Below are 254654 nucleotides of genomic sequence, written 5' to 3'. Positions count from 1 at the left end.
ATTACTAGCATTTTTACTTCCAGATTTATTCATTGAATTTAAATTCGACCAGCTTCCATGTCCCCATGGTTTAGATGGAGCCTCCAGGTTATGAGTTCAGCGACAGTAGCACTATGCCACTATCTACAATAAAATGCTTACCTTGATCCTTATCCCTGTCATTCACCCTCCCCATCTTAGGCCATCCCTTACTTAGCCCACATGAGATGCTAAACCAGTCCTGATCTGTGTGTCCATTAACACACCACAGAGAGCACAAAAAAGATGGGGGAGCTTTGTTTCATTACCTAAACCATTAACCCTTAAAGGCTCTGAGCAGTGAAAAGTAAGAAGTAATCTGGTGGATTCAAACTAATCCCACCTTTAATTTCTTTATCGTCCTGACTCAATTTTAAGAGTATCCAAATAAAGACAATGCTAATTTCTGGTTTCATGGATGACCTATTGGTCCATTGTCATTGCTGGGGATCACTACTTTTTCACCAGATTCGTACCATTTTGAATACTATTGAAGCCAATAGAATTAGCTTGTGTTCAAATGGTGAAAGAAGTAACTCAGGTTTCTTGTGTAACTCCATGTCTCGTACAGATGAATGTAACCCTCCTGATCCTCTTTTAACTCCACACCTGGGGAGGCAATGACCAAGTGGAGTTATCGCTGGACTGTTCATCCAGATAACAATCTAGGGACCTGGGTTCAAATCCCACCACAGCAGATGGTGGAATTTCAATTCAGTAAAATATCTGGATGACCATGAACCCATTGTTGATTGTTGGGGAAAACCCATCTGGTTCACTAATCTGCTTTAGGGAATAAAACTTACTTGGTCTAGTCAACACTTGACTCCAGACCCAGGGCAATGTGGTTGACTCTAAACTGCCCTCTAGGCAATTAGGGATGGGCAAAAAAATCTACCTGGTTAATGACTCTGTCATCCCATGAATGAATTTTTAAAAACTGCCTTCTCACTGAGGAATTCAGTGGCCTGAAGTTTCTCTTGACATTACTATTTTTACAATTGGCAAGTAACAGATAACTCAGTATACTCACATCCACATGACTGATTGTTTTCTTGCAACACATTCAGAGATAATAGCATCTAGCTGATGAACTGTGGGAAAGAAGCAGAGAGAATCATGGACAAATAGATTCAACTATAGGGGAGGGAAAGCAGTTGAAGATGGGGTAGGAATGACAGCTGAGTCATAGCATTGTATTGGCACACATTCTCAGTTTCAAGTAGGACGCTGTGACCAGGAATGAGAACAATCTTTGACTTCTGGGTGTTATTGTGTACACACAGATGTTGGGCAAGTAAAGGGCACATATTCTTGTCTGCATGGAGTGCAACATTCACTTGCAGAAATGGTCAGTGATGTTGCACACAAGGACAATAATGAACATCAACGTAGCATAGAAAATATAGAAACATAGAAGATAGGAGAAGGAGGAGGCCATACGGACCTTTGAGTCTGCTCTGCTAGACATCACGATTATGGCTGATCATCCAAGTCAATAACCTAATCCTGATTTCTCCCCATAATGTTTGCTCCCATTTGCCCCTAGTGTTATATCTTGTCGCCTCTTGAATACATTCAATACTTTCGCATCAACTACTTCTTGTGGTAATGAATTCCTCAGGCTCACCACTCTCTGAGTGAAGAAATGTCTCCTCATCTCCATCCTAAATCGTCCACCCTGAGTCCTCAGACTGTGACTCCTGGTTCTGGACATACCCACCATCAGGAACATCCTCCCTGCATCTACCCTGTCCAGTGCTGTTATAATTATATAAATCCCTAATGAGATCCCTCCTCATTTGTCTAAACTCCAGCAAGCATAGTCCTAACCTAGTCAATCTCTCCTCATACATCAATCCCTAATGAGATCTCTCCTCATTTGTCTAAACTCCAGCAAGCATAGTCCTAACGTAGTCAATCTCTCCTCATACATCAATCCCACCATCCCTGGAACCAGCCTGGTAAACCTTCGCTGCATTCCCTCAAGAGCAAGAGCATCCTTCCTCAGAAAAGGAGACCAAAACTGCGCACGATATTCTAGGTGTGGCCTCACCAAGGCCCTGTACAACTGCAACAACACATCCCCACTCCTATACTTGAAACTTCTCACTACAAAGTCTAACATACCATTTGCTTTCTTTACCGCCTGCTGCACCTGCATGCTTATCTTCAGCAACTGGTGCACAAGGACACCCAGGTGCTGATACACGCTCCCGTCTTCCAATTTACAGTCATTCAGGCAGTAATTTGCCTTTTTGTTTTTGCTTTCGAAGTGAATAACCTCACATTTTTCCAAATTATACTCCATCCATCTGCCGTTGATTTCCCACTCACTCAACATGTCGAGATCAGGCTGAAGGGTGGCACGGTGGCTCAGTGGTTAGCACCGCAGACTCACAGCACCGGGGACCCAGGTTAGATTCCAGCCTTGGGTAACTGTCTGTGCAGAGTTTGCACATTCTCCCCGTGTCTGCGTGGGTTTTCTCCCACAGTCCAAAAATGTGCAGGTTAGATGGATCGGCCATGTTTAATTGCCCATAGTGTCCAGGGGTGTGTGGGTTATAGGGGGATGGGTCTGGGTGGGATGGCCAAGGGGCAGTGTGGGCATGTTGGGCCAAAGGGCCTGTTTCCACCGTGTAGGGCATCTAATCTCTGCATCCTTGTCACAGTTCACCCTTCCAAGCAACTTGGTAACACCTGCAAACTTTGAGATATTACATTTTGTTTCCTCATCCAAATCATTAATATGTATTGTGAATAGCTGGGGTCCAAGCACCAGACCTGTGGCAAACCACTAGTTATTACCTGTCAATTTGAAAAGGGTCCATCAATTCCTACTCTCTGTTTTCTCTCTGCCAACCAGTTTTCTATCCATCTCAATACACTTCCTCAATCCCATGCGCTATAATCTTGCACGATAATCTCTTATGCGGGAATTTGTCAAATGCTTTCTGAAAGTCCAAATATACCACATTGAATGGCTTCCCCTCGTCAATGCTACTCATTACTTCTTTATAGAATTCCAACAGATTTGTCGAGCATGATTTCCCTTTCATAAATCCATGTTGACTCTGTCTGATCCTGCCACTGCTTTCTAAAGCTCTGCTATAAAGTCCTTGATAATGGATTCAAGAATTTTCCCCACTACAGATGTTAGGCTTACTGGTCTATAATTCTCTGTTTCCCCTCTACCTCCCTTTTTGAATATTGGAGTGACATTATCTAACCTCAAATCTGCAGGGACTGTTCCAGAGTCAATAGAATCCTGGAAGATGACCACCAATGCATCCACTATTTCTACAGCAACTTCCATAAGTACTCTGGGATGAAGATTTATCAGGCCCTGCAGATTTATCCATCTTCAATCCCATCAATTTTCCCAGCATCATTTCTCTATGAATATTGATCTCCCTCAATTCTTCTCTCTCACTAAATCTTGCATTCCCCAACATTTCTGGTATCTGATTTGTGTCCTGTTCTGTGAAGACAGAGCCAAAGTATGTATTCAGTAGCTTGGCCATTGTTTTGTCCTCTATTATACATTCCCCTGTTTGTCTGTCGAGGACCTACATTCATCTTCATCAATCTGTTTCTCTTCAAGCACCTATAGAAACTCTTAGGGTCAGTCCTTATGTTCCCTTCAAGCTTACCTTCATACTATATCTTCCCCTTCTTAAATCAATACCTTGGTTCTTCTTTGCTGAATTGTAAACTGCTCCCAATCCCCAGATACATTATTTTTCTGGCCAATCTGTATGCTTCCTTCCTCCCTAGCAAACACTCCCCCTAGTACATTAGTGCCAGTCCTGCCCAGGTGTAACCTGTCCAATTTGTACAGGTCTCACCTCCCCCAGAACTGATCCAATGCTCCAGGAATCTGAAACCCTCCCACTGACACCATCTTTCCAGCCACGTATTCATCCGATATATGCCGTCATTTCCACTCCAACTAGCATGTGGCACTGGTAGTCATCCTGAGGTCCGATTTCTTAACCTTCTTCCCAGCTCCCTGCGTTGTGCTTTTAGGACCTCATCCATGTTTTTTAAACCTATGTCATTAGTGCACCATGTGGTACTCCACCAACGTGCAGCACAACCACTAGCTGTTCACCCTCCCTCTCCAGAATGTCCTGGACTCGCTCTGAGAGATCCTTGACCCTAGCACCAGGGAAGCAACATACCATCTTGGAGTCTCATTTGCAGCACAGAAATACCTGACTATTCCCCTTTCAATTGAGTCCCCTATTTCCCTGGCATGCCTTTAACCCGTCTCCTCTGTAGCAGAACCAACCATGGTGCAACGAGTTTGATTGCTGCCGCTTTCATCTGAGCAGTCTTACCCTCAACAGTATCCAAAGCAGTGTATCTGTTTTGCAGGGCATTGGCAACAGGAGATTCCTGCACTACCTGCCGATCCCTCTTGCTCTGTCTGGTGGTCACCCATTCCCTTCCTGCAGAGTCTAAGCCTGCAATGGGACCACCTCTCCATATGTGCTTTCCACGATACTCTCTGTCTTGCAGATGCTCCACACCGTCCCCAGCTGTCACTCCAGCTCCAGAACTTGAGCTTCCAAGAGCTGTAGCTGGACACTTGCTGCACACATGCTGAGCAAAGGGGTCCGAAACTGTCCCCAGCCTGCCACACGGAGCAAGAGGAGCAAAGCAAGACTTGGAGCTCTCCTGCTATCACTTTAAATTAAACCTTGGGTAGTACTTTATATCAGATTAAATCAAACCTGGTATCTGTGACCCTTCTTTCCTGGTCTGTGTACTACCCTTACACAGCAGAAAGCAAAGAAAGTAGTATAAGCAATAGAAGTTGTAAGGACTTAGCTACCTTACCCACCATTCACCAATCAGCTCTCTCTCTTTTGTCACCTACAGCAGGGCAAGGTCACTCACTTTCCCTTGTTTGTGGTCTTCACAGTCAGAGGGTGTCTTGCTGAGATCCTCCTTCTGGTAGTGGTGACTGCGCCAGTGCAAATCTTCACGCTAACCACCAGTCAGTGTCATTGCAAATCCAATTAAATAGTGAAGTGTTGATCCTGAATCAAGCTCTGCAACTTGATATTTTACTCAGGACTCATATACATCTGTATCAGCAGCAGACAATGTGGCAGTGACTTTCATTACTTATGGTGGAATTCTCCCATATTTCTTTCTAAATTGGGGTTCGAGGGCATTAGCTGGCAACCAAAACCTCATTCCATCATCAAAATAATGCTCCTGATCACCCACTAATGGTTTGTGAGAAGCTGGCAGCAAATGAAAGGTTGGCAGCTTCTGGGTCCTAAATTCCATGGGACCAACCCTTCGGGACCCAGAAGGGAGAAGCTAATTCTTTTCTCTTCTTGTCCAGGTGTGGTCAGAGGCAAGGCAAGGAGATGGTTTTCAGAGGCCATGTGTCTCCAAGTGCCCCAGATTTCAGTAATTGGAGCCCCCCACCTCATCAACAACCTTCCTCATCCGCTGGGGAGGCAGGTGATATGGGAAGTGGTGAACCAAGGCCTTTAAGTGACTATTAACAGGAGCAAGAGAAGGCCATTCAGCCCTACTTAACCACCGCAGGGTCTTAATTATTGTTGAGTCGAGAAGGAGGTTGAGTGTCTCTTCTGGGATAACTCATGCCATTATTTCCCCTTGACACCTTTCTCACCACATCCAAGGAAGGATAAAAAAATCACACCATTATGTGTTCCTTACACTCAGCTGTTTGTTGACTGATAGAGCCCAGGCTTTACATTTCCAACAGGAACCAGCAGTTGTCTCTGCTGAAGGTGTGGATCCTGATTCCGACTTCCCCAATCACTGTCTGAACTGGTAATAGATGGGGCCCTTGACTTACTGTGCTGGGACCCTCTTTACTTGGCTGCATTATCTAAGTAAAACAAGGTAATAAGATTATGTGTGAAGGGTAGACTATTCACGAGTCTGAAACGAGTTGCTGAAGGAAGTTATCGAGGTGTGTGCAATTACAACATTTAAAAGGCATCTGCATGAGTATATGAATCAGAAGTTTTTGGAGGGATATGGGCCAAATGCTGGCGAATTAAACTAGGTCAGATTGGGATGTCTAAGTTGGACCAAAGAGTCTGTTTCTGTGCTGTATGACTGTATGACTCTATAAGGACAGCTTACAGTGAGTCTGATAAAATCTATTTTCTGTGCATTTACTTATAACTTGAGGATTTCTGATTTTGTATTCAGTTTCATTGCATTTGAGAGGATTGATGAGTTGTTGCTTGGATTGCTGAGCTGACTGGTTTTCATGCAAACACTTTGTTCCCCTTCTAGGTGACAACTTTAGTGCTGTCTAGCCTCCATTTCAGTGCTGCTGTTCATTTTCATCTTGAATTTAGGCTTCCAGTAATTCTTGTGCTTGTCTTTAATTTGCTTTTCCTGGGACTGTTACATTGTCCCAGTTAAACTGATGTCCTTTCATGTCAGAGCGAATAGAAATGAGGGAGAGTTGGTCAAGATGTTTTGCTGCGAGCTGGTGTTCATGTATTCTGGTGGCGAGTTTCCTGCCCGTCTGTCCTATGTATTGGTTCTCATAGTTGCTGCATGGTATTTTGTATATCACATTTGTCCTGCTCATTGTGGGTACTCTCATCTTTGAGAGTAGCTACAATCCAGGTAGCTGTGGGAGTCGGTGGTTTGTAATGGATATTAGTGACCGGTCTATCCCCAGAAATGGAAACAGAAATGTCGAGGAAGGGAAGGGAGGAGTCAGAAATAGACCAGGTGAAAGTGAGGGCAGGGTGGAAATTGGAGGCGAAATTGATGAAGTTTTCCAATTCTCGACGAGAGAGGGACTCCTCCCTTTCCTTCCTCGACTTTTCTGTTTCCATTTCTGGGGATAGACTGGCCACTAATATCCATTACAAAACCCACCCCATCCTCACACCCCACTTCCTGTAAATACTGTATCCAATTCTCTCAGTTCCTCCGTCTCTGTCGCGTATGTTGAGATAAGGCCAACTTCGACAAGGGAGCCTCCGAAGTGTCCACGTTCATCCTCCACCAAGGATTCCCCAGCTCCACTGGCGACAGGGCCCTCAATCGGCTTTGACCCATCTCTCGCATTTCTGCCCTCACCTCTTCTCTTCCCACCCGCAACAGCAATAGGGTTCCTCTAATCCTCACCTACCATCCCACCAGCATCCACATCCAGAAAATCATCAGACATTTCCACCACTCCAGCAAGATGCCACCACCAAACACATATTCCCCTTCCCTCCCATGTCTGCCTTCTGCAGGGACCGTTCCCTCCGGGTCACCCTGGTCCGTACTTCCTTCACCCCCAAACCTCCCCACAGCCCTACAGCGCCTTCCCCTGTAACCGGTGAAGGTGCAACACCTGCCCATTTACCTCCTTCTCCCCAGTATCCAAGGGCCCAAACATACCTTCCAGGTGAAGCAACACTTCACCTGCACTTCCAAGGATCTAGTCTATTGCATTTGCTGCTCACAACGTGGTCTCCTCTACATTGGGGAAACGAAGCATAGACCTGACGACTGCTTTGCAGAACATCTACATTCTGCTTGCAAAAAAGACCCTGAACTACCTGTTCCCTGCCACTTCAATGCACCACCTTGCTCCCTGACCAACATCTCTGTCTGCAGCTTACTACAGTGTTCCAGTGAAGCCCAGCGCAAGCTGGAGGAACACACCTCATTTTCCGCTTGGGGACCCTACAGCCCTCCGGACTTAATATTGAGTTCAATAATTTTAGGGCCTAAACTCTCCCATGTCCCAGCCCCCCCACCCCACACACCAGGCCTTGTTACCACACAGCCTGCCACTACACACCCCCTGTTGTTAGTCACTTACAGTCTCCGTTAATAATTATTCACTCTCCCAGCCTGATCATTATCAACTCCTTTGTTTGTCCAACTGACTTTCTCTCTCTTTAGGCTCTATCCTATCATTTACTCCCTACCCCACCCACCTCCCTACTTTCAGCATATAAACTGTCATTTTCCCAGCCACCATCAGTTCTGAGGAAGGGCCACTGTACCCAAAACGTTAACTCTGTTTTCTCCTTCACAGATGCTGCCAGACCTGCTGAACTTTTCCAGCAACTTTGTTTTTGTTCCCGATTTACAGCATCCGCAGTTCTTTTGGTTTTTATGCACTATTCCTGGCTTAGGTGATGGATGTCTCAGGATTTTGTTCTAAGGGTCACTGGAGCCGAAACGTTTACTCTGATTTTTTTTTCCTTCACAGATACTGCCAGACCTAGCGAGTTTTGAGAAGATTTGTAGCTCAGGTTGAGGTTCTGGATGTGAGTTTGCTCGGTGAGCTGGAAGGTTAGTTTCAGACGTTTCGTCACCATTCTAGGTAACATCGTCAGTGAGCCTCCGGTGAAGCTCTGGTGTTATGTCCCGCTTTCTATTTATCTGGTTAGGTTTCCTTGGGTTGGTGATGTCGTTTCCTTAGGCATTCATGCAGGAAGTACAGCTGTTCGTAGGTGGCACTCTGTCGGAGGGCATTGGTTTCCCATCTTCGGGCCAGTTTTAGCGTATTGCGCCCGTGGGTGCGAGCGAGTTTTGAGAAGATTTGTAGCTCAGGTTGAGTTTCTGGATGTGAGATTGCTCGCTGAGCTGGAAGGTTAGTTTTCAGACGTTTCATCACCATTCTAGCTAACATCACCAGTGAGCCTCCGACGAAGATAAATAGGAAGCGGGACATAACACCAGCACTTCGTCAGAGGCTCACCGATGATGTTAGCTAGAATGGTGACAAAACGTCTGAAAACTAACCTTCCAGCTCAGCGAGCAAACTCACATGCAGAACTGCCAGACCTACTGAGCTTTTCCAGCAACTTCTGCTTTCGTTCAGGATTCACTTGGTCTGGTTGAGGAGATGAGTTGAAAGTGATTGAATGATTTGCATCCTGTATCGAGGGATCAAGGTCTGATACAGCAGCAGAAATTGCTGGAAAAGCTCAGCAGCTCTGGCAATATGGCGTAACGAGAAATCAGAAGTTTAATGTTTTGGGTCCACCTGGAGGCGGAATTTGACAATTGGCAATAGTGTTGGAGGAGTCAATCGAACTTCGATTGGACGTGCTGGAGGTGTGGCTCGACAATCAATTGACGGACCTGGATGAACGTACCAGATGCTGGAGGCGTGGCTCGACGATCAATTGACGGACCTGGATGAATGTACCAGACGCTGGAGGCGTGGCTCGACGATCGATTGACGGACCTGGATGAACGTACCAGACGCCGGAGGCATGGATCGACGATCGATTGACGGACCTGGATGAACGTACCAGACGCTGGAGGTGTGGCTCGACGATCGATTGACGGACCTGGATGAACGTACCAGACGCTGGAAGCGTGGCTCGACGATCGATTGACGGACCTGGATGAACGTACCAGACGCTGGAGGCTTGGCTCGGCGATCGATTGACGGACCTAGATGCACGTACCAGACCCTGGAGGAGTGGCTCGACGGTCGATTGACGGACCTGGATGCACGTACCAGACGCTGGAGGCGTGGCTCGACGATCGATTGACGGACCTGGATGAACGTACCAGACGCTGGAGGCGTGGCTCGACGATCGATTGACGGACCTGGATGAACGTACCAGACGCTGGAAGCGTGGCTCGACGATCGATTGACGGACCTGGATGAACGTACCAGACGCTGGAGGCGTGGCTCGACGGTCGATTGACGGACCTGGATGAACGTACCAGACGCTGGAGGCGTGGCTCGACGGTCGATTGACGGACCTGGATGCACGTACCAGACGCTGGAGGCGTGGCTCGACGATCGATTGACGGACCTGGATGAACGTACCAGACGCTGGAGGCGTGGCTCGACGATCGATTGACGGACCTGGATGAACGTACCAGACGCTGGAGGCGTGGCTCGACGGTCGATTGACGGACCTGGATGAACGTACCAGACGCTGGAGGCATGGCTCGACGATCGATTGACGGACCTGGATGCACGTACCAGACACTGGAGGCGTGGCTCGACGATCGATTGACGGACCTGGATGAACGTACCAGACGCTGGAGGCGTGGCTCGACGATCGATTGACGGACCTGGATGAACGTACCAGACGCTGGAGGCGTGGCTCGACGATCGATTGACGGACCTGGATGCACGTACCAGACACTGGAGGCGTGGCTCGACGATCGATTGACGGACCTGGATGAACGTACCAGATGCTGGAGGCGTGGCTCGACGATCGATTGACGGACCTGGATGAACGTACCAGACCCTGGAGGCGTGGCTCGACGGTCGATTGACGGACCTGGATGAACGTACCAGACGCTGGAGGCGTGGCTCGACGGTCGATTGACGGACCTGGATGCACGTACCAGACGCTGGAGGCGTGGCTCGACGGTCGATTGACGGACCTGGATGAACGTACCAGACGCTGGAGGCGTGGCTGGCGGAGATGGCGGTTTCTTCGCAAGTACCGGAGAACCGGGAGTGGGAGGAAGAGGTGAGCCCGGCCCGACACTCTCAGCTAATCGCGGATAAAGACCGGGTCCTGTCTGCAAGTTTCGGTGTGCTGAAAGACGTGAGCGGCTCTGATCCTGGCCGGCAGGGCGCCAATCGGAGATTAAAGGGTGAAAACTTCCTTCAGTTGAGTCGGCCGGCCCGGCCCTCAGCTCTTGAGTCGGAAGGTTCCAGCCCCGATGGCCTTATCCGCACCCACCGTGTACGAAGCAGCCAAAAGGCGGAATCCTGGCCCAACACACTAAAAATTACCTGATTTTATTTAACGATAGTTCTGCCATTATCTCTCTTTCTCTCAACTTCGCACTAGTAGCGTAGTGACAGTGTCCCTGCCTCAGGGCCTTAACGTCCGCGTTCAAGTCAATTTGATTAAAAATATTACCCGAGCAGGGATGGCAGTGGAACAACAATGGCAGGTATTTCTGGATATAATGCAGAAGGTGCAGGATCAGTTCATTCCAAAGAAGAAGAAAGATCCCAAGGGGAGGCGGGGGCAGCAGTTTCTGATGAGGGAAGTTAAGGACTGTATAAGAATAAAACAGAAGTATAACATAGCAAAGATGAGCGGGAAGCCGGAGGACTGGGAAGCTTTTAAAGAGCAACAGCGGATAACTAAAAAGGCAATACACAGAGAAAAAATGAGCTATGAAGGAAAACTGGCCAAAAATATAAAGGAGGATAGTAAAAGCTTTTTTAGGTATGTAAAAAGAAAAAAATTGGTTACGACTAAAATTGGGCCCTTGAAGTCAGAAACGGATGAATTTATTCTGGGGAACAAGGAAATGGCAGAAGAGTTGAATAGGTACTTTGGATCTGTCTTCACTAGGAAGACACAACCAATCTCCCAGATGCAGTAGTGGCTGAAGGACCGAGGGTAATGGACGAACTGAAGGGAATTTATATTAGGCAGGAAATGGTGTTGGATGGACTGTTAGGTCTGAAGGCAGATAAGTCCCCGGGACCTGATGGTCTGCATCCCAGGGTACTTAAGGAGGTGGCTCTAGAAATTGTGAACGTGTTGGTAATTATTTTCCAAGGTTCTATAGATTCAGGATCAGTTCCTGCGGATTGGAGGGTGGCAGATGTTGTCCCACTTTTCAAGAAAGGAGGGAGAGAGAAAACAGGAAATTACAGACCGGTTAGCCTGACGTCAGAGGTGGGAAAGATGCTGGAGTCAATTATAAAAGATGAAATTACGACTCATTTGGATAGCAGTAACAGAATAGGTCAGAGTCAGCATGGATTTACGAAGGAGAAATCGTGCTTGACTAGTCTTCTGGAATTTTTTGAGGAATATATCTATGAAGATGGATAAGGGAGAGCCAGTGGATGTAGTGTACCTGGACTTTCAGAAAGCCTTTGATAAAGTTCCGCATAGGAGATTGGTGAACAAAATTAGGGCACATGGTATTGGGGGCAAAATACTCAGTTGGATTGAAAATTGGCTGGCTGACAGGAAGCAAAGAGTAGTGATAAACGGGTCCCTTTCAGAATGGCAGGCAGTGACTAGTGGGGTACCACAAGGTTCGGTGCTGGGACCGCAGCTGTTTACGATATATATTAATGATATAGACGAAGGCATTAAAAGTAATATTAGCAAATTTGCTGATGACACAAAGTTGGGTGGCAGTGTGAAATGTGAGGAGGATGTTATGAGAATACAGGGTGACTTGGTCAGGCTAGGGAGTGGACGGATGCATGGCAGATGCAGTTTAATGTGGATAAATGTGTGGTTATACGCTTTGGTGGCAAGAACAGGAAGGCAGATTACTATCTCAATGGAGTCAAGTTAGGTAAAGGGGAAGCACAACGAGATCTAGGTGTTCTTGTACATCAGTCAATGAAAGCAAGCATGCAGGTACAGCAGGCAGTGAAGAAAGCTAATAGCATGCTGGCCTTCATCACAAGAGGAATTGAGTATAGAAGCAAAGAGGTCCTTCTGCAGATGTACAGGGCCCTGGTGAGACCGCACCTGGAGTATTGTGTGCAGTTTTGGTCTCCCAATTTGAGGAAGGACATTCTTGCTATTGAGGGAGTGCAGCGTAGGTTCACAAAGTCAATTCCTGGAATGGCGGGTCTATCATATGTTGAAAGTTTGGAGTGACTGGGCTTGTATACTCTTGAGTTTAGAAGGATGAGAGGGGATCTGATTGAGACGTATAAGATTATTAAGGGATTGGACACAGTGGAGGCAGGAAGCATGTTTCCGCTGATGGGTGAGTCCAGGACCAGAGGTTAGTTTAAAAATAAGAGGTAGGCCATTTAGAACAGAGTTGAGGAAAAACTTCTTTACCCAGAGAGTGGTGGATATATGGAATGCTCTGCCCCAGAAGGCAGTGGAGGCCAACTCTCTGGATGCTTTCAAGAAAGAGATAGACAGAGCTCTTAAAGATAGTGGATTCAAGGGTTATGGGGATAAGGCAGGAACAGGATACTGATTGTGGATGATCAGCCATGATCATAATGAACGGTAGTGCTGGCTCGAAGGGCCGAATGGCCTACTCCAGCACCTATTGTCTATTGTCTATAATCTGTGCAAATCCATCTACACCGATCCCACTTTCCAACGCTTAACACTTAGCCCATAGCCTTGAATTACGTTGCAAGTGTTCATCCATGTACCTTTTTTTTTAAAGGCTGGGAAGTTTCCCACCTCCACAGCCCCACCAGCAGGTTCCAACCATGCTTTCTGTTAAGAAACTTTTTTCCTCAAATTCCCTGTGAATCTCCTGCTCTTCACCTTGAAATTATGCCCACTCGTTATTGACCTTTCGATTAAGGGAAACACCATCTCAAATCACCCTTAATTTTGTACACCTCAACAGGACACCCTCTCCAACCGTCTCTTCTGAAGAAGGGTCCAGACCCGAAACGTCAGCTTTCCTGCTCCTCTGATGCTGCCCGGCCTCCTGTGTTCATCCAGCTCTACACCTTGTTATCTCGGATTCTCCAGCATCGACAGTTCCTATTGCATCTGAGCCTATCAAGCTTCTTTGCATATTTTAAAAAATGCACCCAAGCAACAGTGCCCTCTCCAGTGTAATCACATCCTTTCTATCAATGTGGCAACCAGAACTACACACGGTACTCCAGCTGTAGCCTAACTAACAGTTTCTTGCACCTCCAACATAATCTCCCTGCTCTTATCATGCACCAACTGGTGAAGACAGTTTGTCCATCTGGCCACCACTCTCAATCTACTTGTGCTTAAGACCTTTCTTGCCTTCCAACTAATCATTGTAACATCTGCAAACTTAATTATCTTTCTCATCTATATGATTTATAAATATCACAAACAATAAGGGACGCAGCAGCGATCCCTGTGGTACGGCACTGGATACTGACCTGTCGTCACAGCTTTCTACCACTAAGTCAATTTTGGATCAGTCTTGCCAAGTACCCTGGATCACGTGCTTTTATCTTTTTATCAGTTGCCCATCAAGGACCTTGTTAAAGGCTTAGCTGAAATTCATGTAAACTACATCGACTGTATTACCCTCATCTACACTCCTGACCACCACCTCGCAAAATTCAATGAAGCTTGTTAGGCATGCTCTCCCTCTGCTATGCTGATTCTCCCTAATTAAACATTATGTTTTGAAGTGAAGTTCAATTCTCTCCTTCAGAATTTGCTCCAATAGTTCCCTACCACTATTGTGAGACTCACTCATCTCTAATTCCCTCCCGACCTCTCTTCTTGATAAGTGAACAGTGAACCCATCTTTGAAAATGCTTGTTCGGTGGTTGTAATGCATTCTGCTCCTTTGGAGAGTTGGTTTGTTGCTTCTTTTCCAACTGACTCCTTTCTTCCATCCCAGGTAATCAGGCAAGACCTCCTACCAGTTGGTTTCTGGATTTGTTGAATAACTTCATGTTAATAATTAACTGCTTCCCTCTTATGTTGTATTTGGTGAAGAAATTGTTTGCATACACTGTCTGTGGGCTGCTTAGCTGATTGTTCCTTATTTTTAAATTCCATAGGAACAATTGGTTGTGGTGGAACTCTCAGGGATTATCGACCCAGACTTTCTGTTGAAGTGTAGAAATGAGTGTAAAATTGTGGTAAGTGAATGGAAGGCGTTATGATGAGTAGCTGAGAGCCATGTAGGTGACCAGAGGGACACACTTTTTCTATGCTGCATGGTTCTCTGCAATGGGTATCTTGTTCTGCATTCCACAATATGCTGTGGGAAGGTTGACTTATCTCCCTTTCTGACTATGGTTTTTTCTCAACAGTTAGTGGGGTTTCCACATGGTTTCCATCTCTTGACCAAAATCTATGGCTCAGTGGGTAGCACCTTATACTGAATCTGAACATTGTGGGTTCCTGTTTCAATCCAGACTCATGAACACAAAATTCAGGCTGATTTTCCAGCGCTGTACTGAAGGAGTTCTCCATTGCTGGAGGAATTAACTTTCATTTGAGACATTAACTGTCTTAGATAAACATTAAAAAGTTCACAGCACTTGTTGAAAAATCAAGAAACTCTTCCTGGTGCCATGTCCAATATTTATTCCCATACCAACATCCACAATCCAGTTGATCTGATCATTTTTTCTATTACTTGTGGAAGTTTGCTGCATAGAAATTAGCTGCCGGGCTGCTGATAGTATTGCAATAACTGCACTTCAAATGCGCTTAATTGGCTGGAAAGCACTTTGCACTGTCTTGAGTGTTAGATAAATATAAATCCTTTCTTTCTCTTAGCTTGAATACCTGAGTTGTCTGCTCATCTGATAAGCATTTGTCCGCTGTTGTACATATTAGCCCCGCTGTTATACTAAGAAATTTTTTTAGGGCTGAGTTAGCAAATTGTCATTTATCCTTTCACTTTCTCCTGTTCTTAGAATAGAATAGAAATTTATTGTCACATGTAGTTTTACATGAAAAAACAGTGAAGTGTTTTATAAGTTGCCACATCATGCCACCTATATTAATGAACCTGGGACAATTGCCATGCACAATACACTTCCAAATACCTTGCAATGGTCAGTGTTGATTCTAACTTCCTGGTAAGTTAGAAAATAATGTTGGAACAAAGTAAATGAATCATTCAAGATTTGACAATGTAATCAGCGTAGCTTATTTGGAAGGAACAGATGACTTTGGCTGTGTGGTTTTCCTTATATCATGTTTGATTAGCCTAAATGTTAGAGATTGATTACAATGATTAGTCACCTACACCATTTGTGTTTTATCATGTAACAGACAACAAAATAAGTGTAACTAAATGAATAGTAGTCCTTTCTCATCTAGCAGCATCCATGTTCCCTTGCCTTTGAAGCAGGTTCTAAGTTTAATGCAGTCTGTATACAGTGGGTTTGCTTGAACCATTTCCAGTTCACCTGAAACATTTGAGATTTCCTTTCTCTCCCCAGGGAATAGACACTGAGCAGCCAATTATGCAGGTGGACAGATGCGTGTTTGCTGGAGAGTATGAAGGCCAGTGTTTCACTTAATCAAGTGTTTTGTGCAACGGTTATTACAGGGGATGGGATGTGGAAGAATATATCGTGGGCTATAACTAGGCTGTGAATACCAGGAAGCTCTTGGATATACCCATTTGCTTTGCTGGGCAACAGGTGGGGTGTTATTGTTTACATCAATCATGTGTTGGCATGGATAGTCATTGCTGGCATTTAGTCCTTGCAGAGAAGTCTCAGATTTTGAGAGGAATTTCATACAGGAATATTGAGAAATGGGATGAGCTACAGGAAATGGTATCAATCAATCTAACATACCATCACATTACTTGGAATAAGAAGCTTGTGTCTGCCAGCTCTGTTTGAGCCCCACCTTGTACTTCACCACTTCTCCTGTCCTGTCATGGACAACTGCACTCATTCCGTATTTCAATTTCATTTACACTTGCTACGGGCTTTTGAGAGGTGTTTCCATTTGTGACAATAGAACCTGGGAAATTATATACCAGGAAAAAAGCAAGTGAAACTCAGTGTGGATGAGAGTATACCTGGATTAAACAAATTGATTCTCAACTAACTTGGACTGTTTGTTCCATTTGTAGATGTGTTGGGAACATGTGTGATATTTGAAGAGACCCCTGAGCCAGGTAAGTGTAGTCTGCTTTGTAAACAACAATTAATGCATTGATAATTATGTATGCTCAAGTTCCATTACAGAGACTTGAGCACAAAAATCTTGGCTGACACTACAGTGCAGTACTAAGGGATGCTCGCTCTCAGATGAATTGTTAAAACAAAGTCTTCATCTGCAATCTCACATGGACACAAAAGATCCCTTGGCACTGTTTCAGAAAGTATGTGTATTGGCCAATATTAATCCCTCAGTCAGTGTTGCTCAAAACAGATTTGTAGGAGTTTTGTGTGCATAGATTGTATGCTGCACTTCTTGCAATATGAAGAAAGGCAGCATTGGTGGACGCCATTTGGCCCATCGGGTTTTAGCAGGTTAACGTGAGCTAATCATGCCAATCCAACTTTCCAACTTTCGGTTGATAGCTGTTATTGCACTTCAAATGTATATCTAAGTATTCTTAAATATGATGAGGGTTTCCGTATTCACCACTTTCTTACATTGCAGAAATTTAGAACATATTTCATTGGCTGTAAAGTTCATTGGATCATCCTGAAGTTGTGAAAGACGTTATGTAAATATGGGGATAGTGTGGGAATGTAGAGTGGAAGTAGAAGATCGACTATGGTCTTAATAGAGGAAAAGAAAGGCAACTTATCTTGTGATGATTCCACCTCAGCCATTCTCACCTTTTTTTCTCAGCCATGCAGTTCCTAACACTGTGGTTGACAGGGCTGTCAGCCATGTTCAACCCATTTCCTGCACTCTGCCCTCACCCCTTTCCTTCCATCCCATAACAATGATAGTATTTCCTTTGTCCTCACTTTCTGCGCCACCAGTCTCCACATCCAAAGGTTCATTTCCACCACCTCCAGCTGAATGACACCACCAGACGTATATTTCACTCCCCTCCTTGTCAGCACTCCACAGGGACTGCTCCCTCTAGGACACCCTCGCCTGATCACCTTTGGTTGAATCACAGAAAGTGAAACACTTGACATTTACCTTCTCCCTCCTTGCTATCCAAGATTCCAGATACATCTTCCAGGTGAAACAGCAGTTTACCTGCACTTCATTCAGTCTAGTCTTTTGTATTTGCAGCTCACAAGTGATGTCTTTTACGCTGCAGAAACAAAACGTAGACTGGGTGACCATTTTGTGATAAGAGGAAGCAGTGTAGAAAGGCGGTATTGGTAGTGGATTTGGTGGTGAGGGGAGTAGCCATTAATGTGACTGCAGGATGATAAATTGTCGTGTAGGTGCCAGGGTCATGGAACACCTGCAGGGTAGTCTGATAGATGAAGGTGAACAGCCAAAGATTGTGGTCTGTGTTGGGACTGATGGCATGGGAAATGAGATTACACACAAACTTTATTGAATTAGGTAGGAAATTAAAAAACACAACTTCAAAGGTGGTAATCTCTAGATTACACCACTCCTGTGGTAGTGAGGATAGAAATAGAAGGATAGAGCAGATTAATGCGTGCTTGGAATCTTGGTGCACAAGGGAGGGCTTTAGATTCCGAAGTGTTGGGTTGTTTTGGGGAGATATGAGCAGTACAGTTGAATGTGTTACAGCTGAACAGGAATGGGACCAACCTCCTTGTGAGGAGGTTTGCTAATGCTGTCGGAATAGATTAAAACTACATTAGCATGGGATGGGATCCTGAAAAGTAGGGAGAAAATAGAGAAATGCCGAGATGGAATTAGAAGTTAAAATGCAGGTAAATAGATCTAGAAGACAGAGGAAACATAGGATGGATAAGAAAGAAGTGAGTTTCCTAAGGCTAAATGGAATCTGTTTAATCTATTTAAGGAACTGAGGGCGCAGACAAGCACATGGAGGTATGATACCAAAGCAATGACTGAGATTTGACCGAAAGATGGGCAGGAGTGGCATTTCAGTGCTCTTCATTACAGAGTATTTAAACAAGATATAAGAGGATATTGCACTATTGATCAAGACAACAATTTTAAGAGTGAGGAAGAGTGATATCTTGAAGGATCATCAAATAAGGCCATATGGGTAGAAGTAAAAAAAAGGGTCAAGCATGCTGTTAAGTGTGTAATACTAGAGGGTCCCAAGCAGTCAGGCAGAGACAGAAGACCAAATATGTAATCACACTTCAGAGAAATCAAAGAATAATAAGGCAGTAATAGGGGGAGCCCCACCTTAACGAATTTTGGGCAGGACATGACATCAAACTCTCCTTCTGCTGTCTTCGCCTCCGTGTCCATTTTTTTGGACAAAAGCCCTCTCCCCGTCCCACAGACACCATCACCCAGTTCCAACACTCTCCTTCCGCCTGGACCCCACCCTCTGGCCTTTTACGTGCACTCGATCTTTTCATGAGAGCTGTCGACATGATATTGGTTGCCTCAATTTCTCTGCCCACACCCCCTCACCAAATCCACCCTATCTCCCTCTGTGCGCTTAGATCTAACCCTGACTTTGTTATTAAGACTGCTGATAAAGTTGGTGCTGTTGTAGTCTAACGTACTGACCTCTACATTGCAGATGCTGAGCGCCAACTCTCAGATACCTCCTTCTATCTCCTCCTGGACCATGACCCCACCGTGACGCATCAGGCCGTTGTATCTACTTCAGTAACTGACCTCATTTCATCTGGTGGCCTCCCCTTCACTGCCTCCAAGCTGATAGACCCCCAGCCCCGCACAGTTTGCTTTTACCTCCTCCCAAAAGTGCACAAATAGGACCCATTGTTTCAACCTGCTCCTGCCCCACAGAACTCATCTGTTCTTACCTTGACTCAGTCATCTCTCCCTGGTCCAATCCCTGACCACGTATATCTGTGATTCCTCTGATGCTTTACTCCAGTTTAAAAAAACTTCCAGTTTGCAGGTTCCAGCTGTCTCCTTTTTACCACAGACATGCGGTCCCTTTAAATGTCCATTCCCCACCAGGAGGCTCGTAGGGCTCTCTGCTTCTTCCTGGAGCAAAGACCTGAACTGTCTCCACCCACCACAACCCTCCTTCACTTGGCTGTAATAACGAAATGTGAGGCTGGATGAACACAGCAGGCCCAGCAGCATCTCAGGAGCACAAAAGCTGACGTTTCGGGCCTAGACCCTTCATCAGAGAGGGGGATGGGGGGAGGGAACTGGAATAAATAGGGAGAGAGGGGGAGGCGGACCGAAGATGGAGAGAAAAGAAGATAGGTGGAGAGAGTATAGGTGGGGAGGTAGGGAGGGGATAGGTCAGTCCAGGGAAGACGGACAGGTCAAGGAGGTGGGATGAGGTTAGTAGGTAGGAGATGGAGGTGCGGCTTGGGGTGGGAGGAGGGGATGGGTGAGAGGAAGAACAGGTTAGGGAGGCAGAGACAGGTTAGGCTGATTTTGGGATACAGTGGGTGGAGGGGAAGGGCTGGGCTGGTTGTGTGGTGCAGTGGGGGGAGGGGACGAACTGGGCTCGTTTTGGGATGCGGTGGGAGAAGGGGAGATTTTGAAACTGGTGAAGTCCACATTGATACCATTGGGCTGCAGGGTTCCCAGGCGGAATATGAGTTGCTGTTCCTGCAACCTTCGGGTGGCATCATTGTGGCACCGCAGGAGGCCCATGATGGGCATGTCATCTAAAGAATGGGAGGGGGAGTGGAAATGGTTTGCGACTGGGAAGTGCAGTTGTTTATTGCGAACCGAGCGGAGGTGTTCTGCAAAGCGGTCCCCAAGCCTCCGCTTGGTTTCCCCAATGTAGAGGAAGCCACACCGGGTACAGTGGATGCAGTATACCACATTGGCAGATGTGCAGGTGAACCTCTGCTTAATGTGGAAAGTCATCTTGGGGCCTGGGATAGGGGTGAGGGAGGAGGTGTGGGGGCAAGTGTAGCATTTCCTGCGGTTGCAGGGGAAGATGCCGGCTGTGGTGGGGTTGGAGGGCAGTGTGGAGCGAACAAGGGAGCCACGGAGAGAGTGGTCTCTCCGGAAAGCAGACAGGGGTGTTCACTTGGCTGTGTTTGTCCTCATGCTCAACAACTTCTCTTTTAACTTTAACTCCACTCGTTTTCTACAAGTCAGAAGGGTGGCCATGGGTACCCACGTGGGCCCCAGGTATGCCTGTCTCTTCATGGGGTATGTGGAACATTCCTTGCTCTGGTCCTATTCCACCCCTACCCACAACTCTTTCTCTGATATATTGATGATATCATCGGCGCTGCTTCCCTCTCTCATCCAGAATTGGGAAAGTTCATCGATTTCACTTCCAATTTCCACCCTGCCCTCACTTTCACCTGTTCTATCTCTGACATCTCCTCTCCCTTCCTCAGTATCTCAGTTTCTATTTCTGGGGATAGACATAGGCTGGCCATAAATATCCACTGTAAGTCCACCAACTCCCACAGCTACACTTGGACTATACATCCTCTCGCCCTCCTTTCTGTTAAGACTCCATCCCATTCTCTCAGTTCCTCCGTCTCCATTGCATATGTTTAGATGAGGCCATCTTTGACAAGGGAGCCTCTGAAATGTCCATCTTCTTCCTCAACTGAGGATTCCCCAGCACCGTTGTTGAGAGGGCCCTCAACCAGGTCCAACTCATCTCCCACACTTCTCCCCTCCCCCTTTCTGTTCCCTCCCACAACAGCGATAGGATTCACCTTGTCCTTACCTACCATCCCATCAGCATCCACATCCAGAAGATCATCAGATGCCATTTCCATCACATCCAGCAAGATGCCACCATCAGACACATACTCCCCTCCTCTGCCCTGTCTGCCTTCTGCACGGACCGTTCCCTCCAGGACATTCTGCTTCACACGTCCTTCGCCCCCAACACCTCCCCCCAGCTCTTTGGCACCTTCCCCTGTAACCAGGGAAGATGCAACACCTGCCCATTTACCTCCTACCTCCTCACTATCCAAGGGCCCAAACATAGCTTCCAGGTGAAGCGACACTTCACCTGCACTTCCCAGAATCTAGTCGACTACATTTGCTGCTCATAATGTAGTCTCCTGTACATTGGATAAACGAAGCACAGACTGGGTGACCGCTTCACAGAACATCAATATTCTGCTTGAAAAAAAAGACCCCAAATTACCTGTTGCCTGCCACTTTAACACACCACCCTGTTCCCTGGCCAACTCTGGCCTGCTGCAGTGTTCCAGTGGAGCTCATCGCAAGCTGAAAGAACAGCGCCTCATTTTCCACTTGGGGATCCTCCAGCCCTCTGGACTGAATATTGAGTTCAATAATTTGAGGGCCTAAACTCTTCCATGTCCTAGCCCCCTACCCCACACACTAGGCCTTGTTATCACATAGCCTGCCATTACACACTACCTATTGTTAGTCACTAACAGTCCTCATTTACAGCTATTCACCCCCCTAGATCGTTATCAACTCCTTTGTCTATCCTTTGCAGTTCTCTCTCTTCAGGCTCTATCCTATCTTTTATTCCCAATCTCATTCCCCTTCCTACTTTCTGCACATAAACCAATGTTTCCCCAGCTACCATCAGTTCTGACGAAGGGTTCACCAGACCCAAAACATTAACTCTGATTTTTCCTTCACAGATGCTGCCAGACCTGCTGAGATCTTCCAGCAATTTCTGTTTTTTGTCCTGAGATGCATCTCAGACTATTGAGGGAGGCAAGGGATGAGATGTCAGGGGAATCTGGAGTGATTTTAAAATCCTCTCTTAACGCACTTTATGTGCCAGAAGACCAGAGGACAACTAATATTGTCCCATAATTTAAAACTCCAGGAGGGATAGACCAAGAAATTAGAGGCCAATTATTCTGGCCACAAGGAAATTGTTAGAAAGGTTTCAGAGGATCAGAATATATCTGCACTTGGGTATTGTTGAAGGTGATGTGTTTGATGTGGTCTACCTTGATTTAAGAAAGGCTTTTGATAATGGCAGACTGCATGAAGAAAGTAAGAGCCTGCAGGATCCATGGCATCTTGACAAATTGGATCCAAAATTGGCAGAGAGACAGGAAAGCAGTGGGTTATGACAGAGGGATGTTTCTGATTTGAAGTCTGTTTCCAGTGGGGTGCCACAGGGTTTGGTGCTAGGCTTTTTGGATTTGGATTTGTAGGGTGTATGATAAAGATGTGAAAGGATGTCATGAAAGTTGTTAAGAGTTGTAAACTCTCCTGCATTCCTTCACTTACTATTGTTGGATATTTTTATGACCGGAGAGGGCAGAAGGAACGAGCGATTACTGTCTTACCTGGAACAGATCACCCTCGGCAGTGCAACATTATATTGCGCTACAGTGCCTGAGTTGTGCTGAAGTCTCTGAGTGGGGAATTGAACTCATGACCTTTGACTCTAGCACAACTGCTACCAGTTGAAGATAACAAAGTGTGAAGCTGGATGAACACAGCAGGCCCAGCAGCATCTCAGGAGCACAAAAGCTGACGTTTTGGCCTAGACCCTTCATCAGAGAGGGGGGTGGGGAGAGGGAACTGGAATAAATAGGGAGAGAGGGGGAGGAGGACCGAAGATGGAGAGAAAACAAGATAGGTAGAGAGGAGAGTATAGGTGAGGAGGTAGGGAGGGGATTGGTCAGTCTGGGGAAGACGGACAGGTCAAGGAGGCGGGATGAGGTTAGTAGGTAGGAAATGGAGGTGCGGCTTGAGGTGGGAGGAAGGGATGGGTGAGAGGAAGAACAGGTTAGGGAAGCGGAGACAGGCTGGGCTGGTTTTGGAATGCAGTGGGGGGAGGAGGTCAAGCTCCCAGTTGAACCAAGGTTTGACCTTGAGTGAGAAGGAAGGAAGAACGAGATAGCACAGGTTTGATCAATTGTGTTCTTTCTTTCTCTTATTTTTGCTTTTGCTTTCTTTCAGCTTCTCCCTTGAAGGTAATTTCTTACAGCACGAGTAATGCTTGGAATAGTTTACCAGCCAGGATAAGTGGGGCAAAATAGTGGGTCATCTCAAAATACTGCGCATGTACTTGTGAGATGAGCTTCAGTGAGCTGAACAACTTTCATTATCCTGATTGTTGTTATGCAAGTATGTAGTATAATCGCAAATTAAATCAAACGGAAGGAGCTCAGAAAGATTTAAAAGACTGAGTCACCCTCCAATGTGTGGACAATATCAGAAGACAATTAATAGGCACCAAGTGTAGAAAGATCAAGGTTTTGTTCCTGTTAGTGCCAGTGCTGTCACTGTTGTCCAGTGCCTCGTGATCTTGATTATATTGCATTACTGCTGCATTTTTCTTCTCTGTGAAAATGACTGGGAATGTAGCCAAGGCTGAAATAGCTTAAAGCCTGTGTTTTGTTGCAGACCCTGAGTTGGAGGATAAACCATCACTTAGGTACAAATGCCACACTGCAAAGAAGTTGCTAATGAAGCGGACATTTCTGAGTGAGAAGAAGGAAGGGGAAGAGAGCACAGGTTTGATTGATTCTGTTTTAGCTACCTCTTTCCTTTACACTTTTTTTTCACCCTGAAGGGAACTGTTCATGAGTACAGCAACCCTTTTGATCTCCCATCTATGTCTCGTTTCCTACTGAACATGAATATCAGTATTAGAAATAAGCTTTGTCCTACCATCCTTCAACAAGTACATGTGTACTTCTAACAGGAGCTGTTGAACCTGTCTTTTAAGGCCCTTAATCCATAAGTAGCTGAGGCACATTGTGGTACAGTAACCATCTTTCTCTTAAAAATACAGCAGTACCACAGACTGTTCCTCAAGTCTCCAAAATGTTTCCTTCATAATTCAAAGCTTGTTTTTTTTTCAATCTGTCCATAGTTATTTGTCATTTATTATAAACGTGAAATACTGGAGTTATAAATCATTGAATTAAGTTGTGGTAAAGTTCTGCAGTACAGTACTTGACTTAGACTACATGACCCTTGACCACCATGTGGTCCAGATATGCGCGATAAAGGGAAACATTACATTGTTGGAGGCTGCGCAGACAGGGATCAGAGGCTGCTCCCTACCAATTGGGTTTCGTAAATTGACTGAGACAGCTTGCAGGTGATACTTAACCCAGACCCGGCAGTATACAACCTTGAAAGGAGACAGAATCTCAAACCTTTTAGTTTTTGATTCCTGGAATGTGAGCATTTCTGACTGAGGAACGTTTTGATGTGACTAATGTCAAGGGACATTTAAGATTAAACTGCATGAGGATGTGATTAGAGTTACGCATTGTCGAGATGGGTGAAAATAGCAGGCTTCCTTCCTCAAAAGCCATCAGTGCAACAGCTGGGTATGGCACCCCACAGCTTCATGGGCACATTTGAATATTAACTATTTAATTCAAGATTTTGTTAAACCAAATTTAAAATTTACAAATTGCGATGGTGGGATTTGACCATAACATTATCCGGTTTATTAACTGTAGGATCTGGATTGTATTGTATAGTCAACATAGCACAGATTTTTCACACTGTATTTAATTCACAGATTAGGGCTTTGTGCTGAATCTCTAAAGGAGCATCTCATTTACTGCTCCCTACCAATTGGGTTTCGTAAATTGACTGAGACAGCTTGCAGCCATGTATTCATGTTGATTTCGAATAACTATCTAATTCCTTTTTGAATACCGTATTTGAACCTGCCTCCACCACATTCTCAGGCAGTGCATTCCAGATCCTAGCAGCTCACCGTCTGAAGAAGCTTTTTCCTCCTATCACTTGTGTTACCTTTACAAATTATTTTAAATCTGTGCCATTTTATTCTTGATCCTTATGCAAGTGGAAACATTTTACCCCGATTAACTCTATCTAGACTCTTTCAGACTTTGAAATACTTCTGTCAGATAGATAACTTCTTTGCTTTCTGTATTTCAAAGCAAAGAGTCCCACATTCTCTAGTCTATCCGAACCATTCTGAGGAAGGGTCACCAGACCCGAAACGTTAACTCTGTTTTTTCCTTCACACATGCTGCCAGACTTGCTGAGCTTTTCCAGCAACTTTGTTTTTGTTCCTGATTTAGAGCATCCGCAGTTCTTTGGGTTTTTATTTAACATAACCCCTTGTTTTTGTTCTCTGTGCCCTGTTAATAGATTTGAGGATACTATGTGTTTCATTGACTGTTCTCAACCTGTCCTTGCATCTTTTTTGACTAAGACATATATACCCAGGTTCTTCTAGAATTGTACTCTTTTTGTTATATTGTTTCTCCCTGATCTTCCAGCAAAATGTATCACGTTATGCTTCTCTGTGTTGAATTTCAACTGCCATCTGACCACCCACACTTCCAACTTGTCCACATCCTTTTGAAGTGGTATACTTATACTCCTCACAATTTATATTGCATCCAGGCTTTGTATCGGACATAAATACTGAAGGTATATTAAACTGACAAGAAGACAAACATTAACAAGTGTAATTTAAGATAGATATCAACAGATTCTATACACTGAGTATGATCCAAATGTGGAATAGACTTCAGGTAACGTAGTGGAAACCTGAAGTTTGGAATTTGTTTGGACTATAATGAATGAAAACAATGCTTGTGTTTCTATAAAGGCCTTTCACAATGTCAGGCTGACCCAAGGGATTTTACTGATAGTCAAATATATGTAATATGTGCACTGTTGTAATTTATGACAGCTTTGAACTATGATGAATGAAAACAATACTTGTGTTTCTATAAAGACCTTTCCCAATGTCAGGTTGACCCAAAGGGTTTTACTGATAGTCAAATATTTGTAATACGTGTACTGCTGTAATTTATGAAACCCAGCAACAAAGCAATATTTTGGAAACATTAATGCAATAAAATGCACAAAGTCACTGCAGTGCAGAAAGAAGCTATTCATTCCATTGAGTACATGCCAGATAATCTGTTTTCAGTGGCATTGGCCAGGACACTAGAAGAAATTCCTTGCTTTTCTTCAAAACATTATCGTGGGATCTTTTACATTCAGCTGAGGGGCAGATGGGGACCTCAGGTTAATGTCTCATTTGAAACACGGTACCTCGAACTATGCTGTGCTCCTTCAGCACTGACTTGGCATGTCAGCGTGGATATATGCTGAGGTTCTACAATGGGACTTGAACACATAACTAGCTGATTCAGAAGTGAGAGTGCTCCCCACTGAGCCTCAGTAGACATTGAGGGTTCTATGGGTTTTTATTCTGGCTGACTTAGTTAGAATGAACCATGTGATATGCCTCATAAGTGTCCATCAATAGAACACTACATTCTGTAAAACAGCTTGGTTGTTTTGGATTCAGATATTTAGAAATGACTGTGTTCTTTCTCCAGGAGGGGTGGAGTATTTGAAGATCAAAGAAAATGATTTCACACGAAGAGCTGGTCTGATTTGCAGTTTCCTCCCAAACCGCAGCAGTTCGAAGGATGATGGTGGCAGAGCAATTTCCAAAGGTGCCCTCAATCCTTTAGCAGTTCAGGACCAGGAGCTGTCAAATGCCAGCTCAGGTTCAGAGGCTGAGGCCAGTGACCATGAAAGTGCAGACCTATGCCAAGAGCTGGAAAGTTTTACAGATGACCATGCTGGTGTGGACTGTGAAATGGAACTAGATCCTAGCAGGACTATAACGGAGCTTGGAGAGCAGAGATCCATGGAACAAGATAGGTAGTGAGCAACTGCTTTCTTCTCTATTCTTACTGAAGAAAACATTCCTAACTATTTTATTCCATTTGAAATCTCCGCTCTCTTCGTGAAGGTGCTGTTAATTGCTGCTATCACATTGCCATAACGCTGACAGTTCCCCAATTTGTTACCTAACCACAATAACCATGGCAATGACTATTAGCAGGCGTATGACCAGAGATTATGTGGGCAGACTGGTCCTGTTCATTGGTGCATGCACTCTGGCAAAAATGAGCTGGAGACAGTGTAAGAAATCTCAATTATTTTTTTAAAGTTGAAATGTGTTTGTTATTGCTTGTGGTTAGATGGAGTATTTTAAAGTAATTGGTAGCTGTTCAGTGTTAAGGCTGTGTACTTGCATTTGTGAATTGATAAATATCTACATACTGAAATTTTAGAGTGGGAACTGGCCTGGCATTAACACTTGGATTTGGCAATACTTGTTTAATTAGTTAAGATCAAAAGAAGGTGCATTATGTTTCTCCAGTTGAGCAGGGCTGGAAGTGTTCTCAGCAAATTCTGAGGTTTTCCATACACTTCCTTCTCCTGCCTAGCCTAAGTCACTTAGCATAATATTCCAGAAGTAAAGGAGAGGACTGACGGGTTGATGAGCAAAGATGTGCAGATTGTGTTCCATTCCTGATGAGTTTACGTTCTCTAATTTTTGATGTAAACATTGTGAGTAGCATAATGAATTAAAAACCTGAGACTGTAAACAATTATTCAGCACGTGGGCTGCAGTTCTTCAAGAAGGTACTTCAGAACTCTCACTGTTCTTTCTTTATTTTTATTCAATTTTGGTTTGGAGCTGAGAACTGTAAGCTGATAAATGATGATGACCTTTGAGCCGTGAGCAGTAGCTTGTTTTTGTTTAAGAGAAGAACAAAGAAACTTATTAATGTGAGGCCACACCTTTAAGTTATTTGGGGGTTGATTCATGTTCAAAGAGAACTGGACATTTTTGTTCCAGAGAGGTGTAAATCTCAACCAGATGGCAGGCATATGAATGTTAAAAGGGGCCATCACAAAGAGGCTGGTGCCAAGCAAAATAACAAAGAAATGTTGAAAAATAAACAGAAAAAGAAACCAAAGTTTGAACTGTTTTATCTCAGAAGGACTATCACTGCCAAAGCTTAAGGAAAGAAAGCTGATTGCTCACTGGTTATCGCCCCACTATCAATTCATTGATATATCTATTAACGGTCTTTGAGTGGAGGCTAGAATCAAAGAAGATTGGTAGAAATCATAGACATTAAATTAGTTTATCTTTGCTAAAGCTACTGTGTTATTAGTAAATTGTTAATTATTTTGTTTAACTATAAGCTTGGTGTCTCTCACTGGTTTTTTCAAGAAGTTGGTTAGGAACCATTAAGGCAATTTTGAGGGCTGAGAGTTTTGAATTTACTGTATTTAGGGATGTCAAGATAAAAAGACTGATTTGATTTTTCTGTCTGCATATTGTAACTGGAGATCTATCATCTTTCTTGCTTGGGGTTGGGCAGTACATGTTGGCCTTATCAGTCATGCCCATATCCCAGTGATGCAAACATTTTTTTTTAAAATTCCAGTGGAATTCCTGCAATAGAGTGGTGGGTTATTTCAGGCTGGATAGAAATCTGGAGCTTCCATGCTTGCACCATGATTAAGAGACCTACCACCATAGGGTGGCAGCATTGAGCTACAATTTTGCTCCATGCTTGCCTTTGTTGAATACTTGAGCCCTGAAATTCCTTCAGAGATAGTAGGAACTGCAGATGCCAGAGAATCTGAGATAACAAGGTGTAGAGCTGGATGAACACAGCAGGCCAAGCAGCATCAGAGGAGCAGGAAGGCTGACATTTTCTGAAGAAGGGTCGAGGCCCAAAATGTCAGCCTTCCAGCTCCTCTGATGCTGCTTGGCCTGCTGTGTTCAGCCAGCTCTACACCTTGTTATCCCTGAAATTCCTTTCAGCGTTTAGTCACAGACCAGATTTCAACTTGTCTCAAAAGGGAAAATAGTTTAAAAAATAGGCATCAAGTCACTCCTGACTCTTTTCACACTCGTAGCACATGTATCAATAGGGTCCAGAAGTAGGCAACTGGGATATCTGCCTGTTTCAATTCCCCCATTGATTTTTCCTTTTAAAATTCGCAGTCACTTGCACTTCAGCTGCTTGATAAACAGTCCCAGTATGCTACTTGTCATTACCCTTCCCCTACCGGGGATGGAACCTCCAATTCCAAGCAAAGAATGCTGCCAGAAGATAGCTAAAATTTGAGTTGAGGAAACTAGCAAGGTCCGGCAAGGCATTGGCCTGACCAGTACCTCCCAAAGGCACACCTGCATTAGTGACTAGTTGTTTGTACTGGATACTGTGTGGCATCAGTGTTTGGTTTTTAGAGGGCGCTGGAAGTTGCACATTTGATCATAGATCATAGAATCCCTACAGTGTGGAAACAGGCCCTTTGGCCCAACAAGTTCACACTGACCCTCAGAGCAACCCACCCAAATCCATTCTGCTGATCTACACATCCCTGAACACTATGGGCAACTGAGCATGGCCAGTCCACCCAGCCTGCACATCTTTGGACTGTGGGAGGAAACCAGAGCATCCAGAAGAAACCCATGCAGACACAGGGAGAATGTGCAAACTCCACACAGTCGCCAAGGGGTGGAATTGAACTCGGGTCCCTGATGCTGTGAGACAGCAGTGCTGACCACTGAGCCACCATGCCACCCTCATGTGACTCCTGTTTTGTTGTATACATTTTAATTTCGGTGGAGCCAAGAAAACGAGTGTTCACCCTCCAGGGCCCACAAAGCAAACTCCTTTCCGGGCCTCTGCGAGGTGAGGTCTGCACCCCTGCATTTACCTCCCCTGTCCTTACCCTCCTAGGTTTGGGAACTACTGTTTCTCTACTCTTCGAAAACCAGTAAGCAGGAGCAGGGTTGCCAACTGATATGTGCAACTCACCACAGCCATGTAAATGAAGTCCAAGTTAATGTTGAATCTCCCCACACTGCCACATGTCATGATCAGAATAACTTGCTGCGCTAATAATATCCCCTTCTTTGTTTTGTCGGTTATCTTAAATACATTGTTACCAATTCTCTGCCACTGCAGCTTTTCTTTATTTCACTTTATCAAAAAGCCTTAATTTTAAATTTTTCTCTGCAGAACTGTAGAAATATTTATGTACTGACATCAAAGGTTGCTGTCACTGTCCGTGGAAAGTTTGTTCTTTTGAGTGAGTGTCAATATTTGCAGTTTCTCTGCTGGGATGTGTCAATGTTGACAAAGGGGCCCTGATAATCATTTAGTTCATTACAGAATATTTTACCGTTCTTCCTAATCCGAAGAAATCCTTGCCTCAAACTTTCCTAGCACTTTGGTAATAAAAACAAAATGCTGGAAATGCTCAGCGGCTCAGTCATATCTGTACACAAAACTTAACCATTAACACCGCGTCTCTCTCTGCAGATGTTGCCTGAGTATTTCTTGCAATTTTTTTGTTCAGATTTTCATCATCTGCAAGATGAATTTCAAGATAAATTACTTCTGTTTAAAGTGCTGAGTTATTGTGCCAATGAAATTTTGCAGTGAATGTTTCAGTCTGTTACTACACATTACACATTGGACAGCACTTTTTTTATGTTTATCTCTTTTTTTTAATTTGTTCCCATTTGCTCTTAGGAAAGCTGCTTCAGACTGTTTGAAGCAGAGTACTAATTAAGCCAATCACAGAATTATAGAATATCAGAGGACATTTGTTAGACCTCAGCTAGAGTATTATGTACAGTTCTGGGTGTGACATTATAGGAAGGACGTGAATGCTTTGGTGGAAAATGGTTCCAGAGATGTGGACCTTTAATTATGAACATAGATTAAAGAAGTTGGGATTGTTCTCCTTGGAGAGAAGAAGACTCAGGAGATTTGATAGAGGTTTTCAAAACCATGAGCAGACTGGATAGGGAGAAGCTGTACCCGTTCCTAAAAGGAACAAAAGAGCGTATAGATTTCAAATGAAATTCAAAAGAAGCAAGGATAAAGTGAGAAAAAGCTTTTTCACTAGGTAGACAGTTAGGGTATACAGTAACAGGAAATGTGGTGAACCCAGGTGCAGTTGAGGTATTCAAGAAGGGATAGAATGATTATTTAGATAATAATATACAAGACTATGGAGCAAAAAGAGATTGGCACTAGGTAATGATGAAAACAAAAGAAGTGCTAGAGAAAATCAGGATTGGCTTCATCTGTGGAGAGAAAATAGTTAATATTTTGTGTTAGTGACTCTCCGTTAGAACCAGGTAATGATTCTCATTCAATGAGCTGATGCATGCTTGATGGTCAGCTGTGGCCTCCTGCGCTATGACACTCTGATGGTATTTCTGTTGGAATGAAGGGTGAAGGTCACAGTGTGTGCAGAATTGATCTTCAGAGTAAAACATGAGTGAGAAATTTAGAGATTGTAAGATCAAGAGCTGGCAAAGAAAAGACCTTAGGTTCAGCAGAGTGAATCTCTAACCAGGAGCAGATAGATAAATTGCAAAACTAGAACGCTGAGTTATTTGGCCAGCCTCTGGCACGGCAGCTTGCTGTAATGTTGCGAAAAGGATACTTCTAATCTTAAGCAACTGGACAATACATCAGAGAGACAGCAGCCACTACTATAGTGTAGTCAGAACTGAAATTTAGACAGGGGTCACAGACTAAGGATACAGGGTGTAGGGTATTTGGGACTGAAATGAAGAGAAATGTCTTCACCCAGAGAGTGGCAAGCTTGTGGAATTCTGTACCACAAAAGCAGTTGAGGTTAAAACATTAGAGATAATGGGAACTGCAGATGCTGGAGAATCCAAGATAATGAAGTGTGAAGCTGGATGAACACAGCAGGCCAAGCAGCATCTCAGGAGCACAAAAGCTCCTGAGATGCTGCTTGGCCTGCTGTGTTCATCCAGCTTCACACTTTATTATCTGAGGTTAAAACATTCACTGTTTTCAAGAAGATGAAGGGGTGGCATGGTGGCTCAGTGGTTAGCACTGCTGCCTCACAGTGCCAGGGACCCAGGTTCAATTCCACCCTCAGGTGACTGCCTGTGTGGAGTTTGCACATTCTCCCTGTGTCTGTGTGGGTTTGCTCCGATTTCCTCCCACAGCCCAAAGATGTGCAGGCTAGGTGAATTGGCCATGCTAAATTGCCTGTGGTGTTCAGGGATGTGTAGATTAGGTGGGTTATGGGGGAAGGGTCTGGGTGGGATGCTCCGAGGTTTGGTGCAGACTTATTGGGCCAAAAGGCCGGTTTCCACCCTGTAGGGATTCTACGATATAGTTTTTAGCTCTAAGGGATCAAAGGTTTTGGAGAGAATGTGAGAACAGTATACTGAGTTGGATGTTCAGCCACCATGCTAGTAAATAATAGAATTGACTTGAAGAACCAAATGGCCTATTCCTGTTGCTATGTGATCAGCCAATATTCTGAATTGGTAAACCCAGATTAGCAGAATTTGTATTTAAAACAGAAAATGCAAGAAATTCAGCTGGTCTCAGTAGAGAGACAGAAGCAGTTACTGTGTATGCCACTACTTTAGAACTTCGATAAGCTTGTCATATCACTGTGCCAACCACTCAGATCAGACTGTGAAATCATGGAGCAATGAGTAAGTCATTTAACATCATGATCTCCCTGTGAAAGGATTGTCCAGCAGCCATCCATGAAGAAAATATGGAAGATGGTGACAAAAGCCACAGTGCCAACTGCATCAATCATGCTTGAGGTCCAGAGAATGGGGGAGGAGCAGCAGGGGGCAGGGGTGAGGTCACCTTACCCCTTTAGCCTCTTTTCACTCAGTTGCGAGAGTCTGATATGCAGAGATCAGCAACACTGTTCACTGCACAACCGAACTGACAGATAAGGCAATCACACATGTGGTTATATTCTCCACTGAATACTCATCCAGCCACTTGTCTCTGTAATTGAAGCCACTTAGGCTGCAGTGATAACTGCAAAACAAAAATATCAGTTGCATTGATGATAAGGCAGATAGTATTATGCATGACTTGACGCAGTATAGTAAGGAGAAATAAATTAATTATTGAGCTAAACTGACACTTTACATTGCCTTTCTCAAGGTTATTCCCCTTTGAAATAACCTGAGGAAGGTTTTTTGTTAGTCCATTGAAATTGCTGTATATTGAAGGAGGGATATTCTCATTGGCTGGGATTAGCCTGCTCACCCGCTGGGAAGTTAGAACAAGCCCCCACCAGCCCTGGAAGCAATATTCCATTTTACTTTGTATAGGTAATTAGGTGCCTGCAGCAAAAACAAAATGCTGTGGAAACAGTAGGCCTCAACTTCTGGAGAGAAAAGCAGATTTGATGTTTTATGTCCAATGAACCTTTGTCTTTATGGTGACATGCCCAACAGGTTTTGGTAAAATACCAGTGGCACAGGTGAAAGTGACCAATGATAGATCACAAGCAATAGAAATTGAGGGATCAAGCAACCCTAGGCCAGGAAAAATGAACAGCCACACCAGGTCCCAGAAGCTATTTTGTCAGCCCATAATTGCTTGAAGCTGCTAATGCTTTTCTAGTGGAGCTGGAGGAACACAGCAGACCAGGCAGCATCAGAGGAGCAGGAAAGCTGACGTTTTGGGTCGGGACCCTTACAGAGGTGGGGGAGGGGAAGAGGGCTCCAAAATAAATGGAGGCGGGTTTAGAAGGTAGATAGTGGAGCGGATACGTAGGAGAGAAGAGGGATAGGTCAAAGAGGCAAGAATGAAGCTAGTAAAGGTGAGTGTAGCTAGGTGGTGGTGGGGATTGGTCAGTGACATGGGAGGAGCAGGTAGGTGGGAGAGAAGGCGGACAGGTCAAGGAGACAGGGATGAGGTTAGTAGGAGCCGCACCTTCATTTCCTACCTACTAACCTCATCCTGCCTCGACCTGTCCATCCTCCCCGGATTGACCTATCCCCTCCCCACCTATACACTCCTCTCCACCTATTTTCTCCTCTATCCATCTTCGGTCCGCCTCCCCCTCTCTCCCTGTTTATTCCAGTTTCCTCTCCCCATCCCCCTCTCTGATGAAGGGTCTAGGCCCAAAACGTCAGCTTTTGTGCTCCTGAGATGCTGCTTGGCCTGCTGTGTTCATCCACATTGAGACCATTGGGTTTAAACTTCCAAGGTGGAATATGAGGTGCTGCTCCTCCAGTTTCCAGGTGACATCATTGTGACATGTCGTCCAGGGAGTAGGAGGGGGAGTTGAAGTGGTTTGTGACTGGGAGGTGTTGTTTGTCGCGAACTGAGCATGGGTGTTCTACTGAGCGGTCTCCAAGCCTCCGCTTGGTCTCACCGATGTAGAGGCCAGATCCAATAGACCACATTAGTGCACATGCAGCTGAATATCTGTTTGATGTGGATGATTTTTTGGGGGCCTGGGATGGAGGTGAGCTGTAAGGTGTAGGAGCAGGTATTGCACCTTTCCTGCAGGAAAAGGTGCTGGGACTAGTGGGGAGTGTGGAGCAGACAAGGGAGTCATGGAGAGAGCGGTCCTCTGGAAAGCAGATAAGTGTGGGTAGGGAAATATATCCTACATAATGGGGTCAGATTCCAGGTGGCGGAGAATGATGTGTTGAATCCGAAGGTTCATGGGGCGATACATGAGGACAAGGAGAATTCTTTGTTTTTATTGCAGTAAGAGGGTGTGAGGGCTGAGTTGTGTGAAATGCAAGAGGTGCTGTTGAGGGTGTTTTTGACCACTGAAGGGAGGGGGGGGTGAAGTTGCAGTCCTTGAAATAAGAGGATATCTTAGATTTTCGGAAGTGAAACGCCTCATCTTGGGAGCAGATGGGGAAGAGGCGGACGAATTGTGAGTAGGGGTTCGCATTTTTTCAGGAAGGTGAGTAGGAGTACGTGTAGTCCAGGTAGCTGTGGGCTTGAAATAGATATCAGTTTTGAGATGGTCACCACAGATGAAGACAGAGAGGTCCAGGAAGGAGAGAGAGGTATCAGAGATGGTCCAGGTGAACTTGAGGTTGGCGTCACCCTGTCCTCACACATCACCCCATGAACCTCCGGATTCAACATATCATTCTGCACTATTTGCAATCTGACCCCACTACGAAGGGTATATTTCCCTCCCCACCCTTGTCTGCCTTCCAGAGGGACTGCTGTCTCCACGACGCCCTCATCTGATCTCCCCCTCCCAGGACGACGTCCATCCAGGCCCTCTTCCAGTGTCACAACAATGCCACCTGAAAACTGGAGGGACAGTACCTCATATTCTGTCCTAGGAGTCTACAACCCAATGGTCTCAACATAGAATTTACTAGCTTCAAAATCCCCCCAGCTCCACCTCTTTGACCTGTCAGTCTTCTCTCCCACCTCTCCGCTCCACTATGTATCTGCTAGCACCGCACCCCCTCTATTTATTTCAGAGCCCCCTTCCCCTCCAGCACTTCTGATAAAGGGTCCAGACCCAAAACATCAGCTTTCCTGCTCCTCTAGCTCCACACTTATCTCAGGACTCCAGCATCAGCAGTTCTTACTATTTCTAAAGCTTTTCTAGCCTGCTGCAACTTGTACAAAAGATATTATCCCAATGTAGTCAGATAGTGAAATCCTAGATTTTGACACCATGCCAAAAGATCAGTTAAATTTTCAGAACAATACAGGGACGCTCAGAACAAACTTGTCGGTGTTGTCAAAAGTATCATTGGAAACTGTCACTGGAATAATATTAGACAGATGTAAGACAAGATAATCATTTAGAGGTTTTGCTTTTTTTTTATTTGTTTTACACTGATGTGAAATTATGCGTACAGCCTTAAAATGAGGCATTTGACTTTATCGGTTGGCGCCTCTCAACCCACCGAACCAAGCAACGCAGACAACCTGAAGCAAAAAAAATAAACTAAAAAAACAAACTAAAATAGAAAAAGTAGTCATTTTTGTTTTTGTTTGTGTTTTGCTTTGGTTGTGTGGTCATTTGTTTCGTTGCTTTGAGAGCTCTGTTCCAAGGCCGACCAATCAGACAATTTCTCATCGTCTTCAACTGCCCGGCTTCAGCATTCCAGATGGATCCAATCTAGATGCTCATCTCTGGACGTTCCATTCTGCACACTAGTATCAAAGATACTAGTGTTCCCTGCCGCTGGAAGCAGGGCTATTTTTGTCCTGCCAAGGAAAAAAAAATCTATTAGAATGAAAAATGTCATAATACATGAAATTGTTCCATCACAGATCCAGATTAGAGAAACCTGCCTCATCATTTCCTGAGAGCAGGTTCTGCAGTATTTCTTTTGTAAACCTGAAGGTCAACTCTTCATCCACCAGCTCATCTACTTAATTTTGATCAACTCTTGATCCCATCAATAAAAGGCTGTTATGTTGACTAAGTGCTTACTCATTTTTTGGAATAGTAAATAAAAAAATTAATTGCAGACTATTAGATTGGTTGACGTCATTCAAAGGTTGATAGTCCTAGCCCAGTGGGAATCTTTGACGTGTCAGAGAATTTTACATTCATGCCAACCCAACTCTGCCTGCCTCCAGGTAGCCAAATATACCACACCATGCCCCAGGCTGAGCTGCAGTCAGATCCTGTAGAATCTTTGATCTTCAGCCCATTCCTGTAAACTACGTTTCCTCAACAAAGTGGAAAATGAATAACTTCAAAAAACCTAGGATGGGCATTGGAGGAAAAGAAACATGCTGATCTGTAGGTTCCATTTTACTAGGGCTCAGCTCCTTTACGTTGGCAGAAGAGTGTAACCTGAGCTTTGTACTAGCAACAAACAGTGGAATTATGGATGTGGTGGACTATAACATATTGTCTGGAACACAGAACTCATTACTAATAAATTACATTATCAGTAAAAAGTAACATTCAACTGTTATGACAAACCTTTTGAATGCTTGGCTAAATACAAAACAAGGATTCTGTAAGTACTCTCAAAAATCCTGCTCATTTTCGGATCGAAAAATGTACATCCCAGGTCCCAATACCAAATCTTCCTTTAAAACTAGGAGTTAATTTTGCATTTCATTGTCCTATCAAAGCTAGTCACATCTTGAAGCTTATCCAAAATAAGAAAGATTGTTGTGGTCTGCAACTGTCACAACGTGTCACTCGTACAGCCGGTAAGTTACTCACCACATAACTACAAAAGTTAACTATTGCAAGCAAGAAGAAGTGGGTCACCAAACGGCATCCCTAGGGAGAAAAAGGAAAACAAGAACTGTTAAGATTACAATGGTTAGCAATTCGTTTATATCGCATCTTTCAAGGTTAATGTGATAGAAAACAATTCAGTTATTTGGATAAAAGTAACTGTAAAGATTGCGCCCCAAACAGTTAAGTAGTGTATTTTGGGCAGTAACGTAAATAGTTTACCGTAACAGTGCAAGTATTTGTGTGAATAGCACCAAAAGAACACGTACAGCCACCCGAGGAGGCAGACAGAACTTGCACAGCAACCTTTCGAAACTGCAGTGGGGTGCAATCCTAGGCTCGGTGTTTCAATCTCTGGAGAGGAGTTAAACCAGAGTTCGAACACAGGAAAGAATACTACTTGGATTCCTTAAAACTAAAATCAAATTAACGATTGGGGGTCGTAGCTTCACTAGAATAATCCCTTTACTTTTGATATGGGGGAGGGGGCGAGATGAAATGATTACAGCTTTTTAAAGCAAAAACACCAGAGGCACCGTGTGATCTTCAATGAGAATTCGTGGGGGGGGGGACGGGGGGTGCTGTTCGCGTGTGAGGCACCGATCGATGTTTAACGTTAGGATGTACGAACACACTAAGTGAACCCTGTACCCCACCCCCCGGCTGAAGGGCTGGTAGGGAAGTCAGGAGGTATTTCTCAGAAGAAATTTCTAGGTCAGATTACTGCTGATGGTAGTTTCAGGATTTGTTTTGATTCGGTTAACGCAACACAGGAAACAGCAGACAGCGGCTCTGCAAGCCTCGAACAACACTTCGGATGGGAGAGAAATAGAAAACAAAAGACCGAAAGTGTGCAATGAGTCATTCGGGATTTCTGTCCGAGTTAGTTATCGGGGAGAAAATAAAACACGCGAGTCCGAGGTCGTGCAAACGACACGAAAAATGAAAGCGATCGAACTAACACACAGATGGCTCGGGGAAGCTCTTACCCCAGAGAGAAGGGAGAGAGGTACAGACCAATCTCCTCCGATCCGGGCAGCGCCCAGCAGGAAAAGGAACGAACACTGCACAGAGCAGCCTCTTGTAGTCCCTTCTGATCCAATCACTGAGACCTGGGAAACCACCGCCCCACTCTCCACTTCCGGGAGCGCTTAACATCCTGACAAAAACAGATGATTCATATTATTTGCATAGAACAAAAACAGAAGTTGTTGGAGAAGCTCAGCGGGTCTGGCAGCACCTGCGGAGAGAAGGCAGAGTTAACCTTTCTTGTCAGAATTTATGGAGCTTCTTTGCAGTGAGAGCTGCTGTGGTGTAATGATAATCTTCCTACCTCTGAGCCAGGAGGGTTTAGCCTCAATTCCCACCTTATTCAGGGTTGCATGATAGCAGGTCTGGATACAAAATACCAGCCTTTTCTGAAGAAAGAAAATGGTACCAATAAAGAGCAGAAATCTTTAGGGAAAGAATTGCAGTGTTTAGTTTGACTCTTCGTAAAACCAGCTTGGATGGCAAGATCAGCAATTGTAGCCTATCCCTAACTGCCTTTGAGAAGGTTTTTCTCGAGAGTTACTCGCGGCCATATGCGCAGCTGTCAGTGATGGAACATTACAAATCAAGAATACACACAGAGTCCAGAGCTGGAGGGCTGCGGTAAATCTTGGAGGGTTGTCAAGCCTGAGGAGATGATGGCAATAACTAGGGTAAGGGTGAGACCATGAGCAAGCAGTGTCAGCATAATTGTATCTCCTCCTAACATTTTGTTTCCATAACCTTACATAACTCCAATATCACCCCAATTCCCACCACCCATCTCACTCTACCACCATGGTGAGGAGTCAATCTGATCCAACTGGCTGGTATTTTTAAATAGCACGTGCTTCTTATCAGGGGGAGATCATGCGTGATGAATCTGTTAGAATTCTCAGAGGACATAACAAGCAAGTTAAGCCAAGAGCAGCCTGTGGTCATGATCTGTTTGGGTTTCCAGAAGGCTATTGACAAGGTGCTGTACAGGAGGCTGCTAAATAAGATAAAAGCCCATGGTGTTAGGGGGCGATAAAAGCCCATGGTGTTAGGGGGGTGATAAAAGCCCATGGTGTTAGGGGGCAAGAAACTGGCATGGGTAGACGGTTGGCTGACTGACTGTCTGAAGGCAGAGAGTGGGGATAAAGGGGTCTTTTTCAGCAAGGTCAGCCAGTGACTCGTGGAGTTCCATAGGGGTCAGTGTTGGGACCACAACTATTCACATCATACATTAATGATCTGGACAATGGAACTGAGAGCATTGTTGCTATTTTTGCAGAAGACACAAAGATAGATGGAGGAATAGCCGGTACTAAGGATGGGGAAAGCTGAAGAAGGACTTGGACAGGATGAGAGAGTGGGCAAAGAAATGGCAAATGGAATACAATGTGGGAAAGTGTGAGGTTATGCATTTTCATAGGAAACATAGAGGCATAGACTATTTTCTAAATGAGAAAGGCTTCAAAAATCTGAAGCACAATGGGACTCAGGAGCCCTAGTTCAGGATTCTGTTAAGGTTAGCATGCAGGTTCACTGAGCAGTTAGGAAGGAAAATGCAATGTTGGTATTCATTTCAAGAGGGCTAAAATACAAGAGCAGTGATGTACTGCTGAGGCTGTCTAAGGCTGTAGTCAAAACGTGTTTGGAATATTATGAGCAGTATTGGGCCCTGTACCTCAGGAAGATGTGTTGATGTTGGAGACGGTCCAAAGGAGGTTTACAAAAATAACCCCAGGGATGTCATATGAAGGGGAGGTGAGGACTCTAGTCTATACTCGATGGAGTTTAGAAGGATAAGAGATGGAACTAATTGAAATGTACAAAATACTGAGAGACTTGGATAAAGTGGATGTGGGGAAGATGTTTCTATTAGTATAAGAGAGTGAGCACAGTCTCAGAATGAAGAGACAGCCCTTTCGAACTGAGATGAGAAGGAATTTCTTCAGCCTGGTTGTGACTCCATGGAACTCATTGCCACAGAGGGCTATGGAGGCCAAATCATTGAGGGTATTTAAGACAGAGATAGATAGCGAAGGGGATCAAAGGTATGGGGAGAATGGGGTTGAGAAGCATATCTGCCGTGATTGTTTAACAGAGCAGATTCAATGGCCAAAAAGGCCTAATTCTGCTCCTTTATCTTACGGTCTAAAGGACATGAAAAAATAATTTAAAACAAATGGTCATCAAATCAGGATATTAAACAACTTAAATGGCCGAGAAGATTTTGTTGAATGGAAAATTGTAGAAATTGGCTGCAGTGAAATTTGCAGCAGTGAGGGAAGTTGGCAGGCAACCAGGGAATAATAATGACAGATGCAGAAGAAAAGGGAAGTAGAACACAAAAACAAAGTTAGAGATAATAGGAATTACCTGCCGATGCTGGAGTCTGAGATAACAAGGCGTGGAGCTGGAAGAACACAGCCGGCCAGGCAGCATTAGGGGAGCAGGAAAGATGACTTTTTGGGTCTGGACCCTTCTTCAGAAAAAGTTCTGAGGAAGGGTCACCGGACCCAAAACATTAACTCTGTTTTTTCCTCCACAGATGCTGCCAGACCTGCCGAGCTTTTCCAGCAACTTTATTTTATTTCCTGATTTACAGCATCTGCAGTTCTTTTATGAAGTAGAACACAATATTTACAAAATAAAGTCTTGATGAAGAGTCACCAAACTCCAAATGTTAACTCTGCGTTCTTCCCACCGATGCTGCCAGTCCTGCTGAATCCCATCAGCAGTTTCTGTTTTTGTTTCAGCTCTCTAGCAAATGCTGTTCCTTGTTGATTTTTAAAAAATAAACACATGTTCAGGCATGTGAGACAACAAAGTGTGGAGCTGGATGAACACAGCAGGCCAAGCAGCATCTCAGGAGCACAGAAGCTGACGTTTCGGGGTTCTGATGAAGGGTCTAGGCCCGTAACGTCAGCTTTTGTGCTCCTGAGATGCTGCTTCGCCTGCTGTGTTCATCCAGCTTCACACTTTATTATCTCGGATTCTCCAGCATCTGCAGTTCCCATTATCTCTGTTCAGGCATGTTAATGACAGACCTTTGGAGCGGGTGAAACTTGAACCTCACCCTTCTAGCTTAGTGGCACAGAACCAGTGGAACAAGTTTAGCTGGATAAATAAATCAGAGTCAGCTGACACCTCTTGCTCTTGTTTGTTTTAAAAGAAGCGAGTCTATTTAATTGCTGGTGCGGGCAATTTACTGAGGGTTAAAAAAAAGTCCAGTGGCATATGGAAACATCTAACACTAAACAAAAAGAGAAAAAAGAAACAAAAGGAAGATGGGGTTCTCATGATGCAGAGGTAGTGTTCCCACCTCTGAGCTCGGTAGGCCTCAGTTCAAGTTCGACTTGCTCCAGTTTTAAAAATATTATTAATTGTTCCGAACAGATTAATTTAAAATATCTTTAAATAAGGGAAAGTAGAAGTAGAAACCAGAGCACGCCAGCACCAAGGAGAAAGAAGATGCATACAAAAATGTATAAACAGTAACATAATTGAGAAAAGTGGAGAGAGAACAGGAACTAGAAGGAAGAAAAATAGTGCAACAAACTAACAACTTGTTGGAATGCCTTGGCATGTGAGGAATGTTAAATCTAGTTGATGCACAGCATGCACAATTTGCAGTAAAAATATGATATAGTTCCTATAGCAGAGATCAGGTTTAAACAGTAGCAAGAATGGGAATTACACACTTATAGAGTGGCTACACAAAAAAGAGACCATTTAGCCTGTCTTCTGAGCTGGCCAGCAGCATTCCCCTACCTTGTTTGCATGGTTTGGCAATTGTTTCCTTTACAAGTAAAGATAGCCTCAGTTTACTCTGTGCCTATGCCTGACATCAATGAGGCGTAATATTCTGAATGTTGAAGTCAGTCAAAGGCCAGAGTAAATAAGAAATTAATTACAGAGATAATGGGAACTGCAGATGCTGGAGATTCCAAGATAATAAAATGTGAGGCTGGATGAACACAGCAGGCCAAGCAGCATCTCAGGAGCACAAAAGCTGACGTTTCGGGCCTAGACCCTTCATCAGAGAGGGGGATGGGGGGAGGGAACTGGAATAAATAGGGAGAGAGGGGGAGGCGGACCGAAGATGGAGAGTAAAGAAGATAGGTGGAGAGGGTGTAGGTGGGGAGGTAGGGAGGGGATAGGTCAGTCCAGGGACGACGGACAGGTCAAGGAGGTGGGATGAGGTTAGTAGGTAGCTGGGGGTGCGGCTTGGGGTGGGAGGAAGGGATGGGTGAGAGGAAGAACCGGTTAGGGAGGCAGAGACAGGTTGGACTGGTTTTGGGATGCAGTGGGTGGGGGGGAAGAGCTGGGCCGGTTGTGTGGTGCAGTGGGGGGAGGGGATGAACTGGGCTGGTTTAGGGATGCAGTGGGGGAAGGGGAGATTTTGAAACTGGTGAAGTCCACATTGATAACCCTTGCAGAACACCTCCGCTCAGTTCGCAACAAACAACTGCACCTCCCAGTCGCAAACCATTTCCACTCCCCCTCCCATTCTCTTGATGACATGTCCATCATGGGCCTCCTGCACTGCCACAATGATGCCACCCGAAGGTTGCAGGAACAGCAACTCATATTCCGCCTGGGAACCCTGCAGCCATATGGTATCAATGTGGACTTCACCAGTTTCAAAATCTCCCCTTCCCCCACTGCATCCCTAAACCAGCCCAGTTCATCCCCTCCCCCCACTGCACCACACAACCAGCCCAGCTCTTCCCCCCCACCCACTGCATCCCAAAACCAGTCCAACCTGTCTCTGCCTCCCTAACCGGTTCTTCCTCTCACCCATCCCTTCCTCCCACTCCAAGCCGCACCCCCATCTACCTACTAACCTCATCCCACCTCCTTGACCTGTCCGTCTTCCCTGGACTGACCTATCCCCTCCCTACCTCCCCACCTACACTCTCTCCACCTATCTTCTTTTCTCTCCATCTTCGGTCCGCCTCCCCCTCTCTCCCTATTTATTCCAGTTCCCTCCCCCCATCCCCCTCTCTGATGAAGGGTCTAGGCCCGAAACGTCAGCTTTTGTGCTCCTGAGATGCTGCTTGGCCTGCTGTGTTCATCCAGCCTCACATTTTATTATCAAGAAATTAATTACCTTGTCTTTTTGAGAAATGGCCAAAATCTGTTTGTGTGGGATTTTGACTGACACATCTTGAAATGTTGTATAAAAAAAGTTATAAAATGAATTTCCTGTCTGTCATCTAATTTCTGACCATTCTTGGTTGTTATATATTAATGAGGGAGAGGGAAGGGAAGACCTACTGGAGTAATGACATATGGGAATTATTAATCAAGAATTATATTATATCTAAGGATAAATGATATACTAGGAGGTTCAAAGTATGTGTTTGCTTAGAATTAAGGAACAGAAAAACAGCAGAAAAGAGCCATTACATTGCTGTTCTTTTGTCAATAACAAATAATGAGGAGTAAATCTGTAAAAAGTTTATAAAAAGTAGAACTGTCGGGAAATCCAGTTGCCCTAATATAGGGGAGATGGTGGCATTGTGATAATGTCACTGGACTAGTAATACAGGGATCCAGTCTAAGTTTCCGGGGAAAGTGAATTGAAATCTGGAATTAAAAGCTATCTTAAAGGCAACCTTGTTTCTCTCTCTTTGCTAATTCTAGAGAAAACTCATTTAGTTTATTTAGGGAAAGAAGTCTGCCATCCTTACCTGGTGTGGCATATGTGACTCCAATCCACAGCAATGTGGATGACTTTTAGCTGCCTCTGAAATGACTTGCAAGCCCAATTCAAGGTTTTGGAAAATTGGGATGGGTTAGCCCAGCCACGTCCTATGAATGAGTATAAAACATATGGATCAGGAAGAAAAGTGTAAAGTGTGATGAATTCCTAAATGATGCACAGCAGAACCTCCTGAAGCAGCGTGTTTCTAACCTAAGAGAATGGAAGCAGAGTTGGATTTATTCCAGGAAAATGAATGTTGAAGATGCAATGGGGCTACAGCAGGGTAATCGTAATCATAATATAAATAGGTTTAAAAGTACCTTACGTACTTGTGTAAGTCGAATATTGTCCTGCATTATGTTATGACTTACACAGACATTGACTTGTCAATGATTTAGGAATAGAAAACATTCACAACTGGGGACTGCCAGTAAGAGAATCAGCTATTATTGTGGTTTATTTCACATTCTAACCACTCACTGAAGAAAGAAGATTGTTCTGACTTCCCTATTAGATTATTTGGTGACTATATTAAATGGACCTCATACTTTGAACTACCCCACAAGTGGAAACATTTTCTCAATGTCTAATCTATCACACCCTTTCATCATCTTAATGCTCTTTACCAGGTCACTGTTCAGCCTTCTCTTTTCCAGACAAAAGATCTGAGCCTGTTCAGCCACTGTTGATAGGGACCTAGGGGAGCAGGTACATAATTCTTTAAAGTTTGTGTCACATATTGACAGGGCGGTTATAAAGACATATAGCACTCTTGTCTTCGTTGCTCAGTCCGTTGGGTATAAGAGTTGAGAAGTCATGTTGAAGTTGTGCAGGACGTTGGTGAGGCCTTTCTGGAATGTTGTGTCCAGTTCTGATTGCCCAGTTTTAGGAAGAATATTATTAAGCTGGAGAGCGTTCAGAAGAGATTTACCAGGATGTTGCCAGGTATTGAAGGTTAGAGTTATAATGAAAGGCTGGGACTTTTTTTTTTAAAACAGGAGCATAAGAGGTTGAGGGGTGACGTGATAATCTTTTCTCTAGGACAACAGATTTCAAGAGTAGGGGACACGTTTTTAATGTGAGAGGAGAGAGATTTATAAAGACATGAGAGGCAAATTATTTACAAACAGGAGAATGAACTTCCTGAAGAAGTGGTGGATGTAGGTACAATTATAATGTTTAAAAGTCATTTGGATAGGTACATGAATTGGAAAGGTTTAGAAAGATATGGGCCAGGAGCAGGTAGGCAGGACTAGTTTAGTTTGGAATTATGTTTGGCATGGACTGGTTGGACCAAAGGGTTTGTTTCAGTGCTGTGAGTCTCTATGACTCCTCGTTCTGGTATGATCCTATGAGAACTTTTCCTGCACCTTATCCAGTGCCTCTATGTCCCTTATTGTAACATGGAGACTTGAACTGCTCTAGTATTCACAGTACTCCAGATGTGATTAAACCAGGCTTTGATACAAGTTGAACATAATTGCTTTTAATTCTGTCTCAAGAAATTTATCTCAGTGCTTACCTCACCTTTTCATTTACAGCCATGTTAACCTGAGATGCTATTTTAAATGATTTGGAAATGTGTCCCTTGTTCATTTACCCTATTTACTCCTATTACTTAAGCTATGTTATGACTCTTTTCACTTTATAACAAAACACAGCCTCATGCTTATATATGTTGAATGTGCCACTTGCTTTAATTATGTCTTTTTTTTAAATGTTCTTACCTTGTGTTTACTGCATATATCCAAATAGATGTCATCAGCAAATTTTGAAATTGGACCACCAGTTCCTGAGTCCAAATTATTAACGTAGGCTGTGAATATTGGTGGTCCCTGTACTGAACACCACTTCCCATCTTTTGTCAAAATTGTTTCCTGATTTTTAGCCAGCTATCTTTGCATTCTGATTTGTGTCCTGGTTCCATATGCTCAGAGTTTAGTCATTACATTCAAAACCATGTATTGCTGAGGCGATGATCTAGTGGTGTTATTGATAGACAATTTATTCAGAGACCTAGGAAATGTTCCAGGTTTGAATCATGGTGAAATTTGAGTTCTGTAGTTAGTCTAATGACCCTAGTGATTGTAACAAGGTCAGCCAGGTGGACATCATAAAATCATTTCCCTGATTAGGGCAGTTAATCAGTTCCAATCAGGGAGCTCTAGCTGACAGATGAGAACAGGAGTATCAAACATCCTGTTTATTCTGAGAGCTGGCCCCGAGGAAGTTGGATCAGTGTTAAAGACTCTCCATGTGTAAATAAAGGATGACTTGATGACAGGATACTGGCCTCTGTGAAGTTATTTCAGTGGCAAAGAGAGAAAAGCTCACTCCTGAAGAAATTTGTTTCATACAATCAGATTTGAGTTGAAGTGAGCATTTCTGGCATCATGCTGTTGTTCAAGTGAGCAATTGCATATCCTGAACAGACGGACTCTCGGTCAGCCCACAGCAAAATCCCAAAACAAGGCCAAGTCACAGCAAAACATTTAAAATTTTCTGCAGGACCCGGGCCAGCAAGCCATTGTAGTTGCAGTTGATGTGCAGACTCGAGACAGCAAAAGAGTCCCACCGGTCCTAAACTGAGTAAGAGAACTCATTGGCTGGTATCTAGGAGAACGTACACCCTGGAAACAATTAAATTGCTTAGCAACATCCAAATCGGAACCAATCAAAAGAAGCATCTGATTAAATGGCCACACAATTCTCATGGAGGTCAATACCAGTGTGGCTATTACAGTGATTGCAGAACCAGTCTTTAACAAAATTCACTCTGGAATCCAACCCTTAAGTTCCTACAAGACCTCAGCTAGGCTGGAATCTATATCAAGGAACAGTTATAGATTAAGGATACAACTTCAGTTCTGGTATCTTAGCAGAGAAGCAGCTGGTTGTTATTGCTGATTGAAGTGAAAGTTTTGGGGCTCAGAGTTGCTAAGGGTGAAATTGATCGAGAAAGATTCACCTTGATGGGGTCCATGTTTTTTGATTAGTAAATGGCTGCCTGAGTGAAATCCTAATTAAATATCTGGACATTTTTTGTGAGGATCTAGGGACTATCATAGGAGCCAAGGCCACCTTGCATGTTGACCAGGAAGCAATTCCATGATTCTGCAAGGCCTACCGAAATGCCAAACTGGAGGCAGAACTCAGGAGGCTAGAAAACCAAATGAATCATCAAACCAGTCCAATTTGCAGAATGGGCAGAACAAGTGGTATCGAGTATAAAGCCCAACAGGTTGGTTTGCCTTTGTGGGGTTTTTAAACAAACAGGAAATTGGATAAATACCAAAGTCCTCATATAGCAGAGTTATACACAAAGCTGACAGATGGGTTGGGCTGTCCTTCACTAAGGTGAATATGAGCCATGCGTACTTGCAGTTATGGTTAGATGAAGATTCCCAGAAGTATGCTACAATTAATAATCACAAGGACTAATGTAATATTTAATTTAATTTAATAATCACCAATGTACTATTTTTGGGCATCATCAGCCTGTGGAATTTTTCAGCAGATGATGGAAAACATTTTACAAGTTCTACCCTCGGTCACCATTTATCCAGATGAAATGCTAATAAAAGGGAAGACCAGTAAGAAGCATTTGGAGAATTTGGACACAGTCCTTAGACATTTCTCTGAGGTGATTGTACATCTTTGAAGGGAAAAATGAGTGTTCCAGGCACCCTAAGGCCATAAGACATAGGAGTGGAAGTAAGGCCATTCGGCCCATCCAGTCCACTCCGCCATTTAAATCATCTAAGTGACCTACTTGGATGAAAAAGTCAACGAGACCAGCTTACATACATTAGAAGATAAAGTGAGAGTGATCAAAGGTGCCTCTGCTACCAGAACTGCACTAGAGCGTAGGTCTTTCCTTTGGCTTTTGAATCATTACAGAGAGTCCATACGTAACCTGGCCTCCATCCTGGCATGTTTGAATTAACTCCCAAAAAAGGGTCAGCCTTGGAAATGGTCATGTAGCCAAGCCATCACTTTTTCAGGGAAGTGAAGAAACAGCTGTCATTCTTCAAGGTTTTGGCATATTATGGTCCAAGCAAGATCTGGTATTGACTTGCGATGCCTCCCCTTATGATTTTAGCTCATGGGTGGCCCAATGGAGAGGAAAGCCCGAAAGTACATGCATCCAGGACTTTGGCTAATGCAGAGATCGCATTTGCCCAGATAGAGAAGGGAGGTTCGGCAGTCATACTTGGAGGCAGGAAGTTTCACCAATACCTTAACAGATGTAAATTTGTAAGGATAACGGACCATAGACCCCCACTAGGTCAACTTAAAGAGGACAGAGGCATGCTGCCCATAGCTGCAGGCTGAATTCAGTGGTGGGTTCTAATACTAACTCTGTGTAATTACAAGTTGTCTACTGTCCATGAGGCCAAGTAATGTGAATGTATTGAGTTGCCTCTTGCTGGCAGGTATACCACTGTTCACACCGCCACTGGAAGCATCCACAATAGTTTTGAATTTTCTGAGAACTCTTCCAGTCACAGCTGACAATATCAGAATTTGCACGTGGAAAGATCCAGCCCTGGCTAAACCGAGACAGCTGGTGGTGATGGGGGAAACCAAAGGACTGTCACAAGCAGAACATTCGATAAGGTTCCCCTCAATAGGCTATTGTACAAAATGTGGAGGAATGGGATTGTGGGAGATATAGCAGTTTGGATCGGAAATTGGCTTGCTGAAAGAAGACAGAGGGTGGTAGTTGATGGGAAATGTTCGTCCTGGAGACCAGTTACTGGTGGTGTACCGCAAGGGTCGGTGTTGGGTCCACTGCTGTTTGTCATTTTTATAAATGACCTGGATGAGGGCGTAGAAGGATGGGTGAGTAAATTTGCAGACGACACTAAGGTTGGTGGAGTTGTGAATAGTGACAAAAGATGCTGTAGGTTGCAGAGAGATATAGATAAGCTGCAGAGCTGGGCTGAGAGGTGGCAAATGGAGTTTAATGCAGACAAGTGTGAGGTGATGCACTTTGATAGGAGTAACCGGAATGCAAAGTACAGGGCTAATGGTAAGATTCTTAGTAGTGTAGATGAGCAGAGAGATCTCAGTGTCCATGTACATAGATCCTTGAAAGTTGCCACCCAGGTTGACAGGGCTGTTAAGAAGGCATACAGTGTTTAAGCTTTTATTAATAGAGGGATCGAGTTCCGGAACCAAGAGGTTATGCTGCAGCTGTACAAAACTCTGGTGCGGCTGCACTTGGAGTATTGTGTACAGTTCTGGTCACTGCATTATAAGAAGGATGTGGAAGCTTTGGAAAGGGTGCAGAGGAGATTTACTAGGATGTTGCCTGGTATGGAGGGAAGGTCTTATGAGGAAAGACTGAGGGACTTGAGGCTGTTTTCATTAGAGAGAAGAAGGTTGAGAGGTGACTTAATTGAAACACATAAAATAATCAGAGGGTTAGATAGGGTGGATAGGGAGAGCCTTTTTCCTAGGATGGTGACGGCGAGCACAAGGGGGCATAGCTTTAAATTGAGGGGTGAAAGATACAGGACAGAAGTCAGAGGTAGTTTCTTTACTCAGAGAGTAGTAAGGGAATGGAACGCTTTGCCTGCAGTGGTGGTAGATTCGCCAACTTTAGCTACATTTAAGTCGTCATTGGACAAGCATATGGATGTACATGGAATAGTGTAGGTTAGATGGGCTTGAGATTGGTATGACAGGTTGGCACAACATCGAGGGCCGAAGGGCCTGTACTGTGCTGTAATGTTCTATGTTCTATGTAACTGAAACCTTTATGGGCCTAGAGAGACCAGATCACAGTAGGACGATAGCGTATTATTCTGGGGAGTAAGAGTGATTGTCCCAAGCAAAGGTTGCTGCCAGACACTGACTGAATGGCACCAGGGTTATCCAAAATGAAGATGTTGGTGAGAATTTGTCTGGTTACTAGTACTGGGTGCAGGTATTGCTGCATTAGTGGGGCAAGAGTGTCAACAGGACAAAAATTACCACCAGCAGCTCCCCTACATTTGTGGAATGACTGGGTAAACCTAGGCTCAGTTATACTTTGACTATACAGGTCCTTTCATGGGCTCAATGTTCTTAGTCTTGATGCCCACTCAAAATGGCTGAGCCTTTGTAGAGCTCATTCATCAAGCATGGGGACAACGATAGAAAAAGTACACTCACCTTTTGCAACACATGGGCTCCCAGAAGTGGTGGTCACAGATGAAGAGCCATCATTTACCAGCAGGAAATATGAGTATTTCCGAAAGTCAAATGGTATTTGACATGTAAAGACAGCTCCATACCATCTACCATTCAATGGTCTGGCAGAAAGAGCAGTCCAAGTTTTGAAGGCAGGCTTAAAGAAACAGCTTACAGTTTCATTAAATACCAAACTCTCCCAATTCCTATTTGATTATGGGACCACCCCACATCCAACAACAGGGATAGCTCCAGCAAAGTTGCTAATGGGGAGAAGAATCCACGCCGGATTAAACCTGACCTTCCCGGACCTGGGGGAGGAGGGTGAAATGGTGCCAGGAATGCCAATACTGGATACAAGACTCAGTTAAGCAAGAGATACAATATACTTCAGAAAACAAAGTTTGGTGTAGGAACCAGAGGAATGGCCATACATAGGTAAGGGGCATGGTCAATGCGAGTGCAAGGAAGTATAAAGTTCAGGTAGGTATAATGGTTCTGAACAAGCGTGTGGACCATATCAAAGCTGCAAATTTGCAAATGGTGTGAGAGCAAAATGTGCCTGCCTCCTTGACAGCCTTTCCAACTGCTCCGGAACCCATGAGTTCTCCCACTCGATTAATCATTGAAGATATCTTGGAATCTGAGGTGGACACAGCAGATGTCGCTGACTCGATGCCTTTGCTGCTTGAAGAAGAGAATGAATTTCTTCCAAGACGCTCTGGGTGCAAGAGGCAAGCTGCTGTGCATTACACACTGCCCGCATGGGAGGCAGAGTTGGAGGAAACTGACCTGGTGCTAAAACAGCCCAGAAGATGCTACAAGTAAAAAAGAACTGGCCTATGTCCTCGGACTCAGAGGGGAAGGGTTATAGTGATTATAACAAATCAATCAGGTGGACGTGGTGAATATGAGTTTCCTGAATGGGGCTGTAAATCTGGTCCAGTGAAGGAGTGCAGGCTGACAGATACAAACTGAAGGACATCCTGTTCACAGAGATAATGGGAACTGCAGATGCTGGAGAATTCCAAGATAATAAAATGTGAGGCTGGATGAACACAGCAGGCCAAGCAGCATCTCAGGAGCACAAAAGCTGACGTTTCGGGCCTAGACCCTTCATCAGAGAGGGGGATGGGGAGAGGGAACTGGAATAAATAGGGAGAGAGGGGGAGGCGGACCGAAGATGGAGAGTAAAGAAGATAGGTGGAGAGAGTATAGGTGGGGAGGTAGGGAGGGGATAGGTCAGTCCAGGGAAGACGGACAGGTCAAGGAGGTGGGATGAGGTTAGTAGGTAGCTGGGGGTGCAGCTTGGGGTGGGAGGAAGGGATGGGTGAGAGGAAGAGCCGGTTAGGGAGGCAGAGACAGGTTGGACTGGTTTTGGGATGCAGTGGGTGGGGGGGAAGAGCTGGGCTGGTTGTGTGGTGCAGTGGGGGGAGGGGACGAACTGGGCTGGTTTAGGGATGCGGTGGGGGGAGGGAGATTTTGAAACTGGCGAAGTCCACATTGATACCATATGGCTGCAGGGTTCCCAGGCGGAATATGAGTTGCTGTTCCTGCAACCTTCGGGTGGCATCATTGTGGCAGTGCAGGAGGCCCATGATGGACATGTCATCTAGAGAATGGGAGGGGGAGTGGAAATGGTTTGCAACTGGGAGGTGCAGTTGTTTGTTGCGAACTGAGCGGAGGTGTTCTGCAAAGCGGTCCCCAAGCCTCCGCTTGGTTTCCCCAATGTAGAGGAAGCCGCACCGGGTACAGTGGATGCAGTATACCACAGTGGCAGATGTGCAGGTGAACCTCTGCTTAATGTGGAAAGTCATCTTGGGGCCTGGGATAGGGGTGAGGGAGGAGGTGTGGGGACAAGTGTAGCATTTCCTGCGGTTGCAGGGGAAGGTGCCGGGTGTGGTGGGGTTGGAGGGCAGTGTGGAGTGAACAAGGGAGTCACGGAGAGAGTGGTCTCTCCGGAAAGCAGACAGGGGAGGGGATGGAAAAATGTCTTGGGTGGTGGGGTCGGATTGTAAATGGCGGAAGTGTCGGAGGATGATGCGTTGTATCCGGAGGTTGGTAGGGTGGTGTGTGAGAACGAGGGGAATCCTCTTAGGGCGGTTGTGGCGGGGGCGGGGTGTGAGGGATGTGTTGCGGGAAATACGGGAGACACGGTCAAGGGCGTTCTCGATCACTGTGGGGGGAAAGTTGCGGTCCTTAAAGAACTTGGACATCTGGGATGCGCGGGAGTGGAATGTCTTATCGTGGGAGCAGATGCGGCGGAGGCGGAGGAATTGGGAATAGGGGATGGAATTTTTGCAGGAGGGTGGGTGGGAGGAGGTGTATACTAGGTAGCTATGGGAGTTGGTGGGCTTGAAATGGACATCAGTTGCAAGCTGGTTGCCTGAGATGGAGACTGAGAGGTCCAGGAAGATGAGGGATGTGCTGGAGATGGCCCAGGTGAACCGAAGGTTGGGGTGGAAGGTGTTGGTGAAGTGGATGAACTGTTCGAGCTCCTCTGGGGAGCAAGAGGCGGCGCCGATATAGTCATCAATGTACCGGAAGAAGAGGAGGGGTTTGGGGCCTGTGTAGGTGACACCACCGACACCACCTCCTACCGCCTCCTCGATCATGACCCCACACCCGAGCACCAAACCATCATCTCCAACACCATTCACGACCTCATCACCTCAGGGGACCTCCCACCCACAGCCTCCAACCTCATTGTTCCCCAACCCCGCACGGTCCGTTTCTATCTCCTTCCCAAAATCCACAAACCTGCCTGCCCTGGTCGACCCATCGTCTCAGCCTGCTTCTGCCCCACCGAACTCATCTCCACCTATCTGGACTCCATTTTCTCCCCTTTGGTCCAGGAACTCCCCACCTACGTCCGTGACACCACCCACGCCCTCCACCTCCTCCAGGACTTCCAATTCCCTGGCCCCCAACACCTCATATTCACCATGGACGTCCAGTCCCTGTACACCTGCATTCCGCATGGAGATGGCCTCAAGGCCCTCCGCTTCTTCCTGTCCCGCAGACCCGACCAGTCCCCCTCCACCGACACTCTCACCCGCCTAGCTGAACTCGTCCTCACACTCAACAACTTCTCTTTTGACTCCTTCCACTTCCTACAGACTAAGGGGGTGGCCATGGGCACCCGCATGGGCCCCAGCTATGCCTGCCTCTTTGTAGGTTACGTGGAACAGTCCCTCTTCCGCACCTACACAGGCCCCAAACCCCACCTCTTCTTCCGGTACATTGATGACTGTATCGGCGCCGCCTCTTGCTCCCCAGAGGAGCTCGAACAGTTCATCCACTTCACCAACACCTTCCACCCCAACCTTTGGTTCACCTGGGCCATCTCCAGCACATCCCTCACCTTCCTGGACCTCTCAGTCTCCATCTCAGGCAACCAGCTTGCAACTGATGTCCATTTCAAGCCCACCGACTCCCACAGCTACCTAGAATACACCTCCTCCCACCCACCCTCCTGCAAAAATTCCATCCCCTATTCCCAATTCCTCCGCCTCCGCCGCATCTGCTCCCACGATAAGACATTCCACTCCCGCACATCCCAGATGTCCAAGTTCTTCAAGGACCGCAACTTTCCCCCCACAGTGGTCGAGAACGCCCTTGACCGCGTCTCCCGTACTTCCCGCAACACATCCCTCACACCCCGCCCCCGCCACAACCGCCCTAAGAGGATTCCCCTCGTTCTCACACACCACCCTACCAACCTCCGGATACAACGCATCATCCTCCGACACTTCCGCCATTTACAATCCGGCCCCACCACCCAAGACATTTTTCCATCCCCTCCCCTGTCTGCTTTCCGGAGAGACCACTCTCTCCGTGACTCCCTTGTTCGCTCCACACTGCCCTCCAACCCCACCACACCCGGCACCTTCCCCTGCAACCGCAGGAAATGCTACACTTGTCCCCACACCTCCTCCCTCACCCCTATCCCAGGCCCCAAGATGACATTCCACATTAAGCAGAGGTTCACCTGCACATCTGCCAATGTGGTATACTGCATCCACTGTACCCGGTGCGGCTTCCTCTACATTGGGGAAACCAAGCGGAGGCTTGGGGACCGCTTTGCAGGACACCTCCGCTCAGTTCGCAACAAACTGCACCTCCCAGTTGCAAACCATTTCCACTCCCCCTCCCATTCTCTTGATGACATGTCCATCATGGGCCTCCTGCAGTGCCACAATGATGCCACCCGAAGGTTGCAGGAACAGCAACTCATATTCCGCCTGGGAACCCTGCAGCCATATGGTATCAATGTGGACTTCGCCAGTTTCAAAATCTCCCCTTCCCCTACTGCATCCCTAAACCAGCCTAGTTCGTCCCTCCCCCCACTGCACCACACAACCAGCCCAGCTCTTCCCCCCCACCCACTGCATCCCAAAACCAGTCCAACCTGTCTCTGCCTCCCTAACCGGCTCTTCCTCTCACCCATCCCTTCCTCCCACCCCAAGCCGCACCCCCAGCTACCTACTAACCTCATCCCACCTCCTTGACCTGTCCGTCTTCCCTGGACTGACCTATCCCCTCCCTACCTCCCCACCTGTACTCTCTCCACCTATCTTCTTTACTCTCCATCTTCGGTCCGCCTCCCCCTCTCTCCCTATTTATTCCAGTTCCCTCTCCCCATCCCCCTCTCTGATGAAGGGTCTAGGCCCGAAACGTCAGCTTTTGTGCTCCTGAGATGCTGCTTGGCCTGCTGTGTTCATCCAGCCTCACATTTTATTATCTTGGACATCCTGTTCACTCTGGGAGCTGGCTCTGAGGGCGTTAGATTAATGTCAAGGACTCTAAATAAAGAGTGACTTGATGACAGGTTACTGGCCTCTGTGAAGTTATTTCAATAATGACCATGAAACCATTTTGATAATTGGGAAAAACCCATTGGGTTCATTTTCTAAGAAACTGCTGTCCTTATTTGGCCTGACTTATGCATGTCTCCAGATCTGTTGCAAGGTGGCTGACTCTTAAGTGACTTCTTGGCCACTAGGCCTGGGAAATTAGTTCTGGCCTAGCCTGTGAAGCCCACATCCCATGAATGAATCAAAAATATCAGGCATGGGGTGAACCAATTAGCTTTATGTAAGATGCAGTTCAGGATTCTGGAAATGTTTGTACTTGCATTCATTTTGGGAGAGCAAGTAACTTAATTTTTAATATATGTATTTTATGGGTTGTTTTATTTAGAATTTTGTTTATTATTTTAGAGTACTGTGGAATGTCTCAGCTGTTGTGGACTTTATGTTCTGTTGAGCATCCTCTACATTTGTTATAGACGTGATGACGTTTCTACTATTTCTAGCCCAACTTCAGACTGTGTGTTGACATCACACCCATAGTGTTGTTGGGAGGCTATTCAGATATTGGTCCAATGGTGGTGACAGATGAGCCAATGGTGTTTTATAAATGTGGTGAGTGACTATCCAGGCAACATGAAGTAGTGGTATTGAAAATGTGACTGGAACATTTAGATAAGTCAAAAATTCAGTTACTAAAAACAAATGATTATAATGTTGACGTAAAGGTACAAAATAACTGATACTCATTCAAGATTTTGTTGTGTTTATTGGGAGTTGTTTTTCCCTGCTGAGCACTCCCTGTCTCAGCTAACCAAGCAACGCAGACAACCAAAAGCAAAGAAAACAAATAAAAGAAATAATTGAAAATATTTCACACATTTCATTTGTTTTGCTTCAAGTTGCACAGACGGTAATTTCTTAGTTTTTGTTTCTTAGGTTGCATGCTGGTTTGTTGTGTTGCTTGTAAGTTCAAAGTTCTTGTTGAGTCAATTATTTTCTCAGCTGCATCAAAGCCAACAGAACAGGCAACTTCTCAGCGCCTCCAATCGCTTGTCTTCAATGTTTTCACTTTCCAGATATATCCAATCAATCTCCATTTTGCTGTTCTGCACACTAGTGCACTAGCACACTAGTGTCCCTGCCTTGGACAGGAATTCTGTTCTCCTCCTGCCAAGCAATGACACCAATATCATGTAATGATAATGCTATTCAGTCCATTAAATTTCCATTTTCCATAGACTATGGACAAGCTATCATATGAGGACGGGTTTTACATTAATGCCCCCTGATGCCAAAAGCTGGGAGCAGTTTAGAATTCAGCAAAGAAGGACCAAGGGATTGATTAAGAAGGGGAAATACAGTACAAAAGTAAGCTCACAGGGAAAATAATGACTGGTACTAAGAATTTCTGCAGGTATTTGAAAAGAAAGAGATTAGTGAAGAAAAATGTAAGTCCTCTACAGACAGAAACAGGGGAATGTATAATAGGAGACAAAGAAATGGTTGAGAAACTGAATACAAACTTTTGTTCTGTTTTCACAAAACAGGATGCAAATCAGCTACCAGGAATGTTGGAGAATGCAGGATTTAGAGAGAGAAGAATTGAGGGAGGTCAATATTAATTTAAAGTTTTGGCAAAGATCTGTAGCTTGTGGACAAGGTTGTTGACTTGCTCACCAAGCTGAGAAAATGGGAACTGCAGATGCTGGAGAATCCAAGATAACAAAGTGTGAAGCTGGATGAACACAGCAGGCCGAGCAGCATCTCAGGAGCACAAAAGCTGACATTTTAGGCCTAGACCCTTCATCAGAGAGGCTCACCAAGCTGGCTTGTTTTTGTTCAGACATTTTGTCACCGTGCTGGGTGACATCATCGGTGGAAATGATGGTAATCACCTAGCATAGTGACAAAACATCTGAACAAAAACAAGCCAGCTCGGCGAGCAAGTCAACAACCTCATCGATGTTAGTAGATAAATGGTGCTGGGAAAATTGATTGGATCAAAGGTGGATAAATCCTTAGGGCCTGATAGTCTACATTCCCAGAGTACTTAAGGAAGTGGCTGTAGAAATAGTACATGCATTGGTGGTCATCTTCCAGGATTTTATTGACTCTGGAACAGTCCCTGCAGATTTGAGAATAGCTAATGTCACTCCAATATTCAAAAAGGGAGGTAGAGAGAAAACAAGGAATTACAAACCAGTAAGCTTAACATCTGGAGTGGGGAATATTTTCAAATCCATTATCAAGGATTTTACAGCGGATTATTTGGAAGCAGAGGCAGGATCAGACAGAGTTGCATGGATTTATGAAGGAAAATCATGCTTGACAAATCTGTTGGAATTCTACAAAGATGTTCCTAGTTGAGTTGACAAGGGGGAACCAGTTGATGTGGTATATTTGGACTTTTAGAAAGCATTTGACAGTGTCCGCAGAAGAGACAATTGTGCAAAATTAAGGCGCTTGGGATTGGAGGAAGTGTATTGAGATGGATAGAAAATTGGTTGGCAGAGAGAAAACAGTGAGTAGGAATTAATGGATTATTTTCAAATGGGCAGGCAACAACTAGTGGGGGTGCCACAGGCATTGGTGCTAGGACTCAGGCTATTCACATCATATGTTCATGATGTGGATGAGAGAACAAAATGTAATGTCACAAAGTTTGCAGAAGATACCAAGTTGTGTGGGAGGGTGAGCTGTGATAAGGATACAGAGATCCTTCAGCATGATCTCGACAGGTTGGGTGAGTGGGCAAATCAATGGGAGATGGAGTATAATGTGGATAAATGTGAGGCTATTCACTTTGGAAGCAAAAACAAGAATGTAGATTCCTACTTGAATGGCTGTAAATTGGGAGAGGGGAAGTGCAGCGAGACCTGGGTGTCCTTGTGCACCAGTCACTGAAGGTAACCAAGCAAGTGCAGCAGGCGGTAAAGAAGGCAAATGGTATGTTAGACTTTGTAGTGAGAGGTTTTGAGTACAGGAGCAGGGATGGTGTTGTTGAAGTTATACAGAGCCTTGGTGAGGCCACACCTAAAATATTGTGTTTTGGTCTCCTGTTCTGAGGAAAGACGCTCTTGCTCTTGAGGGAATGCAGCAAAGGTTTACCAGGCTGATTCCGGGGATGACAATATGAAGAGAGATTGACGAGGTTAGGATTGTTCTTGGTGGAGTTCAAATGAATCAGTGGAGGTTCTTATAGATGCTTATAAAATTCTAACAGGACTAGACAGGGTGGATGCAAGGAGGATGTTCCCGATGGTGGGTGTGTTCAGAACCAGGGGTCACAGTCTACTGATTTGGGGTGGACCATTTAGGATGGAAATGAAGAGACATTTCTTCACCCAAGGAGTGGTGAGCCTGTGGAATTCATTACCACAGGAAGTAGTTGATGCCAAAACATTGGATGAATTCAAGAGGCAACTAGATATAGCACTTGGGGTGAATGGGATCAAAAGTTATGGGGAGAAATCAGGATTGGGCTGTTGAGTTGGATGATCAGCCATGATCGTGATGACAGGTGGAGCAGGCTTGAAGGGCTGAATGGCCTCCTCCTGCTCCTATCTTCCACGTTTCTACAATTTATTCTTTCCTGTATCTCAACTAGTTAATCTTTGTCTCCTATCGTCCACACATATTTGTTCACCACCCCTGTTAGCAAAGGCACCATTGCATTTCTAGAGAGTATGATCATTTTAGTCTGCATTATTCCTATAATGGCCAATTTCAAACTTAACCAAGCGCATAAGTTTCTCAATTCATTCCTGGAAATCCTATTAGTTGATAATCTCTAAATATTCTCTAAATTGCACTTCTAAACTTTAATGGCCACATTTCATTATTAAACAATCTCAATTGTCTCCAAACTCATTCCTACCCAGATACTTCAACACCTTTCAGGAATATCACTTGTATGATTGTCAGCCCAATGTCTCTGTCCTCTAGGTCATACTGCATCATGCCCTCACCACCACTCCTACCCCTATCACCTCATTCCCACCCTCCCAAGATACCCAAACTACAAGACCTTGTGGAACCTTTCGTTTTCTGCATTTGTATGCAATCAGTTTAATTTCATACAAGTGGTTCAAGCAAGCAGCTCACCACCACCTTCTCAAGGACAACTGGGAATGGACAATAAATGCTGGCCCAGCCAGCAATGCCTACATTCCATGAATGTGCCTGATGTAGAAGATCACAAATGGTATGAGTATTCAGAATAGGAAGAACCATTAATGAGCCAAGGCTCAGTTTTGATGGCTTTTCAGTTTCTTCACTTTTAATTTCAACTGTCCTAAAATATTCAGCTCAAGACTGTTTCACTCCTCCTTTCCTTCTACCTTTTGGTTTGTACAATCATGAGTAATTATATTGGAATAATTATTCAAAACTTATCTTTGATTTGATTTATTATTGTCACATGTATCAAGATACAGTAAAAAGTATTGTTTTGTGTGCTGACCAGTCAAATCATACCTTACATCAGTACATCAGGGTAATAGAACAGAATGTGGATTATTGCATCACACCTATAGAGAAGGTGCAGAGAAAGATTAACTCCAATATTTGAGATGCCTGTTTACAAGTCTGATAACAGCAGGGAAGATGCTGTTCTTAAATCTGCTGCTATGTGTTTTCAAACTTTTGTACCTTCTGCCCAATGGAGGAGGGAAGAACAGAATATAATCGGGTTGATTATGTTGGCTGCTTTCCCAAGGCAACGACAAGTGTAGACCGAGCCAATGGAACAAAGGTTCGTTTTCGTGATGGGCTGGGCTACATTCACAACTCTCTGCAATTTCTTGCACATTTGGGCAGAGCAGATTTTTCTTCAGTCATGAAATGAATACAACATCAACTAGGAGAGTTCAGTCGACCTGATCTTTGATCCCTTTCTACACTCTGTGATAAGACAGAACCTGGCTACTGGAAACTAATTTACAAGATAAAAAGCGTTTTAAATGACTACATGAACAGAGGCGGATAATTTAAATGGTATGACTTGGAACCAAGGGAGGCTAATGCCAATGTAGGGCAAACTAGCACGTAAAACAATTCAACCGATTGCTTGCAGAGAGATAGAGGGACAATGTGAGGGGGGGGGAGACACGTGGTGGAAGGGATGGTGATAGTGGCAGTGAGAAAGACAAGAAAGAGAGTGAGACAAACAAAAGTGAGAAAATTGGCAGAAAGGAAGAGAGCAAGAGAAAGAAAAGAGAGGGAGAGAGACACAAAATAGGGAGAGACCTGTTGAATAAGAATATGCAGAGTTAAGGGTTAATGTTGGGTAAATGGAATGAGAATACTGATTATTAACATTCTAACTGGTGGACGATAGGCTTGAGTCTTAAACACCTTATTCCTGGTTCCTCCTGCATTGTTTTCTATTCTAAGAGATATATAGAGAGAGGAAGGTGGAAAAAACTCCAGACAAACTGTGTAAATGTCTATTTCAAACAACTTCTTCAGACTTCTCCTCAAAGAGAGTGACTTCACCCAACCACATTTAGAAATTCAGGAACAAAGTAAATGGAAATTCTATTCCCTGGAAACTACATGGGGATAAAAAGAAGAGACTGAGGAACAAAGAAAGCCTGAGTCAGAGAACCTCCAGAACGAGACCCCAATGAAATAGTGCTCTTACCTTTGAGAGGAGAGGGAGTGGCAGGAACCATCCCCCCAAATGAGGAGAGACCCACCACCAAAAAGGAACAAACAACCCTGACAGCAGCCTTTTATACTGCGTCTGAACCAATCACTAAGGGCTGGGAAGTTCCTGTCTCTGTCTCCACTCCCTGAATTGCCCAATAACCCGAAGAGTGGGACGACAAAAACGACTTTCATATATATACCCTCTTTGAAATAAAAACATATCAATTCACTGCACAAGGACCAAGTACTTTTAGGGAGCAAATTTCAGAGGTTATTTTAACTCTTTCACAAATGAGCCTGGCTAGCAAGACCAGCATTTGTAGCATGTCCCTAATTGAGATGGTAGGGGTGGAAGTCCAGAACTGCAGAGGTACAAAAATCTTGGGGAGTTGTCAAGCTGGAGGAGAATGCAGAAGTAGCTAGGGTAAGGGTGAGGTCATGCACAAACAGTATCAGCATTGGTGTATCTCTTCCTAATATTTTCCAGCATTATTGGAGAATTTGAGGAGCTCATTGTAACCTTTGATCACCCAACCAGCCCTATCACCCCACCACCCTGGTGAGAAGTCAATCGGATTCAATTGGCTGGTAATGTTGCACATCAGCCACTTTTGATGAAAGTAAATTCAAGTGGTTGGCAAATCAAAATTTGGCACAAGTTGGCTCCTAATCCTTTTTTAAAAGTATGGGCCAAGTATATTTTGCTGATCAAATGATTGTAAAAGTTGTTGGCAGTGCAGTTTGCAGTAGGGACGGAAGTTTGCAGACAGCCAGAAATAATGTCAGATGGAAAAGAAAGGGGAAGTAGTATATAATTGTTTTTCTCTTTATAAATAGAACAAGATTAGCTTGATAAATTACTAGGTTCAACTGCCATTTCTTGCTCGCTTTTTTTTCAAAAACGGGAGGTTGCTTAATTAGTGAGACAGTCGATTTGCTGGTCGTTTAAAAGAAGCCCAAAGGTATTTAATAGCAGTTCTGAACAAAGCAAAAGAGAAAAAAGGGAAATGGGCCCCTTGTGATGCTGTGGTTGTGTCCTTAACTCCAAGCTAGGTAGGCCCATGTTCGGGTGCCATCTGTTGTAAAGCATGTGTAATAACATCTCTGCATAGGTCAATTAAAGATATCTTAAAAAGAGGCAGATGGCAAGCAGAAACCAGAACACGTCAGCAAGAAGGAATAGATGCATAGAAAACTGTATAAGGCGGGTATACAGGAACGGAATTAAGAATAATGTAGAAAGGACAGGAATAGATAGAAAACAAAACAGTGCAGCAAATGACCAACATGTTGGAATGTCTTTGGAATCACACAATGTAGAAGACACACTTTGGCCCATAAAGTCTGTACAACCAAAACTATGCTAAATCTGTACTAGTCCCACTTTCCAGCACTTGGCCTATAGCCTTGAATTTAATGACATTTAAAGTTGTTATTCAAGTACTTTTTAAATCTCTAAGATTACACCTCTACTACCCTTACAGGCAGTGCATTCCAGTTACCTGCCAGCTTCAAAGTTTAAAAAAAAATTCCTTTAACTCTCCTGCAAACCTGCCTTTCACCGAAACAGTATGCCCCGTTGTTTTGGCTCTTCAACTAAGAGGAACTGTAGATTTCTATCCACCCTGTCCATGACCTTCATAATCTTATGCAACTCTATCAACCGATCAACCTCCTCTGCTCCGAAGAAAACAACCTGAGATTATCCAGTCTCTCTTCATAGATAAGACCTGTGCAATGAATGTTGGAAGTTTGCTTGATGCACTGCAGACATGAGTTGCTACGTGGAGGTGATGCTGTAGCAGAGCTCAATGTTACACATAAGCAGTAGTGGCAACTAAATATTCAATTAAACACTAAATAAATGGCTACAGCAAAGAAACAGATCATTCAACCTGTCATCTATCCTGGCCAGTGCAAGTCCCCTGCCTTGTTCGCACGGTCCTGCAATTATTTCCTTTTCAGTTCATGATTCAATTCCCCTTTAATAGCTTCATTTTTCTCTGTGTTCCTTCCTGGCGTCAATGAGGGTTAATGTTTTGAAATGTTTTGAAAGTTAAGATTAATCAGAGGCCAGAAGCAAACAAAATGGCCAAAATCTGTTTGTGTGGAATTTTGACTGACGCATTTTGAAATGCTTATTCAAAATGTTGTAAAATAAATTTCCCATGTGACATCCCTTTTCGACCATCCCTGACTGTTAAATATTTATGAGGTAGAGAGAATAGGAAATCTGCAGGAGAAATGACATATGGGAATACCAATCAAGGACTGTATTACATATCTAAGGATGGATGATATACTAGACGGTTCAAAGGTTGAGTATATTTGGCTAGAATTAAAGGACAGGAAAAGAGCTGTTATATCAGTGATTTTGTCTATAACCTCTAAATAATGAGGAGTAAATCTGTGTAAATTTCAGAAAAAGTCAAAATAATTGGCCCATCAGGGAGTTCAGTTGCCCTAATATAGGGGAGGCGGTGGTGTCTTGGGATCATCATTGGACTAGTAATCCAGAGACCCATTCTAAGGTTTAGAGGAAAGTGAATTAAAATCTGAAATGAAAAGGTATCTTAAAAGCAACTTTGTTTCTCTCTCTTTAGTAATTCTAGCAAAAACTCATCTGGTTTATTAATGCCCTTTAGGGAAAGAAATCTGCCATCCTTACCTGGTGTGGCATACATGTGACTCCGGATCTGTAGCAATGTGAATGACTTTTAACTGCCCTCTGAAATGACATAGCAAACTAAACAACCCTGTGTAGCAAAGGATTTCAATGATTTACTATCCAGTAAGAGAAGAAATTTTTTCTTTTCTTCTGAGATTTGCCCTCTGCTCCTGGATTCTCTGACATGGGGCAGGAACCTCTTGGCATCTACTTTAACATGTCCCCTAGGAACCTCCCATATTTCAAAAGGTCTCCTTGTTTTTTCCAAATGCCAGTGAGTACAAATTCAGCTTACTCAACTTCTTCTCATAGGAAAATTCCTCTATACACAGAATAAATCTAGTGTATGTTCTCTGTACTGACTAATGATAATTTACCTTCATGTTTATGATTTGGATTTTTTTAGCTCTTTTCAATTTCTTTCTATTTCTTGCAATTCTTTTCTGGAGATACAAGATGGTGAATATCCTTTCCATCCTTTTGTGATTGAAAATAGATCAGTCGGCAATAATGAACTAGATTAGATTTAATCTTTTTTTTCATGGACAGGACATCTGCTCAATATTAAACTTCGGCGAGTAGCTGTCAATGCTGCAGCTTTACTGGAACAGCATGATCAGTGATGAAACTAGTTCAGGGGCACGAGTCTTTAACATTACATCCAGAATGTTATTATGGTTCGTGGCTTTTTATGTCGCAGTGCCTTCAGCTATTTCTTGACATCATGGAAAGTGATTCAAATTGACTGAAGACTGTCAGTTGTAATGATGGGGACCTCAGGAGGATTAAGACAGAAATATTTTATCCATTTGGCATTTCTGGGCAATGGTGGATGGAAAAGCACCAATTTTGTGTTTTGCACTGATGTGCTGGGCTTCATGAGGATGATGGTTTCCTAACTGTCTCTTCCCTTTTGTTCAATTTTCTGCAACCAATTGATAATCAAATGTACTGCATGATTTGGATGGTGTGAAGCTTCTTGATGATGTTCGTGTTGTTGAGCTGTTCTCATCCTGCTATTGGACTGTATTCCATTACCTTTCTGATGTGTCTTGTATATACAAAACAGGCTTTGGGGAGTGAGCAGTTGAGTTACATGTGACAGGACGCCCAATCCCTGACCTGCCCTTGATGCTATATATTAATATTGCAAGTCCAGGTCTGCTTATGGTCAATGCTAATCTCCAGGATAATAAAACAAAGAATTGCAGATGATGGAGATCTGAAACTGAAACAGAAATACTGGAGAAACTCAGCAGGTCTAGCAGCATCTATGGAGAGAAAAATAAAAGTAACGTTTAAAGCCCAATGACCCCTCATCAAAATTGGACAAACATTAACTCTGGTTTTTTTCTTCACATTGTTGCTTGACCTCCTGAGTTGCCGTAGCATGTTCTGTTTTTCTTTGTAATCTTTCAGGTGTTGGTAGTAATAATAGATTCTGCCTTGTTAGAAATGGTCACCTGTAGTACAATGTTACTTGAGGTATAAACTGGGCGACTTCTTTGTGCTCTCTCATTTTTTACCCTATGAGAATTTAAAGTAACCCCAATATGCACCAGATGTTAGTTGAATGAGATGGCACAGGATCTGAGATCCTTTTAAATCCAGGGCGTTAGAAATGACAGACAACACATTGACCTTGTGGAACGTGGGATGCAACATGTCCTACAAGTTGTATGAAGTAAATAGTTGACAAGATTACCTTCAGTAAACAAGAAGGAATTTTAAGGCCTGCCCAGACTTGTTTGGGGAATGTGAAATTTGAAACTGCTGTTACGCCTCAGCTGTACACCTAGCGCACAATAGGCTCATTTTTGTCAGTTATGTGACCAAATCCAAATCTGAATAAGTTTAGCAATATAAAGTTAGAACAAACATGAAAACCAAGGCTTGCAGCTGAGGCCAGAAAAGAAATACCACGGGAGGCTCCTCTGTTAAAACCTGCTGGAAAACAACAGGATAAAGTCAAAAAATGGGACAAGTTGATCGACAAGAAATGAGCAGACGTTCCAGTTCATGGAATCAACACCCGAATTGCATGAGTGCAACTGAATGCAAACATTTTCCACTCAGTGTACAAAGTCCAGGATTTTTCAGAAGGGGGAGTGTTGCACCTCTGGGGACACAAGCAAAATGGCGAACTCTCTTAGTTGAACATAGGACCCCATTTTACAGGTGACAGCCAACAAAATGGTGACTGAGCGGATGTCTGATTAAGGACCACAGCCCATCTCTACAAAGAGCTGACAGATCAGGAGTGCCGCCAGGACCAGTGGCCAATGCTGGCTCTCTATCTGGAGAATGAAGGCACATGATGGCTGCTGGCCGTCAAAGTAGGAAATATGGGATCTGGCAGCATCGGTTCCAGACAGCAGGTCTCGCTGGAAGGTGGGGCTTTTTGAGGGCAGACAGCACCCTGCTGCAGGGGTGGCCTTTACCCCTGGGGATCTCCATCATGAGCCAAGAAGTGCCTACAAAAAATGGTATGACTGGGAAGCAGGTGGGGTATCCCAGGCAGGGACAATGGGTCTTCCAGTCGAAAATAAATTGTCAGTAGAGATTGGAAGGGGCTCTTAAATTGCCAGGTGAATTGTTCAACTGGGCTATGGTTGGGCAGACCATCTGTCACTGCATTGTTCGATAGAAAAGTAGCCTGATGGAAGGTACAGCATCATTACCTCATTCCTTCCCGTGCCACTTGCTTTCAAATGGCCCAGAAAATCTGGCCAAAATCTTAACATGTGACAGAGGGAATCTCACAAATAAGAACTGAGTGAGTTGGTGGAAACCAAAAGTGTTGATGCTGCAAATCTGCCAGAAAATGTTAGAAAGAGTCAATGGCTTAAGTGATCTCTGTGGGACAAAGAATTGGAGTTAACATTAGACTGTTAGTCAATTTGTGGGTTGCACGGCGGCTCAGTGGTTAGCACTGCAGCCTCACAGTGCCGGGGACCCAGGTTCAATTCCAGCCTCGGGTAACTGTCTGTGTGGAGTTTGCGCATTCTCCCCGTGTCTGCACGAGTTTCCTCCGGGTGCTCCGGCTTCCTTCCACAGTCCAAAGATGTGCAGGCTAGGTGGATTGGCCATGCTAAATTGCCCGTAGTGTTCAGGGGTGTGTGGGTTATAGGGGGATAGGTCTGGGTTGGATGCTTCAAGAGGCAGTGTGGACTTGCTGGGCTGAAGGGCCTGTTTCCACACTCTGGGGAATCTAATCTAATCTCCAAATTCACACCAATCAAAAGCCATTCCTTTATAAGATGTCACTTTAAATAATCACACATTTTATTGCAAACAGATTGTGTGAGGTAAAATATATGTGTATATTGAATAATGAACGCTCCAAAAATCCAATTATAAGGTTGAGGTCAACCATTTTGTTTGCGCAACTATGAGAAATATGAAAAAATGGTGGATTCAAAGAATCACAGTGTGGAGTGGGTCAGGACCCTACTTCTGAAACATCAGCTTTCCTGCTCCTATGATGCTGCCTGGCCTGCTGTGTTCCCCCAGTTCCACACTGTGTTATCTCTGACTACAGCATCAGCAGACCTTACTATCTCTAATTCAAACTCATTTACTTGAGGGGCTGGATTGATTTTGGTTTCTGGCAACATCCGATGATCAAGAACACCTATTGTTACTCTGTCCATCTTTCAAGTTGTTCCTAAAATCTATCCCTTTGTCCAAAATGTTGTATCTCATTTCATAAAGCTCCTGTTAAACTTTATTGTTTGTTTATTTATGTATTTAATAAAGTGGTGATAACAGCATTGAACATTAAGAAGTGATGGGAAGATTGTTACTTGTTGCCTAAGCCTGGATGTTAATGAGAAGTGGCTGAAATGATTGACCTCCAAAAGCCACAACCATTTTCCTTTGTACCAGGTGTGGCTCCAAGTAGCGGAGAGATGTCTCCTAATTCTCATTGGCTTCATTTCTGCTAGGGCTACTTGATGATGTCATATGAACTTGTGGGCAGAACAGCTTAGAAGCTTGAAAGAGTGAGATCTAACATTTAGTCCTCCTCAAGGTCTCTGTGACAATGTCTGTTACAACATGTAACCTGTTGGTGTTGCTAATACACAATAATCTATTTCTTATTCACTTCAAGAGACTCCTTGTTAGCTCAGGAAGTAATTTTCTTTCACCACATTAGATCCAAGCAGACCCTGTAGTTTCTTACACTTGAAGAGGATGGTAGCAGCAACCTGCATTATGAGCAGCAGTGCATATTATGAGCTGGCGTTACCACACTGCAGCCAAATGTGCCAAATGCATGTTCCATCCTGACCTCCTCCACAGCTCAACAATATTCAACATGACTCCAACCAGAACAACGTAGTCCATTTGTTTGGCATCCATAAGCATCAATGCCTTTCATCACTGATGTTCAGAAGCAGTGGTGTGTACTGTCTACTAGATATATAGCAGAAATTCATCAAGATCCCTTAGACAGAAACTTCTATACTCACGACCTCTTCCATCCAAAAGTACAATGTTAGCAGATACATGGAAACGCAGCCACCTGCAACTTCCCTGATACAGTCCACTCAATTTCCTGACTTGGAAATATATTGCTGCTCCTTCACTATCACTGAGTCAAAATCCTGGAATTCCTTCCCTCACAGCATTGTAGATCTACCTATAACAAAAGAACTGCATTGCTTCAAGAATGGAGCTCACCAACACCTTCTCAAAGGCAACTAGGGATGGGGAATAAATGCTGGCCAGTTTCATTGAGTTTTTTTTTTGGAAGGTTTATCACCACGAGGCTTTGTAAGTTGTCTTGTCATATCTTACCAAACTCACCTCATTTACTGCCTAACCTGCCCAATGAGAACAAGCTCATCCAATTCCAGCTGGGTATCATGGAATTACCCAAGGTAAGAGTCACAACCTCCTCTCTGATACTTAACCCTCACTCTATCTCTGCAACTGTACCCAGCGCTTGCTGAAGCTTGTGCTCTACCACTCATTTCCCCAGACACTGTCACCCACCTCAGCCACTGACAGCACCCCTGTGTTACCTACTCATTCACTCAGGATACTTCCCCACTAGATCCTTATAGGATTTCATCTACAGTTAGGGGGAGGTACCAGCGTGGTAAATGTCATTAATGACACAAATATATAATATTAATAATGAGAAAAAGTGTTTGAAGGTGAGATAATGTACATGGTTCTAAAATGTCAGGAAGAGTTAATATTGAGAAATGCCATAAGCACCACTCACCCTGTTGATGTGATATGTCGGTGTGAACAGATCAAGATCTCGAAGGAATGAGATTTACCACCCAGTTCTCTGCAAAGTCTCTGCAATAACATCAATTTCTTTATTCATTTTTAGGATGAGAGCATTGCTAGCTAAGCAACATTTATTGCCCGTCCAGAGTAAACCACGTTGCTGTTGGTCTGGAGTCACATGTAAGGCAGACCAGGAAGGGTGGTAGTTTTCTTCCCTAAAGAACATTAGCAAACCAGATAGGTTCTTCCAACAATCAACAATAGATTCATGATCATCATTAGATTCTTAATTCCAGATATGTATTGAATTCAAATTCCATCAACTGCCATGGTAGGATTCGAACCCAGGTCCCCAGAATGTTATCTGGGTCTCTGGATTAACAACCCAGCAATGATACCATTAGGCCATTGCCTCCCCCAAATCATATTGATGCAAACTGTAACTCATTTCTAACACAGGTTAAAATATATCTTGTTAACAGTGAGAGACTCTTCTCAGTAGAGCAGGAAGTGGTCTTCCTCCAGCACATTAGATCGAACAGGACCCAATAGTTTCCTGCACTTGAACAGGATGTTAGCAAGAATCTTCATCATGCACAGCTCATGTTGGTTAATAAAGTAGCACACTCTTACTTCAACACCCATATCCCATGAATTATTTTTAAAATGCTAAATGGCATATTTTATTACATTAAAGAGACTTTTCTTCATTTTTATTACTAAGCATTTATTTTTGCTTCTACAGTGAAATGCCTTGTTCTCCCAAGTTAGGAGACTTGCTCAGCTTGTTTAGCAATTTGAAATGAAACTACTGTTATGTAGAAACAGTGGTTTCATTCTTGCTGACATGGCTACACCCTTGTTGTTATAGATTCAGATGGTTAGGTTGTTTAATAGCTCCAGATTAATTAATGTGTGGTTGTGTGAAAAATAAAGTTGTAGACTTTGGGTTGGGAAGAAAGCAGAGTCAATGTTTCAGGTTCGGAGACCCTTCTTCAGAAATGGTGAAGAGTCACCGGATCCAAAATATTAACTTTGCTTTTTCCTCACAGATGCTGCTAGACCTGCTGAGTTTCTCCAGCACTTTCTGAGTTTGTTTCCAAACAACATAGTCCTCTATCCCTTTCTCTAACGTGCATCCAGCTTCCCCTTAACTGCACCTTTGCCTTTTGTTTCAATCACTTCCTGCGGTAACGAGTTTCGCATTCTCAGCATTCTCAAGATTCAGAAGTTTCTTGAAATTTCCCATTTGGTTTTTAGTGACAGTGATGAACACAAGCTTTGATGGAATGTAAATTCTAATCTTAAAAGTCTCCTCAGCCTATACTTTTCAAGCTTCATTTTTCAGAAGATGAGCAGCTCTATACCCCAGTGGGGGCCACTGCTGCAACTATATTATGTCTCACATACTACACAAATCTGGGAGAGCCAAGGGTGGAAGATACTCTCAACAGCTTCAGGTGCAGGCCTTGTACTGGTCTGGGGTGGGTGGAGTCACCATTACAAAAGCCAGAATGAGCGTGGATGGGCCAGATTAGAAATAGGGTTCATGTGGGAGAATTCCCCACCCCACCATCCCCCAACCTTCCTGCCCTGCATCCAAATGGGGTGAACCACCAGTGTCCCTCCTCCTTTCAGTAGCCTAAACATTATGGTTGGGGAGAAAGTGGCCTTACATACTCATTCGATAATAAGGTATGGAACTGGATGAACACAGCAGGCCAGGCAGCATCAGAGGAGCAGTAAAGCTGACATTTCAGTCTGGACTCTTCTCCTGGCCCGAAACGTCAGCTTTCCTGCTCCTCTGATGCTGCCTGGCCTGCTGTGTTCATTCAGCTCCATGCTGTGTTATCTTAGACTCCAGCATCAGCAGTTCCTACCATCTTTAAATACTCATTAATTGGACACTTGAAATTCTCAACTGGGGCAAAGACTGGCAGGCCATGCTTGGCCTCACTTAACAACTCCCCCCACACCCAATAAAATAGCTGCCATGCTTCAGTGCCTTTATATTCTTTTTATGAAATGGTTGACATAACTATACACATTACTTCAATGCCCTTGGTCAAATTGGCATAACTTGGTGTAATTATGTCATAAGGATTCTATGATTCTAGTACAGACTTGATGGGCTGAATGGCCTTTTTCTGCACTCTATGATTCTATGATAATCAAGAACCAATTAAACATCTTCCAGAATATTCTGTCGCCCTCTTTGATCTTAAAGGCCATCATTCAAAAAGGATATACATGCTTCTCAAAACACACAGGTCAGCTCAATGCTTAATACTACTCAGAAAATGTTATCTCTGAAATGACTTCCCATTTACTTTTAGCCACTAATTGCTACTTTGCATATTGGAATATTGGACGCACATCATATACCTGGAATGCATAATGGGTACTCAGTGAACAGGGTTACATACTGTTTAACAATATAAAATTCAAGCCCAGAGCTAACAAGTTATAGATCTGGATGAACACAGCAGGCCAAGCAACATCAGAAGAACAGGAAGGCTGATGTTTTGGGCGTAGACCCTTCTTCAGAAATGAAGGGTACATTTCTCAAGAAGGGTCTAGACCAGAAACGTCAGCCTTTCTGCTCCTCTGATATTGCTTGGCCTGCTGTGTTCATCCAGCTTCTACACCTTGTTATCTCAGATTCTCCAGCAACTGCAGTTGCTACTATCTCTGAATCAAATTCAAACCCCGGCTTTCTGGAGAGTGAGCTGTTCATGTTGGAACTTCAAAAAGGGAATTTAAAAAGACAATGCAATTTTGGTGTCATCTGCAAACTTACTGACCATACCTCCTACGTAGAATGACAAAAGTAAGACTAGGTCCAATCAAGGATAGTAGTGGTAAGTTGTGTGTGGAGTCAGATGAGATAGGGGAAGCGCTAAATGAATATTTTTCAACAGTATTCACGCTAGAAAATGACAATGTTGTCGAGGAGAATACTGAGATACAGGATACTAGACTAGGTGGGATTGAGGTTCACAAGGAAGAGGTATTAGAAATCCTTCAGAGTGTGAAAATAGATAAGTCCCCTGGGCTGGATGGGATTTATCCTCGGATCCTCTGGGAAGCCAGGGAGGAGATTGCCGAGCCTTTGGCATTGATCTTTAACTCATCATTGTTTACAGGAATAGTTCCAGATGACTGGAGGATAGCAAATGTGGTTCCCCTGTTCAAGAAGGGGAGTAGAGACAACCCTTGTAATTATAGACCAGTGAGCCTTACCTCAGTTGTTGGTAAAGTGTTGGAAAAGGTTATAAGGGATAGGATTTATAATCATCTAGAAAAGAATAAATTGATTAGGGATAGTCAGCACGGTTTTGTGAAGGGAAGGTCGTGCTTCACAAACTTCATTGAGTTCTTTGAGAAGGTGACCAAACATGTAGATGAGAGTAAACCAGTTGATGTGGTGTGTATGAATTTCAGCAAGGCGTTCGATAGGGTTCCCCACAATAGGCTATTGTGCAAAATGCGGAGGAATGGGATTGTGGGAGATATAGCAGTTTGGATCGGAAATTGGCTTGCTGAAAGAAGACAGAGGGTGGTAGTTGATGGGAAATGTTCATCCTGGAGACCAGTTACTAGTGGTGTACCGCAAGGGTCGGTGTTGGGTCCACTGCTGTTTGTCTTTTTTATAAATGACCTGGATGAGGGCGTAGAAGGATGGGTTAGTAAATTTGCAGACGACACTAAGGTCGGTGGAGTTGTGGATAGTGACAAAGGATGCTGTAGGTTGCAGAGAGACATAGATAAGCTGCAGAGCTGGGCTGAGAGGTGGAAAATGGAGTTTAATGCAGACAAGTGTGAGGTGATGCACTTTGGTAGGAGTAACCGGAAGGCAAAGTACAGGGCTAATGGTAAGATTCTTAGCAGTGTAGATGAGCAGAGAGATCTTAGTGTCCATGTACATAGATCCTTGAAAGTTGCCACCCAGGTTGACAGGGCTGTTAAGAAGGCATACAGTGTTTTAGCTTTTATTAATAGAGGGATCGAGTTCCGGAACCAAGAGGTTATGGTGAAGCTGTACAAAACTCTGGTGCGGCCGCACTTGGAGTATTGTGTACAGTTCTGGTCACCGCATTATAATGAGGATGTGGAAGCTTTGGAAAGGGTGCAGAGGAGATTTACTAGGATGTTGCCTGGTATGGAGGGATGGTCTTACAAGGAAAGGCTGAGGGACTTGAGACTGTTTTCATTAGAGAGAAGAAGGTTGAGAGGTGACTTAATTGAAACATATAAAATAATCAGAGGGTTAGATAGGGTGGGTAGGGAGAGCCTTTTTCCTAGGATGGTGACGGTGAGCACGAGGGGGCATAGCTTTAAATTGAGGGGTGAAAGATATAGGACAGATGTCAGAGGTAGTTTCTTTACTCAGAGAGTAGTAAGGGAATGGAACGCTTTGCCTACAGTGGTGGTAGATTCGCCAACTTTAGGTACATTTAAGTCATCATTGGATAAGCATATGGACGTACATGGAAAAGTGTAGGGCTTGAGATCGATATGACAGGTCGGCACAACATCGAGGGCCGAAGGGCCTGTACTGTGCTGTAATGTTCTATGTTCTATGTTCTATCTCATCAAGATCCCTTGTTCTCCGAGGTAATCTTCTTCACTGTCCACTACACCTCCAATTTTGGTGTCATCTGCAAACTTACTGACCACACCTCCTATGTACAGGGATCAAAGTCCAAAAATTTAAGAACCAAAGAATAGTCTCGATGTTAACAACTTGATTTCTTGGCATGCATATAAATGTAATGAAAATGTATACCAGCAAGAAAATAGAGTCACGGAGATATTCAGCACAGAAATAGACCCTTCAGTCCAAATCGCCCATGCCGACTAAATAGCCTAAATAAACCCAGTCCCATTTGCTGGCATTTAGCCTATATCCCTCTAAAACATTTCTGTTCATATACCCATCCGGATGCCTTTTAAATGCTGTTATTGTACCAGCACCAATTCTTCTGGCACCTCATTCCATGTATGCACCACCCTCTGTGTGAAAACATTGCTCCTTAGTTACTTTTTTATATCTTTCCCTGCTCACCTTAAATCTATGGCCTCTAGTTTTGGACATTCCCCACCCCAGGGAAAAGACCTTGTTTATTTACCCTATCTATATCTTTCATGATTTTAAGAAGTCCTCAGCCTCCAACACTCCAGGGAAAATAGTCCCAATCTATTCAGCCTCTCCCTATAGCTCAAACCCTCCAACCCTGGCAACATCCTTGTACTGTAAATAGTTTCTGAACCCTTTCAAGTTTCACAACATCCTTCCTATAGCAGGGAGACCAGATTTGGACACAGTATTCCAATAGTGGCCAAAACAAGGTCCTGTATAGTCACAATATGACCTCCCGACTCCCAAATTCAATGCACTGACCAATAAAGGCAACCATACCAAACATCATCTTCATTATCCTACGTACCTGTGACTTCACTTTCAAGGAACTATGAACCTGCATTCCAAGGTCTCTTTGTTCAGCATCACACCCCAGCACCTTACCATTAAGTAAAGGAGTTCTGCCCTGATTTGCCTTTCCAAAATGCAGCACCTCACATTTATCTAAAATAAATTCCATCTGCCACTCCTTGGCCCATCGACCCATCGGAACAAGATATCTTCACTGTCCACTACACCTCAAATTTTGGTGTCATCTGCAAACTTACTGACCATACCTCCTCTGATCACATCCAAATCATTTCTATAAATGACAAAAAAACAGTGGACCCAACACCAATCTTTGTGGCACACCACTGGTCACAGGCCTCCAGTCTGAAAAACAACCTTCCACAAGCACCTTCGGCCTTCTACCTTCAAGACAGTTCTGTATCCAAATCGTTAGTTCTCTCTGCATTCCATATGATGTAATCTTGCTGACCAGTCTGCCACGAGGAACCTTGCCAAGCGCCTTACTCATGTCCACTGCTCTGCCCTCATCAATCGTCTTGGTTACTTATTCAAAAGGCTCAATCAAGTTAGTAAGACATGATTTCCCACGCACAAAACCATGTTGACTGTCCCTAATCAGCCCTTGCCTTTCAAATACATGTGAATCCTGTTCCTCAGGATACCCTCCAACAACATGCCCACCACCGATGTCGGGCTCACTGGTCTATAGTTGCCTGGATTTTTCTTACCACCATTCTTAAATAGTGGCACCATGCTAGCCAACTTCCAGTCTTCCAGCACCTCGCCAGTGGCTATCAATGATTCTAATATCTCAGCAAGGGGCCTAGCAATCATTTCCCTCCCTTCCCATTGAGTTCTAGGGTACACCTGATCGGGTCCCAAGAACTTATCCACTCTTATGTGTTTTATGACATCCAGCACTAACTCCTCTGTAATATGGGCATTTTACAAGATTTATTTCCCCACTCTCTTCCATATCCTTCTCCACAGTACCCAATGATGCAAACTACTCGTTTAGTATCTCCCCCATTTCCTACAGTTCCTCACATAGGGGGCCTTGCTGATCTTTAAGGGGCCTTATTCTCTCCCTAGTTACCTTTTTGACCTTAATGTATTTATAGGATATCTTTGGATTCTCCTTAACCCTATTTGCCATGTTTAAAACGTTTCTGCTTTTAGGTTACAAAGTCTACCCCGAGATTTAGTTAACATGGAATCTTGCACTGGTAATCAATTACTACTGAACATTTCAACATCACACCTCAGTACATTTCCTTCTGACTGTTACTTTGTCCTGGCTTGAACTGTATGACTGTTCTTTCACAGTCACTGGACTAAAAAACCTGGAACTTCTAACAACACTGAGACTACAGTAATTTGAGGAGACAGCTCAATACCTCTTCAAGACTAATTAAGTATGAGTAACAAAATGCTAGTCTCACCAGTAATGCTCACACCCATGTTCAGTCATATGTTCACAGTGCTAGAACAAAAACAGATCGATAAAATTGTAGAGATCAAAGAAACATCTGTTTCCAGCGAGTAGCTGATCCTTCTCCAAAACTAGCTCAGTGGTTAGCACTGTTGCCTCACAACACTGGGGACCCACGTTCAATTCCAGCCTCAGGAGACTGTCTGTCTGTCTTCGCACATTCTCCCTGTATCTGTGTGGGTTTCCTTCGGGTGCTCCGGTTTTCGTCCCATAGTCCAAAGGTGTGCAAATTCGGTAGATTGGCCATGCTAAAATGCCCGTAGTGTTCAGGGATGTGTAGATTAGGTGGGTTATAGGGTATGGGCCTGGGTGGGATGCTATATGGGTCAGTGTGTAATTGTTTGACCATTGACTAAAGTTGAAACAAAACTGCAGGCACTTCATATTACAGGAACTTAGGCATTGACCTACCGTGTAGAGTTCAAATTCTGGTCCCAAACACCTTTGGCCATATCATGTAAAATAATATTTCCATCCCACTGAAGGCTGTGAGGCATGAGCAATATTTTGCCACTTGGAAAGATTGACCCAAGTTGCCAAAGAAGCAATCACCTACCACTAAAAAGAAAGAAGAGAATGCTGTTTTCTCTGGTACTTTTCTTCATACCCCCTGTCCATAATGGTCAGGGGACAGATCAGGTGGCAACTGTTGCAAAGTAGGAAACTCAAGGTTGGGTTTGGGGTTCACTGAACAGGGTCACTGGGATTGTTGTGTAAGTGGGCAATTCAAAATCGAATGGTGGAATCTGATAGGACATAGGAAAGGACAGAGAGCTGCAGAAGGGGTGTTTTCACAAGTCCCAACATTGACCTCAACATGGGCGTGGCCAACAAGGGCATGGCCATTCACAAACTCATGAGCTCAGGGGAAACTGGGGGCATACCTGTTAAATAAAGGGGCTGAATGGAATCAGAAGGAGGCTGAAAAGCCATCAGAGACAGAGGGACAGAATTATAAAAGGGGATGTGAAGGATCTGACAGGGGCATCATTTTGTATCTCAGCCTTCTGTGAAAATCCCTCACAAGGTGACAATGTTGAAACCTGGCCGCCTTTGATCCAAATTGAACTACCCAATAACAAGACAAAATGGCTGCCACAGCATGCAGAGTGCATGGAATAATTTATTGCGATTCTCTTTTGGGTAAGAGTATAATTCTTTGATTTTGAGGCCCTGCTATGGACAAATGCATTAATCATGCATCCACTGATTTAATAATAATGATGTCCCAAGCTATTAACACTGAACTGTATCAGTTATTGCAGCAGGATGAAATATCAAAAGGAATTGGTGGCCATTCCGTCAGAGAGTCTATCAAGGCTGCAGTTACATTGATTATTTATCCCAGCAGCTAGTTTCCAGGAGCGTGCCTTCATGATATGCTGGCTTTAATGGGGGTTTAACAGGCAATAGTCAGGGTCAATGATACTAAAATGTCGGGTATGCAAGATAGTTTGGTCTTAGAGTAGGATAATAGGTCGGCACATCATCATGGGCCAAAGCGCCTGTATTGTGCCATACTGTTCTTTGTTCTTTAAAATCAAAGTTTTAAATTTAAGTAGGACAAATTCACAAGGATATGAATTAATTGACCATTAATTGGATCAATTGCACTGAATCAATTCCACCTCAGGAAAGAGTTATTACACTTACTCAGAAAACATCAAGTGACTTATCAATATCAATGAATAACAAATCAACCACCTTCCAGAATGTTGCGCATACAACATTATTTAGTATGAATTCCTTTATTTGGACATAATGAAGAAATTAAAACAGATAAATCTCGTGAAGTTGATCATTTTCATGTCAGACTCCTAGAAAGTATACATGAGAAAATTGCAGAGACTCATCAATGTTTTCCAAAGCTCTCTTGTCTGAGAAACTATCTTGACATATTATTTATGAATCGATGAAACCAGATAACTAAAGGGCTATCATATAATCACCAGTTGTGAGGTGGTTCCTGCAATCTGCCATCAGAGACAAAGTAGGTCAACGATCAAAAAGAATGAAGAAAGATTTGTAAAATTCATACCTGACTTATCAAGTTCACTAACATGCTAGCTAGGGAAGTGTCTATGAATATTGTCTACATAGCTATAGAGCAAAAGTGGGTAAATCGAGTTGAAGTACCAATCAATAATGATCTAATATAATAGTGGAACAGGTTGAGGGACTGAATAGGCTTCTCCTTATATGATGTGTTTGGAAGGAAATAAATAAAACCAATCATAATAGTGGTATGTTGTGCAGGTTCTATAATAACACATTTCTGGCATCAATCTCTTCTCATATCTCAATTCCTGGGACACAATATGGATCAAAGGCAATGGAGAAATGGAAACAACAGGATTTGAGGTAAATACAACACCATGATCCTGTTTATAAGTAACTGAAACTATATGCAATGTAATGACACATTCTGTCTGGCTCTGTCCTATTATTTATTATCTTAGTAACCCTTTCAATGTCCTCAGTTACGGGGGCACAGTGGCTGAAAAACACTGAACTCTTTTTCTTCTCTTTGACTCTACATCCCCATTATTGGTAACTGATTATGTCGTGACTTAAATGTAATTGGTAAGGCTGCTTACAGTTTGACTGGGTATGCGCAGTTCTTCTGGTGATATCTGATGAGTAACTTCACCATGGTGTGTGATATGTTGACATGCCTTCTCCAACATCTGCTGATCCTATTTTCAGGTATGAAATCCAAAGACAATATTTCAATCAACATTTGAAACATTAGAGCTAAGGGAGCAATCAACAACATATGTTAGAAACATAAAGCTAGTTGAGGTAGGATTAGTAGAAGCTGAAGGAATGGAACTTGTAATGGAGAGTGGAAGAATGACGGACATGTCAGAGATTTAGCTTAGTTTTGATTTGCACTGACGAATAATATGTCAACATTGTAGATTTCTTCTCATTTTTCCAAAGTAATGTGGAAAGCAAGAGTCATATTGTGGATCTAGAGGAATGTAGTATTACTCTTCAAAAAGGGAGAACTGCTTCAGTCAAAGAAATTATGATAATTAAGCTGTTTGAAAATATGTTGCATAATATGGACTGAACTTACATATCGCTCAGAGAAACAGAAGTTAGGTAAGATCAGTAAATGTGGATTTTTATGAGGCATGTAACTGAACAACCTCATAAAATTATGGAATGAAATCAGAGACATGATTGTAGCTAATGTCACTTCCATAGATTTTCGTGGCATTTTTGGAATCAGAAGAATGTTAGAACATAAAACAATACAGCGTTGGAATAGGCCATTTGGCCCATGATGTTATGCTAAACATGACAGCAAATTAAACAAATTCCTCTGCCTGCCCTTGGTCCATGTCCCTCGATTCCTTGCATATTCTTGTGCTTACCTAAAAGTCCTTTAAACATCCCTATCATTTCTGCCTCCACCACCATCCCTGGCAGCATGTTGCAGACTCCTACCATTCTCTATGTAAAAAACTTGCCCCTCACATTTCATTTGAACTGTCCCTTTCTCACTTCAAATGCATGCCCCTCAGTTGTAAGTAGTATGCCCTAGAAATATCTGGAAGAAGAATCATTGGAAATTTTCAAAAAGATGTTGGGTATTGTTGAAAATGTCAAATTGTTTGGGTTTTGTGGAAATAGTAGGTGAATAGAACAATTTGGGGAGCCCACTGAAACAGCTGGCATAGCACTGCTGGAGGAATGGCCTCTCTTTGCACGGTAAAATTCAATAATTCTATTTCATGGGGCAACACAACAAAGGCAAAGCAAAGGGAATTGTGCCTCAAGAATCAGACACAGTTTGGAGGACAAAAAACAACGGCTAGGGTGAGTGATACAGAAAATGAAGAGATGTGACAAGTGATGGTCAATAGGGATCTCTTTTGGAGTCCCTCTTACAATCAACATAATTAATCTGAATTTGAAAATACAAGGAACATTAAATTGAACATTGTGGATGACACCAAATTTGGGTGAGATTTGGGAGGGTTTAGCCAAATCTGATGAGGGGTGTGAAAGGACATAGACATCCTGGCAAGATAGTGATATTGGTGACAGCTGAAATTCAGTGTGTGAAAGTGAAAATAGCACAAAGAAGGTTAGGGTAAGCAATAGTATTCAAAGTGAAGTAGACAAGCTGAGGATCTCGGTGTGCAATTACAAAATCTTTAAAGTGGCATTAAACATGACAAAACGAATCTCTGATTTTCTGAAGAGTACAAAGGGAAACAGTTAATGTTAAAAGTGGACGGCGCCTCAGTTTGGTCTCAGTTGGAGTTATTGCATTCAGTTTGGGAAGCCAATTTTAGGAAACTTTGGTGCAGAGATATGTTAAAAGATTGATTTGGTTCAAACAATAATCGGACTTTGTTAAAATTTAATATTTGGAGATTTGATTAGATAAAGAATTGTCTTTAACGTAACGTACCTGCCAGTTGAAGATAAAACTAAGTAAATGAATTATAAAATTAGATGCTGGCTTGGTGAGGTGTTTCTGTAAGATATCCGTTATGGTATCTGGTACTTTTCGCTTCTTCTCAATGTTAATTTCTGTTCTTTGTCTCCATTTTTTAATCACAGCTTATTCTTTCTCTTGGGCCTTCACATCTACTCCTGGAGGGAATATGTTTTCTTCACCTTTTCATATCTCATGTTCAATCAACACTTTCTACCAGGAACCCATCCAGTTGATGTTCAAAATGACTTGCCTGACTGGTGACAGCAGTAAAAATAATGCCTCATTAGTTCAGTTATTTGATGGGATTCAAATTTTAAAGACTGTTCAAGTCTCCACTGGCAACTGCACTGATGAAGCAGAGCTCCTGCTGTTGAGTCTACAAGGACAGCAGTCTGAGAAGGACAATACCCTGAAAGTCATGCCTGCAGTCAAAGAAGGTACTTAGGCTATAACAAATATACTGTGCAGGTGGCCTCCAGATATGAAACTGTTCATCAGAAGGGAAACTTTAGACCTTGGTTCCGTGACAAATACTTGCTTTCCTATTCAGAAGGTTATCAGTAAATTATAAGCAACTTACAGCATCAACCTCGGTTCAGTGGCAGTACACTTGTCTCTGACTGAGAAATTTGGTTCTTCTCAAATCCCTAATTCCAGTCTGTCCCCAAGTTAAAGCCCAATTTATTGTTTCTGAGGTCCTGTGCCTGGAACTAGTGGATCTGAGTCCTGTATAAATTGTATTATAAGTGTTTTGTCCTCACCCATGAATTTCAGGTTGCAGAATATATGTTATTTGCAATGTTCTAGATCCACTGAAAAGCAAATTGCAACCAGTTTGACCAAGACAGGATGCATTACACGTGCTATTTGCCTGGCACATAGTGCTCTCTGTCAGGAGTACAAAAGCAGAAAATGTGACTTTGAATCATTATCTGTGACAATGATCCCATTTGTGTTAACAGCGAGATGACCCTCGCCAGGAGAAGAAGGAAGGAAATAAATGGAAGTATAGTTTGAAGTGTAATGTGCAGCCATAATGTTCTGTATCCAGGATCTGTGAGAGAAGAAATTTCTGTATTTTTCACTCCAGCCATCACCATTTAGGTTTTCCACATGTTAATCCAATTAACATACAACACAGAAGGTCTGGTTCAAACTGAGAAAGTTATCTGAAAGCTTATTAACAACCAGTTATTTACACCGATGCAACATCTTAGCCTTCCATATCCATTCTGGGTTATTCTTACTTATACTACCATTACATTAGGTGCAGAATGAACAGGCTGACCAGCTGATTGACTGGCAGACTGACTGACTGCTGACTAAATGATTGACTGCCAGATGAGTAACAGGCAGAGTAGCAGACTGACCCACTGTTGAGTAACTGACTGAATGCACAGAGAAAATGATGGAGACCTCTTATAGTATAGTATCACATCACAATGTTATCTGGCTGTTTTGAAAGCATAGGCCTTTCTGAAATCTTTGCAACATGACAACAGTTACTCCTTTCTTCATTGGGCTCCAGGCCCGGAGTAAGTGCCTAATTTAAGTGATTCTGAAGTGGTGGGAATATCTACAGATCATCACTATTAACATAGGTAACAAATTTTAGATTTTAATCTTTGTGGCTGTGCAGAAACCTGACACAATAAATTGTTCACCTGTTATTGAACCTATCTGGTGTGAACACAAATGGAATCAAACTGGAATAGAGAAGCCAGATTACTGCCTGTGCTGTACAGATAGAAATCTACTGGTTTCTTTCTTTGCCCCTCCGTTCTCTACATTCTTTTTAAACTCCATTTTGAGATGGATTGGAATATTTACTTCTATTCCAAAAGACAAACATTTAACTTTCAACATTCCACTATTCTTCGGGCTAAAATATTAGGGCCCTTTATAGATTGCACTTTGTAAACAAATACATTCAGAAGCCCAGGGCCTAAGCTTTAGAATTTCCTTCCCAATCCTTTGTTGATCTCCAGTTCTGTCCTCTTTTAAGACACTCCTTCATGCTTACATTTTTTAGCCTAGCTTTTGGTTACCAGTCCTAATATCTTATATTGTGGCTCATTGTCAATATTTTGCCTGATAACACTTATTGAATTGGGTCATAACATTAAAGACATCATATAAATAAACATTGTATTAACCTCATTGCAATGGCTTGATCCAATTGGATTTTCTCCGTGTGTTAATTTTCCGCTGTTCTATTTTACTATCAGCTTGTTCCTCCCAATTGATATTTGAATCTGACGTAGCAGCTTTTCCCCCAACAGATACAATCATTTGCTTGGTGATGGGTCCTAAGCCAAAAATTGCCAAGGTGAGTTTTCAGACGGCATGCCTTGATCTCCAAAACATCAACAGAAACAATTCCTTTTTGGCAATAAATTCTGAAGGAACCTACAACATCATAACAAATGTGAAAATTTCCTCTGAGAACTGTAATAACAGCAACAACGGGCTCAAATCAGGTGAAGTTATATTAAATTTTCTTTAATATTACAGAAATCTCCACCATAAAGCTATATTTGATTCCAAACTATGACATTTATACATTAGAACTGATTTTTTGAGTAGCTCAGAGAGTATGCTCATAACAGAGACATTGAAGGCCATTTCAAACTTGCCTTTGTGACCAGGTTTTATACTACAGCAAAATCTTTCATCTTGGGCTGATTTTCTGTTTAAAAGGATGTGAATTGCAATATTGGTTTAGTTTGTTTTGCCTTTGTATGACCTTAAGCCCTTGCTATTGATCACATTTAATGACTCAGAGTTTATATCTCTTTATTTAGCCACAGTGGAGGGCTTGGTGTTCTCAGCGGAATCCATTGATATCACTGAGTGCAGATGTGTGAAATATTCAAAGACTATCAATATCATCTAGAATTTTGATCTGTGCTAACAGATATAAAGATGGATTTGTTAGAATCGTATAGCCCAAGAGAAGGCAATTTGAGGCATAGTACACATAGATCGTTGCAAGATTTCACCGGTCAGTCTCATACTCTCACTGTTTCGTCAATTCAGGCATTGCACTCCTGATCATAACTCATTGCCAAAACAAAGCTCTTCATCAGATTCCCCCACCTCGTTCTTTTCCAATTTTCTTAAATCAACATTCTCTGGTCACAGTCTCTCCTGATGAAAGAAATACGTTCTCCCCATCTACTCCAATAAATCCCTGTACAATTTCATTTTCTTCTAAATTTTTCACTAACCCTCATTCCTCTAAGAAGAATATTCCAAATTGACTTGACTCGTCATATGACTGGAGGGAAGGCAATGGCCTAGTGGTATTATCTCTATTGTGAATCCAGGAATTCATTTAACATTCTGGGGACCTGGGTTGGAATCTTGCCACAGCAGATGGTGGAATTTGAATTCAATAAATATCTGGAATTAAGAGCCTAATGATGACCGTGAATCCATTGTCAATTGTCAGGAAAAACCCAAATGGTCACTAATATCCTTTAGGGAAAGAAACTGCCAGCCCTATGTGGTCTGGCCTATAAGTGACTCCAGACTCATAGCAATGTGGTTGACTCTTAACAGCCTTATGGGCAATTGGGGATGGGCAATAAATGCTGCCTAGCCAGCGACACCCTCATCCTGTGAATGGATAAAAAAGAAAAAGCCCAATGTCTACAGAATGCTATTCTGACATCATGTTGGCCAATGAGCAGGATTTTAAATAATGCTTTCCCCTAGCTGATACACTTTGTGCCAGCTTGGCACAATCTGATGTAAGAATGGTTGAGATGCCATACATGTGAAACTTCACACTGTCTCGTCATACTTCACACTGTTGTTAGGGAAGGGGATTTTCTTGGCATATTCAGCCTTGGTAACCCCAGTGATATACCTGTGACTGTGTTTTGGGAGATATCACTGATATCACCTCCTGCAGCCCCAGTGGGCCATAACAGACTATTAAATGTTCAAGGCTGTGGTAACCTTGGAGGTACAGACAGTGATCTCCATATCCTGGTAGGAAGTGTGATTTCTGGGTGCAGTAGGTGACATAGCTCAGTGCAAGCCAACTGAAGCAGGGTCTAGGCCCGAAACATCAGCTTTCCTGCTCTTATGATGCTGCTTGGCCTGCTGTGTTCATCCAGCTCTACACCTTGTTTTCTTAAAGTGCCTAATATATTACTTCTCAGAGAAGTTGATGCTTTTTTTAAAATTCACTCGCAGGATGTGGGCATCACTGTTGGGCCAGCATTTATTGCTGTCCCCTAGGTCAAATTTGAATTCAATAAATATCTGGAATTAAGAGTCAAATGATGACCATGAAGCCACAGTTGACTATTAGAAAAACTCATCTGGTTTACTAATGTCCTTCAGGGAAGGAAATCTACTATCCTCACTTGATGTGGCTTAAACATGACTCCAGGCCCACGGCAATGTGGTTAACTCGCTGGAATGGCCTAGCAAGCCATGCGTTTTATCAAATACTACAAAGTCTCAAAAATGAAATTAAACACGATGAACCACTTGGCATTGGCCTAGGTGCCAGAGATGACAACAGCAAAATCAGGCTTGGCAACTCTGCAAAGTTCTCATTCACACCTGGGAGCTAATGCCAAAGGTGGATGAAATGACTCACAGATTAATTAAACAACAGCCTGACGTAAGTGCTCGAAAAAGTTATAACCTTTGCTTTACTTCTTCCAGATGACGAAACAACAATAGAAGCTGAGCTGGATCTTGCTGAACTGACCTTGGATGAGGCAAATCAACAAAAGTTCAAAAATATTAATATTTTGACTGAACACAACATGATAAGTGATTACCAAAATCAAGCAGAAATATTAGAGAAGCAGGTTGAATTACTGGACTTTGCCTCAAACATACAGGCATCTCTACAATTAATTCAGCCTGCTGCCTCAATAGCCAATTTTATTTTTTCCTTCATTTTGCCAAGCGATTTGGTTTTAATTACAAATCTAATGCAGTTAAGGTTAAATCAGATCAATGGGAAATTGGACAAATTGTTAAATAATTTAAACCTCATGGAAACAAGCATCAAATCTTCGATCGCATTTAACACATTCATCTCAACATACATGGATTGGGAGTATGCCATTAGGAATGGAGCAATGAAACTGAGAAATATCAGACACCAAATGGGACTAACACGAGACAAGAGGAGGCTCAGGAACCTTGCTCTAGATTATATAACATACTACAACAGCAATCGATTGGAAGGAAAAATGATCAACTTGTACCGTGTCTCAGTTACAGCAAACAACCCAACCAACCGAAACCTGTTTGATCTCTTCATTGAACACCATTCTTGTGATGTCACTCAATTGTCAGGTACACGGTATCATTCCTATTCTTTGTTTAAGTGAATATTCAGCACAACATATGAGCACAGAAATGTAGGAATATCAGAACACAGGAACATAGTGACATAGAACATAGAACATAGAGCAATACAGCGCAGAACAGGCCCGTCGGCCCTCAATGTTGCGCCAACCTGTGAACTAATCTAAGCCCCTTCCCCTACATGGGAAATCGAAAATAGCAAGGCAGGAATATACGAATGTAGGAACACAGGAACACAGAAACATAGGAACATAGAAACACAAGAATATGGGAACATGGGAAATGGGAGCAGAAATAGATCATTTGGCCCTTTGAGACAGGAACATAGAAAATAAAAGCAGGAGTTGAAATGTTAGCCCCTTGTGCTTGCCCTGGCTGACCTTCCACATCAGCACAACATTCTTACACAAACTCCATGCCCCTTGCTATCTTTAGTAGCTAGAACTGTTTTACTCTAACTGTTGCATTTACACAATGACAGTGACAATTCAGCAATAAGTGTGAATTTGAAGACCGTTATGTAATATTTAGAGTCAAAAGAGTTTAGAAAGGGCAAAGAGAAAGAAATTTAAGGCAATTGTAGTGTCAATAACTGAGCAGAACATTTCTAAGTTGTTGGTAAAATAACCAGAGGCATTTTGAAGAAAGGCTTTTTGACGTGATGACTGTATAAGAACACTGTATCTGATAGACTTGTAGCATATGAGTTGTGATAAGTGCTTGTGCTTTGAAGGAGAAAAGTGGCTTTCAATCAAAGTTCTCCAAACTGTTCCAGGCTAATGGTTGGAGACTGGTTGTTATGATTAGTCAACAATTCCACTATTGTTGTATTGTAAAGTGACATACATAGTAGAAGGTAAACTGGATGGCTTTGCTCTGTCTATTGGAGATGTCTACTGTTGAACTGTGTCAATGGAGTTGTGTAAACAAGCTAAGAATATTATTCATGAAGTAGACATGCTGTTTAGTAGCAGATCATCGACACCTTTCAGACCTGCTAGGCTTAATCTAATAGGGAGAGTGGGTCTTGAAATCCATGGAAAATGGGGTAGATGCAACAAGCCTCCTGATTCACTATCTAAAAATCAAATTCCACCCCCTAGTATCATGTTGAACAATTGATTTTGTTAATACGCATCAGTCATTGATTAGTGCTGTTCAAGAATTATAATAAATTATAATAATCATAATTAAAATGGAGATAAGCCTGTTATAAATAGAGAAATAGTAGAGAGCAGGATTATAAGAGAGCTCCTTTCCATAAAGGATTAGGATGGATCTTGTTTTCCTAACTTATTTGCTTTGTTCACATTAATTTCATCTTTCCTAGGCCTAATGATCATTCTTAAAAACCTGATGACAAATGCTGCCCAGCAGATCATGACTTACTACTACTTCAGGGGTGAGAAAGCTCGCAGCCAAAGCTGGTATGAGAACATAAAGGTGTATCTCTTCCAAATGCGCCAAGAGTTTCAAAAACGCGTCTATTTTTGTATGAGAAACACAATTGACAATGCAAAGAAAGAAGTGGAACAGAGCCTGGGAAGACCAACTGTCCCGTTGCCTGAGCTCTTAGTACAGTTTATATTAAAGAAGCTGTCGGTCCTGTTTCCCTGGTACGCTTGGGGAGTTGCTGAGTTTGAGCAGATTCTTGGTTCATCTTGTAATTCTGAATTGATGAGGAAAGGCACCAACTACTTTTTTAAGAAGGATGGACAGCAGAAGCGAAACATCCTGGTAGTATGGCAGGATGCCAATCAAATCTCAAATTGCATTGACATTAATTGCATGAAAACACTAGTCCCCTACTTGCGCTGTGATAAGTGTAATAATAATCATGCATATGCTTCACAAAATGTCCTGACCAAGACACGCTGTCCAGAGGCTTTAAACCCAAGGTGTAATAGGAATAATATAAAACTGACAAAGGGATTGCAGTGGGACTGGATTGCAGCTGATACTGATGCGCACAGCAACAGGTGCCAGGAACCGGAGGCCTGTAATAATCATGGCAGTTGTTTCTCTGTCCCTGATACAAGCCAATTCGTGTGTATCTGTTATCCAATGTATGAAGGCAAGACATGTGATAAAAGAATTGTTTCCAACTATGACATTTTAAGCCACTTGACCACATTACGTAAAGAATTCATGGTTGCTAATGGGGTTCCCACTATAGTGGACGTCTACTTTGAACTACAGAATGGATTGAAAGCTAGTTTGAACGAGATAAAAGATGCTCTTCAATACACACAGAACTTGGTTAAACACTCAGAGATACTGTATCAGGCCAGCTACATTGTAAAACTTTATCTTGACTTAAAACAAGGAAAAGTGAGTCTCGTTATATTTGGAGAGTTGCTGGAAAAATTCTTGCAGATTAATTCAGTGCATTATATTACTTTCAGACTGAAAGGAATTATACTTGGTGAAGGAATAGCAGACGTAAAAGGAGAGGACATTTTCAATGTCTTCAAGAAAAGCTATGTCTCTAAATTTAAAAATGCATGTACAAAAACATATTCTACTGTTGTAAACAATTTGAAAACAAATCTAGTTTATCTTGATGAAGCCATTGGTGAGGCATTGTTAATGTTCAAACAATGGCAGATTCAAAAAGGAAGTTCATATTCACTTAAGAGGCTTGGCTCCTTTGTGGATGAATTCAAGGCTCGGCAGAATAGCTATCATTCCTATTGGAAGAATACAAGCTGCCCTTCACTAATAGTTCCAGATTTAATTGAAAACTTCTGTACTGAGAAACTTAGTTTTGAAAATATGAGTGTCCAACTTAGTTGCTCAGATCACAAAGTCCCATCCCCTAGCTCTGTGCAGTGTGTCAGGAGGGAAGGTCAACTTGTGTGGAGTACAATTCCAAAGTGCAACTACCAATGGGCTGTATGGGGAAGCTGGAGCGCCTGTTCTGTTACCTGCGGGCCTGGTAAAAGGTATCGTACACGTGAGTGTATGGGCCACGAGACAAGCCGCTGTGGTTCAGCGTCCAGGCAGGAAATGGTCTGCAATGAGAAGAAATGTTGTCTGTCAAAGGATGGAAATTATGCATGTTCGATTGGACAATGTATCCGTCAGTCACAATTGTGCGATGGAATAAAGAACTGCTGGAATGGGGAGGACGAATCCAGTTTGATATGTCCTAAAATAATCCAATCTGGTGACACCATAGGTCTCAAAAGCTCCTGTACAAAAAACCATTGGCTGAGTTGCCACTGCCATGCTTGTCCCATTTGGTATAAGTGTAAGGTCCGCCCTTGTCCAGGATCTGAAATGAACCCAAATGAATGGAGTCATGAATGTTCACATGAGATTTTTACCATAAAGTCAGTTGCAGGTGGTTTCATTCGCCATGGTGATGAGATTGCTATTTATTCGCAAAAAATGGCTGAGTGGTTGAGCTGTGAACCTGGACAGTGGTGGTGTAAAACAAGTCCTTGTCTGGGCAGTATTGACAGACCAAATTTTAATTCTTGCACTTGGGACAGATTTTATATTTTCTCAACTATGAGAAAAAGTAATTGCTCATTAGATATGTCCTCCTTATGTATTGGGAACAATATTCAACATGGAGATACTGTATTCATAAAGTCCATTGTTGATGACAAACAATGGCTCACTGATGACTCCCAATTCATTAGGACTGGTACGTGTCCTGGAAAAGATTTTTTTGCTGGATCATGTTCTTGTAGGAGCTGGACAATCTACAAAAAGTATTAAAGAACATGCTTCATGTCTAGCTTTCCTCCACTTTGTTGGTAACCAATCTGTTATTTAAACTCTTTGAAATTTCACAAGGGTTCTCCCTTGGTATGCTTGGATGTCTTCTACCTCTATAGTTTCTGATTTATCCCTGGCAAGGAAGAAACACTTTCACATTCCTTGCTCTTCACACCTCATATCACAAGCGCAGGAGATTAAGAATAAGCAGAAATTGCAACTCCTTAGTCTTAGTGTTGTATGTATTGGACAATAGGCTGATACACAGGAGGTGTACCTCATGTATTTGTTGGGGATGATAAATGACCAGGGATAGAAAGGAACATAAAACTAAATCAAGGAAAGAAATTGATTGATTTAACTTGATTCAAAATAGTAATGTAGAAAATACGAGAACTTCAGGTTGACAAATCTCTAGTACCTAATAATTTTTGGATGAACCAATTAAAAGAAACAAATAAACATATTGTCAACATGTTGCAAATCTCCCTAATTCCTGAATTCCGCCCTCAGATCTCAAAATTGTAATTAACATTACATGATTTCGCCAGGGAGCGAGACCATGAAACCACAGACCTGTCAGATCTTTGGGGACAGATGGAACCTTTGAATAAGTGCCAGCTGACCGATGAGATTTAGCACAGACTTGTGAAGTATCCATTATCTCTGATTAATCTGGTTGAATTATCTAAGGAGGTGTCACTTACAAAGCAGATTGTGAAGTATCAAAATATATGCATGTGGAACTGTTAAAAACGTTTGATAAAATTCAGTACAGAGCTTTTTTATTACAATATAGAATGGAATAAGGACAACTGTTGGACCTTAAGATATAACAGCAGAATTAAGCCATTTAGCTCATTGAGTCTGCTGCACTCTTCAATCGTGGCTGATGTATTACTCAACCACATTCTCTTGCCTTCACCCCATAAACTTTGATCCCCTTGCTAATCAAGAGCCTATCTACCTCTGCCTTACATACACTTAATGACTTGGCCTCCACAACCTTTTGTGGCAATGTGTCCCATAGATTTACCACCCTCCAGCTGAAGAAATTCCTCCTCATCTCAGTTCTAAAGGGTGAGGCTATGCCCTCGGCTCCTAGTCTCTCCTACTAGTGGAAACATCTTCTCCACATCCATGCTATCCAGGACCTGGATTCATAATTGGTTGGTAGCAAGAGATATGGATAAAGGCAACATTATTTGATCAAAGATGTGACAAACCACATTCCCCAAGGGCTGAATTTAAAGTTCTACTGAAGCATGCAGATAGATTAAGGGAGTGGGTAAAATCATGGCAAATAGAATATAATCTGGGAAAATGTGAGGTTATGCACATTGGCAGGAAGAATAGAAGAGCTGAATATTATTTGAATGGAGAAAGACTGCAGAAATCAGAGAGAAATAGTGTCATCATGCATAAATCACAAAAAGCTGACATTCAAGTTCAGCAGATAATAAGGAAGGCACATAGAATGTTGGCCTTTATTTCAAAGGGAAAAAAAGGTACAAAAATATGGAAGTCTTGTTGAAAATGTACAAAGTATTAGTCAAACTATACCTACAGAATGAACAGCTTTGTGCCCCTCAACTAAGGAAAGATGTTCTGGCATTGGAGGTAGTCCAGAGAAAGTTTGCTTGGTTGATATATACTATGGAGGAATTTTCTCATGAGGAGACATTGAATATATTGGTCCTGTACTCATTCAAGTTTAGAAGACTGAGAGGCAACCTTATTGAAACATTTCAGGGTAGATGTTGAAAGGTTGTGCAAGAGTCTAGGACCAGAGGCATAATCTTACAGTACAGACTGCCCATTTAAATCAGAAATGAAGAGGAATTCCTTTTCTTAGAGGACCGTGAATCTATAGAATTCTGCACTGCAGAGGTCTGTAAAGACTGGGTCATTATGAATATTTAGATTTTTAATCAGTAAGGAAACCAAGGGTTGTGGGGAAAGGCAGGAAAGTGGAGCTGAAATTGATCAGATCAGTCATGAACTCAATGAATGGCTGAGCAGACTCATTGAACTGAATAGCCTACTTCTGCTCATATATTTTATGGACTTGTAGTATTATAAGGAACTTAAAGCAATTACAATCACCAATGAAAGGTTACTGAGAACATTATTAAACTAAAAGCTGTCAAGTCCCCCGATTCTGACAGATTTATCTCAGGACCTTAAAAGAAGTGGCTTTCTGACATAGTAGATGTATTTAATTTTCCAAAACTCCCCAGATTTCAGAATAGTCCCAATCAGGAATGTCTTAACACTCAAAGCTATGAGCCACGTGCTGGAATGTGAGACTATTTTAGATTTAGAATAGTTTTTGTCAGTACAGGCTAGATGGACAGAAGGGCCTATTCTGTACTATATTATTCTATTAATTTAGAAAATGGCAAATGTAAATCCTCTACTTATGAAAGTAGGGAGACAGAAAGTGGGATATTAGAGGCTAACTGGCTTATTATAAAATGCTGGGATCTATTACCAAAAAGATTACAGCAGAGAACTTAAAAATTCTCAGGGTGATCAGTCAGAGACAATGTGATTTTGTGAAAGAGATTCCTCCTTAATTAATTTACTGGAATTTTTGAAGAAATAACAACCAACATTGGTAAAAGGGAACCTGTGGATATGGTGTGGTTGGACTTCCATGAGGCACTGGACAATGTACCACACTTAATATTATTACATCCAATGACAATACCTAGTGCAGAGGGTAGCATATTGGCTTGGATAGAAGATTGGCAGAACAATAAGAAATAGAGAGTAGGCATAAATGGGTCATTTTCAGGTTGGCAAAATGCAACAAGTGATGTGCCACAGAATTAGTGCTAGGACCTTTACTTTTGCAACTTATATCACAACTTGGATGAAACCATCAAAGATATGGTTGCTAAATTTGCAAATGTCACAAACTTTGGTAGGAAAGGAAGTTGTAAAGAGGATATTGGAGTTCCCAAAGGGATATAGGTATGTTAGATAAGTGGGCAAAGATTTGGCAGATGCAGTATAATGTGGGAAAGTGTGAACTTGTTCACTTTTGCAGGAAGAATGGAAAAGCAGTATATTACTACAATGGAGATAGAATGCAGAACTCTGAGGTAAAGAGGGTTCTGGGTGTCTGGTAAATGAATCACATAAAATTAGTATGCAGATATGGCAAGTGATTAGAAAGACAATTGAAATGCTGTTGTTTATCACAAGAGGAGTGGAACATAAAAACAGCTGTTTTGCTACAATTCTACAGTGAGCCCACACCTAGAATATTATGTACAGTTGTAGTTTCCATATTTAAGAAAGGAAATTATTGCTTTCGAAGTAGTTCAGAGAAAATTCATTCAACTAATTCTGTTATGAGGAAAGATTGGACAGTTTGGATCTGCACCTAATGAAAATTAGGCAAATGAAAAGTGATGGTTATTCAAACATGTAAAGGGACTGGACAGGATAATTGCTGAAAGCGTGCTTCCCTTTGTGGGAGGGACTAGAATTAGGAGACCCAGTTTAAAAAATAAAAGTGACTGATGAGGATTTTCAGAGGATTGTGAGTCCGTGAACTTTCTCCTCCAGAAAGTGTGGAGATAAGGCCATTGGGTATTTTAAGGCATGGTTAGATAGTCATTTGATTAACAAGAGAGTCAAAGGATAGGAGGGCCAAGCAGCAAAGTGGTGTTAAGGACACAGTTGTCTTAGGATCAGTAATGGTCTTATCAAGCGATGCGCAGGCTCAAGGGACCAAATGGCCTGCTGTCTCTCCCAATTTGTATGTTCCATTGACAGCAATACATTCAAGACACAATGGACTGGAATTGCCTCCCTAAACAGTCCCACAACTCAGTATTCCTTTAAGATGTTCATTAAAATCTATCTCTTAGACCAAGTTGTTGATCAGATTGTTCTTGTATCTTCTTTTGTGTCTATATGAAATGTGGTTTAATAAACCTCCTTCGGACCGCCGTGGGATATTTTAGATATAATTTGGGATATTATAAATGTAAGTTTCCATTGATTTTACTTAAAATGCCATGGGCATCCTGAAGAGTGATGAAGTATTTTATTAAGAGAATTTACTTTTCCATTAGAGTTGTGCAAGTGACTTTTCTTATGATTGTGTGTGATTGATTTAAAATGGATCAATATACCAAGCTCATTTCCATTGGCTTTGCTGGGATTTATAGAGGTCATTAATAATCGTTTAGGCTTAGATGTACAATCATTTTTGTTGCTGGGTTTTAACAATAATCAGTAATTCAATTATTTATTCAAGACATTGTAAATTCAAAGTCATGAACATGGTTGAAGTGTCCTACTTTTTCCAGTGGCATCATTCAAACAGAAATCAAAGAGGTTAATTGTGGACATAAAGTGACTCAGCTATGTGATAAAAAAATTCTGTACCAAGGTTGTACGTGGATGACGAGGGCTCTCGTGGTGCAGTGGTTGGGTGTCACTACCTTTGAGCCAGAAGGCCCAAATGAATATCCCATCTGCTTTATAAGTGTGTCAAAATGCTTCCAAACAGACTAATTAAAAGTGTCCACAAAATACACAGCCACAGTGAGTAGCTGAGGCAAATAGAAAGATGTATTTATTTGGGCTCTTGAGGTAGTGTCCCAATCTTTGAATTAGGAGGCCCAGGTTCAACTCCTACCTTCTCCAGACATGTGTAATTGCATCTCTGAATAGATATTTTGAACATATCTATAGATGGAATAAGGAATATTGATAGCATGGTGATTAACTTGCAAACTTTGACTTTAAAAATCCTCAAATTAGTGCTTTGTCCTTTTTTTTGTAAAGTGTTCAAAAAAATTTTAAATAATGACAAATACCAATCGCGACAATAAAACCACAATTGTAGCTGACAACAAAATGGCTCCTATTTTTCCTTGTAAGACCATAATTATTCAACTGAAGTTCTCTTCAACACACAGCTGAACTGTGTTCAACATCGACCATCAGTCAATCTCTGTCTCCTGTTGTTCACAGCAAATTACTTCAAGCAAACCTGAGCACCACTGGAAGGTGGAATGTTCGACCTCACCTGTATACAGTTCAGTGCACCATACTATAGGAAGAATGTGAATGCATTGGAGAAAGTACAATCGGGGGAGGCTATGGCCTAGTAGTATGTCAGGAAAAGCCCATCTGGTTCACTAATGTCCTTTAGGGAAGGAAACTGCCATCCTTACCTGGTCTGCCTTACATGTGACTCCGGACCCACAGCAATGTGGTTGACTCTTAACTGCCCTCTGGGCAATTAGAGATGGGTAATAAATGCTGCCTAGCCTGTGACACCCTCATCCTGTGAATGTATAAAAGAAACATGGAAATATGGGTGAGGCAGGTTCAATTCAGGCATTCAAGAAGTTATTAGATGATTATTTGAATAGAAATAATGTGCAAGGTTTGGACAAAGCAAGAAATTGGCACTAGATAATGATGCTCAATAAGAGCCATTGCAGAACATGTTGGGTTTAAAAGCCCTTTCCCCTGCCATTAACAAATCTGTGATATATGATCAGTCTCTGTGTTCCAGGAAAAGTAGGTACTGAGGCGTTGCAGCTGCTAAATTAGCTGATACTGGTAGCAAATGATAGGTAAGCAGTTGATTTTGAAATGACTGGCTTTATAGGTCAGCTGCCAGATCTGTTTGCTGTTTCCTTTTGACTGTGCGTTCACCAGGTTTCTCGATTGAGCAAAGAAAAAGATTTCCTTTCTTTTTACTTGAAATTCACGGTGTTTAATGGCTGTCCTCAATTTGTTGTCTTCAAACCTCACTAGTCCATAACTTACATAGATCAAGGTTGAAAATGACTTTTAACCCATGTTCTGATATAATGTTGAAAGGTGTTGATACAAACATGCAGTTTGTGACATGGCACACAGGAGATGACTTTCTGCTGAGAGAGGTGGTAGCCACAAGAGATCACAGAGCAGTTCTTTTTTCCACATCAGTGAACCAGATGGGTTTTTCCTAACAATGGACTATGGATTATTGCCCCTTTCCCTTCGAATGGTTGTCATTTGAAATTCCCTTGATTCTTATGGGTGTGACATTTCAGGGTTTCTTTGTAAACAGCCAATAAATCTTTGTTTGCAGTCATCCTTAGGCTCTATGTTCTCCTCTGAAAAAGCACAGATTGCATTAAAAATTAAATAAATCTGCAAGTACTTTGGGGTGTCCTTTGTCACGGCAATTATTATTGCCTCCTCCAGTGCTTCCCAGCATCACGGATACCTGTCTTCAGCCAATTCGACTCACTCACATGACATCAAGAAATAGTTGGAGGCACTGATTACTGGAAAGGCTATGGGCCCTGACAACATTCCAGCAATAATAGTGAAGACTTGTGTTACAGAATTGCCACACCTCTAGCCAAATGTTCCAGTACAGTTACAACACTGCCATCTACCCAATAACTTGAAAAATTGGCCAGATATAACTTGTAGCTAAATGTGGGACAAATCCAACATGGCCAATTACCGTTCCATTAGTCTACTCTCGGTCATCAGTAAAGTGATGGAAGGTGCTATCAAGCAGCACCTGCTCAGAAATAACTTGCTCAGTGATGCCCAGTTTGGGTTCTGCCAAGGCCACTCAGCTCCTGATCTCATTACAGCCTTGGTTCAAACATGGACAAAAGAGCTGAATTCCAGAGGTAAGGTGAGAGTGATAGCCCTCAAAATCAAACCTGCATTCGAGTGAGTATAGCATCAAGGAGCCCCAGCAAAACTAAAATCAAAGGGAATCAGGCGGGGGGAAACTCTCCACTGATTGGAGTCATACCTGAGGTATAGGAAGATGAGTGTAGTTGTTGGATGTCAATCATCTGAGCTCCAGGACATCTCTGCATTGTTTTCCTAGGAACATTTTCAAGGCAGCATTTTCTCAGTTGACTAACACTAGTTAAAACCAATTGTCTTTTCCTATGAGAAGCTCAAGCAAATCCAATAACTTGAACATTCATACCAATCCAGGGATCCCAAATTGAGTTTCATCAATATTTTTGACAATCAGTTAAAGTCCATGATACATTCTTTCACATATTGAGCATCAGTTTTCTGAAATATACCAAATTCTGACCATTTATCATCGGCATTTAATAGATCATCCTTCAAGTGGATTTCATTCAGAAACTCTAATATAAAGTTAAAACCTTTATCACTAAACAACTGGTGGGAATCCATCTAGCAAAATATTTCATTCCTGATTTTATTTCTTGTACGAGGTAACAGCATTGAGGCCACACATTTTTCTTTTTGGTAAAGTTGTGACTTATGTTCAAAAATGGGGAGTGGGGGAGCATTCTGGGGCCTAGCGGCCGTAATACTGTGAGTTTTAAGATATTCATGGATAGGGATAACAGCAGTCCTTAGGTGAAGGTGTTAAAGTGGGGGAAGGTAGGAACTGGAGAATTTTGATAAGAGGCAGCTGTTTGAGGATAAAGCTACATCGGACATGTGAGAGTATTTCAAATGACTGTTGATAAGAGTTCAGGAGCAGCACATTCCTGTGAGAATGAAGAATACGTGTGGCAAGTTACAGGAACTGTGGATGACCAGGAATGTTATGTCCTTGGTCAAAAAGCAAGAGGAAGCATGCATAAGGTCTAGGAGGATGGGGACTGATGAAGTTTTTAAGCATTAAAGTAGAAAAGAACTTAAACAAGGAATTAGAAGGGCTAAAAGTCATTAGCAAACAGGATTAAGGAGAATCCCAAGGCTTTTAGTACAGACATAAAAAACAAGAGGGTAGCCAGGGAAAGTGTTGGCCCACTCAAGGACAAAGGAGGAAATGTGTGGGGAGCCAGAACAAGATGGTGAGATCTTATATGGATATTTTGTGTTGGTATTCACCAAAGAAAAGGAATTGATGGAGGATAATGTCAGGGAAGGGAGTGTCAAATTTCTAAACCTAGTTGTTTTTAAAGAGGAAAAGGTATTGTGTGTCTTAAAAAGTATTAAGATAGATAAGTCCCTGGATCCTGGTGGAATCTACCCCAGAATATTGAAGGAGAAAAGGGAACAAATTGCTGGAACATTGACGGACATCTTTATATTCTCTTTGGCCACAGGTGAAGTCCCAGAGGACTGGAGAATAGCTCATGTTGTCCCATTGTTTAAGAAGGGTAAAAGGGATAATCCAGGAAATTACAGGCCTCTGATCCTGATGTTGGTGGTTTGGAAATTATTGGAAAAGATTCTCAGGAATAATTTGTGCATGCAATTGAAGCAAATGGACTGATTAGCAATGAACAGCATGGTTTCGTGTGGCGGAGGTCGTGCCTCACTAGCTTGATCTAGCTTTTTGAGGAGGTGACGAAGATAATTGATGAGGGTTACATGGACTTCAGTATAGCCTTTGACAAGGTCCCTCATATCAGGCTGGCACAAATTACAAAGTCGCATGGTATTGGGGTGAACTGGCAAGATGGATACAAAACTGGCTGAGTCACAGGAGACAGAGGGTAATAGTAGAAGGATGCCGTTTAGAATGGAAGGTTGTGAGTCGTGGTGTTCCACAGAGATCAATGCTCGTGCCTCTGCTGTTCGTGATCTACATAAATGATTTGGAGGAAAACATAGCTGGTGTAATTAATAAGTTTGCAGACAATACATAGATTGGAGGAGTTGTGGATAGTAACGAGGATTGTCAGAGGATACAGCAGGATGTAGGTCAAATGGAAGTATGGGCAGAAAAATGTAGATAGAATTTAATCTGAGCAAATGTGAAGTGATGCATTTTGGAAGGTCAGGTACAGGCAAAAATTATGCAGTGAATGGCAGAACCCTTCGGAATATTGACTTGCAGAGGGATCTGATTGTGCGGGTCCACAGATCACTGAAGGTGGCAGTGCAGGTAGATAAGGTAGTATAAAAGGCTTATGGCATGCTAGCCATCATTGGAAGAGGCATTGAGGATATGAATAGACAAGTTAAGCTGCAGCTTTATAGAACTTTAGTTAGGCCACACTTGGAATATTGCACACAGTTCGGTCACCAAACTTAAAGGATGTGGATGGTTTGGAGATGGTACAGAAGATGTACCCTCCATTCCAAACAGGGTGGCACAGTGGCTTAGTGGTTAGCACTGCAGCCTCACAGCGCCTGGGGCCCGGGTTCGATTCCAGCCTCGAATAACTGTCTGTGTGGAGTTTGCACATTCTCCCCATGTCTGCACGGGTTTCCTCTGGGTGCTCGGTTTCCTTCCACAGTCCGAAGATGTGCAGGCTAGGTATATCGGCCATGCTAAATTGCCCGTAGTGTTCAGGGGTATGTGGGTTATAGGGGGATGGGCCTGGGTGGGATGCTTCAAGGGGTGGTGTGGACCTGTTTCCACACTATAGGGAATCTAATCTAATCCTTCTACCAATACCCTCTGTCTTCTGTGACTAAGCCAGTTCTGTATCCAGATGTTGCCTGGAATGAGGGACTTAGCTATGAAGAAAGGTTGGATAGGCTGGATAACAAAGTGTGAAGCTGGATGAACACAGCAGGCCAAGCAGCATCTCCAGCATCTGCAGTTCCCATTATCTCTTGGATAGGCTGGGTTTGCTTTCACCGGAACGCAGGAGTTTGAGGGACCACCTGATAGAAGTTTATAAGATTGTGAATGGCATGAGTAGAGTGGAAAGTATGAGACTTTTTCCCAGTGTGGAGGGGTCAATTACCAGGGAACACAGGTTCAAGATGTGAGGGATAAAGTTTAAAAGGGATGTGCATGGAAGTTTTTCACACAAAGGGTGGTGAGTGCCTAGAAATGCACTGCCAGCAGAGGTGGTGGAAGCAGACTCAATAGCAGCATTCAGGGAGCATCTGGATGTATACATAAATAGGAAGGGAATAGAGGGATCCTAATCATGTAAGTGAAAACAGCTTCAGTATGGAAGAGCAAACTGTGTCAGTACAGGCTTGGATGGCCGAAGGGCCTGTTCCTGTGCTGTTCTTTGTTTTAAATCTAATGATTATATGATTTGGAACATGGTACATAGGAGGGCAATCATTTCCCAACAATTTAAACTTGCTTTCTGTCATTTCCTATAATGACCATTCAGGTTTCATTGGGAATTCATACTTATGCCCAAGTGGAAAAAGAAAAATTGGAAGATACAGAGCAGCTTGGACATCTTCCAGATTGAAAAGATTTATTTTTCAAGGAATGAGGTCAGCAGTTTGACATGGGCTGTAAGCCATTTGCTGTTTATAGGAAATCAAGTGACTTTGGAGAAACGTGAGTAAAGCTTTCAAGGAGGCAAGATGGATAGTTTGTGGCCCTTACTGGAAAACTGGTTTTGAAAAGAATTGGGGGAATCTTTATGGCTAATAGAGGCTTCACAATCCTGTATAGACTTAGTTTCCTGTTTTACAGACCTAAGTAGACAGTATGAAAAATCTCAGAAGAAGCTACAAGTCCTTCAGTCAGTGAGCATTCCTGGGAATCTGGTAACTTCCCAAGTGTCAGTATTACTGACTACCTTTTAAGGCTTGAAAAGCTAAACTTCGTCCACTTTTCAAAGACTTAGATCGATTTTGATTTAAACCAGAACTTCCATGAGTCTACAGCTGTCAATATTCCATCAGCAGGAAATCTGATTTATTGGGAGGTCATCCTATATTTTTTAAAAAGACCAAAGGGGAAAAAAAGAACTACTGGATGGCCCTAGGATCTGAAAACAAAGGATAGAACGTTGAAAAAGAATGTTAAAACCTCGACAGTGCAGTAAGTAGCCATCTGGCCCATTAAGGCTGCTCTTCAGAGTCAGTGCAGTGGGACAGGAGGCACAGAAAATAGTTGCAAAGGAAGGTTCATTCTTCATCTAAGCTCAGAGTTGTTTCATCAAAACCTACAACTTCCATGTCCTTTACTAAGAAAACTTTAAAACATTCATGTTAATATTTCACACGATGTGGTAACACAAGGTTAGAGACTCAAGTTGTTTGGGAACTCATTAATGAAGAAGTAACATGAAACTTGAAACAGTCTCTGTTTCTCTCTCCACAGATGCTGTTAGATCTATTGAGTTTCTCCAGAACTTTGTTTTTATTTCAGATCTTCACTTTGCTTTTATTTGAGTAATTAATTCACTGCTATTTGTCTTCCAAGGAATTCTATGATGATTCTATGATTTCTGCTCTTCTCTCCATCCTGTTTTCAAGTATCTTGCTAAATACCAAAAAGTCACACAACATACATATAATCTCTTATCCAAAATATTAAGATTGTAAATATGCAAACCTGGGTAATACAAAAAGTGAGTGGGAAACTTTACTTGAATAGATTACTATTTAGTGTCTAGAATGTGATTGAAATTTGTAATGACTGTAAGAGTTTACAGTGAAATTAAATTTGAATGCTTCAATTCAATTGCTGAAAACAAAAAAATGCCGGTCGGGCACCATCCATGGAGAAAAAACAAGCTAACAATTTGAGACCAGATGACTACAAAACACCCCAAGTCCGTGTGCAAGCATGACCCTGACCTTCCCTTAGCTGGTCATTTTAACACAGTATCTTGCTCACATTCCCATTTGTCCATCCTTGGCATGGGCCAATGCTCCAATGAATCACAGTGCAAACTGGAGAAGCAACATCTCATCTTCAAACTACATAAACTTTCTGTGCTCAATGTTGAGTTCAATGCCTTCAAATTGTGAACCCATTTTTTCCCTATCTTCTAGCTTTGCTTGTTAAATTCTCCGTCAGTGTCTCTCCCCACTCCGCTGGGACTGCCTGTTCTTTCCAGTCTGGCAGTTAGACACACCATTGTTCTGCCTTTTCTACATTCCAATCACTTAACCTGAACTATCAACATCCTTTCTCCCCCAGCGCTCCAAACAGCCTTCCCAATACTTCATACATGCAGCCCTCTCCATACTTCATTTCAACCTCAATGAAGAGTCATCTAGACTCGGAACGCTAGCTTGCTTTCTCTCCATGGATGCTGCCTGACCCACTGTGATGTCCATCATTTTTTGTTTTCAGCTCAGATTACAGCATCTGCAGTAATTTGCACCTCAATTCAATTGCTTTTGGCCTGAGTTGTCCATAAGTAAGTATTAAATTATAGCACCTAGTGCAGGGAATATTCACTTTGCTGAAATTACAACTTCTTTTGGATATTCAATTTAGTGCTTAAAACCATTTGGGTAGTAGCTCAATCCGGCAGTACTGCCCACATACCCCTATTTGCGAAGCTACTTCCAGCAAACCATCCAGCTGCAGGATAATGTGGAACCTGGGACAAAATTTCCCATCCTAGTGTGGTGCTGGTAACAGTGAGAAAAGTGGAAAAATACATGTAGAATGAAAAATCAGTTCCTTGGCATCAAAAGAAGTTGCCCATTTTCCCTTCAAGCTGTACATAGCAACTCCAGAATGTCTTCTTGGAGCAGTGACTATCTTACTTCTGTATGTAGCTATTAGTACATGGGTGAGGTTCCCCAATTTATCACAGTTCTATTGGAATACTCTAAACTATCAAGCGCTTGGGTGAGAGGGGTGAACTGCACCTCCCCATTCTTAATTCACTCATCAACATGGTTGGCCCTATATAGCTAATTTAATAAATACCCCTTCCCTTGTAGACTCCCTTCTTTCAGGCCAAATGAATTTATGTCTGCAACAGGAGCCAATTTAACCAAGTTTTCCTAAGTTAATAGGAGTGAGTTTATTAGCTACTAAATGCAAGAATTGATAACACAACACACATGCAGACACACATTAGAAATGATAGGTGAGTCCAAACAAAAGACAGAAGTTAAAAAGCTCTATGGATTAGCCTCTGTGTTCTGTGAAATGCTCATGATGAAGTCATTGCTGCCATTATATTGGGTAATGCTGGTAGCATTGATGTTGAAAGGTAACCGGTTGATTGTGAGATGTAGTAAGAACTGCAGGTGCTGGAGTCAGAGATAACACAGTGTGGGGCTGAAGGAACACAGCAGGCCAGGCAGCATCAGAGGAACAGAAAAGTTGCATTGTCATGAGATGAGGCCGGGGGTGGGGAGATTTTGAAACTAGTAAAATCCACATTTAGGCCATTGGGCTGTAGGCTCCCGAGGGAATATGAGATGCTGCTCGTCCAGTTTGCATGTGGCATTATTGTGACACTGGAGGATACCCAGGATGGACATGTCACCCAAGGAGTGAGAGGGGGAGTTGAAGTGGTTCGTGACTGGAAGGTATTGTCGTTTGTTATATACAAAGTGCAGATGTTCTACAAAATGGTCTCCTAGCCTCCGCTTGGTCTCACTGATGCAGAGGAGGCCACAGCGGGAGCAGCGGATGCAGTAGACCACATTGATGGATGTGCAGGTGAACCCCTGTCCGATGTGGAACATTTGTTTGGTGCCTTGAATAGAGGTGAGTGGAGGTGTAGGGGCAGGTGTAGCATTTCCTGCAGTTGCAGGGAAAGATGCTGGGAGTGGTAGGGCTAGTGGGGAGTGTGGAATGGACGAGAGAGTCGCGGAGACAGCGGTCCCTATGAAATGCAGATGGGTTGAAAGGAAGTATATCTCTGGTTGTGGGGTCAGATACCCCGGCTTCATCCCATGGCGAACCCATTCTTTCATCCCTGTCTCATTGACCTGACACAACCTGTCCATCTTCTCTCCCACCTCACTGACCAATCCCCACCATTCCCTACCTGCGCTCACCTATCACCATCCCAACTACCTGCCCCAGCCCCATCCCTCCTCTATTTATTTCTGAGCTCCCTTCCCCCTCCCCATTTTGGAAGAAGGGTTCTGACCTGAAACGTCAACTTTCCTGCTCCTCCCATGCTGCCTGGCCTGCTGTGTTCCTCCAGCTCCACACTGATTTTGAGATGCTTGGTTTTACATGGCAGCTGAAAGGCCTTTGTACCATTTCATTTCAAGTATGGTTTTGTATGTTTTCTGACATGCAGCATGGGTGAAAAAAATCTTTTATATGTCATGTGCAGGGGTGTGGTATCTAATGACCATTCTCGAGCTCTGACTAGCACACTAATCCACACAAGCAATCAATTCATCAACACAAAAAGACCAGGGTTGCAGTTGGGTTTTAAGCTCTGTTTTGTAGATTCCTGGAAGAGTAAAAAAGAAACAAGTCTTTCAATTCATCCCAGGTCTGGAATATAATCCACTGGAGATTTTTTTCCTGTTGAGAAGAGGTAAATAGATTGAAATATTCAAAATACATTTTGAAATATCTCTTTTTGAAACTTCTTTGGCACCCTATTATCAGCCAGGTTTGGCTTTCAGTCCCTGTGTAAAAAAACTCATCCAAAAAATCACTATGTCAATAAGTAATTTATGGTCTGATCAACCGTCACAAGATATGTATATTAGATTTGCATTTCATTAATGCCTCTACTTGCTTTATTTATATGCCATGTCCAATATGCCCTTCCTGCACCAAGAAGCTAGATGGCATAAACTCCCAGCCAGTGAATCAGAATGGGTACCTGGCCCCAGATCTCACTGACGCTTGTCCCAGGGTGGCACAGTGGTTAGCCCTGCTGCCTCCCAGCAGCAGGGACCTGGGTTTGACTCAAGCTTTGGGTGACTCCTGTGTGGAGTTTGCACACTCTGTGGTTGCGTGGGTTTCCTAGAGGTGCTCCGGTTTTCTCCCACAGTCCAAAGATGTGCAGGTTGGGTGGATTGGCCATGCTAAATAGCCCATAGTGTCCAAGGATGTGTGGGCAAGGTGGGTTAGCCAAGGAACGTGGGGTTACAGGGATAAGTGGGATGATCCTTCGAGGGTCAGTGTGGATTTCATGGGTCAAATAGCCTGCTTCCACACTTTAGGGATTCAAGTACTTCTTTACAACATTTCTGCATGTTCTTTTGGAGACTGTCCTCCATGATTTTTCATCCATGCAAGATGGAATTGGCAAATCACTGGCCCCACTATCACCAAGTCTACTCTCAGATGAGCTCAGGTACCATTTTAACCCTATTAACTCTTTACCCTGGAGTTCAGGGATACTAAAGATATCCATGCTTTTGCTAGTGATAATGGGACTGCAGATGCTGGAGAATCCAAGATAATAAAGTGTGGAACTGGATGAACACAGCAGGCCAAGCAGCATCTCAGGAGCACAAAAGCTGACGTTTCGGGCCTAGACCCTTCATCAGAGAGGGGGATGGGGTGAGGGTTCTGGAATAAATAGGGAGAGAGGGGGAGGCGGACCGAAGATGGATATACCAGCCCAGCTCTTCCCCTCCACCCAGTGCACCCCAAAACCAGCCCAGCCTGTCTCTGCCTCCCTAACCTGTTCTTCCTCCCACCCCAAGCCGCACCTCCATTTCCTACCTACTAACCTCATCCCACCTCCTTGACCTGTCCGTCTTCCCTGGACTGACCTATCCCCTCCCTACCTCCCCACCTATACTCTCTTCTCCACCTATCTTCTTTTCTCTCCATCTTCGGTCCGCCTGCCCCTCTCTCCCTATTTATTCCAGAACCCTCACCCCATCCCCCTCTCTGATGAAGGGTCTAGGCCCAAAACGTCAGTTTTGGTGCTCCTGAGATGCTGCTTGGCCTGCTGTGTTCATACAGCTTCACACTTTATTATCCATGCTTTTGCTAGGTCACTTTGCATTCAGGGACACACAGCTACACAGGATGTTTTTGTGCTCATATAAACACATATCTGGCTGTTAGCTTACTTAGCACTCAATCACTTTACTACTTACTTGGAAGTTGTATTGCGTGCAAAACAGACTGTATGCTTGAAGCAAATGTTGTTCATAAGTTAAAGGCCAACAGTGCTTTGTGGAGTGGAGGGGGCCTATAGACAGTCTCATGGGCAAATGCGTCTTCTGGCTGTTAGCTTGCTTTCTTAGTGCTCATTCATTTTGTCACTTAAATGGCAACCACCAGCCTCTACAATTCACATAGCGTGCAATAAGAAAACAAACTTCAACAGTGACTTACAGGCTGCCAACATCTGTGTGGTTTACATTACTTTATTCACACATAGGGTCTTTAGTGCTCAGTTACAGGCAGTGTATAAAGCAATGTACATCTGGGCTTTAAATATGGCACCAAAGGCGTGAAATCCAAGAGATTCCAGCAATGGTGAGTGCTTCCACTTCCCCAGCTGCACAATTCCCCACAACAGGTTGCAAAACGCCTGGTTGCAAAATTACACAGTTAATAGTAGGGCCCTGGGAAATGTTATCAAATTTAGAGGCCTTGGGTTTCAGGTACGTTGTTCTTTGAATGCGGCCTCGCAGGTAGACAGGGTGATGGTGGTGTTTGGCGTAGAACAAAAGAATAAAGAAAATTACAGCACAAGAACAGGCCCTTCGGCCCTCCAAGCCTGCACCGATCCAAATCCTCTATCTAAACCTGTCGCCAATTTTCCAAGGATCTGTATCCCTCTGCTCCCTGCTCATTCATGTATCTATCTAGATATGTCTTAAATGTGCCTGCCTCTACTACCTCTGCTGGCAACAAATTCCAGGCACCCACCACCATCTGCGTAAAGAACTTTCCACGCATATCTCCCGTAAACTTTTTCCCCTCTCAACTTGAAATCGTGACCCCTAGTAATTGAGATTCCACTCTAGAAAAAAGCTTGCTATCCACCCTGTCTATACCTCTCAGCATTTTGTAGACTTCAATCAGGACCCCCTCAACCTCCGTTTTTCTAATGTAAATAATCTTAACCTACTCAACCTCTCTTCATAGCTAGCGTCCTCCGTACCAGGCAACATCCTGGTGAACCTCCGCTGCACCCTCTCCAAAGCATCCACATCCCTTTGGCAATGTGGTGACCAGAATGCACACAGTATTCCACATGTGGTTGAACCAAAGTCCTATACAACTGTGATAACACGGTGTGAAGCTAGATAACCCTCGGAAGGGTCTTGACCCGAAATGTCAAGCTTTCCTGCTTGTCTGATGCTGCTTGGCCTGCTGTGTTCATCCAGCTTCACACCGTGTTACGTCAGATTCTCCAGCATCGGCAGTTCCTACTATCTTCTATACAACTGTAACGTGATCTGCCGGCTCTTCTATTCAATAACCCATCCAATGAATGAAAGCATGCCGTATGCCTTCTGGACCACTCTATCAACCTGCGTTGCCACCTTCAGGGTACAGTTGACCAGAACACCCAGCTCTCTCTGTAGCATCAAGTTTCCCCAGGGCTTTTCCATTTACCATATAGCTGGCTCTTGAATTGGATCTTCCAAAATGCATCACCTCTCATTTGCCTGGATTGAACTCCATCTGCCATTTCTCTGCCCAACTCTCCAATCTATCTTTATTCTGCTGCATTCTCCGACAGTCCCCTTCACTATCTGCTGCTCCACCAATCTTAGTATCATCTGCAAACTAGCTAATCAGACTATTTATACCCTCCTCCAGATCATTTATGTATATCACAAACGACAGTGATCCCAACACTGATCCCTGTAGAACATCACTGGTCACAGTTCTCCATTCTGAGAAACTCCCTTCCACTACAGCTCTCTGTCTCCTGTTGCCCAGCCAGTTTGCTATCAATCTAGCAAGTACACCCTGGAACCCATGCAACTTCACTTTCTCCATCAGCCTACCATAGGGAACCTTATCAAACACATTACTGAAGTCCATGTACATGACATCTACAGACCTTCCCTCATCTATCAACTTTGTCACTTCCTCAAAGAATTCTATCAAGTTGGTAAGACATGACCTTCACTGCACAAAACTATGTTGACTACCACTAATAAGCCCATTTTGCTCCAAATGTAAATAGATCTTATCCCGCAGTATCTTCTCCAGCAGCTTCGCCACCATTGATATCAGGCTCACCGGTCTATAATTTCCTGGATTATCCTTGCTACCCTTCTTAAACAAGGGGACAACATTAGCAATTCTCCAGTCCTCCAGGATCTTATCCGTGCTCAAGGATGCTGCAAAGATATCTGTTAAAGCCTCAACTATTTTCTCTCTTGTGTCTCTCAGCAACCTGGGATAGATCCCATCCAGACCTGGGGACTTGTCCACCTGATTGCCTTTTAGAATACCCAACACTTTCCTACCCCCCGATGCTGACTTGACGTAATCAAACATCTATCCCTAGCCTCAACATCCGTCACATCCCCCTCCTCAATGAATACCGATGCAAAGTACTCATTAAGAATCTCACTCATTTTCTATGACTCCTTGTGTAACTTCCCTCCTTTGTCCTTGAGTGGGCCAACCCTTTCTCTAGTTACCCTCTTGCTCCTTATGTACGAATAAAAGGCTTTGGGATTTTCCTTAACCCTGTTTGCTAAAGATATTTCATGACCCCTTTTAGCCCTCTTAATTCCTTGTTTCAAATTGGTCCTACTTTCCCGATATTCTTCCAAAGTTTCATCTGTTTTCAGTTGCCTAGACCTTATGTGTGCTTCCTATTTCCTCTTTGCTAGTCTCACAATTTCACCTGTCATCAACGGTTCCCTAATCTTGCCCTTTCTATCCCTCATTTTCACAGGCACATGTCTGTCCTGCACTCTAATCAACCTCTCTTTAAAAGCATCCCACATTATCAAATGTGGATTTACCCTCAAACAGCTGCTCCTAATCCACATTCCCCAGCGCCTGTCAAATTTTGCTATCGTTGGCCTTCCCCGATTCAGCACTCTTCCTTTAGGACCATTCTTGTCTTTTGTCCATCGGTATTCTAAAACTTACAGAATCGTGATCACTATTCCCAAAGTAATCCCCTACTGAAACTTCAACCAGCTGGCTGGGCTTATTCCCCAACACCAGGTCCAGCATGGCCCCTTCCCAAGTTGGACTATTTACACACTGCTCTAGAAAACCATCCTGAATGCTCCTTACAAATTCTGCTCCATCTAAACCCCTAACACTAAGTGAATCCCAGTCAATGTTGGGAAAGTTATAATCTCCCATCACACCACCCTGTTGCTCCTACATCTTTTCATAGCTGTCTACATATTTGTGCCTCTATCTCACGCTCACTGTTTGGAGGCCTGTAGTACAGCCCCAACATTGTTACCGCACCCTTCTTATTTCTGAGCTCTGCCCGTATTGCCTCACTGCTTGAGTTCTCCATAGTGCCCTCCTTCAGCACAGCTGTGATATCCTCTTTGACCAGTAATGCAACTCCTCCACCCCTTTTACCTCCCTCTCTATCCTGCCTGAAGCATCTATATCCTGGGATATTTAGTTGTCAATCTTGCCCTTCCCTCAACCAAGTCTCAGTAATAGCAATGACATCATACTCCCAGGTCCTAATCCAAGCCCTAAGTTCATCTGCCTTATCTACTACACTTTTTGCATTAAAACAAATGCACCTCAGTCCACCGGTCTTCTCTGCGTCCATCATCTGCTCTCTGCCTCCTCTTCCCCTTAGTCACACTGACTTCATTATCTAGTTCCTTACAGGCTTTAGTTACTACCTCCTTACTGTCCACTAAGCTCCTCATTTGGTTCCTACCCCCCTGCCACATTAGTTTAAACTCTCCCCAACAGCATTGGCAAAAGCAGCCCCTAGGACATTGGTTTAGGTCCTGCCCAGGTGTAGACTGTCTAATTTGTAATAGTCCCACCTCCCCCAGAACCCCTCCCTCCTGCACCATCTCTCAAGTCACTCATTCATCCTACCTATTCTTTCATTTCTACTCTGACTAGCATGTGGCACTGGTAGCAATCCTGAGATTACTACCTCTGAGGTCCCACTTTTTAACTCGGCTCCTAACTCCCTAAATTCTGCTTGTAGGACCTCATCCATTTTTTACCTATATCTTTGGTGCCTAGATGCAGCACGACAGCTGGCTGTTCACCCTCCCCCTTCAGAATGTTGTGCAGTCATGTTTGCCTTCATTGGTAACAGCATTCAATATAGGAATCCAGACATCACATTGTAGCTGTACAGCACATTGGTGAGGTCACTTTTGGAGTATTGGTACAGTTCTGGTTGCCCTGCTGTAGGAAGGATATTATTAAATTGGAAAGGGTGCAGAAAAGATTTACAAGGATGTTACTGGAAGTGGAGAGCACAAGAAGCTGGATAGGCTAGGGTTTTTACGCCTGAAGCACAGGAGGTTGAGGGGTGTCCTTGTGAAGGTTTATAAAATCATGAGAGGCACAGATAAATAGCAGAAATCTTTTCCACAGGATAAGGGAGTTCAAAACTAAAGGGCATAGATTTAAGGTGAGAGGGGAATGATTTAAAAGGGACCTGACAGACAACATTTTTCCCCACAGAGGGTAGTTCAAATATGGAATGAACTGCCAGATGAAGTAGCCTTTGCAGGTGACGATGCACAATTTAAAAACCATTTGACTAGTACATGAAGAATAGAAAAGGTTTCAAATAATGGGCCAAACACAGGCAAATGGGACCATAGTTTAGGAAACATAGTCAGCATGGACAGGTTGGACTGAAGGATCTGTTTCCATGACTAAGAGCAGATGAATGCGTGAGCAAAATCGACGTAGCCTATGAGTGATCTAACCCCATGAAATTCACTCAACAAAACACTACGGGAAATACGAAAATTCTAATTTCCACTCCATCTTGCCTTTATCACAGCCATCACTGTAACAGGCCTGTTCAACAGCCTATTGTAGTAGTAAGTGCAATAAAGATTTAAAGTAAGAAGATGATGCCTATTCAAAAAGTCTATCATTAGCAGCAGTAAACAATTCTAAGCAATCAAAAATTGAGAAAACTGCAAATCCTCAAAATAAACGCATTCAAATTGATCCGTGCTTTACTTAGCATTTTATGGCACTGAAATCTAAAATTTCATTTCATTTATATTTCAATACAGAATATGAAAAACACCTTCATTCAAGTTATAATACAATTAAAGTGTCTATTTCTAGCATTTAAAATTGCTTAATCCAACATTCCCCTTGTGCAATCATATCACATTCATAATAATGGGTGACTTGAACTAAATTCTGAAATTAAAATGTATTTTTCAGAAAAAATGCACAAAATATTGAATTTTTATCTGAAAGATATTCACAACCGAAACAGTGTAGCTTTGAAGTAATTTTACACAAGCAGATTTCATAATTACTTCCAAACAAGATCACAATTGTCTTACATCCAAAATGCTTAGAAATGCAATTCCCACAAACACCTTATTCAGCAATAGAGTTTAATAAGTGAACCAAGTTTGGGAACTGAATATTTATGGGTCACAACATTTAAGAATGATAGGCAAAGGTACAGAAGGTCAGGTAGCTCTCTTAATGAGTGATGACATGAGTACATTAATGAGACATCTTAGATCAAAAGACCAAGGTGTAGAATCTGGGTGAAGTCCAGTGACTGCAAAGGCCAGCAAACATTGGTGGAAATTCTTTTACAGGCCACCAAACAGTAATCATGTTTGGCCATTATAAGAATTAGGAAATTAAAAAACAAAGAACAAAGAAAATTACAGCACAGGAACAGGCCCTTCAGCCCTCCAAGCCTGAGCCGATCCAGAACCTCTATCTAAACCTGTCGCCTATTTTCTAAGGATCTGTATCCCTCTGCTCCCTGCCCATTCATGTATCTGTCTTGATACATCTTAAATGACGCTATTATGCCTGACTCTACCACCTCTGCTGGCAATGCGTTCCAGGCACCCACCACACTCTGTGTAAAGAACTCACCACGCATTCCTCCCTTAAACTTTTCCCCCTCACCTTGAAATCGTGACTCCTAGTAATTGAGTCCCGCACTCTGCGAAAAAGCTTCCCTTTTGTCACACTGACTTCATTATCTAGTTCCTTACAGGCTTTAGTTACTACCTCCACATTTGGTTCCCATCCCCCTGCCACATTGGTTTAAACCCACCCCACCAGCATTAGCAAAGGCACCCTCTAGAATATTGGTTCCAGTGCTACCCAGCTAAAGACTATCTGATTTATAATAGTCCCACCTCCTCCAGAACTGGTCCCAATGTCCCAAAAATATGAACCCCTCCCTCATGCACCATCGCTCAAGTCACTTATTTATCCTGCCTATTCTTTCATTTCTGCTCTGACTAGCATGTGGCACTGGAAGCAATCCTGAGATTACTACCTCTGGGTCCTACTTTTTAACATAGCTCCTAACTTCATAAATTCTGCTTGTAGGGCCTTATCCCGTTATTTACCTATATCATTGGTGCCTATATTCACCACGACAGCTGGCTGTTCACTTCAGAATGTCCTGCAGTGAATCTGAGACATTCCTGACCTGTGGACCTGGGAGGCAACGTACCATTTGGGAGTCTCGTTTTTGATCACAAACCGCCTTTCTACTCCCCTTACAATTGATTCAAATTAGGAATGCATGTAATACATTCAATTTACTTACAGACTGGATAAACTTATTCTGTATTGTGGCATGGGATAAATTTCTGGAGTATATAGGAGATGGGTTTCTGGAACAGTACGTTCAAGATTCAACTAGGGATCAGGCTATTTTAGCCCGAGTATTAATCAGAACTTGAGAAAATAGTGACCATCGCATGATAGAATTTCATCAAATTTGAATGTGATATAGTTCACTTTGAAAGTAGGGTCTTAAATCTGAATGAGAGAATTTAATGGCATAGGAGGCAAGATGGCAATGGTAGATTGAAGAAAATACATCGAAAGACTTGACAATAGACCCGCTATCATTAGTACTTAAAAGAAGTACAACTTACACACCAGTAAGTCTCACGTCTGTCGTCTGCAAGGTGTTAGAAAGGATTCTGAGGGATAGAATTTATGACCATCTGGAAGAGCATGGCTTGATTAAATACAGTCAACACGGCTTTGAGAGGGGTAGGTCATGCCTCACAAACCTTATCGAGTTTTTTGAGGATGTGACTAGAAAAGTTGATGAGGGTCGAGCTGTGGATATGGTGTATATGGACTTCAGTAAGGCATTTGATAAGGTTCCCCATGGTAGGCTCATTCAGAAGGTCAGGAGGAATGGGATACAGGGGAACTTAGCTGCTTGGATACAGAACTGGCTGGCCAACAGAAGACAGCGAGTGGTAGTAGAAGGAAAATATTCTGCCTGGAAGTCAGTGGTGAGTGGGGTTCCACAGGGCTCTGTCCTTGGGCCTCTACTGTTTGTAATTTTTATTAATGACTTGGATAAGGGGATTGAAGGATGGGTCAGCAAGTTTGCAGACGACACAAAGATCGGAGGTGTCATTTACAGTATAGAGGGCTGTTGTAGGCTGCAGCGGGACATTGACAGGATGCAGAGATGGGCTGAGAGGTGGCAGATGGAGTTCAACCTGGATAAATGCGAGGTGATGCATTTTGGAAGGTCGAATTTGAAAGCTGAGTACAGGATTAAGGATAGGATTCTTGGCAGTGTGGAGGAACAGAGGGATCTTGGTGTGCAGATACATAGATCCCTTAAAATGGCCACCCAAGTGGACAGGGTTGTTAAGAAAGCATATGGTGTTTTGGCTTTCATTAACAGGGGGATTGAGTTTAAGAGTTGTGAGATCTTGTTGCAGCTCTATAAAACTTTGGTTAGACCGCACTTGGAATACTGCGTCCAGTTCTGGTCGCCCTATTATAGGAAAGATGTGGATGCTTTGGAGAGGGTTCAGAGGAGGTTTACCAGGATGCTGCCTGGACTGGAGGGCTTATCTTATGAAGAGAGGTTGACTCAGCTCGGTCTCTTTTCATTGGAGAAAAGAAGCAGGAGAGGGGACCTAATTGAGGTATACAAGATAATGAGAGGCATAGATAGAATTGATAGCCAGAGACTATTTCCCAGGGCAGAAATGGCTAGCACGAGGGGTCATAGTTTTAAGCTGGTTGGAGGAAAGTATAGAGGGGATGTCAGAGGCGGGTTCTTTACACAGAGTTGTGAGAGCATGGAATGCGTTGCCAGCAGCAGTTGTGGAAGCAAGGTCATTGGGGTCATCTAAGAGGCTGCTGGACATGCATATGGTCACAGAAATTTGAGGGTGCATAAATGAGGATCAATGGTCGGCACAACATTGTGGGCTGAAGGGCCTGTTCTGTGCTGTACTGTTCTATGTTCTAACTTGATTAAGGAAAAGGAAAAAATAAGTGAGAAACAAAGGAAGCTATAAAAGCCTCTTTAGTTACGTGGAAAGGCAAAGACTTACAAGCCAATATGGGTCCGTTACAGGTGGGGACAGAATTTATAGAGGAGAATTCAGAAATGGAGGAGAAACTAGCGGAAAAATAATGAATGAGAAATGTTTAAAGAGATATGGGCCAAGCACAGGCAAGTGTGACTACTTTGTTTTGGGATTATGGTTGGTATGGACTGGTTGTCCAAAGCACCTGTTTCGGTGATTCTATGACTTTATAACTGGTGATTATGCAATTTTTTAAAAAAAGACATAGTGAGTTGCATTGATTTGGAATATCCCGTCTTTCTAAAAGGATGGTGGGAACTGGATTTCACAACTGCTTTCAAACAGAAATGTTGGCTCTCAAGAGAAAGAAGATTGGAGGGATTATTTAAATAATTCATTCAACAAATCTACACAGTCACAATGGTTTGAAGCATAGCCTCCTTTTGTGCTGTACGGAGTCCATGATTCTGAAGCACAAAAGGATGGAATAGGATATCCTTTATTGCCACATGCACTCCAGTACAGGAGTACAGCAGTGCAGTGAGAAGTTTTTATAATGGCTGCCTTTAAATGGCACGTTCTTAGGCACAAATCAGAGTTTTTAAAAAATGCAGCGTTGTTACAAAGTGAAGAAGAATATAAAATTAACATGAAACAGTGGCAGGTTTCACTGAGAAAACCACCCATGAAACATAAATCAGACCAACAGTCACCTAATAAACAAGAAGTTTTGGGATTATTTCTTTTGATGAACAGAAGACAACTGATTAATTCTCTTGGTTTGACAGAATAAAAAGAAAATCAAATTGTCTATCATCACTTCTTCATAGTTGGGATTGAACGACAGCAGCTGCGTGTTGAAACACAAGGTGCTCTTCTAAAAATACTAGGATCTTTTTCCAGGAATCCTCTTGAGCATCCGAGTGAGGTTTTGCTTGACCTCCCCACAAAATTGTCACTATAAGAAGTGTAAAATGAGGAACGAATAGTTATCAGATTTGATGTTAGTACAATGTTTGGATCTGTAGTATAGTTGAGAAGTGAATAACTAAACAAATTCTTACAACTACGGCTTAAATGTTATTTTTGTTAAATCCTTATTGTAGGAAGACCTGCAATTGGATCCTGGAAGAGATTACTGCAAAACATTGAACTTCACAAAATTGAAAGTAAATGCTTTTAGAATTTCTGTAGTATCCTTTGATATAGAGAGATCAAAATATATTTCTGGCTTTGTTTTAAAAAGCTGTTTTGTTCCAAATAACATTCATTTCTACACTAAGTGGAACAAGTGGATCCTCTCCCAAGTTTTTGATTAATTAATAGTCGCGCATTTCCATTACCTTCCAAATTGCTTCTAAAATAAGTGAGTCCAAAACATTTGGTTGCTTTGAGTGTATGTGCAGATTTTCAGATCAAGCAAATTCAAAGGAAGTCACTATTGAAGGCATCAGGGGCCTTCAGCAAATTGTTTTAAGTCCATATAAAACTCTACAGTTGTGAGGACACATCATTCCACACCCTGGATTATGAGGAACTGGAAAACGAAAGTGTTTTGGACATTTTAGGAAAAGGGATTTTTAAGCATGTTATTTCTGGGAGCTGTTTTCAACAGTAATTGCTAAGAAGTCAAAAGTTGGACATGTGTTGTGGTTCACTGCTAACAAAGTCAACTGATTTTTTTTGGAGAAAATGCATGCCAAAACTGTAAATGGAGGAAAGGGCCAGTTTTATGGCCCATTATTGCTGGGCAGAGTTTCTTGAAATAACCTAATGAAAGTCTCATTTGTTCTGAATAACAGTAATAAAAAGAAGCAAATTGATCATTTCGGTGATTAAATTAGACATTTACACTTTTGGAACAGTTCATGGACTAATGGGGCTTAACTCCCTCTTGACTGAGTTGTTACAATACTAATGAAATAAACTGGTGCACATACAATTAAATTTATACTTAATCACAGAAGGGAATAAAAAGCTCAATTCTTTTGCGAAAACAAAATTGGATGGATTTGAGGAAAGAAGTATTAGGGATTCATAGATAGATGGGATAACAAGACTAAATTAATTGCTTAAACAGAGAACTGGCATAGACTTGAGAACCAAATGGCCTCCTGTGTCATGACAATACTATTGCGTAATGTGTAGAATATCATCTTAGGTTCTAACAAATGATGATAGCGCCACCTAAACTTGTTTGAATTATTGAATTGTTTGGAATATAAAGGTGGCGCATAAGTAGCGTTATTCTGCTTTAGGTACAGACTCACCTGCTTTGTCTGCAGGAAGCACCTTAAACTTGGATTCTCTGAAGTGAGGGCTATACGGAGGCTCAATCAGATGTCCAGTCTGAGGGTATGACAGTGTTGTGAGCAAGTGTTCCTTCCCTGCAGCTTTCAGAATCTTCCGGATCTGAAATGGAAAAGTGACCAAACGTACACTTGTAATACTCAGTATCCACCAGAAATCACATACACAAACCGATTAATTAACTTTGAAACACAGTATAATACCAATCTACCTCTACGGCTGATTCATGTGCAGGCCAGTTCTGATCATCTTCTCCAAAAATAAGCATCAAGGGGCATCTGATTTTATCAACCTGTCATCCAAGCACAAGAGGTAATGAGTGAAGAGATAATAGTTTATTCGGGAGTATGAACTGCTGTAATAAGATCTGAGAGGTGTAAAAGAAAAAAGCACACAAATCCTTTGTGTAACTGAGAAATATGTCTGCAAAGGTAATATCTTGGAAGCTAAACTCATCTCAGAAATTTCTCAACGTTTGTTTCCTTTAAAAATATTTTCAAAATGCAAAAATTTGTTTAAGCATGGATCTTTAAACATGAATTTATGCATCAAATGGCATTAAAATCTGTGCTCCAATAGACAAAATTCACTGGAAAATTTGATTCTTCAAATATGTATGAAGAAGGGTCCAGGCCTGAAACGTCAGCTTTTGGTGATCCTGAGTTGCTGCTTGGCCTGCTGTGTTCATCCAGCTCCACACTTTGTTATCTTCAAATATATAATCGAGTGCTATAAATGAAAATTATATTAGTTTCCATCTTTGATTTTAGTTCATAATAGACAGGTAGCCAATTTACAGATTTACAACAAGTAACCTGTGCAGTTGAGGTTCCCTCAAGAAACGTTTTACCTTGTTAAATATCTGCCAGAAACTGGTGAAGGAGACCAGAAGTCTATCTTTCATCAGTTGAGTTATTTATTCCTAAGTGAAACTTTTTAAATGCATAGCTCCTAAGTCTACAAACCAACAATGGTATTAAGTGTATTTTAAAGATTTAGATTTTTAAAAAATTAATGTGTTTGGATGGGCCATGACACACCTCCAAGGAATCCAGAAGTGGGACTTGGACCTGCACCATCAGGTCGAAGTACAGTAAAATTACGACACAAGACTCATTGTTTCTTTATGCTTTTGATAAATTGTTCGGACATGATATAACATGACATGATGGCCATCATGTCATGTGCTAAAGAAGTCATCTAATTATTGTCCTCCACCTGCATATCTTAACCTTATTTCTAAAATACACTGTTCATTGTATAAATTATCTTTGATCCGTTACGCTACCGTTGCACTTCTACAAACATTTTTTCCCGGTACTCATAATCTGAATTTTTTTTGAGCAGATTAAGATTCTTATTAGTCAGAATCTACATTCATACGCACAACATCTAATGCAGCATATTTTTTTCAAGAGATAATTACTGATGTGCAACAAATGCCAGTTAGCCTCTGAACTGATATCCTCTGAATGAATGCTTTAAATAAAACAAAAAAAAAGTTGTGATTTAACAATGAATTCCAAAAATCAATATCCATTGGCCAGAAGGTGTAGGAGCAGAAAAATTAGGCTGAATGGTTAACAGCTGATTTGATAATCCTCAACTCACCTTCCCGCCTTTTCCCCACTAATTAAAAATATCTATCTCAGCCATGAACATTCTTAAAGATCTAGCATCAACAACTTTTTGTGGTAAAGAATTACATAGATTTACTACCCTTTGAAGAAATTTCTACTCATCTCTATTCTAAATGGGTGACCCTTTACTCAGATGTGCCCTCTGGTCCTAGATCCTTCCAGATATAACAATCTCTCCACATCTGCGCTGTGAAGCCCTCTAAAAATCCTTCATGTTTAAATAAGGTCACCACTCATACTTGTAAACTCCAAAAGGAGTACAGGCCCAACCTGCTGTACACCTCTGTCATATGACAATCTTACTCTACTGGTATCATCCTAGTGACTTTTCTAAGGATTCCCTCCAATTGTAGTACAGCCTTCATTAGCTAAGGGGAAAGATGAATGTTAACAGTGGGATTTGAATCCATCATCCCAGGAAATGGATTAGAATTCAGTAAGCTTCAGCAAGGCATGGAACAACGCCTTTTGAACCTGACATGTTAGACTTTGCCATCCTGACAAAGTAATAGCAATAGTACTCAGTGTTTACATTAATACATATCATTAACGTAATAATTTTTTTTTTAAAGTGCTAAGGAGAATTGCAAAGCAGAATTTGACACTACAAGGAAATTTGGGGAAGATGGCCAAAATCTTGGTTAAGAGGCAGGCTATGAGAAATGCCTTAAATACGACTAGAGGGGTATACGGTTGAAGAGGCTTAAGGAGGGAATGCCTGAATTTAGAGCCAAGCAAGCTGACAGGACTAATGAGCTGAAAAGGAATGGAGTCAGGAAATATTATACAGGTGGACAAAGCTGATGTTTATTGTACATTTTCTCATCAACTTATTCAGAAATGTTACAATATACCTCTGGAGCAGGTGGGACATGAACATGGGCCTCCTGGATCAGAGGCAGGGTTAGCACCACTGCACAAGGGCCCCAGAAAGCTAGTTGGAAGTTCAATGTCAAATAAGGGAATTGTTCATCATTCTGAATTCATCATTAACATTCTGGGAATCCAAATTGATCACAAATGGAAATCAGAGGCCAGAAACCACATGGAAAGTAACTCAATTCCCAACTCTAGCAGGGTACAAGTCAGGAATGTAATGGAACGGTCTCCATTTGCCTACAGTGCTGCGGCTCCAACAACACTCATGATGCTCAACAATATGGAATGCAAAGCTACCAGCTATTTGGCACCACACCCACCAGATTAAACATCCAACCATCTTCTGGCCTTTACTCTTCATCACTTACAAAGTGCTCTACATAAACGTACTAAGGTTCCTTCAACAGCATGTTCCATTACCACACAGAGTAAAAACAGTAGAAAATACACAGAAGACCAGTTACTCATCCATCTCAGTCACATTTCAGCCTGGATTTGGATCTTCCTTGCCATTGCTTTAAGGAAAGATAATGCAGCTGGAGTAATGTCAATGGACTAGCAACTTAGAAGACCAGGCTAATGCTCTGGGGATTATGGGCTCAAACTGATCACAACATTATCAATGAAGAGAACCTGGAGTTGAAAGTTAGTGCCATAATGGGGACCATAAAGCCATTGATTATTATGAAAACATGACTAGTTCATTAATCTCCTTTAAGGAAGGAAATCTGTTGTCCTTACCTGGTATAGCTTACGTGTAATTCCAGCAGTGTGACTGGCTTTTAACTGCCATTGAAATGCAAGCCACTCAGTTCAAGGGCAATTAGGGATGGACAACAAATATAGGCTGTGCCAATAACATCTACATACCATGTAAGTATTTAATGTAACTTCAAATACATGTCTTGCAGAGGTTCAAGTAGATGGTTCATCACCACCCTCTCAATAATTAAGGTCAGTCGATAAGTGCTACCCTTGCCAATGACACTCCAAAGAATGAACAAAACATGCCTTTAGCATTGTGTTTTTACTGCATTATTTACAAGCTAGATTAATTGATCAAAACAAAGACAACTCCAAAATTCTTCTAGCTCCTGTCAATAAGTACCATGAATAATCTCTTGAAATCATTTTCTTACATGGCATAGCTGAGAAGTGGCAGGTAAAACACATCATCACAAAATTTCTCAGATGACAATTCATTTAATTACACCGGGATCAGGGTTAAGTGTGTGCTCTTTGAATGACAGCAAGCGCTGTCATTGGGAACTCATTTAAATGAGTTGGCAAGTGGGCGTAAGTTCCATATCTAATGTCTTCCTGTCCCACATCCTTGGAAACTCTATTTTTCTTATGCCCAGTGGATGGAGGTGAGGGAGATTAATGTTGCAAAGGTCTTATCTCACGACTTCAGTCTGTTTGGCTGAGAGAAAGATGCTGGATCTGAAATTCACTTTCGACAATCATATGGTATTACAGAGTATTACAGTGGAGATCACTGAGGCGTAGACCAGTATTGCACCAACCACTTAGCCTACATGCTGCTACAATAAATGACAGGTCCCAACTAAGAAGCAGAATCAGAAACTTTGACTTAATGAGTCCACTATCTCCAGCTTCTCACCACTTTCTCATCATTGATGAGACACAAGTCTTACCAGTTACAAGACCTGAAGGAAGGAATCAGCTGTTTTCTTATACTTAATTGCAGGGCCATGTATTCTCAAGTCAACTAAATTTAGGGACATTACATACTGAAATTTATGAGACAATCTCTGGTTTAGAAAAACAATAGGGCCACTGACAGTCAATAATGCTAATGATGTGGGACGAAAACAGAAATTGTTCGAAAAGCTCAGGAGGTCTGGTAGCAACAATGGAGAGAAATCAGAGTTAATATTTCAGATTGGCACGCAGTCATTTTTGCTCTCGGAGTAAGAACAGGAGAACACTTTGGTTGCTTTCTTCATTACTGAGCAGCCCACTTCACAACGTTCTGAGGAAGGGTCACTCAACCTGAAACATCAACTCCTGATTTCTCTCCAGATGCTGCCAGGCCTGTTGAGCTTTTTCCAGCAATTTCTGTTTGTTTCTGATTTACAGCATCTGCAATTCTTTCAGTTTTTAAATTGAATTATGTGGGAGATATACTTCTTCCACATACACATATTTTTAATTAGTTTAGGTCTAGAACACAATTCCAGTTGAAATTGCATCTTTAATCAATTATGCGAAAGATTAATTCACAAAAATAGTAACACTGAAAACAGCCCATGGCCCATGTTTTTGTCATTGTTTCAATCTATATCTATTTGACCATGTATTAGGAACAGAAGTTCACAGTGAATATAGTAACAAGCATATCTGTGACGTGGACAGCCAAAGGAATTGGTCAGCATAGACTAACTTTGCTACATTGAAGATCTTCTATAAAAATAAATATTCTATAGGACAGTCAGCATTGTCACTTTGATACCTGGACAAATCGTTATCATCCAAATCATACAGAAATCAATATTTTCCAGTCCATTTTGTCTGCATTTCCTATTGAACTATAATGCATCTTATTATTCCAAAACTAGCAGAATCTTTTACCTGAATCATCTGCTTTGGATCATCGGGGAATGGCAAAGGGACATTTCTCCATATCATACTACCATCTTCTGTAAACTTAATTTTACATCGATCCCTGGGTGGGAGGCAAAAAAAAGTCAATGACTGTACAATGTGGACCAATATTGGAGCAATGCATTGCATGCTTCACTCTAGCTCCACGACTCCACTGGTCACAAAGTTTAATTACCATTATAACTAATTATGCTTAGCTCCTTTCTGTAGATTACCACTTTGCTGAGATGGAGAGGCCGAGTGTTCCATTGATTTTGAAAATAATGCCAGGAGTTCTCAACTCCTGACTGGGGTACTCACAACAATAAGTTTGAAGGGGAGGAACCAGATAAAGTGCAATCCAAAGCACTAAATAACAATCCAGGTGGAAGATATTCATGTGAACAGCTGCAATGGTGGATGAAGGCTGCAGCAGTAGGGAGATCTCCAGTCAAGGTTTCTTTGCCACTGGAACTGGATCTACCTTCTGTCAAATCACTGCATGTCTGCTTACGCGCAACAGCATTCCCACATTAAAAGAAACCCTGCCCAATGTGTCTACATAGAGGCATTCAAATCCCCAACTCAAACAACAGCAATTGGCAAGCGTTGATGAGGTCAGGATTGGGAAACCTTGAAGTCCCTAGTTTTGAACTGGCACATAGTCATTTTTGCTCTTTGAGTAAGAGCAGGAGAACATTTTGATTGCTTTCTTCATTAGAGCAGCCCTCTTCACATTCCATTCACCCTCCAAGGTGCAGGGAGAGAAAATCCACCCAAAAAAATCTGTTCTGTTTCCAATTTGTCTGGGAAACCACATCCAGTGGGCTTATCTACTTACAGTCTGAAAACCAAAGTCAAACTCAGTCTCAGAACCTGGAATGTACGAATACGCATGGGTAATAAGCAAAACAATTGTGTCATGAACTCAAACACTTCGACTTTGATATCACTGCCCAGCAGCAGTCTTGAAGAGTAGGCAATGGCAGCTGAGGGAAGGTGGTGGTAGTTACACCTCCTTCTGGGTCTTCTGGAGAGGAAAATCCAAAGATCAATCCAGGATGCATGGAGTTGAATTTGCTAAACAGAATAAATTCAAACAACTCTAAAGCTCCTTGTTGACATCAACTATCAGCTCATGACTTTCCATCTATAATTTGCCAAGAACCAGCAGGTAAAGCTGATTATGTTCCAACCTTTGTTGCCATAGATAAGTCCAAAGGAGAACTCTACTCTGCCTTGGACATCATAGTCACCAATATTCTTAAGGAAGGTAAAGTCATCATCCTTTGGGACTCTAATACCGGGGTGGAAAGGAGTCCAACTCTGGACAGGAACCATCACAGAAGGAAGGACCAGGAATTGCAACTTCAATTGCAACAGGATTCTCCACATGTGCAGAATACAAGCTGGTCACCACTAACACACTGTTCAGCCAAAATAGGCAAGTTCAAGACTTCTTGGAGGTATCCATGATCAAAGTAGCGGTCAACTATGTAATTGTTCACAATCCTGGGATCAGTATACAGATCATAATGTCATCTCTGCTCTCCCTGAAGAGAAGCCTCGCTCAATGCCTTTGAAGAAGTATACAGAAGAATTTAACTGCACCTCAGCCTGAAGAATCAAATCGTTTACAAACTTGTCCCAGGACAAGTTCCATTCCAACCCTTCATTAAGATCACAGAAATTTCTCCCAAAATTTGAATATTTCCCTTACTTGGAAAACTACCTTTCATCCTAGGTGACATCAACGCAGAGAGATTCAATATTGTATCAAACCCACAAACACTGCCAATGGACGCTTAAGGTTGAGAGTCAATGACTGTAACATCCATGCTAATGCTAAGATCCTTGTGTACAATACAGTCATCATTCCGAAGCTTCTATATGGTTCTGAAATTTGGACTACACACAGATACCACCTCAAGACCCTTGAGAAGTATTATCAATGCATTAGGTAGGAGGGGCAGGTATATTAATACCAGCATCATTCAAGCAACTAACAGCACCACCAATGACATGACATCCAAAACCAATTCTGTTGAGCCAGCCACATGCTTAGAATGCCTAAGGTTTATCTGCCAACATAAAGTCCATCATGCAAGGCAACCTTGCATTCACTGACTCCATCTATACTTCACACTGCCTTGGGAAGGCAGCCAATATAATCAAAGACCTCTCCCACTCCAGTTATAATCTCTTCTAACCTCTTCTGTAAGGCAGAAGATACAAAAGCTCAAACACATGTACTAACAGATTCAAGAACAGCTTCCTCCCCGCTGTTATTAGACTCCTGAATCGAGCACTTTAAAAATTTAAATTTAGTGTTGAAAACACACTTTGTATTCCTTGCTCTGTTCAATTACCCTTAAGCATTTCGTATTGTACAATCTGCTTGTATTGCATGCAAAACCAAAAATTACTGTACTAGGTACATGTAACAATAATAATACAAATCAAATCAGAACTTCTTCCAGCTTAAGGAAGGCTCTTGAATAAGAGGAAGAAAAAGGAAGCGTTTTGATGATTCCCTGAAGTCTTCCCTCAAGAAATGTAACATAGATGTCAACACATGGGAGGGAGACCTCATTCAGAAGAAACCAACTTGGAGGAAACTCCAGTATGAAGGGGCACAACTTTTTTTTGAGAACACCCACCAGCAGGAGGAAGTACAGAAAAGGAACCAGAGAAAGGATTGCCAATGGTCTCAATGGTCTCAATTTCTACCTCCTGGAAACACCTGCCAAATGTTGAATCAGAGTGTGGTTCTCAGATCAGGCTCATCAGCTACACAAGATCCCACATGAGAATTTCCTACGTGGGCAACCACACTGGTTAGCCAGTGATTGGCAATGACAATACTTAGCTATACTTGGTTTAGAATAAAAAGATACACTGTGTAAAAAAAAACAAAATAATCAAATTATTATAATCTAGACTTATTCTACAGAGGTGTAAGGTCAATTAACAGTTTGAAATATAAAGTATAAATATCTACATTTCTAAACGCTCTCATATACACTCACACACAAAACCTCTTAACAAAAGCAGCTGATCTAGGATATCAAAATATAATTGGCTCAGTAAACGAAGAACAACTCTTTCAGATGCTTTTTAGCAGACCAGCTGAAATAGCGCTTTAGCTCTCACGCTGGATCGTCAGTAGAATTGTATTCAGTCAGCAGCTACAATTTCACGATTTTTCAAGGGGTTAGGAAAAGGTTAATTGAATATCTTCTCTCTCTCGCTTTCCCTCTCTCTCTCTCTCGGATACAATCCAAACTGAGGTCCAATCTATACCCAAACTCTTGTCAGCCATGAAATTTCTGGTAAACAAGACCAGCAGTTAGCTTAGGACACATGACTATCAAATCCAGCAGATACCAGTTGTTATCTTCGTGCCTTTCAAATGTATCTGAAAAGGTTTTCACAACCTTTAGTCAAAAGCCTTATAAATGAATCTTCATAACAAAAGAAACTCAACAGCAGAATATATTTTCTGTCAAGTTCAAGAGCTAACCCAATTTTTTGATTTGCTATCAATTCTACACTAGTGGAAGAAATATTTCGACCTTTTAACAAGACCTTTCACTTTTATGCACTTAGTTCAGATCAGCAATTGCATCAGCCTCACTCAAGTCAAATGTACAGTAACCCATGAAAAGAAAACTTAATTGTTCCCATGTGAAAGCAGTAGACATAAATAGCATGAAATTCCACAAAATTATATCAACTTACTTGAGAAGCTCAGGCAAGATGTTTGTTCCTCCTTCCTGAAGAATTTTATAATGACTTCCGCTGATGCAGACTAAGCACTTTGGCTAAGGAAAGAAATCAAGATCATTTTTAGAAAGTGAATAATGCAACTGCAGTATATCAGCGAAAAAAAAACTTAGCATTAGTGGTAAAAATAAATTAATGGATAAAGTTAGGTAACAGAATATCAATGTTTTGCAAATAATCCATCACAAAGATCAAAACACAGTCACCATTAGACAAGCTTTATATTCCACATTTTTTTTTCTAATTGATTTTAAATTTCACATTCTGTCATGACACAATTTGAATCTATGGCCTTAGAACATTAATCTGCTGATTTGGATTACCACTCTTGTGACATTACCACAATGTCACCGCCTCTCCAAGATAAATGAGGCAGATATAGTACAGTATTCTTTTACTTTGCTACCTTTATGTAACAATTAAATATGTTTCACAGTTGGTCAACTTACATGAATATTTGGGACCTCTGTTGCCATCAGTAGTGCAAGTGTAAATCCAAGTGAGAGTCCCAAAATGGCTACATTGCCTTTTGAAACCTTTGGATGGTTATTCAGGGTTTTGAAGGCCTCCTGCGAATCAGTAATACAATGCCATATGATCTTTTGAGATTTAACAGAAACATTGATATGAATTTGACAGTATAAACGCCAAACATTTGAACTGTCTTGGCTGCAATGGTAGTGGATCTTTAGCATTCCCAAACATCTGCTGGCCTTTGCCCGAGCCTCACTTGGTCCCTTTTCCTGGGACAGGGTCATTATAGATATTTTCTAATGAAACTGCTCAGAGGCAGGGACACTACCACTGCAGTACAAGAGCACTTTCAGAGTCATTTACATAGTGAATGCAGGCACTTGAGCATTTTACAGAACCGCTGGAATGCCTACCTAGAGCATGCAAAGAAAGGGAAGTATTGTAGTACCGTCCTGGTATTTTCTTTTTACAAAAAAACAACTTTTAGAATTTGACAATTACTTAACATAGACATTTGAAGAGCAAACTGATCAAGTATTTTATCATCCATCCACACACTCCCAAATCTGATATGTCACAAATAACAGGAAACACAAATACAACATTGTTATTAACTGTGTTTGATTGGAACACAAATATGTTGGCATATGCGTTTCCATTAATAGATAAGATCTCAAATTAGACAATTCCTTGCTTTCCCAACTTTAGGCATAACCAGAGAGGAAATTCAACGCACAAAGTCCCAAACTCAAGAACAGTGAACATACCTTAGATGTAGCATATGAAATCATCTAGAACTGTTAACATTACAAACTGAACAATTCCAAATTCTAGATATCAAGAATTATTTGCTGCTCCCTGATAATATTAATATGCCCTCAAACACACAAATCACACAGGTAGCTGCATGCAATCAAAATAGGACAGTGAATATATACATTGTGCTGCTTTCTGTGCAGGTATGCCCATTTCAAGTGCATTTTCATGGTGCTTTCATTTTCATGCAGTTTCAAAGTTTACATGATGGCAAGGCTTCCGTTTTCACTTTAGCAGTTATTGTGCACACTCAGTCTTTGAAAGCAAGCCAATATTTTGCCGAGTCCCCACCTTCTCACCACCCCTCCTGTTTATCCCATTGTCCTGAACCTCCCATTTGCCAGCCCTAATATGACCCTGCCACTAGTCATTGATCTTTTCCAAACCTCACTATCTCACCATTGTGCTTGCCAACCCTCCTCCTGAACCCTTCCTATGAATAAGGGTGAAGGAGAGAGCTGGAAAGCAGGAGGAAGGAAATCAAGTGACACGAAACTGCATGGTCAGGTGATACAGAAGAGGTTTGAGAAGATTTGTAGCTCAGGTTGAGGTTCTGGATGTGAGTTTGCTCACTGAGCTGGAAGGTTAGTTTTCAGACGTTTCGTCACCATTCTAGGTAACATCATCAGTGAGCCTCCGACGAAGCGCTGGTGTTATGTCCCGCTTTCTATTTATCTGGTTAGGTTTCCTTGGGTTGGTGATGTCATTTCCTGTTCTTTTTCTCAGGGGATGGTAGATTGGCTCCAAGTCAATGTGTTTGTTGATGGAATTCCGGTTGGAATGCCATGCTTCTAGGAATTCTCGTGAATGTCTCTGTTTGGCTTGTCCTAGGATGGATGTGTTGTCCCAATCAAAGTGGTGTCCTTCCTTATCCGTATGTAAGGATACAAGTGATAGTGGGTCATGTCGTTTTGTGGCTAGTTGATGTTCGTGTATCCTGGTGGCTAGCTTCTAAACAAAACAAATTAGAGGAAACATTCAAGACCATCAATAATACCCTTACTGGCATAACATTCGCAAAGGAGGAGGAAAACAACAAGAAAATGCCATTCCTAGATGTCACAGTAGAGCGAACAGCCAATGGGGAACTTCAAACCAGCGTCTACAGGAAAACAACACATACGGACCAAATACTGAACTACAGGAGCAACCATCCCAACACCCACAAACGAAGCTGCATTAGAACATTATTCCAATGAGCCACCACACACTGCAGCACAGAGGAACTACGCAGAGCAGAGGAAAATCACCTATACAGCATATTCAAAAAGAATGGGTACCCTATGAACACAGTCCGCCGATTCCTCAGCAATAAACCCAAACAAACAGACAAAACAGGCTCAGAAACCACAACCACTCTCCCCTACATCAAAGACATTTCCGAAATGACTGCCAGACTACTTGGACCCCTTGGCATCAGGGTAGCCCACAAACCCACCAACACACTAAAACAGCAGCTGATGAACTTAAAAGACCCTATACAGACAACAAATAAAACGAACGTCATCTACAAAATACCTTGCAAGAACTGTGACAAACACTACATTGGACAAACAGGCAGAAAGCTAGCCACCAGGATACATGAACATCAACTAGCCACAAAACGACATGACCCACTATCACTCGTATCCTTACATACTGATAAGGAAGGACACCACTTTGATTGGGACAACACATCCATCCTAGAACAAGCCAACAAACAGAGACATGCACGAGAATTCCTAGAAGCATGGCATTCCAACCGGAATTCCATCAACAAACACATTGACTTGGAGCCAATCTACCATCCCCTGAGAAAAAGAACAGGAAATAACATCACCAACCCAAGGAAACCTAACCAGATAAATAGAAAGCGGGACATAACACCAGCGCTTCGTCGGAGGCTCACTGATGATGTTACCTAGTATGGTGACGAAACATCTGAAAACTAATCTTCCAGCTCAGCGAGCAAACTCACATACAGAAGAGGTGTCAGGGTGGGGGGGGGAAGGAGCAAGGGTTAGAAAAAATAGGATGGGTTGGGAAGGTTTCACATTGTAATTGAAGAATAAATGGGAATGCACTATGCTCAGTTACTTAAGTTATTAATCTCACTCAATCTATACCCAGGCAAAGAAGTGACAAAGATAGTTGCAGTCGATTACCATCAAGACAAGAGAAAAGTCTTCTTTTGGACTTTAATGAAATATATTCCAAAGCAACAGGAACTAACAGACATGAAGGACGTGAGCAAAATCTGATCCACACCAGCACCCACTGGAAGGGGTTCACTTGGTGTGGATATGTCAGTCTGAGCCAGCATCCCCAGATTCCCCTGAGAAGTTGGTGGTACTACAGCAATTCATTTGCAACACCATGTCATTAGGGAAGAAGTTCCAGGATCTTGACCCAGTAACACTGAAGGAATGCCAATATATTTCCAAATCTGGAATGTAAGAGGCTTAGAGGTTAATTTCTAAGTGTTGGTGTTCCTATGTATCTGGTACTCTGATCACAGTTTGGAAGGTTATCTATTGAGCCTTGGTGAATTTCTGCAGTGCATCCTGTAGACATTACACATAATGCCTCTGAATATCAGTGGTGGAGGGAGTGAATGCTTATTGAAGTAATGCCATCAAGCTGGTTGCTTTTCCCTGGATGGTGTTAAGTTGAATTAATGTTGTTGGCCCTGCACTCATCCAGGCAAGTCAAGTGTATGCCATCACAGGCTTGACTTGTGTCTTGTAGATGGTGGACAGGCTGTGGGCGGTCAGGAGGTGAGTTACTTGCAGCAGAATACCGAACCTCAGACTTGCTCTTGTACCGTTAGTCCAGTTTAGTTTCGGTTCAATGATAATCTCTAGGATGTTGATTGTGGACAATTCAACAATGGTAATAGCATTCAATATCAAGGAACGAATGTTAGATTCTTCCTTGTTGGAGGCTGTCAGAGCATGGCCCCAATGTGGCATGAATGTTACTTGCCCTTTGCCAGCGAAAGCCTGATCTTGCTGCATTCGGACATGAACTGTTTCAGTATCTGAGAAGTTGCTAATGGTGATGAACATTGTTCACTAAATGGTTGCACAATCCCAATCCACATTTATGATGGAGGGAATATCATTGACTAAGTAGTTGAACATGCCTGGAGCCAACATGATTCATGGTAGACAACAGAGGCCCAAAACATTCCACACCCTGGAAGAGTAAAGAAAGTACAGGGACTAGCTTAAAATCAACACATTAGGAGAATTGAGAGGGGATGTGAAGACTTACTTGAACAAATTAGAATTGAGAGGGAGGAGATATTAACAATTTTCGCAGGCTTGGAAGCAAATAAATCCCCAGGCCCAGATGAAACATACCCAAGACTGCTCCTGCAGGCAAGGGCTCAATTAATTTTCAAACCGTCTCTGGCCACAGAAGGGATGCCAAAGGACTGGAGGATAGCTAATGAGGTTTTATTATTCAAGAATGGTGTTCAAGATTAACCAGGAAATTACACATGAGTGAGCATAACATTTATGATAGGGAAACTATTGGAAATAATTCTGAGGTACAGAATTAATTTCTACTGGGCAAGGAGAGGATTAATCAAAGATAGTCAGTATGACTTTGCAAAATGGAGATCACATCTAAAAATTGATTGATTTGTTCGAGGTGGTGACTTGGTGCATGAATGAGGTTAGTGCATCAATCTGGTCTACATGGACTTTAGTGAGGCTTTTGACAAGGCTATGCATGGCAGCCTGACCAAGAAGCTACGAGCCCATGGGACACAAGGTAATCTGGCAAATTGAATCCAAGATTGGGTTAGTGGCAGGAAGCAGAGGGTGATGTTGTGATTCGGTTCTCTAGTTGTGGGGTCAGGTCTATCGCCACCTGTTGGCAAGTGTCGGTATCTGCAAGCAGTGTGTTCGCTTTCTCAATGTAGTCTGCTCGGTTTAAGATGACTGTCAAGTGTCCTTTGTCTGCAGGTAGGATAACGATGTTTTTATCTTTTGAGTCCTTTTAGGGCTTTCCTTTCTTGTGTATTGAGTGTGTTTTCTTCCTTTTTCCTGCTTAGTGTTGGTGCGACTGTCTGTCTGATGGTTTGCTGGGTTTCTTCTGCGAGTTTGTTGTCTTTCAGTGTTGCTTCTAACGCTGCTAAGAAATCTTTCTTGTCCGCATCCCGGAAGTTGTAATTTAATCCTCTTACTAAGACAGCTTTTTCAGTGTCTGTTAATGGTCGGTCAGGTAAGTTTTTTATCCATGCTTCTGTGCTGTCTGTGTTGTTATTTTCAGAGTTTGTCTAGTTTTTTCTGCAGGTCTAGTTTTTTCGTTTTCTGTGTTTGCCGCTGTCTGATGTCTATGGCTCGTCGTACTGTGTCTGTCCAGGACGCTTGACAGTCATCTTAAACCGAACAGACTACATACATTGAGAAAGCGAACACACTGCTTGCAGATACCGACACTTACCAACAGGTGGCGATAGACCCAACCCCACAACTAGAGAACCGAATCACAGCCTTACTCAAAAAACCTCAAAAATCTGGAGAATTAAACAAGAGAGACTTCCAAAAAATGAAACCAGATGGATCCGACACACCACACTTCTACGGACTACCAAAAATTCACAAACCAGGAGCGCCCCTCAGACCCATAGTGTCGCTACCTGGAACACCAACCTACAGATTAGCCAAGGAACTACACCAAAGACTAAAACACCTAGTAGAAGATTCCCACCACTCCATTCGCTCCACCCAAGAATTCCTGAACACCAAAGACACCAAGATAGAAGAGGATGAAATAATGGTCTCCTTTGACGTAACAGCCCTGTTCACATCCATCAACATCAACCTGGCCAAAGAAACACTGATGACACTATTAGAAGAACCGAAGACACATACACCAGACACCACCAACCTCATCAGCAAGGACTACATCATCAAGCTAGTGGACCTATGCCTCACCACCCACTTCACTTTCAATAACAAAACCTACAGACAAACCAACGGTACACCCATGGGATCTCCAATATCAGGGTTCTTAGCAGAGGCAGTAATGCAGAGACTCGAACAAACAGCTCTGCCAATCATCCAACCCAAACTTTGGGTCCGCTATGTGGATGACACCTTTGTCATCACTAAACAAAACAAATTAGAGGAAACATTCAAGACCATCAATAATACCCTTACTGGCATAACATTCACAAAAGAGGAGGAAAACAACAACAAACTGCCATTCCTAGATGTCACAGTAGAGCGAACAGCCAATGGGGAACTTCAAACCAGCGTCTACAGGAAAACAACACATACGGACCAAATACTGAACTACAGGAGCAACCATCCCAACACCCACAAACGAAGCTGCATTAGAACATTATTCCAATGAGCCACCACACACTGCAGCACAGAGGAACTACGCAGAGCAGAGGAAAATCACCTATACAGCGTATTCAAAAAGAATGGGTACCCTATGAACACAGTCCGCCGATTCCTCAGCAATAAACCCAAACAAACAGACAAAACAGGCTCAGAAACCACAACCACTCTCCCCTACATCAAAGACATTTCCGAAATGACTGCCAGACTACTTGGACCCCTTGGCATCAGGGTAGCCCACAAACCCACCAACACACTAAAACAGCAGCTGATGAACTTAAAAGACCCTATACAGACAACAAATAAAACGAACGTCATCTACAAAATACCTTGCAAGAACTGTGACAAGCACTACATTGGACAAACAGGCAGAAAGCTAGCCACCAGGATACATGAACATCAACTAGCCACAAAACGACATGACCCACTATCATGCGTATCCTTACATACAGATGAGGAAGGACACCACTTTGATTGGGACAACACATCCATCCTAGGACAAGCCAAACAGAGACATGCACGAGAATTCCTAGAAGCATGGCATTCCAACCGGAACTCCATCAACAAACACATTGGCTCCAAATCAATCTACCATCCCCTGAGAAAAAGAACAGGAAATGACATCACCAACGCAGGAAATAACATCACCAACCCAAGGAAACCTAACCAGATAAATAGAAAGCGGGACATAATACCAGCGCTTCGTCGGAGGCTCACTGATGATGTTACCTAGTATGGTGACGAAACGTCTGAAAACGAACCTTCCAGCTCAGCGAGCAAACTCACATCTAGAACCTCAACCTGAGCTACAAATCTTCTCAAAACTCGCTAGGATGTGATTGTGCTAGAAAAAGAGCAGAAGAGATTGACCAGGATGTTGCTGGACTAATTCAAATGTGAAGAGAAACTAGATAGACTGGGTTGTTTTCCTTCGAGCAGAGAACAATGAGTGGGGAAGTGTACAAAGTTTTGAGGAGACACAGATATAGTGGATATGGAGAAACCGTTCCCCATAGAGAGAGGTCAATAACCAGATGGTACAGTTTTCGTGTAAGAAGCACGAGGTCTGAAAGGGATTTGGGAAAAATCTTTCACTCAGAGGGAGGAACTCCCAAGACGTTTAAGAAATATTTAAAGAGCACTTGAAATGTATTGCGTGGTAGGCTAAGGGCCAATGCTGGAAAATGGGATTAGAATAGATGGATGTTTGATGAACAACACAGACACAATAGGCTGCATGGCCTTTCTAATAAAATGTGAGGCTGGATGAACACAGCAGGCCAAGCAGCATCTCAGGAGCACAAAAGCTGACGTTTCGGGCCTAGACCCTTCATCAGAGATGAAGGTCTAGGCCCGAAACGTCAGCTTTTGTGCTCCTGAGATGCTGCTTGGCCTGCTGTGTTCGTCCAGCCTCACATTTTATTAGCTTGGAATCTCCAGCATCTGCAGTTCCCATTATCTCTGCATGGCCTTTCTCCCTACTTTAAAAAACTCTATGAACCTTGCACCGCAAAAATTCAAAGGCAATTTATACAGCAACTTCCAAACCCACAACACCCCTTCCACCGAGGAAGAACAGCAGATCCACAGGAACATAACCACTTGCAACCACTCCACAGAATTCAGTGATCAGTGATGTTACGAATGTGACAATCAAAATTTAACAATACTTTGGTATATTTGTACTTTTGGTATTGGTGTGCTCCTTTCAAGTGTACTATAACAAATATGTCAACTATCACACTTATAAATCCAAAGTAGTGAAACATCGCAACTCATGAAAATGTTCATTACCTTGAAGTATGAGAGCTCTGGGTCAAATATTTGTAATGACTGTGGGATGTTCTTATGTCCCAAGTAAGCCAAAGCCAAGGTTGCAAATCCTCGTGATGCAAGAAGTGCTGCACGGTATTCAACAAGACCTCCACCACCACCCCACATATCTAAAACTGCAGGAAATGGTCCAGGTCCTAATAAAGAAATAAGTTAAGAATGATTCTAATCACTAAAACCAAAGAACTGCAGATGCTGGAAAGCAGAAACAAAAACAGAAAATGGAAAAATCTTAGCAGGTCTGGCAGCATCTGTGGGGAGAAAGCAGAGTTAATGTGGACCCCAAGAATATTTCTAAACTGCAGATAACAGCTTGCTGTAAATCCATATGATATTGTGCATTACAGATCAACAATATGCATATAGGTCTATATATAGAGCAGCATTAAATCTTCCCCAAATAGAAGGAATACAGATTTTACACAGCTCATTACACAACTGCAGTGCAATCCAAAGCACTTCTGAAGTGCTATAATGTGTGAAATCTGGCACCCAGTTTGGAGTGAATGAAGAAATGCTGGGAGTGCAGGGATGAGCATTTTTACTTAAATTTCATTATTGTATTTCTTTTTAAAAGAAATAAAAACAAATTCATAGCACATTTGATCAAGTAACTTTGTTACTGGACTGTTCAGATATTCTAATTACCTTGGTAATTCTTCCGAGCAGCATTCCCAAAATTAATAAGGGTCTTTGCTAATTTGGTCATACCCAGAAATATGTGCACTATATTTCTTTTAACGCAACTTGGAGAATATCTTGAATGGAATGTACACTTCTTAACATCTTCAAAAGGTAATTAACCTCATAAATACTATTGTTATACATTATGATACTCAGCCAATAGCAAAGGTATAGTTATTTAAACTACTCCACTATTTTCAACAGCAATGAAATAATCTCGCCACAGTCTACAGAAATATAATTCTGCTCACAATCTACAATACCCAGCATAATTTGACTATTCCATTTGGTGATCACATTCTGCAGCTTTGAAACATAGCTCTTTCAATAGTTTGAAAGGCTTAAGATGGTGAGAAATAAGGGGGTGATCATCTTACTGGGATTGTACTGTAGGATCCCCAATCGTAAGGTGGAAATTGAGGAACAAATATGTAGAGAGATCTCAGATATATGTAAGAATAAACTATTACATAAAATATAATGGCAGGGATTTTAATTTTCGAAATGTGAACTAAGAGTGCCATAGTGTTAAGGGCTTGAATGGTAAGGAATTGGCTAAATGTATTGAAGAAAATTTTCTTTAACCAATATGTAGATTTGCCTACTAGAGAAGGAACAAAGCTTGACTTTCTCTTGGTAAATAAGGCAGAGCAAATAAGTGTCAGTAAATTGGGGGAGGGAGTGCTTTTGGGCAAGTGATCATAATTCTGTTAGTTTTAAAATAGCTATGGAAAAGGGTAGACCTTATATAAAAATTAAAGTTTTTAATTGGAACAAGAGAATTCTGATGGTACAAGACAGGAACTTTCAAGGAGTAGACTGGAGTAGATGAAGAGATGACAAGCAAGTGAGATAATAGGAGTTCAAAGGCCTTATGTTCCTGTTAAAGAGTGAACGGTAAAAGGCTGGTAAGAGTAGGGAACCCTGGGTAAAAAGACATTGAGGCACTAGTCAAAAATAGGGAGTTATATATTAGGTATAGACAACTGGGATCAAGCGAATCTCTTGAAAAGAGGTATAGATAGAGTTGATGGTAGTTGTCTTTTCCCTGAGATAGAGAATCTCAAGACTAGGGGCCACATTTTTAAGGCGAGAGGAGAGAAATTTAAAAAAGACATGAGGCAAATTGTTAACAGAGGGTGGTTTGTGTGTGGAATGAACTTCCTGATGTGGTGAATGAGGATCCAGTTACAGCGTTTAAAAGACATTTGGATGGCTACATGAATAGGGAAGGTTTGGAGGGATATGGGCTAGGAGAAGGCAGGTGGGACTAGTTTAGTTTGGGATTATATTCAGCAATGGACTGGTTGGACTGAAGAGTCTGTTTCCACACTGTATGACCCTATAACTATGATTCTTTATTCAAGGCAAAGTTTACCACGGTGTACTAAACATGATAACAGATTTAAGCCAACGTAATTCTACGCTCTTGAATACAGAACTTCCTCTCAAATCAACACTTGTGTTGTTTCTTACAACTCATGACCTGACTATATTCTTCCCAATAATTTAGGGGCTTCCCAGTGCTCTGTTCCCTCTTTAACAATATGCATCAACATCCAACCTTTAAATAGGAAAACATCCTATGTAAAGAAATTTACAGGAGCATTATCAAACAAAATTTGACACAGAAACAAAGGACAAATTGCTTAAAGAAGTAGTTTTTAAAGGGACAGCATAAAAGAGGAAACAAGTAGAAGGCCACAGAAGAATATCAGGGCTTGTATCATGGTAGCTGAAAGCAGTATTGCTAACAGTACAGCAATTAAGATGCACAAGAGAGCATACTTAGAGCAGTGCAGATACTGTTGGAAGATCGCAGAGCTGCAGGATAGTAAAGGAAAACAGGAGGAGCCATGGAGAGATTTGAAAGCAAATATAAAGGAGTTTAAAACAAAAATGCTTCTTAACCTGCAGACAATCAACAAAAACAAGCATGCTTGTTCAATGGGGCTCGATAGGAGTTGGGACATAGGTAAGACTTGTAGTTTAATGAAGGGTTGAAGATGGGACACTAGCCAGCACTGCTTTGCAATACTCAAGTCTAAAGGAAACAAAGAGTGAGGTTTCTGCCACAGATGACCTCAGGCAAGGCTAGAGTCAGGCAATACAATAGGGTATGGAGAGATATGGATACAGTGATGCTGTAGATATATGAATGGAAGGATTTACAACTGAACGATATTCTCAAGCACACAAGTGATAGCAACTGGAGTAGACCTTAAGGCCTGTCAATCCTCCTCTGCTATTCAGTGCAATCATGGCTAATCTCAGGGTGGAGTCTCACTTGCCTACTTGCTCCCTTGATTACAGAGAACAAAATCCAAGCGTCCCAACCTTACAATGCACGTATTCAACAATGGAGTTCACCAGGATAGAAGATACTAAAGATTGACAAACATTTCAGTGGAAAAAAATTCAGGTCCTAAACCATTTTATCATGAGATGTTACTCACATTTTAGATTCTCCAATCAATGAGAACAATACAAAACCACTTTAAAATTTGCACCTGAGATCACCTCTCATTCTTCTACATGCTCAAATTTATTCAATGAGTCATCCCAAGGAGTAATTTAAATGAATATTCACTGCACTGCCTCCAAAACAAAATATCCTTTTTAAAATGTGAATATCAAACATGTGCCTAAGTATTCCAGGTATGATTTCACCAAGGCTCTGTACAAATATAGCATGTCTTCATTCACGTACTCCATTCTTCTTTTAATAAAAGGCCAACAGACGATATAGCTTGATATGCGTGCATGCTAACATTTTGCATTCCTTCTGAAGACAATCTCAAGTCCTCATAAACATCAACATTTACAAGCTTCATATCTTTCAAAAATATTCCTCTTTTCTTTTAGAAATACTTCTGGATTGGAGGAGATAGCAAGTGAGAGAAATCTATTCTCCTGAATTTGCTAAGGGTACATTTATGAAATACTGCTATCTTAGAACATTTGATAAAAAAAATTCTTTTATTAAGTATTTTAACAGATAAAATTATGCCAATTTCTTTTGTTACTATTTTAACAATGGTGCAAGAATAAAGAATGTTTTGCATAAAGCCTCGCAGTTGGACCAATCAAATCTCACTTGGATCACAGCACCTCACACATGCCTTTAAGTAAAAGTTAGCGTCTAGGCTATCTTGATATATTTTGAACGGGTTTGGTCTGGTCCATGACATTTGGGAGTCTTTATCATACCTTTCTAAATGCTTTCTTCCTTTGATAATACACCAAACTTTGTAAAGCTCAAACTTGGCACATCCAATCATTTCATTCTGACTTACTTTGCATTTATTCTTTTTAATCTCAAGGTTCTGGTCTTTTTACCTCAGTTGTTTGATCTTTTTGTTTGGTTTATGCAAATATTTCAGGTATTTTAGCACAATGGGGATCCAATAAGATCACTAAAAAGGATTATCAACATATTTCAAAGTGGGCCACTTCCATCAGCACTGCCACCATTGCATCCTCAAAATCCACTTCTGCTGGTCCACAACAAAATCATTGAATCCCAGAGACTGCCAACATCACCAAGCAATTGAGGTCATCTTCCTACTAAGTCAATAGTGTTGTGCAGGTCACATTGCCTAGATAGGCAACAATCACCAGGCCAACAACATGCTGTCTGGGGAAGCTATCCATTGGCAAACTGAAACGTACAAATATTTCAAGTGCTAACTGAACGCGCTCTTCCATGTGCAACATCAACGATTGACAGTCTAAAGTTCAGGCTGTAGATTGTGATGCCTGAAGACACTACACTATACTGAGCAAAAAACCATGAAAGAGAAAAGAAGAAAGCTAATTTTCCTGAGTGTTGACTTCATCTTCACTTGTTCCAATGTGGAAGAATCTGCCAGTCACGGATAGGCCTGATTAGCAACCAGCAGGTCTGCAACTGAAACTTTCCTAAATTATTTGTCTAAGATAAAACACCCAGAGGGAGAATTTTGATATGTACATTAATGATACCAGTACAATCTCTTGACTCTTCCACTATTGCTAAAATTATCAAGTTGCTTGTCTGACACCAGTCCTGGATGAACAGAAATGTTTCCTTTTAAAGGAATGGGAAGGCTGAAGCCATGGTTTTTGGTTCCAGCTCCAGGCTCTACTTCCTTCCTACAGACTCCATCCCACTTCCTGGTAATAATCTGTAATTAAGCCTGTCTGACTGGTATCACATTTGATCCCATGAGTACTTTCTGCCTCCCCAATTTCAAAAAAAAATCACTAAAATTGGCTACATCCACCTACTTACTTTACCTGATGTCTTTGTTATCTTGAGAGTTGGCTATACCAAGAGTCTTGGCTGGTTTCTCACAATGAGCAGCCTCCCACTACCCTGCAACCCAAAGATTTTCCAAACTCAGCTTCTGGTATTTCACTTCATACCAGTTTCTGTTCCCCCATCATTGCTGTGCTCCCTGGCTTGCACTGGCAGACAAGTCAAGCAAGGCCTTGATTTAAAAATACTCACTTATTTTCCAAGTCCACTCATAGCTGCACTCCTCCCTTTCTGTTACCTTCCCCAGCATTGCAACCCTCTTGAGATGTCTGTCTGTCCTCCTTAAATTCTGCCCTCATGAACATTGTAAATGTAATCATTCTACCAGTGGTCATTCCTTCATGCACCATTCCCATAACACTGGATTCCATTTTTTTTTTGTTCATTCACAGGATGAGGGTGTCACTGGTTAGGCCAGCATTTATTGACCATCCCTAATTGACCAGAAGGCAGTTATGAATCATCCACATTGCTGTGGGTCTGGAATGACAAGTAGGCCAGCCAGGTAAAGATGATACGTTTCCTTCCCTAAAGGACGTTAGTGACCAGATTTTTCCGACAATCAGCAATGGATTCATGATTCTCATTCGACTCTTAATTGCAGATATTCATTGAATTCAAATTCCATCATCTACTACGGTGGCATTCAAACCCAGATCCATAGATCATTACTTGGGTCTCTGGATTAACAGCCCAGCAATACCACCACTTGGCCATTGTCTCCCTCATACCTCTTCGTCCAGCTTCCTTTTTAAGAATGTCTTCAAGAACTTACATCTCTGACAACCTTTTAGTCATTTGACTTAAAACTTTCACATGGCTCAGTATCGTACTTTAGAAGTGATGTCCATTAATCACCAGATACGGATAACCACTGAGAAAAGATTGAGTTAAAAGTATCTAAGGCATGCTGGATACAAACAAAGATAAATCATGAAACATTGCCATTTTCTAACAGTTTCCATTACCTGGGGGAAAGAATACTGTCCCAAAAACAGGACCCTCTTTGAGCTCTAACCGAGTAATGCCTGGTGCCATGTAAGAACGTTCTAATACAACTGACGCCAATACTGCCTCTTTGTCAAAATTCCTGGAAATCCATCCATCATACACAGAGATGGTTATCAAATATGGAACTGTCACATTCTTCTTTCTCAGCCTGAAAAGTAAATTGACATATGTTGCAATGTTAACTTGTAGCTGCCATGTTAAAATAAAAAGAAAAATGTGATGCCATATTGTTTCCTGTTTAAAACAATACGTCCTTTGACTATCTTCAAGTGATTTTTAGACTTTTTAAATCAATTAATTTGTACAGAGATGTTATAACACAACTCTGGAGGAGGTGGGACTTGAACGAAGACCTCCTGGATCAGAGTTAGGGATACTACCACTGCACCACTGGACCTGATGTGATCAAGGTTTATTTCATCTGCATAGATATTTTATAAATCGAACCCTTTGGGGATGCTACTGCATACCTTTAGAACTGTGGAACTTGAAAGCAGACCTCCTGGTTCAGAAGTAGAGATTCTACCACTAATCTGGTGATTTTTTTTATTATCCTGGGGTTATTTCTCGAACCCCGACAGACTCACCAGTCACACAGTCGGCATGCTAATGTTGTAACTAGAAACATGTAGCTTTATACAAACTTTACACTATCTATTGCTCAGTATTACCCCTGATAACATTGATACAAACTATTACACAATTACATTCTGTAATGATCAAATTCACTTACTTCAACCTGTACAACATTTCTTCATATAATAACACAATGGACACACTACTTCGCTATGGGTCATTTTACTTGACTTGAAAAGTAAGTTTCAAACTTTGGCCCTGTTATCTCTTTCTCTACACAAACTACTGATGCTTGACTGCCTGTTCCAAAAGCTTAAATTGATCCTACTTTATTTCAGGCTATTCACAAACAATATTGCTATTGGACCTGTTGCCTTTCTGATCCTTTCGGGCATGGTTTTAGCATCATGTCGAAAATTCATCTTTCCCTGTGTTGCAATCAATCTGAATATTCTGGCAAAAATGTAACCGGTCGTCACAGGTGCACCTTCCAGCAGTATGATGAACCTTAGTTTGAGCATCTCTTAGGACATTCAGAATCTTCTGGCTCAGATCTTTCTAGTATTTAATGAGAGCATAATGAATGCAAGGTAATTTTAGATCACCAAGGCTAACCAACAAATTGATTCCTACTTATAAGTCGAGCAAACACAAAGATAACTTCTCAACAATTTAATTTCTTACTGTGTCAGACTCTATTCATCTTGCAGGAAAAAAAAGAATGAAAACACTAAATCTAAAATAGCTGCCACTCCATCTCTGGTCTTTTTAAAAAGGAATGTCCAAAAACTACAAACTATGCTAATAACGAACTTTTATCTCTTGTATCATTACTTAAATCGAACCTAGGCCAATGGAATGAAAGTCTCCTATCTGTTGACTGCCCTAAATGGAGAATTTAAGCCGACTCAGACACGTTGAGTGGGGATGGGTCCATAACTCGAAATGCATAGCAAATTCACTTCAGTAAGCCCACTTTGTGAGTGCTGTGAGAAATCAAAATAGATCATAATAGTCCAGAAGGGGATATTGTAGGGGTTATGATTCAAGTACAATATTTAGATTTGATACAGCAAGCTTCAAATTGATTACCAAGTTTACTAAGAAGTGGTTCTGTCCAAATGTACAAAAACAGCATTTATTTCTGTTATATGAAGATCACCAGTGAAAGTGAGAATGAAATGAGGACAACAGAAGAAAGCAGGGAAGGAACATATCTTCTTCAATTTCTAGAAATGATCACAAGTTCTTATAAAAAAAACAAACAGAAAAATAAGGAGCCCCCACTTAAAGAAAAAGACAGACCCATGTGGTTAATGACGATAGAATATTTAAGAATACCGCATGCCAGGGCGACTGCCAGGTACAAGCTTCATACTCCATATTAAGCCCATCGGTTCCTGGCCTGTGTAAGTGCCTCCACATGACTTGTCTCTGGCGACTGAATAATACCATTAGAAGTTATTTATTATAGGCTCCTGATAGCAACACTTCTTTCTAGAAGAAAATGTAGATATTTTCACAAATTAACAACATTCCAGTAATAAGACATATATTAAATTTTATAAAACTTTAGTTATGTGAGTAAGTTTGGAATCAATTTGATTGACAAATTCAATGAAAATTTTCTGTTTCAGTTTAGATTCATTAAAAGGCTCCAATAGGCAAGATATTGTGGTGTTGACAAGGTTGTGTAATTTGTAGTCCCAACTATTGCCTAACTTCTCCATGTTCTACACTTGCAGCTTATAATATCAATGAATGGTATTATGTAGAAAATGTCTGCAGAATCCGCTGGCTAGAATCAACTAACTGAAGGCTGGGAGAGAGAATGCAGATAATTTGTTATTTTCTAAATTCTAATTTCCTAAATTTCCAAGGGTTTTTTTTTTGTTTGGCTGCAGAGAGGGGAGTGCCAGATGGTTTGATCCTCAGGGCCCCAATTATTTATAATCTATATTAATTACTTGGATGCAGGGATAGAAAGTATTATAACCAAATTTGCAGATAACACTAAAATAGATGGGAAAGTAAATTACAATGAAGAAATAAGACATTTACACACAGATATGGATATCTTAGGTGAAAGGGCCAAAATTTGGTAGGTGAATTTTAACCTGGATAAGTGAGAGATTATTCATTTTTGTCAGAGGAATAGAAAAGCAATTTATCTAAACAGACTAAAACTTCAGACTGCCGTGGAGCAGAGGGATCTGGGTGTCTTCACACATCCAATCGCAGAAAACTAGCATGCAGGTACGGTAAGTAACAAAGGAAGGCAAATGGAATGTTGTCATTCACTGCTACAGGAAGAGAATACAAAACTAGGGATGTGTTGTTGCACCAAGGCATTAGTGAGACCACACCTCAAGTACTGCATACAAATTTGGTCCTCTTACTTGAGGAGGATATAGTTGTGTTGGAGGCAGCTCAGAGAACATTCACTAGATTGTAAGAAAAACCCAATTTTTCACAAAGAAAGAAAGATTGAGCAGTTTAAGACTCCACTCACAAGGGAGAATGAGACAAAATCTAATAATACAAGATACTAAATGGGGTGCTGCTACTGTCAGAGGCAGCTGCCCTTGAGGGTTAAAGGTTGTCCTTAATGTTTCAACAACATGAAATCACTTTTTATGAGTAAAAGTAGCAGCACAACATAATTGCTCAAACCTTGAACAATTCCTTCTGAATTACTGACATAATGGCCATATGCCTCCCACCAATCAGCGTCCTCAGACAGCAGTCTTGACTGTAAAGTGACTTGTCGGTTGGGCCTTAAATGTCTAATCTCGAGTTTGACCGGTTCATCCACAAGTCCCCTTGATGGTTCTGCCATGATCATGGGTGCCACACAGTAACTGTATCTTCTCAGAGCACCTAGATTTAAAAGAAGAGTACATACACTACTTATAGAATGGAAACAAGTTTTAGAAAATGTTACACGTCTCCTGATATAAACAAAAATTAAAACAATTCCACTTCCACCTAAAGAATCTGATCATGCAGATTGACAAAATGCATGTTTGGCAATGAACAAATCAGCAACAAGTTACATTTAATAAAGGACACAATGTAATAAAATAAGCCAATGTGTTTCTGAAGAACTTTATTAAAAAAAAGCAAAATTTGACATCAAACCACAAAGTGAGATATTATCCCAGGTGACCAAAAACAGGAGGTAAATTTTAAAGAGCATTTTAAAGAGATTAGAGCTTGGATGTGCCAAAGGCGTTCTGGATGGGAATTCCAGATACTGGGCCCCAGGCAACTAAAGGCATGGTCATCAAAGAAAGAACAGTTAAAATCAGGTATGTAGAAAAGGCTGGAATTGGAGGAGCATACAGTTTCGTAAAGCAGTACAGAGATGGGATTTTGGAATACCAGAAGGTAAGATATTGCCAGATCTGGAGGTCAACAATCAAACAGATAATATATGAACAGTACATAGTGAGAGTTAGGATATGGCAGAAATTTGGACAGGTTCAGGTTTATGGTGACAGAGAATGGGATAGTGGACAGGAGATAAGTGAAATAATGAAGTTTAGTCAACTCAAAGCTGAGTGGCTCAGCAGCATATGAGCTAAGGCATGCATCAAGATGAATAAAGTTATGGAGATAGAAGATGCAACTCATCTCAGTTGTAAACGGTCTAGTTTAGCCTTGGACAGTGAATGCTGGGTATAGACCACGTGATAGGGGCAATGGCTTATGTCCTCCCAATACGTAGCTGCAGGGTATTCTTATTTTTCATCCACATACTCCCCTCTGTCTGGCTGCTTGTCTGACATATATTTTTGAAAGAGCAGAAATACCCAGCAGCAAAGTATTGAGAGGACACAAGGCATATGAATGGGATAACAAAGTGTGGAGCTGGATGAACACAACAGGCCAAGCAGCATATTAGGAGCACAAAAGCTGGCGTTTCAGGCCTAGACCCTTCACCATTATCACTGATTTGTGCTCCTAAGATGCTGCTTGGCCTGCTGTGTTCATCCAGCTCCACACTTTGTTATCTCGGATTCTCCAGCATCTGCACTTCCCATTATCTCTGATATGAATGGGATACTTTTGTTTCCACTAGTTTGACTTACTTACATGAAATGAGAGTTATTAAATGGTTCCTTATCCATCAGTGGTAGTGACAGAACCCCACATTATGATTTTAGCACAATGGGATCTTAAAAAGAGCTACATTTTGCAATAATCAGTCATTACACAAAATAATTGGTGAGTAGACCAGACTTAATAATGAAATGAAGATATCATCCAAAATTTTGGGCTTAATTGAAAAGGTTACCTGAGAGTATTATACTATACCTGAAGGGAAGCATTTTTGAATAGACATTTTAATGTTGTTGATGTTATTAAGATGGTTGTACGTATAGGATCCTCGTCTCCAGAGCGATTTCATAACCTAGTAAAGTAACAAGTGAAGCAACTGTGAAAATGTTACAACTGGGACTAACATACATAACAACAATGATTAAAATTACCATTGGCTTGCTATAATCATAACTTGTTTTTGACCAATTACACAATATCATATAATTTGATTAAGTAAATGAATAACTCCAAATGTGTAACCTATGTATATGCTTCTTTGTCACATTTTAAACAGAACTAACAGAACAGAAAAATGTGACATAAAAGTTACTCAAGTGTTTTAAAAAAGTAGCAACAGGGATCAAAACTCTGATTATAATCTCAGATGGAGGAAAATTGCAGAAATCTATGGAAGAGGGATTTCAAAGTCCTCGTGCATGAACCACAATAGCCAATATACAAGTTCAGTGGGTAACTGAGATGGCACATGGAATTTTGACAGTCATTGCAAAGAGAATGGAGTATAAAAGTAGGGAAATTTTACTAAAACTATACAAGGGACGAGTCAGATCATGATTGGAATACCATGAAGAACTGTGGGCCCATTATCAAAGCAGCAGGCAGTCTAAAGAAGCTTGACTAGGTTTATAATGACGGACAAACTTACAAAGAGAGGTCAAGTAGGTGGGGCCTGTACACACTAGCATTTAGAAGAATGAGTGGTAACTTTATTGAAAGACAAAATTATTACAGTATTGACAGGGTAGATGAGTAGAGACTACTTCCCCATGTTAAACAGTCTACGATCAGAGGAAATAATCTCAGAATGGGGGGGGGGGGGGGGGGGTCACACATTTAAGACCGAGATAAGGACAAGTTTCAGAGGGTAGAGAACTCATGGAATTCTTTACCACAGGTTGTGGTCAAGGAAAAATCATTAAGTTCATTCAAGGCTGAGATGCAGATTTCTTTTTTAAAATCAGTCAGGGGATCAGGGTTATAAGAAAAAGGTTGCAAAGTAGAGATGATGGTCATCATATCAGCCATGACCTCCCTGAATTCAAAGCAGGCTGAATGAACTGAACAGCCGCCTTCTGCTCCTACATCTACCTGCAACTAGCCTTAATCACAGTGACCTGCCTTCATGAGCCAATAAAGCATTAATAAACCTCATCAAGAAAACTAAACTGCTAACAAGTGTTTGAAAACACTTTTATTGTTTAGAATCAATAACATCCTTGAGCAACAGTCTTTTGTCACTTGTTTCTGGATGGCACAAACAGAACATTCCGTTTAAACTACTGTGTGTCCAAAGATACACGTGTCTTATCACAAATGCGATGATGCCAAATAATTTTTTAAAAAAACACAAAATAAACAAAAACAGATCTTTTAGCCAAATGAAACATTCGTCTCAAACCTGTTGTGCCACTAGTCAGGGGCAGCAGAAAACTCCAGAGAGATGAAAGCAAGTGGTTTGAATAGCCAGCAAATGTAACTCAAAAATACTTCGAAAAAGCTGGCTGTGGGCAGGAGAAAATGGACTGTGTAAACTCTACATTAAGTATATCTGTAACTAGAGTTGCCATAAAATTGATAGGAACATGCAGAGAATTATCTGCAACATAGAATCACAGAAACAGAGAAACTGAAGTAAGGGAAAGAAAATGCTGAGTGATCAAACCTATTGTGGAGGTAACTCCAGAGTTGTCAGATGTTTGAATACTGTCTGCCCTCTTAACCAAAGTCACTTTGTAGGTTGTTCATGTGTCTTCATAATTAGCTATGATACAAAGACTAAGTTATGATTCATTTACCCCCACTCTCTGCTTCCAGCTACCCACTCCTACACCATGAGCTCTTATTTGCCATGGTATAATGATATGGCACTTTACCTCTTATCCAAGTGTATCTATCATACCTACAAGTTTCTCTTGCATTCACTTTACTAGTTACTTCTTCAAACAAGATTGGTCTTAAACAAAATACACCTACTCTGCCTAATCGTAAGATTTTCTGAACGTCCTATTAACTCCTAAATATATTCTACAACATATCTTAGGTTTACCGGTCTATAGTTTATAATTTTGTTTTCTTTCCGGCATCGAGACATTACATTAGTGATTTTCCAATCAGCTGCTAACTTCCCAGAATCCACAGCATTTCAGATCATATCACTGTATATACAATCAACGCTACCACTTCTTTTATGATCTAGGATTGCAAGTTATGAAGTCCAGCTAACTTTCTCTCATTCTCCAGTCTCCTTCATTTATAAGCACGCCTGATTGATTTGTAAATCTGCCAACCTTCTACCTACCAAATCTTACCAGCATTGTACTTGAAACTACGAGCATTGATTGCGATACGTAGTTGCTGAGGGCAAGAGAACGCTTTCGGCTATTATTTAAGCCGCGCAGACAAACTGTGTAGAGTTTGCACAGTCCATTTACCCTTGCCCACAGCCAGCTTTTTAGAATTTCAGCCGTGACTACATTTCAAACAACTACAACACTGGCTGTGAATTGCTTCATGGGTACCGAGTCGTGAAAATTTAAAAAAAACAGCTGCCGAGCGATAATCTCATCCTTCGACCCCGAGCTCTGCTGCTCGGGGTGGGGAAAGAAGTGAGGGCTAAAGGAAGTCCTTACCCGCAATTGAACACAATAAAATGAGCTGATGTCTTCATTAAAACGAAAGGTACGAAGTGGGGTCAATGAAAAAAAAATCCAAAAGAGAAAGTTTCGAAACAGAAACTGAGCGAAAAATAGCCTCACCGGCCGCTATGATCTAATGTCGGGGCCACCTCCATGAGGCGCATGCGCTACTCACCGGCACGAGCAGGGACCGTTGAACGGCGCCGATTCTGTGTCACTGACGGGAGGGAGGACAGTCATAGCATCCCTACCGCGTGGAAGCAAGCTACTCGGCCCGTCGAGTCCACACCGACCCTCTGAAAACCATCCCATCCCATGGCCAAGCCCCACAGCCTGCACATCCCTGTGTGAGAAATGAAACATGTCCATCATGGGCCTCCTGCACTGCCACAATGATGCCACCCGAAGGTTGCAGGAACAGCAACTCATATTCCGCCTGGGAACCCTGCAGCCATATGGTATCAATGTGGACTTCACCAGTTTCAAAATCTCCCCTTCCCCTACTGCATCCCTAAACCAGCCCAGTGCATCCCCTCCCCCCACTGCACCACACAACCAGCCCAGCTCTTCCCCCCCACCCACTGCATCCCAAAACCAGTCCAACCTTGTCTCTGCCTCCCTAACCGGTTCTTCCTCTCACCCATCCCTTCCTCCCACCCCAAGCCGCACCCCCATCTACCTACTAACCTCATCCCACCTCCTTGACCTGTCCATCTTCCCTGGACTGACCTATCCCCTCCCTACCTCCCCACCTACACTCTCTCCACCTATCTTCTTTACTCTCCATCTTCGGTCCGCCTCCCCCTCTCTCCCTATTTTTTCCAGTTCCCTCCCCCCATCTCCCTCTCTGATGAAGGGTCTAGGCCCGAAACGTCAGCTTTTGTGCTCCTGAGATGCTGCTTGGCCTGCTGTGTTCATCCAGCCTCACATTTTATTATCTTGGAATCTCCAGCATCTGCAGTTCCCATTATCTCTGAGAAATGAAACATGTTGTTTCTGCAGGTAAGGATGAATAGTGGGATCTTGCAGAAGCAGAAATTCACAAGATTTTGTAGCAGAAGTTTATCATTAACCAGAGATTAGGTTCTGCAAAGATGGCAGTTAGCACGACCAGAAACATTCTTTCTGCAGACAAGGACATGGTAGAGATAAGGGTGTTGTAGCAGAGGCTTATTTCTGCAAACCTGAAGATTCACGCATACAGCATGTCTAGTGCTCTTTAAGATAGCCAAATGAGGATTGCAGAAAAAAAGGGAATGGGGCCTTCGGCCGGCAGAAAAGGGAACAATAAACAAGGGCTGTCAGGCAGGACATGGAATGATAGGATAGGACCAATGGGAGCAGGGAGGTGTGATTCTGCAACTCGTAAATTGTATAAGAATGTTTAACTTTCTTTGTGTGTGTGTGCCTGTCTAGCAGACACTCTTTCTTGCAAGATCGTACAGAATAAAATTGTCTTGTTTCTAAGTCTTTGTCTCAGGCTGAATTTGTGAGCAGGGACTGTTTCTCACAATTGGGGGCTCGTCTGGGATCCAACACTCTGGCCGTTCGACACTCTTGGGACGACGGGGAAGGCGCGCCTCACCGATTTCGGCAATCTCCAACTCCCTTGTTGGTCGTTTGCGGTTTGGGCGAGTGCGATCCGGACTGGGAGACCCTGGAAATAAGACGGGTAGACGCGGCGGGTCTGGTCGGGTAACTCTTGTGCACAAGACTCGGGTCAGGAAAGGTCTTAAAGATCAGGCTGAATTTGTGAGCAGGGACTGTTTCTCACACCTGGACACAATGGACAATTTAGTATGACCAATTCATCTAGCCTGCATAAAAACCAAAAGAACTGCGGATGCTGTAAATCAGGAACAAAAACAAAGTTGCTGGAAAAGCTCAGCTGGGCTGGCAGCATCTGTGGAGGTGAAAACAGAGTTAATGTTTCAGGTTTAGTAACCCTTCCTCAGAACTTCCACCTAATCTGCACATCCCTGGACACTATTAGCAATTTAGCGTGGCCAGACCACCGAACCTGCACATCTTTGGACTGTGGGAGAAAACCAGAGCACCCAGAAGAACCCCACGCAGACACGAGGAGAATATGCAAACTCCACACAAACAGTCACCCAAGGGTAGGACTGAACCCTGGGTCCCCTGGTGCAGTAAGGCACCAATGCTGACCACAGGGCCACCAAGCTACCTTAAGAGGTTTGGCAGCTGGACTGAATGATTTGACTATACTGCTGGGCTTAAAAATTGGGGTAGAGAATAGTGCGGTAGCTGCAACAATGGCTAAGTTAACGCCTAGGGAAGAACAACAAATCAGTCCTGATGTGTGGGCGAGAGCTGTTAACGCAGGGACCTAACTATTACCCCGTTGGTAATCACACTGACTCGAAAAGATGAGACGGTTTGGGTTAGACAATACCCTATATCCTCTCTCTTTATGAAATGACGTTTGGATTACCTTTCTTGTGTGGAAAAGGGGAATTACCAACTGTAGAGTTCAACGATAAGTTTTTAAAGAACTATATTGTGTCGCTCGGTTCTTCTTTGTCTGTCCTTAGCAGAAAGGGTCTGTTGACTCAGACACCTCCACTAGAGTTCGCAGTACATCAGATACGACCGGGTGATTGGGTCTTGATCAAAACCTGGAAAGATACCAAACTACACCCAAGCTGGGAGGGACCGTTCCTAACCCTCCTGACTACTGAAACAGCCGTCCGAACTGCTGAAAAAGAGTGGAGTCATCACACTCGTGTCAAGGGTCCGGTGGACGCTCCTTCCCCTCCGGCCGAGTGGCAAGCTAATCCTACAGACAACCCTTTGAAAGCCAAACTGAGCAGAAAGAATGAACTGAACTGATATGAGAGACTATTAAGTATTGGTTAAAATTTTTTTTTGAATTGTAAGCGTTGCGCGAACCCACGCCTCCCGGGTACTTAAAGGGTTAGGGAATATACAGGTAAAGGGGGGGGGGGGTTGGGAAGCTGAAATGAGCGGGCAGCTTTATGTTGTTACAATAATATTGGCGCTAGTTGCCAAGGGGGTTGGGAAGAATCATTTTACCGTGTTATGTCACAATTATGCTAGAGTAACAGGGCGTACTGACTGTTGGGTATGCGCTGCGATCCCACACCATGGAGAATCCGGAATCCCTCTCACGGTAGTACCATTTACCCATAGAGAGGTGTATGAGGTACAATAATTTGACTTGGGCTCAAATGATACAAAATGGAGATCTGAAAGGGGTGATTATAAATTCGCGGGATGGTTCCCACGACCAGCTCCGAAAACCCCGGGTGCTATCGACGGCCTTAGGGTTTCCCCACCGAAAGGAGTAGTCAATACTACTTGTTTCTGCAGTCAGAATGACAGCGCACCCTTCCAGTTAGGAAACTCATCTTGTGTCGCCACAAGCCAAGCTACTGGCACAAATGTACCCCACATATTGAACGGGACATATTGGATAGGTGGCCTAGAGGCCTATCCCTTTAGCCCCGGGGAAAGGTACATTCGGGTGACCAAATGCGTAGGAAGCGTAGAAATGCAGGAATGTTATGATCTTGATCTAACACTGCCTCAAAGTCAGAAAGGCTGGCGTGGCTGTTGCTACCTCGCCTACCTAATTCCCCATCTGAGGCTGTTAGATAAAACCCCAGAAATAACTCAGAATGGGCAGGGAGGGAAGCGGACACCCCGAGAAATAACCGAAGGGGATCACTTCCTCTGGACTTTGATACCTATGTATGAGACTGCCCGAGCAGGAAGAGAAATACAAAAGTTGGCGCCTTCCCTGGAGGAGTTGGCCAACAATACTGCCGATGCGTTGGCCAAGACCCAATCCCAAGTGGCGGCCATAACGACCGAAATGATTGCCACCAGGCTAAAGACTCTTCAGAATAGGATGGCTCTAGATTGTATTCTGGCAGAGAAAGGTGGTACCTGTGCACTAATTGGGGAAGAGTGTTGTATGTACATACCTGACGTTTCCCATAACATTCTGGGAATGGGGGAGTTGGGGATTACCTGGTTGGGGAAAGTGGTTGGTTAATTTGGCCATCTATGGATTATTGATATTAGTGGGTCTGGTGGTGGGGTTGAATGTCCTCAAATGGATACTGAACCGATAAATGACATCTCTAGGGGAACGAACCCTAGTACATCACCAGATGTTTTTACAATCAGCAGATGGTATGCAACAAAGAGAAAGCCAAAGAATGCTTCCAGAGTTCGAAAAACGAACATCACAAAGAGTGATTTAAGGGCTAACCATGTACAAGATTGTGAACCTCAACGCCAGCGAGCGTAAGAGGGCAGAAAATGGGAAAATGAATTTTAAAAAAAGGGGGCTTAATTAGTGCAGAAACAACAGTTTGAGAAAAAGAAAAAGGGGGAATTGTGAGAGATTAGAAATGTTGTTTCTGCAGATAAGGATGAATGGTGGGGTCTTGCAAAAGCAGACCATTATAGTCACAAGATTTTATAGCAGAAAGTCACAAGATTTTGTTGCAGAAGTTTATCATTAACCAGAGATTAGGTTCTGCAAAGATGGCAGTTAGCACGACCAGAAACATTCTTTCTGCAGACAAGGACATGGTAGAGATAAGGGTGTTGTAGCAGAGGCTTATTTCTGCAAACCTGACGATTCACACGTACAGCATGTCTAGTGCTCTTTAGGGTAGCAAATGAGGATTGCAGTAAACAAGGGAATGGGACCTTCGGCCGGCAGTAAAGGGAACAATAAACAAGGGCTGTCCGACAGGACGTGGAATGATAGGATAAGACCAGTGGGAGCAGGGAGGCCTGATTCTGCAACTCGTAAATTGTATAAGAATGTTTAACAGGATGTGCCTGTCTAACAGACACCCTTTCTTGCAAGATTGTACAGAATAAAATTGTCTTGTTTCCAAGTCTTTGTCTCAGGCTGAATTTGTGAGCAGGTACTGTTTCTCACACACGCAGCAGCTGCAGTCACTGAGATATACGACAACAGTCGGCCGAAGATCCTTCAATAGCACCATCCAAGCTCATGATTACGATCTGGAAGGACAATGACTGCTGATGCATGGAAACTGTAACAATTCAAAAATATTTATGGCACTTAGTTCTGGACTTACCTAGGTTGAAACATCGATGCATTTTGTCAAATGTGTTTTTGATTTTAAAGATGAACTTCTTGTGAAAGAACGACTTAGTTGAGCTGAATCAACTTGAAACTGGATCCTCATTAAGTGAATGAGCTAAGCCTTTTATAAGTCTATAAGAAATAGGAACAGGAGAATGCCGTTTAGCTTCTCAGGCCTGCTCAGCTATTCCATTGGGTCATGGCTGATTCAACATTCCTCATGTCCACTTTCCTACCCTTTCCCTGTAACTGTTGATTCTCCTATTGATCAAAAATCCATTTATCTATCTCAGCCTTGAATATACACATGGACTGACCCGCAAGTTTTACTCCCTTCACAACTGACTCTCTGTGACAAGAGTATGTACCATCTACAAGATGCTTGGCAATAATTCACCAAGGCTCCTTTGACAGCATCTTCCAAGCCTGCGACCACTACTACTTACAAGGACAAAGGCAGCAGAAGCATGAGAACATCACTCTCTACAAGTCACACACCAACCTGACTTAGAACTTTGTCAACATTCCTTCTCTGTTACTGGGTCAGAATCCTAGAACTCCCTTCCTAATAGCTCAATGGATGTCTATACACCCCAAGTACTGTAGTGATTTAAGAAAGCAGTTCACTGCCACCTTTTCAATGCCAGTTAGGAATGAGCAATAAATGCCATCCTAGGCAGCTGTACCCACATCCCATGAATGAATAAAAGAACAATCTTTTAGAAAACCAGTGGATAGAATCTCAGCATCAACCCTGTCAAACTTTCTCTGAGAAGTAAATATTTCAATCAGATTACCTTTTATTCTTCTAATCTTCTGAGAATATAACTGCATTCCACTTTTCATTCTTTTCATCAGCTAACCCTTTCATCCCCAGAATCAATTTAGTGAACCCACATTGCATCCCTTTTCGGTAAATATATCTTTACATAGGTAGGGAAACTGAAAAAACACAATTGTGCTCTCATCGGGGAAACCAAGCGGAGGCTTAGGGACTGCTTTGCAGAACACCTATGACATTTCCATCCTGGGCCTCCTGCAGTGCCATAATGATGCTACCCAAAAGTTGCAGGAACAGCAACTCATATTCCTCTTGAGAACCCTGCAGCCCTATGGTGTCAACATGGACTTCACAAGCTTCAAAATCTCCTCTCCCCCTACCACATCCCAAAACCAGCCCAACACATCCCCGCCTCCCTAACCTGTCCTTCCTTCCACCTATCCCCTCCTCCCACCTCAAGCCCCAACCCCATCTCCTACCTACTAACCTCATCCTACCCCCTTGATCTGTCCATCCTCCCCACCTACACTCACCTCTGCTGGCTCCATCCCCGCCTCTTTGACCCGTCTGTCTCCTCTCCACCTATTATCTCCTCTATCCATCTTCTATTCCCCTTCCCCTCTCTCCCGATTTGTTTCAGAACCCCCTTCCCCTCCCCCATTTCTGAAGAAGCATCTAGGCCCGAAACGTCAGCCTTCCTGCTCCTCTGATGATGCTCAGCCTACTGTGTTTACTCAGCTCTGCACTTTGTTATCTCAGATTCTCCAGAATCTGCACTTCCTGCTATCTCTGAGACAATGTTTGGACATCGAGCAGTTTTGTTGCCGCCTCCGCCTCCACGCTAACTTCTTCACCTGTGAGTCTAACCCTCCCTCCACTGACTCCCCTCTCCCACCTCCAAACACCCCCTGCTCCTGGACACCACCCCAAGGCCTCCTACCCTCCCTCGACCTCTTCATCTCCAACTGCCATCGAGACATCAATCGCCTCAACCTCTCCACCCCTCTCACCCATTCCAACGTATCCCATGCAGAACGAGCAGCCCTCCACTCCCTCCACTCCAATCCCAACCACACTATAAAACCAGCGGACAAGGAAGGCGCAGTTGTAGTATGGCGCACTGACCTCTACATTGCTGAGGCCAGGTGCCAATTCTCCAACATCTCCTCCTATCGCCTCCTTGATCATGACCCCACCGCTGACCGCCAAACTATTATTTCCCAAAATATCCACAACCGCATCACTTCAGGTGACCTCCCACCCACAGCCTCCAACCTCATTGTTCCCCAACCCCACACTGTCCGTTTCTATCTCCTTCCCAAACTCCACAAACCTGACTGCCCTGGTTGACCCATTGTCTCCGCCTGCTCCTGAACTTCCAATTCCCCGGTCCCCAACACCTCATCTTTACCATGGACATGCATTCCCTATACAGATGGCCTAAAAGCCCTCCGCTTCTTCCTGTCCTGCAGGCCCAACCTCTCCTCCTCCACTGACACCCTCATCTGCTTAGCCGAACTCATCCTCACCCTTAACAACTTCTGTTTCAATTCCTCCCACTTCCTACAGACAAAGCAGTGCCATGAGTACCTGCATGAGCCTAAGCTATGCCTGCCTCTTTGTAGGTTATGTGGAAGAATCCCTCTTCCGTACCTACACTGGCCCTAAACCCCACCTCGTCCTCTGTTACATTGATGACTGTATCTGCACCGCCTCATGCTCCCGCGAGGAGATTGAACAGTTCATCCACTTGACCAACCTTAAGTTCACCTGGACCATCTTTAATACCTCTCTCTCCTTCCTGGACCTCTCTGTCTCCAGCTCCGGCAACCACCTCGAAACTGATATCCATTTCAAACGCATCGACTCCCACAACTACCTAGAATACACCTCCTCCCACTCACCTTCCTGCAAAAATGCCATCCCCTATTCCCAATCCCTTCGTCTCTGCTGCATCTGTTCCCAGGAGGAGGCATTCCACTCCCGTACATCTCAGACGTCCTCGATTTTCAAGGCCCGCAACATCCCCCCCACTTGGTCGAGAACGCCCTCGATCGTGTCTCCTGCATTTCCTGCAAGTCATCCCTCACATCCCCTCTCTGCAATAACAACCAAAACAGAAACCCCCTCATCCTCATGTACCACCCCACCTACCTCCGGATCCAATGCATCATCCTCTGACATTTCTGCCATCTGCAATCCGACCCCACCACCAAAGACAATTTTCCCTCCCCACCCTTATCTGCTTTCCAGAGGGACCACTCTCTCCATGACTTGCTTGTCCACTCCACGCTCCCCTCCAGCCCCACCACACCCAGCACTTTTCCCTGCAACTGCAGGAAGTGCTACACTTGCCCCCACACCTCCCCCCTCACCCCCATCCCAGGCTCCAAGAAGACTTTCCACATCAAGCAGATGTTCACCTGCACATCTGCTAATGTGGTATTCCGTATCCACTGTTCCCGTTGTGGCCTCCTCTACATCGGGGAAATCAAGTGGAGACTTGGGGACCACTTTGCAGAACACCAACGCTCAGTTCGCACTAAACAACTGCACCTCTCAGTCACGAACCATTTCAACTCCCCCTCCCATTCCTCAGATGACATGTCCATCCTGGGCCTCCTGCAGTGCCACAACGATGCTACCCGAAGGTTGCAGGAACAGCAACTCATATTCCACTTGGGAACCCTGCAGCCCAATGATATCAATGTGGGCTTCACAAGCTTCAAAATCTCCCCTCCCCCTCCTGCATCCCAAAACCCGCCCAGCACATCCCCGCCTCCCTAACCTGTCCTTCCTCCCACCTATCCCTCCTCCCACCTCAAGCCCCATCCCCAATTCCTACCTACTAACCCCATCCCACCCCCTTGACCTGTCCATCCTCCCTGGGCTGACTTATCACCTCCCTACCTCCCCACCTACACTCACCTTTACTGGTTCCATTCCCACCTCTTTGACCTGTCTGTCTCCTCTCCAACTATCTTCTCTATCCATCTTCTATCTGCCTCCCCATCTCTCCCTATTTATTTCAGAACCTCCTTTCCCTCCGCCATTTCTGAAGAAGGGTCTAGGCCCAAAATGTCAGCCTTCCTGCACCTCTGATGCTGCTTGGCCTGCTGTGTTCACTCAGCTCTATGCCTCGTTATCTCAGATTCTCCAGCATCTGCAGTTCGTGTTATCTCTGAAACAACGTTTGGACATCGAGCAGTTTTTCCGCCACCATCCAGCTCTACACCTTGTTGCCTCAGCTTGCATGGAAATCAGATGAGATCTTTTTAGGTATATTGAGTAATTAAGTAATGATTAAGTAATGTGCTGTTAAGGCATGCAAATAAGACTCTCACTTTCACTAGCAACAATCTAATCTAGCCATTGAAAGCTCTAGTGGAAAAGTGGATGATTTTTCTTGATATCAAGAACCTTATTTTTCATTCTCACCACATCTTTCAGCTGACTTACCATTGCTCACATTGTTTAGAAGCTGGATAAATTCTACCCACCCTACCTATATCCACCCTATTTCACCTTGTAAGTAATATATAAGTTTCAGTTGTTTATCAAAACTCTTGAGAATACAAGTGCAATTTCCTCAAAATCTCTTCATAATACAATCCCACCAACGCAGGAATAAGTATTGCAAATCTTCATTGTACTCCGTAAATGGTAAGTAAGGAGACCAAAATCCTATTCCCCCAAACTACTCAAGGTGTAGTGTTACCAAAGTTTTGTACAATTGCAGGAAGATATTTTTACTTCTGTGCTCAAATCCCATCACAATGAAGGCCAAAATAGCATTTCCCTTCATAATTGCTTTGCTACATCTGCATGCTAGCTTTTAGGGGAGGCGATGGCCTAGCAGTATGATTGCTAGACTATTAATCCAGAAAACTCAGCTAAAGTTCTGGGATCTGGGTTTGAAACCTACAATGGCAGATGGTGGAATTTGAATTCAATTTCTTAAAAATTTGGAATTAAGACCATGAAATTATTGTTGATTGATGGAAAAATCCATCTAGTTCACTAATGCCCTTCAGGGAAGGAAATCTGCCATCCGCACTTGGTCTGGCCTGCACATGACTCTAAACCTACAACAATGTGGTTGACTCTCAATTGCCCTCTGAAATGGCATAGCAAGCCATTCAGTTATACCAATTGCTACAAAGTATCAAAGAAATGAAACCAGATGGATCACCTGGCATCTACCTAGGCACTGGAAAAGACAACAGAAGAAACAACCTTGTCGATGATGCAACAACCTGATCTAGTCATACTCATGGAATCATATCTTACCATGTCCTAGACACCACCATCATTACCACTAGAAACCGGGCAGAGGTGGTAGCACAGTTAGGAGAGCTTTGCCCTGCGACTCCTCAACATTGACTATGGACTTCATGAGGTCTTGTGGCTTCAGGTTAAACAAGGGCAAGGAAACCTCCTGCTGATTACCATGTACCGCCCTCCCTCAGCAAATGAATCAGCACTCTTCTATGTTGATCAACACTTGGAGGAAGCATTGAGGATGGTAAGGGCACAAAATGTACTTTGGGTGGGGTATTTCAATGCCCACTACCAAGACCGACTTTGCAGCAGTACTACTGATCAAGCTGGTCAGGTCCTAAAGGACATAGTTGCTAAACTTGGTTTGTGGCAAGTTGGGAGGGAACTAATAAGAGGGAAAAACATACTTAGTCTTATCTTCAGCAATTTGACATCCACAGATGCGTTTGTCCATGACTGTATCAGTAAGAGTAACTACCACATAGTCCTTATGGAGACAAATTCCCACCTTCACATTAAGAATAACCTCCACTGTGTGGCACTATCACCATGCTAAGTGAACAGATACAACAACTCAAGAGTGGGCATCCATGAGGTGCTGTGGGCCATCAACAGCAGCAGAATTATACTCCAGCACAATCTACAATCCCATGGCCTGGCATATCCCCCATTCAACCATTGCTGTCAGACCAGGGGATCAACTCTGGCTCAATGGAGAGTGAGTGAGGGCATTCCAGGAACAGCATCAGGCACATCTGAAGATGAGGTGTCAACCTGATGAAGCCAACAAACAGGACGGCTTGCATGCGAAACAGCATAAGCAAAACAGCATAAGCAGCAAGGGACAGACAGAGCTAAGTGATCCCACAACCAATGGATCAGATCTAAGATATGCAGCCCTGCCACATCTAATGGTGGTGGACAATTAAACAACTCACTGGAGGAGAAAGCTCCCCAAATATCACAATCCTCCACGATGGAAGAGCTCAGCCCATTAGTTCAAAAAATAAGGCTGAAGCTTTTGCAGCAATCTTCAACTAGAACTACCAAATGGATGATTCATTTGTCCTCCTCCAGTTATTCCCAATATTACAGATACCAGTCTTCAGCCAATTCAAATCCATGTGATGTCAAGAAATGGTTGGAGATACTGGACACTTCAAAAGCTATGGGTCCTGACAACATTCTGGCAATAGTACTGAAGGGTGGTGGTCTCAAACTTGCTGGTCCCCTAGCCAGCTGCTCCAGTGCAGTTACAACACTGGCATTACATAACAATGTGGAAAATTATCCAGACATGCCTTGTATATAAAAAGCAGGACAAATCCAACCCAGCTAATTCTGGATGTGAGTTTGCTCGCTGAGCTGGAAGATTAGTTTTCAGACGTTTCGTCACCATTCTAGGTAACATCATCAGTGAGCCTCCGACAATGCGCTGGTGTTATGTCCCGCTTTCTATTTATCTGGTTAGGTTTCCTTGGGTTGGTGTTGTCATTTCCTGCGTTGGTGATGTCATTTCCTGTTCTTTTTCTCAGGGGATGGTAGATTGACTCCAAATCAATGTGTTTGTTGATGGAGTTCCGGTTGGAATGCCAGGCTTCTAGGAATTCTCGTGCGTGTGTCTGTTTGGCTTGTCCTAGGATGGATGTGTTGTCCCAATCAAAGTGGTGTCCTTCTTCATCTGTGTGTAAGGATACGAGTGATAGTGGGTCATGTCGTTTTGTGGCTAGTTGATGTTCATGTATCCTGGTGGCTAGCTTTCTGCCTGTTTGTCCAATGTAGTGTTGAAATGCGGGAGACGCGGTCAAGGGTGTTCTCGATCACTGTGGGGGGAAAGTTGCAGTCCTTGAAGAACTTGGACATCTGGGATGTGCGGGAGTGAAATGCCTTATCCTGGGAGCAGATGCGGCGGAGGCGGAGGAATTGGGAATGGGGGATGGAATTTTTGCAGGAGGGTGGGTGGGAGGAGGTGTATTCTAGACAGCTGTGGGAGTCGGTGGGCTTGAAATGGACATCTGTTACAAGCTGGTTGCCTGAGATGGAGACTGAGGTGTCCAGGAAGGTGAGGGATGTGTTGGAGATGGCCCAGGTGAACTGAAGGTTGGGGTGGAAGGTGTTGGTGAAGTGGATGAACTGTTCGAGCTCCTCTGGGGAGCAAGAGGCGGCGCCGATACAGTCATCAATGTAACGGAGGAAGAGGTGGGGTTTGGGGCCTGTGTAGGTGCGGAAAAGGGACTGTTCCACGTAACCTACAAAGAGGCAGACATAGCTGGGGCCCATGCGAATGCCCATGGCTACCCCCTTTGTCTGTAGGAAGTGGGAGGAATCGAAAGAGAAGTTGTTGAGGGTGAGGACGAGTTCGGCGAGGCGGATGAGGGTGTCGGTGGAGGGGGACTGGTCGGGCCTGCAGGACAGGAAGTAGCGGAGGGCCTTGAGGCCATCTGCATGTAGAATACAGGTGTATAGGGACTGGACGTCCATGGTGAAAATGAGGTGTTGGGGGCCAGGGAATTGTAAGTTCTGGAGGAGGTGGAGGGCGTGGGTGGTGTCACGGACATAGGTAGGGAGTTCCTGGACCAAAGGGGAGAAAATGGAGTCCAGATAGGTGGGGATGAGTTCAGTGGGGCAGGAGCAGGCTGAGACAATGGGTCGACCAGAGCAGGCAGGTTTGTGGATTTTGGGAAGGAGATAGAAACGGGCCGTGCGGGGTTGGGGAATAATGAGGTTGGAGGCTGTGGGTGGGAGGTCCCCTGAGGTGATGAGGTCATGAATGGTGTTGGTGATGATGGTTTGGTGCTCGGGCGTGGGGTCATGATCAAGGGGGCGGTAGGAGGTGGTGTCGGAGAGTTGGCGTTTGGCCTCGGCGATGTAGAGGTCAGTGCGCCATACTACCACTGCGCCACCCTTGTCTGCGGGTTTGATGGTGAGGTTGAGTTTGGGGCGGAGGGCTGCCCATTCTGCGGGGGAGAGAAATCTCCCCTTCCCCCACTGCATCCCAAAACCAGCCCAGTTTGCCCCCTCCCCCCACTGCAACACACAACCAGCCCAGCTCTTCCCCTCCCCCCACTGCATCCCAAAACCAGCCCAGCCTGTCTCTGCCTCCCTAACCTGTTCTTCCTCTCACCCATCCCTTCCTCCCACCCCAAGCCGCACCTCCATTTCCCACCTACTAACCTCATCCCACCTCCTTGACCTGTCCGTCTTCCCTGGACTGACCTATCCCCTCCCTACCTCCCCACCTATACTCTCCTCTCCACCTATCTTCTTTTCTCTCCATGTTCGGTCCGCCTCCCCCTCTCTACCTATTTATTTCAGAACCCTCACCCCATCCCCCTCTCTGATGAAGGGTCTAGGCCCAAAACGTCAGCTTTTGTGCTCCTGAGATGCTGCTTGGCCTGCTGTGTTCATCCACCTTCACACTTTATTATCTTGGATTCTTCAGCATCTGCAGTTCCCATTATCACTGAAACACTGGTCCTAGACATTCAATAGTGTTACTGTCACTGAATCCCCAACTGTCAACATCCTTGGGCTTATCATTGACCAGAAACTCAACAGGACTCACCACATAAACACAGTGGCTACATGAGCAGGTCAAAGGCTAGAAACACTGCTGCGAGTAACTCACTTCCTGACTCACCAAAGCCTGTCCCCTATCTACAAGGCACAAATCAGGAATGTAATGGAAAACCCCCCTACTTGCCTGGATGACTACAGCTCCAACAAATTCAAGAAGCTTGGCACCATCTTGGTCAAAGCAGCCCACTTGATTGGCATGACACCCAAAAGTATCCACTTCCTCTATCACTGACACTCAGCAGCAGCAGTGTGTATTATCTACAAGGTATACTGAAGAAAGTCATCAAGATCCTTAGACAGCACCTTCCAAAGCCAGGATACTTTCATCTAGAAGGATGAGGGCAGCAGATAGATGGGAACACCAACACTTTCAAAGGTCCCCTCCAAGCCAGTCAACCATCCAGACTTGGAAATACATCACCATTCCTTCAGTGCTGCTGCCTCAAAATTCTGGAATTCCCTCCCTAATGGCATTCAGGGTCAACCCACCGCAGGTGGACTGTAGCAGTTCAAGAAGACAGCTCATTACCACCTTCTCAAGTGCAACTAGGGATGGGCAATAAATAAAAATAAAACCCAAAAGAACTGTGGATGCTGTTCTGAGGAAGGGTCACTGGACTTGAAACGTTAAGTTTGATTTCTCTTCACAGATGTTGCTGGACGTGCTGAGCTTTTCCAGAAACTTCTGCTTTTGGTTGCGTATGGGCAATTAATGCTAGCCACAAATCCCACAAAAGAATAAAAATTTAAAAAGTATATAAAGAGTATGAGCATCCAAGTCTCTTTGGACATCAACAGTTCCCAACCTCTGACTATTTAAGAAACATTCTGTCTTCCTGTTTTTGTACCAAGTGGATAATATCAACTTTGTTCACAATACATGCAATGTACCATGCCTTTGCCAATTCGCTGAGCCTGTCCAAGTCTTGTTGATGAAGCCTCCTTGCATCCTTCTCACAACTTATATTCCCATGTGGTTTGTGTCATCAGCAAGTTTGGAAATATTATGTTTGATCATGATATCTAAGTCACTAATACAGTTTACGAACAGTGGACATAGCACTGGACTTTGCTGTACTTCACTAGTACCAATCTGCAAGCCCAAGAATGACCTATTCATTCTGACTCTGTGTTTTCTATCCTCTAACTAATTAATATTCCATATCTGTATATTACCTTTGATCCCACATGTTCTCATTTTGTTTACCAACATCCTCTGTGGGACCTTATCAAAAGCCCTCTGAAGTTTGAAACACATCACATTTTTCAATTCCGCTTTAGGCCACAAGTCACATCGTCAATGATCTCTAGGTTTATCAAGCAAGATTTTCCTTTCATAGCTGCATGTTGACTTTTTCCAATCATACTATTATTTTCTAAATCTTCATTTATCTCATCGTTTATCATAGATTCTAACATTATCCCAACCATTGACATCAAACAACAGACGTATAGTTCTCCATTTTCTTTTTCCCTCCTATCATAAGTAGTGGGGTTAAATTTCCTCCTTTTCAATTTGGAGAAACCACTAAAGAATCTATAGAATTTTGGAAGATTACCACGAATGTATTCACTATCTCATTAGGCACTTCTATCAACACTCTGGGGCATATCTTATTTGGTCCAGGAGATTAACTAACCTTCAAACCAGTTAATGTTTTTACTACTCCCTCTGAATTAATACTACTCCTATTTCAGTTCCTCATTTTCACAAGACTTTTAGTTTCCCTCTCACATTTTCCTATTTTCTAATATAAGTTCTCCGATCTCTGCCTGTATTGCACACATTATTGTCCTTGCTGGTTTTTTCTTTTTTACATAAAGTCCACCCTTATGACTCTGGCTAGCTTTCATTCATATTCTTTTCTTCCTTTCTTTATTAATTTCTTGGCTATCTTTTGCTGGATTCTATATAGCTTCCAATCCTGAGACTTGCCCATTTTTGTTCTGGCGATCTTTAAACCATTTCATATAATTTAGTGCAATTCTTAAGTTCTTCTGTTATCCACAAATGGTTTACCTTTCCTGTTAAGTTTTTATGTCGTAGAGGAATACTTGTTGTAGAACGCAGACTATGTGATGTTTCTTTAAATACTAACTATTGTCAGACTACTGTCAAATCTTTAATATATTTTGCCTCTCCACCATAGGCAATTTGCCTTTAAACCGCTATTATTTCCTTTCCTCAATTACAAAACCGTAATTTCAGAATAAACTATATTACATTCAAACTTAATGAAAGTGAAAGAAACTTGAAGAAAATATTAAACTTAAAAATATCTAAGCTGCATCAATCATGAAAATCCTGTTCATGAAGCATATACCGCTGCTGCAGACATAATCTCTATTTGCTTCTGCCACCCTTTCAGGCAGGATGTTCCTGATCATTAAATAAAAACCAAAAGAACTGCGGATGCTGTGAGTCAGGAACAAAAACAAAGTTGCTGGAAAAGCTCAGCAGGTCTGGCAGCTTCTGTGGAGGAGAAAACAGAGTTAATGTTTTGGGTTCGGGTTCTGAGGAGAGGTCCTACTTTGTGTAACATAGTGTTTTCACAATGTTCAATGTCCTGTGCCCCTTCACTTAGCTACTCCCTGACTCTCAAGTTTTTTTCCTAATATCCAAACACTCCACCTCATCCTTACACACCTATAAATGCTGCGTGCTGATGACTATCTCTCACTGGCTCTACATTATTACAGCTGCTTTGGTTGACACATTTTCTAAAAAGATGCAACCTAGCCATGGATATTCTGCTATCTCTTGTGCAAGATAAGACAAAACTCAATAGAAACAGAACCGGGGGTGCCTTACAGAGTCTCCTGGATCTTTGCACCAGGCAACCAGTTAAACAGAAAACATTGAGGTGAATAGCATTGCTTATGCTTCTTCATAACTGCAGATACCATTGTCTTACCAAATGGTATGTTCAGCATGATGCTGATAGAGTGTCCATAGTCCTATTGCTTTTCACACCAACCCCAATCCCTTATATCAAAATACGCCTTCTACATTTCTGCTTTCAGATATCCAAGAACTGCTGCCTGCACAGTCCCAGAACAAAAAGATCTTTGTAGTCCAAACTCTACCAGTCTTACTAGAGACCCTGTGGCACCATCACTGCTGTATCCATACCTATTGCGGCCTTTGTGTGGATAGGTCAACTATTCTGCCAATGCTGTAACGATACAGCAACATTCTCCAGGAAGTGGACCGAAATACCTAATGCAGATTACATTCAGACAGTTTACAATAGAAGTTCCATAACTGTTACTTGCCTGTAATCAGCGTGCCTGGCCTTTTAAATAATGCTATTACAAAGTCTGTTTTTGATTTTACATTTCTTTCAAGAATTAACAAGTTAGGCTGAGCCAGGACCTGTATTATTCAAATTTGGAATTCTGGCATCGTATCAACCAGTAAGGCTGCGTAACTTAGATAGTGCCAATTCCAGGTTTCCCTGATACAAACAGAGGACACAACAGCCATATCAATGAAGAATTAACCTGGGGAAGCAAGGTAGCATTGTTTTATATGAAGGCTTGCGGCAATAAATAGATTTCAGTGCAACCTAACTGCATGATAAATATTCATGTTCTGATGCTACAAGTTGGACAATATCTAGTATTACAAATATTCCTTCAATTTACATAATCCAAGGACTACCTTTCTGCTTAAAAGACAAAGTGTAATTTGCTAAAATGGAATTGATCTGAAATAAGAGGTCTACTAGTTACAAAATCTTTGAGAAAGCCAACCTGTATTTCCTTGTGTATAAGAGCAGTAATGTATTAGGAAGAGACAAAACTGCAGACCTTTGTTTCCCTTCACTCTCAAGTTGCACAACTATACTGTTCATGCAAAGGATCTTGCAATCTATGAATTTGAGACTGCAGGAATGTGAGGGGTAAAACGTATTGCTTCCTCCCTCCCCCCAGGTCAAAGGATTGGTCTTAGCTGACGGACTTAAGAAAAGGGCTGCCCACAGTTATAATACTTTGGGTGTGACCTTAACAAGTCAAAGCTAGTGCTTTGTCCCTCAGGGAAAGGAAGTCTGTCTTGAGAGCTGTTGGACAATCAGATTGGGCAACAGCTGAGTAGGCCCAGCAGGATCTGAACCCAGTAATGGGTGAAGCCATATCTGAAAGCAGTCCTGAAGAATACATTCATGGATGTCTGATGCATAGGTGATTGCCGGATACTTTAGTCAAGGAAGGTCTGGGGATTCTTGTGAAATGGAGTGGGATATGGCATTCTGGATGCATAGGGCACCTCTCCCACCTTCCCAGGCCTCCTTTTTTCTGCCTTACCCAAACACATGAATTCACAAAGTAGTGGCAAACAGGCCCTTGACTGGCCATTAATTGACCTAGTTAAGGTCCTTAATAGACCTAAGAGTGGGTGACTGGCTGATGCTTGCGCACTCTCCATACTATGGGGGCAGCTCGGAGTTTGACAGGAAAGCAGTGAGATAGCTATCTGTTCTATTTCATTTGCTTATGGCTTGTCAGGTATAATGACCTTCTTAAAAGTATTGTGTTTGTGTAATTTTCCATTGAGACCAGTTCATGCACCATTGCAGATCAGTAGCTGGATAAGTGGGTGAGTTTCCTTCCTGTCCGTGCTTCTGCGGTCACGTACAAATACATATATATTTCTACATCTGATGTGAGCTATATTTATTAAGACTTTATCAACCTAAGGTGAGATTTCCTGTAGTGCAACATATACTATTTGTCAACTGTGGTGGACGAAGGTGACAAAAACATTTCTTGATGCATTTCCTATTTCAGTGCAACCCTTAACAAAATCTGAATATTTCCATCAGATAACTATTAAGTGGCCCACTGCTTATTTAAATATCAAGACGTTTGTGAAGTTTGCTAAAGAAACAAAGGAGCACTTGCAATGTTAGGAACACGGAATATGATTTGACCTACTAAGTTACCCTCATGGTTACATAAAACATATAGAACACAGAACAGTACAGCACAGTACAGGCCCTTCGGCCCACAATGTTTTGCCAACCTATTATTCTATTCAAAGACCAAAACTAATCTCCGTACCTTTCATTTTATTATCATCCATGTGCCTATTCAAGAGTTGCTTAAATGTCCCTATTGTGTCTCACTCTACCATCACCACTGGCAGTGCATTCCATGCTCCGACAACTCTCTGTGTAAAGAACCTATCTCTGACATCTCCCCTAAACCTTCCTCCAATCTCCTTAAAATTATGCCCTCTCGTGATAGTATTTGTGGGCTGGGAAAAAGTCTCTGGCTATCCACTCTATTTATGCATCATCATCTTATATACCTCTATCAAGTCACCTCTCATCCTTCTTCGCTCCAATGAGAAAAGCCCTAGCTCCCTCAACCTTACCTCATAAGACCTGCCCTCCAGTCCAGGAAACATTCTGGTAGATCTCCTCTGCACCCTCTTAAGCTTCCATATGCTTCCCATAAATGAGGGACTAAAACTGAACACAATATTTCAAGTGTGGTCTAATCAGGGTTTTATAGAGCTACAGCATAACCTCATGGCTCTTAAACTCAAATCCCCTGCCAATGCAAGCCTACACACCATATGCATTCTTAACAACCCTATCAACTTGTGGGTAGCAACTTTGAGGGATCTATGGACGTGGACCCCAAGATCCTTCTGTTCCTCCACACTGCCAAGAATCCTGCCATTAATCTTATATTCTGCATTCAAATTCAACCTTCCAAAATGAATCACTTGGACAGGCAAACTGTCCAACTGCTCTTCTCTCTCTTTAGGGTCTATCCTATTGTTTGCTCCCTACCCCACCCACCTCTCTATTTTCTGCATATGAACTGATATTTTCCCAGCCACCATCAGTTCTGAGGAAGTGCCACCGGACCGGAAACGTTAACTCTGTTTTCTCCTTCACAGATGCTGCCAGACCTGCTGAGCTTTTCCAGCAACTTTGTTTTTGTAACACTTGTAGTTTTGCCATTCTTGGCGGCGCTTGTTGTCCTACAATATGCCATGGGTAGATTACTCGTGCTTTGCAAATTTTTCTAGGTTTAACACCAAAACAGCTGAATGCAAATTCCTACACTAAGTTTCGATTGTTCCAAATGGTCCTGCCAAATGTTGCTGTACACCAGTGCATCATCAAGGAGTGGTAGGTGGCTTAGTCGCATTGCTGCCTCACAGCACAAGGGACCCGAGTTTGATTCCAACCTCGGGCGACTGTCTGTGTGGTTGTTTGCACATTCTCGCCATGTCTACATGGGTTTCCTCTTGGTGCTTCAGTTTCCTCCCACAGTCCAAAGATGCAGGTGAGATTCATTGGCCATACTAAATTGCACATAGTATCCAGGGACGTGCATCTATGGAAAGGTGTTAGAATAATTTTGGACCAAATGGCATCACTTAGCATGGAAAAGATCATCTGCTATAATAAAGACCAAGGTCTCTATATCTCTGACCATTAAAGGAATTTGCCAGTACTCTTTTAACAAATTTTGGTAAGAAATTTATCATGCCAACTGTATAAATATGTCTTCAAAGTGAGGAGTTGGTTACAAGTCTACATTTGTTACTCAACTAACATTTTTGTGGTCAATGTGGAATCTAGCATAATCAGCATGCTTGGTTTCTAATACTACTGGGGAACTCCAGCTCCTTTGATTGGGTTCAATTAAATAATTTTCCAATATGTATTAGATGTCTGCTTTCAACTAGGCCTATTTCTCTAGAACTAAGTGATAAGGACGCCATTCTGTATGAGACGATTCTCCTACACCCGCTTCATGGCTAAAGTTGTACACCCAGGTTTGTCATGTCTTTTCATTCTTCTGTTTCTAAATATGATAGCATGATGTTTAATCTCTCTAATTGTTCAGTGTTAGCTAACCGGAAAATCAATGATTAATTTTCAGAACTGCCCAGCCCAGTCCTCTTTCTAACTCATCATCACCATCCCTTTCATCCTTCACTGTCCTTACGACCTGATACATCTGCATTGGCTTATCTTCTTCCTCACTGTGTTGGTGCTTCAACATATTGATGAGACAAAGCTGAGTCTTTAATCTAGTGATGGGAGGTTTCATTTAGCTAATTTACTTTATCAATCCTTTTGACCAAGGCAAGAGCTACTCCTACAGTGGCCCCATTTGACTGAACAAAGTGGTTTCATTCACATCCCAAGTACAGCGGCCCCACCCACCCAAATGACATGAAGAAAGCCTTCACATTTTTCACTCAAAGTTTGGTCATATTGCACAAACTTAAACATTTCCATGCTGGACCTCAAATTATGACCCAGATTTTTTCCATCAATATATGACATCTCCATATTTTAAGTTTATTTTCATGTTCTCTTGCCCTATCTCTTCTTGCACTTCTGATTCTAGTTTTCTAATTTCCACTCTTTTCAATTCTATTTCCCTTTCTTTATCTTTTTCTCTCCTTTCTTTGTCATTTTCTACTTTTTCTTTATCTTTTCTTCCCTTTGGGATTCCAGGTTTTCATTCTTCCCTCTTATTCAAGCTACTTTAACTATAATTGAATATCATCTGACTATGAGGAACAACACAACAATCTATAAGAAATCCTTTGCTGCTTCCCATTCCATGTCTGTTTTGTTTTAAGTTCCAGCCTTTTAAGCAGGTATTCTTTATCTGCCTTCTCCCCTCACTTTAAATTCTAGCTGTAATTTCTTAAATACTCTCTATTTTTCCTTTTCCTCTTTTTGAAGTGGTTTTTCTTTTTGTTCTCTTTCACATTCAAGATTTATCATTTCTAACTCTCTTTCCTGTTCAAGCGTTAATCTTCAACTGTATTATCATGAACTCAAGTGACTCAGCATCAGATTTGTATTGCTGTTCATTAAACTTCAAGTATGCTTGTAAATTTAACCCTAACTTCCCAGCTAATTCAATTAGCCTACACATGATTGTTCTTTGCAAGTCATTCAGGCATAAATTTCCCTTACCTAGAAAAGCCTTAGCAAAGGCCAACATAACTTTGATAGAATAATGCACAAGAAAACCAATTTACTTCCTTTGATCATTTTATAATTATTAATACCCCAATGGAATTTACTTTATATCTTCCTTGTGTATCCCCCTGTGAACCTCCACTTTTAAGTTACAACTGAGACTGAAGGAGTGCACTGTCACCATCATCCCACTACTCAATGGATCATCAATAAAATACCTTTCCAGTTATCAATATGGCCAACATAATACCTTGTATTTATTAGGGTTTAAACAAGACCTATCATCCAGGTTTCTTGATGGATATAATTATTGGTTTATTATCAAAGCAAAACTTATTCAATGAAAATGGAATAATGTGTTAACAAAGATAATCAGAGATAGAGAAGTTAAAAAATCCTTCTAAATTTCCTCAAAAGTTGTCACTCAAACTCTATAGTTAAAGAAAAATAAATCATATTTCTCTGCAGACATTGCTTGGCTTTCTGGTAGAGAACAGAACCTTTACCAATGGATTGTTGTTGAAGGCAAAAAGATAAAGTGTAAGATGTCCCACCATCCATTGCCCTAATGTTTTGGCACATGTGGTTAATTTACTAAAATTGTACGGTTGTCTCTGAAGTCTTGCAGACGCAGCTTATAGGGAAATACAATCTAGAAATGTTTCATTTTCATTCTTTTAAAAGAATAGTTAGATTGTTGATCTCAACAAGAAAGCTCTATTTTCAAAAATGAGAGATCATCTGGGCAGCTTGTTCTTAGCAAGTTTTCTTCCAACCAAGCTTGGTCATTGAGGCTTTCCCTTCAACCAAACCAGATAAAATAAGCACTTTTCCAACCTTTTCACAGTTCAAATAGCTTCAGCATGGGTTCTACAGCAAAGCAAGTATTTATCACCTCTTAAGAGATTTCTGAGAAGACATGTTTACATAGAGTCTCCTATGTCCACAGTGAATTTTCAATAATCTCTTTTAAAGAAACAACTCTGTGAATTTCCGCAAAACCTGAGATAAATCAATTTTCACAATTTTCAAAAATTAAATCTGCTTATTATGTAAAATATGAAGCATCATCGTAACACCATGTACATCTTTCACCCAACTATGATGGTACAATAGAATCCTAATGTTATGTTGTCACCTCCATGAAAATTCTCTGGAAACTAAATGTACTGCACACTGGCACCTCGATGCTCTATTTGAATCTATCATTTGTTTATGACAGTACACCTTAGTCCAATTGGGGTGTGTGTGTGTGTCTGTCTGTCTGTCAGAGATCAGTAACATAATGTTCTGGAATGATGGTGACTCCACATTTAAAGATTTTTAAAATATCTATGACTGTCTTAATTCATTGTCATTCTGTATAAATCCTCCTTTTATTGTGTCAATTAAATGTTGAGAATCAGTGTATGGTTCAATCTGCTTTTAAAATTGTTTTGCTGTTAGATGGATGCATAGTATTCATACATTATATCAAATGCCAAACTGAATGCACTGGTGTGACTTTCTCTTTGAAGACTGTTTTTAAAATACTTATTCATTTAATAAAAATGCAACCATGTGTAAATACTAGTCAGAAGAGAGAACAATTGACTGTTTACTTTTGCTGAAAAATGCTCCTGTCCAAAAAAAATTAATTTGAAAATTTTTCTAGAGCGGAATTTCCATATCTGCCTCCATATCTGCACAATGGAAATTCTGCCAACTGAACAAGGAGCCTTGGAACAAGCTACTACATTAAAGGTGCTTTATAATTGCAAGTTGTTGATGTTGATAAAGGAAATATGTTATATGAGAAGTAACTCAAGGTAGAGATGTGAAATTGAATCTGTAATGGGCATGTAATATAGCAACTGCACCCAATTCCCTAATTCACAGAGTCATTACAGAGGGCAGAACAGTGGCTCAGTAGTTAGCACTTCTGCCTCACAGCACCAGGGACCCAAGTTCAATTCTAGCCTCAGGCGACTGTGTGGAGTTTGCACTTCTGGGTGGCAATGGCAGCTCAGTGGTTAGCACTGCTACTTCACAGCGCCAGGAGCCTGAGTTCAATTCCACCCCTGGATGACTGTCTGTGTGGAGTTTGCACATTCTCCCCATGTCTGCGTGCTCTGGTTTCCTCCCACGTCTGAAGATGTGCAGGCTAGGTGGATTGGCCATGGTAAATTGCCCATTGTGTTCAGGGATGTGTAGATTAGATGGGCGATGAGGCTAGGTGGGATGCGCTGAGGGTCAGTGTGGTCTTTTTGGGCCAAAGGCCTGTTTCTGCACTATAGGGATTCTATGATCTATGGCTGACAAAGTGGAAAAAATGGTCCATGAGGTGAATGTGAGAAGGGTTTACCTGTTGGCTTTCAATGATATCCTTGCTATGGGATAGAAATGCAACAAACTTGGAGTGAGCATAGAAAATGCATCATAAGGTCTGATTTGATCTGTAGTAGAGTTCAATTACAGATCAAATTACAATATATCCCACAATTCTCCCAAATTCTTCCACTTATCTGGATTGTATTCCATTTGCCATTGAAATTGGACCGGGGGTCACAGAGATTGATCAATTATCTTATGTTGCAATCTAATTTGGGAGGACTCTTGTGGTATAGTGTTGATCAATCAAACTCTGAGCCAGGAGGCCTTGTTTGGTATCATTCATTTGTTCACTTTTCTCCTACACATTCACAAGGGGGATTCCCATGAGGAAACGCATTGTGTCGTTCTTGCGTACATAGCAAAAGTAAATACATGGGAACACCCCCACTGGAAGTTACCCAGCAAGTCACCCACCATCCTGATTTGGAAATAAATCGCCGTTTCTTCATTGTCACTGTATCAAAATCCTGGAATTCCCTCCCTAACGGCATTGTGTGTCAACCCACAGCAAGTGGACTACCACAGTTCAGAAGGCAGCTCACCACCACCTTCTCAAGGGCAACTAGGGGTGGTCAATAAATAAGTAAAAACAAAGAATTATAATGTTGTGATAATTGACACCTTTTTTTCATACACAATGAACAGGTAGTTGAAATCTCTTGTACATACTTCCTGCACTACATGGGAAATTCAGGATAATTCATAGTATCTTAGAGGTCTACAGCACAGAAAACGGCCCTTCAGCCCATTGAGTCTGAGCTATTTAAAGACTACCACTTAACTATTCTAATCCCATTTTCCTGCACTGGGCCTACAGCTTTGAATGCCTTGGTATCATAGTGCATATCCAAATACTTCTTAAATGTTTTGAGGATTTCTACCTTTACCACCTTCACAGGTAGCGAGTTCTAGATTTCTACCACCCTCTGGGTGAAAATATTTTTCCTCATATCTCTTCTAAACTTCCTGCCCCTTATCTTAAACCTGTGCCCCAGGTCATTGATCCCTCCACCAAGGGAAATGGCTCCTTCCTGTCTACCCTACCTAAGTCCCTCATAATTTTATGTATCACAATCTTGACCCCATGAGTCTCCTCTGCTCCAAGGAAAACACCTCAGTCACTTCAATCTCCCTTTATAACTAAAACTCTCCAGCCCAGGCACCGCCCTAGTAAATCTAGCACGAGGGGTCATAGTTTTAAGCTGGTTGGTGGAAAGTATAGAGGGGATGTCAGAGGTGGGTTCTTTACACAGAGAGTTGTGAGAGCATGGAATGCGTTGCCAGCAGCAGTTGTGGAAGCAAGGTCATTGGGGTCATTTAAGAGACTGCTGGACATGCATATGGTCACAGAAATTTGAGGGTGCATACATGAGGATCAATGGTCGGCACAACATTGTGGGCTGAAGGGCCTGTTCTGTGCTGTACTGTTCTATGTTCTATGTTCTATCTCCTCTGTAACATCACCTGTGCAGTTACATCCCTCCTATAATGTGATTCCAGAACTACACACAATATTCCACCTATGAGCTAACCAATATTTCATTATTCAATATAACCAACAGTTCAGCATCACCTCCCTGCTCTTAAACTCAGTGCCTCAACTAATAATAACAAGTATTCCATAAGCCTTCTTAATCACATTATCTACCTGTTCTGCTACTTTAAAGGTGCCGGGGACATGCACACCAAGGTCCCTCTGATCCTTGGTGCCTTCCAGGGTCCTACCACTCACCATGTTCTCCCTTGTTTAACTTGCTTAAGTACGTGAACTTCCACTTATCTGGATTGTATTCCATTTGCCATTGATCAGCCTTTCTGACTTATCTGTCCATATCCTCTTGCAATCTAAAGCTATTCTCAATATTTACCACCCCACTGATTTTCATTTCATCCATGAACTTATTGATCAACCCTCTTGCATTCAAGTCTAAGTCATTTATATATTCCATTAACAGCAAAGGCCCCAGAACTGAACCCTGCTGAACACAGACTTCCAGTCACAAAAACATTTCCCAACCATCTCCCTGTGCTTTCTGCCACTCAGCCAATTCTAGATTCAAATAGCCAAATTTCCTTGGATCCCATGGGCTCTTAACTTTTCTAACAGTCTCTCACGTGGTGTCTTATCAGAGGTCTTGGTGGAGTCCAAGTAAATTACATCAAATATATTGCCATCATCTACACACCTGGTCACCTCTTTGAAAATTCAGTCAAGTTGTTCAGGTATACCCTTCTCTTAATGAAACCGTGTTGATTGTTTTCGATTAATCTCTGCCTCCAAGTGGAAATTAATTCTCTCTTTCAGAATTGCTTCCAATAGTTTCCCCACCACTGAGGTTAAACTGAATGGCCTGTAGTTCCTGATTTATCTCTTCCTTCTTGAATAATGGTACCAATATTGTCTGTCCTCCTGTCCTCTAGCATGTCTCCTGTGGCCAGAGACAAATTAAAAATTATTGCCGGTGCCCCTGTTATTTCCTCCCTTGCCTCACTCAACAGCCTGTGATTCATTTCATCTGGCCCTGGAGGTATACCTACTTTTAAGTCTGCCAGACCACTCAGAGCCTCCTCTCTGTCTAATAATTATATCACCACCCTTCTTCCTGATTTTTATACCTGCATTGTCACACACAATAGTGGACAGCAACCCAAAAATATTAATTTAGAACCCTACTTACATCCTGTGTCTCAAGACACAGATCACCATGTGGCCCCTAATGGGCCCGACTCTTTCCCTAGTTATCCGTTTACTCTTAATGTGTCCTTTAAAATAACTTAGAACCCTCCCTTATTTTACCTGCTATTATGCTTTCATCCCCCCTGTTTGCCCTCCTAATTTATTTTTTAAGATTCCCTCTTGCACATGCAATAGTCCTCTAGAGCTTCCGTTTTGACCTTTTGATATCTGCCAAAAGTCTCGTTTTTTTCTCTTTGTCATATCCTGTATGTCCTTTGATATCCAGGGTTTGTTGGAATTGTCAATCCCACACTTTATCTTTATTAGAACATGTCAGCCCTCTATTCTCCCTATTTCCTTCTTGAATTTGTCCCACTGCTCTGACACAGATGTATCTAAAAGTATCTGCTTCCTGTCTACTTTGGCAAAATCGTATCTTTCATGTGTCTTGGGAAGGCCAAACATGTATGAAGTGTCCTGCTGTTTGATACCAACATAAGGATTTCTGAACCTCAGGGTCATCTGGCATCATTTTGGAGTATCAGAAAGACTGCTTCCTGTATGCACATCCCACCCTCCCTGCTTGGATACTGGCTCATCTGAATTTGGAACACATGCTGGTGTGTACCTCACTGTGTTAGTTCCACAGCTGGCCAAGGGAAAAATCCATCCCAGGCTGCTGGCACTTAGAGAGCTGCTGGACACCAGGCACCTAAACTGTGCCAGACAGGAAACGATGCAGTGGTATCAGCAATCAGGTATTCGGCTAGAATTAAAGGGAAGGATAGCAGAAGCAGACAGGTATATGGAATGCAAAGGTCCTTATTTCCCAGGAACTACAGCAGTGCAGGAACTCATGCAATTTTCTGGCTCTCTTCAAGGATAGGGTCGGCACTAGTGCTGCACAAACAAGCACTGCATCACCCTATCAAAGGCAAGGTGACACTCCCTGCAAAGGTGATAAAGCCAGCAACCCTGATAACATTTAAATAGGATTTAAATACATACTTGTGATGCCAGGGCATGTAGGACTACGGGTCCAGTGTTGGAAAATAGATTGGAATAGGTCGTTGGTTATTTTTAACCAGCTCAGGAGCTTCCAGCCACCAATTCTATGTGTCAGTGAAATCACAAACATCCCCTTCCTGGCAGCTTTTCTGTAAACCCCATAGGCTTCGCATCTCCTTATGTCCCCATACATTAGCCTGCAGCTATTCACCTTACCCAGTTTCTGGCATATGAGGTCACCATGTCAAATGTGGTCATACATTGTTCCCCCCTTGAAGCCAAGATGCTCCTCACCATAGTCAAACCTCCCTCCCTCCTGCAAGAACCCTTTTTCATCCATACTTCAATGTTCTGCCACTTACAAATACTATTAAGCCTTTCGACAGTTATATCCACACCTTCCCTTTGGTCAGTAGCCCCAAACCCAAAGAATACGTTCTTAAGTCTCCTTCCTGTGATGGCAGTCTGCCCCCTGTTGCCAACTATTTCCCTTATTATTTCCCTTTCTCCTTAGTTTCTGTGGGCAGACCCAACAGACTGACCACCATATTGAGTGATGTAAGTGGACAGTCCAACCTGAGAAGTGCATTAACCTTTAACCGATGCCTAGACATCTCCTAACCATGTTAAACCTATCATTCCCCTTCCCCCAGAGTGGTCACCAAGGAGCCACCGGACTGACAATGACCCACTGCATAGACTCAGAGGCGCAGACCCCCCTCACCAAGGCCACCCTGATGGATTAGTATCAAAAGCTGCCGTTGATGCTTTTGTGGGATCCCTGATTGACAGTGGCCTCCATGGCCTTTGGTGAGGAGGTTTCCCATGGAAATTTGAGACATAGTGCCTGCTTGATGCACATACAGTGTGTTTACAATACAACCTGCTGGCATGTTGTGCAGGTGAGATATTGGCACAGCAGGGTGCCATATAACAAGATGTATGCCCCTTGCTGACCAGCAAGGCAAGCTTGGATGTTTGCCTATGCAAAATGGCATGGCAAGGCAAAGAGTGAACATGTGGTGTGCTCTTTGTGAGTGAATCCTAACAGATCAAGAGATCAATCCTGAGATGCAGCTTAGTCCAATCAGTGAACTGGGTCCATGTCCCCGGGCACAAAGTGTTCTTACCGCAGCCCTTCAATGCTTGTTGCTGGTCCACCCGGCCATAAAAGCCTGTGCATCCTAGAGAGCCTGGGAATCAGAGACATTATGCCATTATGGTCATGAGGGTTTGGCAAATGTTGGATGCCAATGTCTGAGAATGAGGATGCATGCGGCTGGTGCCCATGGATCATGCTTTAAGGTGCTGGGCAACATGAAGGCTCCTCACCATCAGTGATCAACTGAACTTGCTAGGTACCTGCTCTGACATCCATTCAAAAATTATTGACATCTAGTTTGTTCGGCATGTTTGATAGGAAGCTGAATATTAATGAAGAAAGTTGCAACATTAATAGGCATTTGACAAGCTTTAAACCCCCTCAATTGTCAAATCACTGCCACCTAGCAGCAACCCAACCAACAGCTGCTCAACAAAAGCATAATGCTCCCAATGTTGAGATGGGCCTCACCAGACTTTTCGTCTGACATAGCCCACATCACCCCTATACGATTTTTCGCATAGTATTTATGATAGTTGTCATTAGTCAGCAATGTAGGATTTCCCAGGACTCTCAAAGGGCATGAAAGGGACTCCAAGAATCTTCTAATCTTTCTTCTTTAAGCAGGAATTGAGTAGTAAGAGGCCAGGTGGATACTATTGGGAATAAGTGGGTCAAATATGCTTAGAGGTGCAGGGCAAAGTTAGATTACTTGGATATGGACACGGAGAAAGGGTAGACCATTCAGAACCTTGAGTTTGCTGGCAGCTGATCTGATTCTGACAGGAATCTATCTACATTTGCCTTAAAGATAATGCCTTTAAAATGCTGCTTTCATCACCTTTTTAAGAGGAGAGTTTGTAAGATTTATGGCTCTCAAAGTAAACAATTTTCCTCATCTCTATTTTAAATGGGCGACTCTTGATCCTTAACAACTGACCCTTAGATTTAGATTTTCCATCAGAGAAAACATATGTTGTCAAAGTACCTCAGGACAAGGTACATAATGAGTTAACAAAGTGCAGAGCTTGATGAACACAGCAGGCCAAGCAGCATTTCAGGAGCAGGAAAGCTGACGTTTCAGGTCCAGACCCTTCTTCAGAAATGGGGGAGGGGAGGGGATTCTGAAATAAATAGGGAGAAAGGGGGAGGTGGATCGAAGATGGATAGAAGAGAAGATAGGTGGAGAGGAGACAAATAGGTCAAGGAGGCAGGGTTGGAGCCTGCAAATATGAGTTAGAGGGGGAATGGGTCGGTCCAGGGAGGACGGACAGGTCAAAAAGGGGGGGATGAGGCTAGTAGGGAGGAGATGGAGGTGGAGCTTGAGGTGGGAGGACAGGATAGGGAGGCGGGTACGAGCTGGGCTCGTTTTGGGACATGGTCGGGGGAGGAGAGATTTTGAAGCTTGTGAAGTCCACATTGATACCATTGGGCTGCAGGGTTCCCAAGTGGAATATGAGTTGCTGTTCCTGCAACCTTCAGGTGGCGTCATTGTGGCACTGCAGGAGGCCCATGATGGACATGTCGTTCAAGGAGTGGGAAGGGGAGTTGAAATGGTTCACGAGTGGGAGGTGCAGTTGTTGGTTGCTGACCTATTGTAGGTGTTCCACAAACAGTCCCCAAAACTCCATTTGGTTTCCCCAATGTAGAGGAGGCCACAACGGGAACAGTGGATACAGTATACCACATTAGCAGATGTGAAGGTGAACATCTGTTTCATGTGGAATGTCTTCTTGGGATGGGGGTGAGGGGGAAGTGTAGGGGCAGGTGTAGTACTTCTATCGGTTGCATGTAAAAGTGCCGGGGGTGGTGGGGCTGGTGGGGAATGTGGAGTGGACAAGGAAGTCATGGAGAGATTTCTCCCTCCAGAAAGCAGATAGGGTGGGGAGGGAAAAAATTGAGGTTGGATTGCAGATGGTAGAAGTGTCAGAGGATGATGCGTTGGATCTGAAGGTTGGTGGGGTGGTACATAAGGATGAAGGGAATTCTGTTTTGGTTGTTATTGCAGGGAGGAGGTGTGAGGGATGAGTTGCGGGAAATGCGAGAGACATGGTCGAGGGCACTTTCGACCACTCTGGAGGGGAAGTTGCGGTCCTTGAGAAACAAGGACATCTGGGATGTCTGGGAGTGGAATGCCTCATCTCAGAAGCAGATGCGGCAGAGGCGAAGGATTTGGGAATAGGGGATGGCCTTTTTGCAGGAAGGTGGGTGAGAAGAGGTGTACTTTAGGCAGTGGGAATCGGTAGGCTTGAAATGGATATCGGTTTCAGGTGGTTGCCAGAGATGGAAATAGAGAGGTCCAGGAAGGACATCAGAGATGGTCCAGGTGAACTTAAGGTTGGGGTGGAAGGTGTCAGTGAATTGGATGAACAGTTCGATCTCCTCGTGGGAGCACGAGGTGGCGCCAGTACAGTCATCGATGCAATGGAGGAAGAGGTGGGGGGTAGGGCCAGTGTAGCTTGGAAGAGGGATTGTTCCACATATCCTACAAAGAGGCAGGCACAGCTTGGGCCCGTGCGGGTACACATGGCAATCCCCTTTGTCTGTAGGAAGTGGGAGGAATTGAAGGAGAAGTTAAGTGTGAGGACGAGTTCAGCTAAATGGATGAGGGTGTCAGTGGAGGGGGACTGGTCAGGCCTGTGGGGCAGGAAAAAGTGGAAGGCCTTCAGGCCATCTGCATGGAGATTGCAAGTTTATAGCGAGTGGATGTCCATGGTAAAGACGAGGTGTTGGGGACCAGGGAATTGGAAGTTTTGGAGGAGGTGGAGGGTGTGTGTGGTGTCACAGACATAGGTGGGTAGTTCCTGGACCAAGGGAGAGAAGATGGAGTCGAGATAAGTGGAGATGAGTTCGGTGGGGCAGGAGCAGTTGGAGACAGTGGGTCAAACAGGGCAGTCAGGTTTGTGGATTTTGGGAAGGAGATAGAAATGGGTGGTGCAGCGTTGGGGAATGATGAGGTTGGAGGCTGTGTATGGGAGATCACCTGAGGTGATGAGGTGTCGGAGATTTGGTGCCTGGCCTCGGCGATGTAGAGGTCAGTGTGCCATGCTACAACTGCACCTCCTTTGTCTGAGGGTTTTATGGTGAGGTTGGGGTTGGAGCAGAGGGATCGGAGGGCTTCACATTCATAATGAATACCTTGTTTAGTATTTCTAGAGTCATAGAGTCACTGATAAAAAAAGCAGTCACTAAAATTCCAAAGGCAGGGTTTTCTTACCTATCGAGGAAGAAGATATTGACAAAATATTGGTGGAAACAAAGTCCCAATGATGTGATGATGTGGGTCTAAATGCCATTACAGCAGCTGGTAGAATTTAAATTTGATTATAAAGTCTAAAATTGACACTGTATTTTCTTGACACAGTATGTAATCAGTCCAAACAGGGAAGGGATTATACTAGACCTAGTTTTGGGAAAAGAGCCCAGGCAGGTGAGCAAGGTTTCAGTGGGGAACATTTCAGGAGTAATGATCATAATACAGTGAATTTTAAGTTACTCATGGATAGGGATAACTGCAGTGCTCGGGTGAAGGTGTTAAATTGGGGGAAGGCAAACTGCAACAATATTGGACAGGAACTGGAGTGTGTTGGTTGGAGGTGTCTGTTTGAGGGTAAATCCACATTGTTTATGTGAGAATATGTCAAACGGTAGTTGATAAGAGTTCAGAAGCAACATGTTCCTGTGAGAGTGAAGGATGGGTATGGCAACTTATGTGAACCTTGACTGACCAGGGATGTTATGACCTTGGTAAAAAAGAAAAAGGAAGCATACATAAGGTCTAGCAAGATGGGAACTGATGAAGCCCTTGAAGTTATGAGGGAAATATGAAAGAACTTAAACAAGGAATTAGAAGGGCTAAAAGGGGTCATGAAAATTCATTAGCAAACAGGATTAAGGAGAATCCCAAGGCTTTTCATACAAATATAAAAGTAAGAGGGTAGCCAGGGAAAGGGTTGACCCACTCAAGGACAAAGGAAAAAATGTACGTGGGGAGCCAGAAGATGTAGGTGAGATCTTAAACGAATACTTTATATCAGTATTCACCAAAGAGAAGGAAATGATGGAAGATGATCTCTGGGAAGGGAGTGTTGAATTTCCAAGCCAAGTTACTGTTAAAAAGGGAAAGATGTTGTGTATCTTAAAAAGTTTTACGATAGATAAGGCCCTGGGTCTTAATGGGATCTATCCCAGAATATTGAGGGAGGCAAGAGGACAAATTGCTGGAGTATTGACAAACGTCTTTATATCCTCTTTGGCCCCAGGTGAGGTCCCAGAGAACTGGAGAATAGCTAATGTTGTCCCATTGTTTAAGAAGGGTAGCAGGGATAATCCAGGAAATTACAGGCTTGTGAGCCTCACCTCAGAGGTCGGGAAATTATTGGAAAAGATTCTCAGGGACAAGATCTTTATGCATTTAGATTAGATTCCCTATAGACTGATTAGCAATAAACAGCATGGTTTCGTGCAGGGGAGGCTGTGCCTCACTGTACTGATTCAGTTTTTTGAGGAGCTGACGAAGATGATTGACCTGGGCAAAGCAGTTAATGTTGTACACATGGACTTCATTAAAGCCTTTGGCAAATGAGTACAAATGGTGGAGTCAAGTGGTATCAAGGTGAGCTGGCAAGATGGATAAAAAACTGGCTTAGTCATAGGAGATAAAGGGTAGTGGGGGAATGATCCTTTTTGGAATGGAGGGCTGTGACTAATGATGTTCCACTGGGATCAGTGCTGGGACCTCTGTTGTTCATGATCTGCATAAATGATTTGGAGGAAAACACAGCTGGTCTAATCAGTAAATTTGTAGGCAATGTAAAGATTGACGGAGTTGTGGACAGTAAGGAGGATTGTCAGAGGATACAGCTTAGTTGGAGGCATGGGGAGAAAAATGGCACATGAGTTTAATCTAGACAAATATGAGGTGATGCATTTTGGAGGGTCAGGTACAGGTGGAGATTATACAGAGAATGGCCGAACCCTTAGGAGTATTGATACATAGAGGGATCTGGGTGTGCAGGTCCACAGATCACTGCAGGTGATAAGGTGGTAAAAATGGCCTATGGCATGTTGCCTTCATTGCAAGGGATAATGAGTACAAGGATGGACAAGTTATGCTGCAGCTTTTTAGAACTTTAGTTCGGCCATGCTTGGGATATTGTGTACAGGTATAGTCGCCATACTACCAGAAGGATATGGATGCTTTGGACAGAGTACAGAAAAGGTTTACAGAATGTTGCATGGAATGAGGGATTTTAGCTGTGAAGAAAGGTTAGATAAACTGGGTTTGTTTTCACTAGAACACAAGAGGTTGAGGGATGAACTGATAGAAGTTTCTAAGATTGCGAATGGCATGGATAGAGTGGAAAGTATGAGGCTTTTTCCAAGGATGGAAGAGTCAATTACTAGGGGGCACAGGTTCAAGACGCAAGGGAGGAAGCTTAAAAGAGATGTGAGGCATGTTTTTCACACAAACAGTGGTGATTTCCTAGAACGCGCCATCAAATGTTGTAAAAACTCATCTGGTTCACTAAGGTTCTTTTGAGAAGGAAATCTGTCATCCTTATCTGGTCTGACTTATTTGTGACTGCAGACCTATAGGAACATGGATGACTCAACTGCCCTATGAAAGAGCTATGCAAACCATTCAGTTCAAGGTTAATTGTGCAAGAAATGCTGGCTTTGCCATTAAAACTCACACCCCATGAAAAGGTAAAGGAAAAATGTATTGCCCCTAACAGATGACTGGATGAATGAGCTAACACTAATCTGGGTGCTGCATGGTGTACAAATTAACAGTACAAATGATGGCATTTTAGATGAATGGACGGTTGAATTGGGATTACACCAGTTTAATACCACAGAAATTGTCTACGTAAGGAAATAGACTATATGTAGGTCAACCCACAAACTGGTAGACATAAAGCCTCAAAACCCCAGCATGAAATATGTTAAATTATTATATTTATATTTAACAAGCTTCATAGAAAAATGTGGCTGTTAATTATGCAGTTTCCTCAAAAATGTTGCTTCAGTTTGGCTGCACTAAAATTTTTAGAAGGCTCAATTTCTACATAGTAATAATTAAAATCCAAGTCAAATTGATTCAGTGTTTAATTACAACATATAAATCTCATATATAGAGCTCTTCCTGCAGTCACAGCTGCCTATAACCCAGTGATCTAGCAGTACAGATTTGCACCCACAATGCCCTGCCACCTATTGTTTTGTCCATGTGCCCTCACCATTGTTCCACATCCTTTGTAGGTTACTTCATGCTATTCAAGAAATAGACTGAACTGGATTAGCGTTATTAAGGTTTGCACGTGATGCAGTCGGTTTGGTTGGTGATCTCTGACTAGGAACTTCACCTATGTGCGACATGATAATTGTCTACACTTTCCTACAACTGCTATTACCATTTACAGGTACTTATTTAAATGAAGTGCTTGTTGAAATTGGATAGGCATTAAATTTGAAGTTAGAGTTGTAGATAACTATCAAAGTGTGACATTTATAGCGAATTGCCAGTAATGATCTGAGTCAATTGTCTATAATTTAAATAAGCTAATGGGTTGTGAGTTAGATATGATTTATTTCTCAGCTGAGGTTTTAGTTATCATTCTATTTCGGTCTAAAATAGCATTTCAAAATCGCCTACATCAGCAGCATTTAATGTATTTACATATATCTGACTTTGTTTCTACTGATATTTAACTGAACTACCACGCGGTTTTAAGTGCCAATGTTTGATTTAATTGCGCAGCATACTAAACTGCCTTTGTGCTAATAACTAACTAACATCTGTGGAAAACGTATTTAAACTTGCCAAAATAAGCATTGTACCCATCAAAAATTTGGTGATTAACGCAAAACAAAACACTTGATCCACTAACGCTTAAATCACTTGTTCATGTGCCGTTCGTAAACTAGACGTCGATGCACCTCAATTCACTTTTCATACAGTATTGTTTAGTGTAACTAAAATGGCATAATATGCTCAGTTAGCAAGATTGTTACAGACAGTAATACCTTTCATTCTATATTATGTTGCTAAGTATTTTGTAAGTATGCCGCTTACACTTTCATTACCAGTGATGTTCTTACATTAGTACGCAATCGGGAAATTCGTGACCATCTCTGTACTTTAATGACCTCTTAACACCATGTACTAAATTTCTCATTTTTTTGTTGAACACCTGTTGGAACATCTTCAAAATTATAGCCCAACAAGGTGAAAATGTATGAAATATTTTGTGTGAGAAACATAAGGCGCATTGCTGTTAATACAGAAAAAAACGTTTTTTCTTCTATTTAAACGAAGGAATTAATTGAGTTAACCATTCCTACGACTTTAGCTCAGGCGTTTCATATATTCACATCCATTGCTAATAATGCACAAATTTAACTTTTTTGTCAAGATGGACAGCGAGATTTACAACAGCCTGGTCATCTTTTGGTCGAAAAGGGAGGCCTGATCTCGATAAATTGTTTCCACTCAGTACCAGATCTACGAAGATTCGAAGCATGGTGGGTTTTCCGTAATATTGAGCAAGCACCTCCAAAGATCATTGCGAACCTAACGACCAGTGTACCCCAAGTGACTCATTATCGATATTATGCAAAGCATGACTTAGTTGAGAGAGCATTCACTTTAACGATTGCTGATGTTCAAGTCAATGACACCGGACAATACTACTGTGAGATGTTTCAGGTCGCGCCTCCACCAAGCGTTAAAAGAATTGGCAAAGGAACAATGCTGAGTGTAACAGGTAACGATGCTATATTTTTATCCTTAATATGCCTTAGGAAATTGGTGAAAACTTTAGCTGCAATGAATATGCCATAAAGATGAGACGCTTCAAGTTTGATCGCCAGTCTATGGAGTTAGCTAATTGTAGATGATGGTAGAATTGTTACATTTGATTCAGGGTTTGGAATGTTCTCACCCTCAACGCATTGCAAGAATTCCAGATAGAAATCTACATTAAAAACGCTGAGAAGGCAGAAGGATCCTGGTCTCCGTGGTCGAGCAAACCTGGGATTTTCAGTTTCCAAGGTCGAACATGAAGAACATTCACAGGAGCGGGTGCTGTACTTCAGCAAACGGTAAAGCATTTTCAGAAACGATGGAGGGAAAATAATAATAGGAAAAGGAATCAAGAGAGAGACTAACAAAAGTAAACAGCAACGCAATAGTCACATCAACGATGGCAGCTAGAAAACGAGTTTCTATTTTCGTCGCAGTAATGTGCGAGTTTGTCACGGAACGAGGCAGGGAGGGGAGGTAATTATTGACCAAATTTTGGAATCTCAATGCTGTGATACGGACAGGTATCAGCCACAAATCATAATATATAGATTAAATTTCCACTTATTCCACCTAAAAGAGATCATACTTTTCCCAATGAGCTAACTTTAACAAAATTAATGCAAGTGAAGTAATGAGAAAAATTCAAACTGTAATAACAAATTATCCTATAAATAATCAAAATACATAATTTTCCTTCCATGCATAAGGAGTAATTGGAGCAAAGATCTCCTCTTAAAGGTTTAGAAGTTCTCTATTTCTCAACTTGGACTAGTGAAATAAATTTGGTTATTCTAATAAGCCGTCATAGAGTCCCTACAGTGTGGAAGCAGGCTATTCGGCTAATCGAATCCACACCGACCCTTCGAACAGCATCCCATCCAGGTCCACTCCATCCTTGTAACTCTGCATTTCCCATGCCTACTCCACCTAACCTACACATCCCTGGACACCACGAGGAATGTAGAATGGCTAATTCACCTCAACTGCTCATTTGAGTAACATTCACTTTGGCCTCAGTTTGGGAAAGACAAACATGAAATATTTATGAAATGCTCCTGCTATTTTTATTTGATAATTATATATGAGTTGACGATTCTGTCTTAGGTTTCACCTCAATTCTCTCTTTAAAAGAAATATCTTAACTAATATATTTAAAACCACTTCTTTTTGACAAGTTTTTGATCCTTCGCTGGTAATCCCTCTGAGCACACGGTACACGTTGTATTTACAATAATTAAATGCTATTTCCTTGACTTATTAGTGAAGCCTACTTATTTGAGAAAACATTGGAAAGACGAAGCAGATCAGGGACCTCATCTGTCGAAGAAGTGACAAGTTAACGTTTCAAGTGTAACTGCACCTGCAGACGTTTGATTTTTTTTTTCAGAGTCAGGTATATCCTTGAAATAAGCTAATTTCTTTTCTTTTTGCAGAATATTGAAAAAGGGGAAAACAGCAACAATTTTCATAAGTGGTCTATTTTATCAAGATGACTCGTAAAATTTTATAATTATCCGTGAAAAGAAAATATCTGCAGGGTACCAGACACACTAGCCACTTGAAATCAGAATCTGTCCCGGACAACAACTCGAAATCGCCTCCTGCCATTAGCAGCTACTTCACTAGCAATCGATACTATATCCTGGTCTTTTATGTCAGCATGGTTTTGTGAAGGGAAGGTCGTGCCTCACAAAGCTTATTGAGTTCTTTGAGATGGTGACCAAATAGGTAGATGAGAGTAAACCGGGTGATGTGGTGTATATGGATTTCAGCAAGGCATTCAATAAGGTTCCCCACAATAGGCTATTGTACAAAATGCGGAGGAATGGAATTGTGGGAGATATAGCAGTTTGGATCGGAAATTGGCTTGCTGAAAGAAGACAGAGGGTGATAGTTGATGGGAAATGTTCATCCTCGAGACCAGTTACTAGTGGTGTACTGCAAGGGTCGGTGTTGGGTCCACTGCTGTTTGTCATTTTTATAAATGACCTGGATGAGGACATAGAAGGATGGGTTAGTAAATTTGCAGACGACACTAAGGTCGGTGGAGTTGTGGATAGTGATGAAGGATGCTGTAGGTTGCAGAGAGACATAGATAAGCTGCAGAGCTGGGCTGAGAGGTGGCAAATGGAGTTTAATGCAGACAAGTGTGAGGTGATGCACTTTGGTAAGAGTAACCAGAAGGCAAAGTACAGGGCTAATGGTAAGACTCTTAGCAGTGTAGATGAGCAGAGAGATCTCGGTGTCCATGTACACAGATCCTTGAAACATGCCACCCAGGTTGACAGGGCTGTTAAGAAGGCGTACAGTGTTTTAGCTTTTATTAATAGAGGGATTGAGTTCCATAACCTCTTGGTTCCGGTGAAGCTGTACAAAACTCTGGTGCGGCCGCACTTGGAGTATTGTGTACAGTTCTGGTCACCACATTATAAGAAGGATGTGGAAGCTTTGGAAAAGGTGCAGAGGAGAAATACTAGGATGTTGCTTGGTATGGAGGGAAGGCCTTACGAGGAAAGGCTGAGGGACTTGAGGCTGTTTTCGTTAGAGAGAAGGTTGAGAGGTGACTTAATTGAGACATATAAGATAATCAGAGGGTTAGATATGGTGGATAGGGAGAGCCTTTTGCCTAGGATGGTGACAGTGAGCACGAGGGGGCATAGCTTTAAATTGAGGGGTGAAAGATATAGGACAGATGTCAGAGATAGTTTCTTTACTCCGAGTAGTAAGGGAATGGAACGCTTTGCCTGCAATGGTAGTAGATTGGCCAACTTTAGGTACATTTAAGTCTTCATTGGACAAGCATATGGACGTACATGGAATAGTGTAGGTTAGATGGGCTTGAGATCGGTATGACAGGTCGGCACAACATCGAGGGCCGAAGGGCCTGTACTGTGCTGTAATGTTCTATGTTCTACTGTGCATACTGTGCCTATCATGTTCTTAACATGTGTAGTAATTCTTTGCTAAATTAAGATGCGTATTAACCAAGTATTTTTCTAAGTTCAAACAAAAGCCACTCTAATAGTAAAAAGGAGAGTTGGAGAGGAGCCCCTGAACGACCCCAGTGGCATCAGCAACTTGACTTCAAATAGGTATTTACTGATGTACCAGTCGATGCTGGGCGAGTCATCCATTTGACTCTGCTTCCTGCAGGATTAACCCGGCACGAATTGGGGAGCCGCCCTTTCGTAAGAATCTCGAATTTCTCCCCTGGTTCCGAATCCGTGCGTACAGGCTCGGCGAGTCCACTTAGGTCAAACCTGTTGGGAATCCAGTGCAAGCTGACATGATTGGTTTGCTGGTGATGATGTTGTTAGTTTGTTCATGAGTGGTGCATCCCTTGCTTATTCAATTCTCGTAATAGGATGAAGGAACGTACTTTTAAAATACTGATAAGAAGTGGGAGAAAATAAAACAGCAAGGCGCCAGCAGTAATTGTAGGGGCAATGTAGAATAAATGGGACAGAGGCAAGAGAGCGTGACAGAAATGAGAGCGGTTAAGCAAATGGAAAATTGAGCAAATCGCATCCGATGCTAGAATGGGATTTAGGCTGAAAAATGTCTGAAAATATTTAACAGATAATGGCAGGTCTAACAGATCTAAAACATCAACGTAGATGGGATAGGGTTGCGATGGTGAGAATGGAGTTGATGGACCAAAAGGAAGGTAAAGTCAGGAAGGAAAAGATTTCATGTAAAGAGTTAAGGTGCAATTACCAGACTGGTGAAAAACTAAAATTGAGATTGAGTGAAAATGGAAATACATAAATATTTGACACCATCTAGAAAGTGATTTATTACTAAAAACATTCCTTCTTTATGTTTAGATATCTGTTCAAGATCACATCAGGTTGTTTCAATAGCTTTGGAAGTCTGGATGGTTCAATTGCACATTGAGCTGACATTAATCTGATTCTATTATTAACCAATCCTCTGCCCTCCTTTTCATAACTAGCTCCTCCTTCTCTTTGGCTATTTGCATCTTCTAAAGAAACATCTTCACCTTCAGCTACAATCAACTGTTCAGCACACAATTTTTATCCAAACACTATTACAATGATGTTCCAAACAACCTGTCTCATCAACCAGCTCACCAACGAAATCCAGACATCTAACCCTGATGGAACATACAACTACATGGCCATTGTTAACATCTCCACTGAAAACTGTAATAACTCAAATGAATTCACTTGTATGATTCAGCATCCTGCTTCACAATTCAAGATAAACCGTACTATCCTCATTCATGTACACCCAAGAGGTGAAGGTAAGGTGTAATATTATCAAACTCTTCAGAATATGTATCTGTGGCATTTTTCTTTCAATACGTAGCAGAAATACTGCTTCATTTGCATTGGGTGAATTAGATGATGCATGGTGTTGGGGCAAGAATATTACCAAGGATAGAGAATTGGCTAACTATTGGAAGGCATAAAAAGGAGTGGTTTTAAGAGGAGAACTTGTAAGTAGTGCAGTGCCAAAAGAATCATTGCTGGGGCTGAAAAGCCTCTGCCTTTCTTCATCATATATACACATAGAAGGTAAAGTTGTCATTATGCTACTAGGTGATAGGCCTGTTCTCTCATGAGAGAGAGAGGTAACTGATAGTGGTTTACCCTGAGGATCACCATACCTCAAGCAAGGTGAGAGATTGAGGAGGAAAGTCCTTCATAAAAATCCTGACTAGACCTGGAATTGAACCAATGCTGTTGGTGTTACTCTGCATCCCAAATCAGCTGTCCAGTCAACTGATCCAACCAAACCCCTTCTGTTTCAGACAAACTCGTTTCTGAAGAAGGGTCTCTGGACTCAATGTTAACTCTGTTTTCTCCATGGAAGCTATCAGACCTGCTGAGTTTCCCCGGAAATTTGTCTTGTTTGTTTCAGACTTGCAGCATCTACAGTTTTTTTTAATCTAAATTCAATTTGAGTTTTAGCAGATTGTCTGCATAATTCTGCACATTGTGAGTCTACAATCCATATTTTGCAGATCGTAATGGACATCTTTGGATGCTGTCATTCATTTTACTTTCCATTTGTGGTGGAATAGCATGTAGTGTTCTTCTTGTGCTTTTACTCATTAAATACATACATGGTAAGCAGCTGTCCAGCAAACGATATAGTTTATTCCATGAGGAATGTAATCTGTTATGAAACTCTGATAATGCAACCACAATTCTTACACCTCTTTCCTCTAGAACCAGCTATCTACCAACATCCCATTAGTCTTATTTTTATTCAATCATTTAACTGGTGATATAAAATATTATCTTAATTATCAATAAAATGCCTGAAGTTTTACATTTCCCATGCTAGGTGTACCTCTCTTATTTGTACAAAGCATCTGTCTAAAATTACCTTATGCATTCCTTTTACTTGTTCAAAGTCCAGGATTGTGCCAGTTCCTCAATTGCCTTTCTTCTAAAAGAGCAGATTTTCTATAAGCTGTCTTCATAAGTTAAGCTTATATTTGAATCTGGTTTGATTCCACCTTTCTGAATCCAAGCACTGCCTCTACATACACTCATAAATGATGTCTCATTGCTTGGGTACAATGTTTATTCATTAGTCACTTATTTAGGAATGTAGTTACTTAGTATACTTTTAAGAGATCTTTGTTATATTCCATTTTAAATATTTATCAGAGAGTGATCAGGAGATAAAATTAACTTGCCCAGTCCAAAAAACTGCTAATGAGTTACTTTCATTTTGATCAATAATAGCTAATATACAACGACAGCCATTGTCATCATCTGACATTTCTCTGAATGTTTAACTCTAAATAGTTAACTAGAATTGAAGTCAGTGTTTTCTTTTTATGATTTATACTTGATGTGAAAGGAATACACATATATCATCTTAATTTCCCATGATATAAAGAGAGTCTGTGCCAGTTGTGCTAAACACCAATGCATCAATGTTTAAAATGATATAATTTAATAATATCTGATCATGAGCATTTAAGATGTCATCTGTGATTCTACTTTGGGCCTGGAGGCAACAAAACCAAATTACAATGTGTTCATAAGGAGCACACTATTTTGTTTTTTTTTTTAAAAATCCTTTAAACTTGGTTATCATGACCACTGTAACAGTATTTAAATAATATTAACAGTTATAATTTTAATCAAAGTAAGTATCTTGAATTAGCAACCCTTTAGACAGTGGTGTTGCTGAACTCCCTGAATTAAATGTAAGTTCAGTTCAACACTTCTGCTTGTGGTTTGAGAGCTTCCTGCAGGGGGAGGTCATGAGTCCATCAAAGTTGACAGGCTTGCTACACAACTTGCTTAAGATTTTGGTTCTACCCAGAAGTGCAATCACACCAATAGAACATCCTTCCACCATGGAAATCACTGTGACTGGTTTTTTTGCTTTTCTTTAAACTAGCAACCACCACCAGTAAAAACACCCACCTATCTAACTGAGTGTTTACAAGCAAAACCCATTATGGGCAACACAAACCATCAAATGAGAGAGGCAGAGTGGGGTGTAGGAAGAACAGAAATGGACTAAATTAAAATGGAGTTGGGGGTGGGGGGGGAAAGCACTGTAACCCCTGCAGTGCCCACCTCTCTCCAAAGGCATCAACAGCATGGATGGACACCATGTGCTCCTTCTCCAATGACACTCAGGCACAAATATAGCTGTGGAAGAGGAGCAGACAGTTGACTGATGATCCCCAACATAGCCTGCTGCCTACTACAGCCAGCCTGGTCAGGCCCAGGAACAGACCCACAAGGAAGTCATCTGATCTTCCCACACTCCTCCGCACCAGATGCCCAAAGAGCAGGAGTGTAGGGCTGGGGTGCAATCAAAATCAAAATCAAAACCAAAACAAAAGATTGTACAACGAACAAAAACATTGTCCACGGACTCCACAGTGCTGCAAAATAAACAGTTAGGCCGTGAACTGTCTCAATTTGTGGATATATGGGATTGCTGTGTGCAATACCCTCTAGGTCACTGATGGAAAGTGGGAGGATTCCCATGTACAGAGTTCTCAACTAGGGATCACAGCCACCTGGTACCAAATAAGCACACCAGGTGTGTCTATGAAGCGCACGTAGGAGTTGAGGTGGACAGTGTGCAACAGCAGCCTTTACAAAACCATACATCTTTGCAAAGTGGAAAGGCATGCAAATGTACTTAAGAGACAGCACAGATTGTGAGGAAGGTTCAGGATGCACTGCAGTTGTACAATCTACCTGTTTCAATGATCCCGTTGCTTGTGTAATGAGGGACTTTCTGGCTAGTCAGTAAGTAAACCAGTGAAACAGGACCCAAAAGTCAACTTTTTTTAATAAGTCACTTTTTCTTTAATTTGTTAGTTTCACAAGCACCACAAATCACCAACACTCCTTTTCCATTTGTTGATAATACGAATCTGCTGACCTAGAGAGGCATTAACTGTGTTTTCTTAACTAAACATTTTAACCAAACAGTCTGGACATTAAGATGCACCTTTGGGGCAGATGGGAATTAAATCTGTACTTTCTGGCCAAGTGGGAGGGATACTACCTTTGCACCACAAGACAACGTAGATATTAAAATGTGAAGGGGGTGGTGTTAGGAAGAGAAGGGGACTAAGTCAAAATGGAGATAACAAGGTGCAGAGCTAGATGAACACAGCAGGCCAAGCAGCATCAGAGGAGCAGGAAGGCTGACGTTTCGGGCTGAGATGCTTCTGCAGAAATGGGTCCTGCTCCTCTGATGCTGCTTGGCCTGCTGTGTTCATCCAGCTCTACACCTTGTTATGTCAGATTTTCCAGCATCTGCAGTTCCTACTATCTCTAAATCAAAATGGATTTGGAGGGGGAAGTAAAGTATTGTATCCTGTGTGGTACCCATCTCTTCCTAAAGGCATCAAGAGCATTGGTGGGTACCACGTGTTCCTTCTCCAATAACACTCGAGTTTGCCCCTCCACTTTCTGAACGAAATGCTTAATTATTACAACTCAGTAATGGTGTCTAGTTCAAATCAGATTTTCAGATGTAACAACTAAATTGTTTAGTGTTTCAAAGTTAATTGGTTGATTGGGCTACCAATGGTCCTCAACTGATAATTCAAAAGACACTTTTCATTTGTGTTTAAATCATTCTGTTATGAATGAGATTAATAAATCGCAAATATTTGTTTCCAGCTTCCTTTTTGTTAACATTAACTTGTGCTCTCACAATTTGTAACCAACTTTAATTAATTGTATTAAGCAAATATATGATTTTCTTCATGCACATTTGTAAATGCTTTATTTAGGGTTTTCCCTATGGTTTTTGCCCGTCGTATTTTAGGATATGCTTGAAAGAGAAAGTGTCCTGAGCCATTTCTGCCTTAATATTGGTTATAGTTAGCGTGTTTTGAGATGATTTGTAGCTCAGGTTGAGGTTCTGGATGTGAGTTTGCTCGCTGAGCTGGAAGGTTAGTTTTCAGACGTTTCGTCACCTTTTTTTTATTTGAAAAAATATACTTTATTCATAAGATGTACAAAAAAAAACATACTTATACACCTACCCAGTCATGCAAGCCTCTCCGGGTTACCCAGGGGGTACGTACAACAACTAAAGGAAAAAAACAAACAAAGAAGAAAAAAAAGCAAAGCAAAAAACCTACCCCGGCAGTCGTCACCCTGCACAGTCCCTGTTGGCCTCCTGACCAGTTGGGGAAGGCGCCAGCTGGGTCCAGTTACCAAATAAGGCTCTTTTTACTATTCTGGACGAGGGGTTTCATACCGTGGTCTTTCCCCACCGCGCCTTGGTAGCGGCTGCCCCAAGCTTTAGCACGTCCCTCAGCACGTAGTCCTGGACCTTGAAGTGCGCCAGTCTGCAACACTCGGTTGGGGTCAGTTCTTTCAGCTGGCAGACCAGCAAGTTGCGGGCAGACCAAAGAGCGTCTTTCACCGCAATGATGGTCCTCCAGGCGCAGTTGATGTTGGTCTCAATGTGTGTCCCGGGAAACAGCCCGTAGAGCACGGAGTCCCGCGTCACAGAGCTGCTCGGGACGAACCTCGACAAATACCACTGCATCCCCCTCCAGACCTCCTGCACATAGGCACACTCAAGGAGGTGATCGACAGACTCGTCCCCCCCGCAGCCACCTCGAGGGCGGCGTGCGTGGCGCAGAGATTCCGGGCATGCATAAAGGATCTCACTGGCAGAGCCCCTCTCACCGCCAGCTAATCAATGTCCTTGTGCTTGTTTGAAAGTTCTGGCGATGAGGCATTCTGCCAAACGACTTTGGCAGTCTGTGTGGGGAACCACACGACGGGATCCACCCTCTCCTTTTCCCGAAGGGTCTTGAGGATACTACGTGCTGACCACTGCCTGACGGCCTTGTGGTCAAAGGTGTTTCCTTTCAAAAATTTCTCCACGAAGGACAGCTGGTACGGAACGGTCCAAATACTCGGAGCGTTCCGCGGCAGCGAGGCCAGGCCCATCCTTCGCAACACCGGGGACAGGTAGAACCTCAGTAAGTAGTGACACTTGGTATTTGCGTACTGAGGATCTACGCACAGCTTGATGCAGCCACACACAAAGGTAGCCATCAGGGAGAGGGTGGCGTTCGGTACGCCCTTTCCCCCATTTTCCAGGTCTTTGTACATGGTGTCCCTGCAGACCCGGTCCATCCTCAACCCCCAAATGAAGGCCCGGGTGACCGCAGCGGCGCAGGTCCAGGGAATAGGCCAGGCCTGCGTCCATACAACAGTACCGAAAGCCCCTCGCACCTGACAACCAGGTTCTTACCTGCAACGGAAGGGGACCGGAGCGTCCACCTGCCCAGCTTCTGCTTCAGTTTGGTGATACGCTCCTCCCAAGTCTTAGTGCACGCCCCAGCTCCACCGAACCAAACACCCAGCACCTTCAGGTAGTCTGTCCTGACGGAGAAGGGGATGAAGGAGCGGTCGTCCCAGTTCCCGAAGAACATGACCTCGCTCTTACCCCTATTGACTTTGGCACCCGAGGCTTGTTCCAACTGGCCGCAGATGTCCAACAGCCTACTCACCGACGGACGATCGGTGCAGAAGACGGCGACGTCGTCCGTGTACAGGGAGGTCTTGACCTGAAGGCCTCCGCTGCCTGGGATAGTCACACCCTTCAGGCTCATGTCCTTCCTGATGGATGCGGCGAAGGGCTCCACACAGCACACGAACAAGGCAGGAGAGAGCGGGCAGCCCTGCCTGACTCCAGATCTGACGGGAAAACTGTCCGATTCCCACCCGTTGATCGAGACTGCGCTAACGATGTTGGTGTAGAGCAGCCGGATCCAATTGCAGATGCCCTCCCCGAACCCCAATTTGGAGAGGACGTCCCTCATGTAAGCATGAGAGACCCTGTCGAAGGCCTTCTCCTGGTCAGGCTGACGAGGCAGGTGTCCACCCGCCTGTCCTGCACGTAGGCGATTGTATCCCTGATGACTGCATTGCTGTCAGCGATCTTCCTGCCCAGCAAAGCACAGGTTTGGTCAGGGTGAATCACTGACTCCAGGACAGACCTGACCCGGTTGGCTATGACCTTGGCCAGGATTTTGTAGTCCACGTTCAATAGTGAATTGGGACACCAATTCTTAATTTCTTCCCTCTCCCCCTTCCTCTTGTAAATGAGGGTGATGATGCCCTTCCTCATGGACTTGCACATTTCCCCTGCCCAATGCGCACTATCGTACACCTCCAGCAGGTCCTGGCCAACCAGGTCCCACAGAGCGGAATACAGCTCGACCAGTAAGCCGTCACTCCCGGGAGTCTTATTCCTCTCCAAGGACTTGAGGGCTCTGGTCAACTCATCCAGGGATATCGGCCGGTCCAGCCACTCCCTCGTGCCGTTGTCTAAGACCTCCATGATAGACGACAGGAATGACTCGGAGGCCGTGCTGTCCATGGGCTTCGTGTTGTACAGTCCAGCATAGAAGGATCTGCTGATCTTCAAAATGTCGGGCTGAGACGACGTCACCAAGCCGTCATCCTCCTTCAGCCGGCTAAGCACAGAGATCTCTTTGTGCACCTTCTGAAAGAAGAAACGCGAGCACGTCTCGTCCTGCTCCACGGAGCAGACCCTGGATCGGAAGATTATCCTGGAGGCCTCCGCAGCGAAGAGCGAGGCTTGCTGGCCCCTCACCTCGCAGAGGTCCTCCGTGACATTGACCGCCATCAACTGCAGAAGGAGCAGGTTCTGCACCCTTTTCTGGAGTCGCGACAGCTTTCCCTGCCTCTCTCTTGCCTTCCGAACACCCTTGATGACAAAGAACCTCTTGATGTCTCCTTCACCATCTCCCACCAGTTGCCTGGAGACTCAAAGAGGGGTTTCAAGGTTCTCCAACCGGCGTACTCCCTCTTAAGCTCCTCAACGTTCTCTGGGGTCAACAGAGTCGTGTTGAGCTTCCACGTCCCCTTGCCGGCCGGCTGGTCATCCTGTAAGTGTCAGTCAGCCAGCAGGAGGCAGTGGTCAGACAAGAACACCGGCTCGATGCCGGTGGACCTGACCGAGAACACCTGTGACACAAACAGGAAGTCTATCCTTGAGCGAATAGACCCATCTGGCCGCGACCAAGTGTACCTGCGCTGCACTCCGTCTGCAGGGGTGCTGAAGACGTCGAGCAGCTTGGCGTCCTTCACCGTGCCCATTAGGAATCTGGACGTGACGTCCATTTGACTCCCCCCACCCGCTGTCCCCACGCCGGATCTTCTATTTGCATCGATGATGCAGTTGAAGTCTCCGCCTAGGATGACCGGCCTGGACGTAGCCAGCAGGGGTGGAAGCCGCTGCAGGACGGCCAATCGCTCACTCCGTACCGCTGGGGCGTACACGTTGATCAGCCTCAGGGGACCGTTCCTGTAGGTGATGTCAGCCACTAGGAGGTGCCCCCACACCACCTCCTGAACTTGAGAGATGGTGAAGTCACGCCGCCGCAGCAGAATAGCCAGGCCGAGGAGCGACAGTTGTTACCCCCCGACCAGATCGAAGGCCCACGGGTCCAGGCGCCGGACCATTTCCCGTACCTGCTGAGGTGCGGTATCCCGCACTCCTGCAGAAACAGGAGGTCCGCCTTGACGGTGGTCAGGTAGGCCAACGTGGACACACATCTTGCGGTGGACTTGACGCTGCGCACATTAATGCTCGCAACTCGTACCCCCATTGTGGGCAGTGACCGCAGTACCCGCCCCAAGTCCAAGGTCCAGCCCCTCCATCTGTCCCTTCATACCCATTACCCGGGCTAACTGCTGGACGCTCTCTGGGCTCAGGAAACCGTCTGTGCTGCCTTCCGGGTGGCATCCCCCCGTCAGGGGTATGGAGGCAGGAGAGTCCGGCTCTGGGTCAGGCTGGGGACGCGCTGTTTCCTTCTTCCCACCTGGAAGTTCCAGGGGGCCCTCCAGTGCCCCAGCGGCATGTGACTGGGTGTTGGAGGGAGCATCAGGATGCCTCCGTCACCTGGAAGTGGGGTGCTGCTTTCCTTCTCCCTGGAGATCTTTAACTTCTGCTTCGGGCAGGCCCTCTCCGAATCCCCCTTGTCAGAGGAGCTCTTATAGCCCCCCTGTAGCTGCCTCTTCCCGCCTGATGGTTGTGGTTCCTGGGCCCGCCGACGCGCCTTCATCCTCGCTTTCCGGACTGTCGTCCACTCCCCTGGGTCGCCTGTTGCTGCCTCCATCGACTCCGGGTTGTCAGGGGGGAGCGGAGCCTGGAGGGACGCTTCGCTGGCCTCGGGCCCATCCTGCGGGGCTGGGCCCTCCTGCATGACCTGGCCATCCTGCACATTAGTGGGGTCCTTGCAGGGCCCTGGTGCCTTCCTCTCCTCCCGGGGGGGCTGGCCCCGCATTGCCCCTGCCGGCGACCTGGGCGTAGGTGGTCCCCTGCCGCGGGCATGCCCTATAGAGGTGGCCCGCTTCCCCGCAAAAGTTGCAGCTTTTTTCTTGTGGGCAATCCTTTGCAAGGTGTCCCTCCTCCCTGCAGTTCCTGCAGATGGTGGCTTTGCAGTCGGCCGCCACGTGACCTGACCTACCACAGGCATGGCAGACTTTAGGTTGCCCGGCGTAGGTCAGGTAGCCCTTGCTCCTGCCGATCGCGAAGCTGGACGGTGGGTGTACGACGTTCCCGTCCGTGCCCATCCTCAGCGTCACGTTGACCTGCCTCTTACTGGCCCAGAGGCCAAAGGGGTCCATGATGTCAGTTAGGTCCCCTTCCACCTTCACGTACCTTCCAAGGAAGGTCAGGACATCAACTGCTGGCACATGCAGGTTGTACATGTGTACAGTCACCATACGGCTCCTTTGCACTGGCATCACAAACAGCGGAACAGCGGTCAGTACAGAGAGGGGGCCTTCACCCCCTTTCTCCTTGAAAACCTCCAGGAAGCGCTCGCAAAGCTTGGCACTCCTGAGGTTACATCATAGAAACCTCCTCTGGGGAAATCCTGCAGGCAGTAAATGTCCGCAGCAGCGAACCTGCAACAGTCCAACAGGACCCTCTTCACGAAGAAGGTGCGGTCCACAGGTGCACCTTCATCCACCTTCTTCACGGAAACACGGATGGTGTTCCGGACCCCCTGACCTGGGGCACGAGCACTTGCTGCAGCCATCGTTGCAGGTTGGCTGCTCCCCTGAACCAGCGTTAGGCCGAAGCCAGCATTAAGATCCACTGGTTGCAAGGGTGCACAGCCAACCCGACGTCTTCCTTCCACCTCCAACACAGCGCTCTTCTCCTCTCGGTCCGCAAAAGAGTGGGTCTTTATTTTGTTCCGGATGTAAGCTGGTTCACCGAGCTTGAAGGTTTGTTCCCAGACAATCAGTCACCATTCTAGGTAACATCATCAGTGAGCTTCCGACGAAGCGCTGGTGTTATGTCCCGCTTTCTATTTATCTGGTTAAGTTTCCTTGGGTTGGTGATGTCATTTCCTGTTCTTTTTCTCAGGGGATGGTAGATTGGCTCCAAATCAATGTGTTTGTTGATGGAATTCCAGTTGGAATGCCATGCTTCTAGGAATTCTCGTGCGTGTCTCTGTTTGGCTTGTCCTAGGATGGATGTGTTGTCCCAATCAAAGTGGTGTCCTTCCTTATCTGTATGTAAGGATACGAGTGATAGTGGGTCATGTCGTTTTGTGGCTAGTTGATGTTCATGTATCCTGGTGGCTAGCTTTCTGCCTGTTTGTCCAATGTAGTGTTTGTCACAGTTCTTGCAAGGTATTTTGTAGATGACGTTCGTTTTATTTGTTGTCTGTATAGGGTCTTTTAAGTTCATTAGCTGCTGTTTTAGTGTGTTGGTGGGTTTGTGGGCTACCCTGATGCCAAGAGGTCCGAGTAGTCTGGCAGTCATTTCGGAATTGTCTTTGATGTAGGGGAGAGTGGTTATGGTTTCTGAGCCCACAGGGACACCATGTACAAAGACCTGGAAAATGGGGGAAAGGGCGTACCGAACGCCACCCTCGCCCTGACAGCTACCTTTGTGTGCGGCTGCATCAAGCTGTGCGTAGATCCTCAGTACGCAAACACCAAGTGTCACTACTTACTCAGGTTCTACCTGTCCCTGGTGTTGCGAAGGATGGGCCTGGCCTCGTTGCCGCGGAACGCTCCGAGTAGTTGGACCGTCCCGTGGAGAAATTTTTGAAGGGAAACACCTTTGACCACAAGGCCGTCAGGCAGTGGTCAGCACGTAGTATCCTCGAGACCCTTTGGGAAAAGGAGAGGGTGGAACCCGTCGTGTGGTTCCCCACGCAGACTGCCAAAGTTGTTTGGCAGAATGCCTCATCACCAGAACTTTCAAACAAGCACAAGGACATTGCTTGGCTGGCGGTGAGAGGGGCTCTGCCAGTGAGATCCTTTATGCATGCCCGGAATCTCTGCACCACTGCACGCTGCCCTCGAGGCAGCTGTGGGGGGGACGAGGCTGTCGATCACCTCCTTCTGGAGTGTGCCTGTGCGCAGGAGGTCTGGAGGGGGATGCAGTAGTATTTATCGAGGTTCATCCCGAGTAGCTCCGTGACGCGGGACTCAGTGCTCTACGGGCTGTTTCCTGGGACACACACCGAGACCAACATCAACTGCGCCTGGAGGACCATCATGGCGGTGAAAGACGCTCTTTGGTCTGCCCGCAACTTGCTGGTCTGCCAGCTGAAAGAGCTGACCCCAACCAAGTCTTGCAGACTGGCGCTCTCCAAGGTCCAGGACTACGTGCTGAGGGATGCGCTAAAGCTTGGGGCAGCCGCCGCCAAGGCGCGGTGGGGAAAGACCACGGTATGAAACCCCTCGTCCAGAATAGAAAAAAGGGCCCTATCTGGTAACTGGGCCCAGCTGGTGTCTTCCCCAACTGGTCAGGGGGCCATCGGGGACTGTGCGGGGTGACGACTGCCGGGGTATTTTCTTTGCTTTGTTTTTTTTTCTTCTTTGTTTATTTTTTTCCTTTTAGTTGGCGTACGTACCCCCTGGGTAACCCGGAGAGGCTTGCATGACTGGGTAGGTGTATAAATGTTTTATTTTTTGTACATCTTATGAATAAAGTATATTTTTTCAAATTAAAAAAAAAGTGACGAAACATCTGAAAACTAACCTTCCAGCTCAGCGAGCAAACTCACATCCATTGGTTATAGTTCTCACTTCTGTTTTGTTACATGTGAGGAAATCAAATCAAGAAAATTGTGCAATTAAAATAAGTTAATAAATATATCATTAAACATCAATGCATCTAAAAATATTTAATTATATTCTTCTTTGTCATAATTTTTATTTTATATAGGAGGAAGAAGAAGAACTCAAGAACAAAATGGAAATTGTGCAAGTAATCGAAGATTGCATTGTAGACAAGATAGCATCGTAAATATAACCTTACTTTTTTACAATGTGGACACATAATTTAGGATCTTACATCTGTTACTAGTTCAAAGCCTGGGCCTATTCAGGGGTCTTCTGCAATCACCAAGTAAACATATTTGACAAAGTGTTGTTCATATTCACCAGGCCAGATAACGCAGACTGACTTGGCAGGAGAAGGCATAGTATCATAGACTCTCTACAGTGTGGACACAGGCCATTTGGCCCATTTAGTCTACACCAACCCTATGAAGAGTGTCGCACGTAGACCCACCGCCTACCCTATCCCCGAACCCTACATTTCCCATGGCTAACCCACCTAGTCTGCATGATGTATATGAAAATAGGAGGTATGGTTAGTAAGTTGGAGGTGTAGTGGACAGCGAAGAAGGTTACTTTAGAGTACATGGGATCTTGATCAGATAGACCAATGGCCCAAGGAGTGGCAAATGGAGTTTAATTTAGATAAATATGAGGTGTGGTATTTTGGAAAGGCATATCAGGGCAGGACTTGTATACTTAATGGTAAGATACTGGGGAGTATTAGTAAACAAAGAGATCTTGGATTGCAGGTTCATATGTCCTTGAAAATGGAGTCATAGGTGGACAGGATAGTGAAGAAGGCGTTTGGTATGCTTGCCTTTCTTGGTCAGTGCATTGAGTATAGGAGTTGGAAGGTCATGTTGTGGCAGTACAGGACATTGGTTATGCCACTATTGGAGTATTGTGTGCAATTCTGGTCACCCTGCTACAGAAAGGATGTTGTGAAACTTGAAAGGGTTTAGAAAAGATTTTCAAGGATGTTGCCAGGGTTGGAGGGTTTTAGCTACAGGGAGAGGCTGAATAGGCTGGGACTAATTTCCCTGGAGCTTCGATGGCTGAGGGGTGACCTTTATAGAGGTTTATAAAATCATGAAGGGCATGGTTAGGGTAAAAAGACAAGGTCTTTTCCCGGGGGTAGGGGAGCCCAGAACTAGAGGGCATAGGTTTCGGGTGAGAGGGGAAAAATTTAACGGGGACCTAAGGGGCAATTTTTACGCATAGAGGGTGGTGGGTGTGCAGAATTTGCTGCCAGACGAAGTGGTGGAGGCTGGTACAATTACATTTAAAAGGCATCTGGATGAGTATATGAATAGGAAGGGTTTACAGGGATATGGGCCAAATGCAAATTGATTAATTTAGGATATCTGGTCGGCATGCACAAGTTGGACCAGAGGGTCTGTTTCCATGCTGTACATTTCTTTGACTCTATCCCTGGGCATTATGGGCAATTTATCATAGCCAATCCACCTAATTTGCATATCTCTCAACTGTGGGAGGAAACTGGAATACCTAGAGGAAACCTATGCAGACACGGGGAGAATATGTGAACTCCACACAGATAGCCACCCAGGGTCCCGGGTCCCTAGCACTTTGAGGCAGCAGAACTAAGCACTGAACCACTGTGCTGCCCTAAGTCAATGGTGGATAGCCAAGTTTTTGACTAATTAAAGTTTATGGAGGGCAGAGGATCAGAGCCAAGCCAGGAAAACATAGGAATAGTTTTCAGCAGATGACCAGAAGGAACTGACGCCAGGGGTTTGCCAACAGGAGCTGACACTGAAATGATACAATAAAGACATGTAAGAATAATGTAGGTAAGAAGAATTCAAACATTTCTAGTTATAGGTCTTTGCAATTACTGGGGAATGGGAGCTGAAGCTATAAAAGACCCAACGCCGATTGGTTTGACGGTACTAATTTTGATTGTCACAGTTGCCATGATATAAGCCATTGGCTCACTGAAATGGTTGTTAATGTGTCAAAATATTTTTTAAAATTAACAAATTGGAGTTGCACCTCTGTCTGCTTGGCTCAACTGGAGAACTCTCTCACTACAAACTTTTTTATTTACACAGAAATTCAGGTGAAGGTAAAACCCCAATTGTGACAAGAGTAGCAAAGTCGAAAAAGTAAGAGATAAAGTGAGATAAAAAGAGTAACAAGCCCAGGTTTTCAAAGTTTGCAGTTAGTATAAGGAATGGGTGCTCAAGAAATTGAGAACAGAAAATATAAATGCGTTTGTATGTCATTCCCATTTTTCAGGATGAGAGCAGCGGGAATAATATATATTATGCAGAACTGCAACTGGAAAACTTGCAGCAGAAAGTGAGGAAAAAGGAAGAGAAGATTGTCTACAGTTCAGTGCTTTACTTACATTCTGGTGAATAGGACACGCAGTAAATATTGACATGGATCATTGTTTATCTTGTTCAAAAAGGAATTTGAAATAAATAAGGCAAAGGTTTTGCAACTGGCATACATCATTGAGATGAAACAGAGAAGATTTGCTTTTTAGAGTACCGAACCTTTTTTGAAATATGCATATTGTTAACTGCTAAAAAGTGCAGAAAAAGTCTTAAGGAGGTGGCAGCATAGTGATAATGTCACTGGACTAGCAATCTAGAGGTCTAGGCTATTGCTTTCAGGACACGAGTTTGAAATCCACCTCGACAAATGAAATTTGAATTTAGTTTTAATAAATCTGATGTTAAAAAAACTATTCCAGTGGCAACCATGAAACCATTGCTAATTGTTGTAAAAATAATTTGGCTCATTAGGGAAGGAAATCTATTTTGTCCTACACGTGATTCATAAATGCTGTCTGAAATACCCTAGCAAGCTATTCAGCTGTTTCAAACTGCTACAAAGTCTAAAATAAGCATGGAGGAAGCAATTGCCCCTTACAGCCCAGAGACTACAATACTTGGTCTAAAACAATCCTTCTCCTTTTTTGGTACACAATCAAAAATAATGAAAAATAAAAAGAAATTGTCTTTGCACAAAATGCGTTGCAACAGCACACCAAGACCTTTCCAATAGCACCTTTCAAACTTGTGATTTCTGCCACCTGGAATGAAAAGGGCGAGAAATGCATGGGGTCACCAAACCCGAGTTTCCTTCCACTGTCCTGGCTTGGAACTCTATCACTCTTCCTTCACTGACACAAAGTCAAAATCCTGGAACTTAGCTTTATAGGTGTGCCTACACCACAAGGACTGCAGCAGTTCAATAAGGCTGCTCGACACCACCTTGGGCAATTAGGGATGGGCAATAACTGCTGACCTAGCTAGCAACACCCAAATCGCATGAACAAATAAAAATATTCAAAAAATTTCTTCACCACCATTCTTTCAGTTTATTTCACTTGTTCCATCTTGAAGTTGGGCAGCTCTGTGTCATATTTATACATTGATGTGTTCATGTTTTTATGCTTGGTGTAGTGATGTATGTAAACACCTCCTTTTGTATACACTGTGTGCTATTTGCATTGCTCTACTTGCATTTGAGTATTGCATATATGTGCATCTTCTCTTCCTAGTTGTGTGTTTTCATACTGTTTATGCGCTCTGTGTATATTTATATTTGAGTATTTCCTACAAAAACATGTGTTCTCCTTGGCATTGCCTCTACCAATCCGAGTCCACTTACCAACCAATCAGCACTCTCATGCAATTGGTTTTCTACTGGGATTGGTATTCTTGTGAATTGTTCTGAAAAGTGCAAGAGAAAAATTTTAGTCAAAATGTATTTCTTTCCAGCAGAGCTCAAGTTCTTTTTGACTAAGTCAGTCAATTTATACTTCTATGTATGCATTGCATTCAGGGTGTGGTGTGCAATTTTGTTCTCAGTAGGCGGTGTCACAGCGTACATGTTTGTACTTGGGTTTTAGCCAGTTTATATTCAGCTGTTTCTTTCACAAATTTTAAAAATGTGACTAAAATTCAATTAAATTTTTTACAAAACCGATTGAAAGCAGGAGTGTTGCCTTGTGAAGACACAGGAACTGAGCCAAGTCAGAGATATAATTTCATTACTAGCCAGTTTGCTGGCATCATCCCATCTCCAAACCATTTTTGGGACACCCATGTTAGTAGCAGAACAGCTATCTGCAACGACCAGCACATATCTTGATAAGCTAATTAACAGGCAAATTAGGCCCCCAATTAGAGGCCAACTGGGACTATCCATAGAACATTATAGCATAGTACAGGCCCTTTGGCACTTGATGTTGTGCCAACCTGTCATACCAATCTGAAGCCCATCTAACCTACACTATTCCATGTACGTCCATATGCTTGTCCATTGACGACTTAAATGTACTTAAAGTTGGCGAATCTACTAGCATTGTAGGCAAAGCGTTCCATACCCTTACTACTCTCTGAGTAAAGAAACTACCTCTGACATCTGTCCTATATCTTTCACCCCTCAATTTAAAGCTATGCCCCCTAGTGCTCGCCGTCACTATCCTAGGAAAAAGGCTCTCCCTATCCACCCTATCTAACCCTCTGATTATCTTATATGTCTCAATTAAGTCACCTCTCAACCTTCTTCTCTCTAACGAAAACAGCCTCAAGTCCCTCAGCCTTTCCTCGTAAGGCCTTCCCTCCATACCAGGGCAACATCCTAGTAATTCTCCTCTGCACCTTTTCCAAAGCTTCCACATCCTTCTTATAATGCGGTGACCAGAACTGTACACAATACTCCAAGTGCGGCCACACCAGAGTTTTGTACAGCTGTAGCATAACCTCATGGTTCCGGAACTCTATCTCTCTATTAATAAAAGCTAAAACACTGTATGCCTTCTTAACAGCTCTGTCAACCTGGGTGGCAACTTTCAAGGATCTGTGTACATGGACACCGAGATCTCTCTGCTCATCTACACTACCAAGAATCTTACCATAAGCCCTGTACTTTGCATTCTACTCCTACCAAAGTGCATCACCTCACACTTGTCCGCATTAAACTCCATTTGCCACCTCTCAGCCCAGCAACTCCACCGACCTTCGTGTCGTCTGCAAATTTACTAACCCATCCTTCTGCGCCCTCATCCAGGTCGTTTATAAAAATGGCAAACAGCAGTGGACCCAGCACCAACCCTTGCGGTACACCACTAGTAACTGAACTCCAGGATGAACATTTCCCATCAACCACCACCCTCTGTCTTCTTTCTGCAAGCCAATTTCTGATCTAAACTGCTATATCTCCCACAATCCCATTCCTCCGCATTTTGTACAATAGCCTATTGTGGGGAACCTTATTGAATGCCTTGCTGAAATCCATATACACCACATCAACTGGTTTACACTCATCTACCTGTTTGGTCACCTTCTCAAAGAACTCAATAAGGTTTGTGAGGCTCGACCTACCCTTCACAAAACCGTGCTGACTATCCCTAATCAAATTATTCTTTTCTAGATGATTATAAATCCTATCTCTTATAACCTTTTCCAACACTTTACTAACAACTGAAGTAAGGCTCACTGGTCTATAATTACAAGGGATGTCTCTACTCCCCTTCTTGAACAGGGAACCACATTTTGCTATCCTCCAAACTTCTGGCACTATTCCTGTAGACAATGACGAGTTAAAGATCAATGCCAAAGGCTCGGCAATTTCCTCCCTGGCTTCCCAGAGGATCCTAGGATAAATCCCATCCAGCCCAGGGGACTTATCTATTTTCACACTCTGTAGGATTTCTAATATCTCTTCCTTGTGAACCTCAATCCCCCCTAGTCTAGTAGCCTGTATCTCAGTATTTTCCTCGACAACATTGTCATTTTCTAGAGTGAATACTGTCTAAAAATATGCATTTAGTGCTTCCCCTATCTCCTCTGACTCTACACACAACTTCCCACTGCTATCCTTGATTGGCCCTAATCTTACTCTCGTCATTCTTTTATTCCTTAAATACCTATAGAAAGCCTTAGGGTTTACCCTGATCCTATCTGCCAACAACTTCTCATGTCTCCTCCTGGCTCTTCTGAGCTCTCTCTTTCGGTCTTTCCTGGCTACCTTGTCACCCTCAAGCACCCTAACTGAGACTTCACATCTCATCCTAACATAAGCCTTCTTCTTCCTCTTGACCAGAGATTCCACTTCCTTCGTAAGCCATGGCTCCCGCGCTCTACAGCTTCCTCCCTGCCTGACAGGTACATACTTATCTAGGACACACAGGAGCTTTTCCTTGAATAGGCTCCACATTTCTAATGTGCCAATCCCCTGCAGGTTCCTTCCCCATCCTATGCTCCCTAAATCTTGTCTAATCTCATCGTAATTGCCTTTCCCCCAGCTATAACTCTTGCCCAGTGGTATACACCTATCCCTTTCCATCACTAAAGTAAACATAACAGAATTGTGATCGCTATCACCAAAGTGCTCACCTACTTCCAAATCTAACACCTGGCCAGGCTCATTACCCAGTACCAAATCTAATGTGGCCTTGCCCCTTGTTGGCCTGTCTACATACTGTGTCAGGAAGCCCTCCTGCACACTCTGGACAAAAACTGACCCATCTACAGTACTCGAACTATAGTGCTCCCAGTCAATATTTGGAAAGTTGAAGTCCCCCATGACAACTACCCTGTCTCTCTCACTCCTATCGAGAATCATCTTTGCTATCCTTTCCTCTACATATCTGGAACTATTCCAAGGCCTATAGAAAACTCCCAACAGAGTGACCTCTCCTTTCCTGTTTCTAACCTCAGCCCGTACTACCTCAGTTGACGAGTCCCCAAACATCCTTTCTGCAAGTGTAATACTGTCCTTGACCAACAATGCCACACCTCCCCCTCTTTTACCATCTTCTCTGTTCTTACTGAAACATCTAAATCCCGGAACCTGCAACAACCATTCCTGTCCCTGCTCTATCCATGTCTCCGAAATGGCCACAACATCGAAGTCCCAAGTACCAACCCATGCTGCAAGTTCACCTACCTTATTCCGGGTGCTCCTGGCATTGAAGTAGACACACTTCAAACCAACTTCTTGCTTGCCGGTGCCATCTTGCATCCCTGAAACTTTATTTCAGACCTCCCTACTCTCAACCTTTTCTATACTCGAACTACAATTTTGGTCCCCACCCCCCTGCTGAATTAGTTTAAACCCACCCGAATAGCCTTAGCGAATTTCCCCCCCAGAATATATGTACCCCTCTGGTTCAGGTGAAGACCACCCTGCTTGTAGAGGTCCCACCTACCCCAGAAAAAGCCCCAATTATCCAAGAATCCAAAACCCTCCCTCCTGCACCATCCCTGTAGCCACGTGTTCAACTCCTCTCTCTCCCTGTTCCTCGCCTCACTAACACCTGGCACGGGCAACAAACCAGAGACAACAACTCTGTTCGTCCTAGCTCTAAGTTTCCATCCTAGCTCCCTGAATTTCTGCCTTAAATCCCCAGGTCTCTTCCTACCTATGTTGTTGGTGCCTATGTGGACCATGACTTGGGGCTGTTCCCCCACCTCCTTAAGGATCCCAAAAACACGATCAGAGACATCACGAAGCCTGGCACCTGGGAGGCAACACACCAACCGCGAGTCTCTCTCGTCCCCACAGAACCTCCTATCTGTCCCCCTAACTATGGAGTCCCCAATGAATACTGCTCTGCTCCTCTTCCCACTACCCTTCTGAGCAGCAGGGACAGACTCTGTGCCAGAGACCTATGCCCCACTGCTTTCCCCTGGTAAGTTGTCCCCCCCAAAAGTATCCAAAATGGTATACTTATTGTTGAGGGGAATGGCCACAGGGGATCCCTGCACTGCCTGCTGGTTCCCTTTCCGGCCCCTGACTGTAACCCATCTGCCTTTTTCTTGTACCTGAGGAGTGACTACCTCCCTGTAACTCCTCTCAATAACCCCCTCTGCCTCCCGAATGATTCGAAGTTCACCCAGCTCCAGCTCCAGTTCCCTAACACGGTTTTCGAGGAGCTGGAGTTGGATGCACTTCCCGCAGATGTAGTCAGCAGGGACACTAGTGGTGACCCTTACCTCCCACATTCTGCAGGAGGAACATTCAACTGCCCTGACCTCCGTTCCCATTATTCTAAATTCCCAAAGAGACTGTTGAAAAATAAAGAATAAAAAATAAACTAATTACCTTACCAACCACACAAATATATTACCTCACTTACTCAGCAGTCCCGTGTCCGCTCCTGCTCAGCGTACGCTCCGCCTATTCACAAGGTAAGTTTTTAAAACAGTGACTCACCTTCCCGGCAGCTACCTGGTCGACGGTCCAGTCAGGCTGCAGGTCCTTTGTGGTATTGGGAGTATAAGAGCTAACTGATGGTGAAGTTCTCGACAATATTGGATGGAAACCCACATTTTAATGTAATCGTCAGGCTCCTGACTTAAAATAGAAAAATTTTTTTTTAGATCATTCATATCTGTGGGCATCGCTGGGTGACCAGCATTTATTGCCTATCCCTATACTTGCCCTTGAGAAGGTGGTGGTGAACTGCATTCTTGAACCGTTGCAGTCCATTTAGTGATACCAGTAGGGAAAGAATTGCAGGATTTTGAGCCAGAGACAGGTAAGAAACTGTAATATATTTCCAAGTCAGGATGGTGAGTGGTTTAGAGCAGAACTTGTAGGGGGTGGTGTTCCTACATGTCTACTGCTGTTGTCCTTATATGCGGTAGCAGTCATTGGTTTGAAAGATGCTGTTTTGGTGGTTTTCTGCAGTGTATCGTGTACTTGGTACACACTGCAAAACCTGATCATTGATGGTGGACATTTTTGTTTGTAGTGCCAATCAAGTGGGGTATGTTTTGACCCAGATAGTGTCAAACTTCTAGAGTGCTGTTGGAGTTGCTTTGAAGAGTTTGGTGTCATGGCTGATGGACATGGACAGCTTCAGTATGTAAGGAGTCAGAAATGGTGCTGGACATTTTGCTATCATTGGCAAATACTACTGATCTTCTGATACAGAGAAGTCATTTATGAAGCAGCTGAAGATGGTTAGGCCCAGGACATTACCCTACTGAATTCCTGCAGAGATGTCCCAGAGCAGACATGACTGACCTTCAACAACCACAACCATCATCCTTTGTTTGTTAGGTGTGACTCAAACCAGCAAAGTTTTCCCCTGATTCCCATTGACTCCAAGATGCCATGTTCAGTCAAGTGCAGCTCTTACATTGCCTCTGGAATTTAGCTTTACCGTCTATGTTTAAACCAATGCTGTAATGAGGTCAGGAGCTCAGTGGCCCTTGCACAATCCAAACTGAGTTCCAATGAGCAGCAGCTATTTGATAGAACTGTTGATGAAACCTTTCATCATTTTATTGACAATCGAGAATAAACTAAGTGGTTGGGTTGGACTGCTCCTGCCTTTTGTGTATGGGACAATACTGGGCAATATTCCACATTATTGAGTAGATGTCACTGTTGTAGTTGGACTGGAATAGCATGGCTAGGGGAATGGGAAGCTTTAGAGCACATCTTCAGTAGGAAGTTGTCAAGGCCCATGGCTTTCCCAGTATCCAGTGCCTCCAAACATTATTTGATATCACACAGATTGAATTGAATTGGCTTAAGACTGGCATCTGGAGGAGGCCAAGATGGATCATCCATGCAGAATTCACTGAAGATAGTTGCAAATGGTTCAGCCTTACACTTTGTACTGATGTGCTGGGCACTCCCATCATTGAAGGTGGGAATATTTGTGCAGCTTCCTATTGTAATCATTTGTTTAATTGTCCATGTCTGGATGTAGCAGACTACAGAGCTTAGATCTGTCCCATTAGTTATGGAATGAGTTAGGTCTGTCTATCACTTGCTGAAATGTTGTTTGGCATTCAAGTTGTGTTTTGTACCTTCACCAGATTGAACCTCATCTTTTAAGAATGCCTGCTGCTACTCCTGGAAGCCCTCTTGCACTTTTCATTGAACCATGGCTTCAATAACTTCTCTCAACTTGTTTCATTTTCTTCAGGTCAGAAGGGTGGCCACGGGTACTTGCATGCATCCCAGTTATGCCAGTCTCTTTGTGGGATACGTGAAGCATTCCTTCTTCCAGCCTTATGCTGGCCCCAACCACAACACTTTCTCTGATACATCAATTATATCATTGTTGCTGCTTCCCTTTCTAATCTGGAATCCAAAAAAATCAATTTCGCGTCCAATTTCCACTCTGCCCTCACTTTCAACAGGTCTATCTTTGACTCGTCCCTTCACATCCTCGACATCTCTGTTTTCATTTCTAGGGATAAACAGGCCACTAATATCCACTGTAAACCCACTGTCTCCCACAGCTACTTGAACTATACTTCCTCGCACCCTGCTTCCTGTAAAGACTCCATTCCACTCTCCCAGTTCCTCCATCTCCGTTGCATATGTTCCGAAGAGGCCAATTTCAACAAGGGAGCCTCCGAAATGTCTACCCTCTTCCTCAACCAAGGATTCCCCAGCACCGTTCACCTACACTTCTGCTCTCACACCCTCTCTTCCCTCGCACAACAGCAATAGGGTTCCTCTTGTCCTTTCCTACCATCCCATCAGCATCCACATCCAGAAAATCATCAGCCGCCATTTCCACCACCTCCAGTGAGATGCCACCACCAGATACACTTTCCCCTCTCTTGTCCACCTTCCACAGAGATCGTTTCTTCTGGGACACCCTGGTCCACTCTTTCTTCACACCCAAAACCCCCCACAGCCCCATGCTACCTTCCCCTGCAACCGAAGGTGCAACACCTGCCCATTTATCTCCTCAGTATCCAAGGGCTCAAACATACCTTCCAGGTGAAGCAGCAGTTTACCTGCACTTCACACATTTAGTCTACATTGGGGAAATGAAGCATAGACCAAGTGAGTGCTTCGCAGAACATCTCTGTTCTGCTTGCAAAAAAGGCCCTGAGCTTCCAGTTGCCTGCCACTTTAACACACAATCCTGTTCCTTTTGCCAACATCTCTGTCTCAGGCTTGCTGCAATGTTCCAGTGAAGCTCAGCACAAGCTGGAAGAACAGCATCTCATTTTCTGCTAGGGGATGCTGCAGCCCTCCAGACTCAACATTGAGTTCAATAATTTTAGGGCCTGAGCGCTCTCATGTCCTAGCCCCCTAACCCACACACCAGGCCTCATTATCACATAGTCTGCCATTACACACTTCCTATTGTTAGCCACTAACAGTCTCCATTAATAGCTATTCAATCTCTTAGCCAGATGGTTATCTATTCCTTTGTCTAACCAACTGTTCTTCTCTCTCTTTGGGTTCTATCTCTACCTATTGTTTACTCCTTATCCCCACCGCCACCCTGTCTTCTGCATATAAATCAGCCTTTATGCTAGGTACAATCAGTTCTGAGGAAAGTATCACTAGACCTGAAATGTTAACTCTGATTTCTCCTCAAAGATCCTGTCAGACCTGCTGAGCTTTTCCAGCAGCTTCTGTGTTTGAAAAGAATTTTCCCCAGGCTTCTCCTGTTCCCACGAAACCAATCCAGCCCATTGAATTGTTCCTCATTACTGAAATTGTTCAGTCCTGGCAACATCCTTATAAAATTCCTAGGTATTTTCTCTTAACCTATCACATCCTTTCCCTATGTACTATGATCAAAATTATACGCAGTACTCTCACATAGTGTTTTACAGTTCTATCAAAATCTTTCTGCATTTAAAATCTATCTCCACTTTTTAAAGGAAGCAATCCCACATTCCTTCAGCCACCTCATCTGTCTGCGTTGCTACAGTCTGTGAACCTACATCTCAAAGTCCCTCATTTCCTGTTTTTGTATCCTACCATTTATTTTGTATTCCTTCGACTTGTTTGCTGTAAATGTTTTATCTCACACTTCTTCATGTCATATTCCTTTGTATCTTTCCTGCCAGCCTGCAGTTGACAACTTTTATCCTCATTTTCAATTTTTTCCAGGCTCCATAAAACTTCCTCTCCAGTTTCTATTTTAAATTTACTTGTGCAGACGTACAACTAATTATGTTCTGGTTATATACCATGCAAAACAGCAGATAGTCAACTTCCACTTGCTGCAATTTCCTGACTATGATGGGTAGAGTTTAGTCAAAGACAACGAAGAGTTCAGCACTCTGTTCACTGATTCTACAGGTTGAATCCATGGGCACACATGATTTTATCTTACCATCTGTCTTCTTCACTCATTTTCATTGCTGGAATACCTACTGGGCTCATTCACAACCTTAGATGCAGGAGGACAGGTTGCAACAAAGGAGGGCTCTTGCTATTCAACAACAAAGGTCATAACACGAGATGCTAGTAGCACAAAGAGGAGATTAGTCAGGATGCAGCCATCCAGGGAAAGCATCATGGAAGATAGGTGTTGGAGTTTGGTAGCAAAGTTGTGACCAGGAGGCAGAACCTCTCTTTTATTGCTTGCTAATAGTTGCAGGATTGAAAGCTGATGACAGGTTTAACTAATAAAGAAAGCCTCCTGTGATGAATTGCCTGCATTTCCTGTGTGTACCATCAACACTCAGATTTTTATTTAGAATTGTAAGGGAAATGGGAAACAGAAAGAAAATGGTTCAGTACTAGTTATGGCTGTCTGGAATGGCAGGACACAGTTAAAATTCTGCCCTGAAATTCCATACTTGATTTTTTCGAAGTTTTATTATATATCCATCCCAAGGACTAAATTTTACTGGAGAGCATATTGCTCACCCACTCGGGAGGTACAGTAAGGGGTTGTTGTAGTTCAATGCTCAACAACCCCACCCTGCAGCAAAACACATTGCTGGCAGCCTTAAGAAGTTAAAGTTTGGATTTCCATTCTCCTGCTCTGAAGAGATACTGGCTAACCTGATTGGCTGGTGGTTCTAATGATCCCAGTAATGCTAGAACTCAGTGGCAACTGCTGCTGGGACTGCAATCAGATGGACAGGGAAGAACAATGGTGTCCAACGTGAGATAAATAAGTTTTCAAGGATGTACAGGATTTGGCAATATGGACAGTGGAGGCTTTCGGGTTGAGGGCAGGAAGAAATGCAAGAGTAACAAGTTAGGGAAATGTTCCAACGCAGATAGGTCATTCCCCACAGAATGTACACCGCTTTCTACCTGTCCTTCAACCAGTTGGTTTATAAGAAAATGGCCTACTCATTCCCATACACTAATATGAAATGGGCAGAATAATATTTGGGCCAACAGGCTTGTTAACAAGCTCTATTTTCTATTAAATATATTCTCAAAATATCAGGTGGCCTGCTCATAATGTGCCATCCTATCTACTGGGGAAAAGCTCGGGAGTAGACAGAAAGGTGTTGGGTTACTCATCAATTTCACTTTCCACACACCATCCCCCCCCCCCCCCCCACCTACTGTAAGCAAATCAGATGTGGGGATGGAGGGCCACACCATAAAACCCAGCTCAGAACTCCCAGAGGAATGGGTTTCTGTAGTAGTCTGACAATTAGTTTTGAAACAAGAGGAACGTATGAAGGTTTTGGAAGCAGGTGAGCTGAGGCCCAGTGGGGTCTGGCTACGTGGCAGCAGTAGAAGTAAGTGGTCTTAGCAATGAATTTGTGATCAGAGTTTCATCTCAGACAAATAGAACATCAAATTTGCAGAAAATCTTGTTCTATCTCAGGCAGTTGTCAGAGAGATGGACAGTTGATGGCCAGGAAACAATGAATTTTGCATTCCCAACATTCAACTTGTTATGATCAGGTGAACAGAGCTAAATCAGTTTCCATCTTTAAACCTCCTTTTTAAGTACTTTTAGCATGCACCTCTATCACACTTCAAATAAAACATCGTGCTACTTCTAATTAAGGAGGATTTCTTGAGTGAAAGCAAGAAGAATTTTCGCATTTATAAATATTGAAAAAATTAATAAAAGACGACATCAAATGACCACACATACAAGAATGAAGTTCAAAAAATGACAGCGCCTTTGGTACGAAAGTCAAGAATGTGCAGTATTTTTTAAAAATCCTTATAGTCATTGAAGTGTTAGACTTTAACCCGAGCTCAGGGCTGAAAAATGGATACCTTGAATCTTCACCTGTGACAAAACCCCTAACTATCCTTGGAAGCTCAGTGAATATATTTCTACAATTTGCTTCATCACCAGGCACTGTTTTTCACAAAGCTGAAGGAAACAGAAATGGAGAGTTTTTCAATTCTGTGTTACAAATCTCTTTTCCTTCTCTTCCCCACCAAATAACTGTTTTACTAAAATATAGTTCTCATGCATACTCCAACGTTCGGCATCAGAAAACAGGTGAGGCAGTGGTTGAGGCATTTTCTGAGGCTCAGTCACCGGACTCGAAATGCTGATATTTTCTTCACTGATGCTGCCAGACTTGCTGAGCTTTTCCAGCAATTCCTGCTTTAGTTGCGTTGAGGCTTTTTCTGAGCCCGCTTCAGGATCTAGTTCATTTCAAGGGCACCTCTTTCATGGATGTTTTAGCAGTACTTTACTCAGTTCCATTTCTGGAATAACTATAGGTTTCAGATATCAAATATTCTGTCAGCTTGGGAAGAAGATAGGAAGCAACAAAAGAGAGTACACTGACACCTCAATTCTGACTTTCGCCTTCAGCGAGCCAACGTTCAGAATGACTGCAAACTTGTGTTCTACACGTGTCATTGTTCCGCCACCTAGTGTTGGCTGTTGGTAATGAACAGGACCAAAAGGGGAAAAAGAGCCAGGGAATTTCTGAATTAGGGACTAGGCTGGAAACGTCAGCTTTCCTGCTCCTTTGATGCTGCTTGGCCTGAAGTGTTCATCCAGCTCTACACCTTGTTATATCAGATTCTCCAGCATCAGCAGTCGCTACTATCAAGGAATTTTCATGCCCGAGTGTCAATGTCTTTTGATAAAATGCTAATTTTGACTCAGACTGCCCTTGTTTATCTCAGATTGAATTAATAAATTTGGCTTGGCCTGGTCAGATGAACATTGTGGCCATCTTAAGTCTGATTTGTTTTATTTTAAAATCCATTTTAATGCACAGAAGTCTCAGCTATTAAAATCAGATCAGGAAAGTTGCACAGAGAGTCCTTATTTTACCTCTATCATCACAATTTTGTGTAAATTTCTGCTCATCCTGTATTATTCAAGAAATCAGGGAGAAAGGAAATAGGAGATAACAAAGTGTGGGGCTGGATGAACACAGCAGGCAAGGAGCATCTTAGGAGCACAAAAGCTGACGCTTCAGGCCTACACCCTTCATCAGAAAAGGGGGATGGGGAGAGGATTCTGAAATAAATAGGGAGAAACGGGGAGGCAGACCGAAGATGGATAGAGGAGAAGATAGGTGGGGAGGTAGGGAGGGGATAGGTCAGTCCAGGGAGGACGGACAGGTCAAGGGGCCGGGATGAGTTTAGTCGGTAGGAAATGGAGGTGCAGTTCAAGGTGGGAGGAGGGGATAGGTGAGTGGAAGAACAGATTAGGGAGGCAGGGATGAGTTGGGCTGGTTTTGGGATGCAGTGGTGGGAGGGGAGATTTTGAAGCTTGTGAAATCCACATTGATTCCATTGGGCTGCAGGGTTCCCAAGCACAATATGAGTTGCTGCTCCTGCTACCTATGGGTGGCATCATTGTGGCACTGCAGGAGGCCCATGATGAACAAGTTGTCAAAGGAATGGGAGGGGGAGTTAAAATGGTTTGCGACTGGAAGGTGCAGTTGTTTATCGCGAACCGAGTGTAGGTGTTCTGCAAAGCGGTCCCCAAGCCTTGGCTTGATTTCCCCAATGTAGAGGTAGCCACGGGTACAGACGATGCAGTATACCCCATTGGCTGATGTCCAGGTGGTACACTTAGCTTGATATCAGTCACCAGGAATGTCTGGAATCTATTGTTAAGGAAACATAAACAAGGCACTTAGAACATCATTAAATAATTAGGCAAGTCAGTATGTTGAGATCCAGCTGCTGAAAAAGGCAAATTAATACATGGGCCTCACTTTATGTCTAGCATGTTGAATTTCAACAAAAGTCTATTGTCACCATAAGAACCCCTTGAAATGCCAATTTGAAAACCTATGTGCCTCACAGAGATTTTTCTTGTTGATGTTTGTTTTATTTTATTGTTTTAAATGAGTCCAACCTCAGGGATGGAGCAGAATGGGTTGACAGACTTGATATTTGTTTGATACATAGGATGCCCTGTTTCTGTTCTGTAATGGCCTTACGGGTAGAGTTTACTGAGGGTGGTGGGAGTCCAATGCCGAAACTGGTTCACCCTCATGACTCAATCCTCATGAGTCCTCAGTTTGATTAAGATGCTAATTGGCAGTCAGAACCTTGCCACTGTAGCCACAGGGGCACCTAACTATTGGACTCTTGCCAGCAGTATAGAAATCCCAATCCTGAGAACTGCTGGCTGCTTTCCATTACAGTAGCACTGACACCAATGGTGGTTTCTGCCAATACAACATTGGCCCTTCACTGGGAATCTCAGGAGGGCAAAATGGGGTGGGGGTTGCCGTTATAGGGAAGAAAGTCAGAGGAAAGAACAAGATTCTGGCACTCAGTGGGCATTGCCTTCCTGATGTTGGGTGAGCGTCTTTGAATAAGAGACCTCTACCCACCCTCCAACAACCAGGAGTCTTTATGAGTCCTAACCTGTCACTGAATACCAGCAGCAATATGATTAGACTGATGAATGCCTACCTAAGGGCCTCAAGTGATAGTCAGGCAGTTAAGTCATCTGCCATATTTCCAGCGAGGACTTCACTGGGAGAAATGGGGGAGGTGTCCAATCTGCAGTCTCCAGCCAAACCAAACACTTTGCCAATACTAGCCTCAGAGCTCATCTCCAGTGGGGGTTTGGGGGCGGGGGGGTGGCATTAATTCCATCCTATGGCTCTATCTATAGCAGAGAAAATTTGCCATGCAGCCCAACCAATTTGTGCTCCTCAGAAGCCTCCTGTTGTGCAATAGATCCTCCCAATTGTCATAATGTACCGTGTGGATGTGCTGCCATGAGCTTCCTTTAGGACTAGCCAGGCTAGCAGAACGAGTAAGGGTAGATACAGGAAGGATGTTTCTGATCACAGGAGAGACCAGAATTTTTTTTGGGGGGGGGTCATAATCTAAGGATATGTTTCTTCACCCAGAATGTGGTGAGTTTGTGGAGTTCACTACCACACAAAACAACTGAAGCCAAAACATTGTATATTTCAGGAAGGAGTTAGATATCGCACTTGGACGAAAGGAATCAAAGGATATGGGGAAAACGTGGGAACAGGCTACGGAATTGGATGATCAGCCGTGAACATAATGAATGGCATAGCAGGCCCAAAGGGCTGAATGGTCTGTTCCTGCTCCTATTTTCTATGTTTCTAAGATCTAGTCCTCTTTAAATGAAGGGGCCTGACAGGTCTAGTGTGTTCAAAGACTTGGCAGTCTAACAAGAAGTTCTTATCTTGAACAAAATAGTTTACTACACAATAGCAATTATCAACAATATATTGGTACGCTAAAAATTCATCTGGATTTTCTGATGACCAGTTAGTCATTTCTGCAAAATAGGTAAGTTGCACATGGGGCACTTGCAGAATTCCTGATGAAACAGACTGAAGAAATTGCAAGGGAAATTGATCATTCCACACCTGGAACCCTCCAAACGTATCCATTTAATCAGGGTATGTGAAGTGTCCACAGTAGTTAAGAAAATAGTTACTCAGAGAATGTTAAATGATTAAAAACAGAGTCTAATTCCTGAGTAACTATTAAACTCTCCAACTTACCATACATACCCTCAAAGACACAGGGGAATGGAGGGTTTGAGTTATCAGGAGAAGCTGGATAGGCTGGGACTTTTTTCACTGGAGCATAGGAGGCTGAGAGGTGACTTTGTAGACATTTATAAAATCACAAGAGCATAAATAAGGTGAATGGCAGATATCTTTTCTCTAGGTGGGGGATTTTGAGACTGGGGGCGTATTTTTAAGGTAAGAGGAGAAAGATTTTTTTTTAAAAATTGGCAATATTTTTGCACAGAGTGGTCATGTGTGGAAACCTTCTGGACGAAATGCTGGATGCATGTAGAGTTGAAGCATTTAAAAGACATTTGGATAAGTACACGAATAAGAAATGTTAGAGGAACGTGGGCCAAGTGCAGACAGGTAGGTCTAGTTTAGTTTGAGATTATAGTCGGTATGGACTAGTTGGATTGAAGGGTCTGTTACCATGCTGTATGATTCCAGGACATCTCTCCAGACCCTTCATACCTCCCATACCTAACCCAACAATTTCTTATCACCCCAGGACCTGCCACTCCCCTCTACTCCCCTCACCCAACACTCCCCTCTACTCCCCTGACCCAACACACCCTTCTTCTGGGACCCGACACCCTGCTGAGTTGGTGGATATAGTATCGTGGAATTTTTAGAAAGTTATTGATAAAGTCCCACAAACAAGACTGGTCAGCAACATTAAAGCACTTCAGACAAGAGGTAATGTACTAGCATGGATTAAAGATTGGTGGTCAGACAGATAACAGTGAGCAGGAATCAATGAACGATCTGGACGAAGGAACTGAGGGCACTGTTGCTAAGTCTGGAGGTGACATAAAGAGAGATGGAGGGATAGATAGTGTTGAGGAAATGGGGAAGCTGCAGAAAGACTCAGATGGTTTAGGAGAGTGAGCAAAGTAGCAGCAGATGGGGCACTGTGGTAAAATATGAGGTTATGCACTTTGGTAGGAAGAATAGAAATGTAGACTACTTTCTAACCAGAGAAAGAATCAAAACCACAAGGGGATTTACGAGTCCTGGTTCAGGATTCTGTTAAGGTTAACAGGCAAGTTCAGTTGGCAGTTAAGAAGGCAAATGTAATGTTAACATTCATTTCAAGAGGACTGGAATAAAAAATTGGAGATGTAGTGCTGAGGTTGTATAATGTTCCGGTCAGACCGTATTTTGAGTATTGTGAGCAGTTTTGGGCTCTATATCTAAAGGTAGGATGTGCTGGTGTTGGAGGGGGTCCAAAGGTGGCTTACAAGAATGATAGTGCGAATGAAGGTCTTGTGTTAGGAGCAGTTGAGAGCGCTCTTCCTCTCATCTATCCCCTCCTCCCACGTCAAGCCCCTCTCCTACTTACTAACCTCATCCCGCACCCTTGACCTGTCCGTCCTCCTTGGACTGACCTATCCACCTATACTCACCTTTACTGGCTCCATCCCCACCTCTTTGACCGGTCTGTCTCCTCCCCACCTATCTTCTCCTCTATCCATCTTCTATCCGTCTCCCCCTCTCTCCCTATTTATTTCAGATCCCCCTCCCCCGTTTCTGATGAAGGGTCTAGACTTGAAACGCCGGCTCGTCTGCTGCTGCTGCTCGGCGTGTTGCGGCCATCCAGCCTTCCGGGCTGCTCGGCCTGTTGCGGGCACCCAGCTCCCGAAACGCCAGCCTTCCGGGCTCCTCTGCTGCCGCGGTCACCCAGCTCCGCACCGTGTTCCCTCGGTATTAGGCGCGCGCACGGTGCAATGCGCATGTGTGTCAACTGTCCGCACGCACCTTCCCGCCCGAGACCGCCTCTTTTTGGAAGTGGCCGGTCAAGGCGTACAGCGACTTCTGAGAAATGTAGAATATACTCAGGCTGAAACTGTCTGAATTCGTGACAGGTGAGATTTTCGTAACATGGTGGGGGTCGGAAAAAAGTTTCGTTAGCGACTCTTTACTCTCTCAGTCGTGTATTTTTTCAGTGTGAATGTTTATTCCGGAGTTAGTTTCATTTTCGTAGTTCTTGCTTTGCTCGAACAAAACTTGCGGAAATGGATCGGGTCATAAATGTTGCGTAAACTTTGAGATAGGTATTTTATTTTCTAATTTTGGGGATCAGTTACAGAAACAGACTTGACAGTTTATCGTCTGTTACAGAAACAGACTTGACAGTTTATCGTCAGTTCGTGTATTTTTTTGGTGCGCCGGCGATTGGTTTCGTTATTGAAAGTAATCGTAACAAAGACCGAAAGAACTGCGGATGCTGGCAATCAGGAACTAAAAAAGAAAACAACTGCCTCAAGATGCTGTCACACCAAACGATCATGATAGTTTACGACTGTGGAATAAATGACAGAACTAAAGCGAATTAGGACCCGAGGCGAGGGAGATTCCGAAAGTGGGGAATCTCTCCAGTTCCCTATCCTGTTTTAAAATCCTGTTTTAAAAACAAATCCTTAACGCTGCTCAGTAAGTATTGTTTCTGTGCCAGTTCATTTTGCTGTAACATTTTTAGCAGTCCCACTTCACTACTTTCCTTGACAATTAGAGTTTCTAAACAGAGAACACTTGACATTTGAGAGACATTAAAACGAATCTTCTGCTTGTTGATCAGAGATAATAGGACCTGCAGATGCTGGAGAATCCAAGATAACAAAGTGTGGAGCTGGATGAACCCCGCCCTCGCAATAACTGCCAAAAGAGAATCCCCCTTGTCCTCATACCACCCCACCAACCTCCAGATACAAAGCATCATCCTCCGACACTTCCGCCATCTACAATCTGACCCCACACCAAAGACATTTTTCCCACCCGACCCTTGTCTGCCTTTCGGAGAGACCACTCTCTCCGTAACTCCCTTGTCTGCTCCACACTCCCCTCCAACCCCACCACACCCTGCACTTTGCCCTGCAACCGCAGGAAGTGCTACACCTGCCCCCACACCTCCTCCCTCACCCTCATTCCAGGCCCCAAGATGACTTTCCATGTCAAGCAGATGTTCACCTTCACATCCGCCAATGTGGTATACTGCATCCGCTGTACATGGTGTGGCTACCTCTACATTGGGGAAACCAAGCGGAGACTTGGGGACCACTTTGCAGAACACCTACGCTCAATTTGCAGTAAACAACTGCACCTCCCAGTCGCGAACCATTTCAACTCCCCCTCCGATTCCTTAGATGCCATGTCCATCCTGGGCTTCCTGCAGTGCCATAATGATGCCACCCATAGGTTGCAGGAACAGCAACTCATATTCCGCTTGGGAACTCTGCAGCCCAATGGTATTGATGTGGATTTCACAAGTTTCACAATCTCCCCTTACCCCACTGCATCCCAAAACCAGCCCAGCTCATCCCTGCCTCCCTAATCTGTTCTTTCTCTCACCTATCCCCTCCTCCCACCTCGAGCTGCACCTCCATTTCCTACCGACTAACCTCATCCTGCCCCCTTGACCTGTCCGTCCTCCCCAGACTGACCTATCCCCTCCCTACCTCCCCACCTATATTCTCCTCTCCACCTATTGTCTCCTCTATTCATCTTCAGTCCGCCTCGCCCTCTCTCCCTATTTATCTCAGGATCATCTCCCCATCCCCCTTTTCTGATGAAGGGTGTAGGCCTGAAAAGTCAGCTTTTGTGCTCCTAAGATGCTGCTTGGCGTGCTGTGTTCTTCCAGTCCCACACTTTGTTGTCTTCTGCTTGTTGAACCTTTCAGGCACTTGGAACTTCTTAAGCGCTGTCAATTGCCAAGAAGTGCCAGTTCAAGAAGCCATGGATCACTATTGTGTGTCTGTTCAAAACTGTCATGAAGGACCCTCCAAGGTGCTTCAAGAGTCAATGAAACAGATGACGAAACAATAAGACATTTTTCATTTTAAGAAAGGTGGTCTTTTATTGCAGATTCCAGTAGTAAATCTTGTTGTGGTGATTGATGACTAGTTAGTGAGTTTTTCTATAATTGAAGACAGCACAAACTGAGTCAGATGAGAGATCTAAAAAGAATAGTTTTCTTTGATTCTAAACTTGGATTCAGCCAGACAGATGTGACATACTAAGGGGCATGCTGTGCCATAGCAAGGTGGACTTGCAGAGCTCACTGTGATCTTAGATGGTCATATCTTCAACATGTGTTTGTACCAGAGGACTGGAGGATTGCACATGTTGTGCCCTTGTTCAAAAAGGGCAGTAGAGATGACCCAGTTAATTATAGACCAGTGAGCCTTGCGTCTGTTGTGCGAAAAGTTTTGGAAAAGATTGTAAGAGATAGGATTTATAATCATCTAGCAAGCAACAATTTGATTGGAGATAGTCAACGTGGATTTGTCAAGGGCAGGTCGTGTCTCACAAACCTCACTGAGTTTTTTGAGAAGGCGACCAAGCATGTGGATGAGGGTAGGGCAGTTGACATGGTGTACATGGACTTCAGTAAAGCCTTTGATAAGGTTCCACATGGTAGGCTATTGGAGAAAATGCGGAGGCATGGGATTGAGGGAGATTTAGCTGTTTGGATTAGAAACTGGCTTTCTGCAAGAAGGCAACGAGTGGTGGTTGATGGAAAATATTCAGCCTGGAGTCCGGTTGCTAGTGGTGTGCCTCAAGGATCTGTTTTGGGACCACTGCTGTTTGTCATTTTTATAAATGACTTGGACGCAGGCATGGGTGGATGGGTTAGTAAGTTTGCAGATGACTCAAGTCGGTGGAGTGGTGGACAGTGTGGAAGAATGTTGCAGGTTGCAGGGAGACTTGGATAAACTGCAGAATTGGACAGAAAGGTGGCAAATGGAGTTCAATGCAGATAAATGTGAGGTGATTCACTTTGGGAAGAATAATAGGAAGGCAGAATATTGGGTCAATGGAAAGATTCTTGGTAGTGTAGATGTGCAGAGGGATCTTGGTGTCCATGTCCATGTACATAGATCCCTGAAAGTTGCCACCCAGGTTGATAGTGCTGTTAAGAAGGCTTACAGTGTGTTAGGTTTTATTGGTAGAGGGATTCAGTTCCGGAGTCATGATATCACGCTGCAACTGTACAAAACGCTAGTGCGGCCTCACTTGGAATACTGTGTGCAGTTCTGGTCGTCCCATTACAGGAAGGGTGTGGAAGCATTGGAAAAAGTGCAGAGGAGATTTACCAGGATGTTGCCTGGTTTGGAGCGAAGGCCTTATGAAGAAAGGCTGAGGGACTTGGGTCTGTTCCCATTGGAGAGAAGAAGGCTAAGAGGAGATTTAATAGAGGCATACAAGATGATGAGGATTAGATCGGGTGGATAGTGAGAGTCTTTTTCCGAGGGTGATGACATCAGCTTGTACGAGGGGGCATAGCTGCAAATTGAGGGGTGATAGATTTAAGACAGATGTCAGAGGCAGGTTCTTTACTCAGAGATTGGTAAGGGTGTGGAACGCCCTGCCTGCCAATGTAGTTAACTCAGCCACATTAGGGGCATTTAAACAGTCCTTGGATGACCATACGGATGATGATGGGATAGTGTAGGGAAATGGGCTTAGATTAGTTCACAGGCCGGTGCAACGCCGAGGGTCTTGTACTGCCCAATATTGTTCTATGTTCATAGGCCTTCGACTCAGAATTCTTGAGGTGGAGTCTGACCTGCAAGTCTTGCAGAACGTTAGTGAGTGAGGGATTTACCTGGATCATTTGTTCCTCGAGACAGCCATTTTCCTTATCTTAAGTGAACCTTTCGAGTTGGTTAGTGTTCGGGGCGGGAGGGTGTGATTGCAAGTCAGACTGGTATGGGATGCGTTGATGGAGGAGCTGTAGCCTTTCATTTTGATGAGCAGGTGCAAATTACTTGCTGTGTGAGTAAGAACAATTACATGTGGATGGAAACAGATAGTAGCATGATGGTTCAGAAGCATATTCAAGTGGGGATGGGAGGAATAAAAAGAAGTTTATGATTAGGGACACACTAACTTGGGAAATAGACACTCTATGATCTAGAGCTCCAAGGTTTCTGTTGTGGGGGGGAATTAAAGACATCATGTCATGGCTAAAGAGGAACTTGAAGACCATGATCCAATTGTCTTTGTTCTGTAGGAAACAATAACACGGGAAGAATAAAGAATAATATGCTGAGAGAATTTGACAAGATAGGATTCAATTTGAAAAGTAAAACCTTAAAAGGTCGAATCTGGTTTACCATCGGAACCACGTGACACTTAGCACAGGAATAAACAGATTATAACTTTAGATGCAGTGCTGAAAGAGTGATGTGGTAGCAAGGGTTTTGCTTCATGGACTATTGGCACCAAGAAAGAGGGAACTGTTCCTCTGCAATGGGCACCACTTGAACCAGGATGGGACTGGAATCCTGGCAAATCTAAGAAGTAAGACTGTAGCGTGTAGATTTAAAATAATGAAGGCCAAGTAGGAGGATTCAGGAAAGGAAAAATTCAAAGCAGCAACTAAAATGTTCTCTAGCATTCCCTAAATGACTAGAGTTACACTTTGTTTTAAGTAAAAATAAGGACTGTGGTTCAAAAAGTTACGAAGAGTAACGAAACTAAAACAGTACTGGTGTCTAAGGTTTTGTCAGGAAAAAAATAGAAATAAAATCAAAGCTAAAGGCACTTAATCCGAATGTGTGAAGGACTTACAGCAAATTGGACAAGTTAATAACCAAGAAATGAATTGATTTAATCCACTAACCATTCCAAAGAGGTGATTTGTGAAGTGATCAAGATTGGGAACTAAATGTTCCTGGGCACTTGGAGAGATAAAAAGGATGAGGGCTAGTCTAGATGTTAAAGGATAGGATGAAGAGAATAGAGAGAAATCATCTTAATGCAAAAAAAAGGAGGATCAGTTTGGATGCAGCTAATCAACTGAGGTTGAATGAACTCTTTAACTGAAGGTGCCAGTGAAATTTGCCAATGTGAAGCACCTATCACTTTTTTCTATCATCAGTCACTTTGGACACACACTTGCTACAAATCTTGAATTGCTGTTTGGAAACATAATTTAATCACTCATTTTGTTCCAATGAATTTTTATTTTTCAGGCAATGGAGAGCCCACTGTACATCACATTGTGGTTATTTCTGTTCCTTCAGCAGCCTTTCTTGGGTAAGTGCCTTGACTTTTTTCAGGACCTTTCTGTTAGTATGTGATTGACTGTCTGGTTTTAACAAAGTGATGTCTTGCTGAAACATAAGCATGCAATACTGTACATCTTGTTTTAACAATAAAACAAAAAGTTTACTAACAAAAGATAAAAATGAATAAACCAAATCATCTATTTGTAACACAAATTCAAAGTTTTTAAACACACAGTAAGAGTATAATCCCATTAATCCCGAAACACTTTTTTTATAAGTTAAAAAGAAAATAAAACAGCTTTTTTTTAAACAATACACACATCAGAGCTCCTGTATCACACACTAAGGCAGGTTTAAGTTGCTGTGACTTCAATTTACTGACTAGAACTATAGAGAGCTTCTATCTTGCACTATCATCCACCATAGCTTGAATGTAACTGCTTCACAGTTTTATTCCAACACTTCTGTTTGGTTAATTAACACTAGCTCTTCATACTGTAAGGATATCAATTTCCCGATGTCCTTCCCTTCCCTTCTAGGCTGTATTGCCACTCAAGGACTTTACAGGATTTCCACACGCAAAAGAAAACTAAAACCAGATATCTGCCTGCCAAAGCTATGGTATTTCCCTTAAGCTTAAAAAAACAAGTTCCGAAAGTTTCTAACAAATTCGAGGCTTCGTTATTTATGTTGCTGAATCCAAAACAAACCAAGAAAATCAAAAATTCATTAACAGTGTACAAAAAGCCAGGCTTCAAAAACTGCATTACTGAAAAAAAACAAATACATAAGTTGCTTATTAATTTTTTAACACACAGAAAACCCACAGATTGGTTACTTAAAGCCAAGAACCCAAACATACAATAAATGGTATTACATATAAATCAGATTATACACCACACTAACATGTACTGTGAATGGGAATCTAGAGAAGACAGATATGAAATTAGTAACCCTGTAGAGAGGGAAGACAGGTATGAAAACTATAAGCCTGTAGAGAGATTAAGGTAAATGGGAATTAGTTTTAGATTAAGCTGTGGAATAGACATGTAGAAAAACAGTTAGTGCAATTTGAAATTCTTTCATTTGAAAGGAAAGCAGTATTAATGGCACATGAACAATGGTGCTATATGTTAAAAAGTTAAACACAAATCTGGAAAAAAAAACTTGGATTAAATAGCAATACGTTACTTCTTTTCAGGAATCCCAAATGTCAAAGATACTAAGAGTTTTAGAGGACAATGACTTTGCTTGTGTGGGCAAATGCATTAGCCTGTTGCGCATAGTAAGAAAACACAGGCCATTCATGTAACATTTGGGATTCCACGGTCAAACAAACTTAAAATAGGTTGTTGACTATCATATATAATTTTAAGGTGGCATATTAAATTTATAAAGAAAATGGTTTAGATATGGTACATTAGCTAAATAGCCAGGAAAAACTTACAGCCTGAGACAGTGGAAGGCAGTTCACTGGTACCAGAGAACAAATGGACATTTGGCACAGAACATATTGATCTCAGTAGGGTGTGATAGAAGCATTCTGTTAGGGAACTCTTCATGTGGTCTTCCTCTATCTTCTATCAGCAAAAAACAGCTGCTGGTAAGAACTACCACATGATGAGGACTACACCCTATCTTTGAACACGTGTTGATGTACTTTAATTTCCAGATGTGACAAAGAAAAGTGGCAATCTGCATTCAAATCCTGAAATACTTCACAATGCAAATATTTTTGGTGCAGGTATTACTGTTAAGTAATCACGATTTTACAGTTAGGCAGGGTTGTAAAAGCGTATTGGATTTGACTTGCGTAGGAAGGGGAGAGCTTTTACAACTTTATCTTGTACATTTTGCTGAAATTCCCAAAAGGAACTAATGTACATCACTTGGAATGAATGCTCTGAATGGGGAACATGACCATTTCTTGTTTCATCCTTTTTTTTGTACATTGTATGTCCTATATTTTCACTAGGTGAGGGATCCTTCATCCAGATCTTAGGAGTCTCAGGTGAAGACATCTTACTGCCCTGCATTTTTACTGTTGCAACCAAATTCAGTTTGCAGCAGCTTGTTATTACCTGGCAGCGGACAACCAGTATAAAAGTGGTTCATAGCTTCTACAATGAGAAAAACCATCCAGAGTATCAGGACCCAGCATTCAGGGGACGGACTAAACTGTTTCTCCAAGAATTTCCCAATGGGAATGCTTCTCTCAGATTAAAAAGAGCAACCACATCAGATATAGGGAACTACACCTGCTTCGTGATTCAAGAGGATGGAAAAGGTTACATTGAGAATTTGGTGGAACTGAAATTATATGGTAAGCACGTAGATATCTCCCAGCAGTAAATAAAATTCCATTCATAATTTGTTGAGGGGATTGTGCTTGGGCAGAGAATCCCCATCTCAAAATTGTGCAAATCTTTGATATATTTAAAGTGGTCATGCATCAGGGAGATTCATGAGAATGGAGCTTGTTAGGCTGGTACAATTGGATCGTGTATTCAGTTACAAGTGTGCCATGCAGGAGATGAATTTCACATCACTGTGAGTAAAACATTTAACAATCAATTATCCTGTCCACTTGAATTATTTGTCTCAGGTCCCTAGTTTCTTTAATCTGAGAATACCTTTTGGTGCCTTTAACCTTGTATTTAGGTTTGAAGTGTTCTGCCCAACTTCGCCTGAAACTGTCTGATATTTTAGTCAGGTCATTAACAAGACTTAATCAACAGCTGCACAAGCCTTACATTTAAAAGCTAATGAACCGAAAAGCCCAAATCTGATGGGCATGGTGGAAAGTTGTCAAATTCAAGATCATCTTGCTGTCCAAATTAGTTTGAATGACCTCTGACTCTGATCCTTGTGCCACCATCAGGGACGAAGAGAGACTTGCTTATTTCCACCTTCCAGGATGTTGTTGCCTCCTAACCTCCAGTCAGAGGTAGGGTGTTAGTTGAGGCCCATTTCTTTTCAAAAGAAGCTGCTGTTCTGATGTTGGAAGAGAATAAGATAGGATTGCTGGTTATTAATATGAACCTAGGTACAACAAACCCCATAATCTGAGTGGAAAGCCGAGAATCCCAAGCAATAAAATGGCACAGAGCCAATGTTGCAATCTCCTTGCCCTTTTATTCCTTTCTTCTGGTAATTGTGTTTGAGGGGAAAATCAGACCCTCACAATCATCCTGCTAACTCCCTGACAATTTATGCTGCAGTTACCTTTTCCAGAAGCTATTCAGTGAAGCTTCTGAGCTGGTGGTGGGCATTGGTGGTCAGGCATTTCCTAATAATTAATTGAGGAAATATTATGGATTTTATTAGATTTGTTTGGAAAAGGGGAGGTATTAAGGTCTCGATTACAATTTAAAGTCTAGTATACATAGGCATTCAAAATTATTATATAGTGTAAGCTGAATGGTGTTGGGTCCACTGCTGTTTGTCATTTTTATAAATGACCTGGATGAGGGTGTAGAAGGATGGGTTAGTAAATTTGCAGACGACACTAAGGTCGGTGGAGTTGTTGATAGTGACGAAGGATGCTGTAGGTTGCAGAGAGACATAGATAAGCTGCAGAGCTGGGCTGAGAGGTGGCAAATGGAGTTTAATACAGACAAGTGTGAGGTGATGCACTTTGGTAGGAGTAACCGGAAGGCAAAGCACAGGGCTAATGGTAAGATTCTTAGCAGTGTAGATGAGCACAGAGATCTCGGTGTCCATGTACACAGATCCTTGAAAGTTACCACCCAGGTTGACAGGGCTGTTAAGAAGGCGTACAGTGTTTTAGCTTTTATTAATAGAGGGATCGAGTTGCGGAACCAAGAGGTTATGGTGAAGCTGTACAAAACTCTGGTGTGGCCGCACTTGGAGTATTGTGTACAGTTCTGGTCACCGCATTATAAGAAGGATGTGGAAGCTTTGGAAAGGATGCAGAGGAGATTATTTAGGATGTTGCCTGGTATGGAGGGAAGGCCTTACGAGGAAAGGTTGAGGGACTTGAGGCTGTTTTCATCAGAGAGAAGAAGGTTGAGAGGTGACTTAATTGAAACATATAAAATAATCAGAGGGTTAGATAGGGTGGATAGGGAGAGCCTTTTCCCTCGGATGGTGACGGCGAGCACGAGGGGGCATAGCTTTAAATTGAGGGGTGGAAGATATAGGACAGATGTCAGAGGTAGTTTCTTTACTCAGAGAGTAGTAAGGGCATGGAACGCTTTGCCTGGAATGGTAGTTGATTCGCCAACTTTAGGTCCATTTAAGTCGTCATTGGACAAGCATATGGACGTACATGGAATAGTGTAGGTTAGATGGGTTTGAGATTAGTATGACAGGTCGGCACAACGTCCAGGGCCGAAGGGCCTGTACTGTGCTGTAATGTTCTATGTTCTATGTTCTATTATGATCAAACGACTGTTAGACTTCTTAGCGTAAAACACATTTCAGACCAACACAATGAAGCAGAGATGACCAGAGCATGAATGAATGAATAAAAATAAATCACAGTCTAATGCCACGATACAATTAATTGTAGTATGTAGATCTTACTGAAATATCATTACATTTAGATGCAGCCTGCAGACCTTAAATTGGTATCTGGTACTTTTTAATGATCCTAAATTCTAATACTTCAACTATCCAGTGGTGCAAAAAATTTAACTGTTACTTTAGAGAAAAACTGAAAACTGAAGCTAAATGGATGCTCGGGAAATATGGCACAACTATTTGGAGCCTGAGTTTAGTGCAAATTTTAATCCTAATTACTTATTACCATAATTTAATTTGTCTGGAGGCAGTAAAGAAGATTTCTTCAGATTTAGCACTTAGGTGCTAAGTACATGGGATTTCGATGGAGAAGATTTTGTGGACTCCTCTGAATCAGTTACGATGAAGGCCTGTGCTCTGGTAGATACACATTAGCATGTTATAAGATGCGTCAAAATGTGAAGAAGAGTGTGCACAGATCTTGCTTGCATACTTGAGGTTGGGGGAGGTCCAGAGAAGGAAAAAAGCACTGTATCCAAGGACACAGGCACAAGTTGACCCTCCTTGCCCCCGTCCCCCTCTCCTGCAGTGGGCAGTGCTGTTCTGGCATAGTATCATGTCCTTCTCCCATTCCTTGCCCAAAACAAGTTGAAATCACTAACAAGCTTGCCTGACCAGGTACTCCCTTACTGCTGCTGACTCCTATAAGACTGTCAGAGCACTTAACTTTTTAGGTGAAGTCCTCAGGGAATTCTTTTGAATAATGTTGATATAAAATTACTGAAGACTTTACTGTGTAAGAAAGTCTTACAATGTGTTTCAGAAGTGCTCTTCTCAACTGCAGCAGCAAATGGACAAGTGATGAGTATCCATTTAAATAGCGCTTCAAATCCACAACAATACTTTGTTTACTTCCAAGTAAATTGTCTGGGGCAATGGTATTGGAACAAGTACCAGTCTCCTAAATGAACACTGCAGGCATTTTTAGTGTCAGTCAATCCTTTTACAAGCTACTGAGTGACTGTTCCTAATCATTGCTTTCTTTTTACTAAGATGACATTCTGAATTGGCTTTTCAGTTCAAGATTTCACTGTTGTGACATCAGAGGATAGTTAACATGCTGTCTAAGATAGCTCATTCCATGGGAAGAATGATTGATTGTTGTACCTCAGCTGTAAATAGAGTGATTTAACTGTAATTTTATACTTCTTTTAAATATCCTAGATAAACCAATGGTTACTGGAAGTGATGATAATGCAGCTTTAAACAGACAAAGAACGAATTGTGTATCTGTATTCATATGTGGAGTACTGGTTGTTTTAATTGGAGTTGGAGTTGGATTTTCGAAAGTGCAAAAGAAGATACAAAGTTCTGATGAGAGTGAGTAAAATGTTGAGAAAAATTAAACACTTGCCAAGCGATTTTCATTCAATAACTGAGGTTTGATACTTTGGAAGAACCTTCCACAACAATTACAAAGTTTAATATTTAAGGCTACAGCTTGTTGACACAGAAGTGAATTTACTCTTCTTTTAATATCTTAAGGTTGAACCTTAGAAACAATATTAACATATGGAACGCATATTTATTTAAAAAATGACAATGCTACAGGCACAGGATGTGTGAAATGAATCCTCCTAATGCATGTTCTGTGATATGATTGTTAACTTATTGTAAGGGTGTCTTAGGCTAAATTTCTATTACAAGCATAGCTTCACGGAAGAAGATTGCTTTGACCAACATTAATAAATTCTAAGGTTAGATTTCCAAATGGAAACAGCACTGAGACTTGACTTGTCTCAGGATTCTCTCTCTCTCTCTCACACACACACACACACACACACACACACACACACACACAAACTCACACACACTCTCACACACTCTCACACACACACACACACACACACACACACACACACACACACACACACACACACACACACACACACACACACACACACACACACACATTTCTCCGTGGGAAGCTTCATTGTGAATTTAAGTCAGCTCCTAATTCCAGAATTGCACTATGGCTTAGTATCCATGAGAAGTGCAACTACTCGATAGTATTGTTCAGTTTGTAGCGTAAATGAAAATGAACCTTTTGCTTCAGACTCACTGAGCAGTAAACTGTTACCCAGTAAATTTTACAGTATTGCTGCTCCACATTTTTTTTAATAATCTCAAAGTTGGGTGGGGCCTGAGTGACATGACCTGTGGCTGATAGGAAATTTGATCTAGATTTGAGAAAGAACACGGCAAAGAAGTATAAATAAATTTATTTAACTTAATAAAGTAGTTAACTAAGTAGAAATGGCTGGACAGGTGATGTGTTTAGCTGTATGATGTGGGAGCTGGCTGATCCCATTGTGAATGACGGTGACCACACCAGCAGCAAGTATTCAGAGATAATGGGAACTGCAGATGCTGGAGAATCCGAGATAACAAAATGTGGAGCTGGATGAACACAGCAGCCCAAGCAGCATCTTAGGAGCACAAAAGTTGGCGTTTCGGGCCTGAAGGGTCTAGGCCCGAAACGTGAGATTTTGTGCTCCTAAGATGCTGCTTGGGCTGCTGTGTTCATCCATCTCCACATTTTGTTATGCAGCAAGTGTTGGTTGCTCAAGGAACTTTAGCTCAGAGTTGTCGAGCTGAAATCTGAGTTTCAAACACTGTGGCACATCCTGGGGAGGGTGGCGCGGTTGAAGAAGTACCTGGATGCTGCGTTTCAGGAGGCAGCCACACCTTATAGATTAAGTATGCAAATTTGGTTAGTGGCCAGGGACAGTAAAGGTGACTGCAAGTGAGGCAGGTAGAGGGATCCTGCAGTCAGGATCAGAGAAACCTCAGCTCTTGACTTTGTCCACAGGTACAAGGTACTTGCTCCCCGTGTGGATGAGGAAAAGACTGTAGGGAGGATGAGCCAACTGACCACTGCACCATGGCATGGGAGGCCATTCAAGAGGAGGGAACAAAACGACAAGTGGTAGTTGTATGGGATTCTATAATCTGGGGAATAGATAGTATCCTTTGTAAGCAGGATCGAGAGTCCTGCATGGTGTGTTGCCTGCCCAGTGCCATGGTAAGAGATATTTCAGACCAGCTTGAAAGAAGATTGGAGAGGGAGAGGGAAGGGGAGGATCCAGTTGTTGTGGCCCACGCCAAAACAAATAACATAGGAAGATTAGGAAAGAGGACCTGTTCAGGGATTGTCAGGAGCTCGGAATGAAATTAAAGAACAGGTGCTAGAAAAACTGAATGGCCTGATAAGGTGGATAAATCATTTGAATCAGTTGGACTACACCCCAGAGTTCTTAAGGAGATAGCCGAAGGGATAGTGGAGGCATTAGTGGTGATCTTTCAAGAATCACTAGAGTCAGGGAGGGTCCCAGAGGACTGGAAAATTGCTAACATGATGTCCCTGTTTAAAGAGGGAGCAAGGCAAAAGATGGAAAATTACAAGCCAGTTAGCCTAACCTCAGAGATAATGGGAACTGCAGATGCTGGAGATTCCAAGATAATAAAATGTGAGGCTGGATGAACACAGCAGGCCAAGCAGCATCTCAGGAGCACAAAAGCTGATGTTTCGGGCCTAGACCCTTCATCAGAGAGGGTGGGGGTCTAGGCCCGAAACGTCAGCTTTTGTGCTCCTGAGATGCTGCTTGGCCTGCTGTGTTCATCCAGCCTCACATTTTATTAGCCTAACCTCAGTTGTGGGTAAGATTTTGGAGTCCATTGTGAAGGATGAGGTTTCTGAATACTTGGAACTGCAAAGGGAGGTCATGTCTGACAAATTGTTTGTGTATTCTGATGGCTAGTTTCCTTGCTGTCTGTCCGACATAATGTTTGTGGCAGTTGTCACATGGTATTTTGTAAATTGCATTAACCCACAACATGCAGAACCAATGTAGTTTACATAATACCACGCAACATTTGCCGCAAACATTATGTTGGACAGACAGGAAGGAAACACATAAACTAGCAGCAAAATGATACAATGAACCAGAGAGTTGTGAGCGCATGGAATAGTTTGCCAGTGGTAGTCGTGGAAGCGGAGTCATTCGTGACATTTAAGCGACTGCTGGATGTGCATATGGACAGCAGTGAATGAGGGGAATGTAGGTTAGGTTATTTTATTTTTGGATTAGGATTATTCCACAGCACAATATCATGGGCTGAAGGGCCTGTACTGTGCTGTACTTTTCTGTGAACTTTCCTTAATATCAGTAACTCGGACAATGACAGCCTTCAGTTTAACTGGGATAACGTAACCATAGTGGACCAAGCCAAACATAGACTTGCCCAAGAATTCCTAGAGACATGGTTCTCAACCCATAATGCAATCAACAAACATATAGAACTGGACCCCATATACAAATCCAATCAGAACCGAACCAGAAATGACACAACTTGCCATAACTGATTGGACAGTATGAATTCCAAGCAGAGTAGAACAACATAGCTTCATCAGAGGCCTCACTGATGATGTTACCTAGCATGGTGATGAAATGTCTGAACGAGAGCAAGTCAACAATCTCATTGTCCCAACTGTTGAGGACCGGGCCCGTCTCAACTTCCGAGAAGCGATTGACCATCCAAATTAATCCTTACGGACTGGGTGATCATTCCTGCCACTGCCACTGCACACCTCACCAAAACATCAGAAGATTAGACCCCAATTCATCCATGCTGGAACAGCTGCTCACGCCACAACTGCCACAGCCATTAGAAAAGGACATGACTACCACTCAGCGGCTGTCTACAACCTCTCTCTCCATCACTGCAGCTGGAGAAAGAAGAAAAGATGAATTTGATTCAAAAGTTAAATGAAGAAAAACAATTTAAAAAATGCAGTTGGTCTTGCAAGAGAGAACAGACAGGCTGGGAGCCTGAACACCATCAACCCTGCTGCCTCTTTCCATTGTGGTGAAAATTGGAAGTCCACAATGGGAAAGAAAATGACTGCAACTGCATTGAGACTGGGTAGGGTCATGGAGGACCCTAATGCATTGGCTCCCTGTATATGCTGCACACCTTCCTGCCTGGATGTCACCTACCAACCATTCACAAAAACATTTATTGGACACAGAGGCTGGGGAAAGAATAGGGATGTTTTAGGACAAGGGGCCATTCAGCAAAACCCATTACCCTTTACACACACTGTTCATCTTGCTTCTGAATACCACAGCAGGCTGTCAATACACATATTCCTCCATTGTACATCCTATGTAGATGTGAAGTTAGTCCTTATGCTGGCATAGTTGTATTCAGGGCTAAACAGCTATTCAAAGAAAGATGTAGTGTCTGAACAATGAAAATTATACAAATGTGAGACTTTACACGCACTTGCAATGTCACTTGCCCCAGCAAAGAGCCCTGAATACGTTTCTTCTTTCTTTACCTGCCACTATGTCTCTGTGTAATCCTTGGCTCTGCAGGAGGAGTGGAAGGATCCTGCTTAGCAGTGGAGCTCAGTGGTCCTGATGATTTGGTCAGGTGAACCTGGGTGAGTTTATGTCTGAATGGCCCAGACAAGCTAAGAGTTTACTTGCGAGGGGCAAGTTGACCCTCCCTGACTTCCACTTCCAAGGGTCAAAGGGTGTGCAGGTTGGGTGGAGGTGGAGAGTCTACTTCTGGAGTGCTTTGGGAGGAGATTTCTGAGGTGCCTGTGTGTGTGTGGTACCTGTTCCAGCTGAGTGCCTCCTGGCACTGCCCTGTTCCCGTTCAAGGATGGGACACCTGAATTGTTTGGCAGGTTTTCCATCCACCTGTTGCCATGCCTTCAGTTTTGAGGGCTAGTGGCTGGAATGCAAGTGAGTACACCTCTCTAGCACACTCAGAGGGTGCTGGACCTGACTTTGCATTTCAGCTGCTAACCTGTCCATAGAGGCAGCCAGACAATCTCCTGCATAGCTGCACTCCTGATGTTTTTGGGCATTGAGGGCTATTGTGACCCACATACTTTGCTGCTGTTCCTGATACTGTTTGCACATGTAGATAATGTTCCTGATAATCAACATCAAAAGTTCTCCTTCTACCTGGGGCTGAGCAGGTACCTGGTCTCCTACAGTCCTCTGAATGCCAAGGGTCTGGGCTGCTTCAGCCAGCTGTTGCATTGAGGTTCTCACCAGCAGGTGTTCCAGACTTTCTAAGGCCGACATTTGCAACGAGGTGTCAGTATCTTCAGTTGGGAAAGTGGCTTCCAGCCGAGCCAGCCATTTCTCTATGGAGATGGCCGAAGGGCCTGTTCTGCGCTGTATTGTTCTATGGTGAACTTTGTGCTGGTATCTGCAAGACAAAAGACAGAGAACATGTTGCTGCCACTGGTTAGAAGTCATGTACAATGAATGAGACTGACTGCAAGGTTACTCTGAGAGTGCAGTGGAATGAAGAGTGTTTGTACTGAGTTGGCAGGACATGGATTTCTTTTTTATAAATTCAAAAATATACTAGTGAGTTTTGAGAAGATTTGTAGCTCAGGTTGAGTTTCTGGATGTGAGTTTGCTTGCTGAGCTGGAAGGTTAGTTTTCAGACGTTTCGTCACCATTCTAGGTAACCTCATCAGTGAGCCTCCAACAAAGCGCTGGTGTTATGTCTCGCTTTCTATTTATCTGGTTAGGTTTCCTTGGGTTGGTGATGTCATTTCCTGTTCTTTTTCTCCGAGGGTGGTTGATTGATTTGGAGCCAGTGTGTTTGTTGATGGAGTTCCGGTTGGAATGCCATGCTTCTAGGAATTCTCGTGCGTGTCTCTGTTTGGCTTGTCCTAGGATGGATGTGTTGTCCCAATCAAAGTGGTGTCCTTCCTCATCTGTGTGTAAGGATACTAGTGATAGTGGGTCATGTCTTTTTGTGGCTAGTTGATGTTTATGTATCCTGGTGGTTAGCTTTCTGCCTGTTTGTCCAATGGAGTGTTTGTCACAGTTCTTGCAAGGTATTTTGTAGATAACGTTCGTTTTGTTTGTTGTCTGTATAGGGTCTTTTAAGTTCATTAGCTGCTCTTTTAGCGTGTTGGTGGGTTTGTGGGCTACCATGATGCCAAGAGGTCCAGGTAGTCTGGCAGTCATTTCGGAAATGTCTTTGATGTAGGTGAGAGTGGTCAAAAATATACGTTAGTTGTAAAAATGCATGAGTGATCTGAGTCTTCTGCAAAAGGTACATCTCACTCTCATGAGGACTTTGGATCTAATGTTGTGGAGCTCACTACTCATTCGAGCTTTCTGGAGGCCTGTGTCAAGAGAAAGGGAGGGATGGAGTGTGCTGAAAATGGGTGGCAATGCTGTTGGTGCTGGTGCAGGTATTGGGGGAAATTGGTGAAGTTTTTCAAGAGAATGCTTAGGCAGTTTAGATATTGTGCAGGATTAGCGGCATGGGAGGCTGGGCAGGAAATGAGAGTAAGTGAGGAAAAATGTTGCTTGCAGTAATTAGAGTGTTAGAGCTTGATCCTTGGTGGAAAGTGGGTGCAATAGCAGAGACAAAGTGTGACATTCACTTTAGCAGAGTGGAGAGGGTCATTTGACTTTGTGTCACTGTTGGTTGCCCCTCTTCACTATCAAGACTGCGCCAACTGACCCGGGTGACAACCTCGGACCAGGATGCCAAGGTTTGGCACTGTGGCTCCCTGTGCTGGTCTTCAGGAAGAGGATGCTCCTCCTGTGGACCATTCTTCCACAGAACCTCCAGGTCCTTATCAGCAAATCACAGCATCATCTGCCCCTTCTCCAACATGTTCAAATTCTACCCATAACTGAGCAGGGCAGCTTCAGAACGCTAGTCTTTGCCCAGGTGCACAGTGGCCTTTCTAACATGGCACAGTCACCAGAGATGCTAGCTCTTTGGCAGACATGTGGTGAATGGTGAGTTGTTCCAGGAAGGCGGTGTGGTGAGATAGGGCTAGAATCAAAATCAGGGATGCCATTGGGATGGGTTGGGTATTTGAAAAGGCAAGTTTGGTAAGGTAAGGTAAGAAATCTCACTTGACCTTGTGGTGAAAAACCCTCTCTTAAAAAAACTTGACACAACTCGCAATCAGCCAAGAAAGGTGAGATCCAATTTGATTGAGTGCAATTTATGGACAGTGTTGTCAAATTTGTTGTCATTACATTGAATTGAATATTCTGTGCAGGATTTAATTTTAAATATACAGTAGTAGCCTGAAGGTTTAGCCCTCCCCCAGTGATTGAGCGTGCAGAGGCAGGCAAATGTCACTGCTGGCCAACATGATGTTCTCCCATCACCAACCCACCTCCCATTGACATTCCTACAGGCCAGCCCAGCATTCTGCACCAGCCGGAGGCTTTTTCCAGCCTGCCTGACTTCACCTAGAGACACAGGCTACACTGCCCACATTGGGAGTTTAGTTACAAAGGGCTTTTCATAAAACTTTAAGGATTTGGAGAGTGAGGGCATCCCCAAGATGGATGTCCCCTCTCTACAACTTAAACAAATTGTATTATGAAAGGCCCTGAGCAACTGGTGGGTTGGGTGAGGAGATGAATACCTTGGGGCACGCCCTCGCTCACTTATTAGTAAAGGTATCGTGCTGCTTTTTCCATGGCAGAGGCCTCTTATAGGCCTCCAGTTGTGACAACTGACCTGTTGTTTCCAATTGGATAGCAAATCAATCCTGTAGTTATCAATTGGACAACTCTGGGAAAATCAAAGCTGGGTGAATGGCCCCTAAGAGTGCAGTCTTATCAGACCCTTTTGACTTCAACTGTGGAGTCCCAAAGCCCTTATAGAAAAACATGCTCAGTAAGTTTGTGACTCCTACACCTACCAACAGTAAACAGTGCACCCTTGAGAAGCAGAACTAACTGAAGCTTAGATAACAGCGTGAGGCTGGATGAACACAGCAGGCCAAACAGCATCTCAGGAGCACAAAGCTGATGTTTCGGGCCTAGACCCTTCATCAGAGAGGGGGATGGGGAGAGGGTTCTGAAATAAACAGGGAGGGAGGGGGAGGCGGACCAAAGATGGATAGAGGAGAAGATTGGTGGAGAGGAGAGTATAGGTGGGCAGGTAGGGAGGGGATAGGTCAGTCCAGGGAGGACGGACAGGTCAAGGAGGCGGGATGAGGTTGGTAGGTGGGAAATGGAGGAGCGACTTGAGGTGGGAGGAGGGGGATAGGTGAGAGGAAGAACAGGTTAGGGTGGCGGGGATGAGCTGGGCTGGTTTTGGGATGCAGTGGTGGGAGGGGGGGTTTGAAGCTTGTGAAGTCCACATTGATACCATTGGGCTGCAGGGTTCCCAAAAGGAATATGAGCTGCTGTTCCTGAAACTTTTGGGTGGCATCATTGTGGCACTGCAGGAGGCCCATGATGGACATGTCATCTGAGGAATGGGAGGGGGAGTTAAAATGGTTCGCGACTGGGAGGTGCAGTTGTTTATTGCGAACCGAGTGGAGGTGTTCTGCAAAGCGGTCCCCAAGCCTCCACTTGGTTTCCCCAATGTAGAGGAAGCCACACCGGGTACAGTGGATACAGTATACTACATTGGCAGATGTGCAGGTGAACATCTGCTTAATATGGAAAGTCATCTTGGGGTCCGGGATGGGGGTGAGGGAGGAGGTGTGGGGGCAAGTGTAGCACTTCCTGTGGTTGCAGGGGAAGGTGCTGGGTGTGGTGGGGTTGGAGGGGAGTGTGGAGCTGACAAGGGAGTCTCGGAGAGAATGGTCTCTCCTGAAGGCAGACAAGGGTGGGGATGGAAAAATGTCTTGGGTGGTGGGGTCGGATTGTAGATGGCGGAAGTGTCGGAGGATGATGCGTTGTATCCAGAGGTTGGTGGGGTTTTATGTGAGGACGAGGGGGATTCTTTTAGGGCGGTGGTTGTGGGGGTGGGGTTTGAGGGATGTGTTGCGGGAAATGCGGCAGACACGGGCAAAGGTGTTCTGGATCACTGCGGGAGGGAAGTTGTGGTCCTTGAAGAACGCGGACATCTGGGATGTGCGGGAGTGGAATGCCTCATCCTGGGAGCAGATATGGCGGCGGCGAAGGAATTGGGAATAGGGGATGGAATTTTTGCAGGGGGCAGGGTGGGAGGATGTGTATTCTAGGTAGCTGTGGGAGTCAGTGGGCTTGAATCTAGGTAGCTGTGGGAGTCGGTGGGCTTGAATCTAGGTAGCTGTGGGAGTCGGTGGGCTTGAATCTAGGTAGCTGTGGGAGTCGGTGGGCTTGAAACTGAACTGAAACTAACTGAAGCTTATCTTTTTTTTCCAGCAATGGCTTTGCTGAGAAACACTGTAGAAGGTAATGAACTTTTGTGTTCTTATTAAGTTCTAAAATATATCATGTCACTGCAGCTAATTACAAAACAGGTCTGGTATTCTTGTTAACTATTTGATCCATTTCTACCAAAAAGCCAACCTAATCTTCCGAGGATTGTGATAACGTTTGTTTTTGTAATTTAGCCAGGAAAGAATAGAATTTTAATCATTTAGTAAATTTGGAACATGGATTCCACTATCTCCATACATTAAAGACGATAGACAAGATAGATAAAACATGTAAGTGCATTGGAAACAGTGAAAGACCAGTAACCTATAAAATGGTTTTATATAAACCATTTCTATAATTCGTCCAGAATGAGTCCTGTTAATGGGTGAATAGGGAAGGAGGTGGTACTTTAAAACTGTGATAATATTACGTGGATGCCTCTTCCCACACTACTCTGAGAAGTCTGACTTAGTTTACATGCTCCCTTTCAAAAATAATTCCAGAACTACTTATTAAGGAGTACCAGTGTGAAGCTTAAACATTGCACCATTTTAACATTAGATCCTTGTGCTTCCGGCATCTTCCATCACTGCCAGCAGACATAAATTAGGACTGAACTTTGAGGCTTTGAAACCATGATGATCTTTTCCATGATGAATAACAAGTTATTAATGACATTAAGTGCTGAGTGCCCAAATTGTCCATGTTGTGCAAAGGGGACAGTGTTGATCTTTTGGTGTTGGAGTAAATCATCTATTAGAGGTCATGGAAAATTGCCTCAATATAGGAACTGGAGTGTGTTCCCAACACAAGAGATAGGGCACGGCCATTAATTAATGATCAACCTGTTTGTTCGTAATGGCATCCATGATATCCTACCATTAGGAAGTGACTTTTCCAGTGACTAATACTCTCTCAATTGTCACTTTACGTTAGACAAGCAGAGTATGTACTTCAATGCAGTGTTTGTCTAACATCAAGTGACGAGGGAAAAAAAAAGTGGCTAAAGAAATCACCGACCAAAACTACTCTTAAAATGGTGGTAGATAGGAGTTTGTTACTGCCTGTGTGAAACATTGCAGATCTTTGGTAACAGGAAAGAAAGGTTAAGCTTACACAAGTGTTCTGGAACAATTCTACTCAAATGCAGATGTATTCATCTGGCCTTGATGACCTCTTTTATGTTTGTTTATAGTTTGCCGCATGTAGAAATTTAAAAATAATTCTGTGATTGTGCATAAGCGCTGCTTCTTCTATTGGTGGTGTTGGCCACAAACATGGCCATATAGCAAGGTCACCAAAATTGACTGTTGAAAACCAGTTTTCCACCTGTTTGCACAGCAGCTTCACTACAGATCAACTGTCATTTTGTGATGGGAACCTTGGCACATAATTCCAACAAATAGTTTCTGTTGCCCACAAGGATCTTATTTTCTGCGAGAAGAGCTAGTGAATCCCTGTGTTGAAATTTCCTGCTTCCAGTGTTACTGACAGATGATGAGGAACCACATCAAGACAAGGATAGCACCCGGAAACATTTTTATCCTTCAAGAAATTGTCCCGTGGATGCACTAGTAAAATGATTAGCTCTACATTAAATGAGAATCCAAATTCTAAATAGATAGTACAGTGTAAGGAAATGATGGGTCCATATATCTGAGTTCCTGCTCCCACTTGACCGTTAAAATCCTGCCCCAAGTATTAAATACTGAAAAGGAGCATATAAATGCTGTAAATGTTTAAAATTTAAAGGAAAGGGAGGTGGACATTTATAAAAGCTGGTTTTGTAATTGGTTGAATGCCCAGTTCCTGTTTCTGAATGAAACACTTTCCTGTTGTATACTAAAACTTCATCCGCTTCCTTCTAGATGCCGTTCAAGTTTACCAAAAGTACATATTGCAGAATCAAACAGAGTTTCTTGACAAGGTGTCACATGGGAAGTCCAAAGCCTATAGCTTACTTGACAGAACTATCAGTATTATTGTTCCAAAGAAACAAATCACAGCTCTGGATGACATTATGGGGACAGTTGCTTCGGATTTTGTGTCAGAAGTGAAAGCTGTACAACTGCTGTCATTGCCACAGAAAGTAGACTACCCTTCAAAGCGAGTCCTGCTAATAGGTGACGAAGGAGTGGGGAAAAGCTGGACTGTAGCCAGCATCCAGCAAGCATGGGCAGAATCTCAACTATGTCATCCAAGGTGCATCATTGTTTTCAGATTCTGTGACTTAAATGAAGTTGAAGGAAAGACCACTCTACAGAAACTGCTTAAGAAGCAGTGTGAGTCATTGTCATCAGTTCTAACGGAACTTCTCTGTAACCCTCAAGATGTGTTGATCATTTTGGATGGACTGGATGAATTCAACCATCGGTTGCAAAATAATCCACCAGATGGTTGTTTTAACCTAGACACTGAGGCTGAAGTAAATGTTCTTGTTCACAGTCTCATTGCAGGGGATCTCCTTTCAACAGCACAGGTATTGGTTACCTCCCGTTGGAATACTGAGCAACTTGAATTTCACAAGAAGTATTTTGATTGCATCCTTGTTATCCATGGGTTTACCAGTGATCAGTTGAGAAGATATTGTGAAGTGTTCTGTCAGAAAAATCAAAAAGCAGTAGGAATGTATGAATACATGACCAAACATGAGACCATCAACTGCCTGGTGTCAAATCCCCTCAACAGCTATATCCTGTGCAGTATTTTGGACAGATGTAACTGCAGTCAGACTTTGATGGCAGATGTGCCAGTGACACACAGTGAAGTACTGCTGCAGTTCCTTTACAGCCTAGTTCACTGCAAGACAGACAAGCAGTCATTGGTCACTATTGATAACTCTGAGACTAAACTGGAAGGCACATTGCTTCAAGACACTATCCTGAAATTGGGGGAACTCTCCTTCAATAATTTGCTGTCAGGGAAACTTGAAATGAAAATAGATGATCTGCATAATTATGGGATAGATCCAGATGTTCTTTCGAAGTATTTTTCAAATGTAATCCTGGAAAAGAAGTATAAAGATCAAAATATATTTGAGTTCTGCCATGTTGTCCTAAAGGAATATTTTGCAGCTTTGTATTGTGCAACATCACTGAAAAATGATGCTGAAGAATTGGTCAAAAGTCTGAATCTTTGGTGTTTTGGGAGAATGCCACAAAATCAAAAGAGTCAATACTATTTGAGATCATTTAAGCCTGAACGTACAGAGGCACTATACAATTTTACAAGGCTTTTCATGGGCTCCTTAAAAGCAAGAAGAGATACTAAATTATGGAACTGTAGTGCTTCTCTCACTCAGCCTACAGCCAGAGCCCTAGTGACTTGGTTCAAAAACTGTCTTGAACAAGGTTGCAAGAAGTCCAAGCTGCTGAATTTAATGCATTGTCTTTTTGAACTGCATGATTCAACTGTAACAACAGAGGTATCTCCTCATTTCAAGCATATAGATTTTTTCAACATTTCTCTGGGCCCATTAGACCTCGCTGCATTATGTTACTGTCTCTGTCATTCTGCTATGGTAGAATTGGATTTAAGACTCTGTACCATAGGGGATGATGGAATAAAACAGCTCAAGGACGTGCTACTCAAGTGCAAAACTGTTTTGTGAGTAATATTATTCATAAGAATTTAAAGTAACGGGTTTATAATCTGCAAGGAATAAAATCTTGCATTTGGGTGCTTTGTCCTGTACTGTCTTTTGCTGCGCTTGCTTCTTTCATACATTTTCTGCCACAGTTCTGTCCTGATGAATTTATATGTCTGCACTATTTAACATTCCAGTCGCGGAGATAATTTATACATTCTCCTATCATTTATGCCTGGAAATTACTGATATGTGTGACTGCATTTCTTTGCTATCGGTCTTGTTGATATAGCTCATGGCGATTTTTTTTTTTTGAAAAGTATTTCTGAATTCACTTTGTTTGCCTTACTGTTTGGTTAGATTGCTGTAAAATACATAGTTTGATGGCACAGTCTGCTGTAAGTCTCACCCACACTTAATGATGGATTTGCTATAAACATCACAGGACAAATGTACTAATAATGAAGCCCCAGGTCATGAGTCACACATGAACATACGTTAAACATATAAATGTTTAAATTCAATCAACAAAATGGCAAAATATTTCCCTTTGCACATTATTCAGAATTAAAGCGATTTTGCACTATGCTTCTTCAATAAAATGAAAATATTCCGTTTATTTTAGCACAAAACCTTTACTCAAAATAAGTGGCAGGATAGGTTAATGTGTAAGACATAATCCAGCGTTAGAATTATGTCCCCTGTCAATCAAAAAAAACCCTCATGTACAGGATATCAATCACATTGCAGAGATGATACTTTAAAAAATAAAAGGGAAACATGTCCTTATTGACCAATGGCCTGGGAAACAAAGGATAGAGATGTGTGATTCTTTCCAGTCCATCAAACTTCTTATTGACAGAGCTCAAATTGCTCACAGCCATATACTGATCATTTCAATAGGCCTTCAGTTCAGTTAGAAATCACGCTGGACATTGATCACTGCTCACCTTCTCAGGATTGTAAGTTAGTCATAGTACTGGGGTGTTGACTTTTAGCAAGTTCCCAAATTTCACACGAAAGAATCGTAAATCACGGTGCCAGTAGTTGCTCTATAAATAACAGAGCTTGGTTTGAAAAGAGATAACAAGGTGTAAAGTTGGATGAACACAACAGGCCAAGCGGCATTAGAGGAGCTGGAAGGCTGATGTTTCGGGCCTGGACCCTTCTTCAGAAATGGGTCTAGAAGAAAGGTCTGGGCCCGAAATGTCAGCCTTCTTGTTCTTCTGATGCTGTTTGGCCTGCTGTGTTCATCCAGCTCTACACCTTATCTAAGATTCTCTAGCATCTGCAGTTCCTACTATCTCTTGGTTGGAAAGGATGTCACAGACATCTGATTTAGTTACTGCCAGATCTAGTTGGACCACATAACACCTTACTAAGTCATGATCTCTTCTGCCAAAATTGCTTACTCTTCCAGAATTATCTAGAGTACAAAAATGACTTGTTGCTTCCTCTTACCCACAAGATCTCACCCTTTTTGAGTTGATTTTAAAATTCTCATCCTTGTTTCCAAGCCCCTGCTGTTCCCAACTTCTGCAATCCTGCCCAATTCCTCAATCTTTCCAGATATCTGTAAGAATAATAGTGTGGCTACGGTACTGGATTTTAAATTTTCCAAACATAAACTGGGACTGCCACAGTGTTAAGGACTTGGATGAGAGGCATTTAAGTGTGTACAAGAAAATTTTCTGATTCAGCATGTGGATGTACGAGAAAAGGTGTGAAGTTTGATCTACTCATGGGAAATAAGGCAGGGCAGGTGACTGAAGTGTCAGTTCGGAAGCACTTTGTGGCCAGTGACCATAATTCTATGAGTTTTAAAACAGTGATGGAAAAGGATATGCCAGATCTAAATTGGAGAAAGGCTAATTTTGATGGTATTAGGCAGGAATTTTCAAAACTTGATTGGGGGAAGGTGTTCACAGGTAAAGGGACAGCTGGAAAATGGGAAGCCTTCAAAAATGAGATAACGAGTGTCCGGAGACAGTATGTTCCCGTTCGGGTGAATGGCAAGGCTGGTAGGTGTAGGGAAAGCTGGATGACTGGAGAAATTGAGATTTTGGTCAAGAATAAGAAGGAAGCATATGTCAGGTACAGACAGCAGAAATTGAATGATTTCCTAGAAGAGTATAAAAGCAGTAGGAATGTATTTGAGGGAAATAAGGAGGGCAAACGGGCCATGAGATAGCTTTGGCAAAGAGGGTTGAGGAGAATCCAAAGGGATTCTGCAAATACATCAAGGACAAAAGGACAACCAGTGAGAGAATAGGGCCCCTTAAAGATCAGCAAGGCTGCCTATGTGTGGAACCATCGGAGACAGGGAAGATACTAAATGAGTATTTTGCATCAGTGTTATTGTGGAGAAGGATATGGAAGATAGAGAATGTGGGGAAATAAATAGCGACATCTTGGAAAATGTCCATATTGCAGAGTAGGAGATGCCAAATGGCTTAAAACACGCAGAGCTGGATAGATGCACTCCACGTGATATCAAGAAACAATTGGAGACACTGGACACTGCAAAGTCTATGGGTCTTGACAACATTCTGGCGATAGTGGAAAATTGCTCAAGTATGTCCTGTACATAAAAAGCAGGACAAATCCACACAGCCAATTACCGTCCCATCAGTCTACTCCCTATAATGAGTAACGTGATGGAAGGTGTCATTAACAGTGCTATCAAGCAGCACCTGCTCAGCAGTAACCTGCTCAGTGATGCCCCGTTTGAGTTCTACCAAGGCTACTGACCTCATTACAGTCTTGGTTCAAACATGGGAAAAAAAGAGCTGAATTCTGAATTCCAAACATGAGGTGAAATGACAGCCCTTGGCATCAAGGCTGCATTCAACTGAGTGTAGGTACATCTACCTTGCATGCCCTAGCAAAATTGGAATCAACAGCTATCAGGGGGCAAACTCTCCTGTGGTTGGAGTCATACTTAACATATAGGAAGACAGTCATGGTTGTTGGAGATGAATCATTTCAGCTCCAGGACACCTCTGTAGGAGTTCCTCAGGGTAGTTTCCTTAGCCCAGCTATCTTCAGCTGCTTCATCAATGACCTTTCCTCCACATTATGTAAGAAGGGGGGATTTTTGCTGATGATTTCACAATGTTCAGCATCATTTACAATTCCTCAGATACTGAAGCAGTCCGTTCTAGTGCAACAAGATCACGACCCAACCCAGGCTTGGGCTGACACATGGCAAGTGACATTCACGCCACAAATGCCAGGCTATGACTATCACGTATAAGAGACAATCTAACCACCGCCCCCTGGCACTCAGTAATGTAACCATCACTGAATTTCCCCACAATCAACATCTTGGGGGTTACGTTGACCAGAAACTCAACTGGACTCACTACATAAACAGTGGCTACAAAAGCAGGTCAGAAGCTAGAAATACTGTGGTGAGAAACTCACCTCTTGACTCCTCAAAGCCTGTTCACCATCTACAAGGCACAAGTCAGGAGTGTGTTAGAACACTCCCCACTTGCCTGGATGAGTGTAACCCCAACAACACTCCAGAAGCTTGACACCATCCAGGGCAAAGCAGCCTGCTTAGTTGGCACTACATCCACTACCAACACTCAGTAGCAGCAGTATGTACCATCTACCAGATGCATTGCAGAAATTCATCAGAGATCCTCAGAAAGCACCTTCCAAACCGACAACCACTTCCATCCAGAAGGATAAGATTGGCAGATATATGGGAACACCACTACCTTCAAGTTCCCTTTTGAGCCACTCACCATCCTGACTTGGAACTATATTGCTGTTCGTTCACTGTTGCTGGATCGAAATCCTGGAATTCCCTCTTTAATGTCATTGTGGGTCAACCCAAAGCAGGTGGACTGCTGCAGTTCAAAAAGGCAGCTCACCACCACGTTCTCAAGACAACCAGGGACAGTCCATAAAAGCTGGCCAGCGAGAGTCGCCCACAAATGGGGGAAAAAATTCCAGGGAACTATAGACCGGTGATCCTGACATTGATAGTGGGCAAGTTGTTGGAGGGAATCCTGACAAACAGGATTTGTATGTATTTGGAAAGGCAAAGATTGATTAGAGATAGTCAACATGGCTTTTTGCGTGGGAAATCATGTCTCTCAAACTTGATTGAGTCTTTTGAAGAAATAACAAAGAGAATTGATGAGGACAGACCGATTGACGTCACGTTTGTAGACTTCAGTAAAGTGTTCAACAAGGTTCCTCCTGGTAGACTGGTTAGTGAGTTTAGATCACGTGGAACAGTGGGAGAACTTGCTATTTAGATGCATAACGTCTCTAAGGTAGAAGACCAACGGTGGTAGTGAAGGGTTGCTTTTCAGACTGGAGGCCTGTGACCAGTGTTGTTTCACAAGGATTAGTGCTGGGTCCACTGTTTTTCGTTATTTATATAAATGATTTGGATATGAACATAGGAAGTATGGTTAGTAAGTTTGCAGATGACACTAAAATTGGAGGTGTAGTGGGCAGCAAAAAAGGTTACCTCAGAGTGTAATGGTATATTGATCAGATGGGCCAATGGGCTAAGGAGTGACAGGTGGAGTTTTAATTTAGATAAATGTGAGGCGCTCCATTTTGGAAAGGCAAATCAAGGCAGGACTTATACACATAGTGGTAAGGTCCTAGGGAGTGTTGTGAATAAATAAACCTTGGAATGCAGTTTCATGGTTCATTGAAAGTGGAGGCACAGGTAGACAGGATAGTGAGAAGGTGTTTGGAATGCTTGCCTTTATTGGTCAGTGCACTGAGTATAAGAGTTGGGAGGTCATGTTGCAGCTGTATAGGCATTGGTTAGGCCACAGTTGAAATATTGCATGCAATTCTGGTCTTCCTGCTATAGGATAGATGTTGTGAAACTTGAAAGGGTTCAGAAAAGATTTACAAGGATGTTTCCAGGATTAGAGGGTTTGAGCTATAGGAAGAGGCTGAATAGATTGGGACTGTTTTCCCTAGAACATTGGAGGCTGAAAGGTAACCTTAGAGGTTCATAAAATCATGAGGGACATGGATAGGGTAACTAGACCATGTCTTTTCCCTGGGGTGGGGGAGTCCAAAACTTAAGGGCATAGGTTTAAGCTGAACGTGGAAAGATTTAACAGGGACCTAAGGGGCAACTTTTTCACACAGGGTGGTGCATGTATGGAATGAGCTGGCACAGGAAATGGTGGAGGCTGGTACAATTACATTTAAACGGCATCTGAATGGCACATGACTAAGAAGGGTTTAAATGGGGCAAATGCTGACAAATGGGATTAGGTTTATTTAGGATATCTGGTTGGCATGGACAAGTTGGACCGAAGAGTCTGTTTCCATGCTGTTTACCTCTATGATGCTATGACTCTACATCTGTACTCCAAGTTTTTGGCTTCTTCAGCATCCCAAATTATCACCAACTTTCAGCAGTTAAGTTGCTATGGTATAAAATTCACTCCCTTGTACTGAAGAGGGGTCATTGGACTTGAAACATTAACTCTGCATTCTCTTCACAGATGTTGCCAGACCTGCTGGGTTTCTCCAGTAATTCCTATTTTTATTTGATTGCCTTAATTACTGGACAAACTGGCTTTGAAAGGGTTAGGTGACCTAGATACTATTAGTTGCCTAACAGTTCTTTCTGGACCTTTAGTTTTGTTTTACAATCATGAGTCTGTAAGGACGACACACTAGAAGCCATAAATCTCTCCTGAAATTGTTTCTTTCTCAGTTGAACCTGCAAATTTCTATGTGCCAGTGTTTCTGGGTTCCTTGTAAAACTGAAGAATTGGACTGTGACCTGTTCCCAAAGACTTAAATCCAAGTTGGAATCAATTTTGTTCATCTGATCTAACATTCCTTATGCCGCTTGGAATTATGTCATGATTCACGATGCTACTCTGAAGCATATGAGAATTCTTTACTTCATAAATGTAAATTGTTTTACTTTTGACCATAATCTGTAACATCACTGGGCACAAATTGATTGATATGCTTATCTGTAAAACAACCGTGACAAATCTGGAAATGTATCACATCAACTTGGAAATGTTTTGGAAAATCCTGACTCCATGGACTCCATAATTTCTTTCTTTCTTCTTAACTCTGTCGGGACCACGAGCTATAGGGCAAAATTCTATTCTTTTGAAGAGGAATAACAAGTACATCTGTTTAAAGACTGAGATTTACATCTTTGTTTATTTTCATATCAAAACAACCTTCCTAAGCCCTGTTGAAGAGTTACTGGACTCAAAACATTAACTCTGCTTTCTCCCCACAAATGCTGCCAAACCCACTGAGTTTTGCCAGCCATTTCTGCTTTTGCTTCTTATGCTCTTAAAGATATTTTGTCCAAAAATGTATTTTATTCATAAACATTTTAAATCAGACATTATAGAAAGTGCAGTAATTCTTTCAACTTTTCTCCATAGAGCATGTTGTATTCTTGGGAATCTCATGACAATGTAGTGGCATTTATGAATTCAATGATATTCATATAGCCTGATGATTACATAATTTACCGGCCCTTTGCACTATAGTTGACTGGTTTTAGGTAGTGAACTAACCCCACTCTGCCTTTGTGGCAGCTGTCTCAAGCTTTAATGTGTCCTTTAGCATGTAATTCTGACCTTAGAATGTGCTAGTCTGTAACGTACAGTTGTGGTCAACTTTGCAATGGAGAACCAACAAGTTTCTGGAGTACCAAAGAGTGCCATCCACTGAAACCATTTCAGATGTCCAGGATCTGCAGTTCTTTGTTCTTTAGTTTTAATCCCGTTCACTGAGTTGATGATCCTTCAGCAGCAGTGTGATATTTATCTCTGAGTATGTCCATGGGGATGACCTATAGAGCACGGAGTTCTGCATGACTGATATCTTTCCAAGCTTTCTTTGAAAAGGCACATTCCATTGGAAAGTGAACAACAATGTCTTTACCACCACAGCTCCCTTGAGGGACTCAGAGATTTTGGATGTGCATAAAGGGTCTGACGTAGTGTGCCTTTTTAACCACCAGTCATACTGCACTTTGGTTGCTTGTTTTACAGACCTGGAGATGATTTGATTTGATTTATTATTGTCACATGTACAGAGGTACAGTGAATAGTATTATATTACATGCTAACCAAACATATCATACCTTGCATAAGTACAGCAGGGTAATAGAGTGAGTTTGTCAAATGACTAAGTCTGCTCAGTGAACCATCAACAGAATTCACTGTCTCCTTTCCCTCATGATTTTGAGAAAGTTGCATGCAGACCAGTGCCAAACAGACTTACAGATAGCAAAGTCTGTATTTGAAAGGATAGTTAAATCAAGACAGTTTTGTGTATTTGGCTCTCCGTGACAGTAACAAAGGATATCTTAAAAATTATTCTATTTAAAACTATTGCCAGATCAAATTTACCCTGTGTATTAAAATAATATCTAATACAGAAGTTTTCCTTATTTGTTATAGGCCAAAAGCTTTTTCCCTAACAGTGCTGCGCTTCTTAATGTCTTCTTTTCAGTAAGCTGATCCTTATTAGGCAAGCATTCAAAACTAAGTGTCTTTGCTATCATATTACAGTGTAAGCTCCAACAAATTGACTGAGAAGTCAGCAGAGATTTTGAGTGACATTCTTCAAGATCCAAAATGCAGAATTGAGACATTATCGTAAGTATTGAAATCATTTTTTAAAAAAAGAATTTGCTCAAATTTCAGTATAAAATCTGATCCCTGTTGTTTCTGTCTCTGAATTTCTTGTTTTCATTTAGATGTGGCACAAATTGTTTTGGTGCCAGAGGAGCTCAGTTTTTTTGGAAAGCTCTATCAAAAAACCAAAGTCTCAAATCTCTTCGTTTGTATGATAATAAGATTACTGATGAAGGTATTACAAACATGGCCGATTGCCTGAGTTACAACACAACTCTTGAGAAACTCTAGTAAGTATGTAGCATGTGTGCTGAGTCATTAATGTAAATTTGTTTATGTACATATGTAGTTTCTTGCAAAGTAACAACTGTGTGTATATACATGATGTCAGACTCAGGTTACTTAAAATAATGAATGAATGCAAACGGTTGGAAACATGATGCAAATACTCCCCTGCCATCTTATCGCTCCCCCGACAAACTTCAGTCTCCACCCTAAAATGTCTGGATTCGTTATCGGTGGTAAAATGGTTAGTGTAAAATTACTTTCATGAAGAAAGTTAACTTTTTTCTGTATCATCGTGTGGGAGCACTTTCTCTGTTGTTAGAGGATACTTTTTCCCAAGACTGGGATAGCGAGTAATTACAGTGCTTATTATAAAATCATGGAAAGTAAGCACACACTCACTAAGAATGAGCCTCTCAAGTTCCCTGAATTGAAGGCTTCAAACTAAGACCAACTGATAAAGGAGATAAATCATTTTTATAGAACAGATCATAAACCTTGGGGGAATTTTTTTAAAAAGCAGCACAAGGGTTTGAGTATAGTTTGGGATAATAAAAGCAGGAGAAGTAATGAAAACGTGTTGGGAACTTGGCTCCAACCAGCTTTAGAATAATGTATTCTATAGCAAATCAGTGAGCAGGCTATTCTAGACTTGGAATTGTGCAATGAGACAGGATTAATTAATAACCTTCATGTGAAGAAGCCACAAAGTCACAGTGATTGTAACATGATTAAAATTTGACATTCAATTTGATAATAAAAAATGTTAATCTAAGATTGGTGTTTTAGATATTAAAAATAAGCAAGTGATGAGGAAACGAGACTTGGGGAGAAAAAATAAACTGGGAAACTAGAATGTGATTTAGAACAATAAAGGTGTCCGTTGGAGACTTTCATCTTGCTTTTGCGACAAGTCTTTGTTAAGTATCTCCGTCACTTTAACCAGCTAGTTACTATCCCTTTTATTCCACATCAGAGCTTAGCCTCAGAATAAACTTAAATATTGACACAGTTTTGATTACAATAGCATCCACTACGTTTTCCTCATTAAGCAGATCCATAACTTATGGATACCTAAATTCGGGATTCTTCATTTATTTATGAGGAATTTATTGCCTCAGTGAATCGTAGAATTTCTACAGCATGGAAACAGGCTATTTGGCCCATCTAGTTCACACCAATCTTCCCAAGAGCACACTACCCATACCTGCCGCCCACCTCCCCCCCCACCCCTATAACCCTGCATATTTAAAGCTGTTCTCTCTTTGCAGCCTACCTGCCACCACCACACCCCAATGGCAAACCTTGCAGCATCCTTCTGCCCTGCCACCCCTGCACGCACCCACCCATATAGCAGCCTTCCTCTCTTGCCAGCCACCAGGCAGCCTCCTTCACCCCGGACATGTTTTTCAGGCATCTGCAGGCTCTCTCTTCCCTCAATATCAACTCTGTCCCAACCATCTTCAACCCACTTCCTTTCCCTACACCAATGCACAGTCTCTTCCTTCCCCTTGCCTTCCTTCAAGCCTATTCTGTATCCACAACCCCCTTTCAAGCCTCTTTCTCTCCATCACATTCCTCTTATAACTCACAGACATACATAAGCATATGTACCAAAGACAAAAATCAAAAAGGGCCACATTATACCATGAATCTACAAGGGCAATAAACGTCAAAAAAATAAGCTTGAAGGCTCTGTGTCTCAATACGACGAGCATTTGTAATAAGGTGAATGAATTAACTGTGCAGGTAGTTATTAATGGATACGATGTAATTGGGATATTGGAGACCTGGTTCTAGGGTGACCAAGGGTGGGAACTCAACATCCAGAGTTATTCAATTTTCAGGAAAGGTAGATGGAAAGGAAAGGGAGGTGTGGTAGCATTGATGGTTAAGGAAGAGATTAGTAAGGCTGGACGATATAGAATCTGTGGAGCTGAGGAAGACCAAAGGGGGAAAATGATGTCACTGGAAGTCGTGTGCAGTTGAGAAGTTAGGGGTTGTGTCAAACAGGAAATTAGAGATGCATGCAGTAAGAGTACAGCAGTTATTTTGGGTGACTTCAATCAACATTTTGATTGACAGCAATCAGATGGAGAAAGATTTCCTGGAATGTATGTGGGATTGTTCCACTACCAATATGTCAAGGAACCAACTAGAAAGCAGGCCATCCTGGACTGGGTATTGTGTAATGAGAGAAAGGATTAATTACCAACATTGTGGTGTGAGATCATTTGGGGAAGAGTGATCATAATATGGTATAATTCTTCATTAAGATGGAGAGTGACACAATTCAATCTGAAACTGGGGTCCTGAACTTAAAGACAGCTAACTTTGATGGTTTGAGACATGCCATGAGAAGCTGGCCAAGGATACTTAAGAAGTTGAGTAATGGCAGACATTTAAAGAACACCTGGATGAACTTCAACAATTGTACTTCCCTATCTGACATCAGATTGAATGGTGATGCAGGCTCAAAGGGCTGAATGGCTTACTCCTGCACCTGTTTTCTACATTATTGCCAAAATGCTTAGTCCCAGCAGAAGGCACTTTAGAAAAAACTGAAAGAACTGCACATGCTGTAAATCAAGAACAAACCCCAGTTTTCAGGATGGGTCACCGGATCCAAAACGTTAACTCTGTTTTTTCCTTCACAGATGTTACCAGGCCTGCTGAGCTTTTCCAGCAACTTTGTTTTTGTTCCAGAAGGCACTGTAGGTTGTCCCGATGATTAAACTGTCCCAGGCATTTTCAGTGATATTGTGACAAAGTTCACAATTTCCACATGTATTTTGAGTGCTGTAGCATGGGAAAATAGCATTGAGGTCAGAGCTCATTCATGATCTAGTTGAATAGTTGGGCTGACTCAGAGAACCAATGACCTACTGTTGCTCTGATTTTCTTTGTTCCCCTGTATAATTCTTTCAAGGTGACAAGGCGAGCTGGAATTTATGATTTTCACACATGCTGTGAGTATTTTTGTATGATTGAAGCTTTTGCTAATTATAATTGCCTTTCCATTTTCAGTTTATGCGCAAATGAATTTGGAGATGTTGGACTGAAAAATATTGAACAGTTCAAAGAGTTGCAAGATGGTCTGAAGATTGTCAGTAAAATCACGGAAGATGAAGATTTGCTACTCCGCATTGAAACACAGATAAATGAGTTATTTTCCCACAGCCAGGAGTATAACCAGGAATGGCTTCAAACAATCATGGAGTCCATACTGAAAGATCTTGGAGATGAGAGTGAAATAACGGACCAAATGATGAAGACGAGGGTGGGAATTATAAAAGAAAGTATAAACAAACTTCTGTGTAAAATAAAAGTAGTGGCAGTTGGAAGCACCACCTTTTTGAAATTTCCCCATTTAGGCCATGAAGTTGATGAAGAGTCAGATCTCAAAGTTTAGGTCATATTCAGTGAACCTCTGAACTGGCAATTGGCTCAACATTGGCATTGACAGATGTAGTGAGGGTCCTTCAGGAAGAACGCATTCAATTTTTTAAAAAAAAAACAATATATCCTGAAAGAATAAGAGGGAGGAATTTGCCACATTGCTGGCATACTAATCCATGATAACAAAGCATGATGCCAAAGTAAATGCTGTACCACAACATATACAGTGTGATGATGCTGTGTAAATAATGTTGTGGAACTTGGGAAAGATTTAGCATAATGTAAATAATATGTTGTAGCCCACAAAGCTTTATGAAATTTTGTATCGTACAGTATCAGTACTTACCCATGTTCAATAACAAGTGTTCTCCCAAGGGAAAACCTTGCTACAATCCATCATTCCATTTCCAAACACAATTAAGGTGACACAGTGCCTCAGTGGTCAGCACTGCTGCCTCACAGCACCAGGGACCTGAGTATAGTTCCAGCCTCAGGCAACTGTCTGGGTGGAGTTGACATGTTCTCCCTCTGTCTGTGTAGGTTTCTTTGCACTGTTCAAAGATGTACAGGTTATGTGGACTGACTCTGCTAAGTTTCTGTAGTGTCAAGGGATATGTAAATTAGGTAGATTAGCCATGGGAAATGTAGGGTTACTGGGATAGGGTCGGGGGGGTGAGTCTGAGTCGGATGCTCTTCAGAGAGTGGTTGTGGACTTGTTGGACCAAATAGCTTGTTCCCAAGCTGTAGGGATTCTGAGGATTCAAACTAGATCAACAAATGCAGATTTCCATTCATTATTGAACCTGATGGAGTTCTATAGAAATTTTCAATAGTTTTATGTCATTATTACTTCAGAATTATTCATTGAGAATGTTTTCTAATACCAACAATCAACTGAAAGTCTGATTATCACTGCTTATCTCTGATTTGTCTTTCGAACTCTGCATGCACAATATAAAGTAGTATTTCAAAATTTTTTAAAAATTCTTAGTTGTTGTTCTTCACCTATATACTTCTCATTTTTAAGGGTTTGCACAGTGGATCAGTGGTCAGCACTGCTGCCTCACAGCACCAGGGACCCAGGTTCAATTCCACCCACAGGCGACTGTCTATGTGGAGTTTGCACATTCTCCCCATGTCTGTGTCGGTTTACTCCAGGTGCTCCAGTTTCCTCCCACAGTCCAACAATATGCAGGTTAAGTGGATTGGCCATGCTAAATTGCTTGTAGTATTCAGGGATGAGCAGCTTAGGTGGGTTATAGGGGGATGGGTCTGGGTGGGATGCTGGAAGGGTTGGTGTGGACTTGTTGGGCCGAAGGGCCCGTTTGCACACTGTAGGGATTCTGTGATCTATGATTATCACTCTGTCAATTCATTTTAGAAACTTTGCTGCAACTGTGCATGCACCTGGGGGTCAGGAATTGCAGCCATTTTCAAGGAGAAGAACCAGCAATCACGTTAACAGATAATTGAGTTAATTGGGGATGCCATTTTCAATTTTTGGAGCATCAATTTGAACTTATCAAATGGGAAGTGCAGGCAGTGGGCACTTGAGGCGTGTCTTAGCTGCCGACTGCCCCTCCTTACATGGTTATATTTGTGCCCGGGTGTCTTGGAGGGGGAGAGGGTGTCTACCAATATTCACAATGCAGGTGGCAGAGTGCTTTATCTTCATTTTGATTTAGCCCCACCCAAGCTTTGCCCTTACCAGGCTTTGCATGTAAATTAATCAATTGAAAAACACAGCTGATTTATTGAAGGT

At 42.9% G+C, this 254654-nt stretch overlaps 5 protein-coding genes and 1 long non-coding RNA gene across 14 annotated transcripts; 4 read left to right on the top strand and 2 right to left on the bottom strand.

Annotated features, from left to right (window-relative positions):
- Window positions 1–10334: 10334 nt before the first annotated feature.
- Window positions 10335–28895, top strand: gtf3c6 (general transcription factor IIIC, polypeptide 6, alpha). Of its 3 annotated transcripts, none has more exons than XM_059654518.1 (6): window positions 10360–10490; window positions 14489–14569; window positions 15887–15950; window positions 16534–16578; window positions 23817–23927; window positions 26762–28895. In XM_059654518.1, exons 1-6 carry the CDS (start codon window positions 10443–10445, stop codon window positions 27094–27096), a joined length of 684 nt encoding a protein of 227 aa, XP_059510501.1. In that variant the 5' UTR covers window positions 10360–10442; the 3' UTR covers window positions 27097–28895. The 3 variants fall into 3 exon arrangements, with proteins under 3 accessions (XP_059510502.1, XP_059510501.1, XP_059510500.1); XM_059654517.1 differs by having other exon boundaries at window positions 10380–10568; XM_059654519.1 differs by lacking the exons at window positions 14489–14569; window positions 15887–15950 and having other exon boundaries at window positions 10335–10490.
- A 26837-nt stretch (window positions 28896–55732) lies between these two features.
- LOC125463304 (uncharacterized) lies at window positions 55733–60733 on the bottom strand. The gene is made up of 2 exons (XR_007249804.1): window positions 60631–60733; window positions 55733–56153 (listed from the first exon to the last, which is right to left on the bottom strand). It is a non-coding gene; the product is annotated as an uncharacterized LOC125463304 (long non-coding RNA).
- A 19579-nt stretch (window positions 60734–80312) lies between these two features.
- Window positions 80313–89649, top strand: LOC125463405 (SE-cephalotoxin-like). The gene is made up of 5 exons (XM_059654468.1): window positions 80313–80375; window positions 82221–82418; window positions 84625–85269; window positions 86612–88376; window positions 89562–89649. The coding sequence occupies exons 1-5, from the start codon at window positions 80357–80359 to the stop codon at window positions 89647–89649; spliced, it is 2715 nt and encodes a 904-aa protein (XP_059510451.1). The 5' UTR covers window positions 80313–80356.
- A 20073-nt stretch (window positions 89650–109722) lies between these two features.
- Window positions 109723–188523, bottom strand: LOC125463210 (peroxisomal succinyl-coenzyme A thioesterase-like). 5 transcript variants are annotated; one of them, XM_048554145.2, is made up of 13 exons: window positions 188358–188523; window positions 146478–146645; window positions 143640–143736; window positions 141993–142199; window positions 140661–140760; window positions 138701–138891; window positions 132710–132885; window positions 124733–124852; window positions 124239–124321; window positions 120486–120579; window positions 115583–115663; window positions 115332–115473; window positions 109723–114019 (listed from the first exon to the last, which is right to left on the bottom strand). In XM_048554145.2, exons 3-13 carry the CDS (start codon window positions 143731–143733, stop codon window positions 113886–113888), a joined length of 1422 nt encoding a protein of 473 aa, XP_048410102.1. In that variant the 5' UTR covers window positions 143734–143736; window positions 146478–146645; window positions 188358–188523; the 3' UTR covers window positions 109723–113885. The 5 variants fall into 5 exon arrangements, with proteins under 5 accessions (XP_048410102.1, XP_048410100.1, XP_048410103.1 ...); XM_048554143.2 differs by lacking the exon at window positions 146478–146645; XM_048554146.2 differs by lacking the exons at window positions 146478–146645; window positions 188358–188523 and adding an exon at window positions 146423–146447.
- LOC125463211 (immunoglobulin kappa light chain-like) lies at window positions 181449–202494 on the top strand. The gene is made up of 6 exons (XM_059654516.1): window positions 181449–181614; window positions 182608–182958; window positions 186955–187266; window positions 198387–198433; window positions 198714–198790; window positions 200873–202494. The coding sequence occupies exons 1-6, from the start codon at window positions 181560–181562 to the stop codon at window positions 200937–200939; spliced, it is 909 nt and encodes a 302-aa protein (XP_059510499.1). The 5' UTR covers window positions 181449–181559; the 3' UTR covers window positions 200940–202494.
- A 15531-nt stretch (window positions 202495–218025) lies between these two features.
- LOC125463306 (NACHT, LRR and PYD domains-containing protein 1 homolog) lies at window positions 218026–253849 on the top strand. Of its 3 annotated transcripts, XM_048554431.2 has the most exons (10): window positions 218049–218159; window positions 218416–218727; window positions 223272–223335; window positions 225283–225630; window positions 229017–229172; window positions 238010–238039; window positions 239875–241612; window positions 249143–249229; window positions 249331–249498; window positions 252521–253849. In XM_048554431.2, the coding sequence occupies exons 3-10, from the start codon at window positions 223275–223277 to the stop codon at window positions 252903–252905; spliced, it is 2973 nt and encodes a 990-aa protein (XP_048410388.1). In that variant the 5' UTR covers window positions 218049–218159; window positions 218416–218727; window positions 223272–223274; the 3' UTR covers window positions 252906–253849. The 3 variants fall into 3 exon arrangements, with proteins under 3 accessions (XP_048410387.1, XP_048410389.1, XP_048410388.1); XM_048554430.2 differs by lacking the exon at window positions 218416–218727 and having other exon boundaries at window positions 218026–218159; XM_048554432.2 differs by lacking the exons at window positions 218416–218727; window positions 229017–229172 and having other exon boundaries at window positions 218026–218159.
- The last annotated feature ends 805 nt before the right edge of the window (window positions 253850–254654 follow it).

The sequence above is a fragment of the Stegostoma tigrinum genome, chromosome 25, assembly GCF_030684315.1.
Source record: "Stegostoma tigrinum isolate sSteTig4 chromosome 25, sSteTig4.hap1, whole genome shotgun sequence".
Lineage (NCBI taxonomy): Eukaryota > Metazoa > Chordata > Chondrichthyes > Orectolobiformes > Stegostomatidae > Stegostoma > Stegostoma tigrinum.
This window is presented reverse-complemented; position numbering and strand designations above follow the sequence as displayed.

Excerpts from the sequence above, each read along its gene's own strand:
- LOC125463306 (XM_048554430.2), top strand. The coding sequence starts at position 223,275 with ATGGAGAGCCCACTGTACATCACATTGTGGTTATTTCTGTTCCTTCAG. Across the intron at positions 223,336-225,282 it reads CCTTCAGCAGCCTTTCTTGG|GTGAGGGATCCTTCATCCAG; the intron begins GTAAGTGCCTTG and ends TATTTTCACTAG. Across the intron at positions 229,173-238,009 it reads GATACAAAGTTCTGATGAGA|CAATGGCTTTGCTGAGAAAC; the intron begins GTGAGTAAAATG and ends TTTTTTTTCCAG.
- LOC125463210 (XM_048554142.2), bottom strand. The coding sequence starts at position 146,002 with ATGCTCGTAGTTTCAAGTACAATGCTG. Across the intron at positions 138,892-140,660 it reads GGCAGTCGCCCTGGCATGCG|GCTGAGAAAGAAGAATGTGA; the intron begins GTATTCTTAAAT and ends TTTACTTTTCAG. Across the intron at positions 120,580-124,238 it reads ATCTTGCCTGAGCTTCTCAA|GGATCGATGTAAAATTAAGT; the intron begins GTAAGTTGATAT and ends CCTCCCACCCAG.
- gtf3c6 (XM_059654517.1), top strand. The coding sequence starts at position 10,443 with ATGGCGGTTTCTTCGCAAGTACCGGAGAACCGGGAGTGGGAGGAAGAG. Across the intron at positions 14,570-15,886 it reads GAAATGAGTGTAAAATTGTG|GGAATAGACACTGAGCAGCC; the intron begins GTAAGTGAATGG and ends TTCTCTCCCCAG. Across the intron at positions 23,928-26,761 it reads GGAAGGGGAAGAGAGCACAG|GAGGGGTGGAGTATTTGAAG; the intron begins GTTTGATTGATT and ends TTCTTTCTCCAG.
- LOC125463211 (XM_059654516.1), top strand. The coding sequence starts at position 181,560 with ATGTGCGACATGATAATTGTCTACACTTTCCTACAACTGCTATTACCA. Across the intron at positions 182,959-186,954 it reads AACAATGCTGAGTGTAACAG|CTCCTCCTTCTCTTTGGCTA; the intron begins GTAACGATGCTA and ends TTTCATAACTAG. Across the intron at positions 187,267-198,386 it reads TGTACACCCAAGAGGTGAAG|TTGGCGTACGTACCCCCTGG; the intron begins GTAAGGTGTAAT and ends TTTTCCTTTTAG.
- LOC125463405 (XM_059654468.1), top strand. Across the intron at positions 85,270-86,611 it reads TGATGTCACTCAATTGTCAG|GCCTAATGATCATTCTTAAA; the intron begins GTACACGGTATC and ends CATCTTTCCTAG. Across the intron at positions 88,377-89,561 it reads TGTATCCGTCAGTCACAATT|GGAGCGAGACCATGAAACCA; the intron begins GTGCGATGGAAT and ends TGATTTCGCCAG.